We start from the raw sequence: 288,358 nt of genomic DNA on the forward strand, positions 1-288,358 counted from the left end.
CATCCTCAGTACCTACTGAAGTAAAGAGAAAAAAGAATTGGAGAGACATGGCAGAATAGTTTGTACTCCCACTGTCTGACATAGCAAGGCTGTGTGAGTTGCCAGTAGGTCAAGTGGACCATAGGAGACAGCTAGGTTTGGACCACTTTGCCATTCTTTCTGGAGATGTCTCCTTCTAGAAGAGGACAGCTCAGCAGCTAAAGGCTATCAGTACATTGCCTTGGTAATAAGCTGAAAGGGGCTTCCTTCCATGAAGGAAGTGGTCACACCAGAGGAATCATTCAAGTTCAGATACTGGGCAGTAGGAGGACCTCCTGCATGATATCCAAGTGAACTCATCCACAACCATCCAGAGGGCATCCAAATCAAGAGAGAATAGTTAAGTAAAGAGCTTTTTGCTTCTCTTTCTTTATCCCACCTTCCAAACACTGCACACAAGGTGGGGAGAAAAGGATCCCAGGAAGGGAAGCAGAATAGAAGGATGGGTTAGGTGTCCCTCACCAGCACCCTTCCCCCAAGCCAAGAGCTATTAAGGAAGTGGGAGAGAATAAAGCCTGAAATAAATTTTAAATCTAAATTTTACTCTAGACTGTACTGGTTTTAAATTTTGGAAAACTGGGAAGTAACTGGAAAGCTAGAAGTTCAACTTCAGCTACTGGTAAATACCAGAAAAATCAAACTCTTAAAAGTATGTTTAAAGGCCTCGATAGAAAAAAAATCTTATTCAATTGAAGTATTCCATTGAGGAAAAATTAATTTATGAGTTTCATCAAATAAGAGTATGTCCACATTGAAGAATGGATGTCAGTGGTTTGAAGTATAATCCCAAAGACAATAATGGGGCACTCTTTACAAATGTCATATCATAAATGATGGTGAGGGCACAAAGAACAATATGTGCAAACTAAATTGAACATCAACAGTTCTGACCAAAAGTGATTTGGTAGTATTAAGGATACTTTAATCAAATATTGCACTTTTAGTTTTCTGCTTATAAGTGCATGAAAACGATCTGTGATATTTTTTAAACAATGAGTAAACAGATCTAAAAGTTCTGTACGTGGTTCAAAAGTAAAAATATAAGCAATAATAAATCATTGAATCTTTCTTTAATTAACCCAAGCATATACAATGGGTCATCTTATAATTGGTGGCATATTAGGTTTAGTAAAGGAGGGTAAATTCTGGGATGTGAACATAAGTATGGTATCCAATTTCTGAGTCCCATTGTTAAAAAATAAACTGATAATCTTCACTCTTATTCCACTTTCCTATTCCTTTTTCGTGGTACTTGTGTGTAGTGCTGGCCAGCTCTGACTATGGAGATGAGAGTAACACCTCGTGGGACAGCAGACTAGTAATATAGAAGAAATCTGGGGCCCCAGAATATTCCATAAAGCAATGCCACCAATCTAGGCATTTTTCTATATAAAAAGGAAACAAACTTCTATCACATTAAGTCAGGTATTTCTATCATACTAAGACAGTCTATTTGTTACAGAAACTTAACCTACACACTAGCTATTGCAGTAAGTAGCAATTTGATGCTAACATTTGCAATATTTATTATTTTTAGACACGGTATGTAATGTGATTTTTCAAATCACAGAAACCCTAAAAGAAGGTATTATTATTATCCCTAGTTTTTAGAGTTAAGAAAATGTACACTTGTGGAGATTAAGTAACTGCCCAAATCATACATAGAATGGAGGAATTGAAATTTTCCACCCACACAAACTGACTCCAGAACTCTTGCTTTTCTTCACTGGGATATTACTGTTCCCAACCAACACATAGCTTGCTGAAGCATGTTATGCTAGTGCAAAGTTTTGACAGGATACTTTCATACACCTGTAACTCCATAAATCAATACAAGAAACTTGCACCCAAATAACAAACAAATCATCATAACTTCAACGTAATGTAACCATAATAGTGAATGTTTAATCCTAAAAAATAGTTCAAAATATATGAACTAATGCAACATTATCTAAAATTGAAAAGAACAGAAAAAGTAGTATCCAACAGCAGGAAAGTGGTTAAAGAAAATTAAGCAACACAAACTCAGTGAAGTGTTTTGGAAACAAACAAAAACATAACTATAAACATGATGCTGTTGTTTAAACATGTATAACAGAATGCTAAGTGGAAAAGGCAGGCTACAAAGGAAAAGGAAAAAACTGTCTAGCATTTAGTAAGCACTTACTATGTGCCAGGCACTAAATATTTGATATAAAATGCTAGTTTATTCATCATTACCCTGATAATAAATGGAGAGGGTGATTACTCTTTCCCCCACCTCATTTTCCAAATAAGGGAGCTTAAGTTCAGAGACGCCTTTTGTGGTTGCGATCATGCAACTAGAAAGGAATGGTTAGGAATTTTCATCAAGGTCCACATCTTGCCTAAATATATTCTTTTCTATTATTCCATACTGTTTCTTAAAGTGGAGTGTACACTTCGACTGAACTATAAAAAAACATGATTTTCAATAAGGACATGAACTTACAAACATGAAAAAATAAAAAATGAAAATATGCTGAGATAATAGGGTTAATTTTCTTTTTTTGGAATTTTTTTTTAATGGTCAAGAATATCGTTGGTGCATGGGGTGGCTGGGTGGCTCAGTTGGTAAAGCATCCAACTCTTGATTTTGGCTCATGTCATGAGCTCACAGTGTCTGAGTTCAAGCCCTTCATTGAACTCTATGATGACAGTGTGGCGCCTGCTTGGGATTCTCTCTTTCTCACTTGTGCTCTCTCTCTCTCTCAAAATAAATAAGTAAACTTAAAAAAATTTTCTTAACGAATATATTTGATGTCCATAATTGGATACACGGTATATTCATACCTATGCTTCTCCACTTTTTAAGTATGTGTTATTCTTGCATGAGGTGTAGAGGTTACTAAAAGATAGCACACAATAGATTAGGGACTGACTTTTTGAGTGCATTAGAAAATTAACTCTCAAATCATCTCTAGAAAAAAAATCTATGTGTGATAGAAAATGAATTTTGGCAGCCATCACATTTAGCTTTTTCAGTAAAACCAACTGCATCAGATTCACTCATGATCTTTTCCAAACTTGATTCTTGTCCAGTGTTGCCTTCCCCAGTGTAGAATATCACCATCTATTCAGTTGCACAAGTCATCTATGACACTTCCCTCTCTCCAAACCATATCCTATCCATCATCAGTTCCTCTCAATTTTATATCTTGAGATCCCCTAAGTGCATCCATTTGTTTCTCCACCAAGGTGTCTTCATTTCTTACCTGAACTGCAACAAATAACCTAGCTGACCTTAGTCCATGCATTCTTGACCTCTTCCAATCTGTCTTTTGTTGCAGCCAGAGTAAATTTTTAAATAGTAAGCTTATCATGTCAGCACATGCTTAAAATACCTTAATGGTTTCCCACTGATCTCAGAATAAAATCCAGGTCTACAAGGCCCCGAGGAATCCTCGATGCCTACCCCATCTCACTTCCTCTTAGCAGGCCAGGTTACTTCCCATTTCTCAATTGTGGTGTGCTCCCTCTGAAAGTCCTGGCAGATAATGTTTCCTCAACCAAATGCGTCCTTCTCTACCTTACTCCAGCCTTTCCCATTAACACCTACTCATTCTTTACATCTCATTCCAATTATCCTTTCTACAGGAAAGCCATTTCTGATCTTACATAATGACAGGTCTTCTTATTTTCCACTTATATAGTCTAATATGCAATTCTTTCTAGCACTAAACGAATACATTGTTATGATTATTTAATTAATATCTAACTCTCCTAGGAAATTGTAGGCCCCAATAAGGTATGTGTCTTATCTATTTTTGCTCATGATCTATATCCAGAACCTAGCACTGGGCCTGACATATGACAGACATTCAATAAATACTTCTCGTCAGTGGTTAAATAAACTGAATAACAGTGGCACTGATGGTGACCCTAACAACCATGGCAGAACATGAAACACCTTTCTCCTCAGCCTCTTTGGGTCCAGACGCATAAGATCAAGATACTTTTCTACTTCAAAACTGTAAGTCATTGAAATTTGCCTTTCCAACCACTTGTTTCCTTTGCTGGCCCTTTCTTCTCCCCAGTTGTATCCCTCCATATGTCCAGTGTCTTTTTTTATTCCCAACTCCTTACAAGATTTTCACTTAGGAGAGCCTGGCTGGCTCAATTGGTAGAGCATGCAACTCTTGATCTCAGGGTCATAAGTTTGAGCCCCACATTGGGGGTACAGGGCATTTTAAAAAAGAATTTTTTTTGCTTAGTTAATTAACAAATATGGTAAGACCCCGCTACACTCAAAACACTGTGGTAGATATAAGGAAGAAAGAAATGTATAATGTTAGCACTCATGATGGTATTAAGAATGACGTAATTATTGATGACAACTATTGCACACTTAACACATGTCAATCATCATTATTTATGATATATACACACAGCTGAGACAAGATGTGAAGTACAGCACTTACCCATGAGTCAGCAAGCAGTTAAGGGCCAAACCAGCAGCAGCGGGAAGTTAATCTTCTGACTTCCCCATTGCCTACTAATAGCTTCATTTGGGGGTTACCTGATACAGAAAAAGAGGGAATAAAACAGGAATGTGTTAAAAGCCATTTGTGGTTCAGGCCAGACTTCCTGCCCTGCCAGAATATCTGCTTGGAGGGAGATCACAGGAGAACCAATCAGAAAGCCTCTTTAAAGGCATTTGTTTAATGCAGTTCTTTGAATTGTGTTTTTTGAGGACTACAGATTGTTAGTTACAGTCTGTTAGTCTCCTACCTTGAACTGACACTGTGGCGTAGAAATAAAGCAAGCATTGGACTCATTAATTGTTAAAGGGCCCCTGCATCTCATTTCATGAAACCAATGGCTGAGCTGTGCCTTTGCAGTAAGTACCCTGATCATCAACTTAACTTGTGACAGAGAAGCAGCAGCAACACTAGAGTCACTGGGGAGAAGAGCCTTTTTCTAGGCCCACAGATTGTCTCCAATGATTACTATAACTCTGAAAGGGGGTGATATCATGTCCATTATAGGTAAGGAAACTGACTCACAGGTTATCCAACAAACATTAGAGTTAATTCTAACTTTGTTCTCTTTGTCTTGAAAACCCATGTCCTTTCCACTTTACTGTGTGGTCTCATAGTGGGAAGCAGTAATGAACATCTAAAATCTACAGATCCAGGCTGCAGATTTTAGGGGACAAGGAAGTGTTCCTATGATAGGGTCTTTGGGGAAGGCAGCATGGGGCTCTGTAGGAAGAATGCTCTTGAGGAAAGATGCCAGTTGCAAAAACAGCAAATTGCACAGCTTAACTGAACTAATAACTATGTGCAGGGAGAGGTGCTGAAAATTTACACTGAAGCTGAAATGTATTATAATAGACTCCAGAAAATTGAACCAGAGTTATCACTGGTGCTCTATGCTTTCTCTTCTTAAATTCAGATAGGACTTAGCTAATTAATCCATGTAGCAACACTCTACTAAAGACTTGCCACTAACATTTGCCATTACAATACCACATTTCTGGGCTACTTGTCTTCTGAATCTTGGATATTTTCACTTACTCTTGGTTCTCATTAACTCCCTTACATTATAACAATGGGTTGTGAGCAAAGGTCACAATCCTCAATGTTCAGTGGCCAGGCAGTTAACATACATGTGTAAGATACAGAGACAACTAAAAGACACTGGTAGGGACTTGGCTACCTGGATAATACACTTCCCATCTAAGGCATTCAAACTCAGACTTTTGACAAACATGGCATTTACCAGTTTGGCTTACAAGCTGCCTGCACGCAATATTGGTGTTTATATAAATGTAATATTCTCTAACATTACCAAGGATATATTATGCACTATTCTAATGGCTTTACATCTATTAATTCATTTAAACCTCACAGCAACCCTATGAATTGGGGAAATGAGAAGCATTTTTATTTTACAGATGAGAAAACTGAGGTGCAGAGTTAAATTGTTTACTCAGATCATTCAGAGGTAGAGCCAACATTTGAACCTAGACCAACATTTGAACCTAGACCAACATTTGAACCTAGACCAACATTTGAACCAGTGTGTATGGTCTGAAGCACCATAGTATATTCCTGGACCTTGGAAGACACTGCTCATGATGAATGATTTACTGCTCATGACCATAAAAATTTAGAACCACATATTGGTGAAACCTAGATCTCAACCAATTCTACTATAAAAAGCTGTAATCTGTTCAACCTATTTGTTGCACACCTACTATGCACAATGTACTGGGTACCATCCAGGCAGCCTCCCTGACCAAAGTCAGAAAAATACATCCATGTGCTTGCAATTTAACCATCATGACTCCGGACTAAATCTACTGGCTATTCCTCACATTATTCAGCCAAAAGCAAAAACTAATCAAGCATCTGTCTGGATACGATTACCTGTCAACAAAACAGAAATTCCATTTAAAAGCTGTTACTGTAAATTAGATGTTTGTATGTTGGTGGGAAATGAGAGAGAGGTCTCAGAATCGTAATTTTGGTCAATATACTTATTTATAAAAATTATCACCATCTTGACCATGGTTACCTCATCCAATCAGTCTAGACCCTAGAGCAGTATTCCTGAAAGCCACTTGTTTCATACTCATCAGGAGCAATTATTTAAAATGGAGACTAATGTGCAGTCCTGCTGTATCAGAAACTTTTGCAATGGGACTCAGAGATCGAAATGGTCAAGAAGTTCTCAGTATTTTGCATACTCCCCAAAGTTTCAGAACCACCAGTGAGACAAAGGATGAGAAAATGATACCTAAATGACTTTCAGAAATGTTGAGGTCTGTAAAAAGTTATTTGTACTAAAGGATAAATTTATGGTTTCTAAAATTAGATATCATAGGTTCGTATGTGTTCAGATGATAAATGACCATATTTTAAAACACAAAAATGGCATTGTACTTTGAAAGTTACATTTGAATAATTTAACCCTCTAGGATTATGCATTTACATTTAAATCTCTAGAGAAATATATCAGAATTCCCTTCTGCAATGAACAACAACAAAACCAAAGTGTTCAACACCCAAAAAACAAATAGTTCAGTTTAAAGATGGGCAGAAGACATGAACAGACACTTCTCTAAAGAAGACATCCAGATGGCCAACAAACAAATACATGAAAGGATGCTCATCATCACTCATCATTAGGGATATGCAATTCAACACTACAATGAGATATCACCTCACACTTGTCACACATTAGCTGAAATGAAAACAAAAAACAAAAAAAAACAAGGAACAAGTGTTGGTGAGGATGTGGAGAAAAAGGAACCCTTTTGCACTGCTGGTGGGAACACACACGGGTGCAGCCAGCATAGAAAACAGTATGTAGTTTCTAAAAAATTTCAAAATAGAACTACCTTATGATTCAGTAATTGCACTACTGGATATTTACCCAAAAGATACAAAAACACTAATTCAAAAGATTGCATGCACCCTATGTTCCTAGCAGCATGATTTATTATAGTCAAACTATGGAAGTAGCCCAAGTGTCCATCAATAGATTAATGGATAAAAAAGAGGAGGCATATATATACAATGGAATATTATCCAGCCACAAAAAAAGAATGAAATCTTGCCATTTGCAATGACATCGATGGAGCTAGAGAGTATTTTGTTAAGTGAAATAAGTCAGTCAGAGAAAGACAGATACCATGTGATTTCACTCATATGTGGCATTTAAGAAACAACAAATGAGCAAAGAAAGAAAGAGAGAGAGAAACTAAGAAACAGATGGTTAACTACAGAGAACAAACAGATGGTTACTAACGGGGAGGTAGGTAGGGGGAATTGGTAAACAGATGATGGGGATTAGGAAGGCACTTGTCATGAGCACTGGCTATTTTGTGGCAGTGTTGAATCACTATATTGTACACCTGAAACTAGTATTATACTGTATGTTAACTATCCTGGAATTAAAGTAAAATAATAAAAATAAATAAAAATGAAAATAAATTTTCAAAAATTTAAAAATAAAACAAAAAACCCAAAGTGTTTTAGACAAATAATAGTTTCTTTTTCTCAGATAACAGTAAATCCAGAGACAGGCAGCTGCAGGCAATGGTCCAACTGCTCTACTTTGCCCTGAGGAAATTCTAGATCTCTGTCCTTCTGTTTCTCCATTCTTAGCATATAAAATCATTGCCTCATTTTCACAAAATGGCAGCTTTTGCTCCAGCAAAGCATTAAAGGCAGGAAAAGAAGAAAAGGAGAAAGGCATTGCCAGTTGTACAGGTTCAAATACCCTCCCAGCAGATATCTACTTAGGTTTCATTTATTTGAACTTTGTCACAAAATCATACCACCAGAAGCTGAAAAACTGAAAACAAGATGGTAGTGATTGGTTTAGACCAGCAGTCAGCAAACCACATCCCATTCCCATGGGCCAAATGCTGCCTTCCGTCTGTTTTTGCAAATAAAATGCAGCAACACACATCCTTTTTTATCTATAGGTGTTTTCACACTACAACAACAAAGTTGAGGACTTGCAAAATAAATCTCCTGGCCCACAAAGTCTAAAATATTTACTGTCTGGTCCTTTATAGAAAGTTTCCTTTCCCTGGGTTTAGACCAATAATGATCCATTATATGCATCTGGGAACATCACTGCACTAGCAGTCCCGGTGGCAGAAATATGTTTTGGGCAAACAATACCAATGTTTGTCACACTGTGTTTTCTCAAGTAACATCCTTGCTTAACTTCCCCATCTAAAAAAAAAAAAAAGGTACTCTGATAAAGTTGTATCTATCTAGAAGTCCTTGTTAGTATTGCCTGTGAAAACATATAAGAAATATTTACCACAGTCCTACCACATAGCAAAGGCTCAATAATGTTAGCTACTGGTGCTACTATTCATATAAAACCTACTGCATTTGCCTTTCACTTTCTTGAACTGCCACCGGAACTACCTTAGCCTATAGCAACTATTGAAAGTCACTTCCATTTAAAAATTATAACTACAGGAATTGTATTTTTTTTGTAACAGCCTTTCTATTAGTAGATTATGGTAACGTGAACTTGAAAGCACATTCTAAATGTGTATAAACACAGCAACTGATTAGTTAAGTGTTCCAGACCCCACAAATTGACTTAGACATATTTACCAGATATTATCTATCATCAAACGCAAGAACTTCTTCACTTAGTTCATACATACAGTGCAGTAATCAATGCATCACCAGAAATCTGTAAAGAAAATGTTTTGGGAGGCTTTCTTGCTGATGTGCTGCTGTTTTCCAATAGGGTTTTTATCAGGCCTTGGATAAATATTTCAGTAAGTCACACGCCTTTGGAATTGTCTTGAAAGAATTCTTTGCAAAAAGGTATTTAGGTACATGAGGCCAAAAGGCTACCGTATAATTTCTCTGTATTTGCATATATTTCTTATTCGTCTTAGTCAAGGGATAAATATTATCTTAAATGTTGCCTTCCTTATAAAATAAATGTAAAATGTGTCACAAATAGAACCTTAGAAAAATTTATATTTTAAATATGAAAGCATAATCATATAAGCCTGATCTCTTCTATTGTATGATTTTTTTCAATGTACAGAACTAAGTTTTGTATTAAAAAGACATGGAGATCTACTTTCACAACATAATTTGAAACACAGAGAAAAAAATGTCACATGCTGAGCAATGAAATTGAATTTTTTTTTGACTCTTGAAGGAGACCTATCCATTTCATTCAGGTCTTCCATATTTTTAAGTTAAAAAAATAGAAATCTACAAAATATTTTGGTGAAATCTGTAGAACTCGGCAGGGGTCTAGGAAGTAAAGTGACATTTCTTCCCTGCATTGCATGAATAACTCATGTACTGGCCCCATCCTCATTTATTCCAACAAAATAATAACAGAAAGACTTGTATAAAAGTAATTCTTTGCTACAATCTCTCGTGTTTATTTTAGAATTGTTAATCAAAACCCAGATATGGTAAGTTTAGAAAACTAGAAAGAGTTATCCAGTGGTTTGGCTTGTAGCTAAGCATTTAGAGATGACTTTCTTTGTGCTGTGGGAAAATACTCTATTACAAGACAGGTGGCCATGAGAGGGCAACTTCACCAGGGAAAAATTGGCCTGAACAGAAATTTTGGCCTTGAAAAAAAGCCCACAATCTGCATCCTTGACAGATGTCATCAGAAACACTATTGTTTGGGATATAATTCAACAAACAGTCAATAGAATTACACTACTGAAATATTTGTCCTATTTCTAATCAACAGAATCCCTTAGGAATTCAAACATGCAGCATAAAACTTAAAAATTTACAAAGGTATCCTTTTCCATTGAGACTTTCTGTACCCTTTTGTTGAAGATTATACAAGAACTAACTTTTTTCCACAATATTCTCTAATCGGTTTGCATCTTTTAGGCTCTGTGAATCTGACCATCACCAGCATACCAGCAGAGCTCACTGTTTTGCTGTGAGACTCCATTATTCGTTTGTAAATACTCAATAAGTAAGCACTGTGATTGTAATACCCAAGAAAAACTTTTAAGTTAAATTATATAGCAGGGTGAAGTTCTGGAAGAAGAGCAACCTCTCACCACATTTTTTATGTTTTCTTCACAAGCTTAGCGTGTCTTCCTCAGGGTTTCTAGGATCTTTCTGCTTCCCCAAGACCTCCTCTGGAGTACCCAATCTACATCTTCTCTTCCAGAGACACTCCTTCTCTGGACCTTTATTACATCCCTTTCATGTTCTGTTCTGATTGACACCCTCCAAAGTTAGCCCTTGAACCATAACGGTTTGGATATTTTTAATTAACTCACAAATCATTGATTTCATGTTTCCCACAACAAACTGATTAACTTTCATGAGTTATCTCCAACAATAGCATTTAAGGATAATCAAGTTCATAACCCAAAAAGTAAGTTTCTAATGGTGAAATGTCAGATCTTGAGAGCAAGATATAACTGGGGTGGAGCGCCTGGGTGGCTCAGTTGGTTGAGTGTCCAACTCTCGCTTTTGTTTCAAGTCATGATCCCAAGGTTGTGGGATCAAGCCCCATGTCAGGCTACCTGCTGAGCATGGAGACTTTTTCAGATTCTGTCTCTCTCTTCCTCTGCCTCTCTGCCCTGCTCATTCTCTGTCTGTTTCTCTCCCTCTGTAAAAAAAAAAAAAGATACACTGGTGCAAGAAAGCCTTCTTGCCATCTTACAAATAATCAACTACAGCTATATAATCTAGCTATATTTAAAACTAGCCTTAAACAAACTCAGCTTTATTGAGGTATTACTTATTATTAAATTCACCCATTTTAAGTCTAAAATCCAGTGACTTTTAATGTACAGAGTTATCCAACCATTACCCACAATCCAAATCTCATAGCAACATTATTTATAATCGCCAAGAAAGTGAGAACAAGTCAAATGCCCATCAACAAGCAAACGAACAAACAAGAAAACAAACAGAACCTGGACTTTTTAATGAGATCACTGAAAGTTCCACGAAATCTTAAATCTGATGTATATTACTTATTTATTTATCCTTGGATTTGGAAAAAAAAGTAGTTTAAACAGCTTGCAATTCCCCTAATTCAGAGTTAAAAGTTTTTATTTGAAGAAAAAGAAAGTTTACAATGTTAAATGTCACTGAAAAGTAGAAGATAATTTTACCATCTACATTTCTACTAGTTCCATTTACAGAGTGAATGCATTTCTCTATTATGTAAATAAGATGTTTGTTCTTTCAGTGAGCACCAGTACAGTTACCCAGAAAAAGGCTCCAGAAAATTGATTTCTTCCAGAACCATGTCATAATGGTTCCAAAAATACAGGGCCCATCTATGTGGTCATCCAATTATTTCTTGAGAGAATACTATTTATGCTTTGAAAACTTAAATGATTCATAGTTGGCAAAGAAAGAGATGATGGAAATAAATGTCGCTCTGGAAAATCATTTTATGTGTCTTATAGGATCAAATTCTAATAAATTACTGTAATTTGAGTGCTACTAGTCCCACTTTGGGAAAATCCTGTTCACCAAAATCTGACCAAATTCTGGCTAGAAAGAAAGCTTTTATTGGATGCAGTCTGGGCCTTTCCATTAGAAAGAAAAGAAGATTACAAAGACTGCAGTTGTTATATACTCCACTTCTCCCACATCCAAAAATATAGGTCAAAATAGCTTATATTAAAGAATAAACCCACTGGAAAAACTTCTGCCTCAATATGGAATGCCTTATGTTTCCTTTCTTCTGACTGAAAACCAGATGAATCAAAAACTCAGTTTCATGTTATTTATATTCTTTATTGCTAATTTCAAAATCTCAAAACTCTCCTGTTTGTATGTAAGATGGTGTGTTGTTGTGCTTATCAAGACTAAGCAAAAGAAAGACTATACTTGTCGGGGAATTATTTTACTCTTAACCAGTTTAAAGCATGGTATCTGGTTTACCTCTCTAAGAAATCTAGTTCATTAAATATGTTGTGTTGAAGACTCAATCACCATTTGCAAAAATGGTTCTGCCCTTACTTAGTGTCAGTTGGTGTTTCATTAGAAATTGTATCACTAAATCTGTGGTTTAGAGAGAATTTCATCTCTGTTTTGCTAGTATACCCTGTCTCTGTAAGGATACACCGAAAGAAACATATTAACATTATGCATATAGGGAGGAATAGAAAAATATGGTTTCTGTCAAGATTGATGCCTGATAATTAATCCATTCCCTTTGTTATTTATATGAATAATCTGGTAAACTCAGTGAGCACTAATCTGGTAAACCTCAAGCCCCAGCCTCTCCTAGGTCCATAATTTTATAAAAGTCATAAGGTAGAGAGACCAATAAGACTCCTGGAAGTCCCACCATCCCTGTATCATTCACTTGTAGAGAAGGTTTACAGATTGCCACGAAGGTTGCCACGACTGGGGCTCAAGGCACAGTTCCCCTTAACCTTCTCCCTACAGCTGATTACATAGATGTATGTGATAATCAATACCTAGGCCCTCCCCTACTTCCTGAGGTAGAGACATGAATTTTCACTATTAAATAAACAAAGAACCATCACTGTCTAGTTTACCAAAGAGCATGAGGAGTGAAATCAAAGATTGACCTAGACTATGACTAGTTTATGTCAAACAAGCAGATTATGATAAAACTGCCTACTATTGAAGGGAAGGAAGTCTTTATTATTTGGAATGCTTTTACATGGCATTATTATATTTTTCAACATCACAAGACAATTTTTCTTTTTTTTTTTAATTTTTTTTTCAAACGTTTATTTATTTTTGGGACAGAGAGAGACAGAGCATGAACGGGCGAGGGGCAGAGAGAGAGGGAGACACAGAATCGGAAACAGGCTCCAGGCTCTGAGCCATCAGCCCAGAGCCCGACGCCAGGCTCGAACTCACGGACCGCGAGATCGTGACCTGGCTGAAGTCGGACGCTCAACCGACTGCGCCACCCAGGCGCCCCTAAGACAATTTTTCTTAATAAATCTTTCCCTTGGTGTGAGCTAATGGAAAATATACATATTAGTCTCTGTCCTGGTTTCTGGCACAGAGTTCCAGAAGCCTTGTAATTTCCTAAGTGATAAGAGAATTAGATGGATCTTTTTGTTCTAATATTTGGTCTTTGACCCTGGTTATTGACACAGAGCTCCTGAAGCCTTTCTAATTTTATAGATGACGGGAGTGTCTTTTCTTCTGTCTTGCAAGTCTTGGTGAGCTCTGGATGGCTCTTGGATAGGGGCTGGTCACCAAAAAGACCAACCCATGATTAGGAGGTTGGTATTTTCAGCCCTACCCCTTCTATTGAGAAGGCTGAAATAGAGTTAATGATCAATCATGCCTAAGTGATGAAACCTCCATAAAATCCCAAAAGTAAGGGGTTTGGAGAGCTTCCACGTGGGTGAACACATCCATACCAAGAGGATGAAGTACCCCAACTCCACAGTAGGTGTTTTCTTGTGCTCTGTGAGCTGCTCTAGCAAATACATTGAACCCGAGGAAGGCTTATTGGAACCTCTGATCTGTAGCTGGTTGTCCAGAAGCATAGGTGATGACCTGGCCTTGCCGCTGATGTCTGAAGGTGGGGGCAGTCTTGTGGGGACTGAGCCCTTCCCTGTGGGATCTGACTCTATTTCTGGGTACATAATGTCAGAACTGAGTTTAATTGTAGGATATCCAGCTGGTGTCTGAGACTTGCTTGTTGTTGTCGGAAAACCCACACACATTTGGTGACCGGAAGTGTCAGAAGTGTTCTATGTGAATGTGGTAGTAGCATAAAAGTAAGGGAAACAAACAGTAAAGGAAGATGCAGAGGTGAAAAACAGTTTTTCAAAATAATATCCACCCGATATTGGAGGCAGGCAGTAGAGCAGAACACTTTCTCTTTGGACCTTTGAATAATATTGTTTAAAAAATTCTGCAATACCCTCAAAAGCCTTTCAAAGAAAAGTAATCTCTTTTTTTTTGAGCTTATTTTTATTTATTTTTGAGAGAAACAGAGACAGCATGAGTGGAGGTGGGGCAGAGAGAGGGAGAGAGAGAATCCCAAGTAGGCTCCATGTCACTAGCACAGAGCGCTAGGTAGGGCTGAAACTCACGAACAGTGAGATCATAACCTGAACCGAAACTAAGAGTCTGACACTTAACTGACTGAGCCACCCCAGTGCCCCCAAAGAAAAGTACTCTTGAATTAGCCCGATAATTGGTAGGATAAAAGACAACTTTGTTGTGAAAAAAAGGTGTTGTCATAAATGCCCATTGAATGCTATTTCAGTCTCTGTGTTCCCAGTGTATTCTACAAATACTAAGGTACCCATTTTATTTTTGGTAGCAATGTTAGGTGGTATAAGAGACCTACTCTATACTATTCCCTATGCTCATGGCCTTCACTTGGCCTAAAAGTACATGTTCCTTCTCTAGAGAATAATAGCTGAAATTTTTTTCTAAATAACCACTTTTCAAAACATATTTTGGTAAATGTCATAAATTCACATTAAAAAGTGTAGAATAACAGAATTACAGAAATTTTACCATAACATCCCATAACTTGGGTAAATTGTGGGTATAAAAGCAATAGTATTTCTAAAGAAGCCTGTTTTACTTTTTTTGTGATTTTTATGCCACTTTCCTTTTTACACTAAACATGATTTTCATAAAGTGACACTACCTACCTATGTGAGAAAGATGATTATGATTTCCTATCATTTGGACAGTTCCTTAAATTATATTTCTCATAACAGCGTTAGGTTTTTGGAGCGACCTTGTGCCCAGTGACAAACATGTCTTTTATTCACTTACTTACTATTCACAGGAATACTTTCTGAGCATCATTTGTGCATAAGAAACTATAACAAATGTTGAGCAGGACACAAAGAGAAACAAAGATAAACATTCTCCCTGCCATCAAGAAGCTTAAAATCTTTTAAGGGAGATGAGATAGCGCCCAGATAAATTCCAAAGTGATTTGTGATAGACGTCCCATGAATGGAATAAACCAGAGGCACAAGAGTTCAGAAGGAAACTGTCATTGTTTCTGGAAAGGAATATTGAGTCTTACATTTGTCTCTGTAAGTCTCTATAAGGATGGAATTTATGTTCAAAATTAGCACTATCATCTAACCCATTAACTAATGGGAACATAAATGGAAAAAAAATAATAAACTCAAGGATCTCCTAAGAAATACAGATGCCTATTCAGTTTTTGGACTTCCAAGATCAGAGGTTTTATAATTTTCACTTATAATTAGTCCTAACATAGGCAAATGTATAACAACAAAGTCCTCACAATGTCTGGCTGATTTCAATTACTGGAAACTAAATCCACACCAGGAATCTCTGCAGAAGTGGAAAACAACTGGACAGCATTCTGAAACAGCCTTCTCTTCTGTGCTAGACTGCCCTTCTCACAACTTATCTCCAGAGAGCTCATTCTGTACTTAATTACTGTTGTCATCTTCCCTAAACCACTTTCTTAAATCCCCTTATATCTCTCATAAAATTCAGTGACCAAACAAAATATATTAAAACTCTACTAACAGCTTCTGTGCCTGCTAGAAATATGAGAATCGTTCTAAAACTATGTTAGCTATACTTTTGAAAACTGCATTTGCATTCCAGCTCCTGCTAGTTTATCCTATAGAAATCCTCACGTAGGGACAAAAATGTTTATTTATGGCGTTTTTATAATATTGAAATTTTTTTTCAATAAGTATGTGATGATAAACTAATTCAATTATTGTGCTGTATGCATGTTAAAAAGAATGAGATAAATTTGTACACGGTGATCTCAAAGAAAGATCTTTAACACAGAGAAATATGCATATTTTGTGAAGCTATATGTCTGTACACACATGAATGGGAAAAGCTTGTGGGACACTCATCAGGCATTTAACGTTGCCTTTCTATGGAGAACAGAGTGGGATTGAAAGGAAGAGTCAAGAAAGAGTGCCTTAATTTTACTTTAATGTTTGTGTCTTGTTTGACCATTTTACATCAAGCATGTATTCATTGTGTCATATTTCATAAACATTTAAAAGACTTCATTTGGAAGAAGTCTTTTAATTCACAAACGTAAGTTGCAATGTACTGTTGGCAGACTAAGACCATGTATATTCTGAATAGCTTGAAACAGAGTTGGTGAGAAAATATTAGAATACTTTGTAAAAACCTTGAAAGAATCTCAAAGCCAAATTTCCTTGTCACTCTAAAACTTTCCAATTCTGTTTCTAAAGAAAATTTTTTCAATATGAATTGAGTTTAGGAATTCAGACCAATGATTAAAGTGGGGTCAAGTTAACTGGAAAAATCTGGATTCAGTTTAAAAAGGTAAGTCCAGGTTAGAAATTTATTCCTTTAAACAGTCTGCAGATTCTTCTGAACACACAAAACTGTTCAAAAGCTGGTCCCTTTAAGAAGCCAGGGTGTGGGTGGTTGGGAGAAGGAGGTGCAGAGAGAGGAGAGCGAGAAATAGTACCAAAGAAAATATGATTTGTCTGAGGGTTTTAACGCTTCTGAGTAGTACAGTTTAGCTGTTGAGCCAGAGGGAATAGAGACGATCAGGTCTCTATTTTAATTGAGGGAGAAGTCTTGGCTGTAGCGATGCCAGTGGTATTAGCACAATCCTCTTCTTTGGTGATTACAGTTCGGTAGTAGCAGCCTCAGTCCCAACCTTAGAAAGACAAGCACCGACTGCCACACAACAGCAGGCACCGCGCAAAATGGAACATGGGGCAGGTTTCTAAAGACACCATTGACAGTCAACAAATCCTTTGGTCGGTCACAGTAAAAATCCTGAAGAACCACTTACATGGTAATGTAATGGTAATGACTTGAGATGGCACTAACTTTGAATACGTTTGCAATCCCAGATGGAGATCCAAAGAAAAAAGGTGATGGTGTCTAGGTTTCTTATTTCTTCATACCTTGTAGTTTCTTATGGTCACTCTCTATTGAGCAATTATGTATTAACGACTTTTACTTTAATAAAAAATATATTACCGAAAAGAGCATACATGTCTTTTTTATCAATAATTTTCTGCATCTCATCCATCTGTTTGGAGAAGGGTTAAATTACAAGGATATCATACGTAATATGGCACCACCATTACCTAAGAGTCATTGTCTTAACCTCTAGACAAGATATTTAGAGAAGCAAACCTATCTCCAAGGTCAGCCAGTCTTGAAGATCTATGTGCTCAGTAATCCATGTGACAGTCACATGGCTGCTGTATAACCACCACCCATGCATGGTTTGAATAATTCCCATCAGTAAAGTAGTAAACCCAGTATTAGGGTTATTTCTATCTTTTGTTTGGTGCCTCTGCAACGAGCATATGCTTTCATTCCATTCATTAGTTTTGTTGTTAACACACACACCCACAGGGGGAGAGAGAGAGAGAGAGAGAGAGAGAGCGAGAGAGAGAGGGAGGGAGGGAGAGAGATCCCTGGTGATCATAAGGTTTTAGGGAAGTTAAAGTTAGCCTCTACAAGAATATGCAATGAGAAAAAGACTGTCTCTTCAACAAATGGTGTTGAGAAACCTGGACACTTACACGCAAGAGAATGAAACAGGACCACTTTCTTACACCATACACAAAAATAAACTGAAAATGGATTAAGAAACTAAATTTGAGACCTGAAATAAATAAAATCCTAGAAGAAAGCACAGGCAGTAATTTCTCTGACATTGGCCATAGGAACATTTTTCTAGATATGTCTTCTGGGACAAGGGAAATAAAAGCAAAAATAAACTATTGGAACCACATGAATATAAAAAGCTTCTGTACAACAAAGGAAATAATCAACAAAACTAAAAGACAACCCACTGAATGGGAGAAGATATTTGCAAATGACATATCCAATAAGGGTTTAGTATGCAAAATATATAAAGAACTTATACAATTCAACACCAAAAGAACACATAATCTAACTTAAAAATGGGCAAAAGATATAAACAGACTTTCCTCCCAAGAAGACATCCAGATGGCCAATAGACACATGAAAAGATGCTCATCATCACTCGTCATCAGAGAAATGCAAATCAAAACTATGATGAGATATCACCTCACACTTGCCAGAATGACTAAAATCAAAAACACAAGAAACAACAAGTGTTGATGAGGATATGGAGAAAAAAGAACTCTCTTGTACTGCTGGTGGGAACACAAGCTGGTGCGGCCAGTGTGGAAAATAGTACAAAGGTTCCTCAAGAAATGAAAAAAATAGACCTAACTACCCTATGACCCAGTAATTGCAGTACTGGGTATTTACCCAAAGAATATGAAAAAAATTTTTGAAAGAATATATGCACCCCATGTTTATTGCAGCTTTATTTACAATAGCCAAATTATGGAATAAGCCCAGGCGCCCATCCATAGATGAATGAGAGGTGGTATATTTCTACAATGGAATATTATTAAGCCATAAAAAAAGACTGAAATCTTGCCATTTGCAACAGGACTGGAGCTAGAGAGTACAATGCTAAGCAAAACAATCAGAAAAAGACACTTACAATATGACTGTACTCATATGTAGAATTTAAGAAACAGAACAAAGAAAAAAAGAGATAAAAACCAAAAAACAGACTCTTAACTATAGAGAACACACTGATAGTTTTCAGAGGGGAGGTGAGTAGAGGGTTGTGTGAAATAGGTGAAGGGCATTAAGACTACACTTATTTTGATGATACATTACTGAGCAATGTATAGAGTTTTGAATTACTATATTTGACACCTGAAACTAATATAACATTGTATGTTAGCTATACTGGAATTTTAAAAAAATGTTTAATTAAGTTTCTAAAACAGATTAGCCTCTAAAAAACCTGAGAATACCCACACCTGCTTATCTGGATAATTCAATTAAGTTTTTATCAACGTTATAGCACATGGTATGGGAGATAAGGCATGTAAAAAGTTTCTGCTATTTTATCAGTATTTGGAATGGAAATAATACATAAGATCTATTGTAGACACCCAATTCAACCCAATTTTGATCAACTTCATGGCACGGTATGGTGGGGAAAAGAGAGATTGTGCAAGGCTCTTGCTATTTGATCACGATTTCAAATGGAAATTATATTCAAGACTCATTACAAATAACCAAAACTATTTAATAAAAATAAGGTGAAAGGGCTTAAATGTAAATTTCTAAAGCCAATTCGGTTTTTCTTTAAGAAAGGTGGAAGAAAGCAGCTGCCAGCAACACTCAAATGGCCTGTAAATGAAGCGATAAAATACCACGACTATGGAATGAAACAAATCTTTTTTTAGTACTAAAGAAGAAAATTATAGTAAGAGTGGTATCCTTTTATGTGAACCTCTAGCACATAAGCAATTAATGATGAACCATTATTGATGTAGAACCTGAAACAAACCACCATGTAAAAGTACAGTTTTGGATGATGAGTCAACATATTCCTGAAATAATATGCATATACATTCAGTTCAACAAATGCTATAAGTATAAAAGCTTTTGAAAAATACTTTGAATATTTTTCTATACTTGTGAGACACTTTCATCAGAAACATAATCAACAGTTTATGTTATAAGCATCATCTCAAAAAAAAGATAAAAAGGCTTTTCTGGCTCCAACAATTCCAGTTTGAGTCTCCATCGAATAAAATACTACAGTATTTTGTAAAGGTTGGAGGAGAGAAGAGACACTTCCAAACACCTCTCCCATCTCTCTTCAGCTGTAAACCATGAGAATCTGAAATTCACAAAAGAAGCTTATGAGGCAAAAATAAATAAATAAATAATTTGAGGCTACTTCCACACTAGTTCAGTGAACCTGTTATCTAGCAAAACTTCCAGAGAACACAGCCTGTTTCACAAAGTAACAATTGTAAAGAGGATTTGTGGAAAATGCCCTTAACCTTTCCACTGTACAGGTAGACTCCAAAGAGCAGTAAGACCTTCAAAACATAGGATTAGGATGTAGTTATACAGAAAAGCTCCATGACATGCTTCTGTCTCATAGAACATTCCATCCAGACCTCAGAATGAGTAAATTGCCAGGTTGTTTGTGTAGGAAAAAAAAAAAAAAGAACAATTTAGGAAAATCATAACTTTTAAATTCATCTGTAACAAAAATAAAATTTTACTCTCTGTTTTTCACTCATTTACACTCAATAAACATTTTGAGGTTCCTGTCAGCAAAGGAGATGAGAATCTTTTAAGATAAGTAGCTTAAGACGTTGTATTTGCAACCCGGTGGTAGAAGAAAAGTGTTTTGATCAGCAACTATGACCTTCCCTAATATAGTTTTCATTTCTTACACTTCCAAACAATACAATGCATCATTTTTTCACGTGCACTTAAAAAGAAAACCAACTCACTTTAAAAATAGGCATTTCTCTTACTTTAACTTTCATTATCAAAACTGACAAGTGACATTTTATGAACTCCAATTTGTTTGCACAGATATTTAAAAAAGATAAAAACTTCTATAAGCAGTCTCTAACATTTAGTCAAACATAAAAACAAAAAAATAAAACCTTCAATGAATGATTAAACACTGAATATCCACACAGCATCAGAGGAAATATTCTGAGTTGTGCATAGTATAAACTAGAAAAATTAATATGACACATGGATAACACTTTTTGTAAAATATTTTTTTTCTATTTCTTAAGATCCCATGTGATGCTGCAGTTGCTATAGTAACTGAATTTTTGTTCAGCAGGAAAATACTTATGTACATAATGCTTACATTTACTCACCAAATTCTCAGTGAAAATTATACCAAATGGAAGTGATGCATTAAAATTCCCAGGGGAGAAGCAGTTCCTGTCCCTTAATTTTAAAGTTACCATTGAATAATTCTATCAAACATGTTTTTTGTATAAACATTATTGTTCTTCATAAACTTCATCATATTATAAACAAAAATGGCTGAGCTAGAAAGAATTTTTAACTTCTCCTTTTGTCGTTTGTGTGGAGTACAGTACGCTAAAAAGATTAATTACTTTAATCAATTGTGAACCATTAAATAAAGACCGTACACACATTTTTCAGTTTTAATTTCAGTTTTAAACACCCAGTGGGCTGGTTTCCACCCTCCCCTCTAATGAGTCTTACAAACCTCCTCAATGGCACATACATCGAGTAAATACCTCAACACACTACATTTGCCAACAAAGTTCTAAAATCAACTTTGTAAATGTCATGATCCTTAATGCTATTGTGGTATAAATGAAGAGCGCTCCTTGAGTCCATTTGGCCAGGCTCGTGAGCGTACTTTGTTTCCCCAAGAGAAGAAAGAAGAGTAGTAAACCATTTTTGCAGAATGTCATTCTCCCACAACAGTTTATGAAAGAAACATCTGTGACAAGAATCTCTAATGCTTTCCTCAAAGCCACAGCTGACAGTAAAAGAGCATTGCTAAAAGTGGCAAATCAATCCCATTCCACCCTTCCCAGAGCATGACACCTAATTTGCTATGTATCACATGTATTTTCCTCACATGTGCTGTGACTGTGACATTGATGTGGTGGCTTTCATCCAAGCCTCAGCTGAATAAACACTTGGGCCATACAGTGGGCAAACTGGCATCCTTAAAAAGTCTTCTGTCCCAGGCAAGTTAACTTCACCTCAGGGAAGCATTCTTCTAGGTTTTGCTTTGCAATTTGGGTACATAAATGGAATCTCTGAACACTGTTTGGAAAACCTTAAATCACCTGACACACATAGAGAACATTCTGTATTTTTTGAACCAGTTTTCTGTAATGCAATTTTTAGGGGACTACCTGAAAACATGCAAATCCAACAGACACAAGCAAGGAACAGCATAAAGATTTCTTATTAGATTCTTTCATTGCAGAACATGTACTTTTTTTAAAAAAAAGTGTAAGAAATAACCACATTATGTATGTCTGAAACATGCACCATTGCTTTTTTCAGTTAACATTTTCTTGATGTATAAAATATATCCTGAAACAGTCATAGATCTTAATTTTACAGTTTGACGAATTTTGAAAAGTGGACACAATTGTGGTCAAAAATAGGGCATTATCTGTACCAAAGAAGCCCTCATTACACCTCCCTGAAACATACACACTTGGTTTTAAATTTGACAGTAGAATCTTAAACCAGTAGGAAAACTCCATTTAAATGATATCAAGCAAACAATTAAAGTTCTGGTAAACAATACGGACAACATCAAGGTCCCTGGAGTTACTGAGGGTATCTTTTTTTCTGTGGGACTGCAAGCGATTCTTCTTTATCATTCAACAATCAAGGAAATCTCCAATTACCATACCCCCAATTACCCCCAATTTTTTTTACTCCACTGAAGTTTTATAAAAATGCAGGGGTGTTAAAAAACAAGGGTGTATGCCATCTCTGCCTGGAATTTTTTTGATTATTCTATTCCTCTTCCTTTCAAAAAACTCCAATGTAAATTCCTTTTTCAATTTAAATTATACTGAGCAAGGGAGAATACATACACTATAATTTTTCTCTGTCTCTCAGATTTCTCCTTAATATAATAATTTTCAACACACACATAAAAAACAAACAAACAAAAAGCTTATTCTTAAAAACCTAAAATTAATGCAGAGCAAATATGTTCTGTCATGCTCCTTGTCTGATACGATTACTTACAAGCTCTATGACAGCAAGTACCTGGTTAGGGCCCATGACCACATGAAGCAGTACACGTCTCTGTGAGTAGCTATACCCTACATCTCAGACTAGAATTTTAGTCGCACAGCCAATACCTTCAGGTACATTTTACACACTCACCTCAAGAGCTCAGTATGTCTGCAGCTAAATATTCCTTAACTTGATTAACCCAGAAGCCCAAACCTCAGGGTTATCTTTAGCAATGCCTTTTTGTCAGTTCCTATATACCAATGAACGGCAAGTGCTTGCAATTCTGCCTCCAAAATGTCTTTTAAATCTGTCCCTTCCTGTCCTTTCCCATGCCACTGAAGCTGTTACTCTTTTCTGAACATGCTATCACACATGTCATTTCATCTCTGGAACGGCTTCTCCCTCTTTTGTCTTGTAACTGTGTCCTCAGCCTTCAAAGTCCATCTTTGATTCCTCCTGCAGGTGCCATCCTCGACCCTGCCCCTACCCAGGGAAAAGCCAGTCCTTCCCTTGTTTCTTTTGTAGCCTGGGTCACCTTGTATAATTACACGGTCCTTTCTGTCCTCAAGTGGAACAGGAACACCTTGAGCTGAAACAAGCCTTCTTCATCTTTATATTTCTGATGCTAAGTGTATCACCTAGCATATAATGTACAATAAACAAGCAGTGAAAGAATGAAATAGTCAAATAACAAAACAACAAAAAATAAAATAAAATAAAATAAAATAAAATAAAATAAAATAAAATAAAATAAAATATGCTCTGCCTAAAAAACATGGAACACTCAGGAGATTATTCTGGGTAAACCACAATATGTCTGGGTCTACTTCCTTATTTCAAAATTGGATGGGATGTAACATGGATATAAGAGAAGAAAGGGGTCACTGCAAAAGTGAAGCCCTGTCTCGCCAGTAGCATCCCAGAAATACCACAAATGCAGAGTCATCAGGACTGGGAGCAACATGGAGCAAGGAATGAAAGATGAGATAACTACTAAAGAAGCCAAAGCTCTGGGGTCAGTGCTCCACTCAGAAGACGCAATGTAGTGTTTGCTCTCTCAAAAGATGAAGCATCTATTACACAGTAGGAAGGAACAACTCACAGCAGTTTTAAAAATGAAATATTCCTTTTAAAAATGAAAGAAGTAAATGAGTTGGATTAAATCATGTCTCATATTTGATATATTGCTGTCATAAGAAAAATGATCTTAGGAAACACTCATGCTTCACATATGCCACACTGTTTGCTTTATTGTTGACCCAAAGGGCTCTCTTTGTATCATAGGTGGCCCTAGAAGCAACGTAAATATGCAGTGGTAGTGAAACTTGAACTTACCACTTGGAATGCCCTCTGTCAAGGTAATGTGTCTAAAGGTACATCGTACACAGGATGGTATAATTGTGTTTGAAAGATCTAGTACGGATATGTTTGAAAGAGATTTGTTACCCATACTACAAAAAGAACAAAAAATGTCAGAGATAAAAGGTCAGAGGATTTGTGCAGTTTTGATCTAGAGCTCTTCTCCACTCATGACATTTGAAGAGTGTAGAGATCATAAGGCTTCTTACCATACCCAGCTTCCCTGATCAATAACAAAAAGGTTCAAAGGGTTTGACAGAGATCTTCCTGCTGTAAGCAGTCTCTACACAAGGAATCTCCCAAGTCTGCAATGTCCAGTTTGAAAGTCCTTTCTTCCCAAAAGAGAGGGCTAAGCAAAAAGGAAAGGTACAGAATGCACAGAGAACTTCATCTGGATCACTGTTTACCCATAGATGCATCTCTGTTTTCTGATCCTTAGGGTCAAGAGTCTTGATATGATATAATTTTTTTAAATACTCATGGGGCAGAAAGCCTGGAGCATTCATCAACAACACAAACACAACCTGAGTTATTCCCTTGGAGTCAAGAACACTTTTGAGAGGCAGATGAATCTCCAGAACTGCCAAATGACTGGTTCGCAGCCAAATGATTAGCTCACATTCGAACAATAGATCTATATTAATTTTAGGAGAGTCATGGTTTCTAAATTCCATGCATGCATCTATGTTTAAAAACCCCTCCTATAAATGACTGCAAAATGTCTTTCAGCAATTACTACATGATTCTGTACATGAAATGAAAGGTCAATCTCTGTTTAAAGAACATGCTGCCTAGAAACTTTTTTCTTAAAGTTTAAATAAATATGTCTTATCATCTCTGGATCATTTCCCTACATAGAAAATCTAGAAAGTGAATAATCTTTTATTTCTTTCTAGATCCAAGATATGGTGAATCACAAACCACAACTCTAAGGTTCTGTCACAGAATCAGCATGTATAAAGCATTAGGTTAAAAGCTCCTGAAAAGCAAAGACCAGTTCTTGTTCATTCAACAAAAATTTATTGGGCATCTAATATGGGCCAGACATGTTCTAGATACTGGGAATACAGTAAGCAACAGTAGTAAACAGAAGAGCCAAAAATCCCTCACAACATGGAGGAAAGTTGAGAAGAGGGAAGATAAACAATATACATAATAAGTAAAACATATCATTTGTTAGATAATGATAGCAGGTAAGGAAAATAAAATAAGGCAGAGAAGGAAGATATGAAATTACAAGAGCTGAAATGTAAACACCTGAAGGACTGGAATATTTAATGTCAGTTAAAGTAGATGAGGCAATTCAGGTTAACTTTCTTGCTTATGACATCTAAAAGGGTAAATATAGAATTTTAAAACATGTTCTTAACAACATCAAGTTAGAGACTGAAGAATTTTCAGCCCAAACTATTGGAGACCTTGAGAGCCCAGAGGTATAAATCTAGAAAAGGAAAATCCTTTCTTGAATAAGACAATAACTTTAGGCCACAGATTATTTACATAAGTAATTAAGGGTATTACTGGAAAATATGACAAGTGGCTTAATAGCAATAAATGCAAAGACGCCAATGAAATGAGTTAATTCCTAAAAAATTTGGGGAAAACCTGGGAGGTTACATGGGGGGAAGGGTTAAATGGGTGATGGGTATTAAGGAGGATACTTGTTGGAATGAGCACTGGGTATTGTATGTAAGTAATGAATCACTAAATGCTACTCCTGAAACCAATACTACACTATCTGTTAACTAACTGGAATTAAAACAAAAACTTAAGGGAGGAGCCAAGATGGTGGAGCAGCACGGAAGTCTTTTTTACATCTTGTGTCCATGAAATACAGCCACATCAACACTAAACCATCCTGCACACCTAGAAAACTGATTTGAGGATTAACACAACAATCTGCACAACCTGAACCACAGAACTCAGTAGGTATGTGGTACGGAAAGAGAAGCCACAGAGGGCAGGAAGCTGTTTTTGCCTGCAAAGAGAGGACAGAGATGGGGGGAGAGTATGGGAAAAGCAACCCCCCAAAAAGCAGCTGGAGAGAAAGAGAAAAAGCTGCAGGGACTGAACAAAAAAGGGAGAAAGGAGAAAAGAGAGGGTTTATATTTCATTAAGACTCTATAAACAGAGGGAGCGCAGAGTCTGAAACTCTGCAGCTCGATACCTGGAGGTGCTCTGGTAGGAAGGGCAAATCCCCAGGAGCAGAGAGTGAGGTTCAAGGGGTCTGAGGGCCAAACAGGGAAAGGCAATTCCCCTGCTGGGAGGACATTTGGTAGAGACTGTGAAGCCACCCCACAGGCAAATGTCCCAGCAGAACCCAGAGAACAAACACATTCACTAGTGCTGGAACAAGGCCATTAAGGGTGAAGCCTGGTGTCAGATGTGTTTTGTGATTTTCCATATCCCTGAAATGCTGTTACACGTGAACTTTCTCTTGGGCAGCCTGGCACCCAGCCACAGTCTCTGGGCATCAGCAGCAGCATGGTCCCATGAATGTTTCTGGTTGCAGCTGCCACCTGGCCATTGCTCAATGAGACCCCTCCCCCCCCCCCCCAGAAGGTCTGAGCAGGTCAAAACTGCAGTCCCTCAGAAGTGAGGGGTTGGGAAACACAGCGGCATCTGAGATGAAACTCAGGAGGGAGGTGACGCCTGGCAACCTGACGGCTTGGTCACAAAACAGTGTAAAAGCAGGAAGAGGACAGAAGCTAGAGACAAATGATGGGTGTAAGATTGCTGGTTGGGGAGAACAGAGTTCTGATACTAGAGACAGGGTAGCTGGGTAATGCAATTTTCACCCCTCCCGCTCATGCACATACACACCTACACAGGCCACAACAATCCACCCCAGTAATCTAAGCAGTGCCATCTAGTGGAGAATGGAACCAGTACTCTAAGCCCCACCCAACTGGGCCAACCGCACTCTTCAGGAACACAAGTCTCTCTGCCCGCTTAGTTTAGGGCATATAAAGTGATTCATAGTTTGACTTCTAGGGGAAAACAATGTAATTTCAATCATATTTCAGTCTGTTCACTTCTCCATCTATTCAATTTCTTTTTCTTTTTCTTGAATACAGAAAGAGAATATTTTCATTTTATTGTAAATTTTTACATATTTTTCTTTAATTTTTTCTACCATAATTTTTACCTTTTGGTAAATTTTTCAAATTCTATTTTAGTTCCATCATTTCATTTGTTCTATTTCATTGTCTGCATTTTTTCAAATTTTCAAACATTTTCTGTTTTTTTACTTTTTCTTTTTTTTCTTCTTTTCTTATCTTTCCCTTTTTTCTCTAATATATCAAGCTCCTTTCAACAACCAGACCAAAATACACCTAGAATCTAGCCTCATTTATTTGACTTTGTATCTGTGTGTGTTGTTTTAATTTTTTAATTTTAATTTTTTTTACCTTATTAATTCCTTTTCTTCCTTCAAAATGACAAAAATGAAAGAATTCACCTCAAAAGAAAGAGCAGAAAGAAACGAGTCAGGGACTTAATCAACACAGATACAAGCAAGATGTTTGAACCAGAAATTAGAATCACAATAATATGAATACTAGCTGGGGTTGAAAATAGATTAGAATCCCTTTCTGTGGATATAAAAGAAGGAAAAGCTAGTCAGGATGAAATAAAAAATGTTATAACTGAGCTGCAGTCTTGAATGAATACCACAGCAGCAAGCATGGATGAGACAGAGCAATGAATCGAAGATATAGAGGACAAACTTATGGAGAAAAATGAAGCAGAAAAAAAGAGGGAGACTAAGGCAAAAGAGCACATTTAAGAATTAGAGAAATCCGTGACTCATTAAGAAGGAACAACATCAGAATCATAGGGGTCCCAGAAGATCAAGAGAGAGAAAAAGGGGTAGAAGGGTTATGTGAGAAAATCATAGTGGAAAACTATCCAACCTGGGGAAACACACAGACATCAAAATCCAGGAAGCACAGACGACTCCCATTAGATTCAACAAAAAACAACCACCAACAAGGCATATCATAGTCAGATTCACAAAATTCTCAAGCAAGGAAAGAATCAGGAAAGCAGCAAGGGAAAAACAGTTCTTAACCTACAAGGGAAGACAGATCAGGTTTGCAGCAGACCTATCTGCAGAAACGTGGCAGGCCAGAAACGAGTGGCAGGATATATTCAATGTGCTGAATTGGAAAAATATGCAGCCAAGAATTCTTTATCCAGCAAGGCTGTCATTCAAAATAGAAGGAGAGATAAAAAGTTTCCCACACAAACAAAAATTAAAGGAGTTCGTGACCACTAAACCAGCTTTGCAAGAAATTTTAAGGGGAACTCTCTGAGGGGAGAGAAAACAAAAAAAAGACCAAAAAGCAACAAAGATTAGAAAGGACCAGAGAACACCACCAGAAACTCCAACTCTACAGGCAACATAATGGCAATAAATTCATATCTTTCAGTACTGTCTCTAAACATTAATGGACTAAATACTCTAATCAAAAGACATAGGGTAATACAATGGATAAGAAAACAAGATCCATCTCTATGCTCTTTATAAGAGAACCACTTTAGACCTAAAGGCACCTTCAGATTGAAAACAAGGGGATGGAGAACCATCTACCATGATAATGGTCACCGAAAGAAAGTCAGAGTAGCCAAACTTATATCAGACAATCTAGACTTTAAAATAAAGACTGTAACAAGAGATGAAGAAGGGCATTATATCATAATCAAGGCGTCTATCCACCAAGAAGACCTAACAATTGTAAACATTTATGCTCCAACTGTGGCACACCCAAATATATACATCAATTAATCACAAACATAAAGAAACTCATTGATAATATTACCAAAATAGTAGGGGACTTCAACATCCCATTTACAACAATGGACAGATCATCTAAACAGAAAGTCAACAAGGAAACAATGGCTTTGAATGACACACTGGACCAGATGAAGTTAATAGATATATCCAGAACATTTCATCCTAAAGGAGTGGAATACACATTCCTCTCCAGTGCACATAGAATGTTCTCCAGAATAGATCACATACTGGGACACAAATCAGACCTCAACAAGCACAAAAAGATCAAGATCATACCGTGCATACTTTCGGACCACAATGCTATGAAACTTGAAATCAACCACAAGAAAAAATTTGGAAAGGTAACAAATACTTGGAGACTGAAGAACACCCTACTAAAGAATGAATGAGGTAAACAAGAAGTTAAAGAGGAAGTTAAAAAGTACATGGAAGCCAATGAAAATGATAACACCACAGCCCAAAACCCCTGTGATGCAGTAAAGGCAGTCATAAGAGGGAAGTATATAGCAATCCAGGCCTTCCTAAACAAGGAAGAAAATTCTCAAATATACAACCTAACCTTACACCTTAAAGAGCTGGAAAAATAACAGCAAATAAAACCCCAAACCAGCAGAATACAAGAAATAATAATGATTAGAGCAGAAATCAATACTATTGAAACCAAAAAACAAAACAAAACAGTAGAACAGATCAAGGAAACCAGAAGTTGGTTCTTGGAAAGAATTAGCAAAATTGATAAACTCCTAGCCAGTTTGATCAAAAAGAAAAAGGAAGGACCTAAATAAATAAAATCAGGAATAAAAGATGAGAGATCACAACCAACACAGCAGAAATACAAACAATAGTAAGAGAATATTACCATAATTATATGCCAATAAAATGGGCAATCTGGAAGAAATGGACAAATTCCTAGAAACATATACACTACCAAAACTAAAAACAGGAAGGAAGAAATAGAAAATTTGAACAGACCCATAACCAGTAAGGAAATTGAATTAGTAATAAAAAATCTGCCAAAAAACAAGATTCCAGGGCCAGATGCTTTCCAGGAAAATTCTACCAAACATTTAAAGAAGAGTTAACACCTATTATTTTGAAGCTATTCCGAAAAAATAGAAATGGAAGGAAAACTTCCAAACTCTTTCTATGAGGCCAGCATTACCCTGATTCCAAAACCAGACAGAAACCCCACTAAAAAGTAAACTATAGACCAATTTCCCTGATGAACATGGATGCAAAAATCCTCAACAAGATATTAGCCAGCTGGATCCAACAATACATTAGAAAAATTATTTACCACGACCAAGCGGGATTTGTACCTGAGATGCAGGCCTGGTTTAATACCTGCAAAACAATCAATGTGATTCATCATATCAATAAAAGAAAGGACAAGAACCACATGATCCTCTCAAAAGATGCAGAGAAAGCATTTGACAAAATACAGCATCTTTCGTGATAAAAACTCTCAGGCAAGAAGGGATAGAAGGATCATACCTTGAGATCATAAAAGCAATATATGTAAGACCCAACACTAATATCATCCTCAATGGGGAAAAAATGAGAGCTTTCCCCCTAAAGTTGGGAATAAGACAGGGATGTCCACTCTCACCACCGTCATTCAACATAGTATTGGAAGTCTTAGCCTCAGCAATCAGACAACACAAAGAAATAAAAGGCATCCACATCAGCCAGGAGGAAGTCAAACTTTCATTCACTCTTTGCAGATGACATGATACTCTATATAGAAAACCCAAAAGATTCCACCAAAAAACTGCTAGAATTGATCCATGAATTCAGCAAAGTGGCAGGATATAAAATCAATGCACAGAAATCAGTTGCATTCCTATACACCAATAATGAAGCAACAAAAAGAAAAATCAAGGAATGGGTGCCATTACATTTGCACCAAAAACCATAAAATACCTAAGAATAAATCTAACCAAAGAGGTAAAAGATCTATACACTGGAAACTATAAAAAGCTTATGAAAGAAATTAAAGAAGACACACAAAAAAAATGGAAAAATATTCCATGCTCCTGGCTAGGAAAAATAAATATTGTTAAAATGTCAATACTACCCAAAGCAATCTACATATTCAATGCAATCCCTATCAAAATAAGATCAGCATTCTTTACAGAGCTAGAACAAACAATCCTAAAATGTGTATGGAACCAGAAAAGACCCCGCATACCAAAGCAATCTTGAAAAAGAAAACCAAAGCAGAAGGCATCACAATCTCAGACTTCAAGCTGTATTACAAAGCTGTAATCATCAAGACAGTATGGTACTGGCACAAAAACAGACACTCAGATCAATGGAACAGGATAGAGAACCCAGAAATGGACCGACAAACATATGGCCAACTAATTTTTGACAAACAGGAAAGAACGTCCAGTGGAATAAAGAGAGTCTCTTCAGCAAGTGGTGCTGGGAAAACTGGACACCAACATGCAGAAAAATGAACCTGGACCACTTTCTTACACCATACACAAAAATAAACTCAAAATGGATGAAAGACCTAAACATAAGGCAGGAAGTCATCAAAATCCTCGAGGAAAAAGCAGGCAAAAACCTCTTTGACTTTGGCCACAGCAACTTCTTACTCAGCACAGAGGCAAGGGAAACAAAAGCAAAAATGAGCTATTGGGGGAACCCCTGGGTGGCTCAGTCAGTTGAGTGTCTGACTTCGGCTCAGGTCATGATCTTGTGGTTCGTGAGTTTGAGCCCCACGTTGGGCTCTGTGCTGATAGCTCAGAGCCTGGAGCCTGCTTCAGATTCTGTGTCCCCCGCTCTCTCTGCCCCACCCCTGCTTGTGCTCTGTCTCTCTCCATCTTTCAAAAATAATAAACATAAAAATTTTTTTTAAATGAGCTATTGGGACTTCATCAAAATAAAAATCTTTTGCACAGGGAAGGAAACAATCAGTAAAACTAAAAGACAACGGGTGGAATGGGAGAAGGTATTTGCAAATGACGTATCAATAAAGGGTTAGTATCCAAAAATCTATAAAGAACTTATCAAACTCAACACCCAAAAAATAAATAATCCAGTGAATAATTGGGCAAAAGACATGAATAGACACGTCTCCAAAGAAGACATCCAGAGAGCCAACCGACACATGAAAAAATGCTCAACATCACTCATCATCAGGGAAATACAACCCAAAACCACAATGAGATACCACCTCACACCTGTCAGAATGGCTAACATTAACAACTCAGGCAACAACAGATGTTGCAGGGATGTGGAGAAAGAGGGTCTCTTTTGCATTGCTGGTGGGAATGCAAACTGGTGCAGCCACTCTGGGAAACAGTATGGAGTTTCCTCAAACAATTAAAAATAGAACTACCCTATGAACCAGCAATTGCACTATTAGGTATTTATCCAAGGGATACAGGTATGCTGTTTCAAAGGGACACAGGCACCCCAGTGTTTTTATAGCAGCTCTATCAACAATAGCCAAAGTATGGAAAGAGCCCAAATGTCCATCGAGGGATGAATGGATAAAGATGTGGTATATATACACAATGAAATATTACTTGGCCTTCATAAAGAATGAAATCTTGCCATTTGCAACTAGGTGGATGGAACTAGAAGGTATTATGTTAAATGAAATTAGTCAGTCAGAGAAAGACAAATATCATATGACTTCACTCGTATGAGGACTTTAAGATACAAAACAGATGAACATAAGGGAAGGGAAGGAAAAATAATATAAAAACAGGGAGGGGGACAAAACAGAAGAGACTCTTAAATACGGAGAACAAACAGAGGGTTACTGGAGGAGTTGTGGGAGGGGGGATGAGCTAAATGGATAAGGGGCATTAAGGAATCTACTCCTGAAATCATTGTTGTACTATATGCTAACTTACGTGGATGCAAATTAAAAAATAAATAAATAATGAGAAAGGGGAAAAAAGCTTAAAAAGGAAAAAAAAAAGAAATCAAGTTTGTTCTATAGTATTCCCACAAAGAAAATTCAGATCTAGATGACTTTATTGGTAAATTCCATCATATATTCAGGGCAGAAGTAATTCTAAACTTATAAAACTCTTCCAAGGGTAGAAAAGCACACTTCTTATCTCATTTTATGAACCTAGCAAAGCCTAGACAAGGACAGCACAAAAAAAGGTAAATTAAACTCTAATTTCATGCATATACATAATTGGAAAAATCCTAAACAAAATATTAGCAAACTCAAACCATAATTATAAAAAAGGGATAATATATCAGGAATGCATGGTTGATTTAACAATAGATATTCAATGTAATTTACCACATAAAAAGATTAAAGAATAAAAATTATGCAATCATCTAAATGTAGAAAATTTACCATCTGTTATGATAAAGAAAAAAGAACTTTAAGGCAACCAAAATAGAAGAAAATTTTAAAATACTGGAAAAGAAATATCTACAAATTCTACAAATATCTACAAATATCTACAAAATCTACAAATACTGGAAAAGAATATCTACGAAAAGCCTACAGCAAACATAAGTGGTGAAACACTGCAGATTTTCACATTGAATTGGAGAGCGAGACAATGATGCTTATCCAAGTTTCTAGTCAACATGTTAATTGTGTTATACTCACTGCAGTAATGCAAAGAAAATAAAAATAGAAAAGTAATGGTGCAACAATTGAAAAGAAAGAAGACTATCACTGTATTAAGATATCATGATTATTTATATAGAAATCCAACAGAACTGGCACAAAAACTATTGTAAATGATAAGAGATTTAGTAAATTTGTTGAATAAAAACTTAATACCTAAAATCAACACATTTTTAAAATGTTTTTTTTCAACGTTTATTTATTTTTGGGACAGAGAGAGACAGAGCATGAACGGGGGAGGGGCAGAGAGAGAGGGAGACACAGAATCGGAAACAGGCTCCAGGCTCTGAGCCATCATCAGCCCAGAGCCCGACGCGGGGCTCGAACTCCCGGACCGCGAGATCGTGACCTGGCTGAAGTCGGACGCTTAACCGACTGCGCCACCCAGGCGCCCCAACACATTTTTATATTTCAGCCACAAGTGGTTTAACTGGTGTTTTTATAGAATAAATACTGTCCTACTTAGAGAATCTGGGTAACTGCTCCTACTCTTACTCTTTCTTCAGTAATGACAATGACCAGGAGATTTCTGCTCTAACAGTAAATTACTATAATAAAACTAGAGAACAATGATTTTTAAAATAATGTTTGCATGGTTTATACCTGATATGTGCAGCAAATTACTATTATAGCTTTTAAAAGGATGACCTACATATAATGCCTAGATCTATTAAATTAAATATGTGACATTTAAAATACATTTTAAAAACTGTAAATCCTTCTATTTGCAACAACATGCACATACTTGGAGGGTATTGTGCTGAGTGAAATAAGCTAGATGGAAAAAGACAAACTGCCTGGTATCACTTATATGTAGAATTTGTTTTTAAAGTCAAACTCATAGAAACAGAGTAGAATGATGGTTACCAGGGTGGGGGGTACAGAAGAAATGCAATGTTGGTCATGGGTGCAAACTTTAAGCTATAAGATGATTAAGTTCTGGAGATCTAATGTATGGCTTGCTGACGATAGTTAATAATGTTCTGTATACTCGAAACTGGCTGCCAGAGTAAATCTCAAGCATTCTTGTTAAAAAAAAAATAAAGTAACTGTATGAGGTGATATAAGATTTCAGTAACTTGACTAAGGTAATCATTTCACAATATGTATCAAATCCTCATTATGTTGAATACTTCAGATTATTACGAGTTATTTGTCAATTATACCTCAATGAGACTGGAAAAATGCACACTTTTTCAGATTGAGCACAGCCTCTAAATAATGTTAATTCACTTAAGATAACTTATCTAAAATTTGTCTAAAAATGTCTGCTTTTATATTAATTTCAACAATGTGTATAAAAGCAAGAAATGGAGTTTCCCTTTACTTAGAGCCATCTTAATGTGTAAATAAAATGGATATGTCAGCCTGAAACCTGAAAATTTCTATGAAGCAAAAGAAGATGGGGTGAGAGTTCAGCTGAAAAAAATAATAAAAGGAACAGACAGCATTTTAAGTAATAAGAAATAGACATCAGAACACATGCCCATTCACATCACATCATCCATATGCTGTCTAATATACTTAAAATGAGTGATCTCCATAGCAACCAGTGGATCAAATAATACACAAGATGACTGTGAAGTACAGACATTTGTCTTTCTTACAGTAAATTGATTATATAATAAATACAATAGATTGTGAAATTTCATCACTTTAAGTTAAATATATGTGGGATAATAGATTTCTAAATATGAAATTTCCAGACTGTGGTTAATGACATCAAAATTATTTTTCTGTATATTTCTTACCTATTTTTTGCTTTGATGGTTTAAAAGTGATGGTGAGCAAAACTAATGTCGAGATTTAGTTAAGTTGGGTGTGTTAGGCAAAATAGTGGTCCCCAAAATGCCCACATCTAGTTCCTGGACCCTTTGAAGGTGTTACCTTACACAGCTAAAAGGACTTTGCAGATATACTTAAGGATACAGACATTGAGATGGAAGGACGGTCCTGGATTATTTGGGTGAACCCATTCTAATCCCATAAATCCCTAAAAGCAGAAAACCTTTCCCAGCTGAGGTCAGAAAGAGATAAGATGACAGAAGAAGGCTCAGAGTCATGCTACATTGCTGGCTTTGAAGATGAAGTAAGGGAACACAAGTCAAGGAATGCAGGTAACCTCTTGAATGGAAAAGGTTGAGTCTCCACAAAGGAAGACAGCCACACCGACACTTTGATTTTACCCCAGCAAGACTCCTCTTAGACTTTTGATATACAGCACTATAAAATAATAAATTTTTTGTATTGTTTCAGCCACTAAATTATGGCTTTGTTGTAGTTTGTTATATACCAGCAGTGTGACTAATAAATTAGGTGTGGCATTGGTGTCTTTATGAAAGATAGAAACCAGTTAGAGGAGAAAGGAAGAGTCCCACACTCCCTGATCCCTACTGCATAGAATGTAATTTGACATATCTAAGCAAAGCACATGTCCCTTCGGCCCTGGTGGCCGAACCATAGAATTAAGAGGCTACCATCAGCATCCAAGAGCGCTGGGAGTATTCCAAGGGATTCATGAAACTTTGTGTCCACTGCCAGGTTCTGTTTTATGCCACACTGAGCTTCCTTCAACTGAATAAACTATACCGAATCATAATTAAATGTGAAAACAGGCCCAAGCCTGCATATCTCCCTTAAACAAACTACCAGGTCAGTTAAACAGAAAATTTATTTTTCCTAAGACATTTTTTGGATGTGGATGTGTGTGTATATATATTTACACATATTTTTAATAATAGGAAAAACCCTTCCTCACAAAATTGTTTTTCTTTCTGAAGGGCCTTCCCCCAACAGGCTATGAGAAGATGGACCGTGTGGGAGATAAGCACCTTCACATCCATTATCCCATTTTTGCATGAAATGAGTTTAGGTAAAGACATTTGCTTTTCTAAAGCAAAGCATGCAGTAGGCGTTTCACAGATTTTATGAATAATACTGAACAGAACTCTCTTCTTTCTCAGAATTGTATAAGCATGACTTCCATCCTGAACCCTCATTTGAAACAGAAGCATGCAGGTGCCACTGTAGCAAAATATGTTCTCTATAAACTGATGGAATTGAGTCTTCAAAACAAACTTTGTGTTTATTTATGCAATTTTTTTTGTTTCCCTTTACAATAAAAGAAATCCTATTTGGTTTCCTTTGTTAGTTTTCAACACTTTGTAGCTACATATTACACCATCCCAAAGATTCTCAAAGTGTGGCCCAAAAGCCCCAGGGGGTCCCTAAGATCCTTTTAGCGGTCCAAGAGGTCCTCTTTTTTCCGAATGACATAGCCATGCAAAGCCAGATTTTCTTCATGTACTTCACCTAAACAAAATGCTTCAACAGACTGAATGCAGAAGCAGATTTGTGAACCTATTTCTTCAGTTTTGACAAACATTAAAGAAATTGCAAAAAGATAAAACAATGATAGTGTTCCCACTAATTTAAAAAAAACGAAACAAAAGAATAAACAAACAAAAAGCAGAATCAGAGAACAAACTGATGGTTGCCTGAGGAAAGAGGGCTGGCAGAATGGGCAAAATGAGTGAAGGGGAGAGGGAAACACAGGTTTCCAATTTTGGAATGAATGTCTTGGGAATAAAAGGGACAGGGCAGAGAATACAGTCAATGATATTGTAATAGTGTTGTATGCTGACAGGTGGTCGTTACAGTTGGCGTGAGTATATATAACGTACAGAGACATTAAATCACTGTGTTGTACACCAGAAACTAATAGAACATTGCTTGTCAACTATACTTAAATAAATAAATAAATAAATAAACGCATAAATACATAAAACGAGTACAAAAATATGTTTTAAACTTCTTAGTGTTGATTTCTAGATGGATAAGTATTGATATAGGTTGGATCTGCAGGGGAAAAAAAAGCTTTTGGAGTCCTCATTATTTTATTTTATTTTTTTCATGTTTATTTATTTGGGAGAGACAGAGAGACAGAGACAGATAGTGAGCAGGGAAGGAGATGAGAGAGAGGGAGGCACAGAAGCTGAAGCAGGCTCCCAGCTGTAAGCTGTTAGCATAGAGCCCAACATGGGACTCAGACTCACAAACTGGGAGATCATGACCTGAGCCAAAGTCTGACACTTAACTGACTGAGCCACTCAGGCGCCCCGGAGACCTCAACTGTTTTTAAGAGTATAAAGGGATCCTGAGTCCAAAAACCTTGAAAATCACTACTTCACTTCAGTAGTCCTTCCTCTTATAACCTGACCATCATTTCCATTGCCTTTCTTATCTCCCAGTGCCCACTACACATACTCTCTGATACCAACCAGTACTCTTTCTCCCCAAACTTAACCAATGCTCTTTAATCATTTATAAGCTATGACCCTTGCCCTCAAAGAAGTAGGGTCTGGTGGGAGGAAACAAACATTGTTCCAAATAACTGGCATGACAGGAAGATAATGAAAAATGTCTCAAGAAATATGCAAAGAATATGTTTGTGGTAGAGACAGACAGCTACCCATGTAATGTCTATGCTCCCCTTCCTCTTAAACCAGACCCCAGTTGTACACCGGCCCACAGTGTTCTCAGCCATCCTTGTGGTTAGGTATGGCTTTGTTACTAAGTTCACTTGCAGCTGATGTGGCCGTTGAACATTCTGGTTAATGAAAGTCAAAGTCATTGAGTTAAATGCCTTGGCAAGCTCTTGGTGGGGAGACATTCCTTTTTGTCCTTTCCTTCCTGTTTTCTGCTGCCTAAATGAGCAAAATGGTTAGAGCCCCAGCAACCACCCTAGATAATGAGAGAATCTAAGATGAAAGCTAGGAAGGAGCAGAAAAATAAAAGGAGTCTGAGTTTTGACAATTATGGAATCATAAAAAATTAATATCTATATTGCTTGAGTTACTGGCAAGGGAAGGAAGATTTCTATTATATAAAGTTGAACCTGGTCCTAAATAATATGATGCTCTTGGAAATTCAGGGGGGAAAAGTGAACGATTCACTGCGTGTTTTTAGTAGCATTTGAGCCAAATCTTGAAGAATGAACAGGATTTTTATCACGTGGTCAGCGCCAGAGAAATCCACGAAGGAGAAAATTTCAAAGAAGTTCCATTCGTAGTATATCAAATTTAACAAAAAGGAGCACGGCAGCTCCTTCCTTAGGCTTTGCATACCCCCTTCTCAATTAAAAGGCTATGATTTCCCTTATCTAAGTCTCCCCGAAGACCTCGTTCAAAATCAGCTTCCTCATAATGGCCTTCCCCCTCGACACTCACTTGTAACTCCTACGGCCCCAAATGCCCACTCATCGTAGGCAATCGTGCATCATTTGCTATTCAAAGATTAATTTTTTTATGTCTTGTCTCATAATATAGATAATAGGCTTTCTGATGTCAGAGAGTGATCTTCAAATCCCTAATTATGTTCATAGTCTTTGCACATCTTACAAGTTCAATCATGAAAAGGAATAATTTTCAGACCTCCTCAAAATGTCTTAATAGAGTGGTCTGGCCTGGCTTGCACACTCAGCATTTAGATAGAAATATATAAATACATAAATACATATACTATACATATAAATACATATACTATAGCGTCTAATAGCTTACAAAATATTTCATATCTATTGTTTCACACTGTTTTATAACTTTGTGAATTAGGTATTATCCATGCTCTTTTGTATTCAACAATATATATTTTGCTTTCACTGTTATGCCAGGCTTAAGACCTAACAGGGAAATAGTACTAAGCATCTGTATAATTACAATACAATGGAGAGGTACTGATACAGAGGCCAGGGTAAGGTACCAGGAGGATTAAGGGATGGAAAAATAGAGCAGCTTTCTGTTGGGGTGGACCAGGGAGCTCCAAAGGGGGAGTGGTAGATGAATGAAGCTCTAAAGAATGAAAGGTACCTAGAAGTCAAGAAGAAAGGGCACTAGAGAGGAGTGGAACAGCATGTGTAAAGCAGATAGACCTGAGACAACATGGCTCATTTGAGGAACAGCAAATAATTTAGAGTAGCTGAAGGGCAGAGGAAGTTTGGAGGGAGTTTAATGTGAGACTGGAGAGTTAGCCAGAGGCTGAAAACGAAAGACATTGTAGACTAACTGTAGCATTTCTGTTTTATCTTGCAGCCAAAGAAAAGTTGCTAAAGGATTCTCTGCAAGAGAGCTTGGTGATCAATTTCACAATTCGGGAAGTTAAATCTGAATGCAATGTCACAAATTATCCAGGTAAACAACAATAAAAAATTCATGAGAAGTTATAACATATAACAGAAAAACGTAGTGTTGAGTTTCCAAGCACATACGCATGTAATTCTGCAGCTGATTTTGCACATTAAAAATTGTACTGAGGTGTTAGCAATACAATTAAATGAAGCAACATACGGAAGAGTTTTCAAGATTTCAAAACAATTGTATTCCTGCCCCTCAAAAAAAGAGAGAGGGAGAGACTCCCTGATTCACAAAATGCCACTATATGTTAACAAATCATGTATGTTCCCTGATTTTTCATATTTTTCGATCTACTTGTCCATTTGTCCTTATGCCCCTACTTTAAAACTGAGAAGCAACTATTTGGTCTTCACTTACAAGATGACAAAAAATGAATAATTATATTTTCCTTTCTCAATTTCTCTTTTCATATTTCTTCTTTCAAAATGTAAAAATGACACTTGTATCAATTTCAAATGCAATTCAGTAGTACTTTAGGCAGCAACAACATTAATCAAATAGAAAAGAATATCTTACTTTTTTAATCCATAAGTATTCAAAGGTATTTTACAACTTTTTTTTACCCATAAATGTAGCTTAGTGCACCATGAGAATTTATTTAAGAGTGGATAAAATGAATTAACTGTCTAAGTAAGCCAGTGAGGCAAGGTAGAACTTAGGTATTTTCTTTGCCAACAACTGTTTCTATACTAACACACTAATGTACTTTTTGGGAAAATGCCAAAGATGACTATGGACCACTTTTTTCCTCTGCCCATATGTTTCTCAAAAAAAAAAAGTTACACTATGAACATGTAGAATAAGTCTCTTTGCCTCACAGAAATGAAGACAAGTTCCACCACATAGTGTGATACTATCATTTTTTTGAGGAACCGGAGGATGATTTTCAGCCAATTGTGACCTACGGCAAGTTGCCTGACCTCATGAAGTCTGTTTCTATAACAGTAAAATGAGGATAATATGCATTAAGGATTAAATAATATATTCTATATCAATTGTTTAGCAGTGCCTGCCATAAAGTAAGTATTCAATATATAGAACTGTTACTATTATTAATAATACCACTATTATAGAAATGCTTTGTTTCTCTTCTGCCTGTTGGGAAATGAAAGTCCCAGTTGGGGAGAAATTCCACTTACTGCAAAACTACTGTCAATCCCTCTTTTAATTTATCAAAATTGTTTTTTAAGGGCACACTATGTCATAGTAAGTAAGATGTCTACTATCCTAAAATCTCATCACTGGTTTTTGTGCAAATTTGTAACTTTAAACTCCAAAATCAGTTTAATCACTGGAATATAAGCAAATTATATCATGCCAAAAAAAAAAGGGTTCCAAACCCTAAGTTTTGGGGGATCTCAAAAATGATTTTTTAAGGGCAATGATAGTCAAAGATAACTAAACATATGTGGAAAAAGAAAACAAACAAACAAACAAACTGTAAGAACCAGAAGGAAAAAGAGTTCACATCTTGACATTATCACAGATTACAACATGACAATGTTTACTGTGCATGAAGAAATATACAACAAAAATATCTGCAGAATACAGGAAGGTAGGAAAATTGACAAAGCAGATTTGAAAAACAACCAAATATTGTTTGTAGGAATAAATAATACAATGAAGTATAACACAGTAAAGCATAAAATATAAAATAATTATAAAACTTCACACAATACAGTGTAAAAGATAAAGATTAAAAATTTAAAAATATGGTTTGGGAGCAAACAAGGAATAGTGGTAAAGTGGTCAAAAGTTGAAAAAGAAGGCAAGTCAGGAGAAAATATCCAGACACATGCAAATACAGATAAAGACATGAGAAAACAGAAGAGAAAGGAAAATACAATAAGGATTTAGTGAATAATTCCAGAAAGAAATATTTCCAAATGTGTATGCACCTAATTATATAGCCTCAAAAAAAAAGAGCAAATATTGACAGTTGTACCAAAAGAAGGGACAAATCTATAAATATGGTGGGAGAGTGTGATATATCTCTTTTAGTTGGTAGAACAAAGAGAGAAAATAAGTTGGTAGAATAAAGAAAAAAATAATTAAGGACATAGATTTCAACATATCATTAACAAAATGGACCTATGGACATTATACCCTATAATTGAAGAATACCAGTTTTTCAAGCACATATGAAACATTTAGAAAATTGACTACACATGTCAACAAATAAAGAATTGAAATCATAGAGAAAATTGGAAAGAGACACAAAGTAGCTTCTGGGATTTTAACATTGTTTTGTAGCTTACTATGGGTAGTAGTAACATGAACAGTTACTTTATAATAATTCATTAAGCTATATAACTATGTTTTATGTACTTTTGTATGTTCTTAATATTTCACTCTATTTTTGAAGTAGATCTGATCCATACAAAATATGCTCTCCAACCACAGTGCATTTGTGTCAAAAATCAATCAGAAACTGGTAGCTAGAAAATTTCCCATATCTTCTGAAATGAAACAATATATTCTAAATATCACATGGGCGGAAGAAATATCATAAAAGAAATTAGAAAATATATTGAACTGTGTAATAATAAGTGTTATATAGCAAAACTCCCAGGATGAATCTAAAGCAACATGTAACATAATATTGCTAGCTAGAAATGCATATCATAGAAGAGAGAAATGTTGAAAATGAATGAACTAAGTATATTAAACACTATATAAAGTAGTTACAAAAATTATCAAAAAAAATAAAACTAAAGAAATGTGAAGAAGGAAATTAAGATAAATGCAAAAATCAATAAAATTAATAATATTTTAAAAACATAAAATAGAGAAGACCAAGAAAGCTAAAGCTACATGTTTGAAAAGACAAATCTATGGTAAGATTGATCAAAAAGAGAGAGGGGAAGAGGGAGGGAGAAAAGGAGGAAGGGAGGGAGAGGGAAAGAATATTAGGGATGAATAGGACAAATCACTGCAAATGCTGCAGACGTGAAAGAGATAAAAAAGGAGATACTGTGAACAAATTTATAAATTCCGAGAAAGTGTGTATTTTTTAATGTTTACTTATTTTTGAGAGAAAGACAGAGTGTGAGTGGGGGAGGGGCAGAGAGCGAGAGGGAGACACAGAATCGGAAGCAGGCTCCAGGCTCTGAGCTGTCGGCACAGAGCCCAATGTAGGGCTTGAACTCACGACCTGTGAGATCATGACCCGAGCTGAAGTCAGACACTTAACTGACTGAGCCACCCAGGCACCCTGAAAAAGTGCATCTTTAACAAAATGTGACTCAAGAAGAAATGGAAAGCCTAAATAATCCTTTAAAAATTTGAATCAAGTGTAAAGCTCTTCACACAAGAAAAACTACATGCCTGGATAACTTTATGAATGGATTTACCAAGCAGTCACTGAAGAAACAATTCCAGATTGTTATGGACTAAGTTGTGCACCCCATCCCCCCAAATTTTATATGTTGAAGCCCTACTTCTCAGTGTGATGATGGAGCCTTTGAGAGGTAATTAGGTTTAGATGAGGTTATGATAGTGGGAACCTAACGATGAAATTATATGCTCTGAATTATGATGAATTTGCTCACCAGAGAAGAACATATCTCTCACCTTTTCCCCACCCTCCCTCCCATTATCTCTCCCTCCCTCTCTTTCTTGAGGACAAAGTGAGAAGACAGTACCTACACGCTAGGAAGAGAATCCTCACCCTAAGCCAAATATACTGCAGCATGATTGCAGATGCCCAGCCTTAAGAATTGTGAGAAAATACATTTCTGTTGTTATTTTTTTTAATTTTTTTAACATTTATTTATTTTTGAGACAGAGAGAGACAGAGCATGAACAGGGGAGGGTCAGAGAGAGGGAGACACAGATTCCAAAACAGGCTCCAGGCTCTGAGCTGTCAGCACAGAGCCTGATGCGGGGCTCGAACTCACGGACTGCGAGATCATGACCTGAGCCGAAGTCGGCCGCTTAACCGACTGAGCCACCCAGGCGCCCCTGTTGTTATTTTTTTTAATGGCAGCTAGAACAGACTAAGACAAAGACCTACACAACTTTTTTTTGGAGAATAGAGAAAAAAGTGTTATACACTTCAACTCATTTTATAATCAATTTCATACGAAATCTGAAGGATGGCATGAGAAAAGAAAATTAAAAGTCAGCTTCAAGTCTTACTCTGAATACAAAAATTCTTTTTAAAAAGGTGTTAGGGCTCCTGGGTGGCTCAGTCAGTTAAGTGTCTAACTTCAGCTCAGGTCATGATCTCATTGTTCATGGATTTGTGGGTTCAAGCCCCACATTGGGCTCTGTGCTGACATCTCAGAGCCTGGAGCCTGCTTCAGATTCTGTGTCTCCCTCTCTCTCTGCCCCTCCCCCATTCACACTCTGTCTGTCTCTCAAAAATGAATAAACATTAAAAAAATTAAAAGTTAAAAGAGGTGACAAACCTGGCTACAATGTATTCCCTTAATGGCCAAATGATCTGACCTGCTATTTGTTTGATAGATGCTATTTAAATGCACATCAACAACTGCCAAAGCGATGATCTTTTTAAAAACTTATCAAACCAAATCCATTACTATACTAAGAGGATAATATATTATGACTAACTTTATTTTATCCAGTAATGAAATATTGGTTTAACATTTTTTAAAGGAATCAATAAATGTAATTCACCACTATGTCAAGTTTTAAAATGGGGTAAACATATTATTAGCTCAATAAATGCAGAGAAAGCCCTGATAAAATTCAAAATCCACTGAGAATAAGAATTTGTACCACTCTAGGAACAAAAATGAACTTTCTTAACCTGATAAGGGACACTTACAAATAACCCAGAGCAAACACTGTATTAGCTTTGGAAGCTTTCTCTTTAGTTAAAGAAAAAGGTAAAAATGTCTGCTCTCAGAATGTCTATTCAATATTTTAAAGGAAATCCTAGTCTGGAGTATAAAAAGGAAAGGAAATAGTGAGGTTCAGTCCTGAAAGGAAAAAAAATCAAATTGTCATTGTTAACAGATGACAAAATGTATAGAGAATCAAAAATATTCTAGAGGTTAATTATTTGAGTTAATTAAAAAATTTATCAAGGTTGTCAGATTTAAGTCAATATACATAAATCAATTTAATTTTTATGTGCCAGCAACAAATATATATAAAATACATAAACATTCTATTTAAAGTGGAACATTTTGCACTGTTGGTGGGAATGCAAATTGTTGCAGCTACTCAGGAGAACAGTGCATAGATTCCTCAAAAAACTAAAAATAGAACTGCCCTATGATCCAGTAATTGCACTATTAGGTATTTATTTACCCAGAGGGATACAAAAATATAGATTCAAAGAAGTACATGCACCCAGTGTTTATCAACAACAGCCAAACTATGGAGAGAGCCCAAATGTCCATTGACTGATGAATGGATATATATATATATGATGAATGGAGATATATATATATGATGAATGGAGATATATATATATATATATATATATATATCTGTATATATATATGATGATGAATATATACTGATGAATGGATGTGCAGCCATCAAAATGAATGAAATTTTGCCATTTGCAATGATGTGGATGGAACTAGAAAATATTACTAAACAAAATAAGCTAAACAGAGAAATGTTTAGAATGCTAGAATGTATTACTAAACAAAATAAACCAATCAGAGAAAGACAAATACCATATGATTTCACTCCTGGTGGAATTTAAAAAACAAAACAGATGAGCATTTGGGAAGGGGGAGGAAATAAAAGGAAAGGGGACCAAACCCTAAGAGACTTAACAATAGAGAACAAACTAAGAGTTGATGGAGGGAGGTGAGTGGGGGATGGGCTAGATGGGTGATAAGTATTAAGGAGGGCACTTGTGATGACCAGTGGGTGCTTGTATGTAAGCGATGAATCACTGAATTCTACTCCCAAAATCAATATTTCAGTGTATGTTAACTAAAATTTAAATTTAAAAAATCACTGGTAAAGAAAAAAAAAAAAGAATAAAAGATATCAAGTATCTAGAATTAAATCAAATGAAAATTGTACAAAACCTCTATGGGGAGGGGCGCCTGGGTGGCTCAGTCAGTTAAGTGGCCAACTTCGGCTCAGGTCATGGTCTCGCGGCCCATGAATTCGAGCCCCACGTCAGGCTTTGTGCTGACAGCTCAGAGCCTGGAGCCTGTTTCAGATTCTGTGTCTCCCTCTCTCTGACCCTCCCCTGTTCATGCTCTGTCTCTCTCTGTCTCAAAAATAAATAAACGTTAAAAAAAAATTTTTTTTTTAAATCACCAAAAAAAAAAAAAATGGGGAAAAAAAATGGGGAAAATCACCAAAAAAAAAAAATTACCAAACTTTTTGAGAAACAATAAAGAAATCTTAAATAGAGTGATATACCATAAACTTTCCCTATTAATAATTATGATGAAAATCTAAATATATATGAAACACTTCATTAACAGTTGCTCAATAGGAAAACTTGGATATCCATATTGGAATTAAAAATTGAACCCACGAATCACATTATACACAAAAATAAATTCCAGATGGTTTAAAGATCTAAAGTTGAACAATAAGGGGCATCTGGGTGATTCAGTCAGTTGAGCATCCAACTTTGATTTTGGCTCAGGTAATGATTTCATCAGTTGTGAAATCAAGCTCCATGTCTGGCCCTGTGACAGCATGGAGCCTGCTTGGGATTCTCTCTTCCTCTCTCTCTCTCTCTCTGCTCCTCCTCTGCTCATGCTGTCTCTCTCTCTCTCTCAAAATAAATAAATAAGCAACATTAAAAAAATAAAGCTGAACAATAAAATTAGAAGATATTTAAAGCATAATATAAAGAAATATCTTTATGACCTTAGGGTAGGAAATAATCTCTTAAAATATGGAAAGCCTTAGATATAATGCATAAAATTAATAAATTTGACTTCATTAAAATGAATTTCTTCTTCTTATCCAAAAACTTCAAGATAGTGAAAAAAACTTCAGAGTGGGAAACGATACTTCCAAACACAATTAAGAGACAAAAGTCTAGAATTCTACATATCAATAAGAAAGAAACAACACAATTTTTAAAAATGAGTACAAAGCAACAGTCACTTCAAAAGAGAAAAGTCCTAATATACAATAAAAATATGCAAAGGAGTTCAATAAAATTGAAATTTTTGGAAATGCCAATGAAAACTTCAATGAGGTACAACCACTCCACCCCACTGACCAAATTGTAAAATCTTTAACACTAAAAGAATTTGCAATATCTGGGAACACTCATACACTATGATGGGAGCATAAAATACTACATACATTGGAAAGCAGTTTACTATTATCTACTCAAGTTAAAGATACTATATCACATGATCTAGAAATTTTTTACTCCTACTCTCTACCCATTACAGAAACTAAAGCAACCAGAGGCATATACAAGAATGTTCACGTTAGCAATATTCTCAATAGCCAAATACTAGAAGTAAATATCTCTCAATAGTATAAGGGTTCAGAAAAATGTTTTATGAAATACCCTATAGCAATAAAAATGAATGAACCAGAACAATTCACCACAACATGATGAATCTATAAACATAATATTGAGCAAAAGAAATAAAATACAAGGGTTCTATTTATTTTGACAGAGGTTGTAGTTACATGTTTGCTTAATAATTATTCAGTAAATATAACTATTGAATGAAGACTTTTCTGAAAAGTCTGTTACATTTTGTAATAAAAAATATTAAAAGAAAAGGGAGAGAGGGAGGAGGAAAAGAAGAGAAAGAGGATGGAAAGAAGAGGAAATGTGAAGAAATTAGTCAATAATTCCTATGTGCAGAATAATAGAGTTTATAAGGTACATAGAAAAATATTCCAGTACCCTTATAAAGGTAATAGTTCAAAATGCAATTTTAGGAGCTATATACACTACAAATATTTACTTTTCAATATGTATTGCAGGCAAATATTTAGATTTCTTTTGCCACTCAAGCGGATACAAAACTCTAAAGGATATTTTATGAATCCCTGAAACAACAAAATATAAATATTTATTGATTCAGATAGATGTTGAGCACTTAATACCATGTGAGGAATTGTACTAGGTTCTGGGGATGCACAGAGGCAAAGCATAAGCCCTGTCCTTAAGAACTTTATGGTCTATAAGAGGAAATGGGCAAGAAAAATAACAATAATGATATATTTTAAGAGGGGGATATTTTGGGATCATTGATAATAACTCAAAAGATTGTGGGAGGGAAAAAGATGCCTGGAAAATTCCTATCTCTTGAAGACTTAACTCTTCAGTCTCATGAAGTAGGGTAAATGTGAGGGATAGAGAATAGGAAATTCTCCATACTCTCACTGTATGTGAATACTATTTCTTGCATGTAACATACAGCATCTCAGTAACTGTAAGGCAGTTGTTATTTTAGACACAAGAAAATCTAAGTTCAGAGAGATTAATTATACTATCTAGCCCAAGGTAACATAGCTAGTAAATGGTGAACACAAGAGTTAAACACAAGTCTGTCTGACACCAGAGTTCACACACATGCATACAAGTCAGGAAATGAAGCTGTGTAACTAACACCTCATTAATTTTTATTCTATTAAGGCTAAATAATAACTGACAAAACATTGGTACACACACACGCGCACACACGCATGCACAATAACAATTTCACAAGGAAAAACACCCAAGAAGAAATTACATGATGGAATATTTATAATTAAAAGGAACATGGGACTTCTACTTCAGTTAATTATAGAGTAATTTGGAAATGCTTTGCCACTAAAAATAACTAAGAAACTAGATTTCATATCTTAAACATATTTTAAATCTTTAACATCTTTTTTTTGAGAGAGAGAGTGAGCGAGAGTGTGCAAGTGGAGGAGAAGGGGCAGAGGAGAGAGAGAGAGACAAACAGAGAGAGAGAGAGAGAGAGAGAGAGAGAGAGAGAGAGAACCTTTAGCAGACTCCACGCTGAGCGTGGGCTCAATCCCACAACCCTGGGATCATGACCTGAGCTGAAATCAAGAGTCGGATGCTCAACTGACTCAGGGACTCAGGCACTCCAAAATCTTTAGTATCTTTTAAAAATACTAAAGAACAAACAGTACTTTGTAAGTAAGGGTCAAAGAGGAAGTCCTGGCCCTGGTTGTCTTCACCATATAAAGTACTTGCCAATCCTAAAGAGGTAGGAAATCAGTTGAGCTACTCTTTTGATGACACTTAGGAGAAGACACAATACCTAGAGTCCAGGGCTCACAAAGGCTGAACATTTTGACAAACTAATTTCCACTTAGACTGGACATCAAACAGCTGGACCCTAGAAGTTATATCTGAAGTAAGCCAGTTCTACAATAGATGGCTACCTATCTTCAAGTTATTTCTGCATCACAGAAAATATCAGACTCTGAATTTGGATTAAAGCACATTAATGAGTAGTGCTCCCATGTGCCAGAAAAAGGCAAAGAAAATCCTCTTTGGAGGAAGACATCAACAGCAAAGCTATTCTACAAATGCAACCATACCTCAGAGATATTTTGGGTCTGGTTCCAGATCATTGTAATAAAGCAAATATTGCAATAAAATGAGTCAATTTTTTGATTGCCCCGTGCATATAAAAGTTGTGTTTATATTATATTCTATTAAGTGTACAATAACATTATGTCTAAAAGACAAACATAATACCTTAATTAAAAAATACTTTAGCGGTGCCTGGGTGGCTCAGTTGGTTGAGCGTCCAACTTCGGCTCAGGTCATGATCTCACAGTCTGTGAGTTCGAGCCCCTCATCGGGCTCCATGCTGACAGCTCAGAGCCTGGAACCTGTTTCGGATTCTGTGTCTCCCTCTCTCTCTGACCCTCCCCCGTTCATGCTCTGTCTCTATCTCAAAAATAAATAAACGTTAATAAAAAATATTTTTTTAAATACTTTCTTGCTGAAAATAAGGCTAACCATTATCTGAGGTTTCAGCGAGTTGCAATCACTGATCACAGATCACTATGACAAATAAAATAATAACTAAAATTTTGCAATATTAAAAACTTTGAAAGTTTGAAAAGTTTGTGAGAATTATCAAAATCTGACATAGAGACACAAAACATGCAATGCTATTGGAAAAATGGTTCCAATGGACTTGCTTAATAAAAGGTTACCACAAACCTTCAATTTGCAAAAACAAAACAAAAAAAAAAAACAACATGTGAAAAGCACAATAAAGTGAAGTGCAATCAAACCAGGTATGCCTATAGTTTTTCAATACAATGACCAATATAAAATTGAAGATAACCAGATACATGTGAAGACAGAACTATCTAGTAGGTGTAACTATTATTCTTGTCATTTCTATAACTAAAAGTAAAATTCAATAGGAAAAAAGCAAAAAAGCAGATCATAAGTCTTGCTGGTAGCTTGAGTGTCTACAAATATCATAAAAAATATCATCCAAGACTTCCAGACAGAATTTCATCTTCTGTTAATTCAGCTTAATTAACCTTGTGTGAATTCAACCATTCAAATTACATGTCAACTAATGAACTCAGTTTTTAACAAATCATTGATTTTTTTCTAGTTAACTAACAAATGCCAATCAAAAAATAACTGATTTATAGATGCCTTAAGTCCTTAAATTCCTGATATCATTCCACTCATATGACAATTCAATTCCTTCCAACTCAAAAGTCTGTTTGTAATGGCCTGTTGTTTTAGTCTTATTATCAAAGAATCTATGTCACCCTATTGTCATCCAAAACCAGTAGTCAACCTCTTCACCAAGGATCCAGAGTAAACATTCGAACCTCTTTGGAAAGAAGTACTATGGCATAATTAGAATAAGATATATTATCAACACAGGAAAAATTAGTAAAAAACCCAAGTGGAAAAAACTTGGAGAATAATTTTATCAATAAAATATGAGAAATTTTCCATATAGTACAGAATATTAAAATGTAGATTACTCAATATTTTTATACCTCATGTGTAGCCATTTACCTAAATTGATTCATTTTTCATTTTGAAGTAGAATTTCTCTTCAATGGAGTTACTATTCAAAAAAAAAAGTGACACAAGATCTAGAGTTTACTAAATATTTCTCTTTTCCTAAAAATTTGAACAGTAGTTATTTATCAGTAGTTATTTATCCAGCATAGTTAAATACAGAACTACTTGTTTATTCAGGAGAATTCTGTAGTTCACAACATTGGAGTGAATTTCTTCATATTGAATGAAAACTACTGTTATGCTGCATTGTAGGTTTCATTTATAAATAATAAGAAATTGTTTAAGACAAGTTTTTGGAAATTCTGATTCTACTTTCTGCTGTTTTTATTTTTTTACAAGATAATGAGTGTTTAATTTTGAGGTTTGCAAAGATGTATCAGCTGAAAGATCCTGAGTGAAAACAGGGAAATCTACCACAACTTCCATTTTGCTGCAAGCTGTATATATTATTATTATCAGCCTTGGTATTAAAACTAGACTTTTGTTAGGGGCAGTTGATCAGAAACAAGCTCTACTTATAATTTTCTTTAGCACATAAACACCCTCCAAAACTAAATTCAATACTTCCACAACATGAAATGTTGACCGCTTTATTTATCAAAAATAAATTCCCGGGGCGCCTGGGTGGCCCAGTCGGTTAAGCGTCCGACTTCAGCCAGGTCACAATCTCGTGGTCCGCGAGTTCGAGCCCCGCGTCAGGCTCTGGGCTGATGCCTCAGAGCCTGGAGCCTGTTTCCGATTCTGTGTCTCCCTCTCTCTCTGCCCCTCCCCTGTTCATGCTCTGTCTCTCTCTGTCCCAAAAATAAATAAACGTTGAAAAAAAATTTTTTTTAATAAAAAAAAATAAAAAAAATAAATTCCCAAGATAAGAGAATGAGTAAATAAATTTGACAATAAAATATAGTTCTTTACCTTAATTATGGGGACTTTTACTGGGGACATTACAGTAATGAAAAGAATAATGTATCAATGTCACTTTAGGAAATGAGACAAAACAATAAACTACATTTCACAGAAACTAAATTAAAAAAAAAAAACCCTGCTTATGGTCTACTAGTTTCCCATAATGCAACACCACCTGTGTTTAAATCATTACCTGAACAAATGCCCAAATGCCACACGAGTAGCAATCTTTCAATTTAGTTTGCCTTTTGAATCAGTTGGGATATGAAATTAAGTTTTAAACCTGAAAAGCATAAAAGACTCTTAAAAACTGAGAACAAACGGAGGGTTGATGGGGAGTGGGAGGGAGGGAGGGTGGGTGATGGGTATTGAGGAGGGCACCTTTTGGGATGAGCACTGGGTGTTGTATGGAAACCAATTTGACAATAAATTTCATATATTGAAAACTAAAAAAACAATGAAAAAATAAATAAATAAACCTGATAGAAATTTTACAAATAAAATAGCTTGCCTCATCAGTATCTCCATGGAAACACTGAGGGTGGGGGAGGGTACTAAGAGCAAATGAGCAAGTATCTTAATTCTGGTGAAACTTACTTTTATTTAATGTAGAAAATAAAGTTTATAAAGCCCCAACATTTAAGAAGGACTTGTTTTACAAAATTAAAATTGGGTGTGTTTTGTCGATTTTTAAACATATGCTCATTGTCCAGTTCAAAGAGAAGAATATAACAAAGAACATTAAACATCACCTGTACCCCCACTACTGAGGAAGATTTACTCAAAATTTGGCGGAACATGATTCTAACATCTCTCCATGCATACAAATGTAATTTTAATGGGCTTAATCTAAATCTACATTTTAATCTACATAATTCATTCAAAAGGATTTTATAAAGAGCTTTTTTGGTCACTAAATACAAATATCCAGTATCATTTTTAGTAATCAGAGTTTTCTATTATATGAGCACACTACAATTCATTTGACCAACATGATTATTTATTTGCCAGCAATTACAATATTTCTTTTCCAATATTTAAATTATCTCAGTACACTTGTCAGTCACTTCCTAGGAATAAATTGCAACAAGTAAATTTGTTGGAACACAGGGTGGACAAAAGTTAAATATTGATTTAGTTTGTCAAAGAAGTTGCACTCATTTACATGCTCTGCAGCTCCGGAGATTACTCATTTTGCTTTATCTTTGCTGATGCCAGGTTTTAAAAAAATCTATCTTAATTTTTTTTTCCTAAACTAACAGTCAGAAATGTTTCATTAATTTGATTGTTTTATTTTATAGAAAGGTTGAACAACTTCTCATACGTATATTGCCTATTTGCGTTTCTTCTCCTGAAGTCTTACAATGAATCCTTGATGCAAATTTTGCCTAGGCAATTCTGAAATTTACTTTAAAAAGTCCTACAGAAGTGATACACAAATCTGGCTTCAACAGAAGAGCAACTACATACCAGTGAAACATATGCCTAGACCATAGTTGCACCTGATTGCCCTATAAACTCTGTTTTGAATCAGTTACTTACAAATTAGCTTATTTCATTCACACTTCTTCACCACTAACTTGACAGGCAATTTTTAAAGAGAAGAAATGTGTGACTCTATTTTCAACCTTTTTTTTTTAAGTATTTCACAATGGAAGGCATCCCTCTCAGTATTTCTATAAAGGTTTTTAACTACATTTCCCTTTACGATGTTCATAGAACTCTCTCTTATCTAGGCTTCCCGCTTCCTGAATAACATTAATAGCCAAATTGACACTAATGGAGTCCCTAAAGCCAGAGTTACATCTTTCCATCTATCTCAAGCTGGAGTCAGAGACACCAAGAAGAGACGTATTATTTCCACGTCATCTGGGTGATCTTTAGCACTGCTCACCCTCACCTATCGATGTGAACTTCTAGGGACTGCCATTGAATCTATTTCCTCCACAGGGCAAATGTTCTCTTGCTTCAAGACCTGAAATGACACTGTAGAAGCCACACTCCAGAAAAGGTACTGATTGGTCCTAGATGCCTCCTACTTAGCCAATAGCTAGAATATTTATATCTTTTAGAGGGTAGCAACTATTCACAGTTAGGGCTTTTGAACCACTAACCTCATCTATTTTAGTTTCCACCATTTAAAAATAATTCTGCCTCATCTAAGGAAGGGAATAAAAAGAGAGCATCCTTATAGGGGCAGAGCCCTGTTATTAGTGTCTCTCTTTTCCCCCCAGACAGAAGCAAGACAGTTTCCTCCCCAGATTTCCAAAGATATTACTTCTAGAAAGCCCTAAGAAAATCAGAATTCACAGAGGAAAATCCCATTCACTTGCCATTGTTGTTTGTTCATTACCTTAAGGCTCTAACCCTGGGCTTAATTGCCTCCTGGGGCTCCTTTGTTATAAGGGGGTGGGGGGGGAAGCATGTAGAAGGGTCTACTCTGCAAAAATCTCATTTAACTAGAAGACGCAGGTTTTAGCAGACATCTTTTTCTGAAACAAAGTAAATATCTATTCCAAGGTTTGCCTCCCATTCACTTCCCCTGTGAAAAGTGAAGTAAAAAGATTTATTGCATCATATACATTCTGTTAAAATTTGGTATTTAAAGTACAGTTTCTACTTCAAGTCTCTTTTTCCTTTTCTCTACTTATTTATATTGAGGTAAATATCTGTCTTGGTTGGATGTATTTACTTTCCACCTGAAATTCAATTTCAGTACAATTAAGGAATGTATATTCCAAAATTTTATGCTACCTTTTTTCTCAAAGCTAGGGAATGGATATTCTGCGTGGAAAAAAGTTGGATAACAAAATTGTGAATAACTACTTTCCTTCTCATCAGAAATAAACTTTTTAAAAAATAATTACTTAACTAAAATTAACTTAAATATAAAAATCCAATAGCTTGGATTCTTCATTGAATTGTCTAGCTATTTCATGAGAAATGCTGCTCTAGGGAATGAGGAAAATAGTTTCTTCATAACATAGAGAAAAGCCTGATTTCTGAGTTCTTCTAAGAACATGAATGTTCATTTCGACTTCATAGAATGCTGTACCGTGCCTGTTTATTCATGTGGCTTAGCTTAATTGCTAATTCAGTGTTGTTTCTGAGGTACTTAAAATTCAGTAATGAAGACTCACATAATGAAGTATTATGTAGACTAATTAATGAGTATATAATGCCACGTAAAGTTATTGCAAATGCCAACTGTTATCATCATACATGTCAGACTTAATTTTGCTTCTGAATCCACTGAGCTGAGTACCTAATTCTATATTTACTACTTTATTTAGTATGGCAATGGCCCACGGTTCTTCCCTAGCTTCTCAATGTAGGAACCTTCTATTTAGCAGAAAATCAGAAAGACAAGACAGACTTTACAAAAGGAAAACCGTATATTTAATTTAAATCATAGCTCTGTCATTTACCAGCTCTCTGATCTTGCCTAACCTTTTTGAAACTCAGTGTCACAAGTTTTAAAATGAAAATAGTAATATTCTTTCAACAAATATTGCCTCAGTATATGTTGTGTTCCAATTCCTGAGGTAGGCATGGAGGTAAACTGTAAACACAACACAATCCATTCCTCAAGAACATGGATGGGAGGCAGATTGTGTTAGGTGCCATGATGAAGACAAGAGCTAGTTATTACAGAAGCATTTTAGGGGCACCTGGGTGGCTCAGTCAGTTGGGCATCTGACTTTGACTCGGGTCATGATCTCGTGGTTTGTGTGTTCAAGCCTACATTGGGCTCTCTGCTGTCAGCATGGAGCCCGCTTCAATCCTTTATCACCTTCTCTCTTTGCCGGCCGCCCCCCCCCCCCCCCCCGCCGGCTGGTTCTCTCTCTTTCTCAAAATAAATAAATAAACTTTTTTAAAAAGAAGATTTGAAAGGATCAACTCATAACATTGTGGAGAAATTAAGTTAAATATTGTTTATAGAGAAACTAGCACAATGCCTAGCAATACTAGATACCAAGAAATATTCATCTTTTTTAAAGCTATGTAGTGTTACCTAGAAAAAAAAATGGCACTACATATCAAATATTGATTGTGTCCAAGTTCATGTGGTAGTTTAGCCATTACAAACAGTGGTTCTTTAAAGGACAGATTTGCCTTCTTTACCGCTGAAAACCCTTTTATGCTTCATTAATTTAGCCCGAGAGAAAAAATTTTCAAACTGTTTGATCTGGTTACCTCTCAGGTGCAGGAACAGTGAAGAACTTAACTTTACACTTTATGTACTTAATATTCTTGACTTTTTGGTAACAAATACGTTATCATTATACTTTTTTTTTAATTATGGTAAAATATGAATAGTACAAAATTTACCATCTTAATCTTTTTAGGAGAGAGAGAGAGCGAGAGCATATGTGCCAGCAGGAGTGAGGCACAGAGAGAGAATCTCAAGCAGCCTCCATGCCCAGCATAGACCCCCACACGGGGCTCAATCTCACTACCATGAGATCGTGAGCTGAGCATATATCAAGAGTGGGATGCTTAAGAGCTGAGCCACCAGGCACCCCCAGCTTAATCATTTTTAACTGTACAGTTCAAGTGTTAAGTATATTCTCATTCTTCTACAACCTATCTCCTGGACACCTTCATTTGCAAAACTGAAACTCTGCACTCATGAAACAACTCCCCACATCCCCCTCCCCCGTTCCTTGGCAACCACCATTCTATTTTTTCTTTCTAGAAACTTGACTACTCTGAATATCTCATATAAGCAAAATCACATAGTATTTGTCTTTTTGGAACTGGCTTATTTTACTTAGCATGTCCTAAAGGTTCATCCACATAGCATGTGTCAGAATTTTTCATCTTTTTTAATAGAAATAATCTTTTCTTTTAATTTTTAATTTTTAATTTTTTAAGGAAAAATATATATATACACTTGGGGTGCCTGAGTGGCTCAGTCAGTTAAGCATCTGACTTCAGGTCATGATCTCACGGTTCATGGGTTCGAGCCCCGTGTCAGGCTCTGTGCTGACAGCTCAGAGCCTGGAGCCTACTTTGGATTCTGTCTCTCTCTCTTTCTCTCTCTCTCTCTCTGCCCCTCCCCAGCTCACATTCTTTCTCTGTCTCTTAAAAATGAATAAATGTTAAAAAATTTGTATATACTTAAGGTGTACAACATGATGATTTAATATACATATATATGTATATAGGAAAATAATTACTATAGGCAAGCTAATTAACATATCTTCTCATAGTTACCATTTTGTGTGTGTGTGTGTGTGTGTGTGTGTGTGTGTGTGGTGAAGTTACCTGAAATCTACTCTCAGCAAATTTCCAGTATTTAATATAGTATTATTATTATTTTTTAAGTTTATTTATTTATTTTGAGAGAGAGAGAGAGACAGTATGAGCAGCAAGGGGCAGAAAGAGAAAATTGCAAACAGGCTCTGAGCTGTCAGAGCAGAGCCTGATGCAGGGATCGAACCCACAAATCTGGAGATCATGACCTGAGCCAAAATCAAGAGCTGGACCTTTAACTGACTGAGCCACCCAGGTGCTGCTCAATACAGTATTATTAACTACAGACATCAGGCTATACATTAGATCTCTAGACTTATTCATCTTACATAACTGCAACTCTGTATCCTTTGACCAACCTCTCCATTTCCCAAACACTCCTACCACTGGTAATCACCATTCTACTCTCTGCATCTATATATTTGACTACTTTAGATTCTACATATTAATGAAACCAGACATTTGTTTTCTTTCTGTGTCTGCTTATTTCACTAAGAACAATATTCCCCAGGTTCATGCATATTGCTGCAAATGACAAAATCTCCTTTTCTAAGACTGAATGATATCCATTATATACAAAATTACATATGTGTGTATATACAGAATAAATATATTATATATATTTATTTATCCCTTCATCTGTTGACAAACTTCAGTTGTTTCTATAGCTTGACTATTGTGACTCATGCTGTAGGAAACATGAGAGCACAGATATCTCTTCAAGGCACTGATTTCATTTCCACTGAGTATCTACCCAAAAAAGGAGTTGCTGGATTATATGATAATTCTATTTGTAGTTTTGATGAACTTCTATACTATTTTTTAAAAATTTTTTAATGTATATTTTTGAGAGACAGAGAGAGAGAGACAGTGTGAGTGGGCAAGGGGCAGAGAGAGAGGGAGACACAGATTTCAAAGCAGGCTCCGGGCTCTGAGCTATCAGCACAGAGCCTGATGTGGGGCCAGAACCCACAAACTGCGAGATCATGACCTGAGCCAAAGTCAGACACTTAACTCACTGAGCCACCCAGGTGCCCCTAACTTCTATACTATTTTAATAATACCTCTACCAATGTACATTCCCACCAACAGTGTGCAAGGGTTTCCTTTTCTTCACACCTTTGCCAACATTTAACTCTTACCTTTTTGATAAGTTATCTCAATGAATGTGAGGTAATATCTCATTGTGGTTTTGTGTTTACCTGATGATTAGTGATGTTGAGCACCTTCTCGTATGCCTGTTGGCCAGCTGTATGTCTTCTTCGGAAGAATTTCCTTTCTTTTCAAGATTTAATAATATTCTATTTACTTATATGAATAAATAATAATAATTAATAATACCATAAGACCTAGCAATTCCACTTCTAAGTATTTACCCAAGAAAAAAATTAATGTATATATCCTCAACACACCATTATAAGGAATATTTAGAAGAATTAAATAATAAAATTGGGCCAGAGAGAGAAGGAGATAGGGTTGGTGTGAGCTAATTCTCATCTGTCATAATGGGAAGACAAATGATGTCTTAAGTTGTTAAATAAAGAAATTAGGGGCACTTAGGTGGCTCACTGGGTTAAGCATCTGACTCTTGATTTCAGTTCAGGTCATGATCTTATAGTTTGTTAGTTCAAGCCCCATACTGGGCTCTGCACTAGGATTCTCTCTCTCAACCTCTCTCTGCCCCTCCCCTGCTCATGCTATCTCAAAATAAATAAATAAACTTAAAGAAATTAGAGGGGCGCCTGGGTGGCTCCTTCGGTTGAGCATCCAACTTTGGCTCGGGTCATCATCTCGCAGTCTGTAAATTCAAGCCCCATTTCCGGCTATGTGCTGACAGCTCAGAGCCTGGAACCTGCTTTGGAAAATGTGTCTCCCTCTCTCTCTCTGCCACTCCTCTGCTTGTGCTCTTTCTCTGTCTCAAAAATAAATAAACATTAAAAAATTTTTTTAAGAAATTAGAGGTATCTGCATATTATTTGGTATTAATGGAGCCAAATAACAGAAAACTTAAACAGAAGCATTTAAAACTATTGCCCCTGGGGGCTGAGATTGAAGGCAGAGAAGGGTGGGACAGAAAACAGGTATTTTTTTTAATTATGTGTTCGTTATTATTTGAGTATTTTTTATCCAGTCAATATATTATTTTGATTAAGAATATTAAAATCGAGAAAATTTAATGTTTCTCAAAAGTAATATCTAGGTGTATATTACTTTTCCCAAACTAAATCTCATCAGTAAACCAACTTTGAGAGTATATATATCCTTACATATATAAAAGATTTATTTTTAAGTAATCACTACACCCAAAGTGGGACTCAAACTCACAACTCTGAGATGAACTCCACCCACTGAGCCAGCCAGGCTCCCCAAGTAGATACTTTTAAAATGATAAATAAAATTATACACATTTAGTTTTCAGCTTCACCTGAGATATGAATTAGATATCACAATTACTTATGAGTGCATCTATGTATTTAAACTTGTACTAGGCACCATACAGTGGGGTAATTATTGAGTCAGAGGTAATCCCTTCAAGGAACTCACTTTTTGGGCAAACGAACATTTTAGGCAAATACAAGAATCCTTGCTGAGCAACATTCTCAACCAAGGTGACTGATGTCAAGGAAGAACAAAATTCCTCTTAACCTGGAAGGATAAGTGAGGCAAGTTTCTTTCCCCATCAAAAAAGCCAAGACCAGAAGAGAAGGAAAATGGGTTCCAGGTGAGAATGCTCTAAGGGAGTTTTATATGACACAAAGGAAGGCAGAACACATTTATTTTCCTTTCCTCCCAGCTGTTCTAATGGCAAAAAGTGCTGCTGTCCTACCCATATACATCTGCTTGCAGACTGGCATCTGCAGATGATTGCCTCCAGGTGTTTGCCTGAAGGAAGATCCTGAAAGTCAATGCAAGCTGGAAGCCTGGCCTCCAGGAGCAGATGCGGGCCTGCAGGTTTCTGCAGACCTCTGCAGATATATTTTGAGAAATAAAGTTAAGATCCAGTTCTAAAAAACAGGGATGGCATAAATTAAGAACTTGGGGAATTACCTTCAGGACATTTTATATTTACATATTTAGTACTTTTTTGGGGTATAAAGCTTCTGTGTGATTCATGAATAAACACCTTGGGTTCTATTTCTCCTCGAAGAGGAAACAGTCTGCCACGTATGCCAGACATTTTCTATTTGCTATGACAAACTGGTCCGGATGCTAAGAACTTCGATTCCAAAGGGACAAAACACACATGAAAAGAAGCAACTGTGGCAAACTCAAAGACTGGAACAGTGATAGGGAGCTCTACGATGTATTCTCCATTAGGGACTTGCTCCTTTCGGTTTAAAAAAAATACTGTTCAAAAAAACAGAAGGAAGGACCCACATGTCATTTTAACAAACATCTGAGTCAGCTTACTTCTTAAAAAATATTTCTCCAAAGACTCCTCCTGAAATGGCCTGGTTTAAGCTGGAGAGAATAAAGCTGAATAGATTCTTAAATTTTCTGTTAAATAGAGATGAATGGCATTTATTTGTGCATCCTGGTTGTCCCCATGAGGGTGCTTTTCTACTGCCTTTCTATGCTGTCACTTGTTCTAGTAGAATTAATTAATCAAAAATCACAGTGGTAGTCAAATTCTTACTTTGTTTCAGAGTATTAATTATATGTCTGTATACTCATGGCCACACACTTTTTAAATAAATAATAATAAAGCAAACTCTCACAAAAGAATAAAGATGTGTTTCTGGTTTTGTGTTTCTTCCCTAATAAGCTTTAGATGTATTTGATAGTTAGTTCCAGATATTATTTATTTTTTCATTTATTTATTTGCCATTTGTTGAGTATGAATTTTGCTAGTAGTGGCAGGAAAGAAACTTCAAAACAAAACAGATGCTGATTCTGACCTCAAAAATCTTAAGATCTGAATAAGAACAATAAAAAAATTCATAACATAACGTAAGCTAGAGTACAAATAAGAGAGATGCTAATGAAACACTAAGGGGTAAGGGACTGGAGATGCTACCTCCAGCTAAAAAAAGCCATAGGTTTCATGGAGAAATTAGCGTTTAGGCTTGGTCTTGAAGAGGGGTATGATTTAAGGAGATGAATATGATTTAAGGAGATGAATATGACAGAGGAATAACGTAATAGGCAGAGTGAAAGGTTAATGTGTGTCTCCATGTTTTACTTTACTTGTTTTGTTTGCAAATTCCCAAAATAGAAAGAGTAGGTTACAACTTTCATGTAATTAAACATTGGCAAAGGGGGAAACTCACATAAATGTTCTCTAAAAGTCTAGTTTGTTTCAGTAAAAATATACAATGTGCTTATATGCAGCATTATATTAGAAGTCCTAGTTAACACAAGAAGACAAGAAGAAATAAGAGGTGGAAGAATTTTAAAAACAAGTCATTATTCATGTATGATATGATTCTCTATCAAGAACATCCAAGAGTAACTACAGACCAACATACAAAAATGAATAATATCCTTTATAGCAGCAAAAACTAACTAGTGCTAATAAGTCAAGGAAGGAGTAGTGCTAATAAGTCAAGTATATTAAGTACTATATTCTAGGCATATATTATCTCAATTACTCTTCACAACAAACAAACCTGCTGAAGTAGCTAAGTAAATAAGTAAATTGAGATACACCTAGTACGTGGTAGAGCTAGGATTTGAACTCAAGCCCTCGGATCTAGAACCCAGACTTTTTAACCCCTATCTATTCCACATTAGGAAAAATCCCACTAACAATATCAGTGTAATCAATAAGATTGTTAGAAATAAATGCATCAAAAAGAAAGGGAGGCCAGTAAACAAAAAAATCATCAAATTTTAAGGAAGGGCATAAGAAAGCCTTTAAACACTGGATACATATACAATGTTCAGAGTTAAAGGACCCAATACCATAAGGGTGCCGTTTTCTCAATAACTGAGTTATAGATTCAATGCAAATGCAATCAAAATACTAACAAGTTTTAATTTGATAGGCTTATCTTAAAATTCATACGAAAGAGAAAATCGCCAATAATGGCCAATACAAAACTGTAGACTGTGCTCTAGTATGTATTGAGTCATAATATAACATTAATTAAAATGATATGGCATTTATGTATAAATGATCAGTAGATGATAAATAGGACTGAGCAGCCAGAAACAACCCCACACATATATAGGAATTTGGCATGTCTTGTTACAGTGCAACGAATAAAGAATGTTCTACTCAGGGAAAAAGGCCAGGAAAATTGATTACCCATATGTGATAAAATAAGATCGCTAACACACTCCATACACCAAAATAAATTCCTCATGGAGAAGATTTAAATGCACCTCTTGCATGAGAAAAGAATACATGGCAGAAGATTTTGTTACCATATGATATGTAAAGTTTGCTTAAATAAAATAAAAACAGGGGTGCCTGGTTGACTCAGTTGGTTGTGTCTGACTCTTGATCTCAGCTCAGGTCTTGATCTCAGGGTTGTGGGTTCAAGCCCAGCACTGGGCTCTGTGCTGGGCATGAAGTCTACTTTAAAAGTAAACAAACAAATAAACAAATAAATAAAACAAAAATATCTCATATCAGAAAAAAATTGATACATTTGTCTGCTTTAAACTTAAAATATCTGGAGGTGCCTGGGTGGCTCAGTTGGTTAAGCATCTGACTCTTTTTTAAAAATGTTTACTTATTTGTTTTTGGAAGAGCACCAGCAGAGGAAGGGCTGAGAAAGGGAGAGAGAGACTCCCAAGCAGTCTCCCGATGCAGGCTCAGTCTCTTGAATCATGAGATCATTACCTGAGCCAAAATCAAGAATTGCTTAACCGGCTTGCTTAACCCGGTGCTTAACCGGCTTAACTGACTGAGACACCCAGACTCTTGACCTCAGCTCAGCTCTTGATCTCAGGGTTGTGAGATCAGATCACTGTCAGGCTCTGGGCTAGGCTTGGAGCCTGCTTAAGTTTCTCTCCCTCTTCCTCTGTCCTTCTCCCTGCTCATGAGCACTCTCTCTTTCTTTCTCTCTCTCAAAACATAAATAATAAATAAAATGAAATAAAATAAAATAAAATAAAATAAAATAAAATAAAATAAATAAAATAAAGTAAGATAAGATAAGATAAGATAATAAAAAATGGGTACAGTAAAGGCAGTATAAACATTTACAGAGAAATAAATTAGGAAGAGGATATTGGCAAAGTGTTTCCTTGCTCAATCTCACTAGAAATCAGAGAAATGCAAATATAAATTAAAATAACAATGAGATAGTATTTGATGTAGGACACACACAAAGAGTACAATATATTTCTGTAAATTTTAAGCATGAAAATAATACACTATTTTATTTATAGATTATATCTTGAAATATATTTAAAAACATGAAAAGAAAGTATATACACCAATATCAGAACAGTGATTGCCTATGGGGAGGAAAGGAGGCAAAAGAGATTGGAGAATGTAAAAAAGGAATTTGAATTACTTTATTTTATTTTATTTTATACTAATTTAAGATTTTATTTTTAAGTAATCTCTATATCCAGGGTGGGATTTGAACTCACAACCCCGAGATCAAAAGTCACATGCACCCCTAACTGAGCCAGCCAGCTGCCCCAAGAATTTTAACTAGTTGTAAAAATGCTTTGAAGCAGGGGTGCCCGGGTGACTCAGTCAGTTGAGTGACCAACTCTTGATTTTGCCTCAGGTCATGATCCCAGGGTGATGGAATGGAGCCCAGCCTTGGGCTCCAGGCTGAGATTCTCTCTCTCTCCCTCTGCCCCTCTGTCCTGCTTACTCTCTCTCTAAATTAAATAAAATAATGATTTGAAGCAAATGCCAAATTGTCAGCCTCTGTTATATGCACATGTTGGCTACATGCATGTTTGTTATACTATTTCCATACAGTTCTGTAACTTTGAAAAAACAATATTTTTTAAAGTTCAGTGATGACTTTCTAAAGCCAATATATTTCAGTTTTTTAATACATTCTATTTATTCCAATGAATGTACTTGCTACTTCAGGTAATACAGTCCAGGGAGCGTAAAGAATCAAATTCAATCCCTGCCCTCAGAAATTAACAGTGTGGTTAAAGAGTTATACGTGTAAAGAAAATAAAAAAAGACAATTATGTAGCAAGAAGTTCCCACAGGTAATAAAAACAAAAAGAAACTCAGGAGTTAGCTTCATATATATATTACCTATATCTTTTCTTTACTTGTCTTTACAGGAAAAATATATATCTATTATCTCTCCCTTCAATCTAACCCCATAATTTTAAATACTCTCTCCCTCTTTTTGTATCTGCAGCCTAATTACGGACTCCTTTTGAAAGTTTGGTACCAATGGCATTCAGGATGTTCACATTATTTTTTCTGCACTCACATTTTTGTTTGACCGGGCCAAGCCAGACTCACTAGGAGCAAGACAGATGATTTGCAAAATAGTGAGTCATTTCCATGTGTATGAGCAATAAGGGATTACTTTTTATAATTCAACAGTAGTCTCTTTCTCCAACTAAAATGATAAATGATAGCAACCATACTTCAAAGGCCCACTTCAGTTATTCATTGGTAATTCCCTTTTAAAGTAAGCTCAAAATGGAGACAAATATTTTTAAAGACAACGTAATGTGCATTTGTAGAATATATCAAATTATAACTGGAGAAGGGGACAAATAAATTATTTGAAAGAATTTTGCAAAAATATTTTATTTTCCCAAGTATGAGTGGGTGTTTGTAGGAATAAAGAATTCCAGAGAAACATTCTAGAAAGAAAAGAAAGAAAAACTAAAAGGAGAAAATTGATGACAACTAACTTAAGAACATTGAACAAGATTTTAGAAATAGATGTGGACATTTGTTATAAGAGTTCAGGGTCTAAATAAATGTGTCTTTTGCATGGTGGCTATTGAGATTGCTCCTCAGGAAATGAAAAGTTATTTTTTGAAATCATGGTATTGTGGAACAGGATACATACAGGTTTTTTGTCAACAGTTATCTTAATAACCAAGACATGCCTCAATATAGAGTAAGTCTATTGCTTTGAAATTTAAAAATATGTTTATAACAGGGGTGCCTGGGTGGCACAGTCGGTTAAGCGTCCGACTTCAGCCAGGTCACGATCTCGCGGTCCGTGAGTTCGAGCCCCGTGTCAGACTCTGGGCTGATGGCTCAGAGCCTGGAGCCTGTTTCCGATTCTGTGTCTCCCTCTCTCTCTGCCCCTCCCCCGCTCATGCTCTGTCTCTCTCTGTCCCAAAAATAAATAAATGTTAAAAAAAAAATTTAAAAAAATATGTTTATAACAGAGTTTGGCTCTAACAAAGTACATATTGATGTTTCTAGAGAGCAAAATAGATCCAGGAATTTAAGACTACTGTATAATGCAAATTACATACTTAGTTGACTAAACCACACCTTTCACAATTTACTTTGTAAGCAACAACAACAACAACAAAATCTGAGGATATTTTTAAATGTTAACACTGGCTAGAATTTTTACTTGGCTTTTGGTAAGAAATTGCCATTACTAAAATTTCTCTATAACTACATTTATGGAAGCATGAAAGGTATTCCAAAAACTAAGATAGAAAGGTAGTTAAGTGACAAACTTAGAAACTGAATCTTGATATTTGACTTCTCAAATTAGAAGAGACCTCCAAATATTGAAAAGAAAATATATAGTACTCCAATATTCACAAAGAAGTGAATACTGTTATGACCCCTTCCCTCCTTCACTTCTTGTTGTACTGTGTTACAAAACAACAAGCAGGGGCACGTAGGCGGTCAATCTGTTGAACGTTGGACTTCCGCTCAGGTCAGGATCTGGAGGTTCGTGGGTTCGAGCCCCCCCCCGTCGAGCTCTCTGCTTTTAGAGCAGAGCCTCCTTCATATCCTCAGTCCCCCTCTCTCTCTGCCCCTCCCCCACTTGCACTCTCTCTCTCTGTCTCTCTCAAATAAATAAATTTTAAGATCAACAACAACAGCACAACAACAACAAACAGACTTTCCTATGCTGGAGGGACACAGGCTATCGTGACAGTAACTCCAGGGCTCTAGCAGGAATCTCAGGGTGTGAGGAAGGGAATGGAACAAAATGAGAAAGAACCTTCTACATTCAAAACTACACTTTACAGTCTCAACTAACCACTGTCCTTAGATGGCGGGAACGCTCTCTTCCCATGAAGAGAAAAATATCCTTCAGAGAAAAATATCTCAGAGGACCTGTCTTTCTGAAACTTGTAGCTGGCCCAAACAACTGAATTTAATGGAATATTTGCCACATATCTACAAGAGAGATAAGATAGAATAAAGTAAAGATAGGTATAGCGTTCAAGCTGGGGAAAGAAGAAGCAGGTAAAATATCTCCACACAAAATACTGAAATCAGTCATGTTTCTCAAATATGAAAAATTAAAACGCTGCCTCAATTTTTATTTGCCTGCTGAAACACGTGATTTCCATGATTTTTGTATTTTTTTTCCTCCCTAGGTCTCTGCTTCCCAACCAGAAACAAATTACTTGGCAAAATGGTAAAATCTATATAATAAAATATATGCTCATTACATAAATACTCAGGAAAAAAGATACAATTTCTGTAGGAAAAGAAATGCCTAATACTTCACATTCCATGTGAAACTTAATAAAATTTTTTTCAAAGAACAAATTATATACAATATTTAAATTTTTAAAAAGATTTTGTTTCCTTACCAAAGAATCTCTTTGGATTTTTGTTTAACTGTGTGCCTATGGGATTTGATGTAATGCAGAGTTTCTCAGCTTTGACAATATTGAAACTTTGGGCTGTATAACTTTTTGTCTTAAGGTCCATTTTTTTTTTCCAAATGACCTAAAATCCCAGAAGGGGAAAAAAAATAGATGGAAAGGAAAACCTAGTGAGTTTATGTACGTGTGACAGGAAGGCAAGTGGGTGGTCCTGTACACTGTAGGATGTTGAGTGGCATCCCTGGCCTCTTCCCCTTGATGTTAGTAGCACCTCTCATTCCTCCACACACCCCACTCCCCACCCCACCCACCCATTGTAAGAAGCAAAATGTCTCCCAACATTGCCAAATGTCTACTGAGGGGCAAAACCACCCCTAGTTGGGAATCACTGATGCAATGTTTTGTCAAGGATAGAGCAACAAATATTTACTGTGTGTCTGTCATATACAAAACTGTCAAACATGAGCTATCAAATTGTGAAATGTTGTGCTTGCTTTTAAGGAAGTTACGATGCACGCAGAGTTCCAAAATTTACTTGCATTACAATCTAAAGAGTAGAAGCTTATAAATATAAAGTCAAAGCTACATATATAATATCATATATACACATATATGTGTAATGCCACACATACACATACATATATATAGTCCTCCAAGAAATTACTGAGATGATCCCAGTTCTGTAATTTTATTTTTTTAATGTTTGTTTGTTTGTTTATTTATTTGTTTGTTTGTTTATTTATTGAGAGAAAGCAGGGGCAGAGAGAGAGAATCCCAAGCAGGCTCTGTGCTGCCAGTGTAGAGCCTAATGCAGGGCTCAAACCCACGAACAGTGAGATTATGACCTGAGCCAAAACCAAGAGTCTGACACTTAACTGACCGAGCTACTCAGGCGTCCCCCACCCCCAGTTCTACAAGTCTAAAAATGAAAGGAACTGCAATGGAAGAATCAAGAAAGGCTTTATGGAATAGTTCAATTTCAGTTGCATCTTCAAGGTTGGGTTTGGAGAGAAAACACTGGGTAAAAAAACATTTGGCCCATCTCTGTAAAGGCACAAGTAATGTGACTCTAGAAAGGAAGGAGGATTGTTTAAAAATAACTGGAAAAAAGAATTGTCTTTCCATTTTTTAAAAAGAATTTATGCTTAATTTATTTGGGAAATAAAAAAATATTTCTCTATAATTACTGACATTCATTTATCTTGCAAATTTTAATCATACAATGTTTCAAGAGTCTAAAATAATATTTTGTAGTTCATAAACTTTAAGCTGTAGATTTGGGGGCTTAGCAGAAAGCAGGCTAACAAATCAATATACTGAATAGTTATCAAGATAGAACATAGTGTAAAGTCTCTGGTAGTTTGGTTTTTATTTCACATAGCTAGAACTTATATTCCACACATCAATTCTTTTTTTTTAAGCTCTACACCCGATGTGGAGCTCACACACATGATCCCAAGATCAAAGAGTCTCACACTCTACCAACTGAGCCCCAGGCACCCCTACACACATCAATTCTTAATCTGTTTTGATTTTTCAGAATTTCTGAAATTACTGAATTCTGAATTCTGAATTACCGTTCTCAACTTTATATTAAATAATAAATAAACGCCAACAATTAACATCCCAAACAAAAGTGAACAAACTCTAAGAGAAAGAGTTTCCATCATTTGTCCTTAATAGCTACCATTAATTGAGTCCTTAAGGCTAGGTACTATACTAAGGGCCTCACAATCATTTTGTACATCTTCTATTTTTATACGTAACAAGTGTAAAGACATGACATTTTTAAATCAAGTGAACCTAATATGCAGACCTCTACATGAAGAAAAGTTACTTTGGAAAAACAATAGCTTCCTAAAATGTATTGATCTTTCTCTATGCTGGTAGATGAATTTAGAAACAAGCATTTAAGAAAAAACAGGAAGTTTAGGAAAATTATTATTTAGTAAATTTTCTCAAGTTTTAACAAATTTTTTTTTTAAATTTTTTTTTTCAACGTTTATTTATTTTTGGGACAGAGAGAGACAGAGCATGAACGGGGGAGGGGCAGAGAGAGAGGGAGACACAGAATCGGAAACAGGCTCCAGGCTCTGAGCCATCAGCCCAGAGCCCGACGCGGGGCTCGAACTCCCGGACCGCGAGATCGTGACCTGGCTGAAGTCGGACGCTTAACCGACTGCGCCACCCAGGCGCCCCAACAAATTTTATTAGATTTACACCTTCTATTTGTGTCCCTGTCCTTCCTTGCTGTATTGCATTTTCAATGAACTTTAAAATATGCTACAGTATTTTTTTTAATTTGCAGATATACTATATATTAAAGCAAGCTTTGTTTTATCTGGAATAATTAAGTAATTCAAAAGTTTATTTTGAAAAAAAAAGAAAAAAAGACTGAGACTTTAGTAATTTAAAAATTTTATCTGTTTTAAAGAACCAATAGCTAAAAACTGAAACAGCGGTATCTTCAAATTTAAATCTTATGTAGTTGGATTAACATAAATAAAACGATGCATTATAGCCTGTAAATATTGTCAGCAGTCTTATTATCTGCTCAGTCTCTCAATTTTAATATGGCAAAAACAACTGCCAAAAGGGGGCAAATTATGTGTGTCCTTGCTAAATGCAAAACATGTACTAAAAAGAGTTGGCAGTAAGCAATAATTTTGATCAATTTACATAATAAATTCAGGGGGAGATTGGAATATGCTGACAAGCATTATCCAATCTTCTAAACTTGGATTTATGGTTCTATGTTTATTTTTTATTTGAGAATATTCCTCCTCGAAAGCAAAGGGATAGTACAATAACCTCAGAAGGTCCAGTTCTTACATGTAACTTCAAATATGAGTTACAGGGAATCTTTGATAAGAATTTATTCAAAGACAGAACTAACATTTTAGAATATGCTGTAGAATGAAGGAGTGGATTGTACACATCACCATACATTTTTCAATAACAAAAAATTCACCATTATTGTCAATGACATTTTAAATTCTAGAATGTGACTGTTTATAATTGTATAACTATAGTTATGAAAGTACTAATTATTTATTCAGAAAATTTAAAATTAATATTGCTGTTGCCTATTTTGTTTTTAATGAACAAAACAATCACCCCAAGATTTTAAACGTTTTGGGTATTTGATACCAAACTCATTGACCCCCCATTATTATTTTCCAATTATAACTAGAAATTAGCAACGATTGTGTCAGACATGTAAAAAATGTTTCATGTAAAATGCTCTCTTACTGTTGCATCTTTATTCAACATCAACTTCCAGATGGGAACTATTTTTCATGGTTCATAAAGCCAAATCCAGCTGCTACATTTGGACCTACATAAGGAATCCACATTTTATTGCCTTCTCAGTGTGTATAAAACAATTGCTGTTGTTTCTTTAGCCGTGGTGCAACTCACTGTTCTCAGTGCAAATGAGATATCCAAAAAGAACTTTTAATGTCTTCATAGTTGATTACTTAGCAGTGCTATGCGTAATAGGATCCTGGTTTTACAACATTTTCTAGATATCTAAGCTAGCTTAAACAAAAACAATCTTCAACGGTAACCATAGATTGAGTGAATTACCAAAAGTGTTCATACAATTTCCTATTAAAACCCACAATGGTTATTAAATACTTCTGTAATCTTAGCTTTATTAAGAGACAGGAAGGGCACAGTTTCCTTTTCCCTCCTCACTCAGCTAATCTGGTTCTTTGATGGTCATGCGTTTGGAAGAACCATGGGGTTTCCACCATAGCATAGTCTTCTCACAGCTAAATGGAATTAACCCTGTCAAGCCTTAAAAGAAGAAAGAAAGAAAGAAAGAAAGAAAGAAAGAAAGAAAGAAAGCAAGCATTTCATTGTTAGAAAGAAATACATTTGGAAATTTATTGTGAATGAATAGCAGTTGTATTAAAATACAGTCAATTTGTGCATAGGACATTTTTGGTAGGGCCACCAATGACAAAGAAACATCAATTTCAGAAAATGGATTTACTCAGTTTGCAAAATTACCCATGCTTAGGCTTACTCACTATCTATAGATGTCAAACGTTTGGTATCTTTTCAATTAAGTTCATTAAATACTTTTTAGATTCTGAATTAACATCCGCTACTCTTTTTAGCCAAAAGACCTAAAATCCCAGAAGGCGGGGAGGAGATGGAAAAGTGAGTTAATGTAAGAGTACGACAAGGAGGCAAGTTTTCTATGAATTGGGAGGCACAGACTATAGTAAACCGCTGGATAATCCCCATCCTGCTGAGTGGTTGCCCCAGAGGTCTGATACAGCGCCAAAGCCTCTTACGCATACTGAAACAAAGCTTATTTCAAGCCGAATTCAGCTCCTAAAGCCACCATACTGCTCCCTGACAACCTCCAGTTGCACTGCTGCTGTATTTTTGTTTCCTGCTGTTTATATTTGCTTGTTCCCAAAGCCACAATAACTACAAAAACAAATACTTGTTATGCAATGCTTTGTATCGATGCAGGTAAAGTGCTCTACTCCTTTTTTTTTTTTTTTTTTACTTGTACATAGCTTGTGCAAATAGGTTTTTAATATATTCTGAGATTAATTTGGTAATTATAAACCAGTTTAGAAACACTCGTTAAACAACAGGTCATATAGTCACCATTTCTATTCCAGAATAATTCTGTTTTGACCCTTGAGCAAAGATGAGCAAATGTGTATTCAGAAAGAAATTTATTTGAATCGTCCACTTGCTTTGCCTTGTCAGGTCCCAATTGATATTCTGTTTGGATTTTTACTGCAATCTTTTTGACCTTTGGCAAGGGATTGTGCTGACTTATCTGATTTAAATGTTTGCAACAAGCTTTTAAGTTATTTTTTTAAATTGGGCTAAATAGAATGTAGGTGATTTCAGGAAGCTATTTCTATTTTTAAGTCAATTCTATTCATTCTTCATAAAAATAGGATTATACCCATTGTGGCTGCATAAATACATAGCCTGTAGAAGTGTTCATAGTTTCTCTAGTACAAGAATGTCACCGAAATCCTCTAATGTAATCTGACAGAGGTAACAGAGTACCTTTTTACAAAAGGAAAACAAATAAAGAAGATTAACTTAAATGTAATCATATGTAAATTTTAAAAATGGAAAAATGGACCTTAAGCTTTTTATTATTTAAGGCTAATATAAGCACTAAGAATAACTGGGTGGTGAATGTATTACATTTCATTTTAAAACTCTGTACTCAAAAGAAACTTTGGAAAGCAAAAGGAAAATAATATTCCTTCTATTAGATTGAGATCTAGATTCCTTTAGGCTTCATCTTTCTACCTATACTAAAATTATATTGTTCAAAACTGGAAAACATATAATCGAATGCTAATTAAGCAGAAAATATTATGTCACAATGTTAAATTATTTCATGACTACACCACAGATACAAGGTTTGAGAATCTATCTAGTTATCAGGATATACCTGCCTTCTTTTTCTTTTTAGGTATTTCTCCTTTTTCCTCCTTTATTTAGGGAATTTCTCAAATCCAGTACAGGTTGACATAAATTTAACGTGCTCCTTTCCAGAAGTGAATGTTCAGTCCTGGAGACCCAAGACAAAAAGAAAACACACACAGTAATTAAAACAATACTGTAATGCACATTTTTAGCCTCAATTGTGCTAGGAAACTACAAGTTTATTTTCAGATTCTCTCTTTTCTAACCTATCATGGACAGCTTCATTTCTAGTCTTAGAGTCCCAAACACCAATATAAAAGGTGGAAACCATTGAGAGACAGAAAAATAGGTGTGAATTTATAGCCCAAAAGAATGTAAAAATATAAATAGGCAAGGTGCTGTATTCCATTTTATTTCATTAGGTTTATAGCTTTAACCAACATATTTGGCAACCACTTATTTCATCTGAATGACTAATGTTTGTTAATTCCAGAAAGATTACACCAACCAGGAGATATTTTAAGCCACAGTTTTAGTGATTCCATCTTAAATGCTTTAAGATCAAAAAAAAAAAAAAAGAAAGAAAAGAAAAGAAAAAGAAGTGAATGTTTTACTAATTGTCTTTTAAGTGAAAATAGCAATCAGTCCGGGCAAAAGAATAAAAAAATAACTCAGCTAATGAGAGATTAAAAAGTGATCCCATACTTCCAGAGTGAGACTTAGAGAAATGACAGAAAACCTATTAAAGAAGTGTTATCTCTCTTGAACGTATTTGCAGTTGTATTGTATTATTCACATGAACATTTACGGCATGATGCCCTTCCATTTTCTGTATTCACCTTCTAGCACCAAAGGAGAAAATACTGCGGGAAAGGGAAAGACCAATGGTTCTCAACTGGGGTCAATTTTGCCCCCCCGCCAGAAGACATTCAGCAGTGTCCGGAGACACTTTGGGGGATCCCATTGTGGGGGATGAGGTGCTACTGGAATCTGGTGTGTAGAGGCCAGAGACACTATAGTACACAGGGCAGTCCTCTACAAAGTAGAATTCTCTGGCCCCAAATGTCAATAGTGTCAAGGTAGGAAGAATGAAACAAAACAAAAACAAAAACAAGACAAAACAAAAGGATCGTCAATTGAGCTTTTCTTTTTCTATTGTTTCTCTCCTTCACATGATAAAATGATTCTCATCATTATCTCCTTCTTGAGTTTATTGATGCCTCTAATTTTCCCCCTAAAATAATTTTTCGAAGTTCCAAGGCTGTTCTTGTGGATACCACTTTTGTTTCGAATACTGCCTCTTGCTCATCTAAAATCTCAGATGCTACTTTTTTTCTCCATCTTCAGGATCAGACCCTCTTAGGGGCAAAACTGGAAGTTTCCTTGGCCTAGTCTATGGAATCATTTGTACTTTTAAAATAGGAGAAGGAAGAAAGGGAGAGGCCAGGAACCACAGTCCCTTATCCCTGGAAATTGTCTGGTAAAGTAGCTTTGCAAGGATGTCCCCAATAGAATTGAGCAAACTAGATGCAAATATGGTAGAAAATTCTAAACTCATATGAACTGTGTTTTCTCTCATTTAAAAACAAAGACAAAAAACACAATAATCTTCCAGCCTCACACTTACCAAAATATATTCCTTAACAATAGTTCCTCAGGAAAAGGTCTTAGTGGTCAAATAATATTAGCAAACATACTACTGCCATCCTTAGAGACTCTCCTTACACATTAATATGTTAAAGATTTTGAGAAGTGATACAATAAAAGCTGTATTTTGGAGTTTTAATTACTCTAGTGTTTTTTCTCAAACTTGACCAGAGGAATATTTTCATTGTGTTTGGTTATGATCTTCATTGCACCTGTTAACTAACATTCGGGAAGCACTAACCTAGTTTTTCTAATATAGAATGAAATCATTCCCTTTCATCTCATCTTAAAGAGCATATAAGGTCACATATTTACATATAGCATAAAACACAATCTTTTTAAAAGATTAATAAAGAATAACTATGAAAGTTTGAAAGCCATCTAGCTAATGCTGCACATGGTAATTACTTAAAGATGTTCAAGAAGTTAAAACCCATCAGGTAATAAAAAACACTCTCCAATTAAAAACATTATCTCCAGCCAAAGCCAGAAAGACTTTCAAAGGCCATCTCATTTTGGGCTCACATGAGCCTGACCAAGGAACATACAAATTGAAATGATCAAAATTGTTTCTTTCAGTTAATATTGTTATAAATGAAATGATTTTTATCACCTCATAACATATATAACTTAAATATTGCATATTCAAAACAATATGTATTTATTCTTTTCATTTCATTTTTAAAAATTAATCTCATTTCTCTATCATTCTTACAATATATATTAAGTATGTCCATTTGGTCTGCTTCTGAGTGAAAATAAGGGTGAGTAGAGTAATAATAACAAAAAGCATGTAAATGCATCCAGAATTGGCCCACCTGTTTTATATGTAGTAGTTCCCTCCCAACAACACTGAATGAGCAGTAAGCACAATTATTATTCCCAGTTGAGAGCCAAGATTCAAGCTAATGGTACACTTTTAACTACTATGATAGATTTAAGTGGAATAAGCATTTTATACTTAGCAAACCCTTTACAAACATCATCTCCTTTGTTTCTCATAAAAGCAATATTTGTAAGGTAGGTATTACTCCTCTAGTTTTCCCTATGGAGAAATGGAGGAAAAGAAGTAACTCGCCCAAGATCACAAAGCCAGAAGATGAATCCAAAATGAACGTTATCCAGGGCCGTTTCTGTAAGCGATGCTGCTGCGGCCTTTTAGGTCTTCTGGGAAGCTCTCCAGGCTCGCTCCCAGCACTCCTGGGGGGCAGCTAGGAAGCACTCGCTAAGCTCTGAGCTGCTCATCCTTTGTGGTTTAGCTTGGCTAAGACATGAAAAGAGACAGTGGAGAATAACAAATTATTTGGATGCCTGGAAATACTCAGCAGGTACAAATGACCTGTACAAATAATGTATTTATTAAATAGAATAAGGTCTTCCCACATTTCTAGCAGGAATTTTCTTGCATAAATTAACTTTGCTTAACCTTCTTCCAGTGTTCACTGGTATTTAGTAATGTGTCACTTCTGTGCAGCTCTAATAATAATGATGATGGTATTAAAAAGAATAATGAGGAAAAAAGGAGATAAAGAAATAGATATAAAAGTGTTAAATATTTTCCATTGATTTTATATTAAAACAATAACAATATTTGGCTATTTAACTTCTGGAAGATGTGTTTTTAGTAATTAGCTTCCTAGACCTGGTACAGGTGAAATGAAATGAAATAAATGTGATTTTTTTTCAGTTTTAGCATTTTGTGTAAGAAGCATTACAAAATGCCAAAAGAACTCCAACAAGAGATCTTATTTTTCTTACCTTAATCTAATTTCTCACAGAAATGTTAGACTAGAAATATATAACATATATTGGTTTACTTCTTAAGCTACCTCCTCCTGAAAGTAATATTTTGGTGGCCTTAAATATTATATCAAATTATAAAACGTAGAAAATCAGATGTTTATGCCTAAAGTGAAGAACGTAAACTGACTCAAAGCACAAAATGTTCCTATCTCTATATAAACTAGTTATGAATATTTTAAATTCCAGCACCCACTTGCATTCTGCCCTCTACTTGTCAATGTGCTTAGCTCCCTGCATATATATTAATCACAACTGTTGTATAAATTATTCTTATCACTGATGCAGTGAGAAAATCCCTAGTAGTCTCTCAATTATGGCTAAATTATTTTCTGAGGCTTAGGGTGACAACAACAATACTAATAGATGACTTTTAGCTAATGTTTACTTTGTGCTAGGCACTTTGTTAATTTTGTTCAAGCCTCACAATTCCATTGGAAAATGTATTATTATTACTATTACTATTACTATTACTATTACTATTACTATTACTATTACTGTTATTATTACTATTAGTGAGGAAGCTGAGGCTCCAGTCATGCAGCCAGTAGAAATGAAACTAGGAATTATAGCCAAGCATCTCAACCTTGTAGAGTTTTTAACCACTATGTTATACTATATCCAAGAAGTACCAAGCAAGGCCTTGACCTTGGCACTTCCCTCATTTACATTTCCCTCTGTGTTGTCAAGCAGATTGGTTTGCCAGGGAAATTTTAGAACTCACCAGACTTCCTGGAAGAACTTCAGACTAGGGATGCCTCAGAGACCATGCCATATCAAACCCAGCTCCCAAGAGTCTTTCCAGTTTAAAGCCACATCCTAGAGCTTCCCAGGAGCTGTCTTATGGGGGAAGGAAACCATTAGTCAGTCACCTGAACATCTGTAACATTGAACAGCCATTTCAAGAGCCAAAGATTTGCCCAGTACGTTTTAGGCCCTCTCTTGGGAACAGAAGGTCACCCCACTGGTTTATAAAGTTGAAAACAAGCTCTTAGTCAAGTGATGGATGTGGCATCATTGCACAAGATGTTTCCTGAGCACTGTCATCCTGTTCTTGGATACCTTAAAACAAATTCTGGGACTCAGGTTAGCAAGCAATCTATTAACTATATTCGTGCTGAACAGCAAAAGTTTAGGTGAATTGAATATATATCCTGAAGTCATATACTGGAAACTTTCTTCAATGACCATATCTTTTCAGTGAGCATAACAAGAAAAGGAAGGCTAAAGAAGAATGAGAAGTGGAAGGAAGGAAGGAAGGAAGGAAGGAAGGAAGGAAGGAAGGAAGGAAGGAAGGAACAGAGGGAGAGAAGGGAAAAAGGGAGGGAGGGAAAAAAAGAGGGAGGAAGGAAATAGTCATTTGAAAAACTTTAAAAATTCAAGTCCCATAATCCTACTATAGAATTAGCTAGTACTTGTCTTATTTCTCACATGAGCTGGAAATTTTGTCTAGCCCTGACATATTCCTGGGGTGCATAATATGTAAATTTGATCCATGAGATGAGGTACACTATCAGATAATAAATGTGACTTGTTTTTTTAAGATGACATTTTAGTGATTTATGTGTATCTGTTTTAATGCATTTATAGAAGCTTTATAAATCTGATTTAGATATGTGAACTGAATTTTTACTTTTATATGATGCCACTATTAGAAAAGTATATTTTTCTTATAACCGAATAAAATGTATGTAGGGCTTTAGATGTGTGTGTTTTCTACATGCAGTTTCTATACTTTTATATGTTATACAACTCTATAAGTTTGTGTGTTGACCCATATTCAAGGTGTATATCTGAAATACATGTAATTCAAATGTTTGTATGTTAAATTTATATTTATAAATAAAATAGGAGGGATTATTATTTAATCAAATTTAATTTTTATATCTTTATAAATTAAAAAACGCCTCCCTTGAGTATCCTGTTACATAATAGGTATAAAATATCATTTGTTTAATTAATTAATATGGCATAAATTCATCTTTTCTTACACCATGTTTAACTGACAGAAAATACCTGGTCACTAAGTTGAATGTGATCTCAGATACTTAAAATTATTGCCTCTCTCTTCTCTTTCCATGAACTAGGAGAGAATCAGGAGCCTATTATGATGAAAACAGAGTTTTTGTAGAGCGGGCTTTTAATTTTTTATGAGAAAATGAAGGGATTATGCTAAAGAATTATCAATACATAATTTTATACTTTAAATCCTCATTAATAAAAGTCAAATGTTACCTTAAAGGCTAATAACTTATTTGTTTTTAGTGTTAAATAGCAAACACCTAAGAAAACACCCTAAGTAGACCTGAACAGTGTGAGCCTGGGACAAAAATGTAAAGGGCAGGCAGAAGCAAGTTCACAAAGGGCCTGACAGGTCAGAGTCAGGAGTGTGGATTTTTATACTAAATACAGGAAGAGGCCATAGAATGGTTTTCATTTGTTTTAAGTCATGTTCATTGAGATATAATTTATCTCACGTAGAGATAATTTGGGATAGAAGCTCCTCACAGACTTTCTAGAACAAATATCAGAGTTAAAGGAAGGTGCTTTAAGAGGATGGATTTATTCTCTTATTTTTTTTCTAAAGGACACTTAAAGCATTCTATGGAACTGGGTCTCCCTTTCTCTCTGAAAAATAGATATATATGTCTACGTATATAATTATTCTAAACAATAAGTGTATATATAATAACTTTTACTACATTCATATATGTGATGGTTATATATCCTATATATCCTGTATATATTCTATATATATAAAATCATCATATATATGCATGTTATGAAATTAACCCTTTTCATGTACATAACGGTTTGATGATTATAGACAAATATGTAAGTTGTGTAACTACCACAATCAAGAAATAGATCATTCTGTCACCCCAAAGAGTTCCCTCATGTCCTCCACCCCCTAGCAACCACTGATCCCATCTTTGTCCCCATAGTTTTTTCCAGGATGTCATTTAATGGAATCATGTAGCCTTTTGTGTCTTGCTCCTTTCACTTAGCGTAATGCCTTTGAGACGCATCCACGTTGTTAAGTGTATCAATTGTTCATTATGGCTGAAAGAATTCCATTGTGTGAATGCACTATTTGTTTATCCATTCACTGGTTGATGAACATTTGCGTTGTTTCCAGTTTGGGCCATTACGAATAAAGCTATAGAAGCTTTTAAAGAAGGAGTGACATGATCTGGCATAAACTTAAAAAAAAATCCTTCCGGCTCCCATATAAAGAATACATTTTAGTGGGAGGCCAGAGGCAAGGAAACCAGCACAGCAGTCCAGGTGACAGAAGAAGGTACTTGCTCAAGTGAAGACACAGAGAAATCAATAGAATCACAATACTTACATTGAAAGCACAGTGTAGAGCATTTGCAGTAATGAAAAAGTGGGGAAAATCAAAGATATTTCCTTAGTTTTTGTCTGGAGCAACTAGATTACTGCACACTCCTCATTTCCAGTTACCTACCTCCATATCACATTAGCATAACAACTCCGTGGGTATCAGTTAGTAAAATTAAATTTGGGACAAAAAAATTTGAAAATATAGAATTGTCTATGAAATCGACCGTCTATCATCCAGTCCACAAAAGCAAATCTTCTGTGACAGGCAGGTAACTTCTAGAATCTTGTACTGAGTCTCTACAACACTGTTTCAACACAACACAATTTAAGTTATTTTCAGAATTACGCGTGGAACACTAAGATTAGATAATTTGGGGAATTTTAAAGCCTGTCACACTCCCATTCTTGGTCTAAATACTGATTTAAGAAAAATATTAGAACTGTGAGAGCCTCGCTTACACTGGGCAGCACGTCATCCTGAGATTATTCCCAAGGTCGTTCCAATTCCATAGAATGAACTGAGTCCCCCTGGAAAAAAAATCAGAGGTAAACACATCCTTACAAAGTGCCTCCTTTAAACTTGGAGAATTGTACACTTGTCCTTCACAGTTTATAGAGGGGCTTCTACCCCAAATCCTCTACTTCTAATTAATAGAGTTTATGGACTGGATTGTTTTTACTCTGTCCTCAGTAATTACAGAGGTTGAACCCATATTTTGGTTTTTGAATATTCGATACATATAACCATGTAAAAGTGATATCATTTCCTCAAGTCACCTACATTTATATATAAACCAACTCTTCATTTTTTGCTGCGTATAATAGAGTCTGTGTGCTTAAACTCTTAGAAAGCATTTGGGGTGAGTTCTACTTTCTCTGTACCTGGAGACATATAAACATAAAATAAATTACCAGCAGTGAGGACCGACCTTTGCCTCCATCATCCCACGGGGAGATAAAAATATCCTTTTACTTAATTTTGAACCTATTTTTATATTTCTATTTTTATATTTCTGAAAAGGCTTAATTCTAAAGATTCATATTTCTCCTGATTTTCAGGTTAGAGATTTTTTTTGTCCATACCTCTTTTCTGCCTTTTTCTATAATAACAAAAGAATCCATAAATTGAAAATCACGTGATGGTATTTGGTGAGCCTTCATAGCTTCACAGTGTGGCAGCCTCATTTTCAGTTACAGAGTGTCTGTCTGTGTGTGAATGATGTATTAGAACATGCATATATATATATATATATATATATATGTATATATATAAAATCAGTCAATATTATGATCTTCTGTGTGAACAAATATGAATGTGTGAATATCAGTGATAGCATCAAATTCATAAAATATTTATTTAGCTGCTTATTTTGTTGATTACAGGCGTATTTTAGACTTTACAAGAAAAACTATTTCTAGATTTTGCACATATATGTGATTTTCTCAAGTTTCGCATTTCCATACCATATTGTCTAACTCAGAACTACTGAAATAGATTAATTTTTGTAATAAAAATAAAACTCCACTGAGCTTTTGGAATAAAAAATGATAATAACCAGTGTTTACTGTTTTCCCCTGTTCTTGACATTGATTTTTAAAGCCGATGGAAATGAAAAACCTTAGGCCCTCCTGCGCTATGGATCACCTTACTGACAAAATTACTTGGTTAATTTTTTATTTTAATTTATGTTAATTTTTTATTTAGTGGGTGTCTACATTGTACCACACACTGTGTTAAGCATTGGGAATAAAGACAAACATGAAATGGCCCTGTCCTCCAAACAAAAGTTCATTTTTCAGTAAAGAGACATTATACCATAATGACTATAAATTGGTTCAAAACTAATAATATCAAATAACTTTGCAAAACTCTGCACACAATGATGAGTATATATGTGTGCACACACACACATATACTATTCCAAACTTTGCCAAGATACACATCCCTGACATTTTGCATCCTTCCCTCACCAAACGTTCAAAAGACTATCCCACTGCCATTTAACAACACATACATGTTATGTATATAAAGCAGCCACTTTATGAATTGTTAACTTGGAATTTTATAGTATTTTTATTGCACATGATACAGTTCATAAGTATACCTCAGTACACACATTAATTTAAACTATGACCGGCTTGCTGACTTCAGGCACTTTTTCATTCTGAGTTTCAATTACTTATCTGTAGAGTGGGTGTATAACACCTGCCTCATAGGGTAATTATCAGGATTTGCTAGGACAGTGTAGGTAGCGGCCACTAGCTGACTTTAGAGCTGAATAAATGGTAGTTATTTCCACCAGCAGCAGTGGTGGTGTCATTGCTAATCAAACTCTGCCACAGTGTTTGTTGCCAACAATAGGCACAAGTCGGCCAGCTGGGTGGCTTGAATTCCGAATTCAGCTCTGCCACCTGACCACAACATTTCACTCTCAGAACTTCTGTGTAGAAGTGACATTGTCCTATGTAACAGTTCTGAACATTTTAATTGAACTACAGTAGAATCCCTTCATCGTACACACATTAAAACGCAGTCGATTTCCTTCTAGACTTGTTGTAAGGCCCTGGAAATACAAAGATACATTAAACAAAGGCCTCTGTCAGAGTAAAATCTTGAAAGGAAAATACATTGGTAGGCAACTAATGACAATGCAAGGCAAAGCATACTATAAGAGAAATATGTACAAGTTATTACGACCAAGGAAGAAGTGACAATGTCAGAAGAAAAATGGTTGGGAAAGGCTCTATAGGACTTTATGACCAAACCTTTATAATAAGTCATTTTCTAATGTTGATTTATTGTGTTCTGTATGTTATATTTGGGGGAAAACATATATCCTATATATATCCTACACATGTGCACAGACCCTTCTAAACGCTGGGTGCCTTCCATACAAGTAGGGAAGATTTCTCTCCAATCTCATGCACGGGGGCTAAGGCATGTTAAGAAACACATGGGTATATTAATACAGCTACCATATGTGCCTATAATCCATATATCAACAGGATAACTTTCTCAGAGAAGCCTTCCTAAGCAATCTAACTGTACCTTTGACTACTCTCGGAACTAGTTCATGCTATGTTCTTCATAGAACTCAACATTAAATTGAAATTATATAGATTCTTAGATTTTCTTCCTCCCTCTCTCCTTTCCTTCCTTTCTCTCTTTCCTTCTTTCTGTGTGTGTTTCTCAAACTAGAATATAAACTTTAGGAAGCCAGGAATTTCTCATGCTTCCCTGCTGTGTCCTCGATGCTGAGAATCCTGCCTGGCACGTGATTGGTAACCAAGAAATTTGTACTAAGTGGATAAGTAATGAATGCATACAGAAATCCATACATGTATTAGCCCCATAATCCCAAAAGCACTAGTCTCATTCTTACCAGCCATTAAACCTTTGAGTGTATTGAGTTTCCAGAAAGCCTGTGAATTCGATTGCCAAGTATAAATGACTCAAAAATACATAACCACATGAATTTCATTAATTCTACCGACAAACATAAATGAATCTTGCCTCCTGTTTATCATGATTCTCACATGCATTTTTTTCTATTTGTAAAAAAATAGTTGTATTATTAAAGCTACAGCAACTATATCAATGGTTTATGAAACTTGCATATGGAGATGAGAATATTTCTTAAACTCCACATTTCTTAAACTCCACTAAATATCTGAATTTATGTTTTGTTTAGTGGTGGAAAAAAATCCAGTTGCACTGACTATCATCACATATTTACCCATATCTTAATTATACTGCAACAATATCAAAGCCTATAACATACGTAGAATTTTTATCACGTCTCCGGTTTAGCTACATTTTTTCTCACCCAGCCCCCAGGAAAATATTCATGAGGCAAAACTGGCAATACAAAAATAATTATTTGAAAAACATTATATGAGGTGAGTTGTTGCTTCTCTACTGGATGCCAGTTTAAATTGAGCTAATTTGTTTTACCAGTAGCTTAAGAAAACCCCCAGCACAGCGGCACGACAATTATATCCAGGTGCAAGGACTTAATTCAACAAATTCTAGGTGGATCCTTCCAGTCTGCACGGTGGGCCCCATTCTCAGCTGTGGCTAAGAACAGATGCCTTGAAAAGCCTCTGTAAACATGATCCAGTCAGTCCTTGAATAGAGATGTTGAAATGTTTCCAAAAAAGAAAAAAAAAAAAAAAAGGATGTGATATTCTTATGACCATAATTCCAGTGTATACACCATTGAAGAAAATGACATGGTAGGAATTATTTTACATATGTGAACAAAATAAGAAAAGTAATTTATTCCTCTGGATTATTTTTGTCATATACAAAGCATATATACCTTTAAAATTATAAATGTTCATATAGGTTTTAAGATAAGTTATAACTATAACTATATATTATATATATACATGCATATGGTGTATATATAAAAATTAAAACCATTAACACCAATATACACATTGCAAATAGTTTCTGACAGAACTTTAGTGATGCTCTAGATGAGAAAAGTGTGGAATGTCAGATGAGGAAAATGAGCCTCTGAAAGATAAATATGCTTGCCCACGTTCACGGAGCAGCTTATGTAGAGAAAAGACTATAGTATAATTGCCCATAACCTCCCTTTTTAAAATTCATGATTTTTTTAATTAAATAAATTCAGGCTCTTGCCTTATTAACTTTTTAAATAACTTTCGTTAAATTATATTGAGCAACATAAACAAAAGCCTTTCGTGTTTTCAGGGCCAGAAATAAATAGCCAAGTAATGAGTATTTTATTTTTCCAGCATACTTCTAGATAATAGTTTTCTCAGAATCTGTTGTTTGTCTTTTCACTAATTGCTAAGTTAGATAGGAAACAATTTCTAACTTAATATTGTAGCAAACTGCCTTTTTAAAATTACTAAAATACACATGTGCAGACATGCACTAGGTTTGGATATATTTAAAATTTAGTGCTAATTATTAGTATAGTAAGACCAGCAGGTAAGTATGCGGGTCTCTATAACTTTCAGTTTTCCAGTGTTGCTAAATCTAAATCTGTTAACAGATGACTACCCAGATTATTCCAGATTGGGAATTATATCATAAGAGATAGTTATTTTGGCCACTCTGTCATTTCCAATTTTACCCCAACCAAGAGTTTTCTACCAGTTTTTTTAAGGAAATTTTTTCTTTAAAACGTCTGATAATGTCCACATTATTTTTATTTTAAAATAAAGCCATAAAACTATTTTTTTTCAGAATAATATGTAAACATTAACAATACTAATTAGAGGTAAGCCAGACGATTTGAATTAAACCATTAGGTAGTGCTTATTCAGATGTAATGTGAATAGTCTGGACATTTTGAAAAACATCCAAATGGGACGCAAATAAAAAACTGTCAAAATCTAAAACAAGTTCAGCCAGGCGTACAAGACCAGTTCCCATGAACTGAAAGAAAAAATTAAAAGCAGTCAGATGTCCTAAAAAATCTTAAAGCTAGATAACAACTTTTCTCCTCTTTTGCTAGTGGATACTAAAAGAAGATTTGATACATTGAAATCTCCAGGGCAGAGATTTTAGATAATTTTGGATAATAATCTAGCAATTTATATCCTCATTATGCCAATTTTTCTCTTATGTAAAAAAAAAAAAAGAGATTGGATGTGATATTCCACTTAAAGCAGCAAGATTATAATTCCACCATGGTATCCCTATCCAAATAATAAACCTTACCTCAAAGAATCAAGCTTTAATTGCTTCATTGTAAAACAAAATTTAAGTTGTCAGATAGAAAGCCAACTTCCTATTTGAGGGAGAGAAGGTATTCTACACTGAGAACAATTTAAAACAACAAAGCAACATGCAGAGTGTTCAAAAGCAAAGAAAGATATGTTGACAATCATTTTTCTTCTTTCAACAAGTATTTCTTTAACATTAATCAATATTAAGAGTCAAGGTACAAAAATACATAAAAACTTAAGTCTGATCTTTTAGGCACCCAAATTTTCATAAGGAACAAAACACTATTATAAAGAAAAACATTACATTTCATTAAATATTTTAACAAAAAATCATTTGTCTACATATTATTATTATCATTTTTTGCGGGGGGGGGACAGAGAGAGACAGAGCATGAACGGGGGAGGGGCAGAGAGAGAGGGAGACACAGAATCGGAAACAGACTCCAGGCTCTGAGCCATCAGCCAGAGCCCGACGCGGGGCTCGAACTCACGGACCGCGAGATCGTGACCTGGCTGAAGTCGGACGCTTAACCGACTGCGCCACCCAGGCGCCCCTACATATTATTTTTTAAGTTTATTTGAAAATAGAGTGTGTATTTAAATGAGGCTACCTAAGTTTAGATACTAGTGCCATTTTTTTTACTCAGGCCAACAAAAATTTATGATTCCATTTCATATTCTAAATATCTGATGAAGCCTGAGAATCAAACATGAGAAAACTTGACTTGTAAAGTGAACTCCAAATAATTAAAATCACCCCAAAATTCTTAATAATATGTTTTCACACAAGAATGTAACCAGAGATAGGAGAAACAATTCCCAATCTCCTGGGATCCTTATTACAAAACTTATTCTAGAACATTAAAGCTTATGAGTGACGTTGGAGATGAGCTGGTACAATGCTTCCATTTCTCAGGTCAGAAAACCAAGTCCCAGAGACAATGAGTGATTTGTGACTCGAGTCATTGTGACACAGACTTAGGACGCAAGTCCCTTGTATTCCAGTCTGGAGAACCCCAACATCGTACTATGCTAATCCGCAGCTAAAGTTTATTATTATTTTTCCATGTGTAAAATACATGCACTGAAGTTGGTGGTCGTATAAAGAAAGAGGAGTTTCAAACTGCTCAACTTTACAAAATCAAGTTGTTTTGTGTGAAAATTGTATGAACATCTACCCCCACCCTCTGGCCCAAGTTGTAGTGGACTGTGTTTTAGGCAAATTACTCTTTATTCTGATAAACCCATGAGACAAGTGAAGTTTGAGTATTAAAGAGTATTGAAAATGTTAAACATGGCAAGTGACCCAGAATTTCTTAAACGAAGGACAGGTAGCAAGAAGCAACTGGGGGAAAAAGTCTCTAGAGAAGGAAGAAGGAAATATTGTCATCTGATGTAGAAAATTACTTTCATGGAGGCATCTCTCTACTTGCTGGATGGGATACTGCCCAATTCAGGAATCTCTTAATAAAGACAATGAGATCTTTAAAACATGACTTTAACTTCTTGAAGTCATTGAAAATTATGTTGCCCATGTTAAGGTAAATGTGCTACAAATATCTAAAAGTCATATCTAAGAGCATACATGATACATATCCTATTCTTCACACTTTTACCTCTGTATCCCCACTGGGTAGAACTGTGCAACATAGCAAAAAAAAAAAAAATAAGTCTCTTGTAACTTATGTAAAACCGATGGAGATTATGATAAAACAGAGAATATCACTTCTCCACCGAATTGTTAATATGATTTTTAGCACAGTTTAACAATACAGTTTAATTTTAGCTTCAAAGAACATTGTTTTTAATTTCAATTTTTTTTCTGCTTATACTTTACAATAGATAATTACAAGTGTAATCATTATTGGTCATTGGCCATTAATTTGTTTCAGTGTATGTACCTCAGTGGGCAGTAATTACTGCACAGCCTTCAATAAGATATCATTAACAAAATGAGAAGACCGAGAAAATATGTTAATTACTGTAAGTGCTCCATTGGTTCCTCCCTGGAATAAACAAGTCTAACAATTAAGATCACACTTACTTTTTGCCAGATTATATTATGCAGTGCAAAAAGAAGGGGGGGGCGGGGAAGACACTGCTATATAGTTTGAAGAAAAGATATTTGGAGGAATTAATATTATTTCCCCTTTAAATTCAAATCAGCAAATCTAATGACCCAAAGATAGAAACCAGCTTTTGCACCAAGCAGCAATTTCATAAAAGCTCACTGTTAATAATGGAGGGAAAAACTAATTGACTACTGTGTCCTATTACAATGAGAAATATCACAAAATTATGTAAATGTTTTAATATTTTTAAACTATCGTAGAGCAAGTTAAATTGATTTCCTATTAGTCCGCGTATAAATAGACTGGGGAATGTTTTAAAGGCTCTAATTAAGAACTTAACAATATACCAAACTCACTTAGATCCTAATTGGTTTTGGTGTCCAGTGTAGAGTTCCAAGTATTTCTTAGCATGGCATGGATAGTGTGTTCTAACTGAAAAGCGTAATCAAGATATCTGCCCATTCGATTCTCTTTGGCTTTTAATCTTTGTTTTCCAGTTCATCGCTAAGAATGTTAGTCTTTCCTAAGCATTTGTTTTGTGCATCTTCAGATATTACCTATATATGTTTCCCATTGCTGTTCATTTAGACCTTCCCTGCAACTGGGTTTGCCTTGTATCACAGATCCAAACCCCGCAGCTGTTCCTGCCTTTCTTTTATTGTCCTGAGCAAGGCACATCTCATTTCACCCTCATTCTTCCGCAGTTGCAGGCCTTTCCAATCTCCCTTCCAACTGCTCCAGCTGTACCTTTTACAGCCCAGCTGTTGGGAGCCTTTTACAGAGACCTCCTCTTCCTGACCTCAGGCAACTCCAACCCTCCACTGCTGATTCCCTAGTCCTTTCTGACCTCTTTCAGGCTGGTTCAAGTCCTTCGATTCCCCCTTGACCTAAGCTACCTCAAGTTGATTTGAACTTGATTGCAACCGTTTCTAAAATTACAGGATCAACGACAAACAATGAAAACTTCTCACACAACATCATAACCATTAATACTTAAGCAGTAAAAAATTTTCCTAAGTGTATACTTTAATAAGATTTGCAAGTAGTGTTGTCTGGAAGAGTAACACCAATAATAATTGAAGTCAAAAGATAGCAAGCTGAATAGACCACCACGGTTCATGATAGACTGCCTTCTAGCACTCTTTATAGTACTTATTCAGAAACTTGAACAGCTAGATGTGTTTCTCTTTGAATGATCTGAAGAGTCTTTCAGCAATGGTGATAACCCAGAAGCTTTCAAAACTAACAAATTATCAAGTGTTTCAAAATACAGCCATCACCAATGCAAATATAAAACCATCTGACCTCTGATCTTCTCCTTCAGAACTCTTTCTTACATTCCCAAAGACCCCAGGACTTCCCTCTATAAGAATACTTATTATTTTGAATTGTAGTTCTCTGTTTGTTTGCCTGTCTCCCCCAGTGGACTAAAAAGTCTTAAGGAAAGTGGACTATGTATGTCAGATACAACTATGTATGCTAGATGAGTTAATTGAGTAAATGGCCTCAGGTATTACAAAAAAAGTTTTAGAAGGTAACAAAGTAGTTATGAGACAAGGTTAGACTTTAAGTATTTCTGGATATTTTAAAAAGAATGTGGATTCGGGGCGCCTGGGTGGCGCAGTCGGCTAAGCGTCCGACTTCAGCCAGGTCACGATCTCGCGGTCCGTGAGTTCGAGCCCTGCGTCAGGCCCTGGGCTGATGGCTCAGAGCCTGGAGCCTGTTTCCGATTCTGTGTCTCCCTCTCTCTCTGCCCCTCCCCCGTTCATGCTCTGTCTCTCTCTGTCCCAAAAAAATAAATAAACGTTGAAAAAAAATTAAAAAACAAAAAGAATGTGGATTCATTTTTCATGTGATTTATTGGGTTTGTTGTTTATAATTATAATCTCAATTTTAAGTATATGTGTCTATCAGTTTTAAAAATTACTGTAGTATTCTTTCAACTTTGACAGGGCCATTCTGAGTCTTTAGAGAGTAGAGTATCTACCTGAAAAGTTTCAGATTTCTATGCGACTTACATAAATTTATCTGTTTATAGCAGTGCTTATATATCATGGTGTACACATACATACTAACAACTCAGGTATCTAACAACAAAGATTATATTTCTACTTTGTGGAAATAACATTTCTATAGACACTACATCTCAGGAGGACACAAGTTCTTACTTTCACTAAAAATTCATTTATCTTACAATAGAAAAGCAAACAAGAATCTAATTAACGAATTCTGTAATAAATTATTTCCCTTTAACACACATAAACAAACATGGCAACAAATCTAAATCTAAGAAATTCATAACTTTAAAATAACAATTAAACCCAAATATAGTTTTAAGTAAGAGAAGGAAAGATAATACCTATCACTGAAATAAATCCATTCTCCATGGTGTCAGAGTATATCCAGACATTACACAATTTTTTCAAACATTATATTTTTAAATGAGTGTATAATGATCATTAGCAACTTGGAAAATGATTGTCAAAATAATGAGAAAAAGAAAGCTCACAAGAGGCCTCAAAATGTATACCTCTTCAAAAGTATTCCTATCGTGTAAAAGTAAACTTAAAATTTAAGTTTGAGGGGCAGGAGGGTGGCTCAGTTAAATGACTGACCACCTCTTGGTTTCAGCCCAGGTCATGATCTCACAATTTGTGAGTTCAAGACTCTCTGAGCGCTGACAGCTCAGAGCCTGCTTGGGATCCTCTCTCTCCCTCTCTCCTGCCAATTCCCTGCTCATGTGCGCTCCCTCTCTCTCTCAAAATAAATAAATAAACAAAAAAATCCATTTGACTTCGGCTACTACTGGCCATGGGAATTCATACCTTGCAATGACAACACTCATCTAATTATATATACTTTTTTTTTTCCAAGAAATTCATGAAGCCAACACTGAAGCATGATTCTGCCTCTTCATTCCTCTCCCAGATTTGTCCCGCCTTTACCTAATGGGACTTGTGGTCACCAGTTCCCAGAAATTATTTTTAACTCATTATCACAGTATTTTTCAGAATACACTTAACATGCCTTAGTTTTTTCATTTGAATTATTTATAGAATTTTAAGAAACACCCTAACCTCTTCTTACTCCTTACTATAGCCACAGTAAAAAATCAAAGCTTCATTTACTGCATTGGAGAGGGGCAGGATGTTGGAACTCCCTTCTACTGTTAAACAGACAGAATAGAGTGCTGGTTCCCAATAAAAACAACCTTAATTATTTTTTTTAAATCCCCTATAGCACAAGCCAGTCACTTAGTAGAAGCTCAACAAGCACTTGTTGACTGGTTCTTTAATTCACACTAAAATAAAAAGGATGCTGGAAGCGCAATTTTCAGCTTCCATCTACAGACCCCATTAGTCAAGAGAAAGATGTCATCCGTTGGCACATTCGTTCCTGGTGGGAATATAAATTTCTGTAGGCAATTTAGCAAAGTGTCAAAAGTCGTTTGTTGTTGTTGTTGTTGTTGTTGTCGTTGTTGTTGTTTAAAGTACATACCCTTTAACCCAACAATTCTACTTCTGGGAATTTTTTTTAAGGAACTAACCTTTAAAGTTAAATACACGTTTAAGTAAACTTTAGGTCACAGGAATGTTATCAGACTGTTGCAAACATTCATGAAAACTGCTAGTAACAAAAACCTGTAACAAGAAATTGACTTTAAAAGTACAAAATTATAGTACAATCAAATAACGATACTACAAATAACAAGGAAAGGAGTGTGAGATATATTGCTAGGAAAATAGACAATACCACACAGCAGAATATATAGAACATGAGACTGTTGTCATACGTATTTGTGATGGCAAAGAAGACAACGTAATGTTGAACTTGCTTCCCCACCCCCAGAATTTCTTAGTGTAAACAGAAAAGATGGTTTGCTATCCTATGGTCTAAAACTTATAAACATCCCACTGGCCGTCCTATCTTCCCTCTGACTGGAGGCTGATGGCCAGGAATCTTCAGTAGCAAGGTTAATGATGACACTGCCCTGAGTGACTGTATGGAGCAGAGCATGAGGGACCTCGGCCCTTCCCCCATCCTCCAGTCTCGGCCCCCACCCCCCCACCCGACACTGCTGGCAACCCCCTCCAGAGTAAGAAATAAACGATTGTGTTCAGCCACTGATATTTTAGAGGCATATCTATGTCAGCAGTTGCAATATCCCAATATTATTCATAGAAAGACTTAAAAAACTATAGATGTACATCAAAATGTTAATAGTAATGGTGATTCATTTTACATCTTATATTTTTACATCTTATATTTTTCTTGCTTGAACACCTATTTGGCAATAAAAATTTTTTGAGAGTGGAGGGGGGGCAGAGAGGAGGGGGAGAGAGAATCTCAAGCAAGCTGCACACCCAGCTCAGAGCCCAGTGGATCTCATGACCCTGAGATCATGACCTGAGCGGAAATCAAGAGTCGGATGCTTAACTGACTGATCCACCCTGCACCCCTGTAATACAAATTTTTTTGGAAAGGAAATGTTCAGTAGTAAAAACCTCACAAATGGGATTTTGGATCCCTAAAGGTATGGTTTCCAAATATAGAAATCATATTCTTCAGAAAATAATTGAAGCATCATTTATAATTAGTAGCTTTATAGGGGCATTTTTGCCTTGGTGAATGTCCTTAACAAAAGCCATAAATTATCCTCTTAACTGTTGCTAATATGGAGCAAGCTCTACTACAAGTCCATTTCCACCCCTCAAGTCCTGAACAAATTAAATACCATCTCGCACCAACTCTCAGACATCTCTACACTTGACTGGATCGTCTTGACGAAATATGTCAGACCTGACAAATTTAGCTCTTAGAACGACTTTAACTCGGTTTTCAAGCCCTCTGACATAGCTGCCAAAACTCTGTTAATGTGATTTACAGTTAAATTAAACATAAAAACATCGTTAAAATAATGATAAAAGGTTAAGGCCTCAAGCTATAAATGCAGAGGAGAGAAGGCCATGCTGTGCTCTGGAGCTCAGTGAGCCTTGCTCAAGCAGCTCTGCCTGGGCTGGGTGGCTGGGCAAGAGCCAAGCAACGCCCATTTCAGTGTTTCGGAGCATGTATAGTCTGGGCATAAAAACACACTAAAACCCGTCTTGATCTGTAAAACGCAAAACAAAACACCGCACTTTTGTCTGGTTCATACTCTGCCTTTGCACAAGGCTCTTACACTTGACTGATCCTCATACCCACTTCACAGATGAGCAAACTGAATCCTAGTTGAGGTCAGTGTCAAGGGCTTTTAGAGAACAAAGATGTAACCCTTTCACCTCCACCACCATAATCCATGTCGGGCAGTCTGTGTCACTGTTTGCCTTCTCTTTGTGGACTGAGGTCCACCCTAGTGAAAGAAATCACACAAATCTGAGTTCTCGTCCATGGAGATGCCTCCTGAGAACTTCCCTCATCCTGCTTTACCACATCTGTACCAGTTCGGTGCACAGACTGACTTAAACTGTCTGTTTCTCTTCAAAGATTTTTCTACATTTGCTGGGCTGAACTCTCATCATTCAAAATCTTGCATCCCTGTAGGATGGTCTGCAAGCCATAACATTATCTTTGACCAGACTATGAACCCTCAGAGACAAAATATGTGCCATATCCAGCTTGATTACCCCAGATTGTAACATAATGCTGGGCTCATTGTAAGTTTGCAAAAATAAATATATAAATGAAGAGCAGAAACTACACTATTTTTAAAGACATATGAAATAAAGTGAAATCCACAGTTTCTGAATGACTCGGTGCAGTAGATCTCAACTTCTCTAGTTCTGCTAAAATAGTCATTTCGGTGTGTCCCTAACTACCAAGAACTTCTTTCTTACCCCAGCTTTGCCAGCTTTGCCTTACTCCAGCAATTAAAGGCTTTTAGTGGAAGCCCATAATTATTGCAAAGCTGAGACTAAAACTATTTGCCTTTATAAAATCTCCTAAGTCAATTTTCCCAGGGGTAGGTGTATAACTCACTAAAGATACTTCAGTCATTCATTCTTTCTGAAATTGTTTACTGAACATCCACTGAGTTGTAGGGACATGGGTTTAAATGATGCATCCAATCCAGTTTCTACAAACAAGTCGGAGACTAGTTAGGAAGAAAGACAAAACACAACAGAAAACTACAACTCTAATGCAGTGGAGAGATGCAGGGAGCATTAAGGGGTCACTCAGAGATGTACTGAGTGGAAGTGAGGACATCAAGGTAGGCTTCCTAGAGGAGGTAACCCTTGATCGGAGCCTTCATAAAGAGCTTGTTAGGTAGACAAAACAAGCGGGGGGGAGGGGGGGAGGTGAAGTTCCAAGTACAGAAGAGATGATATACAAAGCTACAGAGATGAAAGAAAAAAAACCAGTATGTGTGGCAAATAATAGGATCTTCAATACTAACGGAACATAAAAATATGTACACAGAAAGACTTAAGAGAGGAGACAAGGGAGGAAAGGAGGCAGCAGGCAAGGGATGATTATACACCATGTTAGAGTTTAGTCTGTGACCTCAAAGAATTATTATGTACACAAAAATCTCTTTTAAGTATTTATTTTTGAGAGAGTGAAAGCAGGGGAGGGAAAAACAGAGGGGGACAGAGGATTCTAAGCGAAGTGGTTTCTGCACTGGCAACAGCGAGCCTGATGTGGAGCTCGAACTCACAAACTGAACCTTGAGATCATGACCTGAACTGAATTCAGATGCTCAACCAACCAAGCCACCCATGTGCTCCACAAAAATCTCTTTTTGACACAAAGATTTATCATTAAAAGTGTATATACTGTCTAGTCTATTAGGATTTGATTGTTTTATGCCTAATATTAAAATACTTTTCTTAGATAATCCTGGAAGGGAATATGGATCCCATCATTTAGATCTTCTCTTAAATCCTTGGTTTTCTTTCTTGAAAGAAATAGGCTCTTCTTAGATCCTTTCTAAAGGGAACTGGTGTAGCTAAAGGATTCTCTCCTTGATCCTGTTGGTCCTGTTGGTGTTTTGTCACTCTGCCCTTGCTTTCTCTCTCACTGCCGTTGTTTCTCTTTTTTTCTTTATCAATAGTTTTGCCTTCAATGCCATTTCCACAAAGAGGCTTAGTAACCATCTCCTGACATTGTTTCCTAAGCCAACAACATGGAACGTTGGGTCAGAATACAGCTCTCTCCCGACCACCTTTATGCATCAGGCAGATCTTTTTTGCTTGTCATGTTGGCACTCATAAAACATCTGGGACCTCAGTCTGCCCTGAATCTTGAAAGAGTAGGGCATAAACCAAATTTTGGACTCCTCTGTTGATAATAACCCATTCAATATAGCACCTGGAGTGTTTTTTTTATTAGAGAGAGTGAGTGCTGTGCTAAGCGGCAGTGATGCAGTTTGATGGAACTGCCCCTGGAATGTAATAAAGAGCAGGGGACATGCTCCTCCGAGTGTGTTCCTGAATTAAAAGCCAATGGTTTAAGAGCTCACCGGAGAACCCAGGCAGGGAGAGATGCTTACTCCACGGCTGTTGGCGACACTGAGCATGTCATTAGTCTATTCTAGTTAGCTATTTACTTCCAGGTGCAACTCAAAGTGTAGCACAAAAAATATATATAGATATATACACATATGCATAACTTTATATTATGTTTGGTCCTGACTAACTCAGAAAACACATTCAAGCGCGAAGTGCCCCATCAGTGGTGAAAATGAAATTTTACTGCTAGTGGGTTCGAAATATGAGACCCATGCAACTGGAAGCAGTGTGCTTTGCAATTCCCATTTTTCCTTAGTTTACCCTTTGGAGGTCTAGTACAAAATCCTGCCTTTTCTATTTGAAAATATGTAGTATTATTGGGGGGAAGATCTGAAGTATTAATTTTTATTATTTATTTGCAATTACTATTCAAAATGAGTATCTAAATAGAGGTTCTTCTTCTTATTTTTACATGAAAGTCATAGCTCTACTACTTTTTCAGAGTGAGGGGAAATCCAAGAGCATGTTAATCAAAACTAGGGACCTGTTTGATGACAACACTAAATCCTAGGTTCAGATGATGTAATTCAATCATGCAGTATAGAAAGGAAGTATTCCAAAGGTCACTCCTTTCATAGTCCCTTTAGTAATGTAAGGCTGAAACTTCAGTTTTTAAAAAAAAACACACTGATTTTATTACTTCTTCTACCTTTGTGCTAGAGAATATTTTGCCAAAATAATTATAAACACCTTGCTTGTTCGGGGTACCTCTCAATAATTCAAATGACATTTTTTTTCCCAAAGAGAATCAACATGTACATTAAAGCACTCATCACATAAGACAGAATTCTGGTTTACAAGCTTACATTTCATAATTAATTTATTTTCATATAAATTATTCATAATTTATTTTCAAATAAATATCAATAGGCTAATATTTCCCTATCATAATCAGGATCTCGTTTTCAAAGTTTCTCAGTTATATACACTACTGCTGACCTTTCTTCACTGAAAGCTAACAAAATAACTGAAATAGTTTTTAAATAACAGTAACATCATCAACTATTGATATAAACTGTAATATATTTATGATAAGAGGAAACCAAAAGAGCCTAAGTTTGTGAACATAAAAACGATTACATGTTTTTCTAAGGACTAAACCTCGACTCATAATTATCAAAAGAATGAAATGCTTTAGATACCTCTGCATCACCTAGACAACATAGTTCAATTCCTCCTGATGCAGTTTGACATGCCACAACTCTAAAACCTAATCCAAGTCAAATCCTATTTTAATTGATTAAAAGAAATGGATATTTTCGGAGATCAAAAACGGCACATAATATCTGCATTATAGCTTCTATCCTTATTTCCACTTAATGATGATAAATGTTTATGATATGACAAAATGATATGTTTGTCTGCACTATTTGGGAACTTCCATGATTTGTAGAAAAGTTCTGTTTTTAATTAAAGTGTATTACACAACATCAGAATTTTTCTTCTTTATTATGCCAAGGAAGCATATGGAAACTTGAACTCTAAGATGTTACTGATTTATTCTGATGTTAGAGCATTTTGCTCCCATGTAAACATATCCTGTGACATGAATATGAATAGCTTTGTGCCCTAGAAAAGTCCATTATTATAGGTAGCACACGGTTTTGACACCTACACCATGAGGAAATATGAGAAAAACCAGTTTGCCAAGCAAGTCATTGTAAACATTTTGTGCACCCCTAAGCTATAGACAGAGATAATTACTATACCTGTTGTTTATTTTAAGTAGCCAGCTCAACTGTAATCTCTTCCTTGTTTTGCATTTATTGTTTTCAGCAGCTGAGTTGAAGTCTCCCTGCAAGATGTATAGACAAAGACTAAAAACGGACCCCAAAGTCTAAGCACACAGAAGTCAAAATCAAGGCAACCACAAACAAGCTAATAATATATTCTACACCAATGTTTGTGTTAAGAGTATATCCTTTCTCGGGGCACCTGGGTGGCTCAGTTAGGCATCCAACTTCAGCTGGGGTCATGATCTTCCGGTTTGTGAGTTTGAGCTCAGAGTCAGGCTCTGTGCTGATGGCTCAGAGCTTGCAGCCTGCTTCGGATTCTGTGTCTCCCCCTCTCTCTGTCTCTCCCATGCTCATGCTCTGTCTCTCTCTGTCTCTCAATAATAAATAAATGTTAAAAATTAAGAAAAAAAAGTATATATCCTGTCTTGGGGCACTCGGGTGGCTCAGTAAGTTGGGCCTCTTGAGTCTTGATCTTGGCTCAGATCAGAATCTCATGGTTGGTGGGATCAAGCCCCAAGTCTGGAGGCACAGAGCCTGTGTGGGATTCTCTTTCTCTGCCCCTCCCCTGTTCTCAGGGCACTCGTGTGTGTGTGTGTGTGTGTGTGTGTGTGTGTGTGTGTCTAAATAAATAAATAAAAACTTTTAAAAAAGAATATATCCTTTCTTAATTCAATCTTTCATAATCAAAAATATCCACTTTCACAAATGACATGGACTGTACCTTTTAAATTATATATTAAAAAACACTAAAAGTGTGCCACAAATGATTAATTTTTAAATGTTTTGGGGTTTTTTGTTTCTGTTTTTCTTTTTTATATTTGAGAGAGAGAGAGCGTGAGTTGGGGAGAGGGGCAGGAGGAGAAGGGAGGAATGAGAGAGAGAGAGAGAGAGAGAGAGAGAGAGAGAGAGAATCTTAAGCAGGCTCCACGCTCAGCATGGGGCCCCATTGAGGGGCTGGATCCCACAACCCTGGGATCATGACCTGAGCCAAAATCAACATTCAGTTGCTCAACCAACTGAGCCACCCAGGCACCCCAAAGATTGATTTTTATAACTCTTCATAGGGGGTTGGATTATTCTGAATTATAAAATGTTGAATACAGGGTTTCCAAATACTAAATTTAGAGTTAACCCTAAATTCATATTAAAAACATGAATTAAAAGAATATAAATATTAACTTCAATATTATGTGAGCTTTTTTTTAATAAAAGGAGAATAATTTATCCCTTCAGTAACTCATTGATTTCAATGTTTCCCAAACATACCTGATTCACAAGAATTACCTTAGGATCTTATTAAAATTCATATTCCAGGACACAGTGGTTCAGATGGATCTTATAATCTGAAAGTTTTGGAATAACAGATTTAGATCCACAATGGAAACAAGGGACTGAATTGATGTGTGTGATATACTTTCTTCCAGTTTTAATGTTCTATGATCTATGAAGTGACTAAAAACCACAGATTCATTTATTTGATATAGAAACATTTAGATGTAGATATAAACATAAATACTGGCATAGACCTAGATATCAGAAGTGAAAATTTCTGGTGACGGATCCAAAAATAGATAGATACATAAGCAGGTACAGGTGACCCTTAAACACACAGACTTGAACTGTATGGGTCCACTTAGAAGTGGATTTTTTTCCACAAATATATTGTAAAGTTTTTGAAAAAAAATCATAGACAAACCCCACAGATTAGAAATATTGAATGTTAATATTTCCAATGCTGTATTATGAGTATGACTATACTACTATATGCCATAAAAACCTTATAATGATTCATTCATTAGTGTATAGGCTAAACCACCATAAAGCAATTGTATTGATTACACTAAGCTACCATAAAACAATCCTATTGCTGCTTCTTCATTATCCACACATGAATCATTATACCCATTAAAAAATATGAATTTCTTTTTCACATTATCTTCTCATTTTTTAGATCTAGTGATAATAATATATATAATATCTACAGTGTTTTGTATCATATAAGACAATATTGATGTAGGTACTGACATGATTCATCTTGTAAACAGATGACATAAACCTACTACATTGATAAAATACAGTACAGCACCGTAAATGTATTTTCTCTTCCTTATGATTTCTTTAATAACATTTCTTACTTAAAGATTACTTCATTGTAAGTATATAACACATATAACATACAAAATATGTGTTGATTGTTTATGTTATTGGTAAGGTTTCCTGTCAACAGTAGGCTATTAAGTTTCTACTTAACTACTTTCAACTACGAGGGGGGTCAGTACACTTAACCTGCATGTTACTTATGGGTTAACTATAGATAAATTGATAGGTCTAAATACATGTCATAACACAGAACCTTTTTAATCAAACTAATTCCATGAAGTTATCAGCAGACATGTATCTAAAATGTATTCATGGAGAGAACAAATGCAAATTAGCCACTGAAACTATCTACTCGACTGCCTTTTTGCCTACAAATACATAGGAAGATTGTGTTCATGTATTTATATAGATTTTTAGTTGCTACATTTCTAAAATTAATTACAAGACAGATTTGGATTTAGCAAAATTAAATGTTTTTAAAAGCACAATTTGCAACTTTGGCCTGTTTGGTTGAGAAAATTCTGGAGAAATAAAATTAGAGAACCAGTAGATCTAAATATTAATTACAGGCACTATTCTGTATTTCTAAAGCTATCCTACTCCTAAAGCCAGTCAGTATCAGTCTACTAAGAACGGTCTGAATAAATGGTTCTCAAATTTTACTGTGTATACAAGCAACTTACGAATATTGTTAAACTGAAAACTGATTTAGTAAATGAATGGTGGGGCCCAAGAATATTCATTTCTAACCAGTTATCAGATAATCATCATTACCATCATCATCATCATCCCCATCCCCATCACCGTCAGCATAATAGTCCATGAAACAACTTTCCATTAGTAAGGCCCCAACCAATGGCAACAAGGGTAAAAAAAAAAAAAAAAAACAGATACATTTCTTGATCCAAAACTTTTTATGCAATTTAGGAGAAAGGTGTGACTGAAGGAAATTTAGCTTGTCAGCATGTGTAATACCTACCTCCCCATACGAAGACAACGACTAGAACTAAAAATGTTCATTTGCTTTAGAAAATTAAAAAAGGAAACCAGATTGGGGTATGTTTTGTTGTTCATTTGTTTTGGTTTTGGCTTTGGTTTTGATTTTTGTTTGTCTTTTATATATTTGACTCAACTATCAGTAGAACTTTTCTCACATTAAGAGTTATTATCATCATCAACAGGAATAAATATTAATTGTATGGGCTGCTGTATACAAGTTATTAAGACCTATAAGCATACAAAGAAATTTATCCTTCATATTATAATTTCACTTTATAATTTATTATTGTACTACAAAAATTCCAAAAGATTATTTGGAAAACACACAATAAAATAAAGAACAAAATTAGTGTAGAAATGGGATTGAAGTGAAATAAGGCAGAAAACAAGGATAAGGCCAGTTATAAGATCCAGTATTAAAAGAATTCATACAATGCTGTAGGTGGACCAATATTCAGATCTGAAGCTGACCTTTCCAACAGCCAGGGCCAAGAGGAAAATACAATCAGATGCAAAGTTTATAGGCAGTTTACTTGAATAAAGCTTTCTGTGAAACTGATATGTGACAAAAAATTTTTTTGGCCTGGCTTCATTAAGAAGATTCCATAATACCATGTAAGAGACTATGTCTTCAACAATATTTCTTCAGCGAACACAACTAAATATACTATTAAATGTAAGGAAATGCGCATAGAATAACTTATAAATTGGGAAAATCAAACTTAATGGATGAACCAAAAGTTATATAGCAATAAAAATCAGTGCTGCTATTTATTAGAACCAGTTAAAATACATTTGTGTATCTTATTTGTGCTATATTAGCAACAATTTTAATTGCTGAGTTTGAGGGGTACATATAATTTGCATTAAAATTTTAGTGAAATGTTGAAGAATGTGTGTGAATTTTAAACTGAAAAAGTTTCCAGATGGCATAATGGGAGTGAAACGACTCAAAAATATGGACACTGGTAGATTGAAACATAGCAAATTCCCTCCAATGAAAAATAAATTATCCTTCCACTCCTCTGCCCCTTAGCTATTCCCAGGCTCTCTCTCTTCTCCTCCATGGTCAAATTTATCAATAGAATCATCTACTATTGATGTCTCCATTACCTCATTTCCCCCTCACTTCTCAACTATCTGGTTTCCACACACGTCATCACATAGAAATTGCTTTCATAAGATTTTCCATTCTCGGGGCACCTGGGTGGCTCAATTGGTTAAGCGTCTGACTTTGGCTCAGGTCATGATCTCATGGTTCATGGATTTGAGCCCCACATCAGGCTCTGTGCCAACAGCTCAGAGCCTGGAGCTTGCTTCAGATTCTGTGTCTCCCTCTCTCTCTGACCCTTCCCCACTTATGCTGTCTCCGTCTCTCAAAAATAAATAAAACATTGAAAAAAAAAGATTTTCCATTCTCAATGTTCTAATTGTAGAATATCACTTTGAAAGTTTCTTATCTCCTATTTGAAAGAAAGGAAATGTCACTGGAGCAAAATATAAGACAAACTAGAACTATGAAAGAAGCTGGTGAAAATATTGACTCCTAGCTGGAAAAAAAAAAGTACTACACATGTTTACCTGCTAAAAGCCTATGATCTTACAATTACTAAAATACAAAGTAGGTGCAGAGTAGCTTAACAGAAGGCAAAAGTCACAGAATAGCTTATGAAATATAAAATTCAAATGACAACATAATTATATATCAATAAAAGAATATTATATATTAACTTTAAAAAAATGCCTAAACAAAATCATTACTTAATAAAGGCGTAGATACACATTCTATTTATTTTCATCTATATTTATGTAAAGGGAACACGTTCTTTTTCTTTGATTATTTAATCACACTTTATTTCTCTCACGTGTGTCAAATTCACTTAAAAAAACTATTTTTCCTGTCTGAAGAAAGACATGTGTAGATATACACCCTCGTTTTTAGTATTACAGCAGTCCTCCAACCCCCCAAATCTCAACACTAAGTATCCTGAAAAAAATAGAATTACTTGTGCAATAACTTTATTCTCATATACTAATAATGCCCAGAATCATGTATTAATTAAGTAAATACCAACTCAGAACTTCTTAAAACCTGCATCTGCTCTGGGAAATATTAAGACAAGACTCGTTTTTCTCCTCAAGGTAGAAAAGGAGGGAAAACCCCAAGGATTATCAAAGGAGAATAAAGAGGTGAAGTGGAGAGAGAGTTCAAAACTACCTGCCAACATATCAGAGAAGTCAGAGCTAAAACCAGGTAATTAGTCTAAGCAGGGTTTCTCCACAGGGCAGTTTTGGCACTTGGGATCAGAAAATTCTTTGTTGCTGGGGGCTGTCTTATGCATTATAGAATGTATAGCAGCATCCTGACCTCTACCTATTAGATGCCAGTAACAAGCCCTCCACTTCTCAGCTGGGAGAATTAAAAATGTCTCCAGGCATTGCCAAATATTACCTGGCAGGCAAATTCAACCCCAATTAAGAACCACTGGGTTAGAGTCAGACTGAGAGTGGGAAGTGTCTTGAAATGGTAGACCAAATCCACCAAAGTTATGATATTAACAATCAGAATGAAGAATAAAGAGTAGATGTAATTTATTAAACAATTCAAGGACAAGGAAACAAACATTTGTTTCAGGCACTGTTAGATTCTGTGTATATAAGATCTAATATATCTCACAAAAAACCTTTGAAGTAGAAATTATTATCCTTGTTTTACAGATTTAGGAGCTGTAACTGTTGGTGATTTTATAACTTTCAGCATTCACAATGGATAGCAATGGTAAACAATGACAAAAACCTCCCAACAACAACAATAACAACAAAAGCCCAGGACCAGATAGATGGGTTCCCAGGTGAATTCTATCAAACATTTAAAGGAGAATTAATAGCAATCCTTCTTAAACTCTTCCAGAAAATTGAAGAGGAGGGAATACTTTTAAATTCATTTAACAAAGCCGTCATTACTCCCACACCAAATTCAAATAAGGAAAAACAAAAATTACAAGTCAATATCCCTGATTGACCCACATGTAAAAATTCTCAACAAAACACTAGCAAATTAAATTCAGTGGTGCATAAACAGAGATCATTCACCATGATCAAATGGCATTTATTGCTGGGATGCAAAGATGGTCCAACATATGTAAAACAATAAATGTGATGCACCACATTAACAGAATGAAAGGTAAAATCATATGATCATCTCAACATATGCACAAAGGCATTTGACAAAATTCAACATTCTTTCATGATAAAAACTCTCAACAAATTAGTTATAGAACTCTCACCCCTTTTAGTCAACATAATACTGGAAGTCCTAGCCACAGCAATTAGACAAGAAAAAAAATAAGTAAATAAAGGCATTCAAATTGGAAAAGAAGAAGTAAAGTTGTCTCTGTTTACCAACAACATGTCTTACATATAAGGAACCCTAAATACTCCACCAGATCTAACAAACAAATTCAATAAAATTGCAGGATACAAAATCAGCATACAAAAATCAATTGTTTTTCTGTACATTAAAAATGAACTATTCAAAAGAGAAATTAAGAAAATAATCCATTTACAATAGCATTAAAAAGAATAAAATATTTAGGAATAAATTTAAACAAGAAGGTGAAATATCTGTATGCTGAAAACTATAAGACCTGAAAGAAATCGAAGAAGATAGAAACAAATGGAAAGAGAATGCATGTTGTTTGATTGAAATAATTAATACTTTGAAAATGTCCATATTACTCAAAGCTATCTACAAATTCAATGTAATTTCTATCAAATTCCAATGGCATTTTCTATAAAAATAGGGGAAAAAATCCTAAAATTCATAAGGAACCACAAAAGATACTAACTAACCAAAGCAATCTTAAGAAAGAAAAACAATCTGGTGCAGCCACTCTGGAAAACAGTATGGAGGTTCCTCAAAAAATTAAAAATAGAACTACCCTCTGGCCCAGCAATTGCACTACTAGGTGTTTATCCAAGGGATACAGGTATGCTGTTTCAAAGGGACACAGGCACCCCAATGTTTATAGCAGCACTATCAACAATAGCCAAAGTATGGAAAGAGCCCAAATGTCCATCGAGGGATGAATGGATAAAGAAGATGTTGTATATATATATATATATATATATATATACAATGGAGTATTACTCGGCAATCAAAAAGAATGAAATCTTGCCATTTGCAACTACATGGATGGAACTGGAGGGTATTATGCTAAGCGAAATTAGTGAGTCAGAGAAAGAAAAAAATAGAATATGACTTCACTCATATGAGGACTTTAAGACACAGAACAGATGAACATAAGGGAAGGGAAGCAAAAATAATATAAAAACAGGGAGGGGGACAAAACAGAAGAGACTCTTAAATATGGAGAACAAACAGAGGGTTACTGGAGGGATTGTGGGAGGGGGCGTGGGCTAAATGGGTAAGGGGCATTAAGGAATCTACTCCTGAAATCATTGCTTGCACTATATGCTAACTAATTTGGATGTAAATTAAAAAAAAAAAAGAAGAACAAAGCTAGAGACATCATACTTCCTCATTTCAAACTAGATCACAAAGCTATAGTTATTGAAACAGTGTTATCCTGGCATAAAAACCGACACATATCTAAATGGAACAGAATTAAGAGTCCAAAAAAAATCCACACATATACTATAAATTAATCTACAGCAAGGGTTCCAAGAATTCACAATTGAAAGTACTGTCTGCTCAATAAATGGTGTTGAGAAAACGGAATATCCACATGCAAAAGAGTAAAATTGGACCTTTATTGTATATCACATATAGAAATCAAATAAAAATGGATTAAAGACTTAAATGTGAGACCTGAAACAATAAAGCTCCTAGAATAGAATAAAGGGAAAAAGCTCCCTGACATTGGTGTTGGTAAGGGTTTTTGGGATATTACACCAAAGGAACAGGCCACAAAAGAAAAATAAACAAGTGAGACTTCATCAAACTAAAAATTTCCTGCACAACAAAGGAAGCAATCAACAAAATGAAAAGGCAACCTATGGAATGGGAGAAAATATTTCCAAGCCATATGTCTGATAAGAGGTTAATATCCAAAACAAATAAGAATCTCCAAAAACTCAACAGCAAAATATAAATAAATAATCTAATTTAAAAAGGGGCAAAGAAGGGTGCCTGGGTGGCTCAGGCGGTTAAGCGTCCAACTACAGCTCAGGTCATGATTTCACAGTCTGTGAGTTTGAGCCCCACGTCATGCTCTGTGCTGACAGCTCAGAGCCTGGAGTCTGCTCCAGATTCTGTCTCCCTCTCTCTCTCTTCCTCTCCCCCATCTCAAAAAATAAATAAACATTAAAAAAGGGAGTGGGGCAAAGAAACTGAATAGACATTTTCCCAAGGAAGATACACAAATGTCCAACAGGTAGTAGTAAGTTATGTAGTATTATACTTTTTCTTTTTTTCTGTGATGTGATATTGATAGATTTATAAGAATACTTTAAAATGTACATAAATTATTTAAACACAGCTTTCAATTTCTTTTTTCTTTCATGTCTCCCCACAATAGATGCCACAGTCAAACTCCATTAAGTGTGATAGATCTTAACTAGTGCTCTTCTCTTTCCTGGTCTTGAAGGAGAATTAAGCTTCATTGTCCCTTTAAGTTTGTTATAACCATGTGGCTTGATTCAACAAATGAAATATGGGCCAAAGTGACAGGTCACTTCTAGGTGGAGCCACTTAAAAGCAGGAAATGATTCTCCATGGTTACAATGGTAAACCATGAAGGCTTATGTTGAAATGGAAGTATAAAATAATACTCTGTCAGCCTAGGTCTCTGAGTGATTCTCAGCACATACCAACCTCAGCAATCTGCATTGTAGAGATACAAATCTTTTGTTTTAAACCGTTGAGATTTAGGGGCGCCTGGGTGGCTCAGTCAGTTAAGAGGCTGACTTCAGCTCATGTCATGATCTCTCGGTCCATGAGTTCGAGCCCCACGTTGGACTCTGTGCTGACAGCTCAGAGCCTGGAGCCTGTTTCAGATTCTGTGTCTCCCTCTCTCTGACCCTCCCCTGTTCATGCTGTCTCTCCCTGTCTCAAAAATAAATAAAATGTTAAAAAAATAAAAAAACACTGTTGAGATTTAGAGGTTATTTGTTACTGTAGCCTAACCTAATCTATCCTGACTAATAACAGTAGATTATTCTTGTGTTGTATCATGATGGCAAAAATTTTCCAAAAGCTCAACCAAAATCATATACTTGTTACCATAGCCAAATACATATAATTAGAAATTGTTATGTGTTAGGCTAAACTTATGTATTACTTATCCTATAACTAAGAAATTTCAGAGATATCAAAAATCCTGAGGAGAACAAGAGGGTTAAAGGTCTCGTCAAACTCACAGAATAATATATTTCATAGATAACAATCCTAATTTCCTTACTATCAATAAAAACAAGTGAAACAAGCCGTGGATTCTAATAAGTTGAATGTATAAACAATCCATGTGTTTAATGTAGAATGAAAGCTCACAAGTCCATAGATGTTAGTAGAATCTTGTGTGCATAGTATGTTGCTAATGGGACACAAGGTTAATCACACATTAGAATAGATTCCTGTATAGTTTCAAGAATAAAAACTTTGAATTACTGACTTGGATGGTTTCATGTTTAAGATGGCACTGTCATAATATAAAATATCCTAGATATTTTTCACTTTCCTTGAGCCTTTTTCATCTTTTTATAAAATTAACTATATACTGTGCCATTATTTGTTGTTTTCTAGTCTGTGAGCTGGAAAAGTCAGAGGCTGTGTTTACATGTATATTAATGCTTGTAATACCCCATGGTGCCTAACACATAGTCTGTACTCAAAAGGCACTGGATGAGTTTAATTAGATTCTTTATCTGCAACATGGTCATTCTCCCTAGTATCTTTACCTAGACTTCAGACGCTCTTCTCTCAAAGGACACATTGTAAGGCATATAATGTCTCTTGAAGAGAGCATAAGAAGATAAAAGGTAGAAGAAGGATTAAATTCTGTTCTCTTTATAAAGGTATTTACTCTTATTTATTGACAAGAATTCAGATGGTTGAAATGAATAAGATGCAAAATACACCTAAATTAGAAAGTGAGCATAAAGAAGAGGAGAAAAAATAAATATTCTAAGTGAAAACATTATATGGTTCATGTGTCAAAATATCTGATTTAACTCTGAGCTTTGTAATAGCCAGCTCAGAAAAGAAACTTATAAAGGTGTATAGTTCTTATTAATCAAAAGTAGAAAGCATGCTAATTCCTCACAAAAGAAAATTCTATCCCCCATTGTCCTGTGTGGTTTAATCTGAAACCTCTGAGAAAGAAATACACTGAATGTTGCTGCTTTTTGTGATCTCTTCCAATAAAAGCTAGAGGCAGGAAGAGTAATTCTACCAGGTCTAAGTTAATATAAATGGATCTTATTGCCATTCTGTCTTCAGATTGGATCCAGTGATAATACCTGAGTATCCACAGAAGTTGATAGAGGACAAGCCTTTGGACTAACGTCTCTTAAAAAATCACTTCTTAGACTCAACTTTAGATGAAGGGTCACACATGGGAAAGATCACAGACTTTGGAATCAAGAAGATCCAGATTTGACAATCTATTTCCTCTTGGACAATTTATTTCATTTCCCTGAGCCTCAGTTTCCTTAGTGGAAATGTACAGGTGAGAAATAAAAATCTGACACATGCTTTGGGAAAAGGCATTACTTGCTCCAGAAAAATGAGAGACCTTGGATTCTAGATGAGCAGGTAAAACTGTTCCAATTTTTATGAGGCCTGAAAAACTATCCAAGATGGTCATTCCATGGAAGGCCCACCTACCAACTCATGAAAGAAGCCAAGCCAGATCTCCCCTCAGGGAACATCTGGTATTCACCTTCAGGAATTTGACAAGTTTTCAAGTGAGATCCCAGATTTTCACACTATAGCATTGTCTAATAGCATCCTGGGAACTATATGAATCAGACTCTTCCTATTGTCCAAAGAGAATAAACTCAGTACCACTTCCAAGGGTTGGATGATTCTGAACTTAGCTTTTCCATGAGCATGCCAGAGTTAGTTAGCTGCAAATGCATGCCCAGATCACTGAACACATGAACTAGATTTATAAAGACATTTAGTATTCACTACCCTAATTTCAGGAGCATGTCTTTGTCAGATAATGAGTCTCACTTTTCCTAGTCAATGTTGAGTTAATCTTGCCAGCAATAAATTCTATAGTTATTCACTTCATGGAGCCATCAAACTAGGTCATCAGACTGTTGTTCAATTTGAACAACATCGTAGATGAGATATGAAGTTAGTTCATATAACAGTACTTGCATATAGCGGTGCCTGGGAGACTCAGTCAGTCGAGCCTCTGATTCTTGATTTTGGCTCAGGTCAAGATCTCATGTTTGGTGAGACTGAGCACTCCGTGGGGCTGTGCACTGACACTGTAGAATCTGCTTGGGATTCTCTCTTTCCCCCCACTCTCAGACCCTACCATGCTTGTGCATGCTCTTTCAAAATAAATAAATAAACGTTAAAAAGTATGTATTTGCATACACATTAAACAAAAGTGAAACAAAAAAAGATCAAGTTTTTCACCACTTGATATTATTATCTCACCTTTACGTCATGGAATTACGTTGCTTCCAGACATGTGAAGTGTGAGTCACAACAAATCAAGTGATATCACTGATTTCATACAAAACTATTTTCATAAAATAACCTTTCTTGTAACCAACTCTAAATTCTATCATTTCTCTGTTAATAAAGAGGATTCTCCTAAAAGACCTCACAGTTGTTCTCCTATTAAAGACCACCTGAATCCAATGTGTTTGATAACAGTCTGTTTCAGAATAAGTCCAACATCACAAGAAATGCAAGTAAGGGACAAACGCCACATTTTTTATACGTTGATATTAGTTTTGTACTTATTTCTTTATACTGGTTTTCCTGTTTGGCCTTCTATGCCTTCTATGCATGTTTTAATCTGAAATTAATCTCACTTCTAACCCTCTCCTTCTATCACCACCACCACCATCCACCCCACCCTCAGGGGAAAAAAAATAAAACCTTAAGTGGAGTAAATGGTCCAAATATCCCAAGGGAAATCTTTGCCACTTTAATCCATGTAGAGGAAAAAATGTATATCATCTGCTGGTGGCTCAGCAGCCTGTGAACTATGTGTTGGTAAGCTTAGTCTTGTTGCTAGTGGCAAAAATAATCATGCTTTGTATCTATGTAGTAATACGTTTCTTCTGTGGAACTTACAGGATATTATGTGTCTTGCATCAATAATCTTCATAATATCCCGTATTTATGGGAATCTATTGAAGTAAGGACCATATTTTAACCTGAAAGATCATGAAGTGGGCAAAACTGATAAAGAAAGATGCTAAACACAGTTGATCTTGTTACGGGTATATGGAAATGTTGCGGGGCCAGACTCTCATTCCCCGTCACACTATATGCACCATTTTCCATAAACGAATCTTTTTTTTTTTTTCCCAATCTAGACAGAGAGCCATGACTGAAAGCTGAAAAGAAGAAAGATTCAGTGACTAAGCAGCAGAGTGGAACCTCAGGGCCTCTGCGTTTTCTTTTTAATTCTGTTCCTAATTTGTGACGTGACCCCAAGAAACCTTTTGCCCTCTTTAAGCCTCAATTGTTTTACTTACAAAATAGTATTGTGAAAGCATGTTGCTCCGCATCCTGGCTCTGGCTTCCAACACTCTATCTTTTGTAGTGTCCTTTAATTAATTTGTTCATCTATTCAACAAATATATATTGAGCATCTTCCATGTTTAAGGCACGGGGGGCAGTTGCTTTGGGACTCTAAAGGAAATTAAGACATTATCTGGAGCTTAAAAAATAGAAGCAGGAGCTCTTACGTGTATGAAAATAACTACATAATAAACTACTGCATGTTAAGTGTCATTGAATGATACAGATAATACACTAAACAAATTCTAAAAATTTGCTTCTGCCAGGCTGAGTTAGCAGGAAAAGCACTGAACAAGGAGTAAAACCTCATCTGTAGATCCAGTTCTGCCACCTAGCTCTCTGTACGATAAATAAAATAACAGCTGTCTGTATGATAAATAAAGTAACAGCTCTCTGTATGATAGCAAAACAAAATACTGTAGGAGAAATCACCTTGTAAATGTAAAGTTGGTGTTTTTGGTTTTGTTTTTATTGTAACTAAAGAGATCAGAAAATAATTCAGGTTAGTGACATTCAGAATGATCTTTGGACGATGAAGAATATCTTGACAGATGTATAATATTCTGAACAGAAAGAATGGTATAATCTAAGGCAAAGAGCAGAAAACATATTATGAGAACTAAAAAAAAGAAATGAAAGGATCATAATGAGGGAAAGGACTATCTCTGGAAAGTAAAGGATGATGGAAGAAATGAAGGAGTGAAACACATAGCATCAAGGAAATGATGAGGAAGGGGCCTGTTAGTTCAAAATGCTGACATGGTCTAAAGGAGGATGGTGGTTGATCCATGGCTGAAATGAACTGAAGATTTGAACTCAACAAAATTGAAGTGATTCAGGAAATTTTAGTCCATTTTTGTATGAGTTGAGCACAAAGAGAGAGATGAGAATGCAGAATGGAAAAGAAAACTCTGAACCCTGTGTGGAACTCATCACAGTGGTGAGATCTGGGGATGAAAGTCAAAAAAAAAAAAAGAAAAGAAAAGGTAAAAATGAGACAGATGAAGAACTGAGAAAAGTTACCTTAGAATGAATTGTAAGAAATAATAGAAAAGACTGAAGATATGCAAAACTCCATAGTTTGCTTATAGTGATATTTTGTTTAGGATTCTCCTAAATAACATTCTTCAGCAAGTAGCTCCAATCTCCTCATGAATCTACAATTGTTAAAGGTCAACATCCAAGTGATGACTATATGGCATTCTCTGTACCTTAGACTCAGAACAGTGCAGTTAGAAGCCATACCTTTATCTGTGATCAACGACTTCCCTGTTGAGACATCTTCCCAATATCCCCTGTCTCCTCTCCTCCTTCCCACAACACACTCACATATGCACTTTTCTTTTCTCTCTTCCTTTTTTTTTTTTTTAAGTAATCTCTACACCCAACATGGGGCTCATGACCTGGAGATCAAGGATCGCTGGCTCCACTAACTGAGCCAGCCAGGCATCCTGCACATATCAACTTTGAGTAAGTCAGAAATAGTTCAAACTCAGAGAAAATTTAGGATTTCTAGCCCTCAAAGTCCGAACCATGAGCAAATTACAAGATCAGTGTCTACCATGGCATTGAGTACGTGCACACAGTTTTAAAGTTAGTGTCCAGTCATTTATCCATGTTGCATGAATATATAACAGTAATTGGTAAATATCATAATGTATAAATTCTGGGTAAATTTCGAGTTGCAAGTTTACTTCATTTCCACTATTCTGAAATATTCTTTCCATTTGACTATCAGATGTCAAAATCATAGATCACCATGAATTCTGTTCTTGGGTCTAAATTGATGAAAACTAAACAACAAATGGTATCTTACAATGAATAAAACATTTAAAACAATTTTTTTAAATACATGACTAACTAATGAGCTAGAAATGAGAAATACTTTCTTTTAGTTTATTCCCCATTTTTCGCCTTTGACCTAGTTTTTCTTTCTTCTTTTGATAACTAGTTTGCCTTTGATCAACAAGAGTGAATGTTCAATGATCAGAACACAAGTCTTACTACAAAGATCAGAACAATTTCTTGATGGCCAGCCTTATGAGTAACTAAGTATCAACTAGTATGTTTAGCTAGAGCATGTGGCTATATATATTTCATGTATATATTTTTTCTTATGAAAAAAATTACTTTAAAATACTCATCTATGCAGCTATGAGTAGACCTCTTACAGACTATCAAAACGTAGGTGCAATTATGATCATTGCATTCACTATATGTCATCCAGAGTGACCAGATATCATATTTCAGGTGTTTATATGACCTAATTTCCAAACTAAGTGAATGTCTTACTCTCAAAAGCATTCCCACATAAAGTAATACCTTTATTGATGTGGTTTACTTTTTCTCAAATGTTCACCTTTTTGCTAAAACACCAAACTGATATGACTTTCTTATTATTTATATTAATTTCTCATGCTAAACTTTCCTGTAGTTGTCTCTGAACTAATCACTAAATAAAAAGTGAAGTTCTTAACAAGCTAATATCTATTTATAAACTTACTTAGGGATAATACAACCCCTTTAAAACAACTCCAAAGAAACAGACACAATAGCCCCTCCATAATGGACATATAATTTAATCCCGGCATGTCAATTCACAGTTGAAAAATTGCTTTCATATATTTTAATTTATTTGATTCTGACAACATCCCTGTAAATTGGGTTTGCAAACATTTTTATTATCCTTATTCTCAGATAAGGAAACTGAGGCTCAGTTAAATAAGTTACTTGCTCAAGGTTATATAAATTAGTATCAGAGACTAGAATTCATGTCTTCAAAGGATACCATTTTGATCCAAGATGAACACTAAAGAAAGAACCTTAATAATTTGTCACTTCCAAAAAATATTTACTTTCAATGCAATAAAATATAAAATAAGAAATAAGAGCTATAGAATTGAAAAGGAAGAAAAAAATCATTATTTACAGACAAAATGATTGCCTACATAGAAAATGTAAATAAATTTATAGATAAGCCGTTGAAAGAAATGAGTTTATCAAAGTGGCTGGATGAGACAGTGTTCCTATAAAAAATCAACAACTTTTTAAAAATACATAAATATATATGAAAATATTATTTTTAAATCATTTTCACAACAAAAACTTAAAATGGCCAAAGCTAGAGTAACAAAAATATATGAGTTGCATATGAAAATTGTAAAACTTCATTAAAGCTATAAAAAGAAGACCCATAGATAACATTTTCTATACCTCAAAAGTTGTCATTTTAATTGTAAAGCCCTGAAATATAAGTGTTCACAACATTATCAAATATAAATAAAATGACAATGTTATATAATGTGACCGAGGAAGACTTTATCCTTTTGACATTTTTGCCTAACATTTCCCTAGTTTGAATTCTGACACCACCAAAAAACTAAATGAGTGTTTAGATGTTAATATAATTTGAAAATGGCAGGTATATCAGAATTACTCAAATTTAAAAGACTGAACTTTCCACATGTATGGGAGAATATGAAAAAACTGGAACTCTCATGTAGTACTGGGTTGTCTGGTAATTTCTTAAAACGTTAAATTTACACTGTCATGTGATCCAACCATTTCACTCCTAGATATTTGCCCAAGAGAAAAGGAAGTGTATGTTCATACAGCAAATTATACACGCATGTTCATTGTAGCTTTCTTTTTATAGCTAACACTAGAGCAACCTATTCTAGAGAATAGATAAGCAAATTGTGGCACACACATACAATGAAACACCGCTCAGCAATAAAAAGGAATAGACTTTGGATACACACAAAACAAAGAATGAATTTTAAATAATTACGCTAAAAGAACCAAGACCAAAAAAAAAAAAAAAACAATATATACCACACAATTTCATTTATATAAAACTGTGGAAAATACAGACTCATCTAATCTATAATGACAAATACAGATCAGTGGTTGCCTAGGGGGCAAGAGAAAGAGGAGATAGGGTGAGAGGGACTATTAGCTAAAGGCATGAAAACTGTGACGTAATGGACATGTGGGTGTCATGTGTATATACAAATGTCAAGTTTATCAATTGCACATTTTTTTAAATGTTCAGTTTATTGTATTTAAAGTATACCTCAATCAATAAAACTGTCTTTTAAAGTGCTAAGCAGGCCAGAATAGTCTAGCAGAGTAAATTTCCAACTCACAACATCCAGAACACTACAAACTTACTTTATTAGTAATTTATACAAAAAACAGCTTCCTTCTACACAAGATATTTGTGGCATGTTACATAAAGGCATAAATCTACAGACTTTATTATGATAGGGCGCTGAGTTTGGCTAGTAAGAGACTTAATTTCACCCATTACATTCTTTTAATTGCATCTAACCTTTTGTGAAACTATTGAGATTCAGAAACCAGTTTGTCATCACCTGTTTGCATTGATCCATTGGAATTAAATATAAAACTATTTAAATTCAGTGTTGACTAACTGTGTGAACCTGTACAAATCACTTGGACTTTCTAAGCCTCAATTGTCATCTTGGTTGTTGCCGTAAAGAGAATTTACATCTGTATGGCACTGTGTATAATAATAGGTATATAATAAATGGTTGTTATTATTATTATGTAACATTATGAGATAAAGAAATCTCATTAAAGACTGTGATATTTTTTTCTGGTCTCTCTAGCCAATTGAACCAATTATGGGTTTTCACAATATGTAAATAAATATAAAGCATTATCTGTGTACATATATACATGTTTATTTGTTTAGCAAGTATTTAGTAAACTCCTATAGAACTACATGGCAACCATGAATTTTTGCTATATTTGTATGCTCAATTTCACAGTAATATCCCGTGCTTTTGAACTCTAACCACTGAATTCTGATCTTTACAATAATTATTATCTAAATATTCTTCTACAATTACCTTCTTTTTGAATTTCAAAACATTGTTTAAATATTGGGAAAATTACAATATAATGCATATAATAAAAATTGTGTATGTGTGTTTAAAAAGGAAATTCAGCAAAATGTTGAATATCTTTTTATTTTGATGATAGGACAATTATTTTTAGTTGTTTTTTTCTCACTTTATTATAATGCCAAATTTTTTGAAAGTATGTTTCATCTTTAAAGTGAAAAATAAAGCTGAAGTAATGAATAAAATATTTACTGCCTAAATTTGGCCGTGTCCACCAATGCTATATTTAGAAACGTCACTTGGATTCTCACTCCTGCTCATTCCCCCGTCACACTGTATGCACCAACTTTCATAAGTAAATCTGTCTTTCAATCTAAAGGAGAACCATGACTGAAGGCTGAATAGAGGAAAGATTCGGTGACTAAGCAACAGACTGGAACCTCAGTGCCTCTGAATTTCATTCTAATTCTGTCCCTAATTTGTGACGTACCCTAAGGAATTTCTAAGCCAGTTTGTGCCTCTCCTACTTGGCTTGTAAAATGGTGGCATTCACAGTTACTCTTCACTGTGACTTTGCCTGGTTTCTGAGCAAACATTGTATATATAATCAAGCCCTGTATTGGTTGTTCACAATGGTTCCTAGCAGAGATCATATTCTCCCACTCAGAGCTGGTCATGCAAACATGTAAACATATCAAATAGCCACCCTTTCAGGCTGACAAACAAGTTGATCAGTATCACATTATCATTTGGTTTTCATTAGGAAAGATTCCAAGATTGTTTGACTCATTTTCACACCACTCTCCATATTCCCACAGGGATTTGGCAGTAGTTATAAGCCCACATGCATTCCCAACAACAGTTAGAACTAGCTGACCTTACCTCCCTATCCCCTAAACATGTTAAGACTTGAGGAAAATGAAAAATAGCTCATACGCCAAGAAAATGAAGTATCTTAGCTTGGAGGTGAGGAGCTTTATTTCACACGTTCCATACCACCGACCGCATGTCTAACAGAACTTTATTTGAAGCTTAAATAAATTAATAGAGCCCAAACTGAGAGATCTTAAATTGAAATTTCAGGATCAACATGCTATATCATCCCTTATGCCAGGTTGAAATTCATATATCCATTTTAGGCAGTAGTGAGAAGTTTCTCCCAAACATCAAACTCTGACATTGAAGATCAAATATCCAAAATTCCAAGAAAGTCGTATAGGGCAACCATAGCTGCTGCTTGCCTCAAAATGAATGAGATGGCAGTGATTAGAAATCGATACCCTTCCGGTGGGTATCACGCATGTCATATCAGTGCTGCTTGATGGCAGGGTAGACAATGACAGTGGCAGAGCCCAAGAATGGCAGAACCCTGGCAGAGAAATAGTTCTTTAATGCTAAGACTAAGCTTGACGTAACTTAGGGGGCTATATCCCCTGTGCTATAGCAATAATGCCTCTGTTATTAAGATGATGTTAATTAAGTTATTAATTCTTTCCATTAAGAAAGTAAGATATGTTGATCTATAATTAGCAGATATCTTTCAGCAACTTTTGGTAGAATGGTGTCATGTTAACAGTTGCCCAGTCTCTCAGTATGGTGCATGTTTATAATTTTTTCCTTCATATCTTGGCCCGTGGATCTACATTTCAATTCCTGAGAGACTCCAGATTTCTCATTGATCATCACCTAGTGAAATTACCACATTTAGTTTGCAAATAAGATTTGGAGGACTCTGAATTTATAGTTCTTTCAGGTGGTACCCAGCTATCAGTTTGAAAGCAGAATTCAGGAATTTCCAATATGCAATGATATCTGGAAAGGAGTCACCAATACAGACTTTCCCTACTTCCCACTAAAATGTACAGGGAAAAAGAAAAACAAATATCATATCACAACTAAAAATTGAGACTGAATAAAAAATACTTAATATGCAAAACTAGGCTGAAAAATCCATGAACTCTGAAAGGAATATAGCTGCATTGATTTTTTAATAATATAGACTTCCTCTCAATAAATATAGACTACTTCTAAAAAAGGGGGTAAAATATTGACTATTTAGTTCAAGGCACTCACAATTTATAGCATCCTGGAAGCCAAGGATTGACCTACTTATTGTAGAAGTCTAAAATGCTGCATTTTCAAATAGCCAGAAAACGATTTTAAACACACACACACACACACACACACACACACACACAAATTCCTTTCCAAACCCACTCACCCAAATCTGCACATTGTATCCATATATAGACCATGTGGAAAGATGGACAATGGCAAGTTGCATCCTGCCATGTCTGCAAGCTTAAACCAGGTAGTAGTGCATGCTGGGATTTGTAGTCTTTTTTTTTTTTTAACTTTCATTAGTTCAGGTTAAATGGGAGAAGGATAGGTAAGCATCCTAAGGAAAAAAGAATTGTATACAGAAAATTCCTGCTAGAAATTTGAATAGAACACCAACTTGCTTTGTGATTTCAGATCTGAATAAAAAGTCAACTACTATTCTCATAGACAAGAGATAACGAGGGCTATCCTTGTTAAAAAATCTTAGGTGTGCAAAAGTAAACTACTGGGACCTCATCAAAATAATAAGCTTCTGCACAGCAAAGCAAACAACCAACAAAACTAAAAGGCAGCTGACAGAATGGGAGAAGATATTTGCGAATAACATATCAGTTAAAGGGTTAGTATCCAAAATCTATAAAGAACTTATCACACTCAATACCCAAAAAACAAATAATCCAGTGAAGAAATGGACAAAAGACATGAATAGACACTTCTCCAAAGAAGACATCCAGATGCCCAACCGACACATGAAAAAATACTCAACATCATTCATCAGCAGGGAAATACAAGTCAAAACCACAATGAGATACCACCTTACCCCTGTCAGAATGGCTAACATTAACAACTCAGGCAACAACAGGTGTTGGTGAGGATGTGGAGAAAGAGGATCTCTTTTACATTGTTGGTGGGAATGCAAGCTGGTGCAGCCACTCTGCAAAACAGTAGGGAGGTTCCTCAAAAAACTAAAACTAGAACTACCCTACGACCCAGCAATTGCACTACTAGGCATTTATCCAAGGGATACAGGTGTGCTATTTTGAAGGGACACATGCACCCCCATGTTTATAGCAGCACTATCAACAGTAGCCAAAGTATGGAAAGAGCCCAAATGTCCATCGATGGATGAATGGATAAAGAAGATGTGGTATATATATACAATGGAGTATTACTGGGCAATCAAAAAGAATGAAATCTTGGGGCACCTGGGTGGCTCAGTCTGTTGAGTGACCAACTTCGGCTCAGGTCATGATCTCACGGTTTGTGAGTTTGAGCCCTGTGTTGGGCTTTGTGCTGACAGCTCAGAGCCTGGAGCCTGCTTCTGATTCTGTGTCTCCCTCTCTCTCTGTCCCTCCCCCACTCATGCTCTGTCTCTCTCTGTCTCAGAAATAAATAAACATTAAAAAAAACTTTTTTTAAAAGAATGAAATCTTGCCATTTGCAACTATGTGGATGGGACTGGAGGGTATTATGCTAAGTGAAATTAGTCAGTCAGAGAAAGACAAATATACGACTTCACTCATATGAGGACTTTAAGACACAAAACAGATGAACATAAGAGAAGGGAAACAAAAATAATATAAAAACAAGGAGGGGAACAAAACATAAGAGACTCTTAAATATGGAAAACAAACAGAGGATTACTGGAGAGGGTGTGGGAGAGGGGGTGGGCTAAATGGGTAAGGGGCATTAAGGAATCTACTCCTGAAATCATTGTTTGCACTATATGCTAACTAATTTGGATGTAAATTTTAAAAAATGAAATTAAACAAAAGACAGTAAAAAAAAAGTCTTAGGTGTGGCTGGATCTTGCCTCATTAGTAGACAAATACATGTAAAAATTCAACCTGATATCTCTGAAAAAATATAGACTAAGGGAAAGGTAGAGATAATCTATCAACTATTTATTTACTCATTTATTCAACAAATATCTTTGAACCTATATAATTCTAATTCTATATAATTAGTACTATCAGAGGCACTAGACATAGAAGGGAAAATAAATCATATATGAACACTCTACACTAAGTTTAAAGTCAAATAGGCAAGGCAGATATCAATTAAAAAATTACACACGTATTTTGATGCTGTTATAAAGAAAGGTATGGAAGGACATAGAAAGCTATATTACAGTATTCAAGACAAATTTTATAAAATTTCTTGACATTCTCATATATGACAATGTATGTAAATTTTATATTTTGTATTTATGTATTTTAATGTAATACAAATATAAGTGTGATGTAAAAAATAATGTAGCCTCTATGGAAAAGAAACAGAAGATTATAGGAGAACAATTCAGAAAAAAAAAAAAAAGGACAATATGCACAATAGGACCAAATGAAAGGAAATAAAAGATATAATGTCAAAATAAAAATCCATACTGGAGAGAGAACAAAACCAAACCAACATGGAGAAAGTAATATCGGTAATATGTGGAACAAAATTCAGAAATCCCTCCTACAATAAACAGGATACAGAGAGATGAAAATGATAGAAATGAAGACTACGGTTGTGGAAAGCACAGAACAGAGATCTAATACATGAATAACTTGAATGTCTAAAAAGAGACCACAGAAAATAGAACCAAAAAAATAATTCAAAATGGTGGGGAAGGAGGTGAAAGTGGATGGAATATTCTAAAGTGCAAAAAATCTTGTGTAGCTAACATATGGTAAAAGATTAAAAGCTTTTCCCTAAGATTAAGGAAAAGACAAGTATGCTTGCTTTCGCCATTTCTATTCGACATAGTTCTGGAAATTCTAGTCAGAGCAATTAGGCAAGAGAAAGAAATAAAAGGCATCCAAATTGGAAAGGAAGACATAAAAGTATCTCTATTCACAGATAGCATGTTCTTACATGATCTTCTTAATGATCCTGCCAACTACTTTGTTTCTGCCAGTAACTCCTCGATCACACCCTAGGGCACACCTAGGGCATTATCTAATACAGTAGGCACCAGCCACACGTGCTCTTGAGCTCTTGAACTTTGTGCTCAGTGTGTGACTGAGTGTGACTGACATTCACACTAGTGTGACTGACAGACTGAACTTTAAATTTTATTTAATATTATTTAATTTAATTTAGAATTTTCAAATGATGTGTGATTTAGTTACTGAAACACTTTTAAGAATGTTTGGATTGATTTCAATTTGAGTATATAAATTGACTTTTTCCAACTGTAATGTTTCTGAAATTTAAATACCTACCAAACATCTCTGATAAAAATTTAACTTCTTTTTTTTATGTTTATTTATTTTTGAGAGAGAGAGAGAGACAGAGAGTGAGTGGGGGAGGAGCAGAGAGAGGGGGAGACACAGAATCCGAAGCAGGCTCCAGGCTCTGAATGTCAGCACCCGACATGGGGCTGGAACTCACGGAGTGAGAAATCACGACCTGAGCCAAAGTAGGACACTTAACTGACTGATCCTCCCAGGCGCCCCTAAAATTTTAACTACTTAATTGAGATGTACGATAAGTATAAAATATATCTCAGATTCCTAAGATTTAGGATGAGAAAAAGAGAATGCAATACATTTTGTTAATAGTTTTTATATTGATTTCCTGTTTAATAATATTTTATAATATTAATAATATATAATAAAATAATAAATAATAATAAAATAATATTTTTCTATGTCTGGTTAAATAAAATATATTATTAAAATTAATTTTTTCCTCTGGAGGAGGAGTCAAGATGGCAAAACAGCATGGAAAGTTTTTGTGTGTCTCACGTCCATGAAATACAGCCAGACCAACACTAAACCATCCTACACACCTAGAAAACTGATTGGAAGATTAACACAACAATCTGCACAATCTGAACCACAGAATTCAACAGGTATGCAACATGAAGAGCTGAACTTGGGGAGCAAGAAGCCCCAAAATGTAGGGAACCCCGTTTGTGGACAGAGAGAGGACAGAGACTGGGGAGGGGGGAGTATATGGGAAAAGCACCCCTCCCCAAAAGCAGCTGGAGAGAAAGTGGAAAATTGGAAACAGCCATAGGGACTAAACTAAAAAGGGAGAAAGGAGAAAAAAGAGGGTTTAAATTCCATTAAGACTGTAAACAAGGGGAGCGCAAAGGCTGCAACTCAGCAGCTCAATACCTGGCGGTGCTCTGGTAGGTAGGGCAAATCCCCAGGAACACAATGGGGTCCGGGAGGTTCTCAGGCCACACAGGGAAAAGCGGTTCCACTGCTGGAAGGACATTTGGTAGAGACTGTTGAAGCCACCTGGTCCCAGCAGACCCTGGAAGGCAGCCACATTCGCTGGTGCTGGGGCAAGGTTGTTGAGGGTGAAACCTGGTGCCAGATGTGGGTTGCAATTTTCCATAATCCCTGAAATGCTGAGGCTACACTGTCTCTCGATCTTTTTGGGGGGCGGGCTGGCACCTGGCCACAGTCTCAGGGCACCGGCAACAGCAGGGTCCAGTGGGTGTTCCTGGGTGCAGCCGACATTTGGCCATTGCTCATTTGGCCATTGCTTGGTGAGACCCTCCTGCAGAGGGGCAGAGCAGGTCAAAGCCGCAGTCCTTCGGAGGTAAGGGGCCAGGGAAAACAGCCGCATCTCAGACAAAACTTGGGAGAGAGGTACTGCCTGAGGCCTGGTCACGGAGAGTGAAAAAGCGGGGAGTGGACGAGAGCTGAAGATGGAGGACCGGTGCGCGATTGCTGATCCAGGAGAACAGCCTGGGTGGCTGGGTGGCGCCATTTTTCACCCCTCCCGTGCATGCACACTGACGAGCACCTCAACAATCTACCCCAGTAGGCTACCAGCGCCATCTAGGGGAGAGCGGAGCTGTTACACCGAGCCCTGCCCAACTGGGCCAGCTTCGCTCTTCAAGAACACAAACCTCACCGCGGGCTTAGTTTATGGACTATAAAGAGCTACATGGACTGACCTCCAGGGGAAAATGAAGCAATTTCAGTCCTACTTCAATCTGTTAGCAGGTTCACCTATTCAATTTTTTTTCTCCCTTTTTCCTTTTTCTCTTTTACAATTCTTTTCTTTTTCTTGAATACAGAAGGAGAAAAAACTCATTTTTATTTTCAATTTTTATTAAAAATATGTCTTTAATTTTTATTACTATATTTTTTACTTTTGTGTAAATTTTTTGAAATTCTACTTCCATCATTTTATTTTAGTCTACTTCAGTGTACTCACCTTGTCAAATTTTCAAACAATTTCCTTTTTTTCTTTCTTTTTCTTTTTTTCTCTTCTTAATTTCTTTTCTTTTTCTTGAATGCAGAAAGGGAAAAACTTAATTTTTACTTTCAATTTCTTTTAAAAATATTTTATTTAATTTTATTACTCTATTTTTTGCTTTTATGTAACTTTTTTCAAATTCTATCTTACTCCCATCATTTTATTTCAGTCTACTACAGTGTATTCACTTTTTCAAATTTTCAAATGATTTATTTTTTGTCTTTTCTTTTTTCTTTTCTTTATCTTTTTTCTCTTTTTCATTTCTTTTCTTTTTTCTTAAATACAGAAAACAAAACAATCCATATTTCTTTTTAATTTTTATTAAAAATATTTTTCTATAATTTTTTCCTACTATTTTCTCTAATTTTGTGTATTTTAGTCTACTGTAGTGTATTCCTTTTTTCAAATTCTCAACGATTTCCTTTTTTTTCTCTTCTCTCCACCCCCTTTTTTGTTTGTTTGTTTCTCTAATCTGTCACACCACTTTCTACTCCCAGACCAAAACACACCTAGGATCTACATCATCTATTTGATTTTTCTGTGTGTGTGTTTTAATTTTTAATTCTAATATTTTTTTAATTTTAATTTCAATTTTTCTACCTCATTAATTCCTTTTCTCCCTTCAAAATGACAAAACGAAGGACTTCACCCCAAAAGAAAGACCACGAAGAAACAACAGCCAGGGATTTAACCAACACAGACACAAGCAAGATGTCTGAACCAGAATTTAGAATCATGATAATAAGAATACTACCTGGAGTCAAAAATAGATTAGAAGCCCTTTCTGCAGAGATAAAAGAAGTAAAAAATAGCCAGAATGAAATTAAAAATGCTATAACTGAGCTGCAATCATGGATGGATGCAACAGCGGCAAGGATGGACAAGGCAGAACAGAAAATCAGCGATACAGAGGACAAACTTACAGAGAATAGTGAAGCAGAAAAAAGGAGGGAGATTAAGGCAAAAGAGCATGATTTAAGAATTAGAAAAATCAGTGACTCATTAAAAAGGAACAACATCAGAATCTCAGGGGTCCCAGAGGAGGAAGAGAGAGAAATAGGGGTAGAAGGGTTATGTGAGAAAATCATAGTGGAAAACTTTCCAACCTGGGAAAACACACAGACATCAAAATCCAGGAAGCACAGACGACTCCCATTAGATTCAACAAAAACTGACCATGAACAAGGCATATCATAGTCAAATTCACAAAATACTCAGGCAAGGAGAGAATCACGAAAGCATCAAGGGAAACAAAGTCCCTAACCTACAGGAGAAGACAGATCAGGTTTGCCGCAGACCTATCCACAGAAACTTGGAAGGCCAGAAAGGAGTGGCGGGATATATTCAGTGTGCTGAATCAGAAAAATATGCAGTCAAGAATTCTTTATCCAGCAAGGCTGTCATTCAAAATAGAAGGAGAGATCAGGGTGCCTGGGTGGCTTGGTCGGTTAAGCGTCCGACTTCGTCTCAGGTCATGATCTCACCATCCGTGAGTTCGAGCCCCGCATCAGGCTCTGTGCTGACCGCTCAGAGCCTGCAGCCTGTTTCAGACTCTATGTCTTCCTCTCTCTATGCCCCTCCCCCTGTTCATGCTCTGGCTCTCTCTGTCTCAAAAATAAATAAATGTTAAAAAAAAAAATAGAAGGAGAGATAAAAAGTTTCCCAGACAAACAAAAATTAAAGGAGTTTGTGACCACTAAATCAGCCCTGCAAGAAATTTTAAGGGGGACTCTCTGAGGGGAGAAAAGATGAAAAAATATATATGTAAATAAATAAATACCAAAAGCAACAAAAGATTAGAAAGGGCCAGAGAACACCACAAAAAACTCCAACTCTACAAGCATCATAATGGCAATAAATTCATATCTTTCAGTACTCACTCTAAACGTCAATGGACTCAATGCTCCAATCAAAAGACATAGGGTAACAGAATGGATAAGGAAACAAGATCCATCTGTATGCTGTTTACAAGAGACCCACTTTAGACCTAAAGACACCTACAGATTGAAGATAAGGGGATGGAGAACCATCTATCATGCTAATGGTCAACAAAAGAAAGCCGGAGTAGCCATACTTATATCAGACAATCTAGACTTTAAAATAAAGACTGTATCAAAGAGATGCAGCAGGGCATTATATCATAATCAAGGGGTCTATAGACCAAGAAGACCTAACAATTGTAAACATTTATGTGCCAAATGTGGAAACACCCAAATATATACATCAATTAATCACAATCAAGAAACTCATCAATAGTAGGGGACTTCAACACCCCACTCACAGCAATGGACAGATCATCTAATCAAAAAATCAACAAGGAAACAATGGCTTTGAATGACACATTGGACCAGGTGGACTTAACAGATATATTCAGAACATTTCATCCTAAAGCAGCAGAATATACATTCTTTTCCAGTGCACATGGAACGTTCTCCAGAATAGACCATATACTGGGACACAAATCAGCACTAAGTAAGTACAAAAAGACCGAGATCATACTGTGCATATTTTCAGACCACAATGCTATGACACTCGAAATCACCCACAAGAAAAAATTTGGAAAGGTAACAAATACTTGGAGACTGAAGAACATCCTACTAAAGAATGAATGGGCTAACCAACCAGTTAAAGAAGAAATTAAAAAGTATATGGAAGTGAATGAAAATGATAGCACCACAACCAAAACCACTGGGATGCAGCAAAGGCGGTCATAAGAGGAAAGTATATAGCAATCCAGGCCTTCCTAAAGAAGGAAGCAAGATCTCAGATACACAATCTAACCTTACACCTTAAGGAGCTGGAAAAAGAACAGCAAATAAAACCCCAAAATGGCAAAAGACAGGAAATAATAAAGATTAGAGCAGAAATTAATGCTATCAAACCCAAAAAAAACAGTAGAACAGATCAATGAAACCAGAAGCTGGTTCTTTGAAAGAATTAACAAAATTGATAAACCACTAGCTAGTTTGATCAAGAAGAAAAAGGAAAGGACCCAAATAAGTAAAATCAAGAATGAAAGAGGAGAGATCACAACCAACACAACAGAAATAAAAACAATAATAAGAGACTATTATGAGCAATTATATGGCAATAAAATGGGCAATCTGGAAGAAATGGACAAATTCCTAGAAATATATACACTACCAAAACTGAAACAGGAAGAAATAGAAAATTTGAACAGACCCATAACCAGTAAGGAAATCTAATTAATAATTAAAAATCTGCCAAAAAACAAGAGTCCAGGGCCAGATGGCTTTCCAAGGGAATTCTACCAAACATTTAAGGAAGAGTTGACACCTATTCTCTTGAAACTGTTACAAAAAATAGAAATGGAAGGAAAACTTCCAAACTCTTTCTATGAAGCCAGCATTACCCTGATTCCAAAACCAGAGACCCCACTAAAAAAGGAGAACTATAGACCAATTTCCCTGATGAACATGGATGCAAAAATCCTCAACAAGATATTAGCCAACCAGATCCAACAATACATTAAAAAAAATTATTCACCACGAACAAGTGGGATTTATACCTGGGATGTAGGGCTGATTCAATATCTGCAAAACAATTAACGTGATTCATCACATCGATAAAAGAAAGGACAAGAACCATATGATCCTCTCAATAGATGCAGAGAAAGCATTTGACAAAATACAGCATCCTGTCATGATAAAAACCCTCAAGAAAGTAGGGATAGAAGGATCATGCCTCGAGATGATAAAAGCCATATACGAGGGGCACCTGGGTGGCTCAGGTGGTTGAGTGTCCAACTTCACCTCAGGTCATGATTTCACAGTGTGTGAGTTCAAGCTCTGCGTCGGGCTCTGTGCTGACAGCTCAGAGCCTGGAGCCTGCCTGGCATTCTGTGTCTCCCTCTCTCTCTGCCCCTCCCCCACTCATGCGCACTCTCTCTCTCTTTCTCTCTCTGTCAAAAATAAATAAACATTAAAAATAAATAAATAAGTGAATAAATAAATAAATAAATAATAAAATAAAAGCCATATATGAGCAACCCAACGCTAATATCATCCTCAATGGCGAAAAACTGAGAGCTTTCCCCCTAAGGTCAGGAACAAGACAGGGATGTCCACTCTTACCACTGTTATTCAACATAATATTGGAAATCTTAGCCTCTGCAATCAGACAACACAAAGAAATAAAAGGCATCCAAATTGTCCAGAAGGAGGTCAAACTTTCACTCTTCGCAGATGACATGATACTCTATATGGAATTCCACCAAAGATTCCACCAAAAAACTGCTAGAACTGATTCATGAATTCAGCAAAGTTGCAGGATATAAAATCAATGCACAGAAATTGGTTGCATTCCATTACACCAACAATGAAGCAACAGAAAGAGAAATCAAGGAATCAATCCCATTTACAGTTGCACCAAAAACCATAAAATACCTAGGAATAAATCTAACCAAAGAGGTGAAAAATCTATACACTGAAAACTATAGAACACTTATGAAAGAAATTGAAGAAAACACAAAGAAATGGAAAAAGATTCCCTGTTCCTGGATAGGAAGAACAAATATTGTTAAAATGTCAATACTACCCAAAGCAATCTACATATTCAACGTGATCCCTATCAAAGTGACACCGGCATTCTTCACAGAGCTAGAACAAATAATCCTAAAATTTGTATGGAACCAGAAAAGACCCTAAATACCCAAAGCAATCTTGAAAAAGAAAACCAAAGCAGGAGGCGTCACAATCCCAGACTTCAAGCTATACTACAAACCTGCAATCATCAAGACAGTATGGTACTGGCCCAAGAACAGACACTCAGATCAATGGAATAGAATAGAGAACCCAGAAATGGACCCACAAACGTATGGGCAACTAATCTTTAACAAAGCAGGAAAGAATATCCAATGGAATAAAGACAGTCTCTTCAGCAAGTGGTGCTGAGAAAACTGGACAGCGACATGCAGAAGAATGAACCTGGACCACTTTCTTACACCATACACAAAAATAAACTCAAAGTGGATGAAAGACTTCAATGTAAGACAGGAAGCCATCAAAATCCTCGAGGAGAAAGCAGGCAAAAACCTCTTGATCTTGCCTGCCGCAATTTCTTACTCAACACGTCTCCGGAGGCAAGGGAAACAAAAGCAAAAATGAACTACTGGGACCTCATCAAAATAAAAACTTCTGCACAGCAAAGGAAACAATCAGCAAAACTAAAAGGCAACTGACAGAATGGGAGAAGATATTTGCAAATGACATATCAGATAAAGGGTTAGTATCCAAAATCTGTAAAGAACTTATCAAACTCAACACCCAAAAAACAAATAATCCAGTGAAGAAATGGGCAAAAGACATGAACAGAAACTTCTCCAAAGAAGACATCCAGATGGCCAACTGACACATGAAAAAATGCTCAACATCACTCATCATCAGGGAAAGACAAATCAAAACCACAATGAGATACCACCTCACACCTGTCAGAATGGCTAACATTAACAACTCAGGCAACAACAGATGTTGGCGAGGATGTGGAGAAAGAGGGTCTTGTTTGCATTGTTGGTGGGAATGCAAGCTGGTGCAGCCACTCTGGGAAACAGTAGGGAGGTTCCTCAAAAAAGTAAAAATAGAACTACCATACGGCGCAGCAATTGCACTACTAGACATTTATCCAAGGGATACAGGTGTACTGTTTCGAAGGGACATATGCACCCCAATGTTTATAGCAGTACTATCAACAATAGCTAAAGTATGGAAAGAGCCCAAATGTCCATTGATGGATGAATGGATAAAGAAGAGGTGGTATGTATATATATATACATATATACATATATATATGTATATATATATATATATATATATATATATACACACACACACACACACACACACACACACACAACAGAGTATTTCTTGGCAATCAAAAAGAATGAAATCTTGCCATTTGCAACTACGTGGATGGAACTGGAAGGTATTATGCTAAGTGAAATTAGTCAGTCAGAAAAAGACAAAAATCATATGACTTCACTGATATGAGGACTTTAAGAGAGAAAACAGATGAACATAAGGGAAGGAAAACAAAAATAATATAAAAACAAGGAGGGGGACAAAACAGAAGAGACTCATAAATATGGAGAAGAAACTGAGGGTTGCTGGAGGGGTTGTGGGAGGGGGGATGGGCTAAATGGGTAAGGGGCATTAAGGAATCTACTGAAATCATTGCTTCACTATATACTAATTTGGATGTAAATTTAAAAAAATAAAAAATAAAGTTAAAAAAAATTAAATTAAATTAAATTAATTTTATGTTGGGGCACCTGAGTGACTCAGTCAATTGAGCATCCAGCTTTAGCTCAGGTAATGATTTCATGGTTTGTGAGTTCGAGCCCCACATGGGGCTCACTGCTGTCAGAGCAGAGCCTGCTTTGGAACCTCTCTCCCCCCTTCTCTCTCTGTCCCTCCCCCGATCATGCTTTCTCTCTCAAAAATGAATAACATTAAAACAAAAAACAACACTAATTTTATCTATTTACCTTTTTTAAACTTTATGTATTTCGAGAGAGACAGAAAACGTGAGTCAGGGAGGGGCAGAGAGAGAATCCCAAGCAGGTTCCACGCTGCCAGCGCAGAGCCAGATGCAGGGCTTGAATCCACGAACTGTGAGACCATGACCTGAGCTGCAGTCAGATGCTTAACCACCTAAGCCACCCACGCGCCCCTGTTTACCTTTTATGTAGCTTCTAGAACACTGAAAATTACATTTGTGGTTTGCATTATATCTCTGTTGGGCAGTATTACCCTAGACCTTGCCATTACCATTGACAGCACTGAAATATCAATTCCAAAGGTCCCACTCCTTGATCGTAAACTATCTTTCCACCGAATACCCCAACTCCAATCATTACTGAAACCACCAAGACATTCCATCCATTGATGCTACCATCTTACACCACCCCTCCTCCAGGCCATCCGTTCCCTTTTACTCAACTTAAACTCCATGTTCCATTGTTACAGATAAATTAATGAAGAAGGTAACAAAAAACAAGTCCCAAGCAGCAGAGGGGGGAGGAGGGGGAAAGACATGTAGCAATAAAACATGTACAGCTAATTTTTATTGTGTGCTCTCTGTTTTACATTATTTTTTTAATCTCTCGACAATATATTGAGGTCGTTACTCATTTTAGGTTCATTTTCTCCATGAAGAAATAGAGATTTTGAGAGTTTAACTTACCCCAAATCCTAGTGCTAGTAGTGGTAAAGCTAAGACGTTAACCAGGGTTAGAGATGTTCTTATTCACTACCTCCTAGTTTCTGTCACATACTATGACACCATGATAGAAAAAGGAAATAAATGATAAGCTTGCTTCATAAAGCAATTGCTGCCTCAGGGGCCTCTAGGTCTTTTGTCTTCTGCCTGAATTTGGCCCACTCTTTTGATCCCCATCTCCTGTCTCTGATTCTGACAGCTGCTTTTACAGATGATTCAAAGCTATGCTTAGATAGCTTCACAACCCGTTCTCCATAATCTGTTTCTTCTAACAGTTCCAGGAGTAATTCATTTATTTATCAATTCAACAAATTTGTTGAGGACTTTCTCTATACCAGGCACTGCTGCAGATACTGGTAAGACAGCTATGAACTAAACCAGAGCTCAGGAAACTGTAAAAGGTCAGAGAGTAAATATTTTAGGCTTTGTGGGCCAAGGGGCAAAATCAATAATGTAGTACTTGCAAAACAAAAGAGAAAACAAATATCCTCAATTTCTTATTAATGAAATTAAAAATATATTAATAAAAAACGAGTACAAGGGGGCGCCCGGGTGGCTCAGTCGGTTAAGTGGCCGACTTCGGCTCAGGTCAGGATCTCGCAGTCCGTGAGTTCAAGCCCCGCGTCAGGCTCTGTGCTGACAGCTCAGAGCCTGGAGCCTGTTTCAGATTCTGTGTCTCCCTCTCCCTGACCCTCCCCCGTTCATGCTCTGTCTCTCTCTGTCTCAAAAACTAAATAAACGTTAAAAAAATTTTTTTAAAAAAATGAGTACAAGTTTTTTGTAATACAGGTCTCCCAATGAGAAGGATAAAATCCTTTCTCTAGAAAGGATAACATTTTGCTTAATTTAGATTAAAAGTTAGTATTCCTATAATCAAATCCATTGCAAATGTTCATCTGTACATCCTAAGCTCAGGCAATACCAGAATGATAGGCCAGAAATGGCTGTAGTATGCCAATCACTGAACCAAACATAAAAAATCCTTATGTTCTCATGGAGGGATAAGTTATATAGGCCATAAACAAATATAATACATCACATGGTGATAAATGCTATAAAGACAAATAAAGCAGGGAGGGAGGAATCAAAGGTGGCTAATGAAAGATGGCAAAAACAATGATTTTATGTAGGATTGTCAGATGACCCCTCCTCGGCTGAAACAGAGACCTGAAGAAACCAAGAGAGTAGGCTATTGGAAGAAACTGAGTGTTCCAAGCTGAGGGATCTTGGTGAATTCTCCTGAGTAGATGTATGTGTTTGATCAGTGGACAGACATAAACAAGGGGATGGTGGCAGGAAATAAATAGGTGGCTTTGATTATAGACGTCCTTGACAGTCCGGAGTGAAATGTGAAATCATTGCAGGGTAGCAGGAAAAGAAGATAACTGGATGAAAATGGAAGAGTTGAAAACATAAATGAGACCAGACACAGCTTAATGACTTAATCTCCACTCTTCAATAAATCGGGTCATACATAGAAGCAATTTTGAATAACTCCTTCTCCCCCTACTTACTTACTTATTTTTTAATTTTTTAATTTTTTATTTTTTACTGAATGAACCAGTGACTATTATGTCAGCATAGGTTCTGAAAAAGATAAGGATAATATCTTATCATTTAAATAAATTCAACATATGCATATAGACAGCTATAATATGTCTAGAAACTTTCTAGTTATTGTGGAAGAAATGAAAGAAACACAAGGCAAGGCCTTATAATCACAGTAGAGAGTCAGAAGATGCATATACAATGGATGAAATCCCCTTCTGGGGAATCTCCTGCTATGTGTACATCACTGGAATTCAAATTTCCCTGTAACATAGGGAGCACACAGGAAGGACTACTCCTCCACTTTGATATTTGCTGTTGTGTAAGCTGCCTAACCCTTGTTTTTCTTTCATTTTCCAGCCTGGTTTTCAACTTTCTATGGTTCCATGAATACCTGGATTTTCATCTAGATGGCCAGAGTCCATTTCTATTGCTACTGACCAAAAAGTCTATAATGTCAATGATAGAAGGCAGGGCAATTTGGGGCATCCAGAGGACTAACATTATTACAAGTACAGTAAGAAAATATCATTGGGGCTTTCTGGGTGGCTCAGTCGGTTAAGCCTCGGACTCTTGATCTCAGCTCAGGTCTTGACCTCAAGATTGTGAGTTCAAGCCCCGCATTGGGCTCCATGCTGGGCAAGAAACCTACTTAACAAAATAAAAATAAAAGTAAAGTAAATAAAGAAGAAAATATCATTGCTATACAACAATATGAACGTTTACAAAACACTGAACTATACACTTAAAAGAGGTTATGATAGTAAGTTTTGTTATATATATTTTATCACAATTGAAAAAAAAACAGGAAAAAAGGGCAGGGGGAAACTCTTGGCTTTAATGGTGTAAGCAGGTAAACATCAAAATGTACATTTAAATATGTGCAATTTAGGAGTGTCTGAGGGGCTCAGTCAGTTGAGCGTCCGCCTCTTGATTTAGGCTCAGGTCATGATCACAGGGTTGTTGGATCAAGCCCTTCGTCGGGCTCCGTGCTGAGCATGGAGCCTGCTTGAGATTCGTCCTTTTCTTTCTCTCTCTCTCTCTCTCTCTCTCTCTCTCTCTCTGCCTCCCTCTGCCTTTTCCCTGCTCTTGCATTCATGAGCCAACATATGCTCATGCTCTCTCCCTCTCAAAAAATTAAAAAATAAATAAATATGTGCAGTTTACTTTAAGTCAATTATGCTTACAAAATCTGTTTACAAAACAAATATTAAAAATGTGTCACTTTCCTTTCATTTTATGCTTATAAGAAAAGAAAATACCGTGAAATGGATGTTTGGCAACGTCTTCATTGAAGAAATAAAATTTGTGTTTACCCTTGAAAGCTGAATAGAAATTAAATGAGTTCAGAAGAGGAAAGGAAAAAAAAAGAATTCCAAACAAACAAAACATTACCAGGTAAGTAGGGAGATATGGCTGTACATATCAGGTTTGGGGGAGTGAAATAAAGTAGTGTTAAGGAGTCATAAGGGCAAAGATATTGAATGGTCATGGAAATGTTAGCTTTTGGAAACTTTGAATGTCAAAAAGAGGACTGAGTACCTGAATTTCTATGCAATGACAAAGAAAATGGTGAGTAGAAATCAATACCTTGGAAATAAAATCACGAAACCGGTGAATTACACATGCCATTTTTGAGGCTTCGATAGTTATTTAATTTGTGTATTCTTACGAATGATTATTCTTTCTATCGCATATCCTGTAAATTGCTTTGTTAAATATCTTTTCCAATCTTCTAATGTGCTTTTAGGTGCAATAAAGGCTAGGGAGTTAAAAACTAAACTTCTCAGACTCCCTTGAAGTTAGCTTTCCAGATATCATGTTCTGCCATCAAGTGCATTTATGCAAGACTAGAATTTGGATCTGAAGTAAACGGGAGAGAAGTGACAAGAGACATCCATTTTGTTAGTGGAAATTGGGGCAGAGACAGCATGGAGCCAGGAGCTTTCGTGGCAGCGTCCCAGGTAAACACAGTCATGGCAACACCAGCAGCTCTCTTGGCAGCCCATTTCAGGAGTGTGGCTCTTAGAGGTGTCCCTGGAAACTCAACCTAGAATCTGGTTCTTGAGCCCTCCCAAAGATTCAGCAAGCCATTTAACGCTCTGTAATAAATCTTGTTCTGCTGACACTAGCTCACTGGGTTCTGTTCTCGGAAACTAACCCCGACAAATATTTGTTCTAACTATACCAGTTTGGAAAAAATTATCACGCTGTACTTTGTTAATGAAGAGCATGTGTAGGTACACAAACACAGTAACATATATCTTTCCTTTCAAAATCTTGAAATATTAAAATTCATCACATTATTATCACACGCTATGTCCTTCTGTACTCTAAACAAAAGAGGGATCCTATTTATTTAAATCTTATTCGGCAGAGAATATCAGTGTTAAGAGAATAAGTATAATGTATGTATCCATTTTGGTGTTTCCAAAATATGTTTCTTGATTAATTAGAAAAATATACGGTAGTTAGGGACGCCTGGGTGGCTCAGTCGGTTGAGCCTCCGACTTCGCTCAGGTCATGATCTCACAGTCTGTGAGTTCGAGCCCCGTCGGGCTCTGTGCTGACAGCTCAGAGCCTGGAGCCTGCTTCCGGTTTTGTGTCTCCCTCTCTCTCTGATCCTCCCCCGTTCATGCTCTGTCTGTCTCTGTCTCAAAGATAAATAAACATTAAAAAAAATTTTTAAAAAAGAAAAATATACAGTAGTTAATTCTGATAAGGAAATATTTATTTGGCAGGACAGAGTCTCAATTTAGTCAAGATGCTCTTTAATATACTGAAATTAACTGTTGTAATGACATGAAAATTCTATGATGCTATTAATATAAGGATGTGGTTTTTTTTGTCTTGTAGCATATTTCCAGAGTTCATTCAGTGGCTTAAGCTCCTTTTTCCCACGGGAAAAGCAAAGCAGATCCCTAGATAGCTCATAGTAGCAAATTTATCACTTATTTTATCAAAAAGTAATTTGTTTTTAATAAAAACATTCCACTGGTTGACAAATGAAATAATAAAGCTACTTGGCTGTTGTCATTGTTTTTAAAAGAAGTGTGTGTGTGTGTGTGTGTGTGTGTGTGTGTGTGTGTGTGTCTGGTATCTGAACACTGTCTTATCCTCTAACATAATGTAAGTATTGGGGATGTGAGTATGCTGCTATGCATCCCATGATTAGGAAAGCATAGAAAACTGATTTTAGTATGCTTTTGCTCTTAGCAGCAGGATATAATCATTTATAACAGAAATTATAAAATTGCGCATCAGCATACTATGTACATTTCAGATTACCAGACTACATTGTATATCATGTGTATGTATCAGAAAATCTTTACTTCCACATGTTCCTATTTTTTGCTTATTTAAATCAATAGCTACACAAATTATACTAAGGTCATACCAATGTTTCCCTATCCAGTCATGTCAACATTTAAGTATTGAACACATTTTTCTATTGATTTAAATGTTAAGTATCTTATTTGTCTTGAAATATTATGCTTTTTATAACTGATTTTGAAAATATGCCAATGGATGTTGAAGAGATAAAACCTTAGAAACAAAAAAAAATGTAAACAGAAATAAGTGAAGCAAAAGCCAATTTGATAAAGTATTTACAAGGTACCTACGATGTACATGGCATTGACTTAGATTCTAGGACTATAGAAAGGTTTACCTAATAAGCCCAACAAAGAATGACAGAGGGAAAGGAAAACATATTGCTTCTAAACCTGAGATACACTCCAAGCCAGTTTGATCATAGCTTAGTTTTTCATACAATGAGCTATGCATCTGTGCTTCGGGGCCACTTCCAAATGCCCTGAGGAAAGAGGGGAAAAAATGCAGTCATTCAGACCCTAAACATCTAACTGCATGACCCTATTATAAAATCCTTTTTTATTTTGAAGGTGAGGCTGCTTCCTGGAATTTATGCTCAAATGCAATTTGGAGTTCTTAAAAACATTATCTCCTTAACTTAAACATTTTGCATTTGCATGAGACACCAGGGAATATGAAATGATGCACTAATTGAAACATGACTTAATAAGCAGTCCATGAAACCAGGAGAGCCCCTGAACTGTAATCCCAGCTTGGATACCACTTGCTGTGTTTCTTTGGTTTAATTGAATAATACACCAGAATTTTTAGTTCCCCCATTTGTTGAAAGAAATAAACAGTGAAGCTACCAGTCACTGAAAAATTGAATAAATTAAATGGTTAATTTTGTGCCTTTTTGTAGGGATGAATTATATATGTAAAGTCATGTTTGCTGAAAATAGAGCTTGCTGCCTAAAAAGCTTCTTCTACAGGGGAAAATTCTACCAAAATCTATAGATTACGTCTTGATTTCTGATTATTGATTTATCAAGCTCAATTTTGGTATCTTTATTTGAGTACTATGCTAATTGGTAATTCAACGAATTGAAGTGGCATAAGTCATTAAGAAAACTGAGGCAAATCTGTATGTACTGACAGGAAAAATAGACAAATCTATCGCTAAATTAAAAATAGCAAGGTACAATGCCAAGTGTAGAGCATTCTATGAGTTGTGTTTTTTTAAAAATTGATAAAAAGAGGGATGGGGTGGTAGGGAGGAGAGGGTGGGGGGATAGTGAGAGGAAGAATGATTCTAATCCAGCCACAAAGGTGATGAGTTTTTCTGAGCGCTTAAGAACACGTTTGCTTTATCCCCATAAATACAGCATCTGTTTCAATGCCTGGTTCAAATGACATGGTAAGGGCATATGTATGCTGTGACTATCATCTCTAAGATGTCATTTAGGCACTCCACATATAAAGCAAAAAGACTTATAACCAAAATTAATAAAGATTTATAAACTCTTTTTTAAGGATTTCTGAGATTGTAAACCAGCAAAACATTGAAACCAGTAAGGAAAGGATTAAGTAAACTGAATTATAACCACTTTGCTGAAATATTGTGTAACTATTAAAAATTAGTTTGGAAAACTATGTAGTAATAAATAAAAATATTTAACGGCAGGAAGTTAAATGAGAAATGAAGTATCCGCTAAAGCTGAACACACGTATCCCCTCTCATGCAACAATTCCACTCCAGGGAAATTCCAACCAAAAATGTGGACATATGTACTCACTAAAAGACGAGGACAAGAATTTTCATAGCACCACCATTTGGGATTACCAAAAACCATTTATGTATTCACTCCACTCTGGATGGACAAGAGAAAAGTCCTCCAGCACCATCGCATTTATTTTCTTCCCAGGGTTATTTTCATAGAAAGAGTTGTATTGCTAACCTTCAAAGCACCGAATAAGGAACTAGAGGTCATTCCAATTGGGACTCACATAGAATAATTATAGATAACTGTTTGGAAAGTCTTACAAGTATCATGATGCTTAAAAGATGGCTATACAGCGGGACACCGCGGTTCACCAACCGCCCACTTCACCAGCTGTAATGGGCCGCATCTCTATGGTCTGCAAGTAGAGGCAGAAGCGTGACAACGCACAAGGCGGTTTGTCTCTTCCCAGTGTTTCCTGCACGCCCTGGGAAACAGCACTTCAATGAGAGAGCAGCCTTTAGCTTCAGACATTCGTTGAGCCACCAGGAGCCAAGAGCTATCAGCAATAGCAGGGGAGAGCGAGGTGCAAAGCCCTGGCTAGAGAAGGCACTGGCAGGAGAGGGAGAGAGATGACCGCAGCGACAGCAGGAGCCAGTGGTGGCAGCAGGAGCCACGGGAAGAGATGCCATGAGATGTTCACTTGGTATAATGACTGCCCCAAGGTGAATGCATAAAAGTAACAAATCATGACATCTCATTACATGCTGGCTCTGGTGTCAGCCCTCGGTCAGCATGACTGACTGACACAAGCTAAAAATAAAACCAGTAATAAGAATCCCAATTCCCTTGGTCTCTGACACCTCAGAGTGGTACCTGCTTATGGGTGGGACAGCGACGGTCTTTGCCAGCCTCAATTACTTCAAGTAATAAAGTGTCACTTAACAACCAATTTAAATAGTTTGAAGATTCTGACAGGAACTGCCTCCATATAAAAACCCTGCCTTGTGCGTGTGGGTTTTTTTCTCTTATCTCAATACCACAACTAGTAAAAGAGCAGCTTAGCTAAAAGGCTAACCCCACAAACACCATCAGAAAACATTTGGAAGCTCCCAAACATTCAGGCAGATACCCAAGCAATTTCTCTCTCCCATCAGAAGGCAGGGGCTTCTGCCCGGAAGACAATTTGTGGAAAGGAACTAATATGCCTGTTGTTTACAAAACATCATCTGTTCTTCCTTTAGGAATATTATAATTATGCAATTTTTTCACAGAAAGCTCTCCATGACCTCTCCGTACACAAACAATAAAGCCCAGCACAGGAACCTGGATCAGTCCTATGATAAAGGTTGCTGCACTTCATATTCAGAGAATGAAATAAGAGGAAATTGCATATTTAAATTTGACTGATGCTAAAGGATTTGCTTGTCCAAGCATTAAACATATTATGAGATTCAAATCACCATTGCCCACAAAATAATCTCTTTGGAAATTAACCCAAGGCTGCAAATTTATGTTGAAATTATTTAACAAGAAAGAATTGTATAAAATACTATATTCTTTCAAGGACAGGTTTGCAGAATTATATACTAATAGCCTGAAACTTAAGTGTATTTTTCAGTGCCTTTTTATTCTTTCATTCATCAAATACAGCTTGGGACCTTTCCTTACGAGAAAATGTGATAGTACTAAAAAGGATAAAAAGATAAACTGAAAGCAAAGTCTCCATGAGTTTATCATATAATAGGAAAATTGATACATATGATAATGACATTTAAAGAGAATACATGCTTTTATTATTGAATGACTTCTAAGGGCCTGACACATCGTACCAAGTGCAAAGTATACACCAATATTCTGGATTCTGGGAGTTCGCCGTATATTGGAAAGGGCAGATAGACAAGCAAACAGGTTACAAAACAACATGATAAAGGCTAAAGCAGGGGTACATAAAATGTTCTATTCTATGAATGCATAGAGGAGAAAATGGCTAATTGAGCCAGCCAGAGAAACCAGAGGGGATTGATTACATCCGGCACCTGGTAGTTATGTTGGGTTTTGTGAGATGGGTAGGATTTCACTAGGGAGAGAATGAAACTGATGGCAGGACGTCCCAAGAAAAGTGAACTGTAGACACAAGTAAGACACAAATGTGAGAAATCAAGGGGATGATAGACACTACGATCCAGTTTTTATCTATTGTCCTGACATAATTTAGTAGCACCCACTTATACTCTCAAAAGTGCTATTTTTGCACATTACAGCACGTGGTCAACCTCATGGACGAGCAGGTCTCAGTTCAGAATTACTGCAACCTTAGGCATATTAAGAACAATGAATAAGAATTAAGGAGCATATTAAGGGATCAAGATTTTTTTTCATCTTGTAGGCAATGAAGAGACATCAGAAATATTTAACTGGGCATGTATCAGAATATATACCTTTTAAAGGTACCAGTGGTTGGGGTTTTAGAAACTAGACTGGGATACAGAGCATGAATAGAGTATCTGATTGAAAAGATATTAATGAAGAAGTAAATCCAGGTTCTGGTAAAATCAGTAGGACCTTAAAGACTGATGAACAAAGAAAGACACCAGGATAGCCTCTTTTCTCAATCCCCACTGAATCTGTAAATCTTTACCATGTCCTTTAAGCCCCAACCATGTGTCCTACACTCCTGGTGATAATCTAGGGACATGTCCACTAAGCCTCCTGGCCCTGTCTTCCATCTGTCTCTTGTATCTTCATTCTCCCTCCCTACCTCTGCCAATTTTTACCATAGAGCACCTGGGTGGTGGCTCAGTCGGTTAAACGTGTCTGCTCTTAAGCAAATAAAAACAACAACCACAATAACAGCTAACACGGACTGAAGTCTTAAAGGTTCTAGGCACGAGGCTTTGCATGCTCTGTCTTATCAATCTTGTCACCAAAAACTCATAGTGTAGGTACTACTACTGTTCCACTTTTATTGATTGAAAAGCAGACTTAGTGAACATGAGTAATTGAACTTCAGAAAATGAGACTCACAGAGGGAATCAAAAAGAGCCACTCTCTGAAGAATGTCAGCCAAAGAGGCCTCAGCCAGTGTACTGATCAGCGTACTGATCAGTGTACCATCAGTGTACTGATGATTTCGAATATAACTAATTCCAGAACTGTCTCTCCTCTCCTGAGTTGCAAACATGTCCTTTGAACCCCCTACACGACATTTCCACTTGAATAATCTGCTGAAAACCCAAATTCTATATGCACAAAACTGAACCTATAATCACTCCCCTCAATAGCTCCTTGCAAAAAAAAAAGCCCTTCTGGTAATCTCTACTAGGTACTTGAGAGTAAATCTTGTTTCTTCCTTCTCCACCTTCCTTCCTCCCTCAACTATACTATCAACTGTTTGCCATGTCCCATGAAATGTATCTCCAAAATCTCTTACCTATTCATACCTCTCCGTGCCTTCCTTTCCCTACGCTGCCCAAGTCCGGCACCGTGTCACCTCTTAACTATAGCTTTATAACAGTCGCATGCTTCAATCTCTCAACGGTTCTATTTCTCCTCAACACATCAACCACAGCCATCTTGCTGACACAGATGGCCGACTCTTTAGATATCCTACACAGCTCTGATCATACCCATGCTTAAAATCTTTATGGTCTCAAAGCTTAGCTCAACTGTCAGCTCCTTTTCCCAACTGTGCTCCCTGCACAAAGGAGAGTTAGTCATCACCACCTTCAGAGTTTTCCATTGCAGTTTATGCTAGAGCAACATTTATCCCATTGAGAGTGGATAGCCATGTATGCTGTGTTTCTCCCTACTCAGCCACGATTATGTGTGCCTTGAGGGCAAGGATCTGGACTTACTAACCTTCTCATACCCAGCATCTATCCTAGTGCTTAGCATCCATGTTAAATAAATAAATAAATTCGTCGATTTAGAAATGGCTGGATCATTATCATACAGTGTCAGATCCATGTGCTGAAACAAGCTTTAATCATCTTTCTTTCCAAACATAAGGATATTCATGAAGCATTTTACTACAAAACTCTCTCTAGAAGGAAAACGGTGGTGGAAAACGGTACCTAGTATTTCTAACCTGGAGCAGAAGGTGCCAAATTTCACAGAAACTTTGTTCCAAAGCAAATTTTCAGAGGGGCTTGTATTCTGCAAAGGTGTAGAGGTCAGATAACTAGCCGATTAACTTCGCTATGCACTTCCATTTGGAAGACTTATCTGAACGTTTCTAAGGTTTTTTCTTCCCATCTCCCTTTGCTTTATCCTTCACACCCTCATCATTGAGAATGCTAATAGCCTTTAAAGAAATCAATATCCTGCCATTGGGCTCTCACAAGGAGTGCAGTGCTGGCCTGGCAGGTGAGTCATTATAGCACTGGTTATGGAAACAGCTGCAAACCTTTCCCAGGGACATCAGCTGGGATGCAAAAGGGCAGAATGTGGCCTTAAGATGAAACTGAATGCAAAGTCAAAATTAATTTAACTTATATTTTATTTATGCTTCAATGAATTAATAATCAAGGATATTTGCATGGGCAAGGTTTTTAAGCAGTAGAGTATCCTTTGATTGAATTAGTATTTCCCTTCAAAAGGTATTTTAAATATTAGCACAATAGAGCATATTGGAGTGAAATCCAAAAATCCATTTGTGAAAATTCTTTATACCTTATGCAGGTGAGTAGGTAGCGAGTGATGACACCCTTACACAAATTTGCTTTCATGGAATTTTCTTGTAGTAAAATTATATAAGAAACATGAGACTTATTGGTTTAATAGTTACTGACCTCCATCAATATCCTTCAGGATTATTTTTCTAAATTACATCCAAAAAGCCTTTTGAGGTAAGAATTTACTTAGGTTCAAGAGTAAAGCAGGTAGGAACAAATCCTATTTATGTATCAAGAAACTGAGGCATATCTAACTGGTTCTTTATTTCCCCAAAGATGTAACTATTACTGCTAATGAATTTGATGTCTCCTTGACCTCCCAGATCTTTAATTCCTGTTTTATGTGTACACATCCAGATATGTCCTCTGCAATTATTTTCATAGATATTCATATGGAGAGATAAATGATGGCATTTGAGGCCTTTATATTTATATCATGCTGATAACATTATTCCGAAAGGTGTTTTTACTTAATCTTGTTTGTGGTTAAGAACAGCATAGAGTCAAATCCCAACTCTGCCCCCACTTTATCACTTGTGTGACTTCAGACAAGTTATTTAACCTCCTCCCTGCCTCAGTTTTCCCATCTGGCAGATGGAGATAATAATATTACCTCCCTCATAGGGTTTTGTGAGGTTTAAATGCAAATCCTTTAGAACAGTGCTTGATACATGGCATAAACTCTATGCGTGTTGGCTTACTATTATCAGTGCTATTGTTTCCCTTATTTTTCTTAATTTCTGAATATTATTCCAAATTCTGAAATGTGTAGGGATCTCCTCCATCTCATGACTTTAAATACCATTCACAGGCAGCTCTCAAATTTCTGTCTCTGAGCTGTACCTCACCACCAAATTTTGACTCACATATAGAACTGTGTACTCTCCATCCCTAGCTGGATGTCTAGGAGATACCTCAGGGCTAGCATGTCAAAACCTATACTCTTGGCCTTCCCCAGCACAGCCACTCATCCTACTCTCCTTCTAGCTGATAAGGCTAAAGCCCTTCGAATCCTCTTGGACTCCTTTCTCCCATCCAAGTACTAACCAGGCCCGACCCTGCTTAGCTTCCGAGATCACACGAGATAGGGCGCATTCAGGGTGGTATGGCCACAGTGTCTGACTCCTTTCTGTATCTCTCACCCCATATCCTATCGATCAGGAAATTCTGGTGACCCTATCTTCCCTACATACACATCCAAACAATTCTCACTACATCAACAACTCCAACTCTGGTCACAGATACAATCATTCTCATTTAGATGATTGTAATAGCCTCCAAACTGATTTCCCTGCTTCCACCCTTGCCTCCCTTAGTCTGTTCTCCACACAGCATTAGCAAGATCCTTATAAAATACAAAGCAGACCTTCTCACTCTTCTATTTGAAACCCTGCAATGGCACAATGGCTCCTCTCATTCAGAGTCAAAGGCAGAGTCCTCACTACAGCCACCAGACCTACCTACAAAATCACCCCTACTTCTGACCTCACTTCATACTCATCTATCCTCAATCATTCTCTTCCATGAGAGTTACATGGCCTCCTTGCTATTCCATGAACCATCAGGCATGCTTTCACTGAAGGATTGTTGCACTTATTAGAACCCTAACTAGATGATCCAAACATCCACATGTTTCCCTCCCTCATATACTTTCAGGTACCCGTTCAAATATGACCTTTTTATTGAAGGCTCTCTGATCACAGTATTTAAAATTACAAACCATCCTTCCCATGTCCCAACTCTGGCCCCACACTTTCTATCTCATGACCTGCTTTCTTTTCTCCATAAGTATTGCAACTTCCCAATACTTTAGTTTTTAAATTTGTGTTGTTTGCCTATCTCTGTCTACTATAACACAAGCTCCCTGAAGGTATATATTTTTGTCTCTTTGTTCAATGCTTTTATCTCCAGTGCCTAGGATAATGCCCGGCACAGGGTAACTATTCATAAATGTCAATAATACTGAGTGTCAGAAAATATTTGGCAAATAAATAAGTCAAGGCACTATGACTTGACTTATTTCTCTAATGAGTGACATTTAAATTGTCTTCTGTAATGTGAATATCTGTGCATGTCTTCCTAGAGTAGATATTAAAAACAGGGGAAATGCAGGGTCAAATATTTGTACAAATTCATCTTAAAATTTACTGACCACCTGACCTCCAAAACATCTATAATAACTTATATATCCAAGAACAGTATGTAAAAGTACTCCTTCAAAACCCACCTCAAACACTTGTGTCTTTTAATCTATAGCTCTTTTTGTTTAGAGTACCCTGTCTTTAACTCCCATTCTCTCCCTAGTGAAACTCTACTCATCCTTTAAAACCCAACTCAACTGTCATGACTGAGAGGCAAGCAATCCCCTCTGATTTACCTGGTTGGGGCAATTAGCCACTTCCTCCTCTATGCTTTTACAGCACACTTTTATATACCTCTGTTTTAATCTTTATCGTGTTGTTTTGTAATTTGTGTTTCTGGATTTTGCACTACACAATGAGCTCCCAGCATCTAGAATATTAGTCTACCTTTAGATCTGGTGGAATGTAGGCAGAGAGAAGTCAATTTCTTCTCTAATATATTTCCTTGAATGATGTTGATTCTTTGTCATCTCCTTCCAAAGATTCTGATTCAATAGCTCCTAAGGAAGACCCAGGTATCTGAACATTTATTCAGCACCTCCAGTGATTCTAACTTAATCCTTCCACCAAGCATGCCTTGAGGGATACAATTACTAAGAAATACTAAGGACAGTGTACTAGGATCAAGCATTGTAGAATTATATCCTGATGTACCACTCACCATTCTTACAGGTGTGTTTGTTAAAAAATCATTTTTTTAGCCACTTTATTAGGCTATGATTGACAACAAAAAACTGCACACATTTAATGTATACAACTTGATAAGTTTTGAGATAAGTATACACCCGTCAAACTGTCACCACAATCAATGCCATAAACATCCATCACCTCCAAATGTTTCCTCCAGCCCTATTTTGTTGTTTAAAACCTCAGTATTATTAGGTATCTTCCCCAAAGCTCATGAATATCAGCCAACTGATATCTTCCCAAAAGCTCATGAATATCAGTCAATTGATTCAGTGAACTGCACATGAGAATAAAGAATTTACTGGCTACAATTCAGTCCAATTAAACTAAATCAAAGAGTGCAAAATAAGTCTTGTTGTTTTAGTGCTATGCTTCAACTTACTGAAATATGAGTCAGCAGAGTTATTGTAGCTTTCAAATGGGAGGAAACAGGAGTATATGGGAGGAGAGGATGCTGTTCTGCACATACCAGACAAACAGAATAACTAGAACAGATATTCTTATCAATCTTTTATAGAGATGAAAACCAAGGTTTAGAGTGGTCGAGTGATTCACTCAAGTACACACTTCCTAGTAACTGATAGAATTTAGATTTTAAACCAGGTCTTTCTGGCTCCAAAATTGATGCTTTTTCCCATTATACCACATTTCTCCCATATACTCCAAAGAAAATATTGTTAAGTGTGTAACAAAATGATTTGTGCTTTTTGTGATGAGTTACCAAACACTATCATTTAACAGCTGTGTAATCTTCTACTGGTCCTTTCATCTCTTTGGGTAGTGGATGAAAAAAACAATAGTGCTGACCAAAGGAAGTCTATAGGAGCAAGACCAGCACAGAGGAGCTGTCGGGAGATTCCAAACACGGTGACTCCATGTCCACTCTACAGTGCCCATAGCTAAAGACTATCATGGACATTGCATCCCTAGAATGAGTGAACAGAGCAGTGCTTAGGATGACAGCCATGTTATGTTTTGGTCCTAACAAGTGGAGACAAAGTGCCTAAGACCCATATTGAAGTACCTACTTCCAAATCCCAGCCCCACCACTTCACTGGCTATTTGAAATCTGACAAAATATTTAATCTCTCTCAGCTTCAGTAGCCCATCCACCAAATGGGGATCGCAGTATCTTTTTCAAAACAGGAGTGAATGAGCAAGAGAAGCTGCCACAAACCAAATCTCAGTTGTCACTATTTTTATTATAGGACAGTGTAATCAAGTAGTCAATGTAGGCATCTAAAATTTCCATTCTCTTACAACCAGAAAGAAAATCCAATATGTTCAGGTACCAGGGGTTAGCAGAGAGTGTATGCTCCATGTTGATGCCTGTAAGAGCCTAGAAGTTTGACTTAAGGTTTCAGTTTGTGTTGATTCAGCGTTGCCTAAATATCACCTAAATAAAATTCTCAGGGAACTGGCTACTTTGCATTTTATGTGCTAATAGAGATTGTGACCTTCTTATCCAGGTCTGGAAACCTTATCACATTATCTACACTGAGCAACAATGTATGCAATATTCTATTTATCTACTTAACAAGATCACTTATTTAATATTTTAATTATTTTCTTTATTTTTTTATTCTCCATGTGATAAAAGCTAAAAGAATATTTTTTACATTAGTGCATTAAGATAATGTAAGCCAGGTGCCTGGCTGGCTCAGTCGGTGGAGGATGACACTCTTGATCTTAGGGTTGTGAGTTCAAGCCCCAAGTTGGGTGTAAAGATTACTTAAAAATAAAATCTTTGCAAAAAATAAATTAAAAAAATTTAGACATGTAAGCAATCATGGCTTATAATAAATTGGTATTTGTTTTCATCCTAAAAGTCCTTATGAAATGTTCATGGTAGAAACAAAGCTTATGCTATTTAAAGAAACACAAAGATATTTGTGTACCTTAATATAACTTTTTAGGTTTTTTTTAATGTTTATTTTTTGAGAGAGAGACAGCACGAGTGGGGGAGGGGCAGTGAACGAGGGAGGCAGGGAATCTTTTTTTTTTTCTTAATCAAAACATTTACCATTTTGTTTGTGACAAAACAATTGGGTGACCTAAGGAGACTCAGAATCTGAAGCAGGCTCCAGGCTCTGAGCTGTCAGCACATAGCCCAACACAGAGTTCAAACTCACCCTTGGTGGGATTATGACCTGAGCTGAAGTGCAGTACAAGAAAAGTTTATAACACCATATTTTAAACAAGTGTAAGCAATTTTGTAATATTTGATATTATATTCTACATTTTACATAGGAATTGTTGAATGCCATTATTATACATTATGTTTGTGAAGTATGTGTGCAACCCTCATACAAAACTAATGTTTAGTTTGTATTTTATGTAGTTATTTATTTATCTTTAAAGGTTTATTTATTTTTGATGAGAGAGTGAGCCACGGGAGGAGGAGCAGAGAGAAAGGAAGACAGAGGACCCGAAGCAGGCTCTGAGCTGACAGCAAAGAACCCGTTACAGGGCTCCAGCTCACAAACTGTGAGCTCATGACCTGAGATGAAGTTCAATGCTTAACCAACTGAGCTATCCAGGTGCCCCTAGTTTATATTTTAACATTGAAATTAATTACGGAAAAATGTTCTTTCTGGTAAAATCTATTACACATCAGAAGGCATGACTATGTAACTGAATTAAAACATCGTTTGATCCGGTTAATTTTAATCTATATGTGCTGTATATACAATACTTTGTAGAGCAAAGGAAATTGTTATTTAACTAAGGTTTGAGAAAGCATGTAGGCATATTCATTCCCACACAAAAAGTTGAAGGGAAGAGAGGTTATATTTACATTTTATTAAGAAGTAATGACTATAGTGTCCTGTGAATTTTTTGGAAAGTGGATGTATACTGAGACTCATTTTTCCAAAAAATAACACATGATTTTTCCCCTTCTTTTCTTTCCTTTTTCTTTTTTTTTTTCTTAGAGAGAAATAGCAGGCACGCGAGCCCGCGAGCAGGTGGGAGAAGTGTTGGGGGGGAGGGGAGAGGGGCAGAGGGAGAGAGAGAGAATCCTAAGCAGGCTCCATGTTTACCATGGAGCTGGATGTAGGTCTCCATCCCACAAACTTCGATTATGACCCCAAGCCAAAATCAATAGTCAGTTGCTCAACCAACTGAGCCATCCAGGCACCCCCCTTCTTTTTTTAAGTAAGCTCTATGCTCGAACTTACTACCCTGAGATCAAGGTTGCATGGTCTACTGACTAAGCCCGGCAGTTGCCCCCAAATGATTTTTAATTAAGTCAAGAAAATAATATTAAATGTTATGAAGTAACCAATCTTGTTGAATATCAGTTATGTAAATCAATTGCCTGAATCTATAAACCACATAAGGCCCCAAAAGTGTCTTAGCAACAACTTCAGAAGCAAATTTGTTTACTCAATGTGTAAGAGTGATAAAATAATTCATCTTTAAAATTTCCAATTATTTTAATTTCTAAACTGTCTTATGAAAAATAATTGAAAAATGGTAAACTTTTTATATGATTAGCTACTACTAATTACAGATTACTTCCATCCGGCATCTTAAAATAGTTTGGAAAATAGATGAAAGCTACTCAAGACTTAGTTCATTTATTTTATCTAACTTTATTTCTCATGCTATCAATGTTATTTCACCTAACTTTCTACTCGTAACGTGTTATAATAAAGTAAGTTCATATTAGAACAATAGATTGCTTTGTAAATCGCAAATGTCTCAGTTGTCACGTTAGAGGACAAATGTGGTATTAAATTAAATTTTTTATATTTATTTTCTCATAAGACCCAAACTTACATTTCAGGGACTTTTATTCAAACTCACTACTGCTGAATTGCAAAATGTTGTCTTTGTCCTTAAGACCATGACAGAGAACTTTATCTGCATTCAAATTGCCTACTGGTTTGTGGTATTTCAATAATAAAACAGCAGGATTGAAGGCTCATGATGAGAAATCTGACTAATTACCTGTTAGATGATAGATGGTTGTAACTAGGCAGTGCCAGTCACTGAAAACAAAACACTTCGAGATATCAATCAGCTTCCTGACAAATCCAATTTCCCTCACATTCAGCGGACAATAAATGGGAATTTTACCTCTACGTCTACAGAGTGCAGAGTTATAGCTTTAAAATATGCATAATGATATTTTAATAAAGTAGTTTTTTTAATAAGTTAGTATTTAAATACCTGACATATTCATATTTCAATCTCAGGGCTTTTAAATAGATAGATGGTGGAAATAATTAACATTGTAAATCTGTATTGTCTTCTATTGAGGAGGGTAAGGTGTACTTAATAGTAGTTTTCCTATTTTCTTTCTGCATTTACATTTAACTCAAATTATTCACAACAACTCTAATGGCTGTATTCGCTCTCTTCATTTTTTTTTAATTTTGTGGTAAATTAGTTGGATGTACATTCTACATGAGATTCAAAAAGCAGAATGCCCAATTAACACTGCCACATATCAGCATGTGGGCAGAGTTAAAGCAAAGAGGGATTGAAGCATGGAAATTGAATGTCGGCCCAGAGAAACACCTCTTTCTCCCTTATAAGGAGTGATTACATAATCAACATTTGAAATTTATGATTAACCCTAATAAGTTATGACCTTCAATATCCAATTTTGTGATAAAAACAAGAAAATTAAAGGCAGCAGAGAAATGGAGAAAGAAAGAGGGTTTGTTTGCTTCCTTTTTATTGAAGAAAATTGAATTTGTAGGCAAAGATCTAAAAGTTTAATAGTATATAGCCTGATAGAGAACAAACTGAGGGTTGATGGAGGGAGGGAGGTGGGAGATGAGCTAGATGGGTGATGGGGATTAAGGAGGGCATTTGTTGTGATGAGCACTGGGGGTTGTATGTAAGTGATGAATCACTAAATTCTACTCCTGAAACCAATATTGCACTGTATTAACTAAAATTTAAATTTAATAAAAAATAATTTGTTAACTAACTAAAATTTAAATAAAAAAAAATAGGTGGGGCACCTAGGTGGCTCAGTTGGTTAAGCATCAGACTCTTGGTTTTGGCTCAGGTCACGATCTCATGATTTTGTGAGATTGAGCCCCATTGGGGGCTCCACACTTACAGATGGATCCTGCTTGGAATTCTCTCTCCCTCTCTCTCTCTCTCTCTCTCTCTCTCTCTGCCCCCCCCCCCACTTGCACGCGCTCTCTCTAAAAATACGTAAATGAACTTAAAAAATTGTAAAAAATAAAAATTAAAAACTTAAAGTATATAGTCTGACACTAGGACCTTTTAAATGTTAATGGAAGGTAAGTTGATACAACTTCATTGAGGGACTATTTGACAATAACTATCAAAATTTAAATGCGTAAATATAGCAATCCACTTTAAGAACGTTTCCAATAATTATACTCCAATATCTCTTTGAATGTTCACCGTATACCATCTTTAATTTTTTTTAATTATTTTTGAACTGGAAATAAGTTCCCTCCATATGGGCGAGTTCAAGAAAACATTTACACCCATACAATAGAACACTATGTAACCAAATATAGACCTGAAAAAGGATGAGGTAGATCTGTATATGCTATTTTGGAATAACATTCAAGACACATTTTAAGTGAAAATAAGCCAGAAACATTTGAGCTTTTTAAAAGAACTTAAATTAAGGGGTATAAATATAAATAGATGTTTGATTAGTAATCAAAAATTTATGGAGGGATACCTAAAATGCTAGCTTTGGCTGCCTTTGGGAAAGGAGTCTAATGTTGCCTTGGGCAGCTCATATACTAAAATTGGGAGAGGAGTCTAGAGACCTGAAAGGGAGGGACTACTTACTGTCCATTGCATACTCTCTTAAATTTTTTGAAATTTTATCATGCTGCTTTATATCCATTCCTATAATAAATAAACAAATGAAAAAAGAGAAAAAAATGAAAGAAAGAAAGAAGGGAGGGAGGAAGGTAAGAAGGAAGGGAGAAAGGGAACATATGCACACAGATGAGTCTGTTTGACTCCAAAATCCAATCCTCTCTAGGTGTTCTGCAGTCAAAACTTGAGAAGACATGATTAAATTTTTTAAAGCAGCCTAAATTCTGCATGTTCTTGACATAACCGTGAGAACAGAAACAGAAGACACAGCCTGAGTTGATACTAATGAGCTGAACTTGAACATGGCCATCCCCCGAGGCTGACTGCTTGGCTGTGACCTAGTCTCTGACTAAGAACTGTGAGTGAGTGTTTGAGGACTGCAGTATCTAATCCCAGCCACCTGGGAGAATGAAAGGTCACTCTGGCAATGAAGCACTTCAAGCTTACACTTTGTCTACCCAGCCAGGCAAGGAAGGGAATATACAAGGACGGCAGAACTTAGAAAAGTTCGAAAAGTTGAAAACTCCTCCCCAACTCATCCTATACCAGAACACTATGAAGATATTGGAGAGAGATACCCGTTGTTTCAGGACAAGAAGACACATGTTGGTACACCCATACCCACAGACACATATACATACACACGCATACCAACATCATGCTTTGTCCTCTCATGCATTCTTTGCAGAATTAGATACCTGCAAAAGTAAACCTAGAAATAACAAAATATATTATCAGAGCTAACTCTATCAGTAGAAGGGATAAGCCTTCAAACAAGGCATGATTAAGGAGCATTTATATATTCGACTGGAAATTTCGGTCACTGAAGGCACACCACATTAAATACAAAATCAGGAATCTAAGGTCTAAAAAACTCTTGTCTCAACATGATGAAAAACTGAGGTAGAGGTATGACTTATTTAATGACAAGACACCTTTGAATGATGAGGCACAGGAAGAAGAGATGAACTTCAAGAGGAGAGAGGAGATTTTAAGCAAAATCTTCACTTGTTTCTAAATTTAACCCAAGCACAGTTCTAACCAGAAAATTTGTGGAGACAGTGAGACTACTTGTGTAAATAACTAGAAAAAGAATAATTCCTTTACCTTCTAACATCTTCTTTTTCATTCATTCATACACACACACACACACACACACACACACATATATGTATATAACTATGAAGATCACAAAGAATTTCAAAATTATATTAAATAAGAAAATAAGATAATTATGTGCCATATGAGAACATAAAGCAATTGGTACCCTCCACATGAAAATTGAATATTGGGGAAAAATGCAGATCAGGATTACCAACACACAAAAAAAGAGGAAAAAAAAACGTAAAACTCAATTAAAGAGAAAATTTTAATATGTTATTTAAAAATTTGGCTTTTGGCTTTTGGCTTTTGGCTCAGAGGAGACAAAGGTGCAACTGTCTTTGGTCATCCCAAATCTGGGTTCATCCATCACCAGCAGCCTCCACCAAGCCGCCTAAGTTTGACTTCAACGAGATCAGTCGTATACCTGAGGTGTACCAGTGAGGAAGCATGTGCCTATCTGTCCTGGCCCCTAAGATCAAAGACTGGCCCCCTGAGTCTGTCTCCAAAACAGGTTAGTGATGACATTGCCAAGGCAACTGGTGACTGGATAGGTCTGAGGATTACAGTGAAACTGATCCTTCAGAACACATAGGCCCAGATTGAAGCGGTACCTTCTGCCTCCGCCCTGATTATCAAAGCCCTAAAGGAACTGCCAAGAGACAGAAAGAAGCAGAAATATCACTTTTATTTTTAAAGGGAAGGGAAAGAATTGACTTTTTTTTAATTTTTTGATGTTTATTTATTTTTGAGAGAGAGAAACAGAGCATGAGTGGGGAAGGGGCAGAGAGAGAGGGAGACGCAGAATCCGAAGCAGGCTCCAAGCTGTCAAGCACAGAGCCAGATGTGGGGCTCAAACCCACAAACTGTGAGATCATCATCTGAGTGAAATCTGACGCTTAACCAACCGAACCACCCAGAGGCACCAGAAATAGCCCTTTTGATGAGATTGTCAACATTGCCTGACAGATGCCACACAGATCTTTAGCCAGAGAACTCTCTGGAGCCATTAAAGAGATCCTGGGGAGTGCCCAATCTGTGAGCTGCAATGCTGATGGCCACCACCCTCATGACATTACAGATGACAGCAATAGAGGCACAGTGGAATGCCCAGCTAGTTAAGAGCTATAACAGAAAGTAACTCAATAAAGGATCATTTGACAACCAAGTAAGTAAATAAATAAATAATCATAGAAAAGAAAAATATAAATACAACACAGAAGGAAATGAAAAGAGAGTAAAAATATAATACATCTCTATTCAAGGTTTCTAAATAGGTGAAATGGAAGTTAACAGAAGTAGTTTATCTGAGGAGTCAATCATTTTTATTATCAAATTATATGTGTGTATTATATAACGTGCCTTCATAAATACTAATCCAAAAAATTTGAACTATGAAAAAAATTCTGACGTAAGAAAAGTATTTTGAGTCTTTAATGAAGTTCTCAAAGAAGGAAGGGAGGGAGAAAGGAAGGAAGGGAGGGAGGAAATACATGCACACAAATGAGTTTGTTTGACTCCAAAGTCCATTCCTCTCTAACAATCATGTCTGCTGTCTCTCTTACTATTTGCAACTCATAAAATTTTTCAAAGGACATAGTTACCAGAATTCGCATTTTCCACCAAAAAGTGTCAAACAAACCTTGAAATTAAGGCCCAGGATTAGCCTACAATAGATAAGAGATCATAGAACTGGAATCTGGCAAGCATCTTTCCACTTTATAACAAGGCAATGAGATAATTTCACCAAGAATCACTCAAGGGTGGGCAAATCAGTAGTTGAAAAGATGGATGAAGTCGAAGGACTAGAAAAAATAAATTTCAAAATTATCTTTTATTTCTAATAATACATATAAGAAGAATTTATTTTAATTTTTTTTTTAACGTTTATTTATTTTTGAGACAGAGAGAGACAGAGCATGAACGGGGGAGGGGCAGAGAGAGAGGGAGACACAGATTCGGAAGCAGACTCCAGGCTCTGAGCCATCAGCCCAGAGCCCGACGCGGGGCTCGAACTCACGGTCCGTGAGTTCGTGACCTGAGCTGAAGTCGGACGCTTAACCGACTGAGCCACCCAGGCGCCCCAAGAATAATTTATTTTTAGACACAAATAAAGCAGCAATAAATATTCAATGACTCTTGAAAAGTTATTGAGAAATGCTAATGAAGTATCTCAGTACTAGTACTCAGGAACAAAAGGACTGACTCATGGTGCACAGTGGAGAAAGAAAAGCTATAAAGAAGTCAAGGAAAAAAGTAAGGACAACTTAAAACAAAATGAGTTATAATCCAAATGTTTAATGTTAGACTGGTACTTAGACAATACTGACTTAAGGTGCATAAGAAATTATGGATGAAGTGATATGAAATCGGGACTTCTCTTCAAAATAATACAGGATGAGGGAGTGGGTGAGGGTATGGAAGAAACATGTGGCCATTAGTTGATAGGTACTGAAACTGAATGATGGCTACATGGAGGTTTATGATATTTGTCTAGTTTTTTTATATATATTTAAAATGCATCATGATAGCTTTTATAAAAAGAAATGAATTAAAAATAAGTGAGCCAGCAGCTGGCTGGCTCAGTCGGACAAGTAGGAGACTCTTGATCTCAGGGTCATGAGTTCAAGCCCCAGGTTGGGTGTAGAGCTTACTTAAAGAAGAAGGAGGGGGCGCCTGGGTGGCGCAGTCGGTTAAGCGTCCGACTTCAACCAGGTCACGATCTCGCGGTCCGTGAGTTCGAGCCCCGCGTCGGGCTCTGGGCTGATGGCTCAGAGCCTGGAGCCTGTTTCCGATTCTGTGTCTCCCTCTCTCTCTGCCCCTCCCCCATTCATGCTCTGTCTCTCTCTGTCCCAAAAATAAATAAACGTTGAAAAAAAATTAAAAAAAAAAAAAAAGAAGAAGGAGGAGAAGGAGGAGGGGAAGAAATAAGTGAAAAATGGGAAGCGGGGACAAAAGAGACACTTAAAGTGTCCATATAATGTTGGAAATGAAAAGGGGTAGCATTAATCATTTTAACTGCTACAGGCCTAAGCCAGTGCTGTCCTGGGAAGTCCATGATATATGATCACTCTACTTTCCACCAGCAGGTTTCAAACATCAGGCTAATGTGATTTAAAATTTGCTACAAAAACAAAAAGAGAGAGAACGACTTGTAACGATGAACATTTAGATAATTAGCAACCACTTGTTTTTTAAGTCTTTGTGAAGAACTGGTCCCAAAGCACTGCCTAACCACCGATCCTTCTGTACCAGAAGTTGCAAACTGGTGGCCTGGGGTTGGATCCAGCCTGCAGATGTGTTTGCTTTGGCCTGAAATGTATTTGGTTACAGATTGCTTTTCTTAAGACTTTGAGCTCATTGCCAATATTTCCAAGCTGAAAGATGTCATGTTAAAATCCAGATTTCTATCTTCTTTTGAAAAACTTGAGGAGTTTTAAGACAAGGCAGACATTCTCATGCGTCAACAAATCCACCCCACTCCTCACTTCTCTCCAGTGAGTTCTAATTCTGGGCTGCTTTGCTTAGTTCTTTCTTTGGCTCCTACAGATACTTGACTTCTCAACTTTTGGACTAGATCAAGCTCTCTTCATTAGAACAATGAAAATGAGGTTGCCTGCAGAAGCTGCCATTTAATAAAGCAATTGAAAATAGAAATCAATAAACCCAGACAATTAATCTGGAAATTCCTGAAGATCTGTAGACTTTTAAATAAGTCCAACGGAAAGAAGCTAATTCTATTTAGAAAACTCCTCTTTAACTTTTCTACTTTTTTCCACATTTCAGATCACTTCCTGTTTACCAAAGTAATTTAGCATGAACTATGTGAGTAGAGCTCCCAGAAATTCTCTTACCAAAAAAGACAATAGCCAATCTACAGCCCATTGGCAAAAGGCACAGTTACAGGCCCCAGCCCAATGACTGTTGCCCACCCTATTTCTTTCAACAAGCCCGGAACATCACTGGGTGTGTGATTATTAGCAACTCTTCATTAATTACAAGCCTCATAAACAGCTGTGCAATGTGGGAGGTTGGGGAGAAACAGCTCCTGTCTTCATGAGAGAGACTTGGAACTAAAAGGGGTTTCTAGCTACAAAGCATTCCAAAATAGGTTGAGTTGTTTTGAGAGTAGACAGAATAACATAAGAAAGCAAGAATGTTCATCCTGAAGATTGGTACCGAAACAACAACTAAAAAACCTTCCACTCGATCACAAAGGATAATGGAGAACTGTAGTTGGTTTCATAATCAACTTACACCAACTTAAATGTTTTGAAAAAAATACAACTGGTAAAATTATCTATGACCTACGCTTGTGTCTCTTGTGAGACAGAGAACTGCATTTGCCTGCTTAGTGTTGGCACTAAACCAAGGAAGAGTTATCGGGGAAAAGTTTGGGGGAGTTTATTTCCAACCGGTTTCCACTATGAAATCCCCACCATAGCCAGGCTTATCTCAACTCTTGTCTGCACATGGTTTGGCCTCTCCTATTATCTATGGATTCCCACTGAACATTTCATCTATATTTTTGTTTCAGGGGAGGGATGATTGATATTCTTGGTACTAAAACAAAAGAGTTAAGGTCTATTTAGAGAACTGTCTTAAACACTTTGTGGTCATCCGTATAATTAAAAATCACATGATCATTAGGAGAAATGAGCTAGAGCTATAAAGAATAGTATGAATCCCTAGCACATATCGCTTCATAAAAAAGTTCCCAAAAAATAATATTACCATTTTATTTATCCTATATACTCATTATCTCCAATTCCTCTCCCCCTTTTGTCTCCTTCAAACCTACTCCAAAGAGATCATTATCTCTACCATTACAACTCCCTGATTGTTCATGTCAAATCACTGGTACGCTCTGTTACTGAATTAAATGATCACTTCTCTCTCCTACTCCGACTTGGCCTGCCATCACATTTGACACAGCTGATCACTCCTACCTTCTTGAAACACTTTCTTCACGTAGCTGTCATGACACCATCTCTCCTAGATTTCTTCCTCTCTCACTCACTGCTTCTCTCCTTTTCTAGTTCTTCCATATCTCTATGACTTCCAAATTTTGGAGAGGACAAGACCTGAGCCTTATACCTCTTCTTTCTTTATATTTGTTTTTTGGTGGTCTCATTCAATCTCAAAGCTTTCAATACTATCACTATGCTGATGACTCCAATCCAACTGCCTGCTCAGCTATTCCACACAAATGTCTAAAGGCATATCTAACCTACCATTTCCAAAACTGAGTTCCTGATTTCCACTCCCTAACACACATGCCCTAAAAACTTCCCCTTCCACAATCTTCTTTATCTCAGTTAATGAAAACTGCATCTTTCCAATTATTCAAGGCCATCCTTGTTGTCAACACTGATTTCTCTTTTTTTCTCACATCTGCATCTAATCCAGAAGAAACTTTGTTTGCTCTACCATCAGAATCAATCCAGAATCTTGACTACTCATCACTTTCTCTGCTACTCTCTTGTCCAGATCACTATGATCTGTTGCCTGAATCATAGCAATAGCCTAACATCTGACTGCTGCCAGCCTCTTTCCGTCTAGTCTCAACTCAGAAATCATGATGATCCACTCAAAATAAGTCAGATCAAGTTACTTTGCTCAAAATATTACAGTGTCTTCTACCTCACAGAGAATTAAAGTAAAGGCCTTAAACTTGTTAACAAGAACCTCAGTGAGTAGTCCCAACTCCTCCCCAGCTCCCAGAATCCCATAGTTACTCTGACCTCTCCTACTCTTCTCCCCCTTGTTCATTCTGCTTCAGACTGACAGAACTTCTTCATGTTCTTTGAACATGCAGTCACCTGCTGTTCCCTATGCTTATAATGTCTTTTCTCTAGATGGCCTCTTACAAGTCTTGGCTCAAATGTCACCTTCAAATTGGTCTGTTCTCTGGCCACTTCTTTTCTATTATCTTCAGAATTTATTTTTCTGCATAGCACTCATGATCTTCCCAAGTACCATGTAACATATTTATGTAGCGAGTTTTATGCCTGTCTGTCTCCTCTGGCAGGTAAACTCCATGAGGGCAACAATTATTGTTCATTTTATGCAATGCTAAATTTCCAGTGCATTCAATTACTATTTGCTAAATAGAGAAATAAATTTATGTGATATTATACTATTTTCTATAGAATGTGTGTATGTGTGTATATCTCTAAAGCACATTTAGCTCTAGGGAGAGTACTGAGTAGGGAGAGGGTAAATGGTATCAGGATTGGTGTGGGTGGAAGAGGATATCAAAATGGTACTTTATCCTTATTAACTATTATTTCAAGTTTTTAAATGTGAGATAGTCCTTATTTTTATATTATGGGAGATCGATTGTTTGTTAATAACATAACACATCGCAAGAACATACTGTATAGCTCCTAGCTCCTGCTCCCCTCCTCCAGCTACAGCTGATTGGACCAGTGTATATACCCAATTTAAACTGGGAAAATCAAAGTATCTCTCCCAGGAATTTGAAACTGGTCATTGTAAGACTAAGGCAGTCAGAGAGCTGTGAAAATTGGAACTAGAGGCCACATGGAATTTGAGACCAATGTCAAACAATACCACATGTAAAGTGAATTTCTGGAGAAACAAACATACATAAGACAAGAAAGATTATGGGGGTACCTGGCTGGCTCAGTTGGTGGAGCACACACCTCTTGATCTCAGGGTGGTGAGTTTGAGCCCCATGTTGTGTGTAGAGATTACTTAAAAATAAAATCTTTAGGGGCATCTGGGTGGCTCAGTCGGTTGAGCATCTGACTTCGGCTCAGGTCATGATCTCACGGTCTGTGAGTTTGAGCCCCACGTTGGGCTCTGTGCTGACAGCTCAGAGCCTGGAGCCTGCTTCGGATTCTGTGTCTCCCTCTCTCTCTCTCTCTCTGCCCCTCCCCCACTCATGCTCTGTCTCTCTCTGTCAAAAATAAATAAACATTTTTAAAAATTTTTAAGAAATAACAAAAATAATAAATAAATAACAAATAATAAAAATAAAATCTTTTTTAAAAAGTGTATGCAAAAAGAGAAACAGGAAACTAGTGGAGCAGATATGTAGATAAAGAGATGTTTTCAGTGTCATCCACATGCAGACATTACACTTTGTTTCCTGTCCATGTTCTTTCCTATCAATAAACACCCTTCAACATGAACTACTTTAAATAGAGTTCTATTCCCTGTGATGTTGAATCTTGACTTAAATACCAATATCTTGTTGATAGTAAAAACTAAGACAATATCCCAACATGGGAAAAATTATAAAATATAAGAAAATGTGCTCAATGGTGAATTTGCTGCTTTTAATTAAAAAGTATAACAAGGCTAAGACCAAGGCTGATTCTTGCCTTTGCGGGATTGCTCAAATCTATATTAATTTGCATACTCTCATTATTTAGTTTTAAGTTTCATCATTGTTAAAGCTTTTCTTTAATATTTATTCAGCAAAAAATTCCTTAATTCTGCCATACGTTCCCAATAATTAAAACAGCTGTTTTAAGCCTAAATATCCCAAACCCCCAGTGGGGAAAGTTTCATGTAATTTGCTACTACTAATAAAGTACATAAATTTATGAATTTTTTTCCTGTTTTATAAACTTGAAAATTTACAGTTCCTTGCATTCCCATATGCATTCATTAGGGGAAGAGAAAATGGTGGGGTTACAGGTAGACCAACAAGAGCCACACATTATCATCAGCCTGTTTTACTATATCCCAAAACATAATTCGAAATATCCAAAGGTAGGATGTGACACAAATGTGAGCTTCCTATCATACCAGTCACTTACTCAGAAAGGCCTTTTCTAGTCCCTCAAGCTAGGATATCCACCAAAAAAGTATCTATCGCACTGTTCCATCCCACTTAGTATGATCTCATTTATTATTTTCTGGTATTTTTTCTGTTTGCTTTGTTTGTCTTTCTGTTTCACTAGAATATGGTTCCATGGGAGCTGGTATTCAAGATATCTGTCTTGTTCGTCACCATTTCCCCAGCACCTTAGAATACATTGCATCTGATACAGAACAGGCACTTAGCAAATATTTGTGGAGAAGAATAAAGGAATGGATTAATTAACATGCCAAACTAATTACCACTCCAGCACCTTTAGATTTTGTCTTTCCTTAGCCAGAACCCCCTTCTCCTTGTTCCTTCACATCATTTAGGTCTTGGGTCAAACGTCAGCTCCGCAGAAAGGCCACTGATTACGCTAGCCTCTCCACCCTGCAAGGCCCTCCCTGTCCCACTACACTGGTTGAGTTTAAGCACAACACTGACAACTATGTGAAATTCCCTTTTATATGCATTCCTTTCATGTTAATTGTTGTCACTGCTCTCCCCACTGGAATGTAAACCCCATGAGGAAATTTGACTTACCACTGCATCTCCAGAATGGGCCTGGGATTTAGGAGGCCTTCGATAAATATTTGTTAAATGAGTGAATGAAAGGTTGAAAATTGCAATTTTAAAATATACACCCACACACGGTATCACTGCTCTTCAGTATTTGGAAACAGGCAACAAACTAAATTGCTATATGTGCAAATAATCTTTGAACAATTAAAATTTCACACGGCATCCAGATGAAAAGATTGTCAAATTATGTTTCCAGCTCTATTTAGAATCCTGGTTGGGTTACTTGCTTATAATCAGTAGCCTGTTCAATTTCGACTATCCTCACTCATTAGTTTCCAAGAGAAAATGTTCTATCTTTCCTCAGATAGACTAGAAAATGAAGTTGCAAAGGAGAAGACTTCACTACAATTAAACTACAACTATTGACATTTGGCAAATATATGTCACTGCCCAATGTATCTGTGTATACAAACAGACACAATTCCTAAAGGAAGGAAATGCCACGTTCCAAAAACAAACAAACAAGCAAACACAAAACCTCACATGTTTATCTCCACAAACAGAATTCAGTTACACCTCATAACACAGATCTAAAAGGGGGTGGGGCGACTGGGTGGCTCAGTCAGTTGAACCTCTGACTCTTGGTTTCCACTCAGGTCGTGATCTCATGGTTGCTGAGTTCAAGCTCCACCATCTGAGGGAATACTGTCTGTCCCTCTCTCGTTGCCCCTCCCCCGCTCACGCTCTCTGTCTCTCAAAATAAATAAACTTCAAAAAAAAAATGTAAAACTAAATAAATAAATAAATAAATAAATAAATAAGTAAAAGGGAGGTAGGAAGTTCCTCCTCTGAGCCAGAAAATCACAATTACAATCACCCCAAGTTATTGGTTACTGAAATGATCCATAGTGGGCAGACTGGAATTGTCAAATATGGAGATTTTCACCACTAAGCCAATTCTATCTTATGTCCTATGGCCCTTTCTCTACACAACCATTGTCAAGCAATAGGCGGGCACTGTGAGATCTCCTTTACACTCATCGCTCTTCGGAAATCTTTTCTAACTAATTTCATTCAGTCAACCACTAGGACAGTCAGTCAGACAACAAACACTTATTGAATGTCTATCATGTAGCTGGCACCATTTGCGCAGTGAAAATATATCAGTAAACAAAACACAAAAATGCTTACCCTCATGGAGCTTATATTCTAACTGCATCACATTTACTTTAAAGATATTTAAAAGTAGAGGTGATGAAAGCAGATGTTTGATAGAGATGAATACACAGAGTCATAGATACATCAACAGAGACAATGGTTGGTACATAAGCACATAGTTATCCTATATTTCCCAGAGCACTCAGAATTATATCACTAAAGAGTATGTTTGGGATATAAATCAAGTATGCTGCTTTCCAATTGTTTTCCTATAACATTATGTGTGCATGTTATCCTCATTATGGGCTTCCCCTGAGCAGAAAACATGTTCTTCATTTTCTTCATACTCTGTTCAGGGGGCAAGTTGTACAGTGTCCCCAAACAGACTATGAGTTCATTAACTGAGTGTTTGTTGAATAATACATTGCATTTATCAGGTGCTTTTTAACTTTTTAAAAGGCACTTTGATGCACATTATCATTATTAATATCACACACATATTCTTCCTCTAACACTAGATCAAGAAGAAGACAGTGATTATAGTAAGGGTAATGGTGGTAACACAAATAGTATGTTTGAGACCACCAGCTTTATTTGCTAAGAACCTGTCCAACATCATTACTGTTGTTGGCTTTTTGTCTTATGAATCTCGATGGAAGTTCAGACTCTAGAAAGTGCAGGCACCAGGAAGTTTAAAATCACAACAATAGAAGCAAGGCCCAGAGAAAAAGTCACATCCAAGGGTACAGTCTAGGACTTCAATCAAATGAGTTTTAAACTTCACGTTGTTAAAATGAAGATTCCCAATAACAGCCTAACCCGGACATTCTCATTCTCATTCACTTAGAACTGAAGGCCAGGAATATGAATTTGTATAAACAGCTGATGCAAGCCCCCTGAGAAATACTGGTCCAGAGAGAGCTTACCTGACTTCAAAGGCTGGGCTGGGGATGGTTAGTTAGTTCAATGAATGGCTCCCACAGCTTGGCATGGTCAGATATGGCTTGATATGAGAGACATACATACATACATTACAGCAGACATAACAAAGTGATAAGAAGAGCCATCATTTCTGAATGCTGTTACAAGAACCACTACTGCTAGAGATGTAGGACCAGGATCTAGTCCCATGGAGGAAAGAACTAGAATGCTTCAAATGCTCTAGTCTCATGGTACTGTCTAGGCTGGTTTGCATCCTTGGGGAGATTTGGGTTGCAGACAGGAAAATCCAGCATAGTGAGAACATGGAAGAAAACTGAGACGGAATGCCAACCTGGGCAGGATAGGTTGAGAGGAAGATAACTTGGCACTTTGAAGGATTTACTTATTCTTATCCCTAATATTCTAGAACTGGTTAGGAAATGGAGAAGGGCAACATAAGTCAAAACTGGAGGCCCACTATAAAAACTCAAACCTGAAAATCATAATTCAATTCCAATTCCATAATGAATTACATTATGAGGATGCTGTGTTTTCTACTTCCATAAGGAATGGCCCAGAAATGAAGTCTGAAGGGCAGATGTGTTATGGAAAGAGAAACAAGAGGCAGGAGTTAACCCTGAACTTCAAGAGTCTCTATTTCCCATAAGAAAAGTAGAAAAAGAAAAGCATTATGCTATAGCAAGAATCTCATTTTAAAATCTATAACTGTCATTATTTTTTCCACATACTGAGAAATGTTCTACCATAATCAATGCACAAAACGACCACAAGTAGAAAGTGACAACTAGACCTTTCCATAGAGCTTGAAACATTTAGATGACAAACATTCAAGTAACTACAAGTTTAAATTATCAAGCAACATTTTTGCTGGCAAGGTGTTATGAATTCCTATCTAATACATAGGGGTATATGGAAAAAATATTAGCATTTATTTAAACCAGAGGGAGTATTTTCATGTATGTAAAAACTGAAGTTGAAAGAGATTCACTGGCTTCTCCAAGGACACGCTTGGGTAGTCCAGGACGATGCAAGTAAACTTTTATCTTTTTAATTTTTAATATAATTTCACTCCTTCTTTTGACTTCTCTACTGATAGATAGAAAAACACTTTAGTGGAGTTCTTCTTGACATTTTATCTTTTTCATTTTTGCTAGTTTATTAAGAAAAAATAAATATATACAGAAGTAGAGAATATTACCATAATCCCAGGTACCCATCTCCCTGCAATAAAAGTCTTGGTTCTTATACTCACTCATTCCCACCCCTCGCCCAAGATTATTTGAAGCAAATTCCAGACATCACATAATTTCATACATAAATAGTTTGGCATAGAGCTCTAAAATATCAGTACTCTCTTTTGAAAAATCAACAACATATGGCTTCATGTGACTTAATGAGATAAGGAAACAATACATTTAAATCACAGTGCATAAATTCATATTTATTATTATATCAATAATTGGGGGATTACCTTGGGTGAAATAAAGCTGAAACCCAATGAATGCATTTAAGTGATAGTTTTTCAAGTACAATGATTTTTCCATACCAGTACAAGTTCATAGGATTTTTTTTTTCATTAAAAGATTCCTAGTCATCACTTTTCCCCAAATCAGAAACTTTTGAGTGAATTATTCTCACTCCATTATGACTACTAGACTCTAGAGATTATGAGATTTCCCACTTGAAGCTTCCATCTTCATTGATTATGATGATAATCAAGTGAATTATTCTTTTGCTCTTGATAACTACAGAGCTCCTTGATTCCAGTGGCTAATAAAGGCTCTGGTATTGGAAGCAAAACTGTTAAAAGGATCGAGAACAGCAGCTCAAAGCTCAGGCCAGGCAGTGTTTCAGAAAAAACATACTAGTTGACTTGAAAAAGCCACTCTGCTTTGTAGCAAACATTAAGAACTTATTAAATAATAAATATTTACATATTAAATAATAGGATGTCTAGGGTGTGCTTCAAAATAATTCTGGGGGAGAACGGTGGATGGAAATATTATAAACTGGGCTATTTGTTGATAGACGCTGAAGTTGGGTGATAAAGATTTATTACATTATCCTCTCTACTTTTGTATGTATTTGAAATTGCTCAATATTAAAACTTGTTACAAAAAGGATTAGAATCACATGACAATGACACAACAAAGTCCTCAAACACACTTTGTGACCCTTCCTGCTTGAATCAACTCATCCAAACAGCTAGAAAATACAAATCAAACTGATCTGAGTTGCGCCACTTCCCAAATGACCCAAAAACAGCACAAGGGAAAAAAAAGGAATGTGAATAATATGTAATTGGACCAGTTACCTCTAATTCTTTGATTGGTTACAGGTTAGTCCTACTTTGAGCTTCTAAAGAACCTGATTGGAACCCTTTTCAGAAAACATGAATTATTTCTTAGTTTCATAGGGTGACTATCAAATGTTATAAAGTGGACATAAAATTTCCTTGGAAAATACTGCCAGAGAATCACATCAGCCTTAGGGGAAGGGAAAACATGGCTTAATATTTCAGAACAAAAAATAGTCTTGAAAAATTAGTCCTATGCTGACACTTTTATAGTGAATATTTTAAAAACTGAATTAAAATGAACAAAAGAACCATAATGAAAACAAACAAAAGATTTATTTGTTAGTGACAAGGGAATCTGTATTTAGATCAAACAAATAATAGAAAAGAGAGAAACCCTGCTCAATTCTATAAAGTGTAAATGTCCTGGTGACCAATCAGTGTTCTCTTTTCAGATATTTACCTAGAGTTGTCAGAACTTGGTCTCTGCTTGGTCTGACCCACTTCGACCATTAAAATGGACACCCTGGTTGCTGAAAAGCTCTGACCAGCCCCAGATCCCAGCATTCCCAGAGTTTAAGCCCATCCATGGGAGCCCAGGCTAGCTGACTACAGATGGGCACTTGGACAAAACTTCCCCCAAAAGACAAAGGCCTGGCAAGGATTCAGGCAGTGAGCTCACAACACCACTGCCACCATCCTGAGAAAGGTCTTCTGAAAATTTCATTTTACCTTAGGTTCTAGAGCAAGGAAGAGAAGAAGAGAAGAAGGAGGAGCTAAAGAGAAGGAAAAGGAGCAAAAGAGGGCATGAAGGAAAGAGAAAGAAAAATCCGTGATACGACATTTTGTTCTGATTTTCTAAAGCAGCAAGTGACATCCAATATCTTCTAAAGAGAATGAAAAAGTAAAACATTCCCCAATTTTGTGTATGCCTCTCTTATGACAAGTACCATATTTTACCTTACATTTTGAATAACTGTGTATATTTCTCCTGTTATATGCCTGGAAGGAAGAAAGCATTTGAAATTTAATTTTGAAATGACATAGTCTCTATTAACAATAACTATACTTATCTCTAATGTTTGTCGGGGTAATTAATTAATCAATTAATTGGTCTAGTCAAGTGCAGTTAGCTGACAGGTAAGTAACAAGCAACAGCTGCAGAACCTGTGGATTGAATAATATACTCAATATATTTAGCTCTTCACACTGATCTAGCGAGGAGAGTGTGCAGGAGCATTGTGTTTTCCTCTTATTCTTGTTACTTACATGGTGGGATTTGTATCGCCTTCAAATATACGTCTATCTGTATATGACCAGAACTTAGTTTACACTTCCTAAGTTCATGCTCTTAAACATTTGAATTTAATAGTGTTTCCATCTCTTAAGCATCCTCTGCCCCTGTTTACGAAAATACTCCTTGTAATTCACATAAACAAAACACTGGAAATGTATTTTATTTCCTTTTCAAACTAAGAAGGAGAAAAAGAGGTTTCCTGTAGCCTTCCTTGTTTAGTAGAACACATTTCTGAAACAAGACTCTCAGGGAAAAAAAAAAAAACAACTTAACAATGAGGTTTTACAATAGGAATTGCTAGTTGATTTCATTTATATCCCAAATCAGTTAAGATTTCCCTGGTTTATTTTTTTTCACAAATAAAAAGTTAAAAGCTTTGTTGTTGCTTTTTTTAATCCATAAGCAAGACTAAGTGAAATCACTACTTTGAGGACTACATAAAAATTTAGTGAGCATCTTGTCTAGGACACTGATTTCACAAGTGCAAATCTAAGTAAGAGCCAAGAATATCAACTGACTTCACGAGGTCAGCAAGTGAAATCATGTTTAAAGCAGCAGAAAAATCACATAACTTCCATAGGATATTGTCTAAATTGTACAAATCACTTATTTGAAGATATACACACACACATAATGACTTTCAAATGTGGCCCTTCAATTCAATTATTGCCTTAAATCTGTAAATATTTATTGATTCAGGAACTGTAATAATATTAGCTGACTTAAAAAAAAATCTAATGAATATCCTAGGGTTTTTCTCAGCCAGGGTGTTATAAACATAGTCTGGAATATATCTTAGGCCTATAAATTTCAGCCTGCTGTACCAAAAATAGCAGAACTCTCTGGAAAGATTTGTAGTATATAAAAGTAGTAGTACGTAAAATAGAAAACAGCACCGAAGTTGTTGAATGCCAATTAACTGTTGTCCGCAACTCCAAATATTTTTTATTCCAGCTAACACACATTTTTGGAATTTTAAAGAAAAGTCTAGGTATAACAAGCCATAGAAATACATAATAATCATAGCAGAAAAAGTAAATGATGGACCCTGGACCTTTGTTTGTTTTTATTTCCCTAAATGAGGTTTCTTTTCATTTTTCTTTTTGTGTGCAGTTACCTCTTTTCTAATATACATTTAGTACACAATTCTTGGAAATTTTTATTGATGGATGCTTGCGGAATTTTGCACATTTACTAATGTGACTGTTGACACTTTTTAAAATTCTCCTTCACAAAGCTCTCAATACTGCAAATATATGTATCTGATGTATAAGAGTGAGCTCCATTTTTACTCATATTTTAGAAAATAATTATTGCACACTTCTGAGAGATTGTATATATTTGTTAAATATTTACCACATAACTATTGGTTAAAAATAAATTATAAACTTGAGAATAAAATGGTCACCATCACAGTTCTGAGTCAAAAGCTGCCTGCAGGGCTCTAAAACTTCCAAAAGAAAAATTAAAGTTCGGTCAGTTGTTTTTCTGTCTGTGAAACACTAAACAAATTACCTGCCTTTCAGAATACTTTTCAGGATATTTCTACCTCCTATAGATATAACTAGAGAGGCTTTTCATTCTGGCCCTGTGGATCCTGACAAATACATTTTATATTCATATGTATGAAGATAATTTTATATTTTTGAGAGCTGCTACTTCTTGGTCTTATGCAGTGATACATGTGAACTTTATTTTTATATACAGGATCTTTCAAACAGCTACTATAACAAGAGAATTGCAGAGAAATTATTTATGACAAGTAAGATAATATGCAAGACGCTTAAATTTGTGGACTATTGTTTCCACTCCTATGAAAATTGTCTTGATTCAAATGGGTTAGTTTAATTCTTATATAATTTCATTCTTTTTCCAGAAAATCACCTCACCATCACCTGTGGAATTCCATCATCTATGGCATGATTTCTTTCTTCCTTTTGTAGAGAAGAGCCCAAGAGAGAATTCGTGCCACAGTGACCCTGCTGTGCCCTATGTTTATTCGGCAGTAATCCTCGGGGAAAGGATTTTTAAAATGTATTAGAGCTAGCACCGAGAACGAGTGTTATTTTGAAGAAGTTACTGCTCCTTAACATTCTATTTTAAGTAGATATTATAGGTGTGATTCCTTTTAAAACAAAAGAGAAAGGGAGAGCTGTGTTTGATTTTACAAATGGAAGGTTTTGTTCCTGATACCGAATGGCATTATTCATTTACCTTGGCCCTGTCGGTGTTTGATAGGGTTTTTTTTCCCCTCCTTTTCACTCAACAACAACAATAATAGTATGAGATCTCGGACTAAGAATCTGACGAAACAGAAAAGGGGATGTGAGCATCCTAGATCCAGCTTTATGAAGCAATGCCCACACACATCTCACCCCCTTGGTTGATAGAGATGATTAAGCTCCTCAAGCTTGAATCTACAGGGAAGTTGTAACCATGCAGTTCCCACATGAACAAATATTGGCGCTTCCACCAAGAATCCCCAAAACCAGTTACAAAGTGAAGAGCTAAAACCTACAAAAGTGTGGACCCAGAGGGCAGACGGGACCACAAGAAGGTGCGAAGTTGGTAACTATGCTTTGAGAAACCGAAATATATATATATATATATATATATATATATATATATATATATCCCACCTGAATTATAGCTTGAGCTTTCTTTGCAATATTTACCATCTAATAATTAATGACGCCCACGCCGGGCGCCTTGTTGCCAGGACTGGGGTTCGGGCCATCGGGAGCCCCTGACGTCAGCGGCAGCGCGGCCTGCGTCAGGTCCCCCGAGCAGCCCCGAAGGTGGCCCCGACCGACCTACAGAGGCCTTGGGGGTTTCGGGGAGGGAGCCCCGGGCAGGGCTGGATGATATCCCAGAAGGGGCGAAAGAGGCTTTCCTCAAGCCAGCCAGTAAGTCACGTCGCATTTAGAACTTCAGGGTTCACGGCTCCGGGGTACTCGCGGGTACCCCAGAGTTGCGACCGGGTCCAGAGGCCCAAACCCAGGTGTAGGCTCCCGGGGCTAGACGAGGGTGGAGGCTGTAGAGAAGGGGGCCAAAGAAACTCGGAGCAAGTCTGTAAGCGGCAAGTGCTTCCTTCCTTCCACTCTTACAAGCATCAGCATTGTAGTAATCCCACCGACTCCCAAAAGTGGACCTTAAAATGAAATAGATCCACCGTTTCCACCTCAACTTGACACAACTCGGAAGTTGGTGGTCCCGGGCAGTGTCTCGCCCTTGCACCAGTAACTGGTGATCGCAGACTGGGTAGGAGGGTGCTGGGACCCGCCACTGGGGGAAAATGAACTCGATCTCTCAGTTAACTGGCCACAATCTTTCCTTTCTCCATCCTCTACCAACCTTTCCCTTCTTTCTCCATTCTCTTCTTAACTCTTAGACCATTTTTGCAACCTTCTCAAGCCTGCGGGGTTCTCAAGAGTCTGGAAAGGTGTGGTTTTTCCAAAGGGGGCCAGGACGTCTATCGTCTCGAAAAGTGTTCAACCGGCTCAGTTGCCCTTGTCCTAAGGGTCGGGAACCAGAATTTGGCGAGCCGTCGGCCTGTGCGTGGGGACGCTATCTACAAAACCCATTGTGGAGCAAGTCCTGTAGCTCTCATAGGCCCTGTCTGTATTTCTTCAACGTAGGCTCTTGGAGAATGACCTCTCTCCCCTAGATTCCTTATTTTTAACCTATCTTTTTTTCCCATGATAGTAAGTGCCTTTCTCGTTTAATTTTCCGTCTTTTCATCTACACTCAGAGGACACCGAGGAATGGAGACAGAGCCTCTCTAAGCAAAGATAGGAGGCCAAAAACTGTTTCGTGTACGTTTTCCCCTGGATTAAATCCGCATCCCAGGAACCGCCCCTGCGTAGACCCAGCAAAACCCAGCGGCAGAACCCAGCACTCAGGTGCATAAAACGTCTGCGTCTGCCTCTGCGATACTCTCCCCAGGACAGCAACGTGAAGAAGCCAGCGGTTAGAGGGTTGCCAGGTACAGAGCAAGAACACCGTTTCGCTTCGCCCTCCCCCTTCCACTCCTTGAGTGGCTGGAAACTTCGACAGGAGAGAATTTCTCCCCCCTTTCCAACTGACAACAGCGGGCTCTGCTATTGGGGGAAAGAAAAGAAAAGCATTTTCTGGCAGTACTCTTTTTTTTTTTTTTTTTAAGTTCGAGCTTTAATGTGAGCTTAGATATAATGACACCTTCCCGAATCAGTCAATAAATACCGCGGGAGCCGCCGCACCCTGCAAGTGGCCACAGCAAAGTCCCCAACCTCTGCCCCATCCGTGCGGCCGCTGCGCTCCAGGCCAGGGTGCTGGTGGCCAGCCTGCCTTCCCTTTCCGGGCTCCAACGTCTGGAGACAAATCGAACCAAATCAAATTGAGGGACGCGTCAACTTTGAAACGGCTTTAAAATCTGTGACTCCCTCCTCTGTGTGTGCCCCACTGCCTGGCGGATATAAATTGTCATACTCCAGTATCTCCACCGAGTAAAACAGCATCTCAAAATATACGGATCTCAGAAAAGGATTATTGCCCTAACTGTGCCGCTGCCTTCACAGTCTTGCTTAGTATTAGGATTTAACACAACAGAATTTATTAGAACGAATGATTAGCTTTATTTATAAGCATTTCGTCCAAGTGGTGACTTGGGAGATTTCAGGAATTATTCAGAGAAGGCTTTTTGGTTTTGTTTTGTTTATTTTTTAAGGAGCCAGGAATGTGTCTTTTACCCTGTGTCCTCCACTGCCCTTTTCAGGCAGCGATTGGCCCTCCTGACATTTGGTTAAGCCTCGGGACTTAAAAAGATCATTTCCTCGTACACTAATTTGAGCAAAATCTGGATTCAGAGTGTGGGTTTACACGCCCAGCTCGAATGTCTAATGTATCAAATCCTCGTTAACGAACGGCCCGCTCCGTGGCCGTGTCAGCCAAAGGTCAGTCCCGTGCAACAGGGCAGCACGGTTCAAAAGCACTCTTCCAGAGCCCTGCCTACCCCTCCCCCCCAAAATCCATCTTTCACGTTTCAATAATAGAGCACACAGAGTTCCAGCGAGAAACACCAAGGCTGCTTTTCTTTCTTTCCTTCTTTCTTCACATTAGTGACATGTAAACGATGGGTCCTAGGGCAACTACTGAAAAATTACGTTTATTTTTTTTTCCAGGGGAAGGGAGTGGAGTTAGTGGACAAGGTAATTGTCGAAATGTCCTCAAGAGGCACGTATATTTGAGAAGCGTGACTTAGAAATCTTCACTTAAAATAGTAACAACAACAACAACGACAAGGACTTCACAGCATTCGAATGAAACCTCTGAGTAAACTTTGTGGGAGACCTTAGGGATTAGACACTGCTTTAGGGAAGGGACAGTTTTCCTCCCCCATACTCCCCCAACTCTCTCTCTCTCTCTCTCTCTCTCTCTCTCTCCTCTCACTCTCTCCTCTCGCTCTCGCTCTCTCTCTTTAGAGACCAGCAGAAAGCTTATTCTTAAAAGGTAGCTTTTGGTGTCCAGAGGGACAAAGAGGATCCAGGGGAGCGAGGCTGGACCCTTTTTGCTCCCGCCTCACTGGAGAGCCCCGCGACATTTCTCACTACCTTGAGGTCCTAGGCGTTCATACACACCAGCCGCAGAGGCCGGATTCGCGCGGCTGCTCCAAACCAGCCCAACTTCTCAGCGCGCGCCTCGGGCCACGCGCGTGCACGAAGTCGCGGGCCCAGTCCGCTAGGAAGGTGGCAGGGCGGGGTGGGGGAAGAACGCGACTTACCAAGTCTGGGGTCTAGGTTTCGGGCAAGGTTGGCAGCAGACAGAAGCCGGGCAGATAGTCCTACCGGAGACGGGCAATATGGGCAGGGACTAAGGCGCGAGTGGTTGGGTGGGGGTGGGGGTGGGGGGGAAAGCGCCTGTCTGGTTTGGGGTCCATCTTGGCCCCGGCCAGCTCCCCCGCCGTCGCCTCCGCAGACTAAACTCGGACTGACCCGGGGAGGCCACAGAGCCTGCCTCGCCTCCATCAGGCCAGAGCCTCTGGGCCTCTGGCGCCGACCCCGAGGCGCCGTGGGGGGGGGGGGGGGGGGAGAAGCGTCCCCACTCTCTGGCCGGAGAGGAAACAACCAAGTCGCAGGCACTGATGCTGGCGGCCAAGCTGAGCAGCCGGGCAAGTCCGTCGCGTCCGGCCGCTGGCTTGCAGACCCCGGCCCGCTCCCGCCTACGCCCCTCCCTTTCGTCAAGCCCCTCGCCAAATGAAAAGGGTTCTTTGGGCTTTGGCCTTTTGGGGAGGAACGCAGGAACCCACGCTGGGTTTGAGCTTTCTGCTCAGAGTGTGCCCGACACAGGTCTTCATCATTAGCATGGAGTCCGTGGAATCGCCCTCCCCATAACACGTTTAAACACAAAAGGACCCAAATCGCGAAGGGTTTCCCGTGAGGTGGCTCTTGTGGCAGGGGTTCAGTGGATCAAGGGATTTTGCACCCGGGACTAAACGTTGGACGCTCTGGCCTCCGGGGACCTCAGACAAGAGAACCCCTTGCTCCAGCCCGTTCCGCCAAGTCCCTGGGTGTGGGAGTGAGGGGCTTCTGCCAGGCTTCTGTGGATCCAGGTCCGTGAGGCTCTTCTCAAACCATCTTTGTATTATCGAACTCTGAGACCTAAAGGCTGGCAAAGAGAAAAGGCCTCGTCCTGGCAGGAACGTTTCCAAAACCCCTCTCGGCTGCACCCTTCAGCGGAAGACTTGGCGACTGGTGACTGTCAGCTGGAATGATGCTACGGCCCCCCATCAGAACTGGTAGGGTGAAGCTGGCCCTCAGTAAGACTGCAGTGGCACAAGGCCTCTCCTGTTGGCAGTGGAGGAAGCAAGAGGGATGGGTGTCATGGAATGGGTCCACCCGTTCAGTTAAAAGTAAAATCCTGAAGATTAGAACCTGTGGCAGCCATTATCTGATGCCATGGGACCTAGGATTTTGACCAACACACTCAAAGACAGGACTCTATAGGCGTCTGAGAATAGAATGATCCAAGGGCCTTCCACCACCCCTCCCCTTTGTTTAAAAGCGTTGGTCACTCCACCAGACAGGTTATTCACTCGCTCTGGAACTGTCAGCACATTGGCCACAAAATGTCATGCACCGTGCAGAACCCCAAGAATGTCACCAGCGCCTGAACTCCGGATGTCTCTCAGCAAACCCTACACTTGCCAGGTCTCTCAGCCAGGGCAGTTCCTCCACCAGTCATCACATAAGCACGTTTGAGGTTAACAGAACTACATCAGCTCCTAGACAAGCGAGCTGACGAGCATTATTTGGGAAGGGTCAAATGAAAACCTTAGAGCAAGCTCCTGCTAACCCCCTAAATGGGTAACTAGGGCTAGGGCACAGAAAGAGGAAGAGGGACCAGGAGAGAGAAAGGAAAGGGGGAGAGAGACAGACAGGGGGACATTCAGGCCTATATCTGGGCAAAGAAGTGGGCACTAGGAAACCCCTACTGCCTGCTCCCCCCTCCCACCATCTCAGGCTTGGGTTCTCTCTATGGGCAGAGGGGAGAGTGCCCCGTCTAGGAGCTAAGGGATGAGAAGAGCCAGGATGCCAGCTTCCGGTTTGGGTGGGGACGGGAGGTGGAGGAATCCTCAGCGGACTTGGCTCTCGTCTGGGACTCTCGCACCTCGCAGGCCCTCGGGGTAAGGGAGACTGCCTGGCCGGCTCAGCTTTCGGTTCTTAATAAGTTCTGCGAGCTTAGGCTCGAGCCTACTCTGTCTGCCTGGCTTTGTGAACTCACTTAAACCAGCGCGGCTTGAAAACAAACACGTGCAGCTTCCTCGCCGCACTATTTTGGCAGCCCGGCCGGCGGCTTTCACAGGCCTGAGCCTCTGAGAGGTTCCCTCCGCAGCCCGCGTGGGCAAAGGCGCCTGCTGCATATTCATCAGCACGTGGAACCGCGGGCCGCGGGCCGCGCATGCGCACTGCGTTCCCAGACGCAGCCCCAGCCCGCGGCAGCGACTTGGAAAGCGCCCCGCTGGCCTGCAGGGTGGCGCAAAGGGCCCCTCAAAAGCTGACCGCCTGGCCTTTGGTGGTGGTGCTGTGGGGAAGTCTTGCTGTTGCGCACCCTCCACCCCCGACGCACACGTCCACCCCCAACCCCTGTGTTTATATATTTTCAGGAAATTCTCTAGGACAAAAATCTCCCTTGACACATAGACTCACCCACGCCATTCTCTTGGTTTTACCTTCCTCCACAACTCAGTTTGCTTTGCGAGAAGCTAGGGTTTTTCCGAGTGGACAGATGATTTTTAAAAAGGAATCAAGATGTGAGCTTCTCTCACTGTCTTTACGTCCTTATGTTTTCTGTAGCTTAATGAAAATTGTTACACAAAGGATAGATTTGCTAAGGTATCTCGCCTTCAAACGTCTGGAGGCTTTTTTTTTTTTTTTAAAGATACGATTCCCATAAGTTTATATCCACACTTAAGAGTAGGCTGTAGGTGCTGTAGGTGAAAATATCACTGTGTAAGTTTCACAACCAGTGAATTTCCCTGCATTTACTAGAGATGCCCTGCAACCATTAGAGGCAGCCAAAATATTGTGGACAGTTGACAGTTTTAAGTCTCTAGCATCTTCGCTGCCAGACAATGTTATTTCCATACTGGATAGCTAACTCTTATTTCTCATTCTTGAGAAACCCACCTCCAATTTAACATCAATTGGAAACTTTATACTGTTCTAGCTCCTCCTCTAAAGTGGAAATAAACGTTAGGAACTAATGCCAGAATTCAGCTTGCATGGTATAAATAGTCCCTGGTTTGGCCTGGTCTTGTTGCCTCTTGCTTAGGCAGAGACTCTGGAGCAACCAGTCTTGCATAGATTAATGGATAATATTGCCCATTCTCTGTGTATATTACACCATTATATTTGCAATAAACTTTGAAGAAAAGGCTCAAATGTGACATGTCATAGGAAGTTGTTAACATTTTTTATTTTTTCTAGCCCCAAACTAGTAATTGTCACTTGAAAAATATATATATAGGTATCCTTATAAAGTATTACTTTCTATATCCAACCAGTTTGAATGGATACATATTACTGATGGTGAATGAGGTGGTAAAAGCTGAAAGAGTACCATAGATAATGTCAACCTTTAGTGGCTCAACTGGCATAGATGGGATATATCTTTTCATTGCCCCTCTATTTTAAAAAATTCTAAAACCAGAGAGTGCTGTCAACTGTGACCATCTTTATGAAAGCAAGACTTTTTTTTTTTTTTAAGCCAATAATAACACAAGGTTCTAAGAACTACACTTGGTGCTAGGAGGAAGTGAGAACTCTGTATCTAGAGAGGAGATAAATTTCTAATTAGTATTTCACATTAAAAAAAGAGAAAGAAATGTGAATTGGGAATCTCTGAAATCTGATGGTTTCATATCTAGTTCACAAATAATCAAAAGCCCAAGCTCAGGGCTTTCCTTTTGAGTTTGCCAGACCATATATAGTTACTCCCCAACCCATCTTAAACTGATGCTGTTCTTTAGGGACCAGGGCCTTCTCCAAGCTTCTTCCTGGAAAGCAGTATGTTTAGGTACTAACTACACCAGCACTGATTCACAAGGGATCCAGCACACTGGTTACATCTTGGCCTCAAAAATGGGCTGTCTGGAAGGCTTCAGAGCTGGGGAGTACAGTTCTGTTGCCAGCCCTTAAAAGTTCTGAGAAAACTTCACAATCAACAAATAGAAACATCTAAATGCCAGGCCCATCACCAAAGAAGGTTAGTGCTATTTTCATTGTCAGCTAAAGAAAAAAAAAAAAAAGAAAGAAAGAAAGAAAAAGAAAAAAAATGATAAGCATATGGGCCAATTGAAAGGTTACATCTTTCTTTTGGAGGTGGTTTGCTTCTTAAAGGTTAACTTGAATGCTTGACTTTAAAAAATCAAAATCATCAGCTGCAAATGCTTAAAGCAGTTGGGGGTAGCTTTTGAAGAAGAAAACAAAGGATCTGAAATGGTTGAAAATTACTTAGCCCCCATATAAATGGTGCTTGTATATTTATATGCTTATTCTGTAAATGTACACACACACAAACCACAACTCATTTCTCTTCATTTCTCAAATATGATTGCTTGTACTTAGGCATTTTTTTGTTGACACAATATAACTTTTTAATAACTTGTCAGCTGTTCCAATCATTTGGTAGTATCCAGATTACAATGCAGTTGAAATATGAATCAGGATGGCTTTCTACCTAAACCAAAATCTACAGCTACACACAGAAACCAGCCATTTGCAGCATCCTGTGCTCCTGCTAAATAGGGTCTAACAATATATCTCGCTGTTCACATTCATGTATTTCAAAACCTAATAGCCCATGAAGAAAAGTATGAAGAATACATCTCAAGAAGCAGACATTAAAGGTACCAGCAAAATAATAGGCTACATTTAAGTTTGAAGCATTTTTTTTAAGCGACCTACATCATTAATGACTTTTTCTTTGTGGTGGGTGTTGGAGAAAAGAAAGCATAAGGGGCTTTGGCATAAATATTGGCTTCTGCTGTAAAAGTTCCTTTCCTGTGAGTGTTATTCACAGACACAGACAGTATTCCTCAAATGTTTTTTTTAGAGTAAATATTGACCCCTAAAATTTATATTTAAAATATCCTACTTAAATCATGTATCATAGTATAATTATTATACAATATTAAATAACCAGGAACATAACAAATAATGACACATTTATATTTCCAAATTTGAAGTCAACTGCTTTTATGAATGGTCAAAAGAAAAAATGCACTCATTTACTATCTTCTCAAATATACTAAAAAAGTTAAAAAGTATTGTTATTATTGTGATTGTGATCATTGTCATAAATACTCATGTCAGGCTCCCAGACATTCTGATTCCTAATGGGAAGAGAAAGGATTATTAATTGAGGTGTTTATCTGACTTTCCTAGAGAGATGGAGCTATCTTTATTCTTCTTTCCATGTTTAAAAAAATTATTGGGCCTAATGTCTGGTATCACTTCAAGTACTACACTGTTAATCAATCTGGAACCTCCAAAGCCAATTGGGGCCAGCTTTTGGTCTCACAAATCTTAGGAGTTAGAAGCAATGCTTATGTAGGTGTTCAACGTCCTTAAATATCGCCAAACCTTGCAAGGTGGCGCTCTTTTCATGGAAGGTTGATATTTACTCTTAGAATCACAATAGTATTTTTTAAAAAGTTAAACACCACCATCTCCAGTTTTCCATGTGCTAAATAAAGTGCAGCAATCCCTTCCACCAATAAAACTTTGTCAGCTAAAAGTGACAAATACAAATGGCAATAAATGAAAAGCCACGTCAACAAAGAATTTTTAAAGAGAATTTAACATTTTGATTTTGTAATTGGTCAATGGCATACTCTGAAAAATTAATGTCACTTTAAAATAGATGTGAGTATCTGAAGGGGTTCTTACACTTTTGTAGGGTTTCCCCCTCTTACTTTGCTTCACTGAGTCAATATGGCCTGTGATTCCCTGAAACACAGAGTATATTAAAAAAGCAGGTCCAGGTTCATCCTTGCCCACAGTGAGGTCAGTTTCTGCCTCCTGCTCTGACACATCCACACCCTTGCAGCTACAGCCAAGGCCCTGATTTGTGATCTCTCCTACGTTGTCTGCTTAATGGGGCGATCATGCAAGCTACAACCAGAGACAAAGAAGCTCGCGTTCCTACCAGCGCAGCTAACTTCGAAGGAGCAGCATAGCTTGCAAATCTATCAAACTAAACTGCAAGAAAGACAATCTGATTTAGAGAAAAGGCGTTCTGCTACAGTCATTAAGCACAAGTAATTTAGATTTTTTATATTGTCTCCTCATTTACAAATTTACTGTATCAACGCCAGCCAATGGAACGAATTTCTTAAGTAAATGAGAAATAAATAAAAGAGATAGAAAGATAATCAAATTACATAAAATAATTCTCTTCCCTAGATGTATTTTTGAAAGAACTAATAACAGTGGCAAAATTATAGGAATAATAACATATCATAGGAAGTAATTAATTTAAATTAGCATCACGTTTGAAGAAATATAAGTAAGACGCTTTATGGACGTTTACTTTTGTACAAAGAAGGAAGGTCTGTAAAAGCATGCATCAACATCCTGAAAATTAGTTATAGCCGTAAATGGTTTAATTGAAGACAGCAATTTAAAATATGATATTGTAAATCTGCAAGTCGGTTTCAGCCCGGGGAATTTAATTTGGGGGGCAGTGGAACCCTCTGCTTCAAGTTCATTTGCAACACTGCAGAGTGAGCCCCTGAGCTTCTGACAATTCACCTACATTAATATTGATGTCGCCTGTGCAATCTATTTCTGTTATTTTTATGGTTGTTATTCTACGTCTGCAAAGGTCATTTAAATTATACAGCGGCCGAAAATTTGTTTCATAAATTTTGATATAAATACTAATTACACCCTCTCGGAGAGCCAGCAGGGTAGCGTTCATTTATCACGTTTATACGACCTGCGATGACAGAAAAGAAAGGCGAGGGAGACTGGAAAGCTTTTCTCAAGACCCACTAAAGCTGGCCGAAGAGGCAGCAGGTTGCTGGGGGTGAAGAAGAAATTCCTACCACAATCACTGAGATTTAAGAATCTTTAATAAGGTACGAAAGGTTACCAAACAGTTCTGGAAACTAAAGTGTACATACGAGTTTTTCTAGCCATAAATATTGAATAGCTGTAACATGAATAAACCGGCCCTTTACATGCGGATAAATATGGAAACTAGGAATTATATACATTATGTGGTTGTATCTTTTGCCAAAAGCAACGGACAGTTATAGTTTATATCTTTTTTAATATCACTTTACATAAACAAATGGAACAGTTTGACACGCAGATCCAGGCTCGTACTATACGAATTCTTGACAGGACGTGAAACAACATTTTACTGCACTAAAGTACTTAGACTTTGGGACGAAATGTTTGCACTTTATACAAAAAAAAAAAAAAAAAAAAGCACATTAATACCAATAATATTCTGTTAGGTCGACGTGGAGACTGAAATCGTACAAAGTAATTCACATTTTGGTACACATTTACTAGAACATTCTTGCCATTCAGTACAAACAGTTGGCTTTCGGCCGCCCACCCTCCCTCCCCTCCCCCACCCACCCAGCCCCTCCCCCCTCCCCCAATGCAAAGACCACAACGCCACGAACCCACCCGCCCGCTCCAACCGAGATATAACTATTTACAGAATCCAACAGTACATTTTTTAAGCTAGTAATTCTGTATTTACAAGAATGCAAAGAAAAACAAAAAAAAAAAAACAAACAAAAAACAAAAACGGAAGCCCAGAGAGCCTGTTCGATTCCGACGAGAAACTGGCCCTCGGTCGGGGTTGGCGGCACTTGGTCAGGTGGCCGCCTTCTCCTCGACCACCCTCCCGCCCCTCGGCTACCAAACCTTTGCCAAAAAAAAAAAAAAGAAAAGAAAAAAAAGGAAAAGAAAAAAAAAGGAAAAGAAAAAGATAAATCAAAGAAAAAGAAAGAAAGAAAGGAAAAAAAATAAAAGGTTTGGGGTATTCTTTCTCTTACTCGGTCCTGGGTCTTTTGGCAGGTTAAAAAAAAATAGGACTGCGGGGTCTGGGGCGAGGGGGTGGGGGGGCTGTGTTGATTCGCAGGGTTCATTCAGTAATATTTTGTGTACGTGTGTGTTCAGTCTCTTAAATAGGGTTTTGCTCGGTGTTTTGTTTCTGAATTTAAACGTACCATTCATTAAAATTGGAAGAGAGCGCGCTGTGGCCGGCTGTGTGGTGGACTGCGGAGGAGGAGGGCGACAGGGAGCTGGTGGTCGGGTTGTCTGTGGAGGGAGACACGATGGTGGGCGGCGTGGAGGACTCGTAGCCGGAGCTGGCGGCGGGCGAAGGCTGCGAGCCCTGCGAGGAGGATTCGTGGACCTGCGGGAATAAAGTCGCGTTTTTACGGAGACACCGAGCGCGCGCGCGGCGGCCGCCCAGCAGGGGTGAAGGCCGCGGGCCGCCTCCCCACGCCGCGCTGAATCCCGTGCAGCTCGCGGGAGGCCTGGCGGGCCGGAGGGAGGCTTGCCCGCCTCCGCCCTGCGAAGGCAGCGCTCCAGAGAGGCACAGCGCCCCCGGGACTCACAAAAGAAAAATGGAACTGGGAAGAGAGAGGCTGGACTGGAGGCCAGAGCCCGCGATGGTCCCTCCCGCAGCCGCTGGACTTTGCTTGCTCAGAGTTAGGTAAGCAAACGCTCAGGCCTGCGCGCAAGAGCCCAACTCTTCTGCCGACGCCGGCGGCTCCAATGGCGGCAGCTTCGGCAGAGCCAGCCCGCCGGTACAGCCCTCCCTACCTGGGCCAAACTGCCGCGGCTTCTGCTCCAGTGCACACTGCTTTTTACTTTTCTCATTCGGCGGTGAACTTAGAACGCCCTGGGGTGCCCCCATCCCCCCCCCCTTTCGAGCCCCTGCCCTCTCCGCCCGGCCCCACTCAGCAAAGTGGGACCGGTTCCTGTCTGCCTGCGCCCCCGCTCCTCCCGCCGGCGACCCTGACTCGCCGCCCGACCCTGGACGAAGAGCAGGGCAGGCCCCGGCTCGAAGGCGGGCAGCGAGAGCGCGGCGATTACCTTCATGTGTTTGCGCAGCGAGCTGGGGTGCGTGTAGGACTTGTCGCACATCTTGCAAAGATAGGGCTTGTCGCTCGTGTGCACGTGCATGTGCTTCTTGCGGTCGCTGCTATTGGCAAAGCGTCGGTCGCAGCCTTCGAACTCGCATTTGAAGGGCTTCTCCCCTGGTGCGAAAGGCAAGAAAGAAGTCTGATTAGAACAAATCCTGCAACTGTTTTTAAAAATATAAACCATGGAAGAAATAAAAACCAAAACAAAGCAGCCCAGTGTTAATTCTTTGCAAGTTCAAAAACCTGGGTCTTCAATAAAGTCTTATATCTTCAGCGGAATTATTGGTATCTGAACCATTTTAACTCCTAATCCAATCAGATCCGGATTTAATTTTTTAGTATTATTATAAGTAGTGGTAGTTTTTCTAGATCCCAGAGCAGCAGCAGGTCTGACTGCTGGTTTTTCTGCCTGAGGCTATACAGACGATTTCCGGCGGCGGCTTCTACCTAGCTCTTGGTTTCTAATTTTCACATCGCGAGCTGCTTCTCCTGCTGTTTTGCTCTTCTCTCCACCCCCTACCCCCTCCCCGATGCTCCGCACCCCCCTGGTCGCCTCCTCCACCCCACCCCACCCCCTACACACACTCACATTTTATAAGGTAATCGGGGCCGAGAGCTCGGCGCCGCAAATTCTTCCCTCACTCCGGCATTAAACCCCAAGTTCCAAACGCGGTTCACAGAAATCACCCCGGCAAACCAGAATGGGAAAGCAGACAGGATTCCCGGCCTTGTTGGCGCTAGAGGCCTGGAATGGCCTGGGACTCAGACCACAGCCTTGAGCTCGCCGCGAACTTTTCTTTTAACTGTTCCCGACCGGTCTCTTTATTTTTAAAGGCCAATGCAGAATATTCGGTGTTTTGAAAACTACCTCATAGAATCTAATTGACAAAAAAAGACTTCGCCTTCGGCCGACTATCCCAACTCTTCAAGCCTACTCAAAATCAAGTCACTGCTAAAATTGGGCTCTTTATGCAGAAGTCTCCAAAAGCCTCCTCAGGCCCAACTTACTTGCTTTCAATCCTCCGCCCCCCCTTTCGGTTTTTGTTTCTTTCTCTGCGCCTTCGTCCTATCTCTTCCAATTTTCTCAGTTCCTTCCTTTGACAAAGTCCTCACTAAGGTGCGTGGAGAGAGATGTTGGCTGGAAGCAAACGTTTAGATTTATCTGCAGCTGGAGCGGCTGGCGCCTCCGCCGCCGAGAGCCTGCCACCTCTCTCGGCTTCGCGCGCACCAAGGTCTCCGCAAAGCTGGGCTTGTCTCTCTGCTCTCCCAGGCTTTTTAGTCCTCATTTTAAAATCTATATTCCTAGATACATCTTGTCCGATCCTTTCTATACCTCTTCATAATGTCAAGCCTCAAACTGAAAACAACAACAACAACAACAAAAAAAGCAGCACACACTTTTCACTGCCTGCCTACTGGAAAATGACGCCCAGACCCAATCGCGGCCGGGTTTGTGCGCCCCGGCCGCTGACTTTTGGATTTCGGGTCCCAGACCCGGGATGAGGGGTGAGGATTCAAGAACAGCGTTTTCGTACCTGTGTGCGTCCTTTTGTGGATCTTTAAGTTCTCAGAACGCGCGAAGACCTTGCCACAGCCAGGAAAGGGGCAGGGGAAGGGCTTCTCGCCCGTGTGCACGCGGATGTGGTTGACCAGTTTGTATTTGGCTTTGAAGGGCTTGCCCTCGCGCGGACACTCCTCCCAAAAGCAGATGTGGTTACTCTGCTCAGGTCCGCCGACGTGCTCCACGGTGACGTGCGTGACCAGCTCGTGCATGGTGCTGAAAGTTTTGTTGCACGACTTTTTCGGGTTGGCCAGCTGCTCTGGCTCGATCCACTTGCAGATGAGCTCCTGCTTGATGGGTTGGCGCATGTAACGGAAGAAGGCGCCGGCGCCGTGATGCGCGGCCATGTTCACGTTCATGGGCCCATAGCCGTGCAGCTGCGGTGCTGCATAATGCTCCGAACGCGGGCTGGTCACCTGGCCGTACTGCTCGGGCCGCGGGTACATGTCCCCGGAGAAGCCAAGCCTCATCTGCCCGTTGACCACGTTGGGCGACGCGTGGCCCGCCGCCTGCTCGTGAAGGCCAGGGAAGAGGAGGTGGCCCGCGGCGTCCGTGTGACCGTGTGGGCCCCCGAAGCCTCCAGCTGAAGCAGCGAACAGACTGTGCTGAGCGCTGGCTGCCGCTGCCGCGTCGCCAAAGCCCCGGTTGCGGAACAGAAAGTCCCGCGTGGAGTTGAAGGCTGCGCTCGAATAGGAGCCGACGTGGCCCGGGTGGTGGTGATGGCCCAGGGCCGCGGCAGCCGCGTAGCCGGGCGCTTGAGACGTGAAGGCCGTCTGGCCGGCGGAGGCCAGCTCGTGCGAGCTGGGGTTGAGCTTGAAGGCGCCCATGCCGTCGGCGAACGGGTTGATGCCCAGGCCCACGTCGCGCTCGGCCACGTCGCCCGCCGAGTGGTGGCGGGACGCGCCAAAGGTGGTCACGCCGATCGCGGGGTACTGGGGGCCGGCGTCCAGGAGCATCGTGGCTGCTCGGGGCGAGCCCCGGCCTCCCCCGCCCCCCCCACCCTCGCCCGCCGAGGAGGGAAAATCAGGAGGAGGAGGAGGAGGAGGAGGAGGAGGAGGAGGAGGAACGGGAGGCGGAGGAAGAGGAAGAAGAAGAAGAGGAGGGAGGAGGAGTCGACCCACCTCGCGAAGTCCTAGCCCGCAGGCAGCGGCGCGACGCGCCGGGACGCCCGCCTGACCAAGCTCGGGGAAGCCGGACGGCTCCGGGCCGCAAGCAAGGCGGGCTCCGGCTCCCGCCAAACAGACCTTGCCGGCCCGGCTCGCACTTTCTCGCCGCTCAGTCTCTGCCGAGAGGACCTTGCGTCAAGGCTGCCCAGGGAAAGGCATGGAGCATCTCAGCCCCCCCAAAAAAACTTCCTCCCGGATTTGTAGCATAGAGGAATGTGAGCGCCGGAGCCGCGACTGCTCGCCCTTTCTCCGCCTCGCGCCGTATGCCCCTCCTTACTTCTCCACTAGCCCCTCGCCCTTTCTTTTCTCTCTCTCTCTCTCTCTCTCTCTCTCTCTCCTTTCTCTCAGGCTCGCCTTCTCGCTCCTTCACTCTCCTTTTTCCCCCTCTGCTTTTTGCGAAAAAAAAGGGGGGGGGGGAGAAAAAAGAAAGAAAGAAAAAACCAAAGAAAAGGCGCAAATCATGCACAATATTGTCTTTTGCGGTTTATCTTCCTGGGGAGAAACTTTCACCTCCTCAGCCGGGCGGTGAGCGCGAGACTGATAGCAGCAATCATTCCTGCAGATAAATGAATTGAAAGGACGACACCGTCCCCCCCTTGATGAATGGGAGCAGGGGGAGGTGTCACGTGCTGCTGACGCGGGCGCCCATTGGTGTGCCCACACTCCCCCCTCCTGCAGCCGCCGCGCCAACGGAGGGCGCGCCGAGGCGCCGCGCGCCGTTCATTGGCCCGCCCGCCTCATCAATCCCAGGTATTGTAAAGCGCTTGACATCCCCTTTTGACAAACAGGGCTGCCAGGAGTAGCAACTTTTTTTTTTTTTTTTAGCCAAATTTTTCCCTCTTCTCATGGAAGAATTGTTTTGCCACGATTCCTTTTCCTTCTCGCAGTGATATACATTCCTTCTCTCTTCTGATGCCTCTCTGTCTCCCATTCCCTCTCCCTCTTCCACTCCCTCTCACTCTTATTTCTATCTCTATCATCTCTCTCTCTCTTTTTCTCTATCTAGTCCTTCTTCAGACCTGCTCTTAGCTGAGCGATTAGCTACTCCGGCCGTCTCCGAGAGTAGGAGGTGGGGATGGGGCTGGTAAACACAGCTAAGGCACTTCCAGAATGTCCCGATTCAGCAACTTTCTTTTCTTTCTTCTCCCCTCTACCCCCACCCCTTCAAGGGCAGCAAAGGAGGCTTTTGTTATTTGCTCCTTTTGAAGTTTGCTTCCCTCTTGCCTCGTCCCCCTCCTGTTCATAATTTAAGATCTCGGTAGCACACGGGCACTCCACTATGAATTTACAAGAAATGTGATTTCTGAGGGTAATCGGCTGCCTCGATTTTCTCACTTTTATCAAATAAACCAGGCTTCCTGCGCTTCCCTCCCCCCCCCCCAATAAGCACAGGTGGATGAGCTCTCTTAACTTTCCAGATTGTTAAGGTGACATATTTTTGTGTGTGGCAAATTGGAAACATTGTTGCCGAGTTGGGGTTTTTTTTTTTTTTCCTTCTCCTGGGTTATTCTTCTTTTTTCTTCCTTTTCCTTAGTCTCCCTGGTTTGCCCCCGCTAACCCCCTCCCTCTGCACTCCTGTTCCCAACCGAGGCCCCTTTCATTCAGGTAAAACTGTAAATTTCCCAACGCGCCATTGTTCTTCAATACTGCCCAAAGCTCCCTAGAAATCCCCGAATACTTTTTTGGTATTTAAATCCCCGATAGATAGGACCAATGTAAATTTTGTGACATTCAAACCTTTTCTGGTTCACAAATCAGTCACCCTTGTCACAGTTATTGAAATTCCGCAACTCGCCACACCAGGACGGTGGAAAAAGCGGGCGCGGTCTTTGTTGCCGACCAGGCTTTTGATCGCCAGAGAAAATTTACTTACCTTCAGATGAGTGAGCAGAAAAAGAAATAACACTCCCTTTGATTTAGTTAGGAAAATGCAGACATTTGGATTCAGTGCAAACATACAACACTCGCTTGTTTTCGCGATGCGGCCCTCGATTAACCTGTCTTTGCCCAGCGCAAAGTCTATTCAACAACTGCGCGTAGTTGCTTTTTGTCCCGTCCACAAAGAGCCATTGACTATATATTAAAATGATTGTTGAAAGGTAGAGGAGTATGGCACTTAAAAGCAGGAAAAAAAAATCCCTGTGACTCAATCAATTAAGGCGAGCAACATTTATGCATTTCAAAAAATGCACGCAGATGCGGGGGGTTGGGGGATGAAGGTTGCATTTCTGGAAGCTCTGTTTAAAACCCAACAGCCCCGGCCGGCCGGCCGAGGGTTTAGCTGTAGCGTCTGCATATTCATTAGGTCTAATTATTTTCTAGTAAGGAAAACACAAAAAGCCAAGAGTCGGAATCCTTCAATTTGCCCTTTGTTTCTAACTTCATTTGGCTTCTTTGCAGCTGAATCAGAGCCCTAAACTCTTCTCAGACAAAGAAACCTCAACTCATCCTTTCACTGGCGGCCCCGTTAGGAAACTCACCAGTGCCCCAGCGAGAGGAAAAAATGAAAATGAATATTTTTTTGCCCAGTCGCCCGCGCGGGCCGCACCGGTGGGAGGAAGGCAGGGTCAGCGGCAGCCTCTCCTCGCCTTTCTAATTTTCTGGTCTTTTCATCGACTAGATTGTCGCTTGGTGTTGGCAAGATGAGTTGCCCTTTCCCTGGGCTCTGCCGGCTCAAAACTCCGCTTGTGTATCTGGGATGGTTTCCCGGTGTCTGAAGGGACCTGGCCAGCATTTGCGCTTATTGTGCTGGGAAATAGAAATTTGAGAAAGGAAAAAAAAAATCATATGTTCTGTCCCCAGCAACAAGTCAGTATAGCAGCCCAGTATTCCCCACCAACTTTGAGTGGAACCAGGTTGGGGAATGGAGGGAAAAGGGCTATGGCTTGAGGGGTGGTTTTTCAAAAACAAAACAAAACAAAACAATTAGACAGTTTGTTCAAAAGATGTATCAGAACTACTCAAGGGGAAGTTGGATCTTGCCTTCATTTCAGTTGTAAAAACCTTATTTGCAAGGAGAAGTTTTCTCTAGAGGCTGTAATAGTGTTCTCACTAGGGAGAACAAATATTGAACCCACCTCGCCTGCCGTTCAAAAAAAAAAAAAAAAAAAAAAAAAACAAGGGAGGGGACCTGAGGGGGAATGGTAGCCGTTGGGAGGGGGAGAGGGAAAATAATTCTTCAAAAAAGAAAAGTCAGTCCTCTCTCTCCAGTCCGTGGAAAATCCAAGGGGGACGTTGACAAGAGGGTATTTTTAGGAAACGCTTCCAAATATACAGGGTAAGAGTGAATGTGAGGAAAAAAAAAAAAAGTTGTGGGTTGTAGAAGTTATCAAGTGGGATTTGCGGCGCTCTCTGCAGGAAACGCAAGCGGCTCCAGTTCAAAGCCACATGCACCAACGTGACATATAAGCCATTAAAATATCATCCTGACGGCTCATTTCTGCTTCATCATACATTCCCTAACTGCTTCCCGAAAGCTGGAAAAGGAGAAATGAAGGATGACCGCCTCGCTGGAACCACAAAAGAGAGGCTTGGAGGGGTTTGTGGTTCCCCCTCGGCCACCCCAAAGTGATGTGCAGAAATGAGGCGATCCCGGCAACAGGTGGAACGGGGTAAGTGTGTGAGTCCAGGGGGCAGATAGACGGGACCTGTACAGCCAGCTGCCGGGTAGCAAGCGCCCTTCGCGGGGCCACTGGCACCCAAACCCCACTGGGGAAAGAGGCCCAGCTAGACTTTCTCCCCACCCCCTCCCTCATTAGCCCCCCAACCGTGGGCATAGGCCCCACCCCATTGACATTGAGGGGAGGAGGGGGCCCTTCCGCCAAGGGCAGCGCTGGGGATGAGTCCATCTTTTCTTCCCAGGGAGGGGGGGGGGCGGCAAGGAGGACGAATGGGGTTCCCACTGGCACCGGGACCAAGACCAGCTTCTTACCCACCCGCCTTTCCTCCCCTCCTTGTAAACTGCCTGGGTGCCCCACCATAGGCGCAAGGAGGCGAGTCGTGGCGGAGAGCTTTCTTTTCACCAAGTGAGCGGGACCCTCTCCAGGAGGAGGACCCCCCCCCCCCCTCCAGGCAGCTTCTCGCCCGTCCCTGCGAGGATGGCAGAGAGGGACCCGGCTTCCCCTTTCCAGGGTCAAAGGAGCTAAGTCAGCCTTGCTGGCAGCAAGATGATGGAACTTCTCCGCCCCAACCGGAGGGGAGATGCTGGCTGGGTCAGCCGCGGGGCCCGGATCCTCGCCCTCGCGTATCCTCGTCCTGCTTCAGGAAGTTGACCGCTGGGATCCGCTCTCTGCGCGTAGCGGGCCACGGGTTCGGGACTTGGCTTTCTTTCTCCCAGATTCGAACGAGGGCTACGACTAGTTCTCTGGGGAGCAGGCCGCAGCCGCCTAGAATTCTGATCAGTATCTTAGACATTTAGGGACACAGGAAATTTGGAGCAAGTAAGGTGGGAACTGAGTCGAGATGTGAAAGAAAGCTAGGACTGCCTCAAAGGCTCGACCGGAAAGTTTTGGGTTGATGAATGAGGTTGGCGGTCCATGGGGACAGCTGGAAGCCAGCGAGGTCTTAGGAATGGAGAAGGGGTATTGAAGGGCTGTACCTTGGCCGGCACTGTCTGCAGGAGGCTCCCTATGGATTCCAAGGCCATATTTCTACCCACTTTCGAACAGCATTGGCCTCAGAGCGACCCAAGGCGAGGCACCAACTTCCTTTCCTCTATCTAGCTGCCGGCAGGTGGGGGTCGGGGGTGTTCAAAGAGACAGTTAAATGTCCCGGCTTGTCCTGCTGGCAACCCACTAATGCATACTCTTCTTTGAGCCCACGGAGGTCACCCAGCCTTCAGCCCGCAGCCGGGAAACCCCGGGACTCTTTCCTCAAGGGAGGAGAAAAAGGCGAGAAGGCCGTCACACAGTCCAGCCTTGTCTCTATGCTAAAGGGCCTGATGGAGGGGAGTCCGGGAGATGTCGGTGCAGCTGGCAATAGCAGACTGCGGGTAGAAGCCAGGAGCTTTTTTTGGTTTTGGCTTCAGAGCTCCCTGGCAGGCTGAAGGGCCCCTGTTCTGCACCGTCCCAGCTGAGCCGTGGCCGAGAGGCCGGCATGCCTTTGCCTGAGTGCCTGCGGGTTAATCAGTGCAGAGCAGCGTTCATGGCTCCCGGACTAAAATCTCTGGCTTGGAGAGCAGGCTGTAGGTGACCTCTGACCTTGGGCAGGCTTGAGCAGTCCGGGGCGACCCTACAACGTTCAGCCTCGGTGTTCCCCCAAAGAAAAACAGTGTCTTTTGCATGTACCCACTGGCCCACCTGCTTGGCTCTCCCCCAAACCAATTAATTACGGCAGCTGGCTGGCACCCTTTCCTCTTCTCAAAGTGTGAGGAGGAAGGTAAGTTCTGATGTCTCCAGGTTGTGCTCCTGACTCCTGATTAAGTAGCCATGGGAGTGTGCGGAGACAAACCAGGAGCAGTAATTTGAGGAGAACTTAGCCAAGCATTTTCAGAGCTTTTATATCCCTGGCTTAGTGGGGAACTCATGTCTAGGGGCCCAGGGATTGTTCCCATATTCTTTCACCCCTCCTTCTGTGAGATAACTGGCTTGCTAAGTGGGACCAGAGTTTGAACCAAAGGAGGAGATATTTACCCTGGTTCTCTACACCAGCCTGGTGATGGAGCTGCTACAGAGCAGCATAAGCTCTCAGCTGCCAGGCTGCCAGCCCAAAGCCCAGCCTCTGCAGCATTTGTTTGCATGCCTGTGGGTTTGTAATGCACAAAAGACTGCCAGGATCTAGGGGTAGAAGCGACCCAGGCCTCTTAAGCAGGGAGGGACTTGGGCAGCATTGTGGGTGGATGGGGCTCTCTAGGGAAACACACCCATTTTCCTCTGAAGCAAAAAGGTAAATTCTACTAATCCCAACCAACCAGGATGTTTCCAGTGCCAGATATCCTGCCATGAGGAAATTTAGAGCGAGGATGCCTCGCGTGCCAAACTTCCGTAGGAATGCAACGTTGGGCCCCGTTCTTTCCTGATTTGTGCAGGGAAGAGCTTATTACTTTTGGGGATAGAAGCCTTTTGTTTAGAAAAAAATTGAAAATAAATAAAACCCTCTGGGAAAAGGTGAGTCTACCCTCCCCCCGCCCCCACACACACCCCTCAGGCTTGGACCTAGAAAAGATAGAGGAAAGGGCAAAAACACACAAGCTAGTTCAAGCCCAGGTTGAGGGTTGAGGGAGAGAGAAAGAGATCTTTGAGCATAGAGAATTGGAAAGCCTTTGAGATAGCAGAGCCCCATTTGGATTTGGCCTGTGGTTCAACAAGTTAAACAATCACTTGTTCTGTGGGCTGGAGTGTCAAGACAGGCAGACGTCCTCATTGACAGAGGGCGTGCTGTGTTTGTCCAGCCTGAGACCTTTTCAATGACTGTTTGTCTTTCTAGGCCAAATTGAGGGTTGGGGCTGGGTGGATCGTCTCTCTTTGGCTGTTCCACTGTCTTTAGTGTTGCCTGACAGATGCAAAAGTCCCCAGGATGGGTTTCAGACTTTAAGATGGCCAAAGGTTTGGTAGCATTATCCACAAAGTGAATTTGATAAGGGATGCAAGTATTGCGGGAGAGGGGAGGGGTTGCAGTTCTGACATTCTTAACTAAGAACTGGAGCCAACCAGGACCAGATGATAGAAATGATACTTCCCCCCCCCCCCCATTGTGGTGAATTTTATACTAACTTTAAAAAATCAACCAATGAGGATTTCCAAATGGGTTTGAGGGTGGAAGCCATGTAAGGATAAGGGATCCCACACCACTATGGGCAAGATCTACAAATCCACAAAGAAATTTCTCTTCTCAATTTCAATATTTGTACCTCAATTTTTAACCTGTCAACCTCCCAGAGGACACCTAGCCCTCCTCATTACATTTTACTAAACTCAGTAAACTTAAAGAAAGAAATGGGAACTTCTCATACATTAAATTCAAATTCAAGAAGTTAGAGGTATTTGAACACTGGCTGGTGCTTAAATCCTATTTACAAGGGAAATCAACAAATGAGTTTCACAAAAAAATGTCTAGGAGGAAAATGATTTTTAATATTTTGTATCATGAAGGATATATTGTTTTGCAACGGTAGTTCCCAGCAGAGTGCTTTCTCTCACTTTAAAATTTGAAAATGGTTTAAGAAAGACTGAAAGACTCTTCAGACCACACTGTTTTTCACTCATATATTAAGGCCACACAATCTTGCCATACAAACATGTATGAAATTGTTTAACCAGTGACCATCTCTCTTCTTCTCAAACAGGCTCAAAGTCAGAAAATGAGATACAAGACTTCCTTGGTGATGAGGAAAAGATTACGGCTTTACCGAAACTCCCTAAAAGAGTCTAGTAAGTTAAAATACTCTTTCGAATATTGGTTTGCTGAAGTTATTCTTTTATAGTGGGAAGTTTTGTTTGGTCTTCTGGTGATGTTGAGTTGTGAGCTTGGAGATATTTCTTGAGTTCCAATGAAACTGAGAACAACACCTTGGCGTTTGATGCATTTGCACACAAATCAGTGACACAACATCCCACCAGCAGCCAGCTAATCCCCCTCAATGCCTACTCATCTGGACATTCTAGAATTAATATTTGACGACTCTCTCATTGAAACAACCACCCCTGACCTTCTGCAGTTCCACTGTCACATTATTCTATGACATATTCATCTTGAATTCATTTCCAGACGATTTGATTGGAATGAGGTTTGACATGTATTGGCTTCCATGAAAGGAGCAGACTTTGATCTTGGTGATGGGGTTTACATGATATGCATCATCTTTACCAGGGACACCAGCCTTCTGCAATGTGGCGGCAACTACGTTCCCACAATGTGGTGTCTGAACAGGGAGTGACTGACAGCCACTCTGTCAGGAATACCTTCATTGTGAAGAATTTAATTTAATATTCCATTTAGAATAAGCATATGATTTAGGGTTGGGTGTTTTCCCTTCCAGGCGCTTCTAGTTTTCCTCATTTCAACTATACCACCAACTGATGATGCTTGCCTCCAAGGTATTCCCTTGGTGGAAGGAAAATCAACCTTCTTAACAAAAGTTAAATGGACAACTCAGGAAATGGCTTTCTTCTATTATTTTGGGATAATTCGATGGTAGAATTCTCAAGAGAGATGTGCTTATTATGTAAATTCACTTGTTTTAATCCCTCAGTGCTGTTCTGGAAGGTCTTTGACCATGTTTCTTAATCTTTTGTCAAAAGATGTTTAGCAGAACCCTTGCTTGGAAATTAAATTTTATCCAAGTATATTTTCTTTCATACTCAGTTCCATTAATGATGATTAAAGCCCAAACTTCCATAGCAGAGGAGGGAAATCTCTTCCTTTATCTCCAAAATCCTAGATCTCATCTCCTTTGTACAATTTGGGCTGGGACATACAGTGGGCTCCTGGGGCTTAAGTTATTATTTTTTTTCATAAGACTAGAGACAACCTCTCACTGCAGGAATCTAAAGTCTGTCTGTGAATAGCCTATAAAGAGATATGTTTCTTGTTTGGGGTGGTAACCTGGCTAGAAACAGGGAAGAAAGGATTGAACAAGTGACTGCAGATCTAGATGCAAATATTCAGACAAGAAGGCTTGTTCTCGTCTAGGCTCTGTGTGGTGGCCCTCAGCTCCTGAGACCCTGCTCTGGGCATAACCTGCAACAGATAATCATCAGTTAGCATTGCTTAAAAGATCAAAGTGGAAAAATAGCCTAGCTATTGATCTGAAACCTCCCCCATTTCTTTCTTTTCCAAAGGAGAGAGGTCAGACATTCCCCTATTTGAACCAGTGATGTGAGGAGCTCTGGCAGATGGCAGGGCCACCAAATGTCATATTTCTATACAGCAGGGCTAAAAAATCACTTTAGTGTATGCTGTTGCTTTGGCCAGGCTGAGGTGAACAAAGGTTCTTAGGGCAGGATTCTGGGCACTGGATGGATGTTTGGCATCTGGTGGTGGAGCTTGCTCCACACAGGCCCCTACAAAAGCCTCCAGTGCTTCTTTGAATTCTGCTGAAGATCTCTGGACTGCAGAATGTGGTGGTTTTTCTCCTGCAAATCAAGTAGGAAAGTGAACTCAACAGGGCTGTAACTCCCAGCATGGTTAGAAATAGAATGCTCCAGCCAAGCATTTGGTATTGGGAGTCAGTGTGGTGAGATAACTTTCTGAAAGAAAAATTGTGAGCACCACTGAGGAACACCACTCCTCAGCCTGCCCTGTCAAGTCAATGAAGTCAGGACTCTTTGATACTTGGCACTGGAAGACTCAAAGAAACCACCCCGAAAACTAAAATATACCTCCCTGCCATCGGCGTTCCACCTGTCATCTGTGGTTACCTGGATACTGCTTTGGGTCTTATTTCGGAGATATGCCTTAAAGACCCTCGTGTAATCACCTAGAGTTCCCTGTCTATATTAGTGGCTAAATGGATTTTTTTCCCCTCCCTGTCTCTGTCCCTGGGAAAATGTCCCTCTAGGAGAATTCCTTGTTCCATTTCTGTGTTTAGCCAACGTGTGAACCATGTGGCTCTAACGAACTTGCAAGGATCAGACAGCCTTACTGACCTGCAGGTCAAGTAATCCCTGGCTACTCAAGAAGCATCTACCCGGGATGGGTCCATATGTTTTCAGTACTTCAAGAGAATGCTGCATCTGGGAAGGAGCTCCATGGGGCCAGGTTACTATCGGTGAATTTGGCTGAATCAGACATATCTGCCCTTTCGCTGTTGGCACAAAAAGCCATGCACATGTTCAGAGTTTTTCAAGGGTAAAGTTAGTAAGGGTATATAGCGTACTAACAGTCTACAAGTATAAAACCTCTGCTTCTTATCCCTAGAGTCTACAGAGTCAGGGCTTAGAACTTAGGGGGTCTACGAACTTGAAAGGGAAAAATTGCATCTTTATTTTCACCACTTTCTAATGGAAAGTTACATGTTTCTTCTACTATATGTGTTAACAAAAACAAGACTATTAGAGTCCACTGGCTTCACAAAGCTTCCAAAAGGGTCCATAGACTAAAACAATTTTAATACCCCTGTTCTCTGCTGTTATTCCAAGCTTTTGATGTAGGTGAGGTCACAGTTATATATTGAGGGATCCATTTTTGTGCAAATCAGAGATTTAATGGGAGCAAAAGTGGATGATGAGTTTGACAAACATCCTGAACAGTAGGTTGTAGATCATGTAGGTTCAGGTGGAAAAGAAGATATTTTTATTGCTGGACCACTGCAGAAGTATCCCTGCACTTAGGCCTGAAAGCTACAGGAGGAGTTGACTAAGCTCTATCAGAGTTGGTTAGGAGAAACATCTAGGCAAGGGGTCCCAGGGAGGAACACATTCATTTTGGGTTTGGGTTTTTTGTGTGTGTGGGGGGGGGGCTTTTTGTTTCTTTGTTTGTTTGTTTGTCTTTAGAAGCCCTTCATGGGTTTGGCCCACACTTGCCTAGACAACTGCGCATTCAACAGACACCTCAGCAGTGAGGAGCCTTGAAACCACTAAGACTAGGCCTGGCCATCACAAGGGGGAAGGGAAAACAGAGTGAGAGACAGGAGAGGAGGCTTCTGTGGCAGAAGGGTAAATCCCAGAAAGAGAGAGTATGGGAGGAGGTAAAAGCCAGGAAGGAGACAAATCCTCAAAGTCTAGTCTCAACACTATGTACACATCCTTGGTTTCCAGAGCAGAAAGGATTCGACTGTCAAAAGCTCTCCTTCAACCTTTCTTTTCCTTTTCTTTTTCCTTTTCCTTTTCCTTTTCCTTTTCCTTTCCCTTTCCCTTTCCTTTCCTTTCCTTTCCCTCTCTTCTCTTTTCTCTCTCCTCTTCTTTTTTTCTTTTCCTTTCTTTCTTTTATTTCTTTTCTTTTCTTTTCTTTCTTTCTTTCTTTCTTTCTTTCTTTCTTTCTTTCTTTCTTTCTTTCTTTCTTTCTTTCTTTTTAATGCTAACGCAGCATCTATTGGTCGCATTGCTTAAGCTCTTCCGCCGGCCAGAGGAGCAAAAGACCTGGACTTGTCAAAGCCAAGGGAAATTGTGTAAGTTAATCCCTCGCTAAAATGCGGCCCGAGCGGGGAACAATGTATTAAATGAAGAACGTCTCAAAGAATCTGCCAACCATTATAAGTAAGTTAATTATTTTTTTAAAAAATTTAAAAGAAACCCTTTTTACTGACCAGGAAATGTATAAGAATAGTTCTCCATGCTGGGGGTGGGTGGGGCAGCTCAATCAACTCCAAGTCAGAGTTCCTTGCAATCTGTCCAAACTTCTCACCTCGGCTAGGGATATGGGATCTTTTACTCAATCCTTACAACTTCTCTTAAAAATCCAAGCTTTCCTCTGCTTTGGAGGCCCTTTCTATGGCCGCTAGGGAGGCCCAAGTACCTAAGTTGGCATTTTTGGCTTCAGAGAGCAGGGCAGGCGTTAGGGCGAGCAGCCCTTTAAATCGCCAAGCTGTGCGGCCAGCCCTAGCCGGTCGGCGGCGCAGACAAAGGACACTCCCCCCTGTTCAGGCGGTACTAGGCTAGGCCGAAACTGAAAGGTTTATTTCCGCCCGCCGACCCCCACCCCAAGACGGTAGAGCCTCAGCCTGGGAGGGCGTCCGGCGAAAGGAGGCCGTGGGCCCGCAGTCCCTTTCACAGCCTGGGCTGGGAAACTTGGTGTCCACTCTTCTCAGAGCCCTAAGGGCTAGCGAGCATAGACGCAGAGACTCCGGCCACTGGCAACAAGTGGAGGGAGCTGAAAGTGGAAGTGATCGCGGTCCCGTTTCCCAGAGGCTCTGTTTGGCGTCAGGGTACAAAGCTTAAGACTGCAAATTGACACGGGGAGACCCGGGGATGAGGACCTGTTTCTCCTTGCAGCGTGCCCCTCGCCTCTGTTTCTTTGGCCAGCCGGCCCGCGGGGCGAAGGGGTTTGTGGCGGAGAGCATTCTTAGCCCCTCTCGGGAGAGTGGCGTGGGTTCGAGGCCAGTCTCTCCCAGGTCATTCTGGGTCTGGTCAGGGCCGGACTCTTGGGTTTAGGGGTCTCCGAGCGCCACTTGAAAGGAGAGGCTAGCAAGGCTAGGTGGGAAGGATAGAGTGGGGAGAAGGGAAAGGGTCGGGGAGTCCAAGGAAATGAGAGAAAGAGACATGAGGGACACGAGAAATTTCGGCAAAAGCGAGAAAAAATAATAATAAAGCTCAAGGGCTGCTAGCCTGAGAGTTTCCTCCGCTCCCGGACGCGTAGTCTGCAGTCCCTGGGTACAGCAGCCCCCTCCCCCCTCCCCCCGCCTCTGGCTCCGGGGACAAACCCACCAAGCAGGCCGCCATCCCCTCGCGGCCGGTGCTGCCCCGTCCGCAGGGCTGGACTGCCCGTCTAATAACCCGAGTATTTTACGTAAGGCGCAACACCCCCTCCCCAAAGTCGTGGTGAAAGAAGGCATAACCCAACCCCTCTCACTTCCTGGAGCAGTGAGGCAGAGCAGATCTACTCAGCTTTCCAGAGAGGAGGGGGAGGGGGCTCAAGAGGAGAGAAAAGAATCCGTGCCCGGGTCAGAGCGCATGAGCAGTAGAAGCAAGATATGTTGGGGGTAGGGTGGGGTGGGGTGGAGAGGCGCTGGAGCAGGAGAGAGAGAGAGAGAGAGAGAGAGAGAGAGAGAGTGAGTGTGTGTGTGTGTGTGTGTGTGTGTGTGTGTGTGTGTATCTGCGTGTGGCGGGACCTGTCATTGCTGACGTCGGGCCCGGCTGCGGGCCAATAGGCGACCTAGGCGATTGTTCCTCTCCGCGGGCCCCGGCCATGGCCCCGAATCTCTATTCACTTCCTCACGCGCCCCGCTGCTACCTCTGTAGTGTACGGGATTTCAAGTAGGCATTAAAGACTGAGGGAGGGGGGAACACACCCCGAAACTTGAGGGGGAAAAAAAAACTTTGCATAAGTTTTTTGTGGTTGTTCTTTGCCCTCCCTGCTGTCAGGTGACTGGCCTGAGCGACCTGACCTAGGGAGCTCTGGGGAGCCCCGGCCAGGATCCAGCAGGCCACCCTCTTTCAGCAGAGCTGGACACTGAAATTTAAAAAATGGCTGGGGCGCTTCCGCACCACCACCACCTAAAACATCACCGCTTCCCTCACTGCCATTTCCCCGCAGGGCTCCGAGACCCCTGAGTGCTCCAGGGGATTGGCTGCCAGAGCGCTCTGGGGGCGCAGGTCGGGCCCCTCTGGAGCACAGCCCGGGGTCCCCAAGCAACCCACAGACTCAGCACTGCGCACCCCACTGCCCTTTCCACCTGCCCTGCAGTCTCTCTCCCTCTCCCGCTCATGGAGCGGCAGGGGGCTCTACCGAACTGCTGCCCAGCCGGTCCGCAGTGGAGGTGCTTGGCCTCTTGCTGTCCATTCCGTTCGCTGCTGCCTCTGTCTGGCTCGCGGTCCCGGCGCTGACGGCAGAGGCCGTGGTGTGGCTGGGCTGGGCCTGCCCCCCGGGGCCCGGTGGAATGCTCGGCCCACGCCGCCCGTTCTCACGCGCGCTATTTGTCTCCACAACAGGTAGCAGCTCCGGACACCATGGCCCCCAGCTTGCTGCCGCCTCCAGCCCCTCGGTGTTCCCGGGCCTTCAAGAGCAGCCACCGCAGGCCTCCCCCAGCGGCACTTTGAACGGACTCCTGCGTCTGGGGCTCCCTGGAGACATGTATGCGCGGCCCGAACCCTTTACGCCGGGACCGGTGGCCCGCAGCGACGCCCTGGCAGCTGCCGCGGCCCTGCACGGCTACGGGGGCATGAACCTGACCGTGAACCTCACGGCGCCCCACGGTCCCGGTGCCTTCTTCCGCTACATGCGCCAGCCGATCAAACAGGAGCTCATCTGCAAGTGGCTGGCAGCCGATAGCCCCGCGCCCCCGCGCCTCTGCTCCAAAACTTTCAGCACCATGCACGAGCTGGTCACGCACGTCACCGTGGAACACGTCGGCGGCCCGGAGCAGGCCAACCACATCTGCTTCTGGGAGGAGTGTCCGCGCCAGGGCAAGCCCTTTAAAGCCAAATACAAACTTGTAAATCACATCCGCGTGCACACGGGCGAGAAGCCCTTCCCCTGTCCTTTCCCGGGGTGTGGGAAGGTGTTTGCTAGATCAGAAAATCTCAAAATACACAAAAGAACTCACACAGGTCAGTATTCGGCACTGTCTGTCTCGTGCGGACCCTCTGGGGGAGCAGGCGGCCTCTTCTGGGCCCTCGGGGCTGGATTTCCTCAAGTTCCATCTGGGTGGAGGGAGGCTATCTTGGTATTTCCATGACCCAAGTCCATAAAATACTAATTATGCCCTTCTATTAGAATCACATAAGTTTCCTGAGCCTGTGTGTGGAGGAAAGCAAGTGATTTCTGCTCTGTGAGAGGGGGCGAGTGTGAACATACTTGGGTCTCTGTGTGTGCAGATGTGTGTTCGCTGATCGAGCTTGATTTGCAGGTTTTAAAACAGCACTGTTCCCCAAAGTCATAAGACATAGTACCAATTTCATTTTCTTGGTCCTTTTGGAATCCTGAGGCAAGTGCTCTTCCCCTGGTGGACTTGACAACCTGACTACCACCTGAACTGAGGGATCATCGGGCCCTTGGTGTCTTCTTGACGATTTGGGGGTCTCATGGGCTGACTTTGCCCAGGTTTTGGACCCTTGGTGACCTGACACTTGGGATGTTTGACAAACTCCTTTGCTTTAGCAGAGACCAAGGAGACTCATCTGCCTTATATGTCGTTTACTGAGCTGTTAAGTGAAATGGGGACATGTGTCAACCACATCTGTTAGTTCTAGTTAACAGAAAGAACAGGAGCCTGCTGAAGAGCATGCAAAGTTGAACTCCTCTGGCCAGAAGCATCTCTAATTAATGCAATTGCAAGGAGAAAGTTTTCACACTTCCCAGAACAGCCTGTGAAGTTACATTAATTAGTTTAGCAGCCGATGTTTGTATTCTCTCTAGCTAGGGTTTTCTCACCCAAACACCCTAGAAGTTTAAGAAGGCAACATCTCCTCTCCTCTATTTTGGGGGCCAGAGAAGGGGACTGGTGGGGAAAGGAGAAGATAAAATAAGTTCCAGCTTGGTGCCCCCGGCTTCTCTTACTCTCTTGGGGCTCTACCTTACTCACCTCTCTTCTTGGTGGCAATATCAGCAAGGATTGAAGTCAAAGGACTCCCCCAGGCTGATACTGCTGGGGAAAGAAACTTGCAAAGCCTGATTTCTCCCCCAAGCCCTGCAATCTTGGGGAAGGTCCTTGGCCAGGACGCTGGCACAGGTGGAGTCCAGACCAAAGTCCACTCTTAGTTTCCTTTATTTCCATAGTATATCTAGAAATGTACAATTTCCCCCCCCCACTGTTTCCAGTATCTTTCCCACCCCCTCCGCAAGCAGTTGTTCCCCTTTAGCGCTCTCCGAGTTTCATCCCAGAGGAGGGGAGGAGAAGTGAGGCCCCATCACCTCCCACAGGCCCGCTGACTCCAGGAGTTGATGGCCCGTACTGCGAAGGTAGACGCGCAGTCCTGAGCCAGAGAAGGAACTCATTTTTAATGACGGGTTTGTTTTTTTTTTTTAACAAACAAACTTTTACTGCTCTTTGCCGGCCTACTGTTTGAAGTCCATGAAGCAGAAAATGGTTAAATTCTTAGTGCAATCGACCTACAGCAGAGAAGCAAGTTCAGTGCGCCCGGGCTGGCTCAGGTTTGCGTCCATTCAGGACAGAGTTTTAAGTGCGTCCTTTCCACTGGCAGTCCTGACTCATTATCTCTGGAGTTGAAAGAAAGAAAGAAAGAAAGAAAGAAAGAAAGAAAGAAAGAAAGAAAGAAAGAAAGGAAGGAAGGAAGGAAGGAAGGAAGGAAGAGAGAGAGAGAAAAAAGAAAAAAAAACCTACTGAGATTCTCCTGCTCCAGCGTTTCTCTCAAACCCCCCCTCCTAAGTAATGAAAAGACAGAGAGAGGGGGGGAAAAAAAAACAACAAAATGTTTCTCAAATGGCAATAGACCTCACTACAAATTATTCATGAAGACAGTTCTCGATTCAACAGGAAAATAATTGCCTTTTCAAATATTAATGGCGTTTCATTTCCTCGAGTCGCGGAAGCGGCGAACAGGAGCTGATTTCTCAGGAGTTGAGATTCTCCCGGATCTGAAGCCTGGGCCCGGCTTGGGAGGCAGCTGCCCCAAGCCCCATGCCGAAAGGTTTCACTTTGTGGCGGTCACAGCAATCCCGGAACAATGGTGCCGCCGCGAGGGAGATGCGGAGCAGCCGCCGAGCTCGGCCCGACCCGGCCGCCTGTCCCCCAACCCCCCCTTCTCGGGACCCCTCAGCTGGGGGCTCGCCCCACCTTCCCCGCCAGTCGTTAGAGAGAGACAGGGCGGGGGGTCCCAGGTAGAGAAGTGACCGCGCCGCTACAGAGATGCTCGGTAACCTGGTCCAGCCACAAGTGCGAGAAAATGGCGCTAGCCGAACTGCCCCGCGGCTTCCGAACTTTGTCCGGCGGGCCTGGCGCAGGGCCGCGGAGGAGGCCGCTCCCGGGTGCTGAGCCTCTGGGAGGAGACTCCGGCCCGTCTTGACTTAAGCCCCAGGCCCCGGCCGCTCCGGACCGGCTGCAGGGTCCTGGCCCTACCCTGCCTCTGCACATCCACCCACCCACCCAGGGCGCAGCGCCCGGACACTGTGGGAAGGGAGGGGGCGGGAAGCAATGTATGGGGGGGCGGGTGGGGGCGCAGTGTTAAGCGTGAAGTCCAGGGGGCCTCCTGCAGCTGGGGAGAGGCCGGGAGGGCGCGAGTGGGCGCGGCCTCACCTGGCATCCCTGGGGCCTCAGAACTTCCAGACTGCTCGAAGTGCCATGCTTTTTCCCCTCTGCTCCTCGTCTGGGATGAAATCATTGTTTCTGTTTTACGTGAATGTTCAACGAGGTGCTGGCAAGATGGGATAAGTGTGCAGGGGAATATTGGGGAAGGGGGGCGGTCAACCTCAAATTCTAGTCCTCCTCTGTGTTCTCAGCAAATCTTGTTTTCTTTTGCAGGCCCTGAATTGCATGGTTCTTGTAAGTAATCTTAGAAAGAAAAGAAGGAAGGGAGGAAGAAAAGTTTTAGTTTTGCAGATGCCAACAGGGATCAGAGAGGAGAAAACAAGGGGCAAATAGGGACACTGATGTATTCTGCATCTTTCTCGTTTTTGTTTTTGTTTTTGTTTTAATAAAATGGTACCAGTGTGCCGAGAAATGGCAGATGCCAGCACCGCCCAGTGTTCCACTGTATTAGCAGTACTCCTGCAGGGTCAGAACGCAACGACCCGGCCCTGCCAGAACCCTGGGCTCACTATCCGCAGCCGCACGGAGGCAAGGGTTGTGCGCAAACCTCTGACTCCGCCTGAGCTTCAGCCCGGCTCAGGAATAGGGGCTTTGTGTGTTCAAACCTGCCCCAAAGCACCCAGCCTTCCTGGAAGCGGCGGAGAAGCGACCACAAAGGCAACAGTCCTCCAGCCATGCATCGCTTTCTTAGCCAGACGCTTGGTAGCCTTTCTCTCAACCCTGGGCGCCCGGTGGCATCCATTGTTTAAAGCGCCTAGACACTTCCTCTCCACCTTGCCACAGCATCTGCAGCTCCAGCAGGAACCTGGGCTTCCGGGTTCTTGGGGTCCTTTCCACCCCCACATTCCAGCGAATCCAGCCGCCAGTGAGCTCCAGGATTGGGGCTCCGTCTTCGGCGAATATTTCCACCCTAACGCGCGCTCGCGCCTTCCCGCGGCTCTATAGGGCATCGCACCACGAATCCGAACCCCTCGCGGGTCTACCCCGGCTGCCCGCTTGTCCTGGCCTGGTCTGATCTCAGCAGCTGCGCTCAACCCGAAGCCGCCGAGCTCAAGGGTGCGATTACGCGAGAGGCCCCGGATCCCGCCTGGCGCGGGCAAACCCTGCAGCGCCCGCCTCTCAGCTCAGGCCTGCAAGGCCCGAGAGCCGGGCGTGGGTGGTCTGGGGAGGCTTTTCGACCTCTCAAGTCAGTTCGGACTGGGAGAGCAGGCTGCCAGCGGCAGCGTCTCCGGGAGGCTGCTGCAGCAGCGTAATAAAATATTATTGCCGGCGCGCGTATCTGGAGGGATCCCGGACGGTTTAGGCAAGATTTGAAGAATGCTGCTAAATGTTTGCCCTCAGGGGGTAGAAGGGAAGGGGGAGGGGGCTCCATTTCCCGTAAAAATCGCGTCTGAAGTGAATCATTGCTCAGAATACCTTTTCCTGCAGCACGAATCCACATTATGCACATATCGTGTGCAACGGCTGCGCATCTTTAAATTATTCCATCACCTTGGCGTTTGCACAAAATCTACTCTAGTAAATAATTTGGGCCATGGTAGGGTGCGTGCGAGGTTGACTACTGTGTGTGGGGGGTGAGGGGGTGATGGGAGGAATACAGACGTTTGGCTAGAACAGCAATTTTAAAGCAAACGGACGCTAGCTCCTCGGTCAACTCTATTCTCGGGCAAAGATACTTCTGGTTCCGAGTGGAGAAAATTTGGAGGAAAACAACCAGAGTGGATCAGGATGGAAACTCGACAAAGATGGAGTCTTCATCGCTCCTCCTCCGTACCCTCCCCCGCCCCCCGCTCCGGGCCGGGCGGGAGAGGGGGAGGGGTGACGGCGTGCTGGAGGAAGCTCGGGGCGCGCTCTGAGCGGGCGAAGGGGGTGCTAGTCCTGAGAGGCCAAAAGGAAAGAAGGTTTATGAAAATCTTCTGTGGGTCTTTTTCTAAAAATGACAGAGAAATTGAGAAGGGTGTTGAGGCCAAACTGGGGCCACGACCCACGCGCACTAATGTCTCTGCGTTGCCTCCACCAGGGGAGAAGCCCTTCAGGTGCGAGTTCGAGGGCTGCGAGCGGCGCTTCGCCAACAGCAGCGACCGCAAGAAGCACTCGCACGTGCACACGAGCGACAAGCCATACACGTGCAAAGTGCGCGGCTGCGACAAGTGCTACACGCACCCCAGTTCTCTGCGTAAGCACATGAAGGTGCATGGGCGCTCGCCGCCGCCGCCTAGCTCTGGCTACGACTCAGCCACGCCGTCTGCCCTGGTGTCGCCCTCATCGGACTTCGGCCGCGACCCGCCGGTGGCCTCCTCGGCGGCGGTGGCGGCGCGTGGCGCCGACCTGAGTGAATGGTACGTGTGTCAGGGCGCGGGCCCCTCCGCAACCGCCCCCGCCGCACCCCCAAAGCCCCAGCCACCACCTGGTCCCGCCGCTGCCGCTGCCGCCACCGCCTCCGGTTTTAGCGCTGCTGCTCTGGTTGCCGCTTCCGGTACACTGACTGCTTGTCTAGGCGGGGTTACTGAGTCTTGAAGAGAGGGTGAGGAAGGAAGAAAGGATGGAAGGGAAGGAGGGAGAGAGGGAGGAAGGTAACCGCTAAAAGTTGTTAGAGCTCATTGAATATGCTAATATAATATCCATTATTTTAAAATATAAATATGGTTCCCATATTTATTCCGCAATCACACCCAGCACCCTGCACCCACCCCATCGACGCCTTCACTGAGTAGCGTGACACCAGTGTTTGGGTGGAGAAAGTACAGAAAGAGACGAAAGAAAAAAAAATACACATTAGGAGAGTTTATGTGCGAACTTGGCAGCTGCAGGCGGTGAAATTAAGACCACAAAGTCCTCTCGTGGTTCACAGAATGTGAAATGTTTTCCTCGAGGCCTGGGCGGCTGGGACTGCCACCGGGACTCCCTTCCCAGCTTCCATTGGGAGCCTCCTCGAAAGTTCCAATCGCAGAAGGTGGCAGAGGGAATCCCTGAGCCATTATCTTGCCTATTTCCTTCTACTTCTGCCTCCCTACATTCTCTCCTCCTTCAGCTATCCTCTCAAACAAAAATGCACAAGTCCCAGGCCCCAACATTTCCAACTACTTATACAAAGGGTTAAAAGGGAGAGAAGTTTAAGCACCTACCCCTGTGGATCACATGCCATTCTCCCAAGAGCTGGCCCAAGCACCCAGAAATATCTGCTCCCTATACTTATACCTCTGGGATAAGGTGTGAGTCCTAACAACCGAAAATGCAGACAAAGGAGTGCTAGAGGGGCTTTAGGATTCAATGCTCTGAAGCCTCCTGGGAACAATCACCCTCTCCCCAGCCCCCCTACCCTTGTAGAAGAGCTGCCTTTGAAATCTTGTGGGTGCTTGGCATTGGGGGTGCAGAATGGGCCAATGACGTCACCGAGCCAAGGCCTCCACAGTGAAGGGATCTGGCCTAGGGAACAGTGCCTGGATGAATCTCATCAATTCTGGGATAATCTTTGTAAAAATTCATACAATTGTTCGTCTTATTTTTTAAAAGGTGTGGGGGGGGGAGGACAAGAGAGATTAACTTCAATAATAAATGTTTTAAAGGCAAATACCCAATGGGTCTAGATCGAATGAGTATTCGATATTCTGCGGACCAAGTCCCCAGATAAAGAACCAGATGTTGGGGGCAGAGGAGAGGAAAGTCTGCAATTGTTGCCAAGGAGGGGAGGAATCAAGGCCTGTTGCCCAGCCTCCCACCCTCTGCAGGGAGGATGGGGCTGCCCCCAAATCCTTGCTAACATGAGGGAGGGGGGTAGAAAGAAAAAAGAAGGGTGAAAAAGCTTTGGTAGACCTATCCCAATCCCCTAAGAATTGGAAGACGGGCACTCTGTTAGTCCCACCTAGGGGGAGCCCGCTAGACTGCCCAACAAGTCCTGGCCCTGCTACTCTGCTGGGTTTTCTTCTACAGCCTCCCCTTCAGACACTATTAGACAATTCTCACTCCTGCCCTGCAGCCCCACACTTTCATCAGATAAACAATGTCCTAACTGGAATGGGAGTGTTTTCAGTACCTCTCAAAAAAAACCAGAATCTTCCAAACACACACTTAGTGAATCCATTCTTGTGGAAGTGGCCCGCAATCCCCTCCCCCCACTCCTCTCACCCGTACAATGGAGTCCAGAGGCCGCCTGGCCAAGGGCCGGCGGCCTGGAGCAAACGACTCGTTCCCATCGGGGAAACACCCGCCCCACCGCCAAGGTGGAGAGGGCATCTGCAGAACTTGCTTCTTCTGACGTTTAAAAATTCTTCCCTCTACAAATCGGACTCATTCCTTTCTCTTCTGTTTCTAGGCCCCTGTTTGCCTTCCACTCCCATCCAAAATAGTGAAATAAAATAAAAATGCTTGGTCGGCCCCTAATAGCCTTTAATTTTTCATTTGCTTGTTACAGATGTCCACCGCGTTGCTCGCAAGGTAATCTCGCCCAACGCAGCTGAGCGCCCGCATCTAGCGCCTGCGACATCAAAGGGTCCGCGCACAAAGCAATGTTTCTTCGCCACGGTGCATCTTCATGGTAAGTTAGGATTTCTATGGCAATGGGCAAGTTGCACTGAAATCCTGAAAGGCCGAGCCTGGAGCCCGTCCAGGCTTTTCATTAAGGACATAATATTTACGTCTAACAGGCCTTTTTTCTTGTGTATACAAGTATATATTTTTGTTTGACGCGGACTAAATCATTTTCATTTAATTTCCGGTAAACAAAACCCACGCGAATGGGCACTTGTTCCCGATCATAATAAAAATGGATAATAATGTGAGGGAAGAAAAGGGCCGCTTGAATCGCCGCTCAGCCCCCTTTGTTTCTGCTTTCTGCGGTGATCAGAGGGCGCATTTGGGTTTGATGGCGAGTTTCTAAAGGCGAGGAAATGGTTTGTAAGAGGGGAAAGAAAAGGAGAAAGGTCTAATCAAGCTCGGGTTGTTCAAAGAGTCGGGTTTTGGGGTTGAAAGTGTGAGTTTGACGGTGCATCAGCATGCCGCGTTAGGCTCGCCATGGAAATGCGCGCGGGGAGCGGCCGCTTCAAAGGCGGCACACTTCACTGCAGACACTCTATTAAGATACATTTGCGCTGACCTTTGCTTTCACGCCATTTAATACTGTCACTACGTTCTCCACTATATACTTCCTCTTTGGAACCAGCGTCGCCCGCGTTTAGGGGTTCACCCTACACTCCTGTGGGGAGGGGGCGTTTTGATGCCAGGGACGCATTCAGGAAAGGAGGAGCCGGACTCCGTGCACCTTGACTGCGCCCCCAAAGAAGCTCCAGGGTCAAGAGTAAATAACTTTAGGGCAACCTCAGAAGCTTAACAAATGAGCATCCCCAGCTCGATTTTGTGCAAAACGCCTCTCTGCCACTTGAGCAGGGTAGAGGCCTGAATTTGAAAGGGACTTGTGGAGGGGACACACTGGATGAATCTAAGGAGTTCAAACTGTGCCTTTGGGACATTACCACTCTGGTCCCCAGATCAACCCATTCTGCCCCCTCTATCCCAGAGGTCTCTTGCAGGCCCCCATATTGTTTTTCCCTAGTGTGGGGCATAGGATACCCATCAGGCCTAGGCTGGCCCTGGGCATGAACTCAAGAGCCCAAGGCCAAGGGGATAGGGAAGATGGCAGGAAAGTTAGAAGTCCATGTTCCCTTAATTGTCTTGTTGTTTATTTTATCCAAGTACCCCAGTGAATAGGGGAAAAATAAACACGGTGAAAAAAAAAATCAAACAGTAGAGTCTTCTTTAGTGCCAGTCCTTGTGGTTGAATAAAAAGGATGGTCCGCTTTCTATTGAGCTGAGAAATCTTTGAAGTGGGAGTTATTATCTGAGACATTCCTGCTTGTCGTCCTAACAACGCTGATGAAACGTAAAAGGTTCTTTGTCAGCGATTTGTTCTCCTCTCTGTCAAACTCCCTCTGCCCCGTTAGTTTCAAACCGTTTCTAAAGAGATAAAATCAAACTTCTTAAAAAAAAATACATGCACAGTACACTAACTGATAACTTTAGGACTCAGTCCTGCTAAGGAAAAAACAAAAGCAACACAGAGACATCAGGCCCAAGGTCTGTGGAGGCGCACAGATGTTGAGGGGCCTTTTGCACAGGCTCTGGGACATGGGGGAAAGAATGCAGAGGAGGTGTAGGCAGAGGGTACATACCCCAAGCACAAACTGTGTGTCCGCTTCTCTCTGCACTGGTCTGCACTCATCAGTCCCAGTCAGGTCACTTGGATGAACCTCCTTTGGGGACCCCTCAAACTCCCAATATTCTTGCCAAGGATGCTTGGAACCTTTGACTGCAGCCAAGCAATTGTTAATATTTTCTGCTCCTTCAAAGACAATCTCTTCTAAAAATAGACCCATTGTGTGTTTCTTCCCACTAGCAGCAATCAGCAAGCCCTTTTTGCCATTAATAGAAAGTAGAGTGGCTTGAAGGAGAGACATTTTTATCATTTCCTGTTTTCTTCAGATTCTTGGCAATTGGAGTTCAGAAAGTTCAGTTTACAAGATAGTGTCCCCAAAGTGCATGCAAATACCCTCCTCCCATCCACGTATGCAGTTCTTCATTTAATATTGTGCCCAGGAAAGAAAATTTCACCCTGTCCAGCTTTCCCCAAACCTCCCGATTTGGTTTTAAAGGTGGTTTACATACATAAGGATGTACTGGCCTCCCTACTCTGTGTGTGCTGAATAAATGATTTGTAAAGAAGTTTCCCCAAGCTGTAACCCATGCTGTTATTATAGTTGCTGCAAAATGTTGTCTCTTATATTGATTTTTATTTGTTTACTGGAAGTCCCCATATGTTTGTTTATATCACTAATTTATGGGAAATGTAATGATTGCAATGAATGTGAATTATACAGACAGGCAAATGTTTTGTAATCATAAATTCACACACACGCGCGCACACACACACACACACACACACACACAAGAAGCCTGACTGAAACCTTATACTATTTGGTACATCTCTACCCACACTGTTTGTGATTTATCATCTCTCCCCCTTAGATCCTTAAATTATGAACTAACCTGAAAGAAAAATAAAAGTTGTTATGTATTTGATTGAAAGTGATTGTTGAATGAAAAAACATAGTCGAAAGCTGTGGCTTCATCTTGCTGTAAATATGTAAAAATGGATTAAAATCTGTGATTCTCTTTCCCTCCAAAGAGCGTTGTGTACATGGAGCTCCATTTTGCTACTTTCTTTGGTAATAAATGTTGTGACGTTTCCCTTCCTCTTTTGAATTCGAGTGTCCTGTTATTACTTCATCATCCAGGGAAAGAATTGGGGCCCTCCTGAAGCCTCCAGTCCTTTTCCCTGCCTCTCCCTCAGGGCTTTACAGAAACACCTCGGAAGCCTAGTGGTTCAGGACAGCAAAACGGAGGGCCCCACCAAAGCGGCCTTTGTGAAGGAGGCCTTCTCCGTCCCCAATTTCATCCCACTAACACTGGCACTCATCAACCAATTTCCGTCACAGAAGACAGAAAGGTAAAACGATGCTCTCAATGGCTTCCTGGAAAGGTAGCCTTCCCACCGCTGGGACAAGTCGCACCCTTTCACAAACCACTTCTCACTTCCCAGACAAGAGCCCAGTAGTCATCCGGAATAAACACAGGCAAAGAACAAGCGAGAGTGAGCTGGCTTCAAGCCCTGCCTACGTCCTGATGGGGTACCTCGGGCACAGTTGCCCGCAGGAGTCTTCCTAGCTGGATCCCACTCCCTCCCGGAGTGGCGGAAGCTCAGACCTCACGACTCCCTTCAGAGAGCTGCGAAAGGCCAAGCCGTTAGACTGGCTACAGCCCACAGCGACCCTTTCCTGGGTCCTGACCGGGATCTTCAGTGGGCTGTAGCTTCGAGTGCGGAAGCCCTATTTGGTCCTGCCACTAGAGATTTCAGATGTGGCAGAACCCCCTGAATCGTCAGAGCCTCGCTCCCACCTTCACCGCGCTCACAGAGCCTGGAGGGCTCCTACGACCCCCTCGCCCGGCCCCCCTACTGCGCAGGCGCCGCGTCCGCACACGCTCCGCCTGGCCTCTTTCAACTGGTTCCTGTGGGTCTGGCGTGGATCGGGGGCTGCGCTCCGTGGAAGGGTCACAGCTGTTGGGGTTGGGGTACTAGGGCTCCATCGAGAACACCTTAGAGATCGGCTCTTGGGGCAAAGGCTGCAGTACCCAAGAGAAGGTTGGGGGAAGGGCCCCGGCTCGCAAAGGCGATAGGGGGACGCGCGCGTGGGAAAAGAGCGGCCACAAGGGGAAGGCCCCTGGGGCCGCCAAGACCCGTCCGAGTCGCTGGGAACCGCGAGGGAGGAGGGCCATAGGATGTTAGTACTGGGATTAGCGCCCCCTCCCGTCCCTCTCGAGGAAAGGTCCCCCTCCTCCGGCTCAGGGACAGGTTAGAGGGGCCTGCCTCCACTGCCGCTTCCGTCTCCCCGACCCGGCCTCCTGGAGAGAGCGCTCGTTAAATCCGTTTCACCGACAGAATCGCTGCGCTGGGGAGCATGGGGGTTGGGAAGGACTCTCGGGCTCAGCGCTTCGCTCGGTGCGCGCCTGGAGAGAGCCCAGAGCCAGGCCTTTCCCCTGCCCTCTGTATCCGTCTCCGGACAGCAATGTGCCTGCCGCGAGGGCCCCGGGGGGGGGGGGGGGGGTCGGGGGGTTAGGGCTCGAGCCATTCCTGGGAATGGAGGGAGAAGAGAGTGTGAGGAGGGATGGCTGCCCTTGGCAACTCGTGCTGGTCGTGCTGCGAAACACCTCAGCAGCCCCTGACGCCAGGAGAGCTCAGACTTCCTTCCAGAAACCACTACTTTTTGGCAGAAAGTTGAATGGGGTAGCCTCTGGGGGAGGTTGCATTCACCGGTGCCCTAGTGCCCTTGGCTAGCCTCACCCTAGGAGACGAACTCGCGTGTCCTCTGGGGGTTACCCACCTCCCACCGCGCAATGGCGGCGCCAAGGGCAGTTTGGGGGTATCTTAGCCTGCTAGTGGTTTCCACTGAGCTTTTCCTCCACTGTCCTGTGCTTCAGTTTCCTCATCTGGTAAAATAGAGTTTGAAAGACTCTCCTTCACTTTGTTGGGTTTGTTGTTGTTGTTGTTGTTTTTTTTTTTTTTGAGCGTTAAATAAGATAATCCTTGAAACATTTAACATTGACATGTTGTTAAGTGCTTGTTAATGTTACTATCGTTACTTTATATGACTCCGACTGCGACTTTCAGATATGTCCCCTAGTTCCTCCCAGAATCAGATGTCCAGACCTGACCGGAAAATGTACCGCCAGGGGACTCAAGCTCCATAGCAGGGTGTACCTCTCCAGACAGCCCCGAGGCTAGAGGAGGGTTCTGAAACCAGGTGAGGTAACGTTCTCTGAGAGTTCCAGAGCCTGGTGCAGCAGGGCGCTAAGGCAGAGACATTTATTTTTTAAAAGGTCCAAGAAAAATGAAAGGGAATCGAGTTTATTTCGGTGCGAGATGAAGCTGGAGAAACCCAATCGTCTTAATGTCACCCCCATGACTTGTGAAGACACTGGCACTGCAGTGAACTCTACGGCCTGCCCCGCCCAGAGGTTGATTTATTTTTGTCTTAGGTCGGTTGGGTTTTTCAAGATCCGGGTGAGAAGAGAGGAAATATGCGATTGGGGGGTGGGGGGGGGGAGTGCCAGGGTGGGCAACGGAGGACAGAGCGTTTGAGCAAAAGTCACAGGAAAACATATTTTTTCCCAGGAAGGCATCAGAACTTTTGTTTTTAAGATTTTTTTTAAATTTTTTTTTCAACGTTTATTTTATTTTTGGGACAGAGAGAGACAGAGCATGAACGGGCGAGGGGCAGAGAGACAGGAAGACACAGAATCGGAAACAGGCTCCAGGCTCTGAGCCATCAGCCCAGAGCCCGACGCGGGGCTCGAACTCACGGACCGCGAGATCGTGACCTGGCTGAAGTCGGACGCTTAACCGACTGTGCCACCCAGGCGCCCCAAGATTTTTTATTTTTAAGTAATCTCAACACTCAACCTGGGGTTCAGACTCAACCCCAAGATCAAGAGTCGCATGTTCTACTGACTGAGTCTCCCCTAGCGCGCCAAAGCCTTTTTCTATAATTATAGTTTCCTCATACTGATGTTTATTGTGGGGAAATCAATCATGTCTTGATATCATTAAGTGACCAAAGATCCCATGATAGCATGTTCACTTTGTCACCAACTTCCTGTTTGGGCATCAGGACAGCACCACTTTTTTGCTCAAATATCTTCAGTGAGGAAAATGCTTGAGAGTTTTCTAGGAATCTTATCAAGTTCAGATCCCAAAATCATTCAGGAAAAGGAAACTCATTAGACAATTAGGAGTGGTCTTGGGGGTTGCTTCTGAATCTTCCAGTAGTCTTGCAAACATATACAACAGCTGCATAGAAAAAAAGAAAGAAAAAAAATCATCTTAGGATGCAAGTTAATCAAATGTAAATATGAGGAGGGAGATGGATTTGAAACTTGTCTTGCATTTTTGGCTTCTTTAGATCCAGTGAGACTCTGTATGAGCCAACATGCAGGGCAAGAATATTGATCAATTCAAAACAAGTCAGGCAGGGCTGTGCATGGTTCTGAACCTCATAATGAATGGGCAGACTTGGGAAATGTTTGCAGAGGGAAGAAAGCAAAATTGGGTAAACTTCTATGGGTTTGGCTGTACCATGCAGTTGTAGGATAATGGCAAAAAGAAGGGTTAAAAAAAAACACTAGTAATATTATTGGATGATTTATATAGAATATCAGAAGGATGACCCAGTTTTTCCTTGTTTGTGGCTGACGGCTGGCCCAAGCAAGATCAGATTAGCCAGATGAAGATAGTGTTTCTTGCCAGAACAGGGGAGAAAATGCAGACAGCTCAAACTCTGGCTTAAGCCACTGCAAGGTCTTGCTCTGGGGGAGGGCAGGGTTAATGGAGGTCTCTAGCTTTTGCACTCATCAATGTATTCAGTAAGTGTTTAAAAATGCACCCAGCATATTCTCAAAAATGTTCTGCCTGAAATGTGCATATTTCTAAGTCATGAATAATAGGTATCTGCCCCTGAAAGATTTGCTTATTTATTTCCTCTGAGGGAAACAAGGAAAGTTGCCTAATGCATGATGCACAGAAACAATTCTCAATCACACTGCAGCCACTTTCACCTGAGAACGTTTAAGTGTTTCAAATGCGCTATAAAAATTTCCCCTACATTTTCTGCTGGTGCATTTAGTAAGCAAGGAATCCATAGTCAAATGCTTTCTATCATTCAAAAAAAACCCTGCCAATTAAAAAAAAAAACTGTTGTAGAAAAACAGAGCTTTCTTTAAGTGTGAAATATCATTTCATTGTAAAAAGTTAAAAAAAGGAGCGGTAATCCAACTTCCGGATACTGTTCTGAATTATTTCACCAGACCCTTTTAAAAGGGGATTAGCAGGGCTTTGGGAGCAAAATCCTTCTGTTTTATTCAATCTCTGATTTTATGTTATAATTACTGGTTGTAAAGACTCTGGAATTAGTATGCAGGCACCGTCAGGACACGATGCAGGTGCTATTCTAATGGTTCAGCTTTTTTAATTAAGAAAAGAGGTAAGAAAATTGAATCATAAAAACACTTTTGTGAGAGCTGAGAACATTGAAACGACTGCATGAATAAAGCCTTTATACCTTCCCCTGACAGGTCAGCTACCAAGGCACTGACTTACGACCTTTTCAGGGCCAGACAATAGTTAATAGCTTTCTCACCTTGTCCCCACCAAACCTTTTCTTTTAGGACAGACCTTACGGAAATCGTTTTAAGTTGCTTGACTCCCACACACACACACACACACACACAAATACTGCAGTTAGAATAGATACATATCCATATTGAAATGCCTGTTCCTAGGTTCTAACTACAGATGTCTTATTCTCTGGATCTTTTCTCATGAGTGGAGGAAGAGGGGTGTATGGGAGACACAGATAGTGTATGGGGGAATGGAATCTTCCCTGAAATACCCATATAGGGTATAGGGAGAAGCAGGACCAAGGCCAAGGTAGATGCCCCTCTCAGTTATTGGGAAGACAAAACTAGAAAGATTGGCAGGGGCTGCCTGCTGTTCTGCACATCTCTGAAATGGGCTCTTCTTGGAGGATTTAGCTTGAAAGCAAAGCTCTTCTTGAAGACAGCCTGTCAGTGGATGTGTCTTAGTCCTTTGTAAGTTCCTCCAGCTCTCCAGTCACCCCTAGATGATCATCATCTTTGAGTAAAGTTGTTCTTGCCCGTGACACTTCAACACATGTCCCCAGCTTGCCCCCAAAGTAATGTTGGAGGCCCAGCAAACTTGCCACAAGACCATGGACCATGGGCCTATTCTTGGGCCGGGGGACTCCCATGACTCTCCTATCCCAGATCTGAACTCTCAGGGAAGCCCTCACTCTGTTCTCCTTAGGCTCCTGTAAAACTCCACCCATCACTTTTTCTTTTCTTTTCTTTTCTTTCTGAATCCGAACAGGGTATGTGACTGGGGACCTGGTCCACGACCAGCAACCCAGGCCTTGCCCTTTCTGAGGAGGCCTGTCTCGCCAGGGTCCAGCCTAGGACAATGCGAGTATTAGGATATCAGCCGCCCTCGCAATGATCACGCGTTCAACGATTTTGTTTTCACGGCTGAGGGGGCTTTTTTCCAATGTAAATCAAGCGCTTTAGTTATTAAGGCCGAACACTAATCTCCAACAACCTTGACATAATGTGGCCGGGCGCGCCGGCCCACTTCGCACCTGCAGTCTGAATAGGGCGCCTTGTCAATGGGGGACACGCTTGTTGCCCCGGCTTGCAAAGGAGGGGAGTGAATAAGTCAAGCTTTGTGAATGCCCATGCGCGCTCTCCCTCCCGCCTTTGATCACGGAAAATGTCTTCTAATTTGTCCCTTTTTCATTGTAACAACGTTTTCAAGGCCCTTTCTATTTTTTCCGATCCACATTTTTATAAAGAACATAAATCGCCCCCCAAAACAAAAGGGGCGCGCCCCGGCCAACTGGCGCCATCACGCTTCAGTGTTTTGTGGCCCTGGAAAGTTTGTCGCTTCTTGAAGCTGCCCTCATGGCAAACCCTGGCTGGAAGGCCCCCATAGTCTAGAGCTCCAGATCCTGGTTTCTGGGAGGAGAGTGATAACTGTCTGAGGGAGGGGAATGTAGAGAAGACTTTATTTGGGGGGGAGGGGAGAAGGATGAGGCCTAGGGTAGGCGTCAGAAGGGCCTTGGAGCTAAGATTCATGTGATCAAGACCCAGAAGCAGATGTGTCCCTAGGGGAGGTTATGCCACTTCCTGGCCTCTCCTGAACTCAGCAGGCAGTTCCCCGACTCCGTGGAAGTGGAAATGAGTTATCCACCTTTTATTACGCGAGGCACACATAGGTGCTCACAGCACTCTAAGCACAGCATTTCTCAACAGCTTCTCCCCTCTCATCCTGTTACTCCTGCAATTGGCAGTGGTTCTGAATCCTCCACAGAACCTGGGAACTGGGGAGTATCTGGGGAGGCTACCTGTCTGCAGATACTCCCCTAGGTCTAGTGTGGGAAGCCAGAGCATTTTAGATACACTCTCTCCCCATAAAAATCCTACAGGAAAACAGAATCGGTGCCATTTTATCCAGGGCCATGAAGCAAGTTCTTTGCGGAATGTGGATTTTATTTGCAATTGACTCAAAAGTCTCTATCTGTGAACCCACAGGCATTAATGAAGCTGATGTCTCATCTGGCGGGATATTAATTATCAAGTTGCAAATCAATGGGAAACCTCTGCTTCTCCTCCCCCAACCCTACTCCCAACATTAAGTTTGGATTTCCAAATGTTTTGCGGAAGCTTTTGCCAGGAATACTTTTATCCTAGAGTTTTAACTGTATCCCTTTCTCCCAGATTAAATAATTTTTCTTAGAGGCAGGCAGACTGCCCCCCCCCCTTTTCTCCCTGTTAGTCATTATTTTAGCGCAGACTCAGGGTAAGAAAACTAACATAACACACTAATACAGTTTAAAACACTTTGATGTCTTGCCAAGAGACACAGTTCCTTCAAGAGAGAAGTCAACATTTGTTTTTCACATTAAATGGCGTTTAGTTGCCATTGGAAGAAAAAATAATTCTAAGGACCACTTTTTAATTCGATGGATAACAACCGCAGGGGTCTAAAAGAAAATAACGACGATAGCTATAGACACAAATAACTAAATTACCAAAACGTTAGTATATCTCCCGGCTTCATTAATATGTAACAGACTCCCCAGTTAATCTCCAAAAGCTAGTGTTCCCCCTGTAAAATAGCACTCTGGGACGAATTGTACATGAGATCAATCACTGCTAATGCAGGAAGGTTTACTGCAGGAAAGAAAAAAAAAGCTATTTACACCTTCAAATAGAAGCTTTTCAGATTTAAGTGTAAGAGCCATACATCACCAAGAATAAATGATTATGAATTGGTAAATGCGCCCTCCAGCGATTAGCTATGCGATGCTATTTATCATTTCTTGGGTGGTGATGGTGGTGGAGGTTTTTTCTTCTTCTCCTTTGCCTTCTTTTTAAAATCATCTGACTGTTTGGAAAGAAAAGCTTGACAAGCAGAGGAGAAGGGGGGGGGGAACACTGCGGGGAAAGTTTGTTTTTGCATACACTCTAAGTCATCAAAACATGGCCATGCAGATATAAACAGGGTCATATAGAGAGAGAGTAATAGAAAACAGTGTAGCCCTTTCATTGTTTCATTTGTTATTAGGAAATTATTTGCCCACTGAAGTTGACACAACAGCAGGTTTTTTTTCCTCTCCTCCCCTCTCGTTATTGATCCCCTTGTTCATTATATTTCTCCCTTCATCTAGTCCACGCATTCAGGTAGCTCACCATCAGCATGTTTGTTTGTTGTTTGTTTGTTTGTTTAGGAACTTTTCTTTGTGTGTGTGTGTGTGTGTGTGTGTGTGTGCGCGCGCGCGCGCGCGCGGGGCGCTGCAAGTCTGCGCTGGTGCTGGTGCGCGTGGCAGTGTGCCTGCGCTAGACTACCGCCCGGAGCCCGCCCAGCCACAGTTGTCCGGGGAAACCGTGCTCCTGCCAAGGCATGGGGTCAGGGACTCCTGGGGACCCCGCTTGCTGTTTGCAACACAAAAGCATATGCAGCCCCTAAACATTCCAAGAGAGACAAAGGCTGGAGCTGAGGACTGACTTCACCCTGGCTAAAACTAACCCACAGCCCACCTCCTTGGTCCAGTGCAGATCTGGAGGCAAGGGAGAGGGGGCTGAGACTCTGCTAAGGCCAGGGGCTATCAGATTTAGGCACCGGCCTTGGCTGGGGTAGGGATCGGTGTTTGCGGTGAGGGGCGCGAATCCCAGTATTAGAGTCAGAATCTGTTCTAAAGCAGGGTTCAAGGGCGACCCACGCTACCAAAATGGTAGTGTGGCGGTCGGGGATCAGTCCCGAAAACTTAGGACCCCTGGGCTGCGGAACTGTCCCCCCAGCAATACGGACCTGAGGGATCTTTGGTGGGACGGCGGCAGCAGTAGCTTCACCTGAAGGTGGTAGAAACGTTAACTGTCAGTTCTGAAGCCAAATGTCTAGCAGGAGGCCGGGTAGAGCAAAAGTTTGTAGGCGGGGACTCACCTGCCTACTGCTGTCGAGGCGATGAGGACACGTTAGGCCATGCCCACCTCTAATAGCTGGAAGGGTCTCTACAGGCACTCTTGAAGGGCTGCAGCCCCTCTGCATCCATTTGTGGGGTGTTGGGCGTTTGAGCTGGGAAGGAGGGGGAAGCTTTGGGGACCAGTTACTGTGGGCTGCTGGGACTCCCTAACTGAAAGAGAAGACCAGGGCACAATTGTTACATGCACCCAGTGACCCACAAATTCGGCTTTGAGTGGTGTCAAGGTCCTTTTTCTTTAGGTTGGAGAGATTTTAATAAGGCTGGGAGGGGAGTGATGGCTGTAAGCCTGTCATAGCAGGTAACATTCCCCAAGGGATCTTTCAAGCAAACATACAGCAGGCCTTGCGGATAGTCTCAAGATTGTGGAATAAACCCAGGGCATGCCCTCCATAGGCAGGAGAAGGGCCCATTTCAGATTTAGTTTATGGTTCGCTTTTAAAGCTAATGCATTTACAAAGTGTTGTACGTGCACATACAGGAGGAAGGATGATTCCTGCCCCAACCCCTCCACCAACAAAGAAAAGTTGATAAGAATAGTTAAGAGGCTGAATCTAAAGTATCTAACCATGCATTCCCAATTTTAAAATATATTATGGAGTTATTACAAAATAAATTAATGTCTAGGGAGTTGGGAGAGAAATGAAATGTCCCTCATTTTTATTTCATGCTCTATTACATAAACTTTTCTTCCCTTTCCCCCCATGGATTCTTCTCCCATTTTGATAGCTTATGACAGGCTGGTGTAGAATGTCTGCTTGAAGGATCAGTTCAGACATATTGACCTTCAGGGAATGGATTTCTCTTTTACTTTTCAAAGCTGGTACAATTCTGTGCTTTGGGCAAGAGAAATGGAGAGAAGGAAAGAGCTCAGAAGTTTGAAAGAGGGAGCATGCATTTCTCTTGTACCTCCCTCCCCAGAAATCTTTAACACTTTGCACCTAATATTGACTCCAGGAAGGAAAAAAATGTATTGATAATAAGCCCTGTGAAGTAAGCAAATTGTCATCATGAAGATTTAATTCTACAGCTCCAGCAAAGCACATTATTCATTTACTTTCTATCGTTCTTCAAGATTTTATTCTTAATTTTAAATTTTAATGCCATTATTTTCTTCTGTACAACACATTTTTGAAATAAAAGATTCCCTTTATGATATGTTTTCCATAGTGAGTCTCTAAAGATCTATAATATTATTATTTATCTGAATTTTGTAGCTCTGAGGGCTGTATACACGATGTAATTGCTTTAACATGTTTTCATAAATTACATTCAGAAATGTGTCATAGTAAATTACCTTTGTAATAAAATGTAAAAAATGCAAATGGCTGTTGTCTTTATTACGTTTTAAACCATTGGTTTATCTGCACTATTTCACTTGTCACTTGCACAATATGTTGGCTAAAGGGGCGGCACAGTTTGATAACAGAGAGCTGGGTCCTGTGTGTAATCTTGCAGGCACGTACAGTTTGGGTCATTTCCTCATCTCCCGCAGAAAAGACATTATCCCGCTCATATTTACATACTTTTCAATATTTGTCAAACAATCATAAATTATAAATTAATGAAATGTTCGACAGTCTTCAGAGATCAGACTAATGAAGACATTTACCTTTTTGGTGATTTTGAGTCTCATCTTCGTAAGTTTAATGACATTTTGACGCTCACGCTTTATTAGGCTTTATTAGATTTGTCCTTCACTCCCGCTGTCATTCAGATGTCTCTGCAGAAACATCACCTGCTTCAGGTACAAGAACAAATCAACTTCGACCGGGAAACCTTCGAAACAGGGGCTCTGCAACCTTAGCTTTAAGAATAAATATTGACGTCAGTCTCAAAGACCACTAGACATTTTTACAGTGAAATTTTTTTGGAGACTGCTGTTACATTTATTTCACTAGCAAGCAATAACATGGAAACTCAGATGCAAGTGTGGCTGAGATATATATACTATGATTTCAAAGTGGTTTACAGTAGCAGTATCAGGAATGAGGAAAAACAGCTCTGATCTTGGTTTTCATCTTTTGGAATTTTATGAAATTTCCTTCATATTGAGGGAGGGTGCACCGTTTGTAAACCTTCCCTTGAATTCACAGGGAGGAACTACATTTACCACCTGGCCTAAAGCAGCCGGTGGGCACCATCTCACCCAGCTTTGGTTCCTCCCAAATGCCATGCCCATTGAGGGCTTCACTGACCCTTTATGCTCAGAGGGAACAGCAGGTGTGTGCCTGCTCAGCCTAGGACAGGAAAGGGATGGTGTAAGCACCATGTGTCCGTGAAGTTGACACATTTTCCTGGAAAATGTTGACTCCCCATGCTCTCATTATGATTGATGGCCACAGGGCTTTTTAATAAAATTATAGGTGATGAATTTAATTCAATTCAGAGAGGTCAAACGATCAGCCTTGACTTAAGATTCAAATAGTAAAGCACAGAGAACAAATGCACATCATCACCACCCATCCCAGCCTCGGTGGAAGTGAGCTGGGGCTTTGGCGCCATCTTACTCTAAACAAAGGGCAAGGAGCCCAGGAAGTCAGAATGTCAATGTCTCTGTCATCAGGTTGGGTAATTTTATTAGCTCTCTTGCAAATTTTATCAACCCGTGTTAGTACACACTACCCCGCGGCGCCACCAGACGCCCTACTTCCCTTAGCCTTGCCCATGAGGGGCATGCATCCTTTGGGACACAGTGTCATTTGTGGAAGTGAGAAGGGGGTGCTAGAATGAGGTAGGACTCACAATCTCCCAGGGTTATCTTTAAGTAGAAAGAGGTGTGTGTGTGTGTGTGTGTATGTGTGTGTGTGTGTGCGTGTGTGTGTGTGTGTGTGTGTGTGAAAGAGGAGAGAGAGAGGGACGCGATAGCGCGCGCGCGCGCGCGCGCGCGCGCGCGGTGCCAAAGAGACAATTTTAGCAATTTTAGAGGTGGCTGCCCCCCCTGAAAGCCTTTGTACAAGTCCATTACGTCCTCTTCTGCCACCTCGGCTTTGAGCATACACGCGAGGCATTCGCTGTGGAAAGCAGGAGGCGGACTCCAGTTCCCTCTCGGAGCACGGACTTGTAGTTTAGCCTTTGCCCCTTTATAAAATATATATCAGGAATAAAACGGCGGCCTATTAAAGGCCACGATCAGAACCTATAAAAATGTTGGGAGCGACTTCGAAATATTTCCAAACACTACTATTTTAATACACAACGGAGAGTTATTAAGCGGCTTCTTGGTGAAGCGAGCATGACTTCCGCAATCATCAAAAATTGATATGTACCGCTAGTAAAGTAATTATGCGCCATCCTGAGGATAAGGGAGCGGGCAATTGTTAATCCACTTGCACACCCGTTGACTTGCAGCATCAAGCTGCAAATAGCTTAATTAAGTCATACACGTGGACTATAACCATATTGCTCCGTTGCTTTATGCACACTATATCTCAATTTATTGGGACAATTAATGCGAAGCTCCACCTCGGGCGGGTACGCCATCCACCCTGTGCCCAAGTTCCTTTCGATTGATACTTGTGCAGAAAGCCAGAACCCATCCAGAAAGCCAAGGACAAGTGAGAATTAAGAGAGAAAGAGAAAGATGTCGGATGGGGGGTGGGGTGGGATTTGTGAGCAAACTTTGACCCACCGGATCTGTTGGAATGGGGGGGGGGGTCATAAAAGCGGAGGCAAAAACGAGGGCTTTGGACACACCATGATTCATCATGTCTGAGCTGGTCACTATAAGCAGGGGGAGTCCCCAATAGTTTTATTATAATTGTAAAGTACAAAGCAAAGCCTATTAGTCTTAAGAAATCTTCAGCCCAGAGGGGAAGGGGTCTGTTAGAACAGTTACTTAAATCCACCTGACCCCACAAACATCAATTGGCTACAAGCAGTTTGTTTGAGTTCCGACTACAGAAACCTTCGGGTTAAACCAAAGCACCATACCACTATGTACAAATGACCAAGACCCAAACTTCCGACAGGAAATTCCTCTTTCCCATTTCCTTTTTGGGAGGTGTAAAAATATTCAAGGTGAAGAGCCGCTGGAAATGCTGTCACGGGCTCTGGAAGGAGCCTTGGCGACAGCAAGGAGTGGACAGAGAGGGGGAGGCAACTTGACAGAGGGTCCAGCTGCCTCCAAAGGTGCGAAACTCTGAGAGCCCCGGTCTGAGGCGGACTTTACCCACCCATTGAGGTCGTGGGGAACTTGAACTCCTTATACCAGGATACCAGGCAGTGCCCTAATTTGAATCTGAGGAGTGAGATACCCAAAGGAGACAAACATTGATAGGAAGTCTAGTCCTCATGGGCCCCTCAGACCCGGTGGAGACCAGAAATCGACCTTTCCACACTCAAAACGTCACAAATAAATGGGGGACTCCAAAGCGGCCGTCAAAGGGCTTCTCATAGATGTGCCACTAAACGCTGGTTGAAGCAAGCTAGCCCCACATCTTGTGGGGTTTTAGCACGGTTGCCCCCAAAGATGGGGCCATTGACTTTGATAGCAGATTTCAGAGGTGTTATCTTGAATTCCCAGCTACTGCTATGCCTCCTTCCTCCAGGGTCCGGGAGCAACGGGGGCTGCGACTTGCATTCAGGGACCGCGCCCCTTTCCCCTGGCCCCCAAACTTTTGCAGGTCAGCTTTTAAGAAGGAAGATGTCTTCTCCCGGCATCCTCTGTGAAAAATAAAAATACGTGAGCGGGAAAACCGAGATGTGAACTTGGGGTGTGCTGGGCTGACCCTCTCAGTCTCCCTGGCATCTTTCTCCCGTTCTTTCCCTGGGTTGTTTTTCCTTCACTTCCAAAAGGTAGAAAAGCAGCATCTCGTCTTTTCCTTCTTTGGAGGCTTGTTTTCAGGGTCAGTGCGCCTTTAAGGGACCAGGGTTGAGGATCCTTCATGTCTTCCCCGAGATACCTGGGTTCTGCAACCTGCCCAGGAAAAGGAAAGGAGCGGCCAGGCACTCAGTGGAACTGGGCTGGCGCGAACGGGGAGAGCTGGTCCCATTCCTGAAGAGTCCAGATCTCTGCCAGCTCCAAGGATCCCAGACTGGACGCATCTGGATCTTCAGAGCCAAGACAGTGAGGACGTGGGTCTGGAGAATCACTTATTGTGAGCTTATGCTATGAGGTACTCTCAAGGGCAAAGCCTATGTCAGCATTTACAGCAAAAGACAAGAGCAGTAGTAACAACAACGCATCAGCTTAAGTATTTATCGAGCACTTTTTATGCCCGTTTTGTACTCACAGTCCTATTTCAAGCAAACGAACAAAAAACAAACAAACAAAAACCGCCACCATTTGAAACAGGTTCTATTTCTGTGCCCATTTTAGAGATGAGGAAACAGAGTTGTAGTTTGAAAGACAGTGTTCAGGGTCCCTCAGCCAGGAAATGACAGAGCCGGTATTTGGAGCAGATTGCCGTCAAAGGGCCCACTGTTCTTCCCGGGTTTGCCTCTGCCCCTTTGAGAAAGCTGGGGTAGTCAAGGTACTGTCTGCCCTTTCTTGGCGCGGCAGGCTCCCCGAAGTCGATACAACTCTAGTGTTAATCTTTGCTCCCCAGGATCCGGCCCTTTTCCCCACACAGGTCCCCAAATCCCCTGCAATCGGGGGGTTGGGGTGGTATCTTCCAGGTTTGGACGTGCGTTGGCGGGATCCAAATCTTCAATCCGTCTGAAATCCCGCCCCTTCCCCACACCCAGTTCTCCGGCTAGTAGTGCGTCAGTCAGGCTAGGGTGGAGACCATCCGGAGGACTTCCCGGAGGTGGTGGCCAAACTCGTTGACCCGACTAAATCTTTTCAGGGCCGATGTTAAGGAGTAGTAGCCTCAGTGGCTTCAGGCCCTTCCTTCTATCTGGAAAGGAAGAGCTCCAGGTGCTGTAATCGTTTATTACTCCTCCACCTCCCCACCCCCCACGCCCTATTTGTTTGTTTAACAAACATCTGACTCCAAGAATGCAGCTCAAGAAGGATGCACATTAATTTCACAGTTCCCACGGAACCTCTGTGGCCATACCAATCTGTGGCTCTCTGACCCCGAAGAATGTTACAGGGAACCCCTAAGAAATTTACCGAGAATACATTGCTCTGTGGGTTGGGAATGCAAGGGAGGGATCTACAAGGGTACAAGGCGGAGTAGTGAGCCAAACTCTTCTGATTTTCCGCGGTGGCAACGAGGTAGGGGTGGGGAGTGAGGTGGGGTGGGAGGAACATATTTGCACTTGTATTCCAAAGCTTTAGTTGTCCCGAGACGTCAAAGGTCGGTGGCATTTGAACCAAGAACCTGACGAAGAAGGCCCGCAATGAGCGGGGCCTACCGCCTTCACAGTTTGCTTTGCTCCGCGCTCAAAAGTTTAACTCTTTTATCAAAGGGGAAATTGAAAAGTGACTTCTGGAAATCCCAAGATGGGGTCTCACCAACAACTTCTGGGGTGGGGAGAAATGTGGGGGACCAAAAGGGAGGTGAAAAAAAGAGCGGGGAAATCAATTGGGGAAAGAAAAAAAAAATACACGCGGGATTAAATAAACTAAGAAGCTCAGCCGGCGAATTCTAGATCTGGGTTTTGAAACCAAGAGGGTCCCTCTACCTTTGGCCATCTGGCTGTTTTAAGCTCTGCCCCATGCTGTATGATTTTAGCTGAAAATCTCTTCCGTTGCAGCTTCTCTTTTATTGAATTCATCAAAAGCAAACTTTCCCTGAGTTTTTTTTTTTTTTTTTAAGACGGCTAAAATAATACGCCGACCACTGTGACATTCTCCGCGCCCAGGCCATTTTTCATAACGCCGCGGATCCGCTTTTGTGCCTCTGAGGCGACTAAACAGATGAATAACGAGCAAAGTCTCCCGAAAGTAAGCTAGCAGCTTTTCTCAGCTCTAAAAAAGTTAACTGAAATGAGAGGTGCATGTAAAAACCCACACCCAAAGATGGGGCCACACTTTTATTACTCTGAATGACAACGACGTCTTTTTAAAAGCAACTAACTCCCACACTCACACACGCGCGCGCGCGCGCGCGCGCACACACACACACACACACCAGCACACTTGCTCACACAAACTACACAAACTTTAAGCCTTGTGAAGCGTGTTTTGGAAATTTTGGTAAAGAAAGAAGGAAGGAAGATGTATTTGAGGCAGATTTCTAGCTGGCAAGAGGTGAGAAGGGTAAAACCCGGATTTATTTAGTTTTAGATTTTTTTTTGTTTTGGTATTTTTTGTTTGTTTTTTGTTTTGTTTTGTTTTGTTTTGTTTTTTTTGTTTTTTGGTTTTTTTTTTGTTTTTTTAGCCGCAGCTAGTTTGAAAGTTGGTTTCTGGCAAGAGGCAAGAAAAGGCTGCAGCACTAAAGGAAGAATCAAAGTGTTAAAGGACGCTCAAAATGTAGTATTGTGGCAGGTCGGGGTAAGTTCCTTTTTTTTATCCCCCCCTGTTTTCTCTTTGGTTTTGGAACACAGTAAAAATGCACTTCGAGTGGAGTTTTCCTGTTGTTTGTAGGGGAGAGAAAGTGTGGCCGCCTCCAGCGACTTTGCTCTGGTTTTGCGAGTGTTTTACAGGGAGGTGCTTTCTTCCCGAGCCCTGTCATCACAGTCCCAGAGGCCCGCGAGCCCTGAGTGCTGGGGTTTGGAGAGCCACGCTCCAGCCACAGAGGCAACAAGTCACGGACTCTGGCTCCGGGCAAGCGCCGCGCCGCTCCGCAGCTGGGCCAGTGGCTCGCCAGAATCTCAGGAATGAATATCGCACGTGTAAAAACTACTGGCTTGTGGACGCGCACAGCTGCGACCCTCGGGTTTATCAGGGGAAAAAACTCTTCCCTTAAATGGACGGTTTGGAAAAACCCAGCCATTGGTTCTCGCCAGATGATTATCGATGCAAAGTAAACCCTAGGGCTGGAGCGCGCGCGCGTTTGTTTAACCCTAAAAGTATTCCACTTAGGAGTTGCTCAAGTTGACATCCACTTGAAATCGTTTTGTATTTTTTCCTTCCAGGGGCTAGGAAAAGAACTAGGAGTGATCTGTGGGAGATGATGTAGACATATTAGTGTGGGAAGCCTATTTCCCCGGAAAGCAATGCCCTGTGTTCGCTGGACTGCAGGAAAGTGGCCCCAAAGAAACTCGAAAGGCGGTTCCGTGCGCGCGCATACGTTTCCACAGACGTGTGTTACGAATGCGTAGTTGTATACACTTCCCTGTCACTAACCTGAGGCTCTGGGATTCGGTTCAGTGGTATGAATACTGTTGATGGTGCGCTGTGTATTTCATGGCATGGATATATGGGCGCCTGCGCCGAATGGTCGTTCATTTAAGCCGCAAACAGCGACCTGCAAACGTCCACCGTGAGCCAGATTTTATTTATTATTAGTTCTTCCCTACTCAGAAACGTGGAATAAATACGTGCTGCGCCGATCCAGATGTTGGCAAATGCGACCTTGCCAGTTGTTTCTGAGAGAGCCGAGAGAGAGAAATTGACAAGGGAGTTGATGGTGGATCGGAGGCGATTTTGTTCATTAGCAGGCGCGACTTCTGCGCCTGGGTCTGGCGGGGCGAGCATATAAAATGCAACTTTTGCCCCATTGGTTCGCTAGGTGAATTAGCGCATACTGGGACTGAACAGTCCTTGACCTTTGCCTTTATGTTTGCGCAAATGTTTGCCTAAAACACAATCGGCCTTGACAAGGGAGCATGCTACCGTGTGACACCGCCTATTCACCAGATAGATGTTCCCTGCCACACACGACCCAGAGCAGCCTTTTAAATAGCTTAGGTATTTGTACAAACCGTATAAATTAATGTCGGATGATTGCTAGTTGCTAGTTAAATAGAAGACAATTTAGACGTGGGATACACATCCCTCTTTAGTCTTTTTCTTTTTTCTTTTTTCCTTTCTTTCCAAAAAGTCGGTAAGATGACCAGGAAACACAGCTGGTACTGGAGGAAAGTTTATGTTTAGGGGGGAGGCAACAGATTCTTGGCCCATAAAATGGGCACAAGAATGCATTTCCCTTACGAATGACTTTTCCACAAAGATGGGGAGTGAATGAAACAAGAGAGAGGAGCAGTGGGGAAAACTGAGGGGCTGGTGCTCAGGACAATTAGTAATGGGGAGTTTTGGAAAATGAACCTGAAGATCCTGGAGGATGTATTGTTCCTGGAGGGGCCATGAGAGTCAAGAGGCTCTCAGGGCTCCGGGAACCCCGTGGGACGGGGCAAGTTTTCCCCATTCCTCAGCTTTATGGTTCTGAATATTTCCCCCAATAATAAAACTAAACACTTTGGCAGGAGGAGAAAACATCTTGTTAAAAAACTAAAATTGGTTTAAACCTTATTTTTAACCTGCACATTGTAGGTTTGAAATGATTTAGAGACCTTAGCTGCCTTTCCCTGAACTTTGACATCGGGAAAAAAATGAATTTCCCTTAGCTGTGGTTTCTAGCTGGGTTCAGAATTTTCCACATTCCTTTCATTACCAGCAAGATGGCAAAACCTCACTGGTTTCCAGGGCTTAATTTCTGGGGCAGATAAGATTGCAGAGACAGGGAGGACAAATTAAGAAAAACAGGGACATTTGCAGTATTCCTTTAGGGAGTGTCATTCCTTTGGGAGAGAGGAGCATTTACTTCCTTCGTTCCAAGAGGAAGCAGTGGACCAGGACAGCACCAACTCAAGCCACAGATTTGAACGTCTGAAAGCCATAGTGGTTTCTCCAAACATTGGCCAGGTTCTTTCAGGCTTCCTTTAACCATCTGCAGGTGGTGGGTCACCAGCTCTCCCTTGGAAGCCCTTTCTCTTGTTCTCTGGGCAGAATTTGCCTCCCTTCTGGTGGGCTACGGGTCAGAGCAGGGAGAAGTTTGTTAACAAAAAACAAAACAAAAACTCTGAATTTTGATGTTGCACAAAAGTAGCAGAAAGGCATAAACAACAGCACCAGAATGCAAGAGCGAAAAGATAAAACTTAAGAACAAGCACCTTGCAGAGAACTGTCATTTGGAGAGACTTCCAACAAGAGTAAACATAAGTGATCTAGAAAATAATTAAGGAGACTTCCTCTGTTTTTCAATAATTCCCTCCTAAGAATTTCTTAATTAACAGATCAGATTTGTTAGTTTACCCTCATTATTTAATTAATAATGTGTCAGATAGGAACCATTTCAAAAACAGTTCTGCAAGCTTGGCAGACAATGTGGATGGTAACCTATGTAGTTTGGCTTTAAGTTTAGAAATGCAGGCAACTGGATGTGCACAGAAATCATATTTCAGTTCTCAGAGGATATTTGCTCATTTTCTCAGACTTGTTATCTTCTTAACTATTTTTAAAGAATTGTTTCATTTAAAGATGAAATGACTCTGGGTGGTCGCTTCTCTCTCTCTCTGCCCTTCTCATCCAATCTTTTAAAGTATTTAGAAGTTAAAGATGTAGAAATGCACACTTTAGAGTTCTCTTCTCTGAGATCCTCTACAGTGACATGGAGAAAGCAAGGCAGTAATAGATTTCTAGCCTTTAGCAATATGTTCCTAGCTATCTTGTAGGTGTGCTTGTGGTAGATGACGTTTATTCAGGCTTATGGGTGAGTTGGGACCTCGAATTTTTAATCCATGATGATAGATATAAGCATCATAGGTTCAAACTAGTTGTAAAAATCAATTTGGGAGCTCAAGAAATTTCCAAATTTGTGTGGTTTGAAATGAATGTATATTTAATAAAACACATGAAGCTAGAAAAAAATCAACATCTTAGATAAAATATATTTCACATGTATCCTAGATGTCAACTATTCAGGTATTTAGTTCACATACTCATTTAGTTATTCAATTATAATGAATCAAATTGAAGATAAGAGATGATCAGTTTGATTAATTTATGATAGACATCTAGAAATTGTGCATATTTTGGGCCAGAGCTGATATACCATTAAATATTTATATTGTGAAATCTGTAGGTGGTTTTATCTAGCTGTGCTCAAGAGGACATATAGTAATTAATTGATGCCAATAAAGACGTAGCATATTGCCAAAACTATTCTTATTCAAGTGAGTATCACAACTTTTAATGGAGAAGAAAGGAGGAAATTTCTTTTATTATTGTCAGAAATAAGCTTTTACAGCAATGTTATTTCTCTTAGAGCAAAAAGAAATTTAATAGTAGTAAAGGTGTAAAAAAACCTTAGTTTATAAGTGTATTTGAAAAATTAAGGTAACTGATTTATTCTTATGAGTATTTGCGAAAAATCTCGGCTGAAAATCATTTGCATGTGAAATTAACATTCATTAAAGGTAAAATGTGTTACCTGACACAGAAACTGTAAATTCTTTTAGATGACTCTGTAGTATATGTTAACCTATATGTTAATAATTTTCTTACTGGCTTGATTATGAAATGCCATCTGCCAGGATCGGTGAAACTTTATATTTTACTCTGCCTTGAAATTAAGGTGAAGAAGTAAATTCAGGTTTCAGGTGCTGGAGAGAGCACCCCAGACCTCCCCCACCCATTCTCTCTCCTGAAAGGTAATTCTTTACCCCTAATTTATGTAGACACAGCTTATATTGTTTAAAAAATCCTCAACAGTTGTTTGCTATTAAATTCCATTCTCCTCTGCCTATGAAAAGTTACAGATGGCTTGTAAGCATGTGAATTTAATTATTAATTACCAAACTTGAGTTGGAATAGCTCAAATTTGTTCATATGAATGGCTAGGCCTTGCTAGAGTTGAGGTTCAAAGACCAGACATTCCCTAGTTGATGAGAAGTCGAGGCTTTCTTGGCATAGAGAAAGAAAGGGTCCTTCTTACCTCCATTTTGATTCACAATTTCTGATCAGATAAATAGTGCTCTGATTTCCAATGCCTATTGCCTCTGACATTAGGCCCTAATTACCTACTCCTGGCACAGACAATGGAGAATGTAGGGGATACTGAGCAGGGCTTGGGTTCCAGAGGGCTTTTGGAAGGGGCCAAGCCAAGCTTTACTCAGGAAGTGAGATTTAAGACCTGTTCCTATGGGCAGAGAAATTGTTCCTATAGATAGTCAGGTAAAAATTCTGGACTTTGAGAAGGGGTCCCCATCCTCTTTTTTGTAAAAGTTGTGAATTCAGAATTAAAGGAGGAGGGAGCTGTGAAGACATTAGAGGGGAGTGCAGGGCCCCTGGCAAGTGCCCACACCTGAGAGGTGTGGCAACCACGTTCTCACCAGACTTCCAGGAGTCCCTTAATGTGATAACATGGGGAGCCAAGCGCCAGTGTTAATCAGTCACTCGGAGATGCCGATTCCCATAGGGAGCGCCGGTGTGGCAGGTACTCAGAATGTTGGGAGGGCTGGGGTCTCATTCTCTGACTTATTTGAAAGCAGGCTGGTGTGGTAGCAAGGGGTCAGGAGTAAGGTTTCTTCGGCTCCTAACTCTGTCTCTTACACTGATCTGGTCACTACTCATTTGTATTCCCTGCCTTCCCATAGCGGCTTGCGAGACGGTCTGAGCAGGGTGCACCTTACCCACTCCACTCTCCCCATTGACCTTCTCCCACCTCCCCTGGTGCCTGACACCCTCTCACACGCCTTCAGCACTTTCCAAACCTTCTCCTCACACTTCTTCACAGTCCCGCCTAGCCCTTCCCCCCTCTCCCCTCCTTCCACTCCCACACAAATCCACAAGCCCTCAGATCTCCTCAACCCTCCTTAGTTCTCTTACTCTGCTCGGACCCCTTACCACCTCAGTCCTCTTCGGCCCACGCTCCCTTGTATCCCGTGCACCCTCTCACAGCCCTGTGACATCTCTGTCCCCACCCACATCCTTTCACATCAGCCACTCTCTCCTCATCCTCCACACTCTGCACTTGCCCATGGCATCCCCCCACTTTTTATGCCCACCATATTCACATCTCCCACAGCCCTCACACTCAGACTCCTACTTTCACCCATGCACACAAGTCACCCCTTCAAACTGCCTTTTTTTTTTTTTTTTTTTTTTTTTTTTGTCCAGTGGTATTTGAGCTCCTCTCTCTGTTTTGGAGATCCTAACCTCCAGCCTCTTCCCTTCAGACCCCTCCTCCCTTCACTGCTTCCTTCTATACATGAGGGTCAGCATCTCTATATCCCCCATCTGGACTTCTCTCTGAGGGAGGGATCATGGATGGCTGCCCCCGCCTTCACCTTTCTCACCCCTAAGGGCTCAGCCACCTGGGGCTGGCAACTGGAGAAGTTGCTCCCCAGGGCCCTGAGCTGGGTCTGCAGGAGATCAGAACCAGAACCTCTGATCTGACGTCTCTGTTCTCAGCCCTCAGCTTCAGACAGCTTTTCCTTGACTCTCCTTCCAGTTTGTCTCCAGACTTCAGGAACACAAACTCATAAGCGTAAAATTTCCATCAGTGGGGTGGGTGGTAGGTTCTTTAACCTGGCAGTTTTTCAACTTGATCAAGCCTCAGAATCACCTAGAGTCTGTTAGTAAAACAAAAAACAACCGTAGATTGCAGATTGCGGGGGCCCACCCCCAGAGTTTCTGATTCAGTAGGCTTGAGGTAAGACCAGAGCATTTGCATTTCTAACAAGTTTCTAGGTGATGCTGAGGCTGCTGCTCTGGGACCATATTTTGAGGGAATGTAAATGACATCTCAGCAGAATGAAGTGATCTTATTGTATAGTTATAAGACAGAGGGAGGTCCAAAGAACATAGAAGTTCAAGAGGGGAGTGATGCTGGCTGGATGGGAATGGTGCAGCCCAAATTTTCCCAGCCAGAAGACACTGTGGAAGTGTGGACTTATTCTGATGAATGTTTAGTTTCTCAGAAAATGACCAAATTATCTTCATGGTTAGGGTTCCTTCCATGAGCAGAAGGGAAAAAAAAGAAGTTGTGTCCAGGACATGTCTTTTCCAAAGACTTCACTGGCCATTTTCAAGGAAGCTACTAGTGATTAGAATTGGGAGTAATTGAGTCTTGGGTCACTGAAAGTGCTAGTCTCTCTGGGGTAGATTTATTGTTTATGAATTGTGTGTGTGAGTATGTGTGTGTCTGTGTTAGAGGGTTTGCTGACTACCTTTGTGGTCAGGCTTCCTTCTAAATGGACAAGAAGAGGGCTCAGGACTTACAAAAACACCTTTTCTACCTGGGTAGGGGTTCCCCTGGTTACTTCCTTTTTCCCTCTCCCATCTGCTTGTAAAGCCTTCACAGATTTCTCCCTTCAGTCCTTCTTGAGGGCTGGAAAGTGGTCCAGAAACTTTTGGCCAATTCATATTCTGCCTTTTCTATTATCTAGGAAATGGTTTTCTTAATTAATTTGGAACTGCAAAGATATGTGTATAAAGGAGGAAAAACATAAACCAGAAAAAATCTAAATCCTTTAAATGTATCTTGTGTATTTCTATGTGATATGCTTAACCAGTTAGAGAACACATACCGTAATCAGTCATGATACTGAACAGCAGTTTATTTTGTATTTGAGTTTACATAACAGTATGAATCCTAAATCCTAGTCACTTGGGCCAAGAATGTCTATACATTTGTCTCCCAGCTGGTTTTGCCAACAGTTTTCAATCCCATTTTCTCTAGGTTTAATGACCAAGGCAGAAATTTCTAGTCTGATTTCTAAGAATTGGATCTAGGGATTAGAGCTTTGAGATCTTAGCCAGAGTGTGCACAATACTTTCACGTTTACGAATTCTTAGCAACAGTCCAATACCCCAACTTTCCCTCTCTTCTCTCCTCACATTACAAATAATTATGCTGTTCTAATATGCATTAGAAAAAACATAACTGCATTAGCATGTTTCTCTTATTATCTTGCTATTAAAAATAGACTTAAAAAGCCAAAATTTGGTTAATTCATAGCTTTTCTCCTGGTTTAAAAATTTTTTAATTTTGTCAAATGTCCATTTGATAGTACGTTTTCTGTTTTTTTCCTAGCCAAAAAATTACAGACATTGCTAAAATGTTCCAAGAGATCATCAGCATACTAGCTGCTTGAGAAGTGTTAGGACAGACATCACACTGACCAAACAATCCAGTTGTCAGATTTTAACACTTTCAAGTTGGTCCCAATTTCCTTTCTCCCACTTTATGATCTCTAGATTATTCTCTTCTTCAAGTTGGAGTTTTACCCAATTTTATTTCAAATAGGAGCTTTATAATATGGGAAAGCCAGAGGTTGCCAAAGGAATTGGATGTTGAATCTAAACTGAGTATATTTTTGAAGTATATAAAATCCACATATTAACTTGAAATTGAGATAATGCAGTGTGAGTCTCTTTATGTTTTCTGCTATCAAAATAGAAGCTTCAGTGGGACAAAACCAATCTATAAACCTGTTGTCTGCATGTTAGACCCTGATGTAACCAGTTCAATTAATATTGCTACTATATTTAAGTTGTGAGTGATGAATATATTATCTAAGTAAATGCTCCAAGTATCTCAAGGTTGATGATTTTACAATGGTCTTGGTTTTGGGAAAATGGTCCACATACGTTTTGTCTCATAGATGGTCTTACCAGAAATAATTGTGGCAAATGACATCTAACCATAATGATAATATTAATGTTACTCTCACTCTGGAAAAAAACAACCCTGAATTTCGTCTGTTTACAGGTGGTTTGGCGTTTCCCCCAACCATCTAATCATCCTTTATGGAAAAATATGGTATTGGGTCTTTTTTTTTTTTATTGAGGCATAATTGACACATATTAGTTTCAGAGGTACAACACAATGATTTGATATTTGTATATGCTGTGAGATGATCACTGCAATAAGTCTAGTTACCATCTGTCACCATACAAAGATACACAAATGTTTTTTTCTTGTAATGAGAACTTTTAAGATTTACTCTTAGCGAATCACAAATATGGAATGCAATATTGTTGGTTGTTTCTTGGTTGGTATGGTCTCACCACTCCCTCCCTTCGGGTAAACCCCCACTCCCGCCCCCTAGTGGAGGGTTTGGCAGTGCACCAGCAGCTAGGACAACCAGCAATTATTTATTGATCACCTGCTGCGTGCCAAGCACTGTGGAGGAAGCCGAAGCGTGTCCAGATTTGGGCACAGTCCAATGCTACAAAGGGCTTTGTAAGATGATTTAAGACTGAACAGATATTGTAGCCTCAAGTCCTTGTGGGCTCCTTACCTGGGGGCCCCTTCAGAACCCTGACCTCACTCATGTTGCACTTGGAGCCTGACTGGAGGCATCTCGGGCCACCAGAAGCTCCTACAGCCAATTTTGGATGGAGAAGCTGGCTACTCCTTGGCAGGCCTGGTTATAATTTGCGTCCTCTTGTATAGAGCTGTCCAGTTTGACCTGTAGTTGCAACCAGTCTTGGATCAGCATTGTCAGACCTGGGTTCCACCACATTCTGTTTGAAGAGTCCCATTTTGTGCAGTGGCAGCCACAACAAAACCCAACTTTCCTCTGTGACTTTGTTCTTTTGATTTTTAATAGATCAAAGACATGGAGGGAGGAAGGAAAAGCAGGGGAGGGGGGAAAGGGGGTAGGGATTGTTGTCGTGTCAAGATACAGCGCCCATTTGAGGCCACTAGCCCCATTAGAAGGGAAAAGTGCACGGAAAAGGGCGAGAAACCTGCACTTGGCGCGGCATTGTTTGGGGGATTCGAGCTGCGGCCGCCCCAGCCTCCGCCATACAGTACAGTCTCCATGGCAACGCAACCTGCTGCTGCCACCGCCAAAGTTGAAGGCGCTTGAAAGGGCTTGAAGAGACCAGAATCACAACCCTATTTCGGTTCCCCGAGAACAACGGGGAGAAAATGAAGCAGAGAAAGAAAAGAGGAAGAAAGGAAGGAGAGGAGAAGGGAGGGAGAGGGAGGCGATGGGAGGGAGAGGGGGAGGGAGGAGAGAGAGAGAGACGGAGAGGGAAAGGAGGAGAATGAGAATGAATATGAATGAATATGAATGAATGAGAGAGGGAGGGAAAGAGAAGAGAGAATATAGAGGGAGGGAGGGCTTGAGGGGGAAGGCCTAGAAAAACCCCACCCCAGGCCCATGAATGCTGGCATTGTCCCCTCTTTTCTGAATCTGATTTACCATATCATAACCCCCAGGAAGAAGAAAACATCAATATCCCGAAGGAATGGAGATGTTTCTATGGAAAACCTAGGAATTTTAGTCCATAACAGATCTGGTATAAAAAAAATCAAAGAGATCAAAGGCAGAGCTCCCCGGAGCATAGATGCGTCTCTGAATTAAAGATGGACGATGCAGACTACAAAGTACTTTTTCTTCTTTATTCAGTCCTCTGTTTCCATTTCAAGGGGAGGCGCTGGCTTCGTCATATCTGAACTAGACCATCATTTTGAACAATGTTATAAAGGGAAATAAAAAGATGAGTTGGGGGCACTAGGAACCCTGCCCCAGCCGGGTTTCCAGGTATCTTCTCCAGCAAGTATCCCAGTAGGCGTTAGCTCAGCCCTCCTCAGAGAAGGAGCTCCTGGAAAAACCCACCTCACCCTCAATCCTACAGGGGCACTTAGGAAAAAAGAAGTCTGCTGAAATCAGGGGAAGTCTGTTGAAATCAGTGGTATTAGGCTGGCTCAAGAAATTAAGCTCAGGACATTATCCAAAGAAAAGCGTGGCAGTTTTGGTATAGGGAGGAGACAGCAATGTCTTTAGGGCTAGATATAGACTGGGGTGGGATATAGGGCACCCTGGATTGGCAGATCTTGGGGCAGCCCCCACAGCTGTCTTTGCAGATGTGGGTTCCTGGAAGTTCTTCCCAGACAGTGGCCCCCAAAGGGGAAGACATTGGGAGGGGAGGCCAGTTAAGTGAGGCGTTCTCTTGCCTGCTGGCCTCTCAATTTTCACACCTAAGAAGCAAATTCTAAATGCTTTTTAGGTTCTTCTGGCAGGAAAGACCAGCTGACTGCCACTTTTCTTTTTAAACCTAAGGCAAGTTGAGAAGTCAGGGATCGTGATTGCTGGGTGTATGTATCAGTAGAAGATCATGGAAAGGAGTGGGCCAGCAGCAGTCCTAGATGAATGTCTTCTCCATGTGCACAAAGAGAATTCTCTGCCTTGGCAGGCAACGTGTTGTATGTGTCCATGTTGGTGTGGGCAGGCTTTGGGAAGGGCTGTTCCCATCTGCAGAGTGGCTACTTCTGGACATCGAGGCTGGAAAACTAAACCAGTAAATTTTTAAAAGCCAGAGACTCTCTGCTTTCCCCGGAAAGAAGCCAAGAGAGTTAGGAGGTCTGGACATGTGTGGGGAGCCAACCCTCCAGAGGCCTCAGCCCTTTGCCCCAGGAGTCTCTCCTTCAGTTTCTCCAAAGCTAAAGCCAGCACATGAACATTAGAGAAGTCAATTAAGTTGTTTGCAAACACAAGCGGGCCAGCGAGGACCACGGAGGGGTGAAAGCCGGTTCCCAGGGTGGGATCGGCATCTGTACGGGCCTCCAGCGGACCTGGGGTCAGGCCCGACACTAAGTAAACAGCGCCTCGGCTGAGGGTCTCCTTTGTGACAGCCGCAAATGTCCAGCTGCCCATTGTCTGGCCAGGGCTGGAGACTCCATTGCTGCCCGTGCGCCAACCCCGTGCACATAGACAGACCAGGGCAGGCTGCACACATCCCGACCAGGGCCCCAGGCCACCAGGCTTTTTCCTCTGTCTTCCCTTCAGCAGCCTGGCCTCTGCAGGCATTTTGTTTTTTTCCCTCCTTAACAGCAGAGATGCAAAAAAGCCCAGAATCTGGGGAAGGGTGGGAAGGATGGGGATGGGAAGAACATCATCACAGAACAAAAGAATAGGAGGTTGGAAATCCCAAAATTGAAATCAAGAGTGATCTTGTTAAACAGGAATTCTTTGTCTATCCCAAGTCATCTATCTTGGAGAAATTGGTGTGTCTGATAGAGAAGATGGGTAACCGGGGACAGGGCAGTAAAAATTCCTGAGCTGGGGTGGGGGGGTCTGTAGGGGGTGGTCTTGAGTCATGATGGCTCACTCAGGGGCCCTGACAGAAATGCCCCAAGGGTTCAGCCACCTGGGTGGCTCCTTGTGACTGAGTTTCTCCTAAGGATGAAACTCTAAATTCCAACACCCTCCCTCTCCCTCAGTGCCACCCCTCACCCCAGCACTAGGGAGATGTAATGGGGGATGAGGGGTCACTGAGTTTTTTAGACTAGTTTTGTTGGACTCAGTCTCTCCGAGAAGTACCCTGTGACTTCAAGCTGTTCTGCCGCGTGAGAGCTCACCGGGATGAAATGACTTCACCCCTGCAGCCCCAAAGCTGCATGATGTGTACAGGCCGAGGGGAAATTCGCAAAGCAACTAGCAGATGAAGAAGTAACAGGAGTGACCCCTGAGATGAGGCCTTCTGAGGCTTCCAGACCCATCTCCACCCAAACAAACTCTTCAGAGCAATGTGAGGGACACATTTCCCTGAATTATGGCCTGAGCAGCCAAGTCCAAGACTTGTCCAGCCGCCTCCAGTCTGTCTTTCAGGCCCTCACTGAGTCCAATGTCAACAGAGTGGTTCAGATCCTCAGAGAGCCAAGCTTGAGCAGCCTCAAAGCAGAGCCCTGCCCAAGTTCAGAGCTGTGGCTAATGGTACTTGCCAAACAGCCACTTGCCTCCTAGTACTGGGAAAGAAAAAAAAAAAAGTTGTTCTGCTCTTGGTGCTAATTCCCTCATTATCCTCATTCTCTAGTAGAGAAAAAAAAAAAATCTTAAATTCCATTTTGATTAACAACTGCCTGCCAGACATTGGAGAAAAGACCTTTTATCTGGTTTAACTGGCTTGTCTCTTATTCCCTTGACTTCTTGAAATCCTAAATTTAGAAAGTTGGAGGTACAACTCCTAACAAAATTTTAAAATGCAGTTAGGATGTTGCTGCTGAAAAAAATCCTAGAGCCTGACTGAATGAAAAGCCTTTGACTCAGACTCCAGGGTTTCAGAGGACTCTGGTTTCTGCCACCTCTCCATCAATGGTTAAGAAGTTGGATTGTTAATTTTTTTTTTTTTTTAATGGCCGAGAGAATAGCTGAAGGTTAATTAAATGACCGCCAAAGTCCTGAGTAGCAGAAGCTCCGAAATTCCTGATGTACAAATGGGAGAGAAATCGTTGAGGTCCTAGCTCATCTAAGGTTAATTGTCAAAATTGAATGAACAGGAAGAATGGAGGAGTTTGAAGCATTCTGACGTAGGCTCTGGTCCTGTGCTTGTGTGTGTCATTTGCTGTGGGGTGCGGTGGTGGGGACCTCAAACCAACCATCAGATTCCAGGAAGTCTGTCTCCTGGTTTCCTTCACCAGAAACACTGAAGGAATTCAAAGGAAACTTTTGAATGAGCGTCTGGTTCTGGCCCCCTGGGAATGGGATGTGACAAGCGAGCTTTTTTTTTTTTTTTTCTTTTATGTTTGTTTGTTTTGTTTTTTTGTTTTTGTTAGTGCAGATTCCCGCGGGCAGATTACATGGCGACCACGAGCCTGCCAATACGGTCAGGAGTGTAGAAGTCTTTTCAGCCGCTATTTTTCTAGAACATTTATCTGCAGATTGCGGGGGCTTGTTTTTGTTTTGTTTTTATTTGGTGAGACATTTGCCGAGGACAAATCCGATGGCAAATCGTTCCTCAGGCGGTTGTCCAAATGCCTCAAATAGCTGGCGCTCGGGGGCGCGCGTGGCAGAAGAAACTGGAAGCCGCGCCAAGCGGCTCAGCCTCAACTTTGCAAACGCTGCGGTTTTCCTCCGGGTTGGACGCGAGCCTGCCCTGCTCCTGGGGGCTCCCCTAGGAGTCGGAGAGCACGTGGGAAAATATTGGGTAAATTTGCCACATCCCCAACGAATAAACAGGGTAATTAAAATGACGCAGATGCTGGTGTTGGATTTCTCGGTTTCTATGATCATTAAAGGCAGCGACTTAAAAAAAAAACTTAATTAAGACTAATGATGGAGCTTTTCTTCTCGTGAATAGATGGCGGGTTAAACCAATTAGACACATTCATCAAATTCTTTCCACGAAGTTTTTATAGACATTTATGTTATGTTCTCAGCACAGCGCAGAAAGTCGCATACTCACCGTCGCCCAGCGCAGGTCAGATGTGGGAGGCGCCCGGACCCGAGTTAAGGAAAAGCACTCCCTCCATCGCATCGCGGAAGGCTGATTGCGTGGGGACCTGAGAGTTCACGCTTGGAGTTTTCTAGTGTGGCACCAGTCCCTTTCCCGCCCAACTTCTTTCCCAAACAGTCGCTCAAAATTAACGCATTTTCCGTTAAGTCCCTCCCAGTGGCCAAGATCTCTGGGTGTGGGCGCGTTTGGCAAAATATAACTCTTCCTGGCATGAGATAGCACCTAAGAAAGGCCAGAAGTAAGAACCCTGAGAATGGAAATCGAATAATAGAAAAATAATATTAGTTCTCCTTTTGCACTTTCCCCAGAATCTCCTGCGGGAGGCTAGGAGAGACGTGTTTCCAAGGGGCCCAGATCTGCACGGGGTGGGCGGGGGAGGGGAGAGAGGCGCAGAGAGAGGGAAGTGTGGAGGACTCCCCCAATAACCTAACTCCAACAGTTCTGCCCGCCTTGGTGCCACATGATCGTCCTGAGCACATGTAAGACTTAAATTTCCTTGATTTCCTGGGAGCTCGGGACTCTCTCCGGAGAGCTGTTGAAGTTCAACTTCTACGGAGTTTTCCGTAGCCTGAGCTGCTCTGGCCTCCTCGGAATAGGAGTTCCGTCTGTTGGCTGGGACCCTGCACGTCTGCTGTTTGAACAAGGACTTCTTTCCATTACCTTGGGAGTTGATAGGTAGTGCTTGAGCCCTTGGGGAAGAAAGAGAAACGATTTTGGGTGCTAGGTTCCTGCTTACGGCAGCCACAGGCTTTTCAACCACAGGTAAAAGGGAGTGGAATGCGGCTCAAAGCAGATTCTAGTATCCATTGTGCTTCGTTCAACACATGTCCATAGGTGTAACGTAACTACACACGCGCAAACACACACACACACTCGCATTACACATAGATATATCTGTATTTCTCCCACCTGGTAGGTACCACTGTATTTGACGAATATGGACATATGCTTTCATTTTATTTTCATACATCACAGGACTAATTGATATGCATAGTTGTATTAGGTGGTATATGTTTTATATTAGGATATATATGTAGATATGGTGATAAATATGTTAGATGTGTATTGACATTTTGGAATTGCATATTAAGGGACGACAGTAAAATAGCGTTTAAGGACCAATATTATCTAAACGGAAGCATATTATTATATATTAGGTTGTATATACGAGGCTGGGGATATATATGTTATTTATTTTAGATTGCATATTTACAATTTTGGGCAATGCAGAGTGGAATCTTTCGAGCTCTAGCAGGAACCAACGCTGGCTGGCCGAGAAAAAAAAAATAAGCGCCTTCTTTTTACTAGCGCCATTTCTAACCTCTGCTCTTGATCAGTACTTCTGTGTCCTATCCTTTATCTTGATGTAAATAAGGAAATAATAATATGTAAACAAAACACTCCAGCCTTATCCCTGCCTGGCCAAGCGTGCCCCATTCGCCTCAAAGCTAGTTTCTTTGGGCGAGGGGGTTGAGTTTGGTTCATCGTAGGGAACTTTCCCCACGCGTGGCGACCTTCCAGGGTCAAACTGAGTCAGCGGAGGTTCTGAGACCCAGGGCAAGGAGATCGAGAAAAAGGCACGACTCAGCCCTAGTTGAATGGGAAGAACAAATTTCAGGGTGAGAGCCAGCCTTTGGAGTGTTAGGCATGTGAGCACAGTTCCTAGGTGGAGTTTTTTAGAGCCAGCTGTTGTTGAATGCGAGACTGTGACACCAGGTTGCGGGTGAGGAGGGGAGCAGGGGAGAGGAAAGTTTGAAAAGCTTCGATTTGCAAGAGGACAAACTTTTTGAACTCTCCATGCAGATGGTGCAAATCCTCCTGTAATCATTTTTCAGCCCATCCGGAAGCTGCTCTCTAAGCGAAGCCCCAAAGTAAATAAACACCCCCCTCCCTTCTCAAAGTCATGTCTTTAAAGCTACCACCGTCGGCTTAATTACGCTTGAATTATGCAAGGAGCTCCGCAGAGGATGGAACTTTAGACAAATAATTGCGCCATTGTGCGCGGCGGCCGCCCCGCGCGGTCTCTCTCCAGTTTTCATCACTCCGCGCTCGAAAGGCGGCGGGGCTCGCAGCCCCCTGAATCCGCAGCCGGGGGCCAAGCCAGAGACTCTTGCCTAATTAACCTACTTCTCCACCCGGTGGATGTCAAGATTTTAGAAAAAAGGTTGGGGTAGGGAAAAAGAGGGGCAACCAGGGTTTCCCCCTCCCCCCACCTCCCTGGAGACGAAGCAAAGTTACTTGGCCAAGTTTTGTTGATTCCTTGAAAGCCTTTGCGCTTAAGGCAAAAGACTTGAGATGTCCAGGGAATTAATTGAAAAAAAGCTTTTGGGACTATTGGGGGAGCCGTGAAGAGATGGAAGGTTTTGGAAAATGAACGCCTTCTGTGTTTCAGTAGTGATTCAGTAAATCACTGCCCTCAGAAAAGGCTCTCACAATTGGAGAATAAATGGGGAAAATGTGAACATCCCCATACTCGCTAGATGAATACTTAATTTTCTAAATGAGCATTCAATTAATCTGTGATATAATTTCCCGAGTAGCAAAAAATTAGGGATTTTAACTCAGAAAGAGTATACTCTCCTAAAAGCTCGGTGAGGATTACTCGGCTGAGCAGGAAGCTTCAGTTATGATATTCTACTTATCAATTTCCCATTAACTCTAATTTGGCTAGAACTGCAATTGTATTTTCAGGATGAGGAGTCTCCTATGTGGATCATGTTCTCAAAAAAAGAAATCTGTCTGTGTTGACCTCCAGACCTCATGAGTTCATATGGAAACTCTACTAAGTTGATTGAATAACACATTATTTAGCTTATCAAGTCTTCTTAAATACTTAGTGACATTCACAATATACTAGATTTCTATGAAGGTAATTTTGGAAGAAGGTATACAGACTTTGAAATTTACAGAAGCTGAGGGCTGAATAAGCATTAGAACAGAAAACTAAGAGTCATTGTAGATTGTTAGAAAGATTCTCTTTTAATAAATATAGATGCTTTGCTATTCAATTAGTCCATCCCCTCCAGCTTTAGAAACTCCGCAGGACTCTAGCGAAAGGTGTATGCAAACATTTTCCCAAAGGGCTTATGTATATTTATTTATTCATGGAGCCCAAGGCAACCGGAGTTTTATAAGCAGGGAAGCGATAGGATGAGGGGCTGGAGGAGGTAAAATGCTTCTGAAGTGAGTTCCTGAGAAGCAAGTTCCTGAATGGTGTTCTTTCTTTAGGAAAGTTATTTATCAGCACATAAATGTTTCAGCGAAAATTGAGAAGATGCCTTTAGTTGATGGGTTATGAATCCCACAATTAACTGTACTCTGCCTTTTTCAGTAACCATGTTACTATACACAAACACAGATACATGCCTGTGTATGCACAGACATAAAGACAAACAAAAAAAATACCCAGAAAGATGAGTCATAAATACAGACATCAGAACAGAAGGTGGTGGGGGCAGAGTCAGAGTGGGCAAAATAGAATTAGAGGAGATACGGGCTGTATAGATTATCAGCTGAGTCTGTGACTTTAGAAAGTGCTAATTTGTGAAATTCCACCTGGCCGAAGGCACAGACATCCTTGGGTGGGCCCCTCCCCCAGCCCCCACAAGGTACCCAGGAAGTGAGCACAAGACTTTATAATTAATACGAGCTTTCTCTCTAGAGTAAGAATATGGTTCTCATCTCACATTTCCTGAACACTTAGGATTTTAGAAGACTTGGCAGGAGCTGTTTATTTTGAGTGTATAGAATTAAATATTTGCATTGAGTGGCCATTACTCTTCCTCAACTTCTTTGTATACAGTTTCCTGTTTGCCTCAAACTCCTTTAAATTTTTATGAGAAATCTCTGATAAGCTACATAAACCCTGAAGCTTTTATACCCCACTTCTTGATCATCACTTAAGAACTAAGATACGTTCATCTCAAATAAATGATCTAATTCCTAGAATTATACAATGATTTAAATATTTTTTTCTATTGCCGTTAGTTGAATACCTCTGAATTTCCCTCTCCACAACTCTGGTTTAATATAAGCTAATTTTTAGTTACTTATAAATATATTTGTAGAATAGTTCTTTGACTAGAAGTTATTATTATTCTCAATGTTAGTTGTGAAGCTGTTTTCTGAACACTATAAATATCTGTAGCCCCTAAAATTTCACAAAGTTCTGGCCCACAATTACAGTCAGAGACTCAGGGTCATATTGTTCTTGTCATATATTCAAGCAAGTGAGTAAAACCATTATTTGGTTGTTAATAGAGATGATATTCAATAATTAAAATATCCATTAGATCTATTTTTTCCTATCTCTTGAAAAATATTTTCTTGAAATGACCCAATATACCTTTTCTTCTAGCTTAGATATCTTCTCTCTCCTATGAAGATTTCAAGGCAAAATCATAGCATAGCCATTGGAGTGGAAGATGATAGGGAAAATAAAGTTTCCTAAATATGCATGGAGTTTCATCTGTGATTGGTCAGATTGTAAGAACGTGCACATAATCATTTAAGCTTATTGGTGGACCAAGAAAATATTTCAGTTAAGTTTTAGTATCTGGTATGCTTGGGAGTAAGGATGGGAATTAATTTAATTTCTTTCCCAACAGAAAATTTTCTCTGTAATATTTGTGTTTTTCAATATCAACAAACCTTATATTGAAAACATGGTTAATCGACTTAATCGACTAAGGTGCAAGAATATAGATTATATCATGAAGTATGTGAATTAAATTAAGATAATTATTCAACTAGTCAATATATATTTTAAAATATTAGCTTTATATATGTATCTGTATATTTATACACACACATATGTATACACCCACATATACAGATTGATACAAATTTGTAAAAGTTTAAGATGCTTTAAAAATATTGTTCATTTATACAAGAATAAAGATACCTATAATTAGATATTCTTTAAAAACTTGTTTTTAGCCAAAGTAACAAATGATAAAATCAACTGTTTTCTAAAGAGTAAGATTGATATAATATGCCATCTTCTCTAATGATCATGTTCTACTTCAAATTTTAGATATTCTGCCATCTTATTAAATAAGCTTCTGCAAGAGAGCTTTAGTTTAGATATTGGTTGAGTCACACGTTTAATATGTTGGCATTTATTAAAAAACATAATATTACATAGCAGCTGCCTAAGAATAGTTTTTATATGCATATGTGTTTGTAAGTGTGGAAAACATTCACAATTACATCTTTATAGCAAGTTCTTAAATCAACTCATTATATCTTTAAAACAGCATGATTTTTGGTATAACACAACTATGAAATAAAAAAATAGAAAAGTAGTTTATTCATATTGGCTGCAGTGGTATTTACTTCACATTGGACACATTATATTTTGGAGTTGGAGCTGATATCCCAGAAGGTTGTGCCAACCTGCATGGAAATGCTCTGCTGAAAAACCAAGGGTGTAGCCCGCCTGACTGCATTCCTGGTAGCAGGGAGACTTTCATTAGCTGCCCATTTTATTTTTTATTTTTTATTTTTTTAATATGAAATTTATTGTCAAATTGGTTTCCATACAACATCCAGTGCTCATCCCAACAGGTGCCCTCCTCAATGCCCATCACCCATCCTCCCCTCTCTCCCACCGCCCCCCATCAACCCTCAGTTTATTCTGTTTGCCCGTTTGTTTTTAAAGTGGAGATTTGACTTGGTCATATGAACTTGATGGGCTGTACGTGCTTTGTATGTAGTCTCTGAAAGAACACTCGGGCCCTTTTAGTTCTAAAAGAGCAAATATATTCCTAATTTTCTATAATGTTGAGAGGTAAAAAACAGAACAAAACAAAAACAAAACATGGTGATTTCATATATGGAATTCTTTTTTTTCCTTTATTTTTAAAAAATTATTTCTTTATTTTTAAAGATTCAGGTAAACAATATGATTCAACAATTGTATACATTACTCCGTGCTCATCACAAGTGTACTCTTAATCCCCATCACCTGTTTCACCCGTCCCCTCCAGCTCCCCTTTGGCAATCACAAGTTTGTTCTTTATATTTAAGAGTCTATTTTTTGGGTTATCTCTTTTTTTCTTCATTTGTTTTGTTTGTTAAATTCCACACCAAACATGGAATTATTCTGACAAGCTTTGTTCGTATGAGTGTGTGTGTGTGTGTGTGTGTGTGTGTGTGTATAAACATATATGAACAAATCTGTTATACACACATACATACACACACTCAAAAGAATGTTTTTACATTCCCAGAGAGAATCACAGTTGGAGAATTAGTCATTTTCATGGTTTTATCCTTTTTGTATTGAAATAAGCATTTAGAGACCTTTTATAAAACTAACATTGCCTGAAAGAATTTGAAGGGATACCTCTACCTTTAGGGATATAGTGGGAGAAAGGTAAGCATGAAACCTGTCTAAAACAAAATATGAAAGTCTAGAGGATTTTTTATCATTTTCATCATTTAGACAACTTTGGGTGTAGAATATAGTATTAGAGAGGCTTATCTTTGGTGGAGATTCAAGTATCACTTACACTGAATCCTTCATTTTACAGATGAAAAAAAAATGAGGCTTATGGAAAAGAACTGATTCCAAAGAACATAGTCTGGGACCAGACTTAGGTCTTCTGCTCTTCATCCAGCTTCTATTAATGGGAATGGGCGCATTACAGAGATTATAATTGTTTTGAAAGGCAAATCTGTGCTTCTCACGACGTTGTGGTACCTGTGCATGCTCTGGAACAAAAAGCTCTCGAAACTTTCACTGAAAACAAAGAAATTAAAGTTCTGGGGGTGGATTGCATTTCTTAAGGATGGCGAGACCAAATCACTCGCTAGAAACCTATTCTGAAAAACTTGGAAAAACAGTGCAGTAGGTATGGCATGGGAATATCTTATTTTAGTGGACTCTTATTGGAGAGAAAAGGGGGCCCTCAGTCCTTGGTCCATTGAAACTTGTGTTTCAAGGCTGAAATAAGTGCTGTAATATAGACGTATACTTTTATGAAACACTTTTAGAAGCTATAACAACCAAGATTAGTGCCAGAATATGTGTGTGGATAGGACTTGCACAAGAACAGCATAAACAGGAGGTAGAAATCTGAAAAAAAAAAAAGCAATTTAGAATAGAATAAATCATCCAAATACTATCTGCTTAGTAGTATATAACTTAAAATATATGCTTTATTATTACTTTATTTTTCTGTGTATCATTTAGGGAGCACAGTGCTCTTTAGTCGTCTAGAAAAGCTATGTTGATTACCTTGCATTTTATTTTAACTCATTTTGTAATAATGGGACAAATTAGTAAAATTTTGCCTTTAAAAATGATACATGGGGGGGCACCTGGGTGGCTCAGTCAGTTAAGTGTCTGACTCTTGATTTTGGCTTAGGTCATGATCTTGCAGTTTGTGGGTTCCAGCCCAGTGTTGGGCTCTGAGCTGACAGTGCAGAGCCTGTTTGGGATTCTCCCTCCCTCCCTCTCTCTCTGCCCCTCTCCTGCTTGCACTCTCTCGCTGTCTCTCTCAAAATAAATAAACATGAAAAAATGATATCTTGGGGGGCACCTGGGTGGCTCAGTCGGTCAAGTGTCCAATTCTTGATTTTAGCTCAGGGCGTGATCTCAAAGTTTCATTTCAGGCTCCGTGTTGGGCTCTGATTCTCCCTCTCTCTCTCTGCTTCTCCCCACCCTTCCCATTCGTTCTCTCTCAAAATAAATAAACTTAAGAAAAAATAAATTTGTTGCTGCATCCCTTAAAATTTTTTTTAAAATATTTATTGATTTTTGAGACAGAGTGCAAGCAGGAGAGGGGCAGGGGAGAGCACAAAATAGGCTCCAGGCTCTGAGCTGTCAGTATAGAGCCCCACGTGGGGCTCAAGCCCCTGAACTACAAGATCATGACCTGAGAGGAAGTCCCACGCTTAACCAACTGAGCCACCCAGATGCCCCTGTTGCTGCATTCTGGAGGCTGGAAATTTGGGAAGATAATTGCTTTGCTGCTCAAGACTGTCCTCTTTATTAGCTTGAGATTTAGTGTGGCTTTCTTTCTTCCTTCCTTTTTTTTCCCCCCAAACATTCTTTTACATGTTAGTTATTTTTGAGAGAGAGAGTACAAATATGGGGAAGGGTGGAGAGAGGAGAGAGAATCCCAAGCAGGCTCCACACTGCTAGCTCAGAGCCCATGTGGGGCTTGATCCCCAAACCCCACGATCGTGACCCAAACGGAAATCAGAAGTCCTACACTTAACCATGAGAGTCATCTAGGTGCCCCTAGCAGAGCTTTCTTAATAGGTATCCAAGAATAGGGATATTTACATTAACACCTGTTCTGGGGCTTACATGATCTTTTGGGGATTGAGCATATCACTTATCCTGCTTGGGTGCTCCTGGGTCCCCAGCTTGCTTCACCCCCTTTTTCCCCTCTGTGATTCTACTCCACTGCAAAAAAATCTTTCTAATTGATGGTATGATAGTGCCACAATCTAGATGCTGTTAAAATTCTTTTCCAAGGTATTTTTTTCATTACTGGGAGAAGATGTCTTTATTATTGTTAGCACACTTTAATTGGGATTTTTTTTCTTTTTCCTGAGAACTACAGAATTAAGTAGGGGTCATAAAATCAGTGGAAGATATCAGTACCACAAGATACTGCCACACAGAGGCAGTATTTTGGAGTTTTCCATGTGGCAGAAGATTGACTTTATTTTATTTGGATGTGGGGAAAAAGCATCAAAAAACAGGAAGGGATTATTTCATTCTATGATAAGCAGTGACCTCTTCCAGAGAATGTTATGTTTGGATAATATTCAAAAATGAGGAAAGATTGTTTGGTAAATTGAATTATAGGTTATTAAAACCAGTGAAAAAACAAAGATTGTTACGTATGTGAAAAAAAATGAACTAGTAAACACCTGACTCTATTTCAAATTAATGGAAGCATCATTAAAACATTAAACACTTACATTACTGCACAAGTATACAAATAATAAGGACAATTAAAGATTAAATAATAAAATTGAACTTAGTATTATTATTCTGCTTAATATTATTAACTTATTATATCTTTTGATGGAAGTAAGAGCAGTATCTAGTGTTTTTACTCAAATTCCAGTTAGTTAGCATATAGTGTAATATTAGTTTCATGTGCGCAATATAGTGATTCAACACTTCCATACGTCACCCAGTGATCATCACAAGTGCCCCCCTTAATCCTCATAGGCATTTCCTGTAACTCCCCCCCACCTCCCAAGATGTGTATTTCTTAAAACATGGCTTGTCATATTGGACAGGTCCAAAGTGGAGCTTCATATCTCCTCTATCTGTCCTCTTCCCCCTCCTTCAAGTCTATTTCATATTTTGTTTAATAGGACCACCAGTTTTCAGGTTCCCAATCAAGGAGTTTTCTTTTCATACTTCTTCCCCTTTTAGGCCCATGTCCAATTTGTCTTTAAGTCCTCCCATTGAAGCTTGCTCCTAGTTTCTTTCTTCCTTTTTACTCCTTTGTTTCTTGTCGCTTGAGTCATTTTAGTAATCTCTAACTACCTAACTTCCCACCTCCCGGTTCATCTTCAACATCAAGGCAGCTTATCTAAAGAGCTGTTATCCACTCAGGATCAACCAGATGTTGGGCACTTTACATAAACTATCTCATTTAATGCTCACTCACATGTACCTCATTCAAGAGGTGTCCTCTTCATTTATTTCTATTTTATTTGTCTTTTATTTAAAGCTTATTGATTTACTTTTGAGTAAGCTAGAGCTCAAGCGGGGGAGGAGCAGAGAGACAGAGGGACAGAGGATCCTAAGCGGGCTCTGTGCTGACAGCAGAGAGCCTGATGCAGGGCTCGAACTCACCATCTGTGAAATCATGACCTGAGCCAGTCGGACACTCAATCCACTGAGCCACCCTGACACCACTCATCTTCATTTATAAAGAAAAGGAGGCTCAATGAATTGAAGAAACTTGCCCCAGAACATCCAAGAGAGTGATCTAATTTCTCATCCACACAGAGACACTTTTGAACATGAAAGGGGATACTAGAAGTGGTTATGCCCAGACAGCAGGTGTAGGAAGGAATTTCCACAGACAAACCAGGACATAAGTTATCCACTCAGTACGTAGCTGGCTCAACCAGAATCCACCCTAGGTATATCTGGAGAAATGCTGTAGCCATCTGGTGACCATGAGGGGAGTAGCTGATGAGCTGGGGTGACAGGGTGGAAGGAGAAAAAGAAGTTGGTCCTTTGATGGCCATGTTGATCCACTCCATCTCCTATCTTCATGTTAAGGAGAGAATAAGTATCTTTATTGTTTAAGTCACTTTATGTGGTTTTCAATCACTTGAGGCTGAGTCCACATTGATACAAGGAAAGACAGTAAGTTGTACAAGCAATGACAATGTGTGACTTCTACTAGGCTAAGGGGAGTGTAGGACACTTTATGAGAGCACTTAGGGCTATCTGATCTAATCTTGTGCTAGTGCGTATGTGTGTATGGAAGGGAGATAGTTAATGCTAGATTCCTGGAAGAAAAGTCATTTGAATAGTAACTTGGGCATTGAATCGAATTTTGTTTACCTATATCTTTGTATTTGGAAAAGTAAGTTTTCCCTCCCAAGAACCTCAGTAATTTGCACGTTCTGTGCTTTGCAATTTTGACAGGCAAGTAATATTAGACTGAGTTGCCAGGGTCAAGGTGATTCAGGGATCCAACTGGCAAAAGTCACCTGAAAGTTTTGGTTTTATCTGATTTATGTTTTCCCTTTAATTGGTTTGTATCAATATTCATGCAATTCATACTATGCATGATAGTATTAAGTGTTATGATGCTTTATTTTTTGCTTCGATTTTGCCTTTCTAAAATCTCCAGCTTTCTTCGGGTGATTTTTTTGTCATTCAGCTGGGATTAAAAAGAAAGGAAGACCTCTGAATTCATGAGTGATTTGTTAAAAAGAAGAAATATACCAAACAATTCAGAATTATACAATGACAATTGTAGGAAGACCACCTGTTCCATGATAGTCTATCCTCAGAGATTTTAAACACGCTTTCTTCCCAGCCTTAATTGCCTCAGGATGAGGCAATCCTGTGTATCTGTTCAGAACCATTAATAACCTACTTCACCTGATTGCAGCAAGTGTTTTTTTTTTCCTTCTTCTTCAGATTTGTCACATGGGAAGCGCAAGGACTTTATGCACTGATAAACAACAAAATTGACCAAATTTAGCAGTTGGTCTCAGCAAAAGGCAATTTCTTCTTTCATTTTCTATCTAATTTGACAACTAACGATCTTTGGAAGTCTAAAGCTGAATGATTTCTCCAGCACCCTTGCTAGATTTTGATTAGATTAAGTGTGGTCTGCTTCCACTTTGTTTTTTGGAATTGTTCTCTGGTTGTATTTCCTCCGATGTTGGCGTGATCTGATAGATTTCCAGATGGCCATCTCTGCCTTATGAAGATGATGTCCTGTTCTTCTGTTCCATTTCTTTGATTATTTCTAGTATTTACCATTTGATTTGTGTGACTTAGAGCAAGTCACTTAACCTCTCTGAGCTTCAAATTGATTATTTGTGAAACAGTAATGAAAAAGCTAAAGAGACAATGAGATGTGTTTTCTGAGCAAATAGCTTTGGAAAATCATCAGGTCTGCAAGAATTCTGGAATTAGCACACACAGACCAATTCTATTTACTTTGCTTTCCAACCATTTTTGAAGCTCTTCCTTTAAGAGTGCGGGGCTCACTACTGTGGCTCTCAGCCCCAGCATTTTATGTAGGTGATGTTCATTTTAGAACGATTTTAAGAATAATTTCAAAAGGGAGAAATAAGTACCGTGGTTTTTGTGTGGTGAAAGTGGTGTTCTTTGTGATGATGGTGTGAGAGTGTGGGGATGAGCTTTGTGGGCTGATAAAATAATGCACGTAAGTCTAGAGACACTTTTTGCATCATGCCTTGTATTTAGAGAAACACAGCTATGTGTCCCTCCACGGCTGTGTACTTGGAGACTTTAGAAGACAGGGTTTCAATAAATATTTAATTTAAAACATAGAATCCTGGGGTGCCTGGGCGTCTCAGTTGGTTGGGCATACGAGTTCAGCTCAGGTCATAATCTCATGGTTGGTGAGCTGGAGCCCCGTATCAGGCTCTCTGCTGTCAGCCCAGAGCCCACTTCGGATCATTTTTTTTTCTCTCTCTGACCCTCCCCTGCTCACACGCACATGTGTCCTCTCTCTCTCTCTCTCTCTCTCTCTCTCTCTCTCAAATAAACATTTGGTGTGCCTGGGTGGCTCAGTCAGTTAAGGGTCCAACTCTTGATTTTGGCTCAGGTCATGATCTCACGGTTTGTGAGTTCAAGCCCTGCATTGGGCTCTGCACTGACAGTGTGGAGCCTGCCTGGGATTCTCTCTCCGTCTCTCTGCTCCTCCCCTGTTCATGCTCTCTCTCTCTCTAAAAATAAATAAATACAACTTAAAAAAATAAAAATAAATAAATAGATGTTAAAAAATAATAAAACATAGAATCCTAAATATCTGGTCTTTGTAAATGAAAAGGAAGTGACACAAACCATGCATAGTTAAGTGACAAAATGAAAGCAAAAGCAAAATTAGAAGGCACAGAAATGTGGAAATGTGTCAGGGAAATATAAGAAGCCCATAATGTGTGATAATTTAGGAGAAAGGAATTTAGATGTTGAAAAAAGACTCTTGAGCGGTATTGAAGAGATTCCAAAGTTGGGGTGCCTGGGTGGTTCAGTTGGTTAAGTGTGGTACTCTTGGTTTCAGCTCAGGTCATGATCTCAGGTCATGATCTCATGGTCATGAGATCGAGCCTCTTGTCAGGCTCTGTGCTAGATGTGTAGCCTGCTTGGGAGTCTCTCTCTCCCTCTCTCTGCCCCTCCCCTCCCCTTCTCTCTATCTCGCTCTCAAAATATATAAGTAAACATTAAAAACAAGAAGTTCCAAAGTTAATATTAAAAGTCCATTTTAAAGATATATTAAAGCCCAGAAAACTGTTGGAAAATCTTTTGGACTCTTTAAGAACAAAAAAATGTTTGTAGAAAAGGCCAAAATTTTGTAATTCAGTAGGGCCTTTCATGATCTGCAAGAGTCAGTGCAATCTGTTCCTGCTCTAACGCTTGCTGACTTGTAACCGTGTGCAAGTTATAAGCCCCTCTTTGTGACTCAGGTATTCTCATAAGTAAAATAGGGAAAATATTAGGGTCTATCTCCAAAGGCCTTCGTGAGGATGAGATGAGAGTACACCTGAAACATAATTTGAAAAGAGTGTCATAATGAACACTCATATAAGATGAGCTGATATTGATTATTATGATGATCACTACTACAGTCACTATCGCCATCATTGAGAGATGTTTCGAGAGCACGGACTTTGGAACCAGATTGCCTGGCTTGGTACCCTCGCTCCGTCGCTTGCTACTTGTGGGTCTTTGGCCGAGTTACTGAAATCTCCAGATTTCTGTTTCCTCATCTGCAAAATGGGTAGAATAGTACTTTCTTCATGAAATGATATAAACATGAAATGAACGAATGCATGTAAAGGGTTTCCAGCTGTACCCAGTTCATTATGTCATTATGACAAAGATTATTTTTCTGACCTCATCTTATCCCACCCTACCATCAGCCACCCTGACTTACATTCTGTTTTTCATGTGCATCAAGAGCCTATGCTTCATGGTTCTTTGCCCTCGAGGTCACCTCTTCAGCCAGGCCTTCCCTGACCACCCTGTCTGTTTTCTCTCCACCCACAGGTACTCTCCGGATCAGTTCCTGTCTCAGTTTTGTCCTAGCATTTTCTGACGTTCTCTTTGTGCATGTACTGCTCCCCTGTTTATTATCTGACTCTCCCCACTCTTACAGCATGTAATCTGCATGTCTTGTTTGCTACTGTGTCCCAGCACCTAGGTCAACACCTGGCAGGTAGTAGGCATTCAAAAAGAGTTGTCAAATGAACGGGCACAATTGTGACAGAGTGATCTGAAGATCGGTAAAGACCACTTTCTGTCCTTAAAGATAGTGTAGCATAGGGCTGCTTCACAATGTGGGTCCACGTGAGTGACTATCGTGCTGGGTCCAGTGTCGGTGATGGTCTGCTCCCTTCAAACAAGAATAGAGAATCAAAGGGGGATCCCGTTAATACTTGTGTCAGCACTGCAAGCAGAAACTTGCACAGTAAACCTTACCCATGAACTAGCGGCATTAGAACTACAGATGGGGGATGGTCTCACAAAAATGCAGATTCCTGGGCCTCCGGAGCATCAGTATCTTTGGCAGAGAGGCTCCCACATCTATATTCTAGGAGGTGCCTGGCACAATTCTGAAATCTGCCAAATGTGGCAGAGTTTGAGAACCGTTGGAGCTGGGGGTTAGAACATCCTCCTCTGAGGCTTTGTCCTCAACCCCGGAGGCTTCCCTAAAGGTGTTAAATACTTAACACTATTGTGGGGGGCTGCTGTGGCTGCTGTGGGGGAGCCAAGTGCTCATTAGCACTTGTACAGGAACCTCTGCCTGTTCTTGAGAGTTAATTTCTTGGCAAACAATGAGAGTCTTCATAAAGCACTTCTGCGGAGTGAGGACAAATTTGGGGTAATGTAGTGCAAATTGTAGGAAGTGAGTACATTAGCACGAAAGAGATTTAATAAGCCTGGAAAAGAGATTTAGTATGTCTGGCAAAAAGATGTAAATTTGGGGGGGGGGGAAGGTGAATATAAAGGCTAATCAATTATGGTTGAAACTTTTCTTTTTAAAAAATAATGCTTTTGAAAATATTGGAGTTTGTAGATAATTCTAATACCTGCAGAATATGAAATGTTTTGTGGACTTTTGCTAAATGTATCTTTGTATTGGTGGCATGGGCAATATTTTATGGGAATGGGTAATTGTGGTAAAGTAAATAAAGCCTTTACTGCCCTCTTTTTTTTTAAATTTTATTTCTCACTTTTATCAAGAACTCTCCATGTTAACTAACTAGAATTTAAAAATTTGAAAAAAAGAAAATCTCTTTGTCTATTTCATCTCCCTGTACTGGGAGTGAACTACGAATTGCCCTTTTGGGTTTTCTTCTTGGCATCATGAATCTTACCTCTTTTTCATCCTTTTTTAACATTTTCAAATTCATTCCTCTTTTGAGCATCCCTGTTACAGAAGGCTAATGTATGAATTTATACCTTTATCAACTTAAAATCTTACAAACATTTAGGTTTGGTTTTTATAGTCTCAACAGCAAGTCTTCATTTAGATTCCAATCTTTGTAAACAGCTCACTAATGTTTTAAACAAAAATCATTAAATCCTAGAGATACTATTTTATTTATTTATTTATTTATTTATTTATTTATTTATTCATTTAAATATTTATTATTTTTTTTTTTGAAAGAGAGAGCGCGCAAGCAGGGGAGGGGCAGAGAGAGGGGGTCAGAGGACAGACCCCCCCATGGCTGACAGCAGCAAGCCCAATGTGAGGCTCGAACTCGGGAACCCTGAGATCATGACCTGAGCCGAAGTCAGACACTCAACCAACTGAGCCACTCAGGCATCCTGAGATACCATTTTATATAGAGATACATTTAAGAGATAGAGAGATGTCACTTACATATCTTGGTTTTGTTATCATTTCCTACGAAGTAAAAAGAAGCAGGTGGAGAAAGTGTTCTTGTGAGGTCTTCATTTAAAGTAATATGAAAAATGAGAATTCACCCATAGTCATGTTAAAACAAAGTCTAAGAGGGCACCTTTCTCTCGTTGATTATTTTCAGTGTGTATATTTTATTTCTCATTATGTAAGCCTAACCATGGGATTTGGAAACCACCCTAAGAATCTGAATTTTAAAGACAGAGGGAAGAGCTTCTAGTCATATCTATTTCCAATTCTAGGAATGAAAATGCTGTGTATGGAGTTTATGGAAATGGTTCTCATAATTATTTATGCGTTAAGCTTCCCATAATAATTCAAACAAAACCGTACCATCCGAAATTGGGTGTGTGTGACTTTAAAAGTTTTTGGCTCAAGGCCAGCCTTTCACCAGTATGCTGGCCACTTTGGGTAGCATTGGCAACTTCTTTCGCAGGTTTTCCAGTTGATGCAGTTTCAAACAGCAGGAGGGTGACGTCTCTGTATTCAGAACACCTAACAATGCCTGTTCAAAACAGATTCCTGACTCCTTAAGCTTGCCTGGAAAGATTGTTTCTCTAAAATCTCCTCTAGAGACATGGAGCTATCTTAATTACTTCTAACATTAGCCGAGTATTTAAAATATTACATATTACGGTATCTAACTAGCTGTGTTTCAGGGCCTCCTCCGCCCAAATAAGTAAGCATCAATGTGTTAAGATAATCCATTATATCATGGCATTTGTCAAAAACAACTTCATGGAGAAAATAAACTACTGTTTCTCAGTGAAACATTAGCCTCCTGATGGTGGACATGTTTGCCCTGGGAATCAATACCTTCAATCTAATAATATCTACAGTTTTGAAAGCCAGGCTGTTGTCGAGACGCTGGTTCTGGTTGAGGGAAGTTGCTCTTATTTTGTAACATGGATCTCTCACCCTCTCTCCTCGTCACCTTTGAATTTACTGTAGTCAGCTGTGATTGCCTTCAGGTTTTGGTTTTGGAACTGCCGTCTGGGTGTGTTGGAAATGTGACTTTTGCCATAATTCAAAGAGCACACCTGAGGCTGCTGGAGGACACTGGCTGTGATGTTTCAGGAGCTGGAGCAGAAAAATACATGTTTAATACAATCAGATGGAGCACCGTCTTTCCTTAAATCCTTGTGGCTGTAATTATATATATATATATATATATTTTTTTTTTCTTTTTTTGCATAGGTTTTCCTCTTGGATGAAATCTGGAATTTAATTTCCAGTCTGACATTCAAGTTATATATAAACCAATACTTTTTTATTAATGAGTACATTTCCATGAACTTTTTGACAAGAATAAGGTGTTACACTTTATGATTTTGTCCTGATTCCAGGTTAGATAATTACAAATCATCTTGCATAAACTTTCTCTTTTATTCGTGATTATGATTTCTCCTTTCAACCCACCTTCCCTTCTAGAAATGGGCAGAAATCACTTAAAGTTTTTACTTTCTGAATTTCAAGGCCATGTTAAAATACCAGATGTTACATGTAAAAAATTTTAAACATACAGAAGGAGTATTATATGTGCTTGATACATGTTTTTGTTTTTCAAATGGTATATATAGGCTTCATTTAGTTCCTAAAATATTTTCCATTTCTTTTTTCTGGCCCACCTAGGGAAAAATCAAAATAAGAACCACAAATGATAACCTTTTATAAATTTCATTTCCTGGTTGGCTATTTCTACTCTGAAAGCAGTACAACAAAATAAAATAATGAAGAGGACCAGAATTTAAGATTCATTTCATAAGAATTCCAAATTCTCCAAGTTTTATATTTAAAATATGCTATTTCATTGACTAGGATAAATCATGACTTTTTGGATTTGCATCTAAACATATATTTTGACTCATTTTTCTTAGAACTTAAAAACAATCTGAAATATTTTTTTCCCACTAATGGGAAATAAAGTTTCCCATATAGAGTTTCTATATTTATACTGATCTGCCCTGGTCAGTCAAAAAAGAAATTCAGAGTCATGCATTATAGTCATCTGATTATTCAAACCTTCCTAAAAATAGTGTAAAGGCAATTAAGAAAATAATGGAATATTCATTGTTTACTCTGGGTAGAGTGCTAGAAATAATAAGCGTCTCAGAAAATAATATCAACACATTAGATATTCAAGAAACTAGAGTTGCAATACTAGGAAAAATATAATGCAAAAAACCACAACCACAAAGACATGGGGGATAATGAAGAACCATTTAGACAAAGGACATTAGGTATAATGTTGATTGTGGCAAAAATAACAAAGCAAAACTATGACTTTTGGCCCTTTGTTGGAAAAAAGTTAGGGGCAACTGAAATATTAGGAACACATGTAATTGAAAGAAATAAAAATTCCCTCATGAAAATTGGAAAATTGAGTACAGGGCTACAGGCACCAACTAAAAGGAGATAATGAGGACTACATGGGAGGCGAATGAAAATACAATGAATTTTAAAGTGATGATGCTTTTTATTTGTATTAACTTCGATCATTTAGCTTTTTCTAAAACAGAAGGCTGTGTATAGAGGGAAAGATACTTTATATTGTAATATCTTATGCTATAATTGGATAGGGTTCAAATAGATTTTCAAATTAGCTAACTTCTGTTCAGGGCATATACTAAATACCTCTATAGGTACATTTGAACTGGAAAGAAAAGATGAAATCCTTTCCCACATACACGTAGAGTTTTTTAAAAAATATATAAATTATAAAACAAAAAAGTAGCTTAAAAGCATTTCAGAGGAGAAGAAAGAGAAAAACATATATTTTACTTTAACGGACTATGTGGCATCACTCAATTTTAAAATCTTAGATTTTGATCGACACAGGTGAGCAGGGAGGGAGGGTGTCAGGCTAAAATGAGCTATGTCAAGAGGAGAGAGATCCTTAGGGGTAAGTAAGAAAAACAAAAGGGCCTGACAAAGGGAAAAGTGAAGAAGAAGAAAAAAGGCAGGACGGAGATGGGAAAAGGAAAGTGCTCAAAAAATATCAAGCTCAGTCAATACTGCACAAATCGTTGCCTTAGTTGGTATAAGCACCCTCTCTCCCTGTTACAGCTGTATCTTATAGCACATACACAAGTACTCTGATCCTTAGTGGAGGATAAACTGAAAGAATCAACTTGGCAATTAATCTACAAGACATCTATAAGGGTCTTAGCTCTGTTTGGCCTCTTTCACCCTTCCCCATCAGTCTGAGAGAAATAGGCAAACTGGGTCATATTATCTCTGCACATCTTTCCAGTGTCTTGTTAGGATCCAGTTGTATTTAGCTATTAGAACATGACACACTCCTATTAAGAGTCTTAAACTTGTAATTAAAGCCAGATTGTTTGGAGAACACTCTAAGGGCTCTGTGGAAAAACTCTTGACTCCATTTACTAAATATGAAATCAAATGTTGCAATTCACTGTAGATTGGGCCAGGGCAACCCTTTCTTTGACCACATGACCGGTTCTTGCATGGAGAGTAGGTAAACGTCTCTCATGGTGACTAAGTTGTGGCCTTCTGCTCTCTCAAATCAGCTGTAGTCATATCCCTCTGGTTCCTTTGGTCCTCATCTGCTCACCTATGGTTTTTGAGGACAGGTATTATAGACTTGCACCCCTTTAGACTAATGTTCAGTGAGCCAGGCTTTGTGGCTCTCAGTGAAAATCACGACAAGTTTGGTGGCCTCTCCTTTCCTTTGTTGAATGGGTTTGTTCCCCTTACAGAATGCCTGCCGTGCAGTTGTCACTCTGGGTGTCCACTACTCTCCTGCTGCTTGTCCATGCTGCTCCAGCTTCTCCTGTGGCCCCCCCACCCTGCCTTTGGATTTCACACCAACTTGGGCCAAACTTTCAGTGTTCATCTCTGTTTGGTGACCCATGTCGTGTACTCTCTTTACTGGGCATTTCCTCATGGTTGGAGAAGTGAGGTTCTTAAATCATGCAGGAAGAGTTGCAAACTCTATGATCATTTCCCTTTAGGAAGGGCGGTTCTCTGGGGTGCCTGGCTGGCGCAGCCTGTAGAGCATGCCGCTCTTGATCTCCAGGTCGTGAGTTCAAGCTCCACCTTGGGGGGTAGAGTATAGCTGAAAAAAATGTAAAAAAAAAAAAGAGGTGGTTCTCATTCCCAGGCCATCTGACTGACTGGGGAACTAGTTGTTTCTCATTCTGATTTCACTGGCCACCTCTTTCTAACTCTCCCCCTCTCTTTCATGGCAAGGTCTGTATCCTGTATCCCTTCCTTAGGATGTTGAAGCTAGAAAAGTCTAGTTGCCTGCAGGGCTACTTAGAAGGTTATGTCTGTTTCTGTCACCCAGGAAGCCAAATAAGAGCTACCATGGAGGTGCTTTTGCATACTGATTGTGCGACCTAGGGTAAGGTACCTAATATATGGGCATATTTGGAATATATGGCCAGTGCTTCTGTAATACATGGGTAATTATTTCCACTTATTGTGCAAAGTTAAAATGAGCTGTGTGAGAATCAGCAAGGATGAAATGTTTTACTCTCTTAGCACAGTATTTGGCACACAGCAAGTGCTGCGGGAGGTTTGCTAGTTTTATTATTATTCCCTCAAGAGCAGATTTATGAGTACAGGAGGACACATATCCTTGTTGGGTTGTAGGTCCAGAGGAAGACATCTTAATCATTTCATATAACATGTATATTATATCTTCAAATAATAAACTTAAATTAGTTGCATAGAAACATATTTTATAAGGACATCTTTAGCCTGTGAAATATGCTTTTTTTTTCTCCCTGAAATAACAATTGAAATAATGTGGCTTGAATTTATTCTTCTCTCAGAACGATAGACTTAACTTTTTTTTTTTTTTTTTTGAGGAGGGGACACACTGCGTCAATTATCATACTTGGGTGGTGAACATTTCAGAAAACAGCCTGCACAAGATTTAGGATTCTTAACAGATATTGCCAGTTTCCACAGTGCATCTCTTCAAAAGGGAATCATCCCTCACAGTAGAACTGCAATCCTGTGATGAACAAATGAATTGGCTTTTTTTCCCCCTCTAACTCATATGCTCATATGATAACATATGAAAAATAGAAATGTTGAAAAGTATTAGCCCAGATTTTTGGTACTATATGAGTTGGACTTCACTTTCAAAATATGAAACATTTTGAAGAGAAGTGACAGTGGAATTCAGTTTTGCCCAAAGCACAGCTTTTGAAATTGATGAAATGATTAACAGGGTTCTTCCTAAGTACACAAATTGTGGGTGGTGGGGGGATGGTAGGGAAGAATGTAGAACCACACACATGCTTTGCTTTTTGCAAACACATGCTTTCAGAGAAAAATAGTAATTTTTATTGTCAAATCATGAAACTATGAGAATCCTATGATATCACATTTTGTGGAGTGTGCGTATTTATGTTTTTTAAAAGTTGGTGTTCTCATCTGCATTTCTAACTTGTTAGAGAAGTAAAAGCTATTTTGTTGGTTATGATTGACAGGTAACAAGTTGAGCTATAAGTTTTATATGTTAACTATATGTTATATTGTTTTTTTATTCCCTTTTAGAAATTTAAAAGCTCTAAGATATTTTAAACGATAAAGGAATATGAGATAAATTATCTACTTTTTTTTCTTAAAAATGACACATGTAGAGTTGAAGATACCTGGTGTGTTCATCTTTCCATAAATTATTTAGAGAGAAAAAAAGTTACAGGCATTTTTTTTGAGGCCTCACAAGATCAAAACTGGCTTTATAACATGCAATTAAGTCTATGTATTTCCAATGGGAAAGCTGAGGTTGTTTCTACATTGTAGTGTCAGTATTGTTTTCAAACAACAGGAAACCTTGTTTTATTAATTTCTTTCCTTTTCTTCCTCTCTGCCTCCTTTTCTCCCTTCATTTCCTTCCCTTTCCTTCCTTCCTTCCTTCCTTCCTTCCTTCCTTCCTTCCTTCCTTCCTTCCCTTCTTCTTCTCCTTCTTTTCCTCCTCCTTCTTTTTCTCCTCTCCCTCCTTCTTGTTTTACAATGATGGCAATAATCGGTTAGACGTTTAAAAGGGGGGTATGATTTTAGCTTTTAAAAAATTTAAAATCATACAACTAGCATGGGTCTGTGCATCATATAGGCACTTAGGAAATAGCTGTTGCATAACAACCAATAACACAAACCACTCTGGTAGATAGAGTGAAACATTCAGGATTTTTATGATAGATGAAAAAAAAAGCTGCTAGAGAAATGTAAATCTATAAATATTTGTAATAGTCTCCCAAATAAATATCTCTCTATAAGAGTACACCACTGTAAGCTAAAATTTTCGGGAATTTTTTTTTTTTTAGCTTCAGAGGACATGATTTTGTCTTGATAAGAAAAAGCTATCATATTGCAAATATTATGGAATAAAAAATCAATTCCACATGACACAGTTTAAAATTAAACCTCTGTTAGATTTTCTTAGTAATGAAGCAATTTCTATAACATGAGACCAATAAAATAATTTTGGTTTGAAATAGAAAATGAATTAAAGGACTAATGACCAAGTAATTACCCTGTATTATTTGATTACTACCTAAATAATGTAGATACAAGTTTCCAATGGATGGGAGTTTCATTTTTACCTGATAAAATGAAAATAGAAAATAGATTGAGGTAATCTAAAATCATCTATCTAACGTAGCTAGAAATTTGCCTTCCGGAGCACTGAAAAGGTATTATTTCCTGGTCTTTTTCTTCTTATGAGAACCATAGGAAAAGTCCAGGTACACAATGACATTTAATTTGAACTCAGAAAAGAATAAATCATTATTTTGTCTGAGGGTGTGGGGAAGGATTGATTGCATTTGTTCTACAACTAGTATTCCCAGAATTTGAGCTTAGGAACATTAGAAATGGGAAATTAAAGAGAAATTAAAGAGTGTAAACAATCTTTTAGTCAAAGGTAAAGGTTTAATTATAATGGAAAGTGGAGGATCAAAGATTCAGTACATAAGGAAACACATTTCCACCTTTTCAATATTTCTGAAAATGTATTGAGTACATAGTAGTTAAATATAGTACATTTACTTCTAAATCTGATGTATTTATATGAAAGGATTAAGATATTATTATAGTATAAGAAAAAAATACTGGCCAATGTGAAATTTACACAATAAATCCATTTATAATATCAGGTCAATTATAATTAAATTCCACATTTAATTGTAAGTTTAATTTTGTAAAAGCAAAATACACTTTCCACTTTTTGATTGTACATATGTGTTCTGATGCATCATCAATTTTGCCTTGATTGGGTGTAGAAATTGTTTGCTATTAAACTGTGCTTCAGTTTGCAAACTAAAACGTGTGCCCCAGTACAACATAAAAGGCTGGCCAGCTGTCATTAAAAGACATCAAAGGGCAGCTTCCCTGAAGTCTTTAAGTTTTACGGCAGGTGCCTCATAGAGAATGTCAGGTCATCTCAAGAAACCAGAAGAAGACTCCATCTAAACTCAATTGTCTTTGGTCTCTTTCATCTGTTTGGGAAGGTAGCCATTCTGGGTTAGAAAGAGTTTTGCAGTAATTTGAATATTGGACATCAAGCCTCTCTGATTTCAGCTGCTCTCAGCATGAAGGCTGCAGTCATGGTCTCTCCTGATGGACACATCTGGGGAACAGAAAAATGATCCTTGTGATAATATCATTGAGTGCCTATGAAGCCTCTTTTTTGGCTCTTCTCAGGACACAAACATCAGGGCATTTGTGGTATACATAGGCAATTCAGTAGAACTTTGGAAAGGGACCATTTCCAAATTTGAAAGCGCTACTCTCATTTGCTTAGTATGGTACTAAGATAATTTCTACAGAAGAATAGAATAATGGGATTTCTGTTTAAACAAAGTAGCACAATAAATTCAGGTTTTTTTTTCTGGTTAAGCCTACTCATATAATTATTTCCTTAATGAGATATTACAAAATCCTATATAGAGAATAATATCTTTCCAATCAAATTAGGGGACAGCGATGGCTAATTTTTAGCTGATTATAAAAATGCATGTATTGCACATGAAAACAAACACTTATGGTCTTAGATTACTTAGATGTTTTTACGATTTGTTTTCCAGCCTCATCTGCACTATCTCAGGGTACATTAATTTAATTTTGCTTAACAAGTATATCCTTTATGTTGTCATAAGCCTAAAACATCTCTTGGCTAGTTGTTTCTACTTTATTAGGACCAAACAAAATCTCCACAAGAACTAACAAATTATCATGAGCTCTGGAGGCTTATTTATTTATTTATTTTTGCCTAAGAATTAATATATTTAAAGAATACAGTTTAAACCATTTTGTACTGCTTTGATCATTCACTTACATGTCATTAAGTAGTGTAAGCATTTTATTATGAAAGGGCTCTGTTTACAAATTAGACCAGAGAACACGTTTCACACTGAAGATCAGCCTATATATTGTATTTTATTTCAGATGCACATGACACAACCTTAATATTAGAGCCAGATGATTAAAAGAACATTACCTGAGCCATGAGAGTCACTGAATGAGCTATGCTAAATTGGTTGTTTTCTGTTTTGTGATTAATTGTGCTTCTAAACCATATTTTAGTGTGCTTTGTTTTTCTGTCCCTAGTCATCCCATATTATTAAAGAGAAATTCTGCATATCTCTCCTGGAGTCCAATTAAGGATTTGCATCATGACTAGATTTTTCACTTTAATTACTGTATATAAAGTAGGTTTTGACTTATTTCCATATTTATCAAACTATGCAGAAGAAGCAAAATTCATCAAATAAACAGATATCTGTGGCTATAATTGCAGCCTGCATCGAGCATGTAGGAAGAAAATATGAGGGTCCAAATTTCATTATGTAGAACATAATAAACATCTGAATAATTAAACTGTGTGTAAATCATAGGCTTGGCAGTAGTAAGAATAGGAAAGACACCTTCATTTGATCCAAAAAATATTTTAAACAAAATTCTGAAAATATGTCCTGAACATTAGACAAACAATGACTTGAAAAAAAAACTTACATCTCTTATCTGGTGAAAATATAACATTGGATAATGTACATTCAAAAATTGTGTTTTAATCAGTTGTAATACATGATGAGCTTTCTGTATGCCTGGATTTCCAGTAAAGGGTCCTTTCTTTTGTAAATCAGAGAATAAAACCAAAGGAAAGTTCACATTAGCAAATTATTTTGATGATTTTTCTTTGTACTTATACTGTAAGTAATTAGGAGAAGTGACCCATCAATTTCTAGGAGTAAAGAAAACAATCTTGCTTTCTAAATATGTGTAATTTAAAGCTCCAAATAATCATCCGCTTGAAAATGTTTAGCTATACTTCATGCTTAATTGTGTCTTAAATAATTTGTAGCTAAACAAATATAGGAAGCATTATTTGCATTATAGTAAAAATTTAAAGGTGGGAAGTATAGTAATATTATGACTGAGATGCTCACAACTCATCAAAAGTGGAAAGCCCAAGAGTTTTCATTTTAAACATGATGTTTTAACTTTTAAGACGTTCAAAAAATATTTCAAATGATTTTTCCTTTGCTTATTTAATTGCGAAACTTAAATTGTCTCTAGTGTCACAAATGAATTGGGTTTATTAATTTCAAAACTTTCAGAAAGACATTTTTAATTTAAATTTTTACCATAGTTAAGCTCCTGACAAGGAAAGTTTAATTCTAGTTATTGTAAGGTTGCTAAGGGCTTTGAATTAATTTATCTTGTAAGTCCTGCTGTGAATGTAGCTGGTTACTTTTGAATTAGATATTAAGGACAGATAAAGTGATGAACCTGCTTGGCTTCCACTATATGAAGATTCATCATATTTTGATTTCCACAGGCTCCCAGAAGTGAAGATGTCTAGGAAATAGGATCTGCTTAATGTTGTCTGAAGTCAGTCATTTCTCTCTTGGAATTGATACAGAAATTTTCTTTTCACTTTTAAATATGCTACAAAATGTGAAAATATGGCCTTTTAAAGGTAGCTACAGCGAATCATATCGAGGCCACTATGTCATAGCCCAACGAAACAACTTGGGTATGTCCCAATACACAAGCGTGGGGACACTGAATATACAAAATTGGTTATGGAAGTGTCATCGATAGTATTGTTTACTTTGGGGGGAGGTGAGGAAATAAGTTTGTATTCACTCAAATAATGAGTTACTGTACATTTCTTTGTACTAAGAATTCCGATAATTGAATACTTTTCTTGATTCGTTTTCATGTTTCAGCTGGCCTTTCTGGGCAGGCTTGCTATTCTTCTCTTAAGGTTTATATGAAGGTGACTATTGAACAATAAAAACAGAATATCACAATGGACTGGGTGTGAATACACTAAAAGTAATTAATAGAGTTGAATAGAATCAGTAACTGAAGGTCTAATGGCTTCTCACCAGCAATACCTAGTTGTTTGGCTTAAAACTGTTTTCAAAACCCATGTCTATGGATAAAGACATTTAGATGGTCATATAATAAATGTTATGTCATCAACCCAGGAGAAAGAGTTTCAAAGTGTTTGTTTAGTATGGGTTGGAAATTTTTATAAAATATTAAAGGGGGTGTCAGAAAGATAGATTTTATACATTTTAATGGTGCAAGTTACAGTTTGGTATTCTGAGTAGGAAACGCTTAAGTGCAACATTTCATGAGCCAAATATTCACCTTATGGTTGAAGACAATTTTCAATAGTATTAGTTTTCTAGAATAAAGAAAAACTATAACTGACCTCCATATTTCATGGATAATTCTGAAATGGCTTCTTATTTCCACACTGGTTTTGACTACGTGAGAATGTTAAATGAATAATTTAGGAATTTAGGAATAGTAAGTAGTTTTTGAAGAGAAGGTTATAGTTTTAATTTACAAAATAGATTTTCTTTGTATAATACCCCGTGCAGAATCATGATCATAGATAGGTTTCCCTACTGAAAGAGAGAATGTGGTACTCAAAAGGAATATCTGTAGGTTTCTTAGAGGAAACATCTGCTGGTGCTTTTCTCAGCTCAAACAACGTATTTCATTTTGTGTACTTTTCTTTCTTCCTCTGTAGAGAAAAAGATTGTTTAAAAGAGAGATTGCTGGGCCTTAGCCCAGATCCACAGATTTAGAATCTGAGGCATTGAGACCTGGGAATTTGCATTGTAAACAATTATCCTGAGCAGTGCTGCATTGGCAAATATGTAACAACTTGCTCATGAAAAATAGTGTATTATAAACTTTGCTGATGCAGAGAATATACACTGTACCACATAAAAATTATAAAATATACAATACTCTTTTCTGTAAATTCCATATAGTCAATTGATTTCCACATAAGGCTGTCTTTGATTTTTGCTGAACTGTTTTATTTGTGGCCAAATTACGGTTGTAACTGATGAATGAATATAGTTCCAACACGAATGTTGGTGGGTAATTTTGTTTATGGTAAGACAAAAATAAACCAGTGAAGATTATATTGGAACTCACTTTAATATTAGTCAATGGTGTCAGTAACTTATTTGCTGAACAAGGTAAGAGTTTTCAAATGTTGAAAAAATGTTTCTTCAATTTTTTTTCATTATTCACAATGTAATAGTTATAGATATGACATACTTTTTATTTTTGAATTCTAAGCAGGCTTCACACCTGCCACAGAGCCCATTGTGAGGCTTGAACTCACAACCCTGAGATTCAGACCTGAACTGAGATCAAGAGTCAGACACTTGACTGATGGATCCACCCAGGCACCCTTGGACATGACGCACTTCTAAGTTTAATCTGCATTACACAGAATAGACAACACAACCAACAAAATATAAGGCCTGTTTTGTGGCATTTTTCAAATTTCACTCCCGCCTTGCCAATTTCAAGCTACCAATGTGATGTTCTTGAAGCAAGGTTGGAAAGGGATGCCCAATACTATATAATGATATATTTCTATCATCAATATGATAGATGTAAGTGACCTGAAAAGCAGTTCAATAGTAAAATATGGTAAATAATTATGAAGTGATAAATTTTAGTGTTACCTTTATTTTTCAGATATTTTATTTAGATACTTTAAATATATTTAAGATAACTTATATTTTAAAATATAATTTAAAAGATTTTTAAAGATTTTATTATTTTAAGGAATCTCTATACCCAATATGGGACTCAAACTCACAACCCTGAGATCAAGAGTTGTGCACTCCACTGACTGAGCCTACCAGGTGCCCCTAAACCATAACTTAATTTTTAATAATGGTTATGTTTAACGACTGACTCATAAAATTCCTGAAAATGTAACATTTATGTTTGATATATATTTGTTTAAATTTTTATTTATTTATTGAGAGAGAGTGTGTGAGCTGGGGAAGGGCAGAGAGAGGGAGAGAGAGAATCCTAAGCAGGCTCTGTGCTGTCAGTGCAGAGCCTGACTCGGGGCTCCATCCCACGACCTGAGCCCACGATCATGACCTGAGCCAAAATCAAGCATCAGATGCTTAACAGATGGAGCCACCCAGGTGCTTCTGAAAATTTAAAATTTAAACAATTAATGTATAAATTTTAATCAGAAATTAAAAATTAGAATTTTCTCAAGACAATAGATAGGCTTATAGACAGGGTATTTTTATAAAGGATTGAACACAATTTACATACATAAAGATGTGGTAGGTCGTGGTGTATGTATATTAGCATCAAACTATAAAGTATAAAGTGCCTTCAAGGCACTTAGCTTTGTGCTGATGGTTGTAGGAAATGCAGAAATAAAAAGTATGCTTTTTTTAAACTTTACGTCTTCATAATACATATATATGAAAATGTTAATGTAGTGATGACTACAAAATGACTTGTTAAAGTATGAGGGCAGATCAATAGCTCTGTGATGTCTGTAAATAGTAGGGAACTTATCTTGGAAGAGGTGGAACTTAATTAGGGACCTGAGAAATGGGTAGTCAAACCCAGACAGTGGTCTCGTACTGTAGAGCAAGGAAGAGCGTGGCAAGCAACAAAGAGGAGTTGAACAAACACAATCCAGAATTTTTTTTTTTTTTACCAGTTCTTTCCTTTAGGTTTCAGTGGTATAATCCACTCCACATATAGTTTGAGGGTGTTAGGATTTTGCTATTGTTTATTAACAGGATCGTTAATTCTAGTCTGCGGGGGTGCGTGGTCCACATCCTCCCTCTGATCTTTTTCCTCAAGCTCTTCCACTTCTTGATTCTTTAGCATCTTTGATTTTCCCTCACATTGCCCCTCTTCCCCCTGCGAAGGTTGGTCTACTTCTGCCCCAATGGGGTCAGCAAAAGGTTAATTCATTTCTCATTGGTCTGTTTAACAACAAATTTTTCTTTAACCGTGTACTGTAGTCAAGTTCAGTGGTGAAGCCACGCTCCCTATGTGAGTGCACTTTCACCCAAAAGTAGAGATATTCTCGCTGAATGTAGATAAAGCAAGCCTTAATGAATGGACTCATCACCCAAGAGAGGAGAGGGGAGACTCCTGATTTCTAGGAAGAAAGGTGAAGGGTCATGGTTTCTGAGCACTCCATGCAGGGTTTATAACCCAGAGGAAGGGGTGTCTGTGTGTGTGAGGCATTGCTCTGGTGGCCACACAGTTTCCCCCAAAATAGGTCCTTGCTCACCTGGCCAGAGGAGACACAATGGTGTCTTTTTTTTTTTTTTAAGTTTATTTATTTATTTTGAGAGAAAGAGGCAGCATGAGTGGGGGAGGGGCAAAGAGAGAGAGAGACTCCCAAGCAGGCTCTCCACTGTGGGACAGACCCCAATGTAGGGATGGAACTCACAAACCTTGAGATCATGACCTGAGCTGGAATCAAGAGTCAGATGCGTAATGGGCAGAGCCACCCAGATACCCTGACACAATAGTGTCTTAGTACTCATCTCTCAATTCATCATAATTTCATGTTTTCGTTATTATTTTTACTATGTAGATATTGTTCACTCTTAAACCAAGTAGTGTCCTATGATTGCATTTCTTTTATTATGTAACATTTTCCCCCCGGAGTTAATAATGGGCTTACTTTTTTACTTGCTTAATTTCTTAGCACCTCCTGCCAAGTCTTCCCATGCTCTGTAAAAATACTTCCCATTAGGTAACTTCTCTTTTCTGTTTGGGTTGTCTGTTTTTGATTTTCATAAGTACCTCAGTCTTGATTCACACCCCCATTTTCTTAGAATACAGTCTCCATTAGTTTCTTGAGTAAAGGTCCAAAGGAATAATTATATTTGGAGATTTGCATGTGTGCAAATACTTTTATTCTATTCTCATAACTTATCATTAGTTAGACTGGGTGCGGGACTCTAGTTGGAAATCTTTTGATACTGTCCATACTCTAAATTGATTGTGATTTTTATTTATTTATTTTTTTAAACTTATTTGGAAGGCCGCCTGGGTGGCTTAGTCAGGTAAGTGTCTCACTCTTGATTTTTGCTCAGGTCACGATCTCACAGTCATGAGATTGAGCTCTGTGTCAGGCTCCACACCAGCGTGGAGCCTGCTTAAGATGATCTCTCTCCCTCTCCCACTGTCCCTTTCCTGGTGTCTCTCTCTCTCTCTCTCTCTCTCTCTCTCTCTCTCTCTCTCTCTCAAAAACAAAAAACAAACAACAAACAAAAAACAAACCTTATTGAAATCTTAATATTATTACTAATATAAAATTTCACAATGTGCAACTTATTACTTTATTTTATTTTTAAAATATTTTTAAAACATTTTTATTTATTTTTGAGAGACAGAGAGAGAGAGCACCAGCGGGGGGCGGGTAGAGAGAGAGAGCGAGACACAGAAATCCAAAGCAGGCTCTAGGCTCTGAGCTGTCAGCAGAGCTTGAATCCACGAGAGCCGTGAGATCATGACCTGAGCCAAAGTCGGATGTTCAACCGACTGAGCCACCCGGGCACCCCTCCTTTTAAATTTCTTTGTTAGGTAATGTAGTGAAAAGCACCTCAAATTCAATATGCCCAAAATAGAACTCCTTTTCTTCCTGCTCCACTCCTTGTTTTCTCATTCTCAATGAATGATACTACCATTTATCTAATTATACTTGTTGGAAACATAACCCTCATATGTAATTTGTCATTAATTCTCCTCAGTGTGTCTTCTGATGTATTTCTTTAATATCTCCATCCCTCTTCCTCTTATCTCTGGCAAATTATTCCAGGACACCATTCCATTTCACTCCCTGACCCAAATTTCCTAACTGATCTTTTTATAAACACTCTTGTGCTCTTTCATTCTGTTCTCTTCATTGTACCTGGATAGATCCTTTGGAAATGCATATCTGGTAATGTCAAATTCCTACTTAAAATTAGTCTTCATTGCATTCCCATTAGTGAAATTTATCCCAATGGATAAAGACAAAGACCTTGAGCAAAGCCTCCCAGACCTTGTGTGACCTATGTCTCTAGGTCCTTCCTTCTTCCTTCTTCCTTCCTTCCTTCCTTCCTTCCTTCCTTCCTTCCTTCCTTCCTTCCTTCCTTCCTTTTTCTTTAATTCTTGCTCTTTTTTGGGGAGGTGGCCATGAATGATAAATAACCTGATTTTATTTGGATTAATCAAGAAAACAAGTCAGGCAAAATCAATAAAGTAATTATTTACACATATATTTATTATAAATACAATATATTTTAAATAAAATATTTAAAAATCTCTTTGAATTTGCAGCTAATAAAAATGGTTATAATTGCAATAGACATTGTAATAACAATGTTTAATTTTTTTTTAAATTTTTTTTAACGTTTTTATTTATTTTTGAGACAGAGAGAGACACAGCATGAATGGGGGAGGGGCAGAGAGAGAGGGAGACACAGAATCCGAAACAGGCTCCAGACTCTGAGCTGTCAGCACAGAGCCCGACGCGGGGCTCGAACTCACAGACCGCGAGATCGTGACCTGAGCCGAAGTCGGCTGCTTAACCGACTGAGCCACCCAGGCGCCCCAACAATGTTTAATTTTGAAGTATACTTATTTAGAGGTTAACATTCCAAAATATATTAAGTTCATTAAAACAAGAAATTAAGGGGGGGGGGGTTCCTGGGTGGTTCAGTCGGTAAAGTGTCTGACTTTAACTCAGATCATGATCTCACAGTCTGTGAGTTCGAGCCCCTTGCCGCCCTCTGTGCTGACAGCTCAGAGCCTGGAGCCTGCTTCAGATTCTATGTTTTCCTGTCTTTCTGCCCCTCCTCCATTCTCTCTCTCTCTCTCTCTCTCTCTCTCTCTCTCAAAAATAAAAAAAAGGAAAAGAAATTAAAGGTATTATGAACTTTAACTTGGCAGCATTTAAAAATTTCAAGGTATTCCAGTTATTTTGCTTAAAGACAGTAACTTCAGCAAGGAATGATCCTTTAATTCATACTCCCTATTTCCTAATGAGATTTTTCTTCAGTTTAATTTAGAAAACCATCTTTTAACTCATGATTTAATAAAGTATTTGTTCATAGATGCATATAGGTGTACCTCAGCATTCTACTTCAGAACTATAGAGAGCAGAATGTAGTATGCTTGAAAATGATAATGATTGTATTATTTTGTGTGCTTTCTTAAGGGACCACACTTACAATGGAGAAGGCAAATGTTTTTGTATCTCCATTTTAATTTATGACTATTTTATTCTTTCATCTTTAAAAACTTGATTTCCTTTCTACTGGGTAATAGATTTCCGAATCAGATTATGGATTGGGCTACATCCCCAAAAGGCCAATTTGTGAGTTTTAGATAAATGTCACGTAGTTTTGTTTAATGATCTCAGAATATATAATGCAGTGGGGGTGAGTGACGGCTGCATGAGGATGTATATATTCCAGAATCCTCTTGCTGGTTTTTGGCACAGCCTGCTGTAGTTCCAGTCTCTTTGTTTACCATGTGCAAAAGACCGGATCAACTTTCAAACACTTTATTATGGTTTAATGGGGGAATCATTAGTAGATGAGTTTAACAGACCCAAATGGTAGACACTCAGTGGTTTATTTTTCAAGATTAAAATAATGTCTGTTTCTAACCTTCAGTAGTTTAAAGCAAATTTGCATACAGCTGTATCCAGTTAAGTGCCTTTCAGACTTCTTGTTACATTAAGAATGTACAAGCATTAAGAGTGCTTGTAATACAATTGACTTTAGGCTGAATTTTACATTAATGGCCCCCTTTGTTATTTAGCTGGTATTAAAGGCTTAAGTACAAGAAAATCCATGTACAAAGCGTATCATTTTTATTTTAATTTAAGCTTCCAAGAAATTTCGTGACTAAAACATCCGTTATGCCATTTGGAATAATTTTTTTTTCCCCCTAAAGCTCTTTGTAGCAAGAGACAAATGTTAGCAGAATCTCAAAATGCATAGTTACCTCAGGATTGCCGGGTGAATTGATAAAGACTACAGTGATACAAATTGGCATCACAATGGCCAGGGGACACAAAGCTGACAGGGTTTGGGCCTCTCTTAGGACACTGTTAGGAAAAGGGCCATTAACATTGGCAAACAGGAAAAAGGGCTGTGAGTAGGATACTAACAAGTATAGCAAGGGAGGGGACTCTGCCAGAGCAGGAAGTGATATCAACCAATCTCTAAGGGAAACGCTTTGGACCATCTTTCCTTAACAAATGCCTAGAAATTATACTATTTATGCGATATCTACTTGCTTATTAATATATCTAATAGGAACTGTTCGATATTAATAAAATCTCTATTTCTCTGGAAATGTTAGGATATCCTAGGTAAATGAATTTTATGGTTCTCTTCAATGTTACAACTCTGTAAAATACACTAGTCTGCACTTGATTCTCTTCATCAAAAATTAGGCCATTACTATGCACGAGGCACTAGGCCAGGAGCTTTTCTCTCTTACTGTGTGAGAAATGTATTGAATATAATTGTGCATTTCTTTGATGACCGGGGATCTTGTAGTGCCTCCTGTAATCTCCATTCTGAAAATTTTTTCTCATTGAAAATCAGTTCAGAAATGGATGTCAAAGGTGAAGGAGACTGCACTGAACTCCATGACTACTCTAGAAATATATACCTTTGTGTTTGAAACTATTCCCTTTTAATTGCTACCTTTTCTTAGAAGTAAAGTGCTAAGGAAAATTTGATTAATTGAGAAAGCTGGATATTTTGATTAATTGAGGGAAGTTGAGTTCCAAATAATTGAGTGCTTATCACAAACTCATCCTTTCTATATGTTTTTGGTTATTATTAAAATTTTTTTTAATGTTTATTTGTTTTTGAGAGAGAGAGAGAGAGAGCATGAGTGAGGGAGGGGCAGAGAGAGAGGGAGACACAGAATCTGAAGCAGACTCCCGGTTCCAATCTGTCAGCACAGAGTCTGATGTGGGTCTCAAACTCACCAACTGTGAGATCATGACCTGAGCTGAAGTCGAACACCTAACCGACTGAGCCACACAGGCACCCCTTGGTTCTTTTTTCAAAAAGAGTGCTTTTTGAAATGAATCTACCTGATGTAATTTGTGAAGTGACTTTTCAATGCCTAATGAATGAAAGATGAGAAAGACCAATAGGAAGAGACTGAAGTTTGTGATTCTATCTGTTGACTGGGGTTGCGATACTACTGAACTACTACTGAACTGTAAATATACTGGGTGTAAACAAGTATCTGAAGAATATAACCAGAGAAAACATCTGGTAGAGCAAATAAACATAGCCAGGAGCTCCCAATAGTTGAGTGGAAAATAGCACCTTGGGAAGTAGGCCATGTTCCGAGATCCTTCCTTGTGCTACAAATGTGGGAGGTTGACACGTATCTTGGAAAATATTCCAGAGGGCTGGATATCAAGATGTAACCACAAGAATCAAGGTAATCATTCACTCCCCATAGTTAGACACATCATCAGGACTGGATCTGAGGGATAAGGTGGAAACCAACATCTGGACTTGCAGACTTCCCAAACTGCAGAGGTTGAACAGAAAAAGGCATAGGAATGAACTCTGCCAGTGGAGACTGAGGCAACTCAGAGCTTAAGCCTTGTCTAGCTGGTGAAGTGGCTACCAATTGTCTTCATGTGGAAAGGCAGGCCCAGCATGGCCAGATCTTACAATTTTGAAAGAGACATCAAAATTGATTGTCTGAATTTTACATGTTGTAATTAATGTACACGAGAAAACCAGAAAGTAGGTCGAAAAATTAATAGGCCAGATCTCCAAGTCTTCCATACTTATGCTGTATGTTCTTAACATGACCTGTAAGGCCTCTGCTTCTCCTCATCTCTCACTATGCTACTCCTTCATCATTCCACGCTAGCAGCACTTGCCTTTCTTAAGTTCTTCAAATGATTCTGCTTCAGTAGTGCTCTCCAATCATCCTTTCTGTTTGGTTATCTCTTATTCATACCTGAGATCTCAGCAAAAATATCACCTCTCAGGAAAATTATTCCTAACAACCCCTCAATGCCCTAAGATTTGGTAAGGATTCGTCTCTTAAGTTTTTGAACTTTTGGTTTATGATAGTTATGTAGCTAGTATTTGTGACTTGGGTGGGAGGTGTGCAGTGATAGAGTCCACTGATTTGTTTCAAGTCTACTTCCCCATTGAAATACGAGCATCTCAAGTTTGGGGACTTGTCTGTTTTGTTGAATGCTGTTTCTCCAGTAACTTACATAGTATATTTACTGAGTAATATACTCAGAGTATATTTACTGACTGAATCAATGAACTGCCCTCTTGGCACAGTAGAACTAATACATTTTGTGGTGAAGGGCACATGAGATCTCTCCGTGGTCCTGAAAATTATTTGTGACAAGACCTGGCCACTTGTTTGAAACATTTGAGATAGCAGAATGTATGACACCAGCAGCTACTAATAACAACTGTCCAGGAAAATGGAAAAGATGACAGAAGAAAGAACTAATAAAAATAACTAATATACACCGAGACTCTTCTACATGTATGGGTCTCTGCTTTACATACATAATCATATTTAATTCTCACAAACAACTCAGTAGCAGATATTTTTACCCTCATTTTGTGGATGAAGGAACCAAGACGTAGAGAGATTAAATAGTTTTCAGTATATGTGCTGGGGAAGTGAGCACGAGATCAGTCTTCAGAAGTCCCAATTCTCAGAAGTGACTGAGATGACATTCCAACAATAGTTTGTTGATTCCAGAATTCACTTCATTAACACACAATGCACAGTGGCCGAGGGTTGATAGAACTTAAATGCTTCTTGTCTAGAGGGAGGATTGTTTTTCTAAACTCGAGCAAGGGCTAAACCTCTGTGTGTGACAAGCTGGCCAATCATTGCAACGGCAGGGAGAAAAGGGCAGCAAAGTTTGTGAATCAACCATGATACACAGTATTTAGCAAACAATTGACAATACTTGCTTTTCCAGGATTAGTTTAAAAGATTATAGCTTCTTTGCAGTAAATAATGAACATATTGCAGTGACAATATTTACTGAATACAAAAGATATTGTTCATAATCTTCAGAAGTCACATTTTGACAAAGTTTAATCCTGAGAAGAAAAGATAATGATCAATTTCATGATTGTAGATATTTTTCTTAGGTTGAAGAGCCCCTAGAAATATCTAAGGGGTATAGTCCCTAATTTTCTGAATTATTTCTCCAAATACGTTTTTCTGGAACTGTTGATTACTTGTAAACGATACTCACAATACCAAACATTTATTTGTACTTGCAGCGTTTGAAAGGAGTGAACTGTTTAGTTGTGTACAAGTGACTTGTTTGGTATACTTATGAGTGGAGGTAGGGATGTGGCCTTTGATGAACGTATTCAGGTGCAAGATCACTAAGAAAAGCTCAGAGGGGAAGAAGAGAGAGAAAAGAACATGATGGTCCCCAATTCAAGTTCAGACTGTGGCCCAGGAACTAACCCATGGAAATAGGGAGACCCTACAGTCACACCCACAAATTCTAGTCATGAGAGGTGCTGAAGCAGGAGATAGATGCTTATGCCTAATGCCCAGTACATGTAGCGTCACTCCTTGTGGGTTACTCAGATGTTATAGGGAAACATCACTGCCGGTCATCCCCATATGTATTCTTTTTCCCCTTTGGAGACCTCCACCTCAGTGTGTCTTATCTCTTCTCCCTTCCAGCTGCAATTTTATATACTGCACAAGAATAGAAGCTCTCTAGTCACTGACCATTGCTGGAAGTGGAACAATCACGGACTATATGGGGTAGCTGATAGTATCCAGCTCAGGCAGACACACTTAAGAATTTTTTTTAAAAGGCTCTACTAATGAGGTAATAATAAGCTTCCTTCTTTTATTACACAATGAAGCTGTACAGATTCAGTTTTGATCATCTATCATTCTTATTTCTCACTTGTTTTAGGATACACACGGCATTTAGCCCTCGAAGGATCAATAAAACAGCCACTAGACCTGTTGATGTATTTAAGTTTTCCAGAAATAACAGTTTGTGTCTCATTAAGTCCTTATTTAATTCTGTAACTTTTACTTAATTTCCTTTCTATGAAAAATGACAAAGATGTAAGCATTATGGACAGGATATTACTATCTGGAAGTTGGCAATCTAACACGTAGTTATTAATTTCATGGCCCAGAAGGTGAAGAATATAGTATAATACCTTATGGGCTTTCTGCTTATTTCAACCTGTCCAATGTAATGAATATGGTATATTTTCCAAGCAGATTGGACTTCAAGAATAGGGTTTGACTGGAAAATGAGATGTGATTTCAAAAGTTACCCTTCTAAAGATGGCATGTTCACAAATAGCTAGAGTGAAGTTCAGATAACGCTGGGACTTTAGAAGTAATGGCATTAGATCAACAAGCAATGTTAGCTTTCGCAAAATAAAATTTGTCATCCCTCTGTGATTTAGACATGCTATAAATAGAAACTGTTTAAAAGGTGTTATTTAGTAGTTTCCAGTATGCAGCTGTCTATTTCAATCATTTAATTTTGGCATCTAATCCAACTCCTAGTCTCCATCAGAGACAAATAAGAAACCATATGTGAAGGCATCTGTGGAAATCTTCCTTTTATTTATGACAGCATTAAAGTAAGACTCTGATGTCAGTTACTTAACAATAATAGACGTTCCTTTGCACCTATAGTGCTGGGTTACTTGGGCATATCCCTCAGTGGTATCTTATACCTACTGCTGTTTGCTTCATTATATACAGATGCACAGCAGTGGAGACAGTAATAGTCTTTCTTAATTAAATAAAGCTAAATGTTAATTAGTCCAAAAAATTGATTTATTTTTAGTGCACGAAACTTTTCATACTGGGCCTTTTGCTTTTAAAGAACAGGTTGTATTCTCATTTAGAACTTTACATTTTCCCCCTTTATTTTGGGTTTGTATTTGGAGTCTTGTGGTGGGCTCTAATCGTCATAGAGAAATTATAGGTCTACAGATGTTTTCAAGATGTTCCTCTGTCAGTAGCAGATTATCCCCTGTAGCAAAATCTCATTAAAGTGCAATTTACAGAGCTCTGCTGATGTTGCCATCAACCAAAATTAAAGGCATTAATTTTTCAAAGTTCACAGAAGTCCTTACATAAATGATGTAGCAGTTTGCAAGAACAATTTACAGAAGTGTTATTTGCAGAATTAACCTACATTAACAGAACAAATGTTGTAAGGGTGGAAGAAAGGGCTGGGCAGTGAAATTGCAGCTGTTCCCATTTTATATTAGGTGCTTGATGTAAAGAAGTGTTGAAATGTAACAATGACTGCTTGCTGGGTGAAAAGTTGAGAAGGGAAAACAAGAATTTGAACGACCTTGCTAAAGAGTTAAGTTTATAATAGAGCGATCACCAGTTGGGGACACCCAGTGAGACCTTAAATTCTACTTTGAAACATCTGTAGTCAATATCTTTTAAAATATTCTCATTTAGAGAATGAGTTTATGTAGCTCATGTTGTGAGTATTTCTCTTCAATAAACTGCCAAATGTTTGAGAATTTATTATCTGCACCTCAGCATCCTAACTAAAAGTTATGTGCATAGTGGTGGTTGTGGCCTAAGATATTAAGGCGTGACTTTCTCCTGGTAAAAGAGGTATACCTTTTCGTATCATTATTGTGTTTCTTTTCCAATATGCCCATTTTTCTTTAACAAAATCTTGACTACTGAATTTAAAACATCGCAGTTGAATCTTCAAAGGGATTAGAAATTTCAGAGATTAAAAGCAGAAAAAAAGACTTTCTTTTTGAAGTAGTAACTATTTTGCTAACACACTTGTTTCAGAACAGAGGGTACAACTCTGAAAACTCATTAATCTTTACCAATCTTTTTCCTTTCATTCCATTAGTTATTTCAGCCTGGATTTGAATCTCATTGTATAAATGAGAGGGCTCATCAATCACACCTGGTCTGCGCCATGCTTCCTCTGGAAGGCTTAAACTTTGCGAGGTCCCAAAGATGACCTTTCTTTTTTCACAAAGTCTGGGTGATGCTTGGTGGTTAGAGCAAACCTTTGGGATGTTATCTGTGCTGGTACAAAGTTCGTCTCGGCAAGTGGCGTCAGTGGCAAACACAAGCTGTTTCTGTATGGTAGCCAACCACTGAAAGTGAAATTGTGTTGCTAGTGAACAGGTATGTGTATCTACAATCACCCCACACATACTCTTGCAGCCATATCAATTCTTGTGATATGACTTGTTTCATGCACGCCACGCTCAAGCTCAACTTGTTTTGTCTCAATTTTGTCTGGGGACCTACCGGGTTTGACTAAACATTTTTTTTTTTCCTGTGCATATCAATAAGTTCATGGTCTTTTGTCAGGAAATTCACCTTTGGATGAGCAATTATGATAAATGTGTGTTTAAGGAATCTTAACAAAAATTCAACAAACAGCACTATTATAAAATCTTAAAAAATATAATTGTACAAGATGAAAAATCAGAACGCTGCAAGAAATTTGGAAAGGTCCGTTGGCTTTTGGTGGGTACAAAATTTAGGAATTTGCTAATAAACTCTAGGAAAGTTTCCTATCTGAAAATGACAGTTCCCATGGGACCAGGTGGAATACATGTCCATTGGCCTGTCTGTTTGCAAAGAGGATATCAATTATGTTCCAGAATGATGGGGCCATCTGTTAACCAGGGGCTGATTTCAAATCATCAAATATTGGTAGGAACATTAAGCCTTGCTAATTTGCATAGTATCATTATCTCTAATACAAAAAATACATTTGGGAAAAAAGTGAATATTCTCTGGTCCATTCAAGTATGAAGATATCCACTTGGGTACAGTGCAAACCCTATAATATTTACAGTGGGTAAAGTCTACAGATATTACTCATATCTGCCTTGACACAGTGAAGGCAGCGATTGTCACTTTATTATGTCTTAGACAATAAATGTGAGAAACAAACACAGATGGACTATGAATTTGATTGAAAGCCCCAAGTCCTAGTCAAAAACATTCTTGGATTTTACTCTAATTTTTCCTTTGTTATGTGTCCCTTACATTGTTTCAATAACTTATAAATATATGGTAGATGATTTATTTTTCATAATATTGGTAAGATCAGTAATTTGCTCATTAAGACAAGGTTCTGCACTTTGCTTAAGGTGACTAGCCTACAGAAATATTGGCTGAATCATTTATTTTCATGTATATTTGATGATAAATTTTCCTTACTCATACAGGACCTCATTTAAAGAAGTAATTAACCAATAGTAATATTAAGAAATCTGACAATAGTATATGCATACTTATATGTATACCTCTAATGTGTGATCACAATTATATAGCATCAGCACAACAGAATGAAGATTTTAGATGTTAGTTTTATGAAAGATTTGAGAAAAATCCCATATAATAATAATTCAGAAAACAAGTGTCTTTTTATAAAAATTCCATGTTAACAAACATTGCAAAGAGTTACACTTATTTTAAACAATATTGAATGTTATATTTGTGATATCACTAAACTGATTACAGCCTTTCTTCTTTTGTTCATAAGTAAAAAGAAATATTTTTAGTATTTCGTTGGTCAAAAGTGGATTCCACTTCAAATAACTGGTTTTGGAGGCTCTGTATTTAAGCAAAGGTCATTTGAGCTCAGTCTAGACTTAATTCACAATTCCTGGAGTTGACTAATAATTTGGGCAATTGTTAACCCTTGCAACCGTTCAATGTGACCCACAGATTTTCCTCACATGGTCAGTTTAGAGAGTAACTCAGAGTTTTGCTGCTGGTCTGACCTGGCAACACTAACCACATTCCCTCTTAGAACTTGGTTAACAAACTTCTTTCCAGGTACTCAGGTTCTTACCAGCTGATCTGTCTCCCTGTCGTCTTCAAAAGTGTCCTCTGTCCAGACTCTCTTCTTGAATATTTTACTTTGAGACAATGAATGGATTAGGTAACAAAGGAGACTCAGTTTGTATTTCTTTTGCCAAATCTGGTCAGAATCAGCTTAGAAAAATCTGCTAGGCTCTATTCAGAGAACTTCAGGAAAGGCTTGTTTGTAATCTTGATATTTGGAATGAATTCAACATATTCCTTATCTGTTTAATTTTGGTCAGAGAGTTCTTAATTTTGGTCAGTAAATGAATGATGGAAATGTCCATCTAAATATTTAGAATTAGAAAGTTGGTTTTTAATAATATTGATTTATCCTCCAACCCCTCACCCCCAACCACAGGTAACAATTTATGTGTATAAGAGAAATTCCTTGATCTAAATGAAGGCCATCTTTTTGAAGATAATTATACCTCATGTCCGTTAGTTAAAGTGGTGAATGTGTCAGGCGCAGTGCTATCAACAGTGATACCCTCTCCTTAAAGAGAGGGGAGGAACTGACATGTGTACAATGAGATATCAAGCTACATCAAGAGAAGCTGTGAGACAGGTGGAGTAAAATACTAAGGAAGTGCACAGGGGGACTCACTGCAGCCAGTGGTGGCAAATAAGGTAGGGCTAGATGGGGGCACAGAACTTCATCAGGAGGAAAGTCAAGGTGGCAGGAACTACAATAAAGAGACATAAAAATACATGATAAATTTTATAGATTACAGATAATAAAGTTTGAAATTAATTATTATTAAACCATGAGAATATATACATAAAACATAACCATAAGAATATATATACACACATATATGAGTAAGTATATGTAAGACTATGTATATGTACATACAGGTATACATGCATGTATACATACATATGTATTCATACATATACATACATATTTTGAGGCATTTGGCCAACACAAAATGCATTTTCCTTCCCCCCCAAACTTTCTCATTTTATTCTGTATGGGTATGCATAATGATCATGCATTCAAACCTTTTATGTTGTCAAAAATGATATTAATTAGGTAGTGTTCCTGAGTCTTTATAACTTTCCTTCTTTGCTGTTCAGTGTTATCTGTAAAAATTTTGCTGATAAAGATTATATTGGTTATAAAAACCATCAGTTATTTATTTTCTTCATACATTAGCATGCACATATATGAGAAAGAAACAGAGCAATTATTTTCTTGGCCATAACAAAGATATTTTGTTACATGCTGGAAATATTAAATGTTAAATTGACTAATCTTAAAAAAATGAAATCAACATCTCCTACAAATTCATTAGTGATTTGGACTTTCACAGTTATTTAATTTCTTAAGTACAGAAAAATTTAAATTTGTATGATATTTAAAAATCTCTAGAGAATAAATAAAATTTATTGCAAAAATATATATATTATATATTAGGTAATACCTAATATATAAAATTAAGCATGTTGTAACTTGAGTATATTTTAAAAATTAAATGTATAGATGTTACAACAAGAGTGATATATACATTATTTTGGAAACTATTAATATTTTTTAGAAATACTCCAGGAAAACTTTTAGCAAAAATGTCTCTTCCAGATATGAAAGTTGTTTAACATGCTTCATTGGATATATAGCTTTCAAACAGTAAATGCTTTTACAGAAAACTCTTAGAGTTGACAAATAATGAAGGCATACTATATTATATGCTGGTCCCTTCAGGTTGAACAACCTTTTTACTTTCTATATGATGCTGATGAATATAGAGAAGGTATTTTGAAATATAAATTTAGAAAGTTTTTCTGGTCATAATACATAAAAGTAAATGTTTCTCCATTTAACTTTTAGATACCGTGAAAAGCAGACGTGGCAGTCATTTAACGATTTAATGACCATAACTCGTTATAGCACAATAGTGAACTATGCAACCATTTATTTTGTTTCCCCAGAAGCTGGAACAAAATGGCGGGAGGGAAGAAACATGCTTTATATACAAATGTATAACATTAATAATACTTTTTGGCTGGTTTTATTTATTTATTTATTAAAAAGAATATTTAATCTTTATTTATTTTTGAAAGAGAGAGAGACAGAGCAGGAGCAGGGGAGGGAGACACAGAATTTGAAGCAGGCTCCAGGTAGCAGGGTGCCCGGGTGACTCAGTCGGTTAAGCATCTGACTCTTGATTTCTGCTCAGGTCCATGATCTCACGGTTCGTGGGATCGAGCCCTGCACTGGGCTCTGCACTGTCAGATTGGGGTTCTCTCTCTCAACCTCTCTCTCTGTCCCTCTCCCGCTTGTGCTTGCTCACTCTCTCTCTCAAAAAAGTAAACATTAAAAAATTTAATAAAATTAATGGTAAAATAATGTTAATAAAGTAATATGAAAAATAAGGCTAGTTTCAAAGTAGTATAAAGGTCATGTTAAATAGACTGAATCACATTTTTATTGCAGATATAATCCCTGAAAACTTGTATTATTTAATAAACATTTATGAGTTAAACATAATTTATCAGAATATAGTGAAAAGAAATCCAAGTTGAAAATAATTCCACAATAAGGCTCTGAAATTAAACATTTTTTTTTCCAAAAATTTTTTACACCAGCACTATATATTTTTAGTTATATATGTATATGTATATATATATGATTATACATATTTTTAGTTATGAGTAAACAATTCAGCATTCAAAAAAGGCAAACCATTTAAAAAGGAGAGACATTTATAGTACAACAAAAATGGAAGTTTTTTTTAACACTAACTTATATACTTGAGTAAGATTGCCTTCTCTGTAAGAATTCTTCGCTTCCTATTAGAGTTCTTGTGAAATTGGAATTGGCCTATCAATAATCAGCATAGTGGGCTCTTCATTACCGTAGAGGAAGCATTTCAGTCTTTAGATGTGTATATAACAGCACTGGCTCCTGCGAGTACAGAAATTTAAAAAACAGGTACATGTCAGTTTTAAAGAATAATCCATCTCTATATCTTTATAGCTATATATTTAGATTTTAAAGAATATGTTGATCATATATATGGAATATCTGGACATATTATCTATTTATGTCATATATCTATTATATGATCTTGATATATATATTTATATATTTATCTGGGTTTATATATATCATAAAAGTGTGGTGCGTATATATATATATGATATATATATCGTATATATGTATATGTATATACATATATATATCATATATTTATATATATTCTTTAAAATCAAGTCTATAGGGGCACCTGGGTGGCTCATTCAGTTAAATGTCTGACTTCTGTTCAGGTCATGATCTTATGCTTCGTGGGTTCAAGCCCCGCACCAGGCTCTGTGCTGACAGCTCAGAGCCTGGAGCCTGCTTCAGATTCTGTGTCTCCCTCTCTCTCTGCCTCTCTCTCTCTCTCAAAAATAAATACATTAAAAAAATCCAAGTCTATAGATATTTGGACTATTCTCCATGTATGACTGAGATATGTGTCTATACATGTAGACATCTATACCTTTGTGTCTATTAATACAGATCTAGATCATATAATTATAGATATCTATATATATTCTTTAAAATCCTTATTGATATATATCCATGTTTTTTACAGAATCAGGTACTGTGTGTGTGTGTGTATGTGTGTGTGTGTGCACAATTTTATTTCAACTTTTCCCCCCACCCCCACGCCAGTGTTGTTGATAGTAACTCTTCTGCCTAATGAGCAATGCATGGCTTTTTGTGAGCTCTGCCTTCATTCAACTGGGGTGAGTGGCCAGGCAGAATGAACTCAGAGATGCTTCATGCTTCCTCCCCTTTGTGCTGTTTTTCCTCCTTTCCCCCTTTCCGTTGTCTCTTTTTCACTTTCCTCCTATTCTTTCATTTTAGTCACTCCTTTTTTTGGTGAGGGAGGGTTCAACTTTGCATGTTTCCTGCTTCCAATCATTGTCACTTGTTTTATTAGAGAGTAAATTGTTAGGAGGTTAGTGCACTACATAACAAAGGAGGGTGTGACCCTTCTTGATTTGCCTCTGTTCATTCCCTTCCAGAACTGTATGGGATGAGAAATTAGTTAGTAACAGTCTTGCCAGCACTCTGCGTAGTATGATTGTTGTGTAGAAACAACAATAGAACCTCATCGAGTGCATGACTCTATGCCTGGTAACATGCTAAACACTTTATACCATTATCTCATTTTATGCACATAAGTCCATATGGTAGATATAGTTCTCTCCTCTTTACAAATGAGAAATCTAGGTTTTACAGAAGTTGAAAACTTAGTGGTGGTCTTGGAAGGGGCATTCAAATTTGAACCCATGTCTAACTCCAAAGTCCACATCTATAACCAGTAGGCTTATTGCCTCAGTTTTGTTTTATTTGAAAGTCTACGTTTTTTCCTACTTATTAACTAAATGGTATCAGGATAGGTGAAATATGGAACTTTAGCTTATGAGAAACAGATGTTTGAAGTACATGACCAAATGTCGACTGGAAGACTCATTTCCCTCCACATTTTTCTTCAGTGAGATATCATTTGGAGGGAAAAAAAAGGCACAACTTTTTCTCTTTGTTTTCCTTGAGAATGTTTTAAAGATTTATAACACAGAATATGTTTGTGACGACTATGGTAGAGAAAGCAACTGGTTTTCAGAAACTTTAGGTTACAGATTAATAATAATAATAATGATACGGTGCCATTCCTCTGAGCAGACTCAGATGATTTATAAAAGTTGGAGGTAAACATAATTTCACTCCCACCCCAGCCAGAGCAAACAGACTAGGCAACAGTGTGAGCTTGCTGGAGTGGTGCTCTCTATGCATCTTTGGAATATTTGAGAGCTTTGTGTTGCCTGTCTCAAAACTGATTTAATAATCAATCACTTAGGGATTAAAAGTCTAAGTTCTTGTTCTGCATTGAGAAAAATACTAATTGAATAAATAACAATAAGGGTTTTTAAAAATTTTCATTTATCTGGTCTCTATAGAAATTAAAACTTACCATTCTATTGGTTAGAAAGCTATAGAGCCACATGTATATACGAGCTTACTTTGAATTAATGTGGATGTAATAATACATCCATGCATTTGAGTGTAGAAATTTTTATTCCTGGAATAAATCTGTTAGCTTTTAGACAAAAAGAGTTTTGTTTCAAGAACTGTTTGAATTTCTTCCCCATATTTTCTGGCTTGACTGGTGCTTCTGAATAAAAATAATGACTAATTAGTGTGAAATCCTCTTTGAATGATAGGATTTCTGGGAAAAGAATTACCAGATTATTTTACATACCCTAGTCATTTGTAAATTGTTGTGTGCGATTCCCCCAGAGGAATGACATATTTTGCTCAGCAATTTATTATAAGAATTTGGACAAGGTTTTACTCTTAAGCTTTGAGATGACCTCTAGGCCTATCTTGGCTTTTGCCTTAAGTTAAGATGTGCATATGTGAACTTCTTAGAGGACTGTGGGAAGCCATAGTCCCACCCTGGGGTAGAGAGAGTCTCGATGCCGCATCTGCATGCAAGTGACTTCAGGCCACACTGGAATTTCCCAGGAAATTTCCAGGGATCCGAAGGTGTCACAGAAGTAGCCCAAATTATATTCATGTGCCTTCTCTTTACCTTTTCCTATTCATGTCACACACTCTCAGATCTTGAAATCTTTTTTTTTTTTTTTTTTTTTTTTTGGTAAATAGGATTTATGGGAACACTTGTGTACTGGCAGAATCCTAATTCACCTCCCAGGTTTCTCTACCCCTTAAAGAGGCTAAGTTAACTCTCCTTATAGCTGCCAAGACAATATTCCCAGTTTCACCATTCCTGAATCATATTACTTCCTGTGCTAATAAGAGGAAGTAGGTGAGCTGGAAAAAACAAAAGCCTGGACTTGAGATTTAAATTCTAATTTTGTCCATGCTCTTAACTAGTCCTAGCCTGGTGACCTTGAGTGAGTCATTGAACTCAGTTCAGTGATATTTTAGTTTTCCTTCTGTTATAACACATAGAATTTCAGAGATGGAAGAAACCTTGGATGAGAACAAAAGCCTTAGACTCAAGTGTCTCGACTGAGCAGCCATAGGTGACCTGTGAAATGGGCCTGATGTCACGCTATAGAATGTGATGAGGGCTGCGATCCACTGGAGATACAATACCCAGTCTAGGATAAGTAGTGGGTCATAGCTAATTGTTGTCAGTGAGAATTTGCCCAAATTTGGCTGACCTTTATATGTGTGTGTGTGTGTGTATAATATATTTACGTAGGCTACATGCCCAATGTGGGGCTTGAACTCATGACCCTGAGATCAAGAGTTGCATTCTCTACTGACGGAGGCAGCCCGGCATCCCTGACCTTTATATTTTTTAAAAGAAGAGTATAAAACCAGATTTGCTGTGAAATCCTCTGATTTCTAAGTGCTCATAAATATTTGAAAAAAACGCACAACACACATCTGCCAAGGGGATTTGCTGTGTAGGTGGTCAGTTACCTCTAATAGGGGGTCCAGGGAGTCCCCACGACTGCCTTCGGCTGCAGTAGGAATCCCTTTAGTGCTCACAAGATACATGCTCAGTGTAGATGGCTCTGTGGCTATGGAAAGGGCTGCTGAGGACATTTATTGATTTTTGTCATCAAGTTTGTGGGAGCTTTGAATACTGAATCATGTTTCCATTAGATTTTGATTAGTTGGCTACCAGACAAGAAATTTCCAGGACCATTTTTTTCCTACTGAAATTCTGTGCAACTCTTTCTGACTTAGCAACATATCCAACAAGTGGCACAACAGCAAAGACAGGGGCCCGATGAGTGGTGTCCAAAGCTTACATTTGCAGGAATGGCATTGCAAAGAGGACTGTCTCAGTTGTGGGCATCGAAGAATGATACCCCTGTCAATTAGCTGGGAAAAGGATTTTGAAAAATCAATCTAACGCTATTTCAGGGTGGGCCTTCAGAAAGTAAAAGATAGATGGGGCTGAAAATTTCTGTCTTACAGGCAACGAGGCAGTACAGTGGTGTCTTGGAAAGTTCTGCTTTGGAATTTTGACTTCTCTCAGCCTAAGTCTCTTCATCTGTAAAATGGACATTACGATAGTGATATTAAAACCTACCTTTCTAGAACTGTGAGGCTGTGATAAATGAGGAAGAGCGAGAAAAGTGCTGAGAAGAGCGTCTGCCGCAGGAGCGTGAAATTAATGTCAGCTGTTCTTTGTACCTGCCCCTCACCCCGTCTCAGACTTCGCTCTACTTGTGCAGCCTGTGGTAGCATTGCAGTTACCCGGGGTGGTTCTGTCACTTAAGCGTCAGACTCTTGATTTCCGCTCAGATCATGATCTCTCGGTTGGTATATTCAAGCGCCACGTAGGGTTCTGCACAGACAGTGCGGGAGCCTGCTTGGGATTCTCTGTCTCCCTCTCCCTCGGCCCCCCCCCCCCCATCTACTTGTTCTCTCTCAAAATAAATACATAAATAAATTAAAAAAAAGAGAGAGAGAGACAGCATCGTTTTGTGCAGATTCTTCAAAAATGTCGTTGAAAGCATAGACATATATACACATTATGACTACATAGTGATTAATATCTATAAATGATTAACAAATTAGTAAGTTGGGCTTGTATTGACATTGTTCTTTCCTGCCTAGTGCTTTGTAGGCTTAAACTGAGGATTGTTGTCAGTATTCTATATTTGCTTAACCAATAGTGCAGATTAAATTATATTACTATCTTAATATTAATGTATTGATGTTAGAAGCACCCGTAATTGGTAGAGCAAAGGTCAGTTAAATAGTGAAACCATTAGGTTCAAAACTTAAATGTCAGCAGAGGCACAATTTTTTAATCTGGGGCAATTATCTGGTCCATTGACTTTTGCTGTGACATGTACGTCATTGCATATATATATATATATATATACACACACACACACACACAAGGTAGGACCTACACAAGACAATTTAATTATTTATTATTACTTTTTAATTTACCCTTCACTGCAATTGTGTAGTGAAAAATATAGCCAATGAAGTAGTTGCTCTGCATCTGAATTATGAAAAGATAAAAAACATGATAAAACATATGTCCAAAACATGCTAGATGTTTTAGAAGAGCAAATGAGGACTTATCCTTTTCATAGAAGATGTGTGGGCATTGTTTATTTCTATTCAGAAGTGTACAATCACGATGAAGTATTTAATCTGGTATATTCAAGTCAGGTGCTATAAAATCTATTGACTCCAATTTTGACTTTTGAATAGTCAGAATAGCCCACTACAAATGCAAACACCACAGAGTAGCTTGTAAACAACTTTTAGTGGTCTTTGCAAACGTGGATTCATTTACTTCTGAATGAGTCTTACCTCAGGACTTCAGAAGACAGTCCGTTTGGTAATCAATTTTCCTTATAAAGACTACATCGGTATCCTTTGTACAGTCCAAAAACTAAACAACAACCCAGGTTTTTTGTTAGTTGGTTTATTTTTTGTTCTCAAATAAGCAATTCTTCAGCCAAGTTAGAACCATTACAGAGTACCGACCGAGAAGCAGATATAATACTGCACGCACATACCATTCTAAGTCTTCTTATTTTAGTGTAATACTTAGAGGGTTTGCCACAACTGATTGCTCGTCTTCATGACTATCTTTCTGTAAATTTGGTGGGTACTCATTCCACTGTGTTATTATCTAAGTATATGGGAGTAAATTTATTTTTGAAATAGCCGTTAGGTGTAAGGCAATTATTAGTTGGGCATAATTTAGTTTGCATTTCACATTTTATAATTTTTCCATCAATTATATATTTCCACTAAAATACTTTATAGTTTAGGAGAACAGTAAAATTAGAGAAAGGACTGTATGAATTTATTTTTTTTTTTCAACGTTTATTTATTTTTGGGACAGAGAGAGACAGAGCATGAACGGGGGAGGGGCAGAGAGAGAGGGAGACACAGAATCGGAAACAGGCTCCAGGCTCTGAGCCATCAGCCCAGAGCCCGACGCGGGGCTCGAACTCACGGACCGCGAGATCGTGACCTGGCGGAAGTCGGACGCTTAACCGACTGCGCCACCCAGGCACCCCAGGACTGTATGAATTTAAATGGGCCACACTTATTTTACAGAAATAAATTTAGGGATAAACTAATGTGTATTTGACAAACAAGATTGGCTTGGAAACTGAGTCCCTTGGAAATGTTTGTCAATGTTTTAGAAGGCTGGTCTATGCTAAAAAGGGAATGAAGCCATGTTTGTAATGGGATATTTTGAGAAGTTTATCTTTAAACTAATTTATTTAGTGTCACCTGTAAGATATATGATTGTCAGTACATTTTTGCTTTTGCTGGACTGCAGTCTCCGTGAATGTAGGGACGTCCTTACTATGGCCCACCCAGCCCTGCATGCCTGGGATCTTCTCTCCCTCAGCAGCCTCCTCTCCTGTCCTCCCTCACACTGACAGTAGTCCGGCCACGATGATCTTCAGCTCCTGAAGCTCAAATCTACTTCTTTCTCTCTCAGAGCTGTAGCTAACTCTTACTCATCCTAATCAGATCCCAGTATAAGATTCATTTCCACTCCCGCATGGCTCTCATCATAACTGTCTCCTTCCCTTGTAGGAATGTGAGTGTAGTGGAGAATGGCTATGTCCCACCGCTGGGTGCAGTATCCTGCATGTAGCCCAAGACGGCAAAGGCTTGTGGAACGAACGAATGAATGAATCCCCTAGCATTTAGCACAGTGGATGCTTGGAAAGATCATATACCGAATAGATTGTTATTATGTGAATATATTGTTTCCAAGTTTTTTCCAGCTCTAAAATTCAAACTATTTTGTGTAATGCGAACTCGTGTACAAATGTAATTATATATGTTTATATTTCCATGCTCACTCTGAGCTCTTAGAGGACACCGTTAAATGGTCAGGTGCAAATGCTACATTTGTCATTTGCTAGCTGCGTGAATTTGAGCAAGTCACTTAAACTTTGGAAGTTTTCTCTGGTAAGATGGGGGTAATAGTGTTGTACTTCTAATGTGGTGAAGCAAAAGTGGAATAAGGTATATAAGGTTTACATGTGATAAATACTAGACATATGTTAGCCTCTTTTGGTTTTGTGTAATAAATACTACTGGCCTTAGGATCTCTATTACCTGTCAGAGTGACCGCAACATCAGGTAGTCATTGTGGCCAAATCTTCTCCTTCAGAAATGGTATTTTTGTATCTCATTGTAAGGCCTAAGTAGGAAAGCCTCATGAAGTTGTTGAAAGTGAAACATGGGACTGTGCTTTTGTGACCGGAGTTTCTAAGCAGTCGTGTGCCATTAGCAGAGTAATATAATCCTTCCAGGTTTCTAGTTGGCTTAAAAAAAATGCTTGAACAGAATAATGTCAGGATGGAAATTTTATGATTGCAGCTCAAATGCCTGAGTCATTAATTACCTGGAGGCTCAGCCTCTCTTTCAGACTCTACGTCCTATGGATGTAGTGACAGGCTTGCTTTTGTCAGTTCGGGGCAGGGAGAAGACACAAAGGGGTTAGCTATAACACTACCAATATTTTACCCAGTGAAATCTGGGTTAAATGAGGCTTGTGGCAACTTGAAGTCTAAAACGCACTTTGCTAGATATGTTTTGTTCATATAGCCGAAGCTCATTGTATGGATAGAAATTTGGAATACGATCCAGTAATGAACTGGTCACACCAACAGTGTCTGTTTCCCTCTCTCTCAACCCATAAATCGCCTGATTTTTAGAAAACACTTTTAAATACCAAGGACAATTTTGGCACAACCTAATATAGTTCTCAACGCTGGCTGCTTGTTCCCCACGTAACAGGAAGTGGCCCTCTCGACCATTGTTTCTTTTTCGTTGTATGAATGTGGATATATATGAATGGTGAACAATGGCACATTTAGCCTAGAAGCAAAAGGAGATGTTCACAACCAGAAGTGGCGTTCGATACGGAACGGGGGGTGTACCCTCACAAATAAGCAAAGGAAGGCAAGTAATGAATAAAACATCTTTTCAGAAGTGCAGAAAAGTCAGTTGCACCATGTTAAAGCTGTTGCCAGGCAACATATCTTTTCACAATAAACTCTTGTGAGTCAGATAACTCATGGAGACACTGAATTGGCAAATGTAACTGCTCTCAGGCAACTTCTGCAGGGCAGAGAATGCTCACAATTCTTTGCACAACATCAGGAATGCATCTCTTCTTGTAACAACTTCTTCTTTGAACCACACCATTTGTTTTCGTCTCTTCATGGGAATTCCCAGTCTTTATGTCTGAATTCCTCTTTATCTCGCAGGCAGCCAGGATGAACATGCAGATCAGGAACACATTCTTCACGGTCTAGGGCTGGGAGAGTGCAGGCATCCCACCTTAGGTGCGAATGTGCAAGTTCTGCAGAGGGGTTTATAAATATGAACGGCGACAGCTATGAGAAATCCATGCTGGTGCAGGAGAAACTCAAATGAAACAAAACAAAACACCCCTCAAGTTTATTTATGAAATCAGTTTATGATAGAAGGAAAATCCCCCCATCCTGGTCTGTCAGGAAGCACACCGGACACATCAGGAATAGTGATTGTCTTTTTGAGGATGAAATGAGATGACCTCAGGACCACCCACCCTTGTATTAGCAGAGCAGACTGAAAAAGCAGATTTTTGAACAGTAACTTGCTGTCTGATATTCCTGGCAGAAATACAAAAACATACTTCCATCTCAAATTTATGGCACCATAATGTATTCCCTTTAAGCTTTCCAGATCGTTCCCGTTGCCAAATGTGACCAAAGCATAATCACAGCGACTAAACAAATTAAATGTTCGGTTAAAGACAAGCTCCCCCAAAAAGTGAGGAAGGGAAAGAAAGCCCCCAGATTGGTAATAAATTAATGCCACGTCAGGCTTTTTCGTCAGTGAGCTCACAGCCAGGCCTTTAAAGTGCTGTTATCATGCCATGCGATGACGTAGGGAGAATTTTGTCTCCTACAGGAGAGGACTGCATGGCACATGCAGGTTCTGGTCACGAATTTTGCTTTATTTACTATATGCAGCAATAATGGCCATCTTTAAGAGAATAATTTTGGATTATTCTCATTTCATACTTAAAGTACGTCTCATTTTTTGTGATAGCAGGATAAACAGCATGACACGATATTTTGTTACCTTATATAAGCTTTCAATATTTTGCGTATTTAGTGAATTAGATTAAACATTTTAATTGTGGAAATTTCCTCCCCCACATGTTAAATGCTAACATTTAAAAACATGCTTTCCTATCTTTTTACCCAGTATCCATTTATGTGTGTGTGTGTGTGTGTGTGTGTGTGTGTGTGTGTGTGTACTAAATGTCAACATTTGATTAGGTTAAATAATGTGACAATTTCCTTTGTGGGGGAGAATGAATTTGGACCAACAAAGACTGAAAAGTAGCCAAGGTGGAGAAAAAAAGTAAGCCTTTTTTTATACATTTGCACAAATTTTGGAGCTGGCTATGGCCTGTAGAATTTATACATCCCAATTATTTTGTGTCATTGTTGCATAAATCAAAACCCTGCAGAATGAAATGACTTGTGTAAGTTCATCAGTCTAGTTTGTTAGCTGACTCAGAAACTGGACCCAGATTCTGCAGTACTTTCTCATATAATATTTCTGCCTATTTCTTGTGATGAAATATGGTAAGACTTCAAAACCCAAGTGAAGTATGTGATCTCCAAAATTTATTCTTTTGAAAGAAATAGAACTGTAATGCCATTTTAAAATAGGAATCTATATTTCATACCATTTTTCTTCATTTATTTTTTAGTCAAAATTTATTTAGAAGAGAACTCTACCTAAACGTGTGTCTTGAATATAAAAATATAGGTCAACAAATGTCAAGCACCTGTATTGTGTAGCTATTTGTATAGCTATTATTCACTCTAATAGGAATGGCCATACCTTATCAAGAATTTTTTTCCTTTTTTTTCTTTTAAAAATGTAAAAAAGGAAGGAAGTTATAGGTCACTTAAAAAGGACTTGAAATACTGTCAATGATTGGTGTGAATTGGTTGGTGACCTAAGAAACATAATGGATTAAAACTGATCATCTAATTCTATAAATGCATGTGAATTTTTCCTAAAATATTATGCCTTTATTACATACCTCAAAGATTATACTGTGTACCTGGCATATGAATTAGTCATATTACTGCATTAATCTTGGACAAAGTACTAAGCCTATTCACCCATGAGATACAGATAGTAATACTCGCCATAAACATTCACAGAGGGGCAAAATGAAATCGCAAATTGGAACTTATTGTCCATTGTAAATCAC

At 39.2% G+C, this 288,358-nt stretch overlaps 2 protein-coding genes and 1 long non-coding RNA gene across 7 annotated transcripts; 1 reads left to right on the forward strand and 2 right to left on the reverse strand.

The window, feature by feature from the left end:
- Positions 1 to 75,032: 75,032 nt before the first annotated feature.
- On the reverse strand, positions 75,033 to 169,441 carry LOC122491881. 2 transcript variants are annotated; one of them, XR_006299472.1, is made up of 4 exons: positions 169,161 to 169,441; positions 79,559 to 79,627; positions 76,476 to 76,587; positions 75,033 to 75,215 (listed from the first exon to the last, which is right to left on the reverse strand). It is a non-coding gene; the product is annotated as an uncharacterized LOC122491881 (long non-coding RNA). The 2 variants fall into 2 exon arrangements; XR_006299473.1 differs by having other exon boundaries at positions 76,476 to 76,591.
- A 7,653-nt stretch (positions 169,442 to 177,094) lies between these two features.
- Positions 177,095 to 180,607, reverse strand: ZIC1 (Zic family member 1). Its single transcript, XM_043595190.1, has 3 exons — positions 179,591 to 180,607; positions 178,006 to 178,169; positions 177,095 to 177,319 (listed from the first exon to the last, which is right to left on the reverse strand). The coding sequence occupies exons 1-3, from the start codon at positions 180,570 to 180,572 to the stop codon at positions 177,122 to 177,124; spliced, it is 1,344 nt and encodes a 447-aa protein (XP_043451125.1). The 5' UTR covers positions 180,573 to 180,607; the 3' UTR covers positions 177,095 to 177,121.
- Positions 180,608 to 180,625: 18 nt separating this feature from the next.
- On the forward strand, positions 180,626 to 204,834 carry ZIC4 (Zic family member 4). 4 transcript variants are annotated; one of them, XM_043595193.1, is made up of 6 exons: positions 180,626 to 181,532; positions 184,140 to 184,393; positions 188,065 to 188,149; positions 194,306 to 194,923; positions 199,601 to 199,919; positions 201,992 to 204,834. In XM_043595193.1, coding segments are annotated over exons 3-6 (1,008 nt in total). In that variant the 5' UTR covers positions 180,626 to 181,532; positions 184,140 to 184,393; positions 188,065 to 188,079; the 3' UTR covers positions 201,993 to 204,834. The 4 variants fall into 4 exon arrangements, with proteins under 4 accessions (XP_043451128.1, XP_043451127.1, XP_043451126.1 ...); XM_043595192.1 differs by having other exon boundaries at positions 180,626 to 184,393; XM_043595191.1 differs by lacking the exons at positions 180,626 to 181,532; positions 184,140 to 184,393 and adding an exon at positions 184,657 to 185,090.
- The last annotated feature ends 83,524 nt before the right edge of the window (positions 204,835 to 288,358 follow it).

This window comes from Prionailurus bengalensis, chromosome C2 (assembly GCF_016509475.1).
Source record: "Prionailurus bengalensis isolate Pbe53 chromosome C2, Fcat_Pben_1.1_paternal_pri, whole genome shotgun sequence".
Taxonomy (NCBI): domain Eukaryota; kingdom Metazoa; phylum Chordata; class Mammalia; order Carnivora; family Felidae; genus Prionailurus; species Prionailurus bengalensis.

What these genes read in the sequence shown, in the direction of transcription:
- ZIC1 (XM_043595190.1), bottom strand. Translation starts at nt 180,572, where the DNA reads ATGCTCCTGGACGCCGGCCCCCAGTACCCCGCGATCGGCGTGACCACC. An exon ending in CCACAAAAGGACGCACACAG is followed by an intron (nt 178,170 to 179,590) that starts GTACGAAAACGC and finishes CTTTCGCACCAG; the next exon opens with GGGAGAAGCCCTTCAAATGC. An exon ending in CGCTGCGCAAACACATGAAG is followed by an intron (nt 177,320 to 178,005) that starts GTAATCGCCGCG and finishes TTATTCCCGCAG; the next exon opens with GTCCACGAATCCTCCTCGCA.
- ZIC4 (XM_043595191.1), top strand. Translation starts at nt 184,983, where the DNA reads ATGCTGGCTGGGTCAGCCGCGGGGCCCGGATCCTCGCCCTCGCGTATC. An exon ending in CTGCGCGTAGCGGGCCACGG is followed by an intron (nt 185,091 to 188,064) that starts GTTCGGGACTTG and finishes CTTCTCAAACAG; the next exon opens with GCTCAAAGTCAGAAAATGAG. An exon ending in ACACAAAAGAACTCACACAG is followed by an intron (nt 194,924 to 199,600) that starts GTCAGTATTCGG and finishes TGCCTCCACCAG; the next exon opens with GGGAGAAGCCCTTCAGGTGC.